The sequence below is a fragment of the Gadus chalcogrammus genome, chromosome 19 (assembly GCF_026213295.1).
Source record: "Gadus chalcogrammus isolate NIFS_2021 chromosome 19, NIFS_Gcha_1.0, whole genome shotgun sequence".
Classification (NCBI taxonomy): Eukaryota; Metazoa; Chordata; class Actinopteri; order Gadiformes; family Gadidae; genus Gadus; species Gadus chalcogrammus.
This window is the reverse complement of record NC_079430.1, coordinates 4,659,536-4,909,390: the sequence shown is the minus strand read 5'-3', so window position 1 is coordinate 4,909,390 and position 249,855 is coordinate 4,659,536. Positions and strand designations below refer to the sequence as shown.

At 44.5% G+C, this 249,855-nt stretch overlaps 7 protein-coding genes across 42 annotated transcripts; 3 read left to right on the top strand and 4 right to left on the bottom strand.

Moving 5' to 3' along the window:
- Nucleotides 1-6,334: 6,334 nt before the first annotated feature.
- pigo (phosphatidylinositol glycan anchor biosynthesis, class O) lies at nucleotides 6,335-21,226 on the bottom strand. Its single transcript, XM_056578794.1, has 13 exons — nucleotides 20,935-21,226; nucleotides 19,678-20,156; nucleotides 19,085-19,228; nucleotides 18,415-18,538; nucleotides 16,923-17,082; nucleotides 16,270-16,449; nucleotides 15,690-15,851; nucleotides 14,874-15,194; nucleotides 12,620-13,739; nucleotides 11,953-12,156; nucleotides 11,267-11,472; nucleotides 10,360-10,430; nucleotides 6,335-8,060 (listed from the first exon to the last, which is right to left on the bottom strand). Exons 2-13 carry the CDS (start codon nucleotides 20,153-20,155, stop codon nucleotides 7,928-7,930), a joined length of 3,303 nt encoding a protein of 1,100 aa, XP_056434769.1. The 5' UTR covers nucleotide 20,156; nucleotides 20,935-21,226; the 3' UTR covers nucleotides 6,335-7,927.
- Nucleotides 21,227-21,604: 378 nt separating this feature from the next.
- stoml2 (stomatin (EPB72)-like 2) lies at nucleotides 21,605-28,429 on the bottom strand. Its single transcript, XM_056578814.1, has 10 exons — nucleotides 28,254-28,429; nucleotides 26,864-27,016; nucleotides 26,164-26,263; nucleotides 26,011-26,069; nucleotides 25,756-25,857; nucleotides 24,907-25,041; nucleotides 23,872-24,016; nucleotides 23,390-23,469; nucleotides 22,905-23,033; nucleotides 21,605-22,367 (listed from the first exon to the last, which is right to left on the bottom strand). Exons 1-10 carry the CDS (start codon nucleotides 28,293-28,295, stop codon nucleotides 22,251-22,253), a joined length of 1,062 nt encoding a protein of 353 aa, XP_056434789.1. The 5' UTR covers nucleotides 28,296-28,429; the 3' UTR covers nucleotides 21,605-22,250.
- A 1,075-nt stretch (nucleotides 28,430-29,504) lies between these two features.
- Nucleotides 29,505-113,080, top strand: LOC130372118 (protein unc-13 homolog B-like). Of its 4 annotated transcripts, XM_056577902.1 has the most exons (41): nucleotides 29,505-29,755; nucleotides 37,398-37,427; nucleotides 46,801-46,900; nucleotides 52,798-52,915; nucleotides 55,111-55,234; nucleotides 58,030-58,103; nucleotides 58,460-58,517; nucleotides 61,510-61,807; nucleotides 73,984-74,292; nucleotides 74,737-74,827; nucleotides 83,189-83,235; nucleotides 83,315-83,393; nucleotides 84,308-84,382; nucleotides 84,888-85,107; nucleotides 85,725-85,952; nucleotides 86,678-86,819; nucleotides 87,582-87,751; nucleotides 91,123-91,238; nucleotides 92,069-92,232; nucleotides 92,890-93,040; nucleotides 93,492-93,560; nucleotides 93,821-93,910; nucleotides 94,243-94,380; nucleotides 95,046-95,057; nucleotides 95,240-95,358; nucleotides 96,104-96,189; nucleotides 96,589-96,718; nucleotides 97,088-97,184; nucleotides 97,732-97,875; nucleotides 98,430-98,507; nucleotides 98,911-98,988; nucleotides 102,691-102,779; nucleotides 103,533-103,673; nucleotides 103,779-103,902; nucleotides 105,546-105,599; nucleotides 106,798-106,875; nucleotides 107,372-107,519; nucleotides 107,934-107,990; nucleotides 108,501-108,593; nucleotides 108,876-109,035; nucleotides 109,870-113,080. In XM_056577902.1, the coding sequence occupies exons 1-41, from the start codon at nucleotides 29,734-29,736 to the stop codon at nucleotides 110,153-110,155; spliced, it is 4,887 nt and encodes a 1,628-aa protein (XP_056433877.1). In that variant the 5' UTR covers nucleotides 29,505-29,733; the 3' UTR covers nucleotides 110,156-113,080. The 4 variants fall into 4 exon arrangements, with proteins under 4 accessions (XP_056433877.1, XP_056433878.1, XP_056433876.1 ...); XM_056577903.1 differs by lacking the exon at nucleotides 95,046-95,057 and having other exon boundaries at nucleotides 73,984-74,285; nucleotides 74,736-74,827; nucleotides 95,228-95,358; XM_056577901.1 differs by lacking the exon at nucleotides 95,046-95,057 and having other exon boundaries at nucleotides 95,228-95,358.
- LOC130372117 (mucin-2-like) lies at nucleotides 66,000-74,052 on the top strand. Its single transcript, XM_056577900.1, has one exon. It carries the CDS (start codon nucleotides 66,369-66,371, stop codon nucleotides 73,224-73,226), a length of 6,858 nt encoding a protein of 2,285 aa, XP_056433875.1. The 5' UTR covers nucleotides 66,000-66,368; the 3' UTR covers nucleotides 73,227-74,052.
- Nucleotides 113,081-113,913: 833 nt separating the features above from the next.
- On the top strand, nucleotides 113,914-135,795 carry atp8b5b (ATPase phospholipid transporting 8B5b). Its single transcript, XM_056578196.1, has 28 exons — nucleotides 113,914-114,300; nucleotides 116,512-116,624; nucleotides 116,878-116,936; nucleotides 117,401-117,514; nucleotides 117,702-117,800; nucleotides 118,124-118,185; nucleotides 118,469-118,541; nucleotides 118,881-118,951; nucleotides 119,778-119,860; nucleotides 120,030-120,188; nucleotides 120,819-120,907; nucleotides 121,364-121,557; nucleotides 124,409-124,617; nucleotides 125,132-125,175; nucleotides 125,320-125,485; nucleotides 126,161-126,349; nucleotides 127,065-127,180; nucleotides 127,887-128,051; nucleotides 128,397-128,508; nucleotides 128,711-128,816; nucleotides 128,920-129,070; nucleotides 129,617-129,800; nucleotides 130,317-130,540; nucleotides 130,960-131,043; nucleotides 131,165-131,410; nucleotides 132,183-132,321; nucleotides 133,078-133,208; nucleotides 134,412-135,795. Exons 2-28 carry the CDS (start codon nucleotides 116,570-116,572, stop codon nucleotides 134,697-134,699), a joined length of 3,612 nt encoding a protein of 1,203 aa, XP_056434171.1. The 5' UTR covers nucleotides 113,914-114,300; nucleotides 116,512-116,569; the 3' UTR covers nucleotides 134,700-135,795.
- Nucleotides 135,796-137,592: 1,797 nt separating this feature from the next.
- LOC130372263 (titin homolog) lies at nucleotides 137,593-145,406 on the bottom strand. The gene is made up of 3 exons (XM_056578160.1): nucleotides 145,011-145,406; nucleotides 144,720-144,820; nucleotides 137,593-143,868 (listed from the first exon to the last, which is right to left on the bottom strand). The coding sequence occupies exons 1-3, from the start codon at nucleotides 145,243-145,245 to the stop codon at nucleotides 139,267-139,269; spliced, it is 4,938 nt and encodes a 1,645-aa protein (XP_056434135.1). The 5' UTR covers nucleotides 145,246-145,406; the 3' UTR covers nucleotides 137,593-139,266.
- A 156-nt stretch (nucleotides 145,407-145,562) lies between these two features.
- Nucleotides 145,563-234,139, bottom strand: LOC130372264 (NACHT, LRR and PYD domains-containing protein 3-like). Of its 33 annotated transcripts, XM_056578181.1 has the most exons (23): nucleotides 232,904-234,128; nucleotides 230,944-231,043; nucleotides 225,818-225,934; nucleotides 223,717-223,833; nucleotides 223,598-223,642; nucleotides 222,954-223,070; nucleotides 222,835-222,879; nucleotides 222,187-222,303; nucleotides 222,068-222,112; nucleotides 216,518-216,619; nucleotides 178,680-178,796; nucleotides 178,561-178,605; nucleotides 177,631-177,747; nucleotides 177,512-177,556; nucleotides 176,429-176,501; nucleotides 170,208-171,997; nucleotides 169,417-169,590; nucleotides 168,845-169,018; nucleotides 167,580-167,753; nucleotides 167,320-167,493; nucleotides 167,090-167,136; nucleotides 166,448-166,572; nucleotides 145,563-145,857 (listed from the first exon to the last, which is right to left on the bottom strand). In XM_056578181.1, the coding sequence occupies exons 2-23, from the start codon at nucleotides 231,027-231,029 to the stop codon at nucleotides 145,852-145,854; spliced, it is 3,852 nt and encodes a 1,283-aa protein (XP_056434156.1). In that variant the 5' UTR covers nucleotides 231,030-231,043; nucleotides 232,904-234,128; the 3' UTR covers nucleotides 145,563-145,851. The 33 variants fall into 33 exon arrangements, with proteins under 33 accessions (XP_056434156.1, XP_056434142.1, XP_056434145.1 ...); XM_056578167.1 differs by lacking the exon at nucleotides 145,563-145,857 and having other exon boundaries at nucleotides 163,165-166,572; nucleotides 178,680-178,793; nucleotides 232,904-234,132; XM_056578170.1 differs by lacking the exon at nucleotides 145,563-145,857 and having other exon boundaries at nucleotides 163,165-166,572; nucleotides 223,717-223,830; nucleotides 232,904-234,132.
- Nucleotides 234,140-249,855: the final 15,716 nt, after the last annotated feature.

Here is a 249,855-nt window from a genome sequence, read left to right as displayed (position 1 = left end):
CGAGAGGGGAGAGACAGTCACACACTCACACACACACACACACACACACACACACACACACACACACACACACACACACACACACACACACACACACACACACACACACACACACACACACACACACACACACACACACACACACAGTATCAAGCAATTCCGTGCTCATGCTCACGAAAATGTATGGAGCTGTCCTTCTTTCTTGCGTCCTTTGGAGCCCATTCTGTCTGGTTGCAGCGAGGACAAAGTTATGAATGGTCACAGAGGAGCCTGGAAAGAATTTACACACTTGAATTTGGGCTGACAAAAACAGAAAGTGGCGACTAGCAGGGGCGGGAAACGGGCCCTCTGATTAACACCGTGGGGGAACAGGATCAGTCATCAGCACAGCTGACAGGAATCTAACCAGCGAGCGACAAGCCAAACAGGAGTACTGAAGTTAGGGCACGCAGCATATAAACAACTGTTTAAAGGGGTGATGTCATCCTCTTTGGACTTTTCCCTTTGCGGTCGACTGTTATCCGACGAATGTATACATGTTCTACGCCTTCTAAATTTGAAAAATCCGCCCCTCAATAAGTGCCTGAAACAGCTTGTTTGCGCTCAAACTTTACTACTCAGACTGTGCAGTGGGTGATTATTAAGTGCAGCATTCGCGCCTGGATTTGCCGTTGCGTGCATGCGTAAAGCGTTTGACTAATCCCAGCAGACCGGGCTGCTCAAGAGGGGGGCCTTAATGTGACTTGATCAGACCCTTTTTTTTTTAAAGATGCTGAAATTGTTTTTTCTGAAAAGAACAGTGTGAGAATAACAAGCGGTATTTCTAACACACAGGCATATAACCCTATTCTAGTAGTACCCCCGAACGCAATTATTAACCCTTATAAAGCATGATATGGGATCAGTTCTAAACAGACAGTCTTTGATATCATAAATTCGACAGTTTAAATCAGTTCGATCTCACAGCTCGTCGTCGATAACATGCACCCCGTACATCATGTCTTATATCCTGTTTTAATATCGCCTGTTCCCCAGAGAACGTTGTGAATCCAGAAGATGTCAGGGGATCAAGGATATTGATTATCATGACTCAGAACCACTGCCATATCACACACGTACACACGTACGCTTGAAAGGTTATATCGAGGAAATCAAACCCGGTACCTTTTGGCTGGGAGTGGAATACCTCTAAACACCAATCATATTTAGTTTCATCATATTTGACTTGCCCTTGGTTTTAATTATGCTTATAAAGAAAACAGTATAGAATGTAAGCTAATTGAGAAAAAGAAAAAAGAAAAAGAAACCCTGTCAAAATAAAAGCGTAGATGTGCATGCAAGCCACTCCAGCTCACATGCAACACAGAGAGAAAATCCACAAACTGGTTCTGGGGCAGCTGTAATTCAAGTTCCACTGGGCCGACACTCAAACCGTATATTATCCATTAGCCAGCAGATTTAGAGGTGAATAAAACAAAGTAGCAATCAACAGAAGTAGCAATTCGTCACCAATGGTCTTCCATTGATTCACATGAGTCAGTGGTTCTGTTCAGACCGGAGACGTAGAGGGTCAGGTTCTGCTTGGGGAGTGTTTGAGTTATGTTAACAGCTTCAGGGAGTCCTGCACTATTTTGATTGTAAATATTACTTATCTTATTTTATTAATTTTACCAAATTTTATTTGATACTTTATACTTAATGCTCCGCGGGTCAGAGACAAACAATTTTTTTTCTATTTGTCTTGTACATTTGTAGTAATTGTCAATAAAGCTGACTTTGACTTTGACTTGACTTTTACTGAGGGAAACCAATCTGTTGTTCTATGGATTCCTAAGGTGTGCTGGATTCCTTGATTATGTTCAGGTTGGGTTTGGGTCCTTGATAGTTCCCATGTGTCCAGCGGAGTACAAGCTGTTGGTTCTCTTAACACAAAAGGTCTACTCTACGCCATTCCTTGGTTCCGTTCCTGGTCTCACGCAGTAGGCTGATGCTTTGAACAGTTTTATAAACGACAGTTAAAAAAACATTAGCCTCATAGTAGTATCAGAACAATATTCTAACACAAACACACACACGCACTTAACGGCATGTTGTGCAGTAAGTGTTAGAATATTAGTGTTAGGCTGTTCATCTCAAATTATTGTTTCCACCTCACTGCCCTATTTGCGCACGTTGAGTGGTCGCGTTGAAAGCAGCTATACCCAGGATATACATATCTAAGTGCTCTTTTCCTTATTGGCCATTACCTCCGATCAATATCTCCCTTTCAGGACCGCACGGCCACGGCTGTGTCTTCTCCGCCATCTTTTAAACCTAGGAATCATGTCAATGTCTATTGAGTAACCCATAAACCGGCCTCATTAAAGCCTGTGATCTGTCGCTAAATACTGCAAGAGACGGGCGGCCATTCCCCCGAATCTCCTCTCCTCTCTCTCCCTCTGTGTCTCTCTCTCCCTCGGTGTCTCTCTCTCCCTCTAGTCTCTCTCCCTCTGTGTCTCTCTCTCCCTCTGTGTCTCTCTCTCCCTTGGTGTCTCTCTCTCCCTCTAGTCTCTCTCCCTCTGTGTCTCTCTCTCTCCACAGTTGGATTTCACCCGGAGGAGATGTGATTATATTTTTAAGGGTGTAATGTAAAACCTTGGACATTCGATCCATAAAAATAAATGAAATGACATGCCCCCCTCCCCCTGCATCACCCCTTCCTAGGAAAATAAGATTGTAATGCCTCATTGCTGTCGCACTACGGGAGAAACCCCTGTCGACAGATTATGGTCTGTATCGTTATCACCAGGCTAATTCAATCACGGTGGAAGGGTCATTAACCAACCCGGTGTGCGACGAGGCCAACTGACAAAATAACACATCAAGCACGGTGGTGCCCGAGTGGCCTGATTGGTGGAAACGCGTCACGTGGACTGGAAACGACGTGGATAATGGCTGACCTTCTGGTTTCACGTCCATTTGTGTATAGATTGTTATATAACCAAGTTTGATGTGAAGCACTTGTGATGGTAATGAGAGGCTATTTGAATGAATAAATTAAGAATTATTGAAAAAATACCCAACGTCATTGGGTTGTGTTTGAGTTTGGACACACTGCTCATTTGGAGCAGCGTGTTTACGAACACCAACATAACCAGAAGGAATCAGAATCAGAGTTGATTTTATTACATCTTATTGTACCAGTACACAGGAGTAAAATTCTTAGGCTTAGTTCCTCAACAGCCACAACGCAGCAGAAATACAAGACATCTACTAATTGAGTAAATCTCGAATCTATCAGGGACTGCTGATTATTCAATTAACGCGCATACGACAATAAACTTGAAAAGTATTTATATAGCTAGCGTAGCGTAAGTATACCATAGATATATTGCCCTTTTAAAATTATTTTCTATTATGGATGAGCTCTGCTTGAGAGCGTCTGTTTGATGTGATCCATTCCTCTGTTAAGCACAGCACAGACCTGAGAGTTCTCTCTGTTATGCCGGAGACGTACACGAATCAACTGGACCATAGATCTACAGCAACACCCAACAGCGAGATTGTGTTTGTGTTTGGTCGGCGTGTGTGTTCTCCAGAGGGGTTGAAAAATCCAGTACTAAACGTGGTCCACACTCGGGTGCAAGCTTTCTGAGGTCCCTAAAGTGCGGCACCTCTCTGTGGGATAACACAGGAACAACAATGAGGGTGATGAGTTTTGCCCGTAGGCCTTTCTGACATCAACCCGAGGTAGGCCCCAGTACCTTCCATGTAGTTTTATTCCGTGTAAACGCAAAAGGCTCTCCAAAACAAAAATCGATTTCCCTCAATTGTCTGCTTTGTAGTGCTGCTAGAGTGAGTGAGCTGGAGGGATAGAGACATTAGAGTGAGGAGTGGTAGGTAGTTGGAGAGATGAGGAGTATCTCTTTAAGCCTCATCACAGCAGCACAACAGAGGGCTGCTTCAAAAAGCTCATCTGGTGGAGATGTGAGGCTGTGAGCATGGCTTGGTTCTGGATAATGTCACTGAAATGTGGAAAACAGAAATACAAACAAAAATACTGAAGAAATAGAAACATGAAACGGTTCAGTCTTGGGTTAGGTGGTTATGGGTAAGAGTTACCTTACCCCTATTACCTAACCAAGGGGTTAGATTAAGGGTTTGATAAGGGTTAATGGGTAGGATAAGAGATAAAGGGTTGGGTAAAGGGGTTATGGGTAGGGTTATTGGTAGGGTTAAGGGGATGGCTAAAGGGGTAAGACTACGGTTAAAGAGTTGGATAATGGTAAAGGCTCAAGTTAGGGTTAAGGGTTAACTTGGGGTTAAGAGGTACGGTTAGGGTCGAGTTGAGGGTCTAAGGAAACATCTGAACTGCATTGACTGATTGGTGTACTTATTTTTTGCGCCAATTGTTGTGTTTAGCATATATAGCCCTGTTGTGATGCATCCACTCCAACTGTGCCCTTCTTACCACAAATAGATCTAAATGAAATCCAATACCTGGTGTTCTTACTGCTGAGCTACTCTGAACTGTCCTGTTGTTCTTTTAGGAAGTCAGTGGTGCAGCACTTTAACAAGTTTTGCAGTTGCTGTATATGCAGCATTGATTATTTTGCAACAGTCTCCACTGAAAGTTATATATTTGATTTAAATTTGAAGAAAGAAGAGGGAGAGCTCACGGATAATGGGTATAATAGGTCGTTTTTTAGCGAGTGATTGAGTGAAACATAAAGAGACACTTTGTTTGGCGCCAGGGTTCGCCACCACCCTGTATGGCGCCACCTGGTGGACCGATCAACACTATTGATTACCTTTGACCATCACTTTGCCAAAGTTCTGTTACAAAAGTTCCAAAAAAACCAGATACAGTTTGGAAACAGTTACACAAATAGATAGGAGAAATGCTTTTTACACAACTTTTGGTATGACATGTTTATATCATGATAGGTATATATCAGGATGTGTCTAGATATGGAACAGAAAAGGCTTGTATTTCAACAATATTCAATAACAGCGTCTGGCACTCTCCCTTTAAAAGAGTGAGCAGCAGCAGGTAGAATTATTCATAGCATAAATCTATGAAAGATTAATAAGAGACAGCAGTTACGCCTGAGAGCAGCAGGCTGTGGAACTGCACTGCAAACGTCTTGCTGAGTCATGTTGCCCATTAGGACCCCCAGAGGAACCACCTGATTACCACCGGGATCCATCTCAATCACTATCAGTGGTCCCATAGATAAAGCATTCGGAACAGGTCACTTTTAACATTACATTTGTTCAACTTTCGAAAGATTTTAGAGACAGTCCCTCTATAAAGTTTGCCTGTCTCTGCAGAGGAGGACGTTAGCACCCAGACTGAATATTAATGTGTGTGTGTGTGTGTGAGCAGAGGGAGAAGGATGAATGAGAGGAGGGACGTGTCAAAACATATTTCGGATCTTTCAGGTAAAACCATTCAACTGTTTTTGACACTGTTATTTTCAGTGCAATGGAATAACAATGATAAACATTTTTGACAGCAGTCTAAATGTATCCCAATCTCACCTGCTTTGATGAGTTATTTCTGAAGAATCCACGAGTACTTGAAAGTTTCTTTACATCAATCTGTTTTAACACAGGTGTGATTGCAAAATTAACCCGTTTATGACATCACAAGTAGGGCTTAGTTGATTTGCCACTCATCACTCTGACACAAATTTAAAAAAACATAGTCACAACCAATCATGTACAAAATCTTTATTACATGTCTCAACGAATTTATCAGCTATATATTAATTGTTTGATTTTTTTTTAACCTAATGTTGACGTTAACATAGTTGGCAACTGTAGTGTGCATGCTTTTAAAGAGACCTTACGCATTGAACACTCACCCCTTACCTACCATATAAAAGGTTACCCATTACCTAATGGTCATGGTACAAATATATATAAAAAAATAACAGAATGGTGTTGTTGGCATTTTAATGATTAAAATGAGTGGTTTTGAAACCCCTTTATTAAATAAGTAAACATAAGTTATTACATTTTTATCACATTTCATAAAAAACTAAAAACTATAACCTTGCCCTAGCTCTGGCCCTTTGTGCTGATATTTTTTTATCCGTTATTGTGATAACGCAATGCCCTTCTTTTCCACAGATGGCTGCGTCACAGATGACAATGATCAGCCTCGCACGTTCTCATTCAACCTCTAGGTGGCAGCATTTCACAGAATCATCCTAGAGTACAGCTGCTCTTTAACAATCAATACAGCAAAACCGGAGCTCGTCATTCACATAACATCATGCATGAATCGAAACATAAAACGGCTCAGTTTCTGACTCCCACTACAGTACACCCCCCCTCCCACCCAGACAATACACTTAAGTTACAATGACCGAATGTGCACCTGCCAACCGAAATGAACTAAGTAACTAACTAACAGAGTTTGGAGATTGTGAAGTTAACCCGGTCAAAGTAAAGGACATCGTAGAAATAAAGGCATAGGATAAAGCTAGGCAACTACTCCATGGAAGAGGTGGATAAGGCCTAATTAAGACAACTCTTCATCCGCGGTAACGTCGGTGATTAAGAACAAAACGTAGACGATTTAGGAATTAATAGAAGCCAATTCGTCAAATCAACCAATCAGGAGAAGTTGAGAGAAGGTAAAAAAAAACAAAAAAAAATGTAATTTCGTGATTAAGTTGGCAGTAATCAGAATAATCAATTATTAGAGCAACACTGTAAAAAATACAAAAAACATAAAAAAAACACCCCAGCAGACAGACAGACAGACAGACAGACATGTGTTAATGCACTTGGATGATGTAGTGAGCCTCTGCAGGTGAATCCAGGTGAGTGGATCGAGCACATGCCCCCGTTTGGCAGACACGGTGGGGCCGCACAGAAGCTCAGAGGTATCGGTGATCATAAAGTCCAAGGCTGCCTCCTCCAAGCCTGCCAACGTCCCAGACGGTGACATCTCCAAGCCGATTGGGCGAGTGTGGCGTCTTGCGACGTCACGTCAACGCTGTCCCCGGCTAGGTCGTCCGCTACGTACATATCATACCGAGGACGGAAATCTAGGCTACCGTCTTTTTTCCGCTTGAAGGTACAAAAACTTCCAAAAGAATTCCAAAGGATACTAGAAAATAAAAATTGAAAAAAAAAGGCTGACAATAAAAAGAGCATTTAATTTGAAGAGGTCATGGTTCATGTTCTCCGCTAAAAGCCTAAGCAGAGCAGCCATGATGTTTTTCTATGACCTCGGTTAACGGATGACCCAGCTGGCTTTATGTGCCGCTGCTCCAGGGCGGATCATAAATGGATGATTCTGGAACCCCAGCGTCAGCGACAGAAAACAGGCCTCGGGCCGTACTTCCAGAGATGAACAGAAAGTGAAAAGACGGGGCCGCCTTCGCACCGGCAACCTCGGCCTGGCCCCGCACCGGCGATGTTCGTCTTGTGCTGTGCTCCGGTAGACGTTGGACTCGTCCGGCTTGAACCGTTTGTAATGATTAATGAGTTCTGGGAGGAAATAAAGTAGAACCCAAAAACTGGGCCATTCAGGGGAACATTCACCTTGTGGTTCTTCCGTGCACGGCTCTGAATGACACAGTCAACCTCGACAGCATCAGCCGTGAGTAACACGAGTCCAAAACGCCAATCACTATGACGCACCTTCTTAACACTACACCAGCGGAGTCGAGGGGTGGGTGGAAATGTGTCGTACCAGAAAGACTGGAACCTAGGGGCTCCCCTCAAAATAGCATCACAGCCCTTAATGTATCGCCACCGAAACACATCCGAGACCCCTCTCATAGACCCCGTTTGGGATTGGCAACACCGATGGCAGACTCCTACCCCCTCTTCTTCGTGGAAAGCGTCCCGATGGTCACAGTGTTCCGTGCGCCGGGGCGCACACTACCACCCTGCCGGCGGCGACGGGGTAGTGCAGGGCTGAACGCTACCTGGAGGGGTCGGCGTGGAGGAGTCTCCGGAACCAGCGGCCCACGGCCAGGTCCGTCCTGAGGACCAGGCCCACTCCCACCAGCAAGAACACGCTGCTCACCAGGAAGCCACACGTCTCGAACATCAGCCTAGCGGTGGGGGGGGAAGCAGAGAAAGGGGGGGTGTAAGGCGGCCATTCACAACCTCTTTTTGGAACGTGACCTCCGTTCCAAACCGCAAGACCCTGCGGCGCACAGTGACGGCTGCTGGTCGGATCATCTGTGTCCTACTCCCCTCCCTCCTGGAAATCGACGGAACCCGTCTCAACCCCGCAAAGCAACCAGCATTGTGGGTGACCCCAGCCAGCCCTCACACAGCCTCTTCAGCCTCCTGCCATCTGGTGGGAAAAAACTGTTTCCCAGTCTGGTGGAGCCGGCACGGAGCTCCGTGCCGGCTCCACCAGACTGGGAAACAGTTTTTTCCCACCAGGCTGTCAGGAAGCTCAACTCGCTCCCCTCTCGCCCCACTCTTTAACCCACATCCAATCTGCCCCAAAGATCCCTGGACCTTTTTTACTTTATTCATATATACCGGTTTGTTTTGCCTACCTTGCACTATTCCAGAGTATTTACCACTATTTAGAATTTATTTATTGTCAATTTTACTTAATTGTACTTATTTCATTTCATGTGGAAGCCGGCGTTCAGTGCCACTGGTAATACACTAAACACACATACACCCCTTTTGAACCCCATTCACATCAATGTCCAACATTTGAATGTACGCACTAAAAGCATCCACCAAGTGGCCTATATGCACAAAGGGAAAAATTGAAAATAGAAGTTGGGGATAAAGAATCTGCAGCCAGTGCAGACATTAATTCAGGACTTTATCTGGGATGCACACATTGAGCCCATCATCATTAAATCCAATGTGCGTACGCGTTAGTCAGCAGATCTCAGCTGTGCATGTGGACGGCATAATCCCTCAGGTGGGGGCACTGTGTTCCAAAGTGATTTATTATCACAGAGATTAAGGTGTGGATATTTATCAGTAGAGGAGGGGGAAAAACACATCAAAGTGCCTGGATATGATGGAGGTTCGGACATAATCAGTATAGCTGGTGAGAAGGCGATAATGTGAGTGCATACATTCATGGCACGGGGATGGCCCCAGTGGGAATCGAACCCCAATACATGGTGGGGGATATAATGGATGTTTACTGAAAATACGTCCGGCTGTACACAACAGCTAGAGCCTCTGATGCACACCACACAGTAGCCGCCTCCTCGTAGAATGACAGGGAATTGCGTCGTTGACGATAAATCCCTCCCTGATGAAAAGCTAATCTCTGACAGGGAGATTGTGCTGGCGACAGACTTTGTGTAGTTCAGTTTTAAGAGATCAATAGTTTATTTAGTTTCCGTCTCTGGGACTGCTGAACTTTCAGATGACACCATTTTATTTTGTTACTAAATAAGGACATTTCAGAGCAGCGATAAGGCGAGAAAAACAACCCTAGCCTATTTAGTCTGTCTTTTACAGTTTGAAGAGCACAGAGGCATCATGAGGAACAGGAAGGTATTCTGATAAATACACACATTCGAGCAGTGTTGCTCAACCTGCGGTACGCGTACCATTGGCGTCAGGGTCTTGCAAGTGGTTTAAGGGATTTTTTTTTTTAGATAGACACATCGACACAATGTAAAAAAATACAGCTCATTGAAAAATAAATATAGAAGAAATATTCTTGAGTAAATGTAGTATTATCGATAGTTAGTTATCATTAAAAAAATGTTGCATTCTTTCATCCGTTTCCTATTTCAATGTCATTGATGGTTCACGAGGATTTCTGTTCAGTAGCGTGGCAGAAGTCCCACCGGCCATAGCCTTCATACAGTAATAATTGTGTACAAATGAGCCGCTGGCACTCTTTGCTCAGCCACTGCATGTGTATTCATCTATTTTATAACAGATTCATGAGGTGGTCTGGGCAAGAACCACTGCATTAGTGGACAGAAGACATGTCAAGTAGGCAATTGGAGTGTGAACCTACTTGTGCACAGCTCGGTCAGCCAAACCACTTTGTACTCGTACATTATTTAACTGCACTCAATCATTTCGTGTACGTCTGTAGTTTCTATGGTTGTGGATATTTAACGTAAAAAGCTAGAAAATAACAAAACAGGTGGTACAAAAAAAACAAACACATGCTTTTTTTGTACCAACAACAATCGACCACCGAAGACGGGTTTGGTGTTAGAGAATCCCTGCACTCATAAAATCGCTCACAAAAACAAGGCTGTGAGCACTCGGCTAATGCACATTAAATGTACATTAGGTGTGGTGTGGCGTTTCGCTTCCAAACGGCACTCATACCCATGTCGCCACCCCGGGCTTAATGCCGGGAGCGGGGTGGGGAGCGGGGAATCCAATAGAGCCACTTACTTGGGTGTAAAGACCTTCCACACCATGAGGTGTCTTCTGAGGACCGCAGCCGCACACACAGAGGCCAGCACCTGAGAATACACACACACACACACACACACACACACACACACACACACACACACACACACACACACACACACACACACACACACACACACACACACACACACACACACACACACACACAGTGAGTATGGAAAGGGTTGCACACAGACTTAACAGAGAGCTACTGACAGCCAGACGGACTCCTAAGTGTAATGCTGTCCCAGACTGGGTACCCCCCGCCCCGTTCTGCCGGCGATTTGAGTTCGCCCTGCAGCACGGTCTGGAGAGGAGCAATACATTTCATTCTGCTACCGATACTCTGTTGCGGGAGCCACCAAGCTGGTTTCTCCCCCTGGCGCGCTATTGGCTGGTTTAACACAATGACGACAGGGAAGCAACGGCAAGCAACCAATTGCGTACAGACATTTGAACTACGCTGGTTGATCACGCCTCTTGTGCTGAAGAAAATGACAGCAGCTTCCCCAGACCAATGTCCAGTCTACGATTGAGCTCGGTATGGCAATAACCAGGCTAATTCTTTCCAGTAAAATTCAAAATGGTCGCTTGGAAGAGGGCATTCAGTGCCACTAGATGCAGGTAGACACTGCATGTCTAACCAAAGAGAGTTGTGGGAAAATGCTAGTAGTATTTCCTCCGTAAATTCCGCCAACATCTCTTTGGGTAAATGAATACAGACCAAAGCTAGGGAAAAGGCTACAAATACGCAGCTCACAAGCTATTCAAAATGATACGACTTGCTAGCCAAATTTGAACATATCACGTGTCAGGGTTTACAGAAGCATACTTGTTTAGTCTTGGTAGCGTGTTTAGCGTGCGTCAGCCCTTGGCGCTGTAATACCTGAACTCCCAGGACGGTGAGGTAGCGGGTGGCCAGCTGCAGGAGAGCAGAGCTGAACTGCTGAGGGTTTTCCCTCAGCCTCATCTCCATCACTGCATCCTCCCCTTCCTCTTGGCCTGCTGCTCCTCCTCCTCCTCCTCCTCCTCCCCCAGCCCCTCCTCTTACCTCACACACCAGAGGCCAGAACAGGAGCAGAGGGCAAGCCACTGGGGGACAAGATACACACAGAGAAAAACATAAGCCTCGAGGTGGGTGGAGGGCATCAGATACTAGGTCATTTAAAGTACGGCATAAAGTAGCAGCCTCTGGTGTTGGGTATATGCATCTCAGCAGCAACCGATACCAGAGCTACAGACATTACATCTAGGGCATTTAGCAGACCCTTTTATCCAAAGCGCCTTACAGTAAGCACCTTTGTCAGAAGAAGGAGAAACAGCAATATATCACTGTCGGTGCGGTGAGGATATTCATAGAACCAGGTGCCAAGCACTAACAATCACTAGGTAAACACATTCCCCGTACAGAACAAAGATAGCTAGGATAAGATGCTACACAACCAAGTACTTTTTATTATTGTTTTTACAAAGTACAATAAGTGCGTACATTAAGTGCCAGGACGTACGACAAACAATAAGTGCATTCATGAGTACATAGAGAGCTACAGAGACGGACTCAGAGACAGATACCTGCGAACAGGATGTGGGAGGAGAAGGTGTTGAGGGCCACCAGGGTGGCGGGCAGCAGGGTGCCGCTGTGGCCCCCGGGGAAGCCCACGAAGGCGGCGCCCCACTGGATGGAGGAGAAGGTGGGCAGGTGACCCGTGGCGTGGAAGAACTGGCTGGAGGCCAGGGCCCACAGCACCAACGGGGTCCAGGGCACGCTGAAGTCTCCTGGAGGGAGAGAGAGGACCGCTCTCACTGGGTGCTCTGATTCAAGTGTTATACATTTAGATTCGTACATCAAATCATTAAGGAATTCAATCTGAAGCTAGCTCAGACTATGACATGAAACCTATGAAACCGAAGCCCAGAGTTTTAGCTAGAGTATTGAGCATTTCCTTAGAAACTAAATAAGAAATGAGTGTTATTAATCGATTAGAATAAAACTCGTCCGTGTAAACACCAGTGTTCCAATTATATAAAAAAGGATAAAATATGTATTCGCGTTTGCAGCCCACAGAAAAAAAATAAACATTGTTATTTTTTCCTTGTTCGATTTTTAACCTTCAGCCTTGGCTCTATACTGTATATTGACTTTCTTCTTCGATCATTACACCCTGTAGTCTCGCTCCACCGTAATCCTTTCAAAGACTTCATTCTAAACCCCGTTCTTTCCCTCTGAACGCCGCCTTACCCGAGTGCACCCCCTGCAGGCCGGCCAGGCTGATGGCGGAGGCGTGGATGTGCAGCAGGGCGGCCATCTCCAGCAGCAGCAGCAGGAAGGACACCGCCATGCCCTCGGGGTGCAGCAGCAGCAGCCCCAGGCCCAGCAGGCCGCACAGCAGCAGCAGGGGAGCGGAGTACACCGTGCCCAGGCCGTAGGCCTCCACGGCGGGCCGCGTGTCCACCTCGCGGCCCGCCGCCAGCTGCTGCTCCGAGTCCTCCAGGGAGCGCCGCATGCGCTGGTAGATCTGCGGGATGAGGTGCTGGAGCTCGGCGTGCGGGCTGATGCCCGTGCTGGCCCGGTAGCGGGGCAGCGGCGGGGGGGCGGCGGTGGCCAAGGCGCGGGACCCCCGGCCGGGCGCGGGGCCCCTGGTCTTCAGGAAGACGGTGAGCGGGTCCGCCCAGAGCAGGGCCGCGGCCAGGCCCAGCAGGGCGTAGAGGGCGCGCGGCAGCGCCACCTGCGCCGCGCCGATCAGCTCCGCCAGGTTGCGGAAGCTGCCCTCGGGCGTGCCGCTCACCGCCCAGTTCAGCCCCAGGCCCACCGCCGCCAGGGGCAGCGCCCAGCGCGCCGCCAGCACCGCGCCGCCCGACGCGTTGAGGTTGCCGTAGTGACGCAGCCAGCGCCGCAGCAGGTGGGTCCAGAGGGCGAGCGCGCCCAGGGACAGCCCGTAGTGCAGGTTCTTCAGGCGGCTGTCCTGCATGCGGGCCAGCGGCGAGAGGAAGGGCGAGGGCGTGCAGGCGCCCTGCTCCTCGCGGCAGGCGTGGAAGGAGAGCGAGAGGTAAGCCCCGCCCACCAGGAGCCCCAGGCAGCCCAGGAGGACGTAGCTCTCGCGGCGCACCAGGGCGGGCGGCGGCGGCGGCGGCAGCAGGCCGGCGGGGGGCTTCTGGGGGTCGTGGGGCGGCGGCAGCAGGTGGCCGTCCCAGTGGAGGCGGAGGGGGACGTAGAGGCCCAGGGAGAGGAGGAGGAAGGTGACCACGCGGCCCTCGGCGATCACGTAGCTGTCGGAGAGCAGCGAGGCGCAGCGCAGGCCGGCCACCAGCAGGGGGGGCAGCAGGAGGTGGGCCGAGCCGCTCCAGTGCTTGGCTTCCACCTGGGAGACGGGAAAGAACGAGGTGGGGTTAACACAGGCACGCAGAAACACACACACACACACACACACACACACACACACACACACACACACACACACACACACACACACACACACACACACACACACACACACACACACACACACACACACACACACACACACACAAAATGGAGAACTCTCTTCAACGCAGACCCTTTTATTCCCCATCATTTGGGGTCTTTAGGGACTAATGTGGACCACTGTTCTGAGTTATCCAGTATTGAGCGAGACTGCTTCAGCCATAATCCGCCAAAAAGAGTGTAATCCTTTGGAGCGATAGCGCGCCGTAGTAAATCCCACCGTGTATTTGCTGCCGACAGGCTCTGAATATATTTTATCATAACGGAATGGATCTCAGGGGCAAATGCAAGCACCTTCAGTGGAGGTAGGGGCGTAGTTAGTACATATCAGCCCTAGCCAAGGATAACGTCTGCAGCCTTCTCGCTGAGCACTGCACTCAGTTCAATCATTTCATTCATTGTCTACATTTGTCCCTCAGAACCAAAATGATCGGAAAATAGGGTCAAAGCTGAAGAACCCAGACGTTTGCCTTTAAAATATATATTCAAACGCACAGTATAACACAGGGTCTGTGTGGACATTTAAATGCTCGCGACAAGGCACGGTTCGAAAACGTAACAAAAATAAACCAGAGAATATCAAGCCATTGAAATATACACTACAAGTCAAAAGTTTGGGGACACTTGGAAATGTCCTTATTTTTTAAAGAAAGCACCGTTTTTTTTCAATGAAGATAACTAATAATTAATCTGAAATACACTCTTCTTGACATAGTTAATCTGGTAAATGACTACTTTAGCTGGAAACGGCTGATTTTTTATGGAATATCTACATAGGTGAACAGAGGCCCATTTCCATCAACCATCACGCCTGTGTTGGAATGGAACATTGTTTAGCTAACCGTGTTAAAAGGCTCATCAACTGGTTTAGCACAGCTGCAAACTGTTGAATAGAAGTGGGAGTTTTCATGGAAAACATGAAATGGTCTGGTTGACCCGAACTTTTGATCAGCAATGTATATAAAAGAAGGGATCAACAGAAATGGCCCGACATCCCATAACCTGGCGTTACCTTGGCTCCCACCCAGCGGCGGACGCCCCTCAGCATCACCAGCTCCGACACCAAGACGGCGGGCGCCACGCACCACGTCAGCTCCACGCTGCCCCGGGTGAACGCCTGGCCGGCCGCCGCCGCCGCCGCCACCACCGCCGCCGTCGCCACGGGGACCGTCAGCAGGCCCCGCCCCCCGGCGCCCAGCGCCCCGGAGGCCTGAGACACCATGAAGCAGAGCAGGCACGCCAGCGCCAGGATCACCAGGCCGGCCGCCATCTTGTGGGGGTTGAAGCGGGCCCAGGTGGCGCGGCAGGTCTCGCGGACGGCGGTGAGGTAAGCCTGCGTGGGAGGGGGGGGGGGGGGGGGTTTGCAATGTGGTTGTTTCTGCCTTCTGATGAAAGAAGCTCTTTTTGGATTTGGAGCTGAATGTTACCAACATGCTTTTTCAAATTCACATTTTTTGAGCTCTTGAAAGCGACGGAGCACCGCCAATTTGTCCTTTCAAAGCTTAAAACCATTCCGTAATACCAGGTTAACAGATGTTTCCTCTAAGAGTATACGAGTTTGGAAATTCTAGAGAAACGTTTAAATAACGCTTTACACTTTAACCGTTCGATTTTCGTCTACCAAAATAATCGTAATTATATTTAGTCAACTAAAACTAGAATGCAACCAAAACAATACAGATTACTAGAATCTAATTGCATTTTTGTCAGAAGATTATGAATAAAACTAAATCAAAACTTGCTGTCAAAGTTAACACTGGCCAGAGGTCAACAAAAAAACGAGTTTGGTGCCGGTGTGAAGCCCCAGAATTCGGTACAACGTTCCTACCTGCATGGACTCCACCAGCTCCTGTCTGGAGGCGGGGCTGGAGGCGGGGCTAGAGGCCAGGTAGGCGCTGGAGAGGCGGGAGAAGTGGGCCTGGAGCGCGGCAAGGCTCTCAGGGGGGATGTCCCGCGCCATGCTGGAGTACGTCTCCAGGAAACGGTTCACCTGGGACACACAAACAATGCATCAACAACAAACAAATTAACAACTCGTAAACAACACATATGAAAGGTTTCCCAACATGAACGCTTAAGTACATCTCACCTTAACTAATTCATGATAAAGATGCTTGATTATTCCGGATTTATCTGACAGCTTCATCAGAAGTGACTCAGTGAATTCAGACACACGCGATTAAGGCTCTGGATCTCGGTTGCCTAAAGGTAGTCTTTGACTGAATTAGGGATCAAAACCCAAAACCTCTACTGCTGGGAATCTAACACCTCTTGCCTCGAGTATCCATATTCATCCTAATGATATTTATTCTGATCTTCTTCAGAATATTTGGCACGGACTGTGTGCAAGTGTTCAGAAGGTAATTAAAAGGCGGACCTTTCCAACCCATTCCCCCGTCCTGCCCTACCTGCTTCACGTTGACCCACAGCGCCTCCAGCTGGCTGAGGCCAGCCACTGCACCCTGCACCTGGGCCTCAGGGAACAGAGGCAGCAGAACCTGACCCACGTTGCTATAAGGGATGGGCGCCCCTAGCAACAGGGCCAGGGTGGGCACCAGGTCTGTCTGAGGAACCACCTCTGGTTCACTCTGTAGGGAGAGAGAGACAGTGGAAGTTAGCAACACCTCAACTCAAAAATGAAATACATATATTTCGTTCTGTGAAGGCAACCGCATATGTAATATTAAATTGAAATGATAAAATAAAATAAGATTGTGTCTTTGGATAATTTCCATGATTAAAGTTATGAGTACTTCATCACAGTTCCAATCTAAGAGGGCTTTACAAGCCCCACATTAAACAACACCCCCTTACCTGAAGTCCTCCAAAAAGACTTAAAGCTGAAGCTCCCTAAACCCAGAGGTTCTTTGGCTTGCTCTTTTGGGGGCTGGGGTTAGGGGTATGTCCCCTGCATGTATAAGGCTGGCCTATGAAGCCCTTTGAGACTAACTGTGATGAAGGGCTATACCGACAAAGTGACCGTGACTTGTAACACGGTGGACGAACGCGTCCCCCAAAATGAGACAGATTAGCTTAGCGTCGGCGCCGGGCCGGTCCTGACCTGGGAGGGCGGGCCGGGGAAGAGGGGCGTGGGGCTGTAGAGGAAGAGCGCCGCGTCCGTCTCCTTCTGGCTATCCCCCCCGTGGTCTCCGGTGTCCGTCATGCCGTGGTCGCCCATCACCACCAGCAGGGTGTCGTTCTGCAGCCGCTCCATCACCGCCCTGCCACGGGACGCACAGCGGGACAGGGGTGAGGGCGGAGGGGGACGTCTCCACCAGGGGTGGGTACCTACACCCATCATCTCACCTCCGTCGCGGGGGCAGCAGCTCTAGCAGGCGGCCCCCAGACTTCCCCTTTCCCGGGCCACATTGACCAGCTCTGACGGGGGGATCCCGAAGTGTTCCCAGGCCAGTGTGGAGATATAATCTCTCCCCCTAGTCCTGAGTCTCCCCGAGGTCCTCTCCCCGCTGGGCGTGCCTGGATCACCTCCCTAGGGAGGCGCCCAGGGGGCATCCTGACCAGATGAACCACCTCAACTGACTCCTTTCTAAGCAGAGGAGCAGCGGCTCTAATAAGAGTTCCACAAGGAGGGCTGAGCCTCTGGGCCTAACTCAAAGGGAGACGCCAGCCACCCTCCTGAGAAAACCCATTTTCTCAGGAGGCTCTTGATCCTGCACCTGCACTGACGCTTCAATATTAGAAATCTGGTTGCATCGTGGACTTCAATGTTTCGATGCAAACCAAATATAGGAGATATATTTATATTTGGTTAGATATTAAATGACAGTGTACATCAGGAGAACAATAAAAGTATACAACTCAAATTGGAATAACTACGTATGATTCAAAGTTCTGAAAAGTACAACTATACAATGTGCAGGGCAGCCAGTCAGACTGCCTGTTTGTGGAGCCCTAGCAGAAGCGACTAACATGTAGTTCTACTAACGGCCTTTGGGCAGAGTGCTGCAGAAAGACATATAATAACTCAATGAGAGAATTCTGAGGCTGGTCCATCTCTACAGTATGTATTTTGAGAGCTCCAGGGTGACAGTTTTATTCAATTTAAAGGGGACATATTATGAAAGCAACACTTCTCCTGGGATTTGGGGTATTTTTTTGGGACTCAGGTGCTCCTACACGCATACAAACTTTGAAAAGTCTGTACATGATCTTGAGATATGTGAGATATGCATTTCTGAAAGTACCCCGCCTACAGTTACCGAACGAGCGAGTCCGTTTCGGCGCCCCCTCCTACGTAGGAAGGGGGCACAGTTGATTATTACCTCCCACTTCCCCACTCCCCTCCAATCAGAGCATAGCTAAGATTTTGTGGACCAGCGGACGAGCAGCTCCGGCGGGGGGGGGGGACCTCGGCGGCAGCCCTGCACAGCTGAGCTCCGGGAGTACAATCCCTTTCTCTGCCGGACTGCCGCAAGATTTTGTAACCCCTAACTTCTCCCTAATGACAAACATCACAACAAATCGCTTCGGTTCACTGTGACTTTCTAAAGGACATGGCGTGAGGACGTGACACACGGCTGGGGTTCTCTCACCTTATCACCCCGTCCATCTGAGTGAGCTTTTGGCCCATGGCTGGGTGGTCCGGACCGAAGCGGTGCCCACAGTGGTCCACGCCCAGGAAATGCGCCACCAGGACGTCCCAGTCGTCCCCCACCACTGGAGGAAGAAGAGGAGGAGGAGGGGGGGAGGAGAGAGGAAGACGAGGGGGAGGTGGAGCAAGGAAGAGGAGGTGGAGAGGGGAAGATGAGGGGGCGGGGGGGTGGACCGAGGAAGAGGAAGGGGAGAATGAAGAGGGAGGAGGATTTGGTAAGAGGATAAAGAGGAAAGGATGGGTGAGAGGGGGGGGGGGGTCAAGGAGTAAGGAAGATAAGGTTTGTTTTCTTACCCACTCACTCAACATATTCACTTTAATTCCAGATCAAATTAATAATAGTAAACAACATAAAACCTATATGTACCAATTTTAAACGTTTGTGGTAGGTCCCTTTGGGCTGAGAATCTGCTCTACACGGTTTTGGATAAAAAAACATTAGCGTTTATTTTTTTTATAATTGAATGTTCTTTACATTTTAACTTCTACGTGGCTTCATTTCCCCTGGGCTGCTAGGACACATTGCCTGAAGCTGGTTTGGTATTTCCCTGGGGTCTAACTATACCATGGTAACCCATCACTGGTGACCAGTCACTCGAGGCTCCACCTACTGGTGGAGTAGAGGTGTTGCAGGATGCCGTTGTCCACGGTGTGGAGGTCCTTCACGTTGAAGGAGGGGAAGGGCAGGGAGCGCTGGAACTTCTTGGGGAAGAGGCTCTCCCAGGTGTCGTCGCCCATAAACACCAGACGTTTCCCTATGAGGACGGAGACCACAGGAGATGTAGTTACATATCTATTATTTATATGTCAACCACATTGAAAACTTTATTGTAACTTTGATCTCATCCGTGAAATTCTTATTTTATGTCCTAGCAATAAAGTGGCCATCTAATCTATTGATACGGTACAATCAAAATAGATGAAGTTTGAACATACAAGGCAGTATGTAGTAATATGTATTAATGCTCAAGGTAATAAAAAAAGTCTGACAGAATAAATAACCTAAATCCTATAATTTATAACACAACTCACACAACAAAGGGTTTTCCATTTTGGTGATTTCCACCTTTTCATTCAATTTGTATTTTATTACTATTATATATAATTTATTGAGAATGCAATAAATTACATATCATATTAAACCTATACCTTTCAATAAGAACAGTAAGGATTTCTCTTTTATTTAAACACTCAGAAAACTCACCTATCTGCCCAAACTGGTGGATAATGTTGTCCTCCAGGATGGCACTGGAGGCAAAGTTGTTCCCCACGTCGATGAAGGTGGGCAGGGAGCCCGTGGTGAAGCCCTTGATCCGCTGCATGGTGGTGGTGGGGGGGTCCGCGCGGAAGGGGTACAGCCGGCTGTGGGTGGGCCTCAGCGAGGTCGTCTCCTCCAGCACCGGCAGCTTGTTCTCGTAGGGCCGTGGCGTCTTGTTGGCGGGGTCGTAGCGGGCGAAGTCGATCTTCAGGGCATCGACGATGAGCAGCAGGGTCCTCTTGAAGCGCGGCTTGGCCCCGCAGAAGTCCCTCTGCTGCCCGCCGGGCTGGAGCACGTCGTCGCAGGCGCTGGTCCGGTTCACCTCCAGTCTCACCAGGAGGAAGCCACTCACAAACAGGTAGATGCCCACGTAGAACAGGGCGCACAGCCACAGGAGCAGGCAGAGAATGGGGAGCCTCTTCATCCTGAACCGAGGGGGACAGATACTCGTCTTAGGCTGATGTCAAAGAGGTCATCATATGGCATCAAGACAAGATCGCATACCACTTATCAATCCTGTCAGGGGAATTCAGGGGTAGAAAATGACAGAAAGAGATAACAGTACAAGTTGACGCATAATAAGCAACAATAAGATAACATGGTGTACATCATATAATTAATTGAGCACATTGTAGAGCTGGCTCCACTCTCTCTGTGACTATTACAATAATGATTGCCTTTTGACACTGATCCTCTCACCTCCTATGTGTCCTTTGTGACCGATATAGATTTTAATACGTTTAAGAATTTACTGTATATATTGTTATCTGGGTTCTTCATATATATATATATATGGAGACTCAGAATTTAATCTCATCCTTGTATTGAACAACATATGGACTAGAGCTGAATGGGAAAGGTCACTGGGGATCCAATACAGCCTTCTAGATACAAGTACCTTTTTGATTATTATTCATTTATTGTAACATAATATAAACGTATAACCGCAAGAATAGAATGAATGAATGAATGAATGAATGAATGAATGAATGAAGGCAAATAACGTGACAGGTTAATAATGGCATGTTGTAACCAGTGTCGGGTCAGTATTCGGGTTAATTCATTAAAAAGATCAAACGGTGACATTATACGACTTAAAATGCTTATATGACAATATAAATTGAGTTAGGCTGCTGAAAAGACACAGACTTTGAGCAGAGTAGCGCCGTTAGCACCTAGCTTACTACCTGGTGGGTGACTGACCTTGTAGCGCTCCTTCAAGTCCTCTCTCGGCCGGGTCAGGGTGTGAGTGTGTGTGTTCACAACACCAGGTGAGCGTACAGGTGCCTCAGGTAAACAGAGGGCGTTATCGCACCCCCGCCTGCCTTCATTGGGACTCCCGGTACAATGAGATTGGGTAGCTTGGAAGTAGCTAGGAACCGGAACACATGGATTGTGGAACTCGGGAGGAACTTTCTACACGGACACTTTTTGCGGTAACACCGGCGTGCTTCCTGACGCATGCGCAAAAGCATGTTTCTAATTAAAAAGTCCATGATTGTTAAATCTATAGGGTAGGTCACTTTGGCCTGATAATCTACTCAAGTTTTTGGATAAAATAAATGATAGGGTATTTATTTATAATTTTTACTACATTCTACTGGTCTTTATTTCCACTGGGTTGCTAGTAAATGTTGCCAGATTGAGCCGATTGGTCGGAAAATCTGGCCCAATCTGGCAACACTGTTGCTAGGACACACAGGGGTCATTGCAAGGCTCTTTGAATGGCCTGATCACATACAGGCAAAGCCGGTTTTCACATTCCAAATGTGTCACTCACATAAACCCTGCCCATTACACATTTGATGAGGGTTACAAAAACCTAATCCTTCAAGTAATTTAAGCCTCTATGAAAATGTAGATCTTAATAATGTTCTGAAGACAAAATTGTATTAGATTTTGTATACGTTTTTATAAGGATTCATTTTGGTTTTTTAATACATGAATACAGAGGTAAAAACAACAAACTGACAACAAAACCCCCCCATTAATGTGAGCGGTATCAAAAAATTCTGTAAAATAATAGGTTTGAAAAATATGACAGAGCAGAACAGCGACTGGGGACTCTTGGATCTTGTCAGATTAGATCCCTTGTTTTTCATTAACTAATATTTCCATGTTGATGAACAACCAGAGGGGGTCAACGCCTTACAAGGCTTTCAACGTTATTCTTCATGATTGTCCACCTTCCCCCTATAGTGCAGCATGTGCGCTATTTAAATGCGCAAAATAACTGTGAAGCAAGGTGTTCATTCCCAGGCCAGCAGGAAGGCAGAACTCTCCAACCTCCGACAACAACAGGTAATTAACAAACTAACACAACTGAAAACCAGACGGAGCTCCTCACACAGACGGGTGCGTGCTTCACATTAGGTGCCTTTTCAGAAAATGTTCTGGAAACTTTAGCCACCGGCTCATGGAGCAGCCTTTTGCCTTCTTTGGGCCCCGGCCTGGAGCTGTGGCTCCCTTCCCCCCCTCTGGGTCGGGGATGCTGTGGTGGGTCCCAGGGGGAGGGGGCACTACTGGGAGGACATGGAGGGGGATGGGGGTGCTTCGCTCTGTTTCTCTGAGGTCCCTGAGGACAGGGCCTCCAGACGGCCGCTGGGCTTGGCCAGGGTGCTGTAGATGGACATCGCCTGGACGCAGAGCGGAAAGAGGAAGGAAAACAAACGTCAGCAAAATTCAAAGTCTTTTTTTCACACTTTTCCCACCAAAAGCTCAGACATTCCCGTCAGGTCAGTTGTGACCCAGGAGCGTCCGATTCACCAGAGCGTGGTCGGTGTCATTATGGATCTGCGGTGGGCGTCCATCACAATGTTGGACAGATGAGACGCTGCATTATGACACACATTTCCAGCAGTGGGGAACTTTTTTTGTGTCAGCTTCCCAAATTAGCCAACCACCCTCTGGATGCGGTAATAATCTGTATTTAAGTACACATTTTCAACGACACACACTTGTGTTGTGTGGAAGCCGGAATTCAGTGCCACTGGTAAGACACTAGCTGCAGGTTTAGACTGCATGCCTAACCAAAGGAGAGTGGTGGAAAAATAGTAGTATTTCCTCTGTATATTCACAGCGAACCTTTCCTTGAGTGGCAGCAGCAGCACACACACACACACACACACACACACACACACACACACACACACACACACACACACACACAGTACCTGCGTGACCATGCCGGTGATGTCGCTGGTGTTGGCGGGCAGCAGCAAGGTGTTGGACTCCTTGGCGAGGTTGGAGAACGCCGCAACGTACTGCTCCGCCACGCTCAGAGAGGCGGCCGCGCCCCCGTTCTGACCGCAACAAGAACACCACGGTCAACACGTCTCAATGCAGGGACGCTTCTAGCCAAAGCGACTTACAATTGAGTACATTTGTCAGAAGAAGGAACACAATATATCGCTGTCAGTACTGTAAGGACGTTCAAAGAAAGCAGTAACAATTGTAGGTTAACCCATTACCTGTTTACAACAAGATAGCTAGGATAAGATGCTACACAACCAAGTACTTTATTCATTTCTTTAATTTTGTAGAAATATAGATGCAAAGATAAACAGGATTGACTTTTAAGGTCATCCTTATTGATGGTATTTAGGTGAAGATGAGGGCTGTTGGTTAGGGAGTCGGTGTGTGGGTGCAGGGGGATTACCTGCTCAGCCAGGGCTTCTGAGAGCAGTTTGATGGCTCTGGATTTAGCCTCAGCCTTTGCCAAGATGGCCTGAGCCTCACCTGAAAGGCCATCACAGCAAAACACATTACAGTATATCACAGCATATTATACAACACTTACACCACATATTTAATTCAATTTCCCATCAAGCTTAAGATTTTCATTAAGATTTTATTTGTAGGCTGAATAAAATCAGGAATACGTTACGGTCAGAAGTTAGTTACTGCATACTTGGGTACCAGATTTGCACTCTAGTCATTTAAAAATAATAATTAAGATGATACTTTTACGAAAAGCAACATGCATTGAATTTTGAAGCTGTTAGGGGTCAATACTGCTTGCTCTACGGGTAGAACATTTGAGCTCAAACCCAGTGCCTCTCAGATGGGAGTCATACACACTACCATCCATGTACGTGCATATGCTGAAGCTCTGTGTGCCTCTGTCAACCATGTTCCTACCGGCGGCCTGGTTGATCTGCTCCGCCTTCTCTCCCTCGGAGGCCAGGATCTGGGACTGCTTGCAGCCCTCGGCCACGTTGATGGCTGCCTCCCGCTGGCCCTCAGACTCCAGCACCGTGGCCCTCTTCCTGCGCTCCGCCTCCACCTGCACCCAGCAGACCACACTGAGCAACCATCCCAGGTGACACGCAGCGTCCTGAGAACGTCTTCTCCCAGTGAGGAAGGGGTTTCACTTTTAGCACCCGTTAACGAGCCGGTGGACACGCGGGCATTGGGGATGTTTTTTTATGTTTTTATTCTGATCTATTGTAGGGAGGGGAAAAGCTCACGGATTGTATGAATAAACATATAAAAGGAGGAACAAACTATGGCAAATGGGTCACAAACAAGAGCTGGAAACCCATTGGCTGCGGAGATCATTCAAAGGACTGCCCGCGGGGTTCAGCCAAGTGTCGAACTCTACAGTCTCCATGAACCAAATATTATGAAATCCCGGACCTCAGCCGAGGGTGCGTACAGCCAAGGTTTGAGCATCGCTGGAAACTATAGCACAGCTATATGGCGATACATCAAATTGAATGATTTGCACAGTTTACCCAATTCGCAAAATTTCAATGAAATTGAAATTGCACTAGCACTATTTATGAGGCTTCATGAAAAACACACAAACACACACTGTTTTGGATGACATATCCTCAACTCTATCATTTGATGTTCCATCAACTGTAGCTCTACTTTCCCCAAACTTTTAGATTCACACCTGTCCAATTTGATATATATTTACAGAACAGTAAAGAACATTTAGGTTGCTTAAAGGTGACACATTAACCCATTGGTGATGACAGAAGAGGCCAATTTTCAAAACAGCTTGTAGCGGCTGATAATACTCACACCTGGTGGTACAATATGTCACCTTTAAAATATGAAACCATCTGTAGCTACAGTGACGGATACATCTCGACAGCTATATCCATCTCCCTCTTTATCTCGAGCAGAGTATAAGCCACATAAAGAGCAGTGTGAGGAGGTTCTTGCCTGCATCTGCATGGACTCTTTGACGCGTGGGGGGACGTGGATGTCCTTGATCTCGTAGCGGAGGCATTTGATGCCCCAGTCTTCTGCTGCCTGGTTGATGGAGTTCACGATGTTGTGGTTCAGACTCTCCCTCTCCTGGAAATAATACAATCGTTGGGAGTGTAAATGGACTGCATTTATATAGCGCTTTTCTAACCAGTGAACACTCAAAGCACGTTAGATTACTGCAAAACATTCACCCATTCGTGCACACACTCGCACAACGATGGCGGTGTCAACCATGCAAGGCGACAGCCAGCTCGTCGGGAGAAGTTAGGGTGAGGCGTCTTGCTCAGGGCCATGCAGGCTGAACCGCTTTAGTAATTAATTTGTGCCTACCTCAATAAGGATCCTAATTGCCCCTGGGGCCAAAGAAATTGTGCAATAGTACTTCTGATCATGAGCCATGGTGTGATACAGCGTTTGTTTGCGTGTGAATTGCACTGTTTCTTGTATGTTGTATGATATATGTGGCCTGTGTCCTATATGTATGCATTGTCTGCATTTGTATGGTTATTTATAGTATGTAAAGCCGCTATATGTGACAGCATTGGAGTCCAAGACAAATTTCCCTCCAAGGATAATAAAGTGTATCTTATCTTATACCGCGACACACACTTTGAGCTGGGGATCAAACTATCACCCTTCTGGTTACTAGCCAACCGCTCTACCTCCAGAGCAACTGCCCCCCCTAGGGTGACTCCATATGTTCACGTGCATGCTAATGATCTTAGTCGGGACTCGGGGTATGGCGGTCCTTTCAGTTAGCTTCTATTGAGACACTGTGTAGCAGGGTGGGTCATGTCCTACCCTGAATACTTTGTCCAGGGTGAGCTTGCCCAGTTCAGAGCGCATGGTGGTCTGTGCCAGTTGGGTCACGGCATATTCCGGGTCTTCTACACCGTAACTAGCCTGGAAAAGGAGAACACTTTAAAAGCCGCGTTTCATTTCCCAAGAAATACCTACAGTACAATAAAGCATGAAATGGTAATAATGAATAAATGCTAGTTATGACTATATTTATTTGATTCTGTAAACATTTTCGAAATGAAAAACTGAGCGTACCTTTAATGGGTCCAGGATCCTCAGATACAGCACTCCATCAATCTGCAGAGTGACGTTATCTGGACGGAGGAAAGAAGGGTTTTTGGTCCATTCAGGTCTAAACTCAAGGAAAAATTAACGCGCGAAGAGCAGGACGAAGTGAAGTGCGCTGACCTAGGGACACAGCAGACTGCTCTGGGACATCGATGACGATTTCCTTGAGACTCTGTACGTAGCGGATCCGGTCCAGGATGGGAATGAGGAAGTTTAAACCCTGTAGGAAGTAAAGGACCGGCGAAAATGTGTTACATAACTTTCTTCGAATATGTTCATAAGGATTTTATGGAGAGTGAGAGAGTGACTAAAGAGAGACAATAAATGGACTGCATTTATACAGTGCTTTTCTAACCAACTCAAAGTGCTATACAATATTGTCTAACATTCACACACACATTCACGAATTCAATGCCATATTAAGTTACCATATTAAGCGCTATATAAATTTCATTTATTATTATTATTATTATTATTATTATTATTATTATTATTATAATGCACACATTCACACACCGACTATGGTGACAAGGCACAGCCAGCTCATCAGGAGCAATCAGGGTGAGGTTTAGGGACACCTCGACACTAAGCGAGGAGGAGCCGGAGATCGAAATAGCAACCTTCCGGTTACCAGTCAACCCGCTCTACCTCCTGAGCCAAATGCCGCCCCCTTACTAAATTTGACTGAAGAAGAGGGGCAATGACCGACGGGTGCCATAGAACGGCGGTTACCTGTTTGCTACGAGGAGTATCAACTGTGGTGAGGGCACTAGCACGTTGAGCCATTGAGCTGATCAAACAGTAAAGGATGACATCCTACCGGTTCTAGTATTCGGTGGAAGCGGCCCATCCTCTCGACCACCCAGGCCTCCTGTTGGGGGACGAACAGCACCACCGTGTTCATGGGCAGGCTGGAAGCCCATCGCTGCTGGGCCGGAGCCAGCCGCAGCCTCTGGTTGGTCAGCTGGGTGTTCTGGTGGGTGGGACATCACATTATTTACAATACACGTGTTTAAGAGCGCTTTTTGTGCAATTCGTCAATGAAAAAGTGCTTGCTAAGGGAAACAACACATCACGGGAAAAAAAATTAACAAAATGACAAAACTCTGTAATAAAAAAAATAAAACACGCAATCCGCTACTGTCCAATCTCAGATCCATCAGTCCTATGTTGTAGTAGAACTTCTGGTGCGAGACAGCAGAGAGCCTGGGATGGAAACCATCAACGGAACGGGGCGAGATAGAACCTGTCACCTGTTCCTCATCAGCATGAGGAGATGAAGCTTTCAGGAGGGGATTTCATTGGCCAGTCTTCACTGTGTTGATTGGCTACCTTTACCAGACATTTAATGTGTGTTTATCAGAGCTGGTCGAGTTTTGTACAGCCAAATGTGCACCGACAGGTCAAACCAGATTTGAGCCTGTCTGCTATCAGACTTTGGATCATTTTAGATGGTTTGTGAAATTAACTACTGTCGTATGAAATTAGGCTTGGACAATTCACACTAAAGATGGTTTTGCACTCAAACTTTAAACATAACAGAACAGTTTTATATAATGTGACCTTCTGAAGGTTTGGGATGGTTGGTTCACACTCATTTCACCAATACATCATATCAAACTCACATTAGACTTGTCATTCCACGCACCGATCTTAGGAAAGATTGCTTTTAACTGTTATGCTCTTGAGATAGAATAGACTTCAGGACTCACTAAAACTGGAGCGATTGGTCCTAATTGAGACGTTGAATGGGATGATTGTACTCGCTTTTAATAAGGATTGCTCGTGTTGCAAATCGCTTTCTTAATTGTCCCATTGTATTATTGATATGTATTGAAACGATATTCTGGTTGTTTGACCGACTGTTTATACATATATTTTATATTCGTTTTTTAGTTTTTATTTGTATGTTGCAATCAGGGCGTCATTGAAAAAGAGAACCTGCTATCATTGGCCTTCCCTGAATAAATAAAGGTTAAATAAACATGCTACCACAATCAGAAGCAAGGAGATCATAAATAGAGACATCAATGACTTTAGAAACTATTGTGTCCACTGTACGGACATATTATACAAGTGTGTTCAGTCATGGTATATACACCGTCCACCACTTTTAAAAGGTAAAGGTATCGTGAATGCTACTCTAAAATGACATTTGACCAGCTACGTTTACTACTTTATCACATAAAGTAAAGCAGAGTCAACGTTACCTTCAGGAGGGCGCCGCCGCTCCGCAGCACTGTTCGTAGCATGGTTCACTAATTGGTTTTAGTATACGTTATCCAAAGAAGTGAAACTAAACACAAGTCCAGTGGTTGAATTCTACAGTGAAGTGCAGGTGATGGGGACCGGAAGTGAATATTACATCAGCGGTGCACCGCTTACGCGAAACCCGGGTAGGAACTATAGACAGGCGCCTGGAGATCCGGGAGCGTCAATTCGCTCCTCGTTTTTTTTTCTTTTTTTACTTTCAGTGAACTTTAGAGCAGGCAGTGGATAATTCGTATTTTATACATTTCCTTAATCATACTATATTATATATAATACTTTTTTATATTATATATTATATAAAATAGTATTATTATTATAAGTCCAGGAACAGTTGATTAGGGGTTAGAAATAATATAACAATCTATCAAGTCCAGTGTGACTTGAACCGCATACATTGACCTTTAACCTCATGTGGATGCTATTGATTTATTCATCTTAATTTATTCTTTCTCATTTGGATGTGGGTGGGCCAGGCCAAGTGGCCAAGTCCAATATCCCAAAATAATTTGACCAGCTGAAGAGGTAACCAAGTTTAGGGGTTCGCCCCCAGAAGAAACCCACACATTTAAATAAGCCAATATTTAACAGATATTTGTTTGAATGTACAAATAAAAATATCTATAAGCTTAGGTGTTCTGTGCAGTGACAACTTATAAACACAAGGAGTTGCTAGTTTTCCAAGTTGCATTTCGTGTGTGCGTGTGTGTGTGTGTGTGTGTGTGTGTGTGTGTGTGTGTGTGTGTGTGTGTGTGTGTGTGTGTGTGTGTGTGTGTGTGTGTGTGTGTGTGTGCGTGTGCGTGTGTGTGTGTGTGTGTGCGTGTGTGTGTGTGTGTGTGTGTGTGTGTGTGTGTGTGTGTGTGTGTGTGTGTGGGGGGGGGGGGGGGGGGTTGTCTATGATTTATTTTATGTAACCCAATTCAGAACAAAATAAAACACTTTAACTTATCAACCACTTCGTTCGTCCAATTTTCTCTTATTCAGACTTCCAATTTCAGACTATTTTCTCCAACACTGCGTGACGTCACCACATGTTCCATCAACCTGTAGGTCGGGGAACGACCGCTGATTGGTCCGAGGCGTCTGAGAGGGGCCCGCCCTATACTCAGCCAAAACACGCACGCTCATTGGCCTAGTCAGACGTTCATTACCATCAGACCGTAAGCGCCGCCTCCTCGCCGGCGTCTCCTCAGGTGCGTTTAGTTTGATCATGGCGGGGCCGCGGCAGGGGGCACCTGCTCTCTGCCCAGACACTACTTGAGAAGCGGCTGTAAATGAAAACAAGTCGACGCCAAGAAGAGGACAAAAGTGGACCACCGCAGAGACAGTTTACGAACTAGGATGTCAGCGCACAGTTTATGTTTTCTCGGTCCTCTCCGTGATTTGTGAAACTACTGGATTTGTCGCTCCTGATCTCCTGTCATGTCGTTACTGTGCGTCAGAGGTAAGCAACCACTTTTTGCATTCGGACGCAAAGTGCATCATTCATCTGTTTAAGATTGTAGGTTTTAATGAGTTCACTATAAACTACCTGTAGGGTGTATTGGTGACAGAATGAGCGTCTACAGACAGTTTGTCCCTCAGGGAGTTGGAGCAGGGAGCCTCTGATTTGACCTGCTGTCAAGAGCGGACAGTGTCTGTTTGTGTTTGCGCTGGTTGTGATTATTTGTGTTTGAACTGTAGTGTTTATTCCGTGCCGCCAGCTGTTAACCATAGATAACATTTGGTCACAATTTCTTTAACATTTTCTTTGTTTATCTGACGATTTTAGAGCATCTAGTCACTTCAGAAATGGGTGGTGAATGTCAATCCAATTAAGAATTCTGACAGCATTAAATGAAAACACATCAAAACAAGTACGAAGGGTCAGTAAAAATGTATCCATCCGCAATTTTTTATTTTAAACTGTTTTGCAAAAGGTGCTTAATATTGTCCCCTGTGGGTTGCCTCAAATAACCACTTACCACATCAAAAACTTAACTTTTGATGATATAATACACAAATATGTGAAAAATAGGAAATCGTGATGCATCATACTATTTTATAATTCAAGTAATGAGACTATATCAATCATCAACACTTGTAGTTATACATATACACATCTGTTGAATAAGAACCTTTTCTTTATTTTGTACACTCTCAAGTCCTACAGTTTGTGTTTGTCATCAATACCACAACATTGCATTGATATTAATAATGCACTTTATTTTAGGCCTTATTTTGTTGAAATGGAAGGTATGTTTTTGTTGTCTAACTAGGCGCAGACTAGAAATGTAATCACTCAACAAATAAACCGATTTCCACAAACTAGTGTGAACCCAGAACTTTGTAAGTTTTCATGGTGTGACAGACAGACAGACTGTTGGTCAATAGAAACAGTCGCTATATAAGAAATGTGTAGGTGAGTCTATACTCAGCCTGCCCATGTTGTTTATTTCTTGCTGGTTGGAAAAAAGGGCTCTTCCCCATGGCAACTTGTGTGTTTGCTGTTGATCGATGCAGGGTTGAATGCTTCTCGTGTGTAGACCCTGTGATCCCTACATGACACCACCTCACCATATTCACCCCCCCTACCATCTCCCTCTCCCCATCACGCTTCCACCAACCCAACTTCTCTCTCCCCAACACCACCGCCATTTCCCTCACTGCCCGCTCAGCCACCACCACCACCACCACCACCACCACCACCATCTCCCCCAACACCCCTACCTACTACCATCTCCCCCACCACCACCACCACCACCATCTCCCCCAACACCCCTACCTACTACCATCTCCCCCACCACCACCACCATCTCCCCAACCACCACCACCATCTCCCCCACCACCATCTCCCCCACCACCACCACCACCACCACCATCTCACCCCCACCTACCACCACCATATCACCCACCACTCAACCACCACTACCATCTCCCCGTCCACCACCTACCACCCTCTCTCCCACCACAACCACCACCATCACCACCACCATCTCCCCCACCACAACCACCACCACCACCACCATCTCCCCCACCACAACCACCACCACCACCACCATCTCACCCACCACAACCACCACTACCATCTCCCAGTTCACCACCTACCACCCTCTCCCCCACCACAACCTTGCCTCCTCTTTTTCCAAACACCACAATCTACCACCACCCCAACTTCCCTCCTCCCAGCACCGCCAACACCTCCTCTCCTCCGACCCACTGCCACTCCACCATCACCCCACCCTTCCTCTCCATGTCTCTGAAGACACTAGGGCTGTTTGGACGGCTATTAGCATGATGTGCTGTCTGAAATGAGCACCCATCACCACCAGCAGATGGTGGATAAAAGATCTGACCATTTGACATTTAAACAAATAAAGAGTTGCATATTAAAACAATCGCTTGGGAATTATGACGTAGTGTCTGGATGTAATCCAGAAGTCCGGGGTATTGATGTCCGCTCTAAAGAAGGCCTGAACTGAAAGGGCCACATGGCCTCAAAAAATACTGTTAGGATTTGGCAGCGCACTCCTTTCTGTGGCTCTCTTCCGTCTGTACAGTCGGGTAGTTTGTTGATACAGGACAACTGACAGCCAATTCTTTGAGAGAGAGAGAGAGAGAGAGAGAGAGAGAGAGAGAGAGAGAGAGAGAGAGAGAGAGAGAGAGAGAGAGAGAGAGAGAGAGAGAGAGAGAGAGAGAGAGAGAGAGAGAGAGAGAGAGAGAGAGAGAGAGAGAGAGAGAGAGAGAGAGAGAGAGAGAGAGAGAGAGAGAGAGAGAGAGAGAGAGAGAGAGAGAGAGAGAGAGCTTTTGTTCAACATTCACAAAATCTGACATTAGTCATCTTAATTTTAAAATAACAATTCCAACGTTTCAGGGAGAAGAAAGGAATTTAACAGATTATTATTATCCATTTGTATCTAGAATGATAAGGGAATGAAAGCAGAGCCCTTGATCTTGTCAGAAGGTACCCTTTTTATTGAACACTGCGTTTGTTATGAGTTGAACTCATTTCTGACACCCCTCAGGGATTCATTGAAAAGCACAATGCTGGACTCTGTGAATAGCACAATGCTTTCCCCAGTCGTGATGTTTAAATAGCAACATGTACGACAACGCATTCGTGACAAGGCGGAAGTCTACAGAAAGAAACTTTGAGGAGACGTTTCAAACGAAATTCTGGTAAATAATGGTGTCTCTGGCGCTAGTCACATCTTGGTCAAAAAATATATATTTTTAATCATGCCATCTTTGTGTTGCATAGATCCATTCGGAAGGGTTGCTCAAAAACAAAATATGTTAACTTGCATCTGGCGTATTACCATGTTTTATCACTTTTCATCAACACATTTGCAGTAGGTGTGGATGGTTGGTAGTTGGTGTGTATGTGTGTGAGTTGGTGTGGGTGTGGATGTGTGTGATGCATTATTTAATCAAGTCCATTAGCTTTGAACCTGCTCATTGTAGCAGAGAGAGCAAAATGTACATATAGATTGAGAATAATCATTGGAAGCATAAAAATATATCAGGCGGAGAGAGACACACAGGAATGGAGGGAGAGAGAGAGGGCTTAGAGATTGTGGGTGTAATCCCCTGGCCATCTGTTACTTTCTCTCACTCTGTCGCTCTTTCTCTCTCGTCATTCAGACTCCTCCCCCCCAGGTCAGCCAGTACTAAATGCAAATAAATCCAGCTGTTCGCTAGGGCTAGCATCACATCCGGATGTCTTATCTCACTTCCGTTATGATTACATAATTATTTCTATAAAGAAATGGGCCATATTTGGTACATTTCCACTAGAAGCTTTTAGATATCAGTTGTGATGTGACTGGGTGTGTATTTAACATTGCCAGGTGTAATGTGAACTGTACTTTGATTCAACACCACCATGTTTGACAGCCGTTTAGTGATTGAGAGTCTGTTTGCTTTAATCGTTAGAGGAGAATACACACAGTTCACACAGCGTGACTACGTATTAACCATGTGGAACTGATCCAGAATTTGATTTTAATTCAGTATCGTATTTTCTGTTTAGAATGCTGATTTTAATATGCATATTGTGCATTGTATATCACCGGTTTATGCTGGCAATATCTAAGCGGATGGTCGAAGCCTTCCTCTTTGTTGTGGAAAATGGATCGGGATGGCAGAAGGATGTAGACTAGAGGCTACTATGTTCTGGTTTCAATCCCCAATCTCTCCCCGTTATCTTTCTGTCACTGTTAAGCAGGGTACCGTAAAACCTGCTTATAATGATCTGTATCTAGATCGTAATCTGCTCAGAAAAACAATGAAATAGTCCTTATTATAGCGACGACTCTGAAATGAGTCACTTTTATTCTCCAAGAATAGAGGTCAACACAAAGTAGATGGTTAACCAACCCCATTTCCTGATGTGAAAGTGTCCCTCCTGACTGAAGGGGGGGTGGTTCTGAGAGTACATCTCTTCCCACCATCGGGCCCACAGTTGGTCACCCTCTGGAGCACTCATCTGCAGCGGGGCCGAGCGTGACGCTCGCTGTGGACACTATGACGTCATGGAAACTCTCACGGCCCCGCATTAAGATGACCAGGACACACCGGTTCATTAAACCCTGCATTCGGAAAGACTGACGACAAACCTTTAAGCCCAAATGATACTTCTGCGTAGAACGGTTGCCGTAGAAACGCTGTTTTTTGTGGTGGTGCCTCTTGTGATTCTCAAAATGTTACGGAACGGTAACATCTGGGGAACTTTAGAACGCGTGTTATGTGTCGTACAGATGAGCAAATATGTGTACCTCCTCTCAGGAGTCTATCATACCGAAACCGGAGCAGGAAAGACAAAGTGTAGTTCAACATTCTTGGAGCGCTGCGTGTATCCTACGGCAACGTCCTAAGGGCCTCGGGTCACCGAACCTTCATAGTCACGCCTCCACACTTTTTACCCGGACCACTTTCCTTTGCACGGAGGAATGTCCAAAGCAGGAAGTTCTCTGGTGGAATAGGAAACTGGTTTTATTTAGTCAGCTGATGGCAGGTTCCGTTACGTCTGCCCTCGCTGTCTTCCAGGGGGCCAGCCGTGGTGCTTTCCGTCTGTGTTTTGGGCTGCTTATGAGGATAGGAGTAGTGCTGCTCGTGTCATCTCTGAATGTGTTTGTCACACTGTTGTGCGTTGACACCGCATAGCAACTGCTTGAGATGAAAACACATGAAAGGGAGCACAAACAGCGACCAGTGGTTTCTGCCATTGGGTTATTTTGAGTTTATTCACTTTTATGTAGTTGTACTACATTGTGTTTATTTAACTTATTGATATTATGAATTGTAAAATCAAATAATACAATCAATCAAATATGAGATTTAATTGAATTCCGTTATTATTCCATTTTCCATTTTGTTATCTCTATGTATAGCACTTCCCTGCATCCTATGTGGGCCATCATGTCATGCAGGCAGGGCCTCGGAGTCCTCTCTGAGACGAGCCTTCTGCACTCCCCAGCCGCCCGGCTCGCTGGCCGGGCAGCGGTTTAGCCTCACACCCTCCCATGCTACTTAGCTGCTGTGGCTACAAGCTCCAATAATCCCCCTGCAAAGCGCCTCCCAATCCCATCGCCATCATTGTCCAGAGGGAGAAAGTAAAGCAAAGATGATCTAAAATTAAACCAAAGCAGAGCACTCTCCACGCCCAAACCGCTGCTTGGGGCGGGGCGCGTCTCCCTTAGTGGGCGACGCTTGCGGGAAAACCACGCGCACATGACCTGGTTGTTTCAGTCGGTTTTTACGAGGGGTGGGACAAAATATCAAAATGGCGATATATATTCATGCGATATGAGAATCGATACACTGCTGCCAAATATTGATATTAATCTAGTTTTTTGGGCATTGTTATGCTTTATTCCTGAAGAGTAAGACGGAAATATCGACCCAAATATTGATCTTTTAATTAATAAAAGAAGGCGCTCTAAACAGATTCCCTGCTGCCAGCGATCCTACTTCATTGCTGCTCGAGGAGGTGCTCAACACATGAATGAGGGGGACTTGAACGGACGTTAAGTAAAGAAAGACGAGTCAGTGAAAAGCTCAGTTTGGACCATGAATAAAGATCGAAATCCAGTTACATCCACGTTACCTTTCCATGGTCATTTTATATTCATCAATAGACAAATATCCTCATGTATAGTTATAGGATTGGCTAGAAACGTATTAATGATCGAAGAATCGCCGTATCACGATATTATCGGGGTGGGACATGTATTGCATATCGTATCGTGAGGTACCCTTTGATTCCCACCCCTAGTGTTTACATCTGTAGCGGTCTGTCTCGGCTGTTCTGCCTACCCTGTGGTTCTCGTTGTTGTTGGGCTGAAACTTCCGTTGATCTTGACACTGGATGTTTTATTAACCTCTTGGTGGTCTGCGGTATATTAAGACAAGGACTAAAGCCAGACTTTGAGAAACTGATTGAAATCAAAATAAAAGAAAATAAGATCAGATATTATGTCAGGATATGTAATCAGTACTGTTTAACAGGAAGGGAAAAAAACAACAAGGCATGACATCATTCAGGTGTTGCACAACCACCAGGGAAGCAGATCAACAGCGTTGGTGCCATTTATTCATATGCAAACCATCCATCCAGAATCAGATGCACCAGATACATTACAGACAGCCATGGGAAACGCAAAGTCGGAATAACACACCGAAAAACGCACTGTTTTGTGTCACTTGTTGTTCTGTGACAGCGTGTACTCTTTGCTGAACCAAGGCAGATTTGGGGTGCTCTGGGGGGCTCGGGAGGGTCATGGTGCTATGGGTGCTTTTTGGGCTCAGGGTGCTCGCTCGGGGTGCTGGGGGGGGGCTCGGGGTGCCATGGGGACTCGGATAATCAGGGTGCTCAGCCCAACTAGTCACACACCGCTACCTACCAATGTTAAACAAAACAAAAAAATATTTGCGTCGCCTAGCACAGCGACTTGCGTTATATAAACAAACTCCATTTAGTATCAATTCAGTATTTAAATGGACCCAAGAAGGGCCCAGAATAAGAGCATAATAAGAGTGTGGCACAACGTATACTTCACATAATGAAAAACGATACATCAATTCAGATGATTCAATCAGGCGGCACTCAGTCAGGAGACCTGCTCGTCCCCCAGGCCCCGGCGCTGACCCGGCCCTGGACACGAGGATTACCAGGACGCTGGCCCGAGGGAGTGGTTTTGAAGGGACGGCCCTCCATGGTTCACGGAGTGACATATGGATTAATCCTCCAGCGAGTTGGAGCGCTGACAGAGCCGTACTCAGACGTAGAAACCTTAACGTTAAGCATTCAGATACGATGCGCTTAGCCTTTCATGGGCGGCACGTGGCTCATGGGTTAGAGCGGGTTGGCTGGTAACCAGAAGGTTGCTAGTTCGATCCCCGTCTCCTCCTAGCTGAGTGTCGAGGTGCTCCCGACGGGCTGGCTGTCATCCTATATGGCTGACAACGCCGTCCGTATGTGAATATGTATATGAATGGGGGATTGTTAGGCAATATTGTACAGCGCATTGAGTGGCCACTGGTTAGAAAAGCACTATATAAAATGCAGTCCATTTACCATTTATGATTCCGTGTAAGCCTGTGAAGGGGAGAAGCGACACGAAACAATGCTTTTTTTTATGTGTTATTCAGACTTTGTTTTGACCATGGCTGTCTGTATCTGGTGTATCTGGTTCTGAATGGACGGTCTGAATATGAATGAATGGCACCAACACGGTTGGTCTGCTTCCCTGAAGGATGTCATGCCTTGTTGTTTTTCCCATCCTGTTAAACAGTTCTGATTTAACATATCTTGAAATAATATCTGATCTTATTTCTACACGACACAACAATAACCCCTACCGTACCGTAGATAGATTAATACTCTATCTTCAGAAAATACCCTCCCATTTCACTTAAAATTATTTAAAAATCCATAAAGTAACCCTGTCTTTGGACTTCTCTCCAGCTGTACTGTTTGCAGGTTGTTTGTTAAACTAGGTCTTGCAGCACGTGTGTTTTTTTGCTGTTACTCCAGTGTTAATTGTATGCTTACCTGGTTCTCAGTGTTGACTGTTTTAACACATTTTTCTCTTTTTTCGTTGCAGTTAAAAAAGCCAAGCTCCAGGGACCTCCGGGTGAGTTTTAATCACTCTCTCACGACCACATTTCATGCATTAACACCCATTTTGTTCAGCCACTTTCCATTCACTCAAGTCATCCTTGACTTCAATCCTTTCATTCAAATCCACTTACGATGAATTCAGATGCATGTCATTGAGGAGCAGGGGCCAGTGAGGGGTTTCTCAGTGATGCCTACAGGTAGACTACAGACATAAGGGTTCAGACCCTGAATGTTCCGGCTCAGAGTCAAACTCTTTTCAACTACTAGACTATGCTCCGACCAATATCTAGACTTGTAGAATAGATTTAAATATTTTACCAACAACTTTCAAGGAACATCTTGTTTTTTACGCTCGGCTACATAACGGCTTTGCTAGCTGCTAATGACCTAGGGCCTCTAGATCCTGTGACAACCTTATTTCCTGTTGATGAGCAGACATGTCCTGTGCATTGAACTGAATCCGTTGGTTGCAGATGTATAACGTGGACCTGTGGCCGGGTCCGAGTGCGCTGATGGGAGGGGTAGTAGTAGTTTCCGCCATAACTGAATTGACCTTTGGGATTTGGTTGATTCTTTATTTATTTGACAGAGCCATGGGAACTCGTTCCTCAAAGTTCCTCCTGGAACGCATGATTTTGTCAATTTAAAAGAAATCGGAAACATTACCCAACCAAAAGTGGAATTTTGTAAAGAAAATTGTTTCATTGAAATGGTATTGGCTATCTCAGTTCTCGACATTCAGTTATAATGTTTTCGGGACCTTCATTTGGAGGTCAACCCGTCGGAGATTGTTAAATCCCTGAAGATTGGATTGTGTTATTTGACTTTATTTAGCATTGTGTAACCCCTTCATCTCCTCGGGCGAGAAGCCACGCAGGTGACCTGAGATCACCGCTGGTAAGACCCACTGCCCTCTGGCTCCCATCTGGGTAAATCCTTCTCATGTTCAGCTCTGCTCCTTTAAGCTGCTCTCTGTTTCCACAACGATATCAGTCTGGGACATTGAGTCTAATGGCGTTGCCGTTTCACTTTCACTCTCTCTCTCTCTCTCTGGCCTCGGCCGACCTGGGCGTGAGAGGGATCACAGAGCTAATGATTGGACACCACTGCCACCTCCTCATCCCCGATAGGTCGATATAATATGGGTTGCGGCGAGGGTTCTTACTAGGTGATGATGTACTTCCTGAGTGATCTAGAGAGATAGTATCGGGGTGTATTGTTCCAAGGATGTCATCCATTTTCTCTGTTTGTTTGTTTGTTTGTTCTGTTTCTGGTTTTCTGCTCTCTTCCCCTCCCTCCCTCCCTCCCCTCCACCCTAACCCAGGCCTCCCCCCACCTCCCTCCCTCCCACCCCTCCACCCTAACCCAGGCCTCCCCCCACCTCCCTCCCTCCCTCCCTCCCCTCCACCCTAACCCAGGCCTCCCCCCACCTCCCTCCCTCCCTCCCCTCCACCCTAACCCAGGCCTCCCCCCACCTCCCTCCCTCCCTCCCCTCCAGCCCAACCCAGGCCTTCCCCAGCCTCCCCTACACCCTGCCCAAGAGACACCCGCCCCCCACTACACCACACCAGCCCCCAACCCTAACCATAGGAGACACCTGCCTGAGAGCAAACACTGTTGAAAGTCTGTAGATTGGCATGGTGTCAACTGTAAACCTGAGAGCCCTTCTCCCCCACAGAGGCCCACCAGGGACCCACAAACTGAGAATCAGTCACATGCTTAACAGCTTGTCATTTATTCGCCCCCACTGGTCTGAGAAGGAAGCAGGGAGGATCTGCCTCTCTCTCGCTCTGGCATTGCTTTGGCTCTCTGTCTGTCTTCCTTCTCCCTCGATCTGTTGCAGTCTTGCCATCTCCCTTTTTTTGGGTCCCTTCCTTTCCTTCTCTCTCACCTTTTATTTCTGTTCCTGTCTCTCACTCTCTGTCTCACCCTCTCTTTCTCGGGTTCTTTCCATCTTACGCTGTCTCTCTCTCTCTCTCTATCTCCTGTCTCTCTCCACCTCTCCCCCTCTCGCCTAGCTTGGTCTGCACCGTGTCGCAAGGCTAATAGGGTAACTAGTTAATGTCTTGTTTACAGAATGATTAACCCGACTCGTTTCCTTTCCTCCCTCTCGACACGCTGGGCCAGTGCGTTAACAGCCTTGTATCCCCGCCGATAGCTCGGTTCAAAAACAATCCAAGGGTATTATCCCCACCAACCCCTGAAAGGTATCAACCAAGGATGCATTGGTTCTGAAATCTGCGACGCAAACTTCCACAGCCCCTCCCGAGTCACGGATCCATCCTTCCGTGATATCCAGGAGTGAAAACAGAAGTTACATTCAATGTTTTTGTCATTCTCTGTCAAACGGTTTTGTGCAAGTTTGAGCTCAGAGTCTGACCGCAGGTAGTGACACGCGTGGATGTCACGACGAAGAGCCACCGGTGGCGAGGTGTATGTGGGTAGAGTACAGTTCTGGACCGCGGCCTACAAGAGATGATTCAGCCTCTCTGACTCTTCTGGACAGCCGTTGATATTGATGATGGCGTCCGTGAGAGGGTTAGGCTTCCCGGACACCTTTAGTACAGCACTATGCCGTTTGTGTGGATTTGTAGAGCTTGTTCTGAGCAGCGTTTTAGTTTGATCTTGGCTTTACGAGTGAGGTTTAAGCTTTGCAGACCGTTAAAGTATAACGGCATAACTCCTACACAACAGCGGTTCTAAAAAACTATCACAAATTCTCTGTGGGTCGTAACCATGGGGATAAAACAACCCAACCCCCCTCCCTAGAACTCTCTACATAAAATGCATTGTTTTGATTCTCATACTGTTTGAATTCCTGTTGAAACTAACGGGTTCACTTGGAAGTGTTTTTTATTCATTTTGCTATAATTTACATTTACATTTACAGCATTTATAAGACGCTTCTATCCAAAGCAACTTCTTTAAGTGCATTAATCAAAAGAAAGAGAAACAATATGTCGCAATAAGTATCGTACAGTAAGGATGTGCCAAGCACTGGTTCTAGTGCTTGCTACACAACAAAGATAGCTAGGGTAAGATGCTACACAATGCTCAGGAAAAAATGTAAGTGACAGGGCGTATAACTTACAATAAGAGTAAGTGATTGGAGAGGAGAAGGGGTGGTGGAGGATAAGGGGGAGTCTATGCAGAGTCCAGGTGAACTCAACAAGCCAGTCGTGGGTCTCCTGCGGAAGCTGGTGAGCGACTCTGCGGTCCTGACATCGACAGGGAGCTCGTTCCACCACCGCGGTGCCACAAGAGGAGATTTGTGTTGTGCGACCTTTGCTTGCTCTTTCCTTAGTGCATTGAAGTTAATTCATGAAGTTCCTTAATAATGATCTTTAGTGGTCTTTATATTAAATTGTAGCTGATTCAATAAAAACCCAGAAAACAAATTCATTGTGTTTTAATAATTTAATCTCCACCAAAATTAACAACCGGGCCGTGGATTTGGATAATCATTACACTTGTATCATTTTGACAAAACAATCCTAACCCTAATGCTAATTACACTCTCCAATGTATAAAAAGCTTTTTTCTTTCAAGAAGTAGTTTTAATTCTACTTAAGTGAATTTGGTATGCTTGTTATAGGCATACAAAGGATGATAGTATACTGATTCTGCTGTTGCTTAGTATCCTAGATTTCAATGTAGACATCCCTTCTAAATAAAATCCGGTCTCACTCCAAAACAGTACATTCAACAGTTCACTCTCAGAACAGAGACAAGATGCCTAAATATATACCACTGTGTCTGTGAGTCAAGACAGACAGACAGGCACAGTATACACATACAACACAAATACAGTGCACGCATACACATACAGTCACACACATGCAGTACACACACACACTGAGCTGCCAGTGCAGTATATTCTGTACTGTACTGTGTGTCTTTGCATTGTCTCGATTTGTATTGGGCTGCCAGCACACCGTGCATTTCCCTGTTCCTTCTTGTAACCCGCACACGCACACTCACACAAAGCATGTATCTGAGGTTTATGGTACATATTATGATTTCACCCATTGGCCAATGGCCACATTCATTCAAATCACTTTATTTAAATCAAACACGGCCACAACTAGAGGACAATAGCTGTGTGTTTGTGTTATCGTGAGCACCTGGGGTCTGTATGCGTGTGGCTTATCTGATAATCACCGTACATTTCACCTTCTGGAAACGGTTTTAATGTCAACAGAGCTAGTGGTGCCATCTTCAGTTCTATAATATTATTCCGCCGGCCCTTTCTATTCTTCCCTCCCACTTTTCTCCCTTTTTTCCTTTCATTCCCTGAAACATTGATGAGCAGAGTGTTGGTTTAAAATGTCACCTCTCCCAAGCCCATGTGTTACTGCCTATTCACCGGAGGAGCTCGTCATCCATTAATAACAAACAAAGACACTCGTCAGAGAGAGTGGGAGAAAGGTCCAGCCCCATCACTGTGTGTGTGTGTGTGTGTGTGTGTGTGTGTGTGTGTGTGTGTGTGTGTGTGTGTGTGTGTGTGTGTGTGTGTGTGTGTGTGTGTGTGTGTGTGTGTGTGTGTGTGTGTGTATCATGCACAATAGGGACCAATAGGATGGATGGGGGACAAATATCCCTCAAGCGTGCGTGCGATTCTGTGTGTGTGTGTGTGTGTGTGGATGGGTGCACACAAACGAACACCGCAGATCCCGATGGCCAGCAATACTACACTACTCGGTGCCACTGGAGGCCGGCCCTAGTTGGGTCTGTTTCCTCTCCTTAATGGAGCTGTAGATGCGATCTGTGTGTTGTTATGACAGGTGGGGCGCGTTCTTTACAAGAACCGTAAACCTCCTGAGTGGTCCTGATCTAATCCCTACATCCTGCTGCTCCGGGTCCCCTCAGTCGGGGGGAGGGTGTATCTGATTAGCCCCAGGACTGTAGCCCCCCCCCCCTCCACCTCCTTTTGTCATAATTGGCCCTGCGGCGCTGCCTTTGTCTTCTCTTTAAGACGTTAAGTAATTAGTTGCCTGTGTCTTATCAGCGCTCTGACAGGTGGGGGAGCAGGCTGTGTCTAGGAGCCGGGAGGAGAAACCACGGCTTTGAGTCGTTCAAGCTTTAAGTGTCGCTCCTTAGGGGCTCGTTGTATCCACTCTCAATCAAGACAAATCCAACTTTATTTTTAATTTTGCTTTTGCGAAAAACTGTGATTAAACGTAAAACAAACAAGAAAAATGTAAAACTAATAATAACAATAATTCCGGTATCACAGAGACTCGTTGGAGAGGTAGGTTTTAACAAACTACAGGGCCAAATTGTCTAGTGGTAGAGCGCGTTGTCTGGCAACCGGAAGGGTGATGGTTTGATCCCTAGATCCTCTGATCCTAGAGTGTCGAGGTGCCATTGAGCAAACACAAAACCATGACTGCTCCTGACCAGCCGACTGTTGCTGTGTGTGTGTGTGTGTGTGTGTGTGTGTGTGTGTGTGCGTGTGTGTGCGCGTGCGCGTGCGCGTGCGCGTGCACGTGCAGGGTTGAATGTCTGGCAATTATTCGAAAGAAGCTTCAAATGACCACTGGTCTGAAAAAACTCCCCCATATATCTCTCTGGATCACTAGATCAGTCCGTCTACCATTTTAGCGATTTCTAATAAATAACAATAGAGTAACGTATTGTTATGAGGAAGAAATTGCGGGACTCGGTCACTCGGTCGTCTCTCAGACCAGCTGTGTTTGCCTCCTTTGCTCCATCACCACTGTAGTGTTCCTGTTGGAGTGAATGTTTCCGCCCGTTACCATGGGAACCAGTAAGGTCAGGTGACTCTCTGAACCAATAGATAATTCTGTCAGTCCTGACCTTCCCTTTGTGCAAAGCTTCCTCTTATATCATTTATATCTTTAGATTGAGCCTATATATATACCATTTGTTATTTAATTTAGCAGAAACTTTATCCAATGTGACGTACAGGGAATTCCAATATATATGAGCTTCACGTTATACATTTCTCTACAGGTCTGCTAATATCTGTGGGGTCTTATAGCATTTTTGTTCTATAAATGTTGTAATTAAGGTGACGATATCATTACCTTTTCGATCAAACGCATGCAAATATGGGAGATGCCATCACCGTCTCAATTTCCCGTCTGGGATCAATAAAGTAAAATCTCATTACTTTACAAACAATGCCTCAATTCCACACACCATGCAAGGCAGCCACCATCCTGCTGAGACCATGTAGGGGCTAGGGGTGTCTGGGCACCTCGAGCCGTCACGACGCAATTGGTCAGAATCACACAGGTGTTATGGGAGGGGGGGGGGGGGGGGTCGATCTCTCTCCTAGCCTGGACCAGGGGAACGAGCAGCCAGAGAGGATCATGGGATGTACGCACACTCCTCACGGGGAATGAAATGTAGTGATTATGTCATGGTGGTACTAATCCCCGGAGCCACCCCCCTCCCCACCACACCCACCGGCAGCTGGCCTATAACCCCCTGGTCCTCCCATGTGTGCGTGGACTCAGTACAGACATTGTGTTCGCCCTCCCCTTGTGGCTCCTTAGTTGTAAATGGTGACTCAGTTTGCTTTTCCACCAAAGTCAGAGCTCTTTGACTTTTTATTTTCTCTGGTCAATGGTCTCACACACACAGAGAACACAGAGAACACAGAGAACGCACACACACACACAGAGTGCGCACACACAGAGAATGCACGCACACACAGAGAATGCACGCACACACAGAGAACGCACGCACACACAGAGAACGCACACACACACAGAGAACGCACGCACGCACACACAGAGAACGCACGCACACACAGAGAACGCACGCACACACAGAGAACGCACACACACACACAACACACACACATAGAACGCACACACACACACAACACACACACACGGAACTCACACACGGAACACACACACTCTCACACGGAACACACGGAACACACACACTCACACACGGAACGCACACACAGCACACATACGTAGACACAGAACACACACAAAACAAACACACACACGGACACGCACACACACGGACACACGCACACACACGGACACCAACACACACGGACACCAACACACACGGACACCAACACACACGGACACCAACACACACGGACACCGACACACACGGACACACGCACACACACGGACCACACACGCACACACGGACACACGGACACATGCACACACGCACACACGCACACATGCACACACGCACACACGCACACATGCACACATGCACACACGGACACACGCACACACGGACACACGCACACGGACACACACACATACACACGGACACACACACATACACACACACCGACACACACACCGACACACACACATACACACACACCGACACACACACACGGACATACCCATATATACACACAGAGACCGGACACAGAAGCACATACACACACACACAAGAACCTACACACATAAGGAACCAAAGGTTTATTTGTTACGTGCACCATCATACAAGTCCTTGCTTCACGTGATAATCGTTTCAATCTTGAAACTTGGCAGAATAACCAGCTGGCGGGGTTGGCATAGCTGAGAGCGCAAATGAGGTCTATCAACACCTCTTATCTCCACTTCCTCCTCGTCCTCCAGCTCACCTCCTGCAGCCTCCTCCTTGTTGTCGTGTTGAACCCCCTACAGTCACATTTACATTCCTCTAGGATGCCTGCACGTTAGGCTGTGGACCCTCGGGTTTCAAACCCATAACCTTTCGGTTATAGGAGCTCAGCACCCTAGACTCGAAACTATCCCACCCTCGTTTTGTTTTAAATAATAATCTGTTGGTTTTCATTCAGACTGTAATGGTCGACTTCCCAGAACCTGTAATCGTAGCTTATTGTACTGGGAGATAAAGTCACCGCTTCAGAGCCGTCCTAGTCCTCTGCGTCTCGCTCAGCCCTCCCTTCACCTCTCCTTCCTCCCCTGATGGTATCAGTCTTGACAGAAACCTTTTACAGGTTGTTCTGCCCCTCTGCTCCCAGCGCTGACCTGATCCCTAGCGCCTAGCCGCAGGGAGGGGGGGGGGGGGGGGGGGGGGGGGGGTGGAGGGGTTCAGGGAGAGGGAGGACATGCTACGGAGAAGGCAGAGGGCTGAGGGCGACGCACCGCGTCAGTGTCTTTCATCACAATGTGCACACACACACTTTTTGTTCAACCTTTGTCTAATCAAGACCGGTCCTCATCTAAAGTTTCAGATTTTGTTACGTTATTTTTGACTTTCTTGTTCCTCATGTGTCATGTCCTTTAAATTGTTGTTTTGCAACAATTTAGGAGCTATTAATAAACAGGGTTATTTTTATTTTATACATACATATATATATATATATATATATATATATATATATATATAATCTATGAAAGAACGAGAGAACTAGGCAAAGGGATAATGGAAAGATTATTATCTTGTAATCTCTGAAAGGTTTTCTTTTTTGTTGGAAATGAGGTTCTCCTGGTATATAATGCATCTGTTTTCTGCGTCAGATGTGATGTCATTCACTTACAGCCGGCCTATATACCGTACAAGCCCAGCAGCCTTTAATAAATTACTTTCAAATTGGGTTACTTGTATTTCAACCAAGTCTATACATCCGTCTAAAAACAATTTCACTCTAAAAACTCGTAATTTAATAAAATAATTAAATTACCCGGTATGGGATTGGACTTTTTGACGTGACTTTTTTCAGCAACCTCTGTCTTTCCTCACTCATAGTCTATTTCTCGCCCAGTGTAGTAAAGGTTAAATCCAACAAATGAAACACTTCCCAGACAGAAAATGGTCACCTAGAGCGCGTCACAATGCTGCCTAACATTCACCCATTCATGCACACATTCACACACCGACGGCGGTGTCAAACGTGCAAGGCGTCAGCTAGCTCGTCGGGAGCAGTGAGGGTGAGGTGTCTTGCTCAGGGACACCTCAACAAAGAAGAGCTGGGGATCGAACTAGCAACCTTCCGGTTAGAGTGAACCTACCTCCTGAGCCACATGCTGCCCACCCTCGAATGTGTTGTCACTCTGGGTGCTAGGATATCATTCTGGATGGGAATGTGTTGTCACTCTGGGTGCTAGGATATCATTCTGGATGGGAATGTGTTGTCACTCTGGGTGCTAGGATATCATTCTGGATGGGAATGTGTTGTCACTCTGGGTGCTAGGATATCATTCTGGATGGGAATGTGTTGTCACTCTGGGTGCTAGGATATCATTCTGGATGGGAATGTGTTGTCACTCTGGGTGCTAGGATATCATTCTGGATGGGAATGTGTTGTCACTCTGGGTGCTATCATTCTGGATTTGAATGTGTTCGTGATAACTCTGGGTTTTCTCAGCAGTGAGTAGTAGAATATGTACTGCGTTGTAACGCCCTCTTTTCTCTCGCTCCTCCAGAAAAGTTCAACAGCTACGTGACGCTGAAGGTTCAGAATGTCAAGAGCACGACCATCACGGTGCGAGGGGACCAGCCCGGCTGGGAGCAGGACTTCATGTTGTAAGTCCACAGTCACACACACGCATACGCACACACACGCACGCACGCACAAGCACAAACCAATTCAAACCAATCTGTAGCTTTAGCTATTTACTTTGTCAATTTAATTGTCTATGTTTTCCATTTAGTTTTGTAATGGGAACAATGATCAGATATTATATTAATTGTGGAGCGCACAATTATTTTTGTCAACCGACCTTTTCATCAGTCGTAGTATTTAGTTTTTGCTTCTGAATATGTATTGAAAGTAACTATCACATTTGCCATCTCCAAACGTTAAAAAAGGGTTCTAGTTTGTTTGGTGATGCTGGTGTCTTGGTTCTATGAGGTCCTGTGTAGCTCAGGAAATACCAAACAACACACTCAAACATATTTAATGCGCAACAAGAGACCACAATACTATCCCCCAATCACATATCAAAACACTGTATCTTCGGGGCATCTTGAAATGTGAAACGTCTCCGGTTCAATTGCGTTTTAGTCAGGCTATTGTCTAGGAAAGGCTACTTTTGTAATTCAACCTATTGTGTCGAAATATTGACCAGAACATTGGCTAAATAGAGAGGAGTGCAGTTGCCCGACCGGCAGGTACATACCACTAGACACACAGCACTCACCGGTGATTGCTTCTTTAGTGATCACCGGTCACCGATTAGAATTGTGCCATAAATTACACACATGACGTTTGTGAATGTAAAATTTCATTTTCAAGTCAATATGGTTAGTTTATTGTAAAACGTATTATTTTTGGTGCCAAAACCGCGCTGTGCACTTGTAATGACTAGTCTCGGACTATGTCATTACAAATCAAAACGTTTCAAAACATGAAATGTATCTATAAGATGTCTGAAAATGGATTTGTTCCTTTGTGTAAACGTCTGGTTATTTGCTGGACGAATCTCTGATTCCACGGGTACACGTCTGCTCTGCTACTAGTCCAGGTTTATGTTTGATTCCCGGTTAGCAGTGCGATTGTACCAAATAGCCAGACGTATAACAGCAGCATAAAACAATGCAAGAAGGTTGAGTATTACGTTATTAGCAAAATGTTGAATAGTGCAGAGTTTATAAATCATTCATGACGGATTTGCTATGCAGTAGAAAAAGGGAAGCAGCCTCCTATATTATCTACGCTTATCTATTATTTATTTATTTATTATTATATTTACTTCCTAGAGCAGGTGATCAAGAAGCACTGGACTACTGGTCCCCTGATGGGCTGGTGGAGCAGGTATGGTCTCCAATAACGGGAAGTAGAGTGCTATGAATACTATGCTGCAGATCGGTACAAGACAACATTGGAGAAATAGTTTAGACGGGCGGGACTCGTAGAGTTCCCGATCACGCCTGAGGAAGTGTTTTCATTTTAGTGTGAGGCTGAGCACGTCACGTTGAAATGTGTCGAAACACATTTAGGTTTCAGACCCACTGGTCATGTTTTTTTTCTCTTTCCTTTTATATAAGTCATTGTTTAAAGGAATAACCACTGAATTGGAAAATATGTTTTACTTGTTAACGTGGGCCAAAACCGTAGTGAAAGTTTATCTATTTTCTTACTTCCCCTATTTACTTCACATACTGTAATACTAGAAGGATAATATTATTTAGGTATACGCAAAATGCTTCACTCCAAAGCAGAAGCGAAATGAGATACATTATTATTATTCTACTTATTAATTTTTTATCCTTTATTTATTCATGGAAAGCCAAAAATAATACTAATCTTGAAAATAGTCCCAGAAGTTGTCCAGCGGTCGTATTGTGCCACACAAAAGTGTTTCTTCAGGCTCTCTTTTTCAATGACGCCCTGATTACAACACATACAAATAAAAACTGAAATACAAATGTACAATAGGCATAAACAGTAGGTCAAACCAAAAGAACAACATTTCAATACATATAAATAATACAATAGGACCATTAAGAAAGCAATTTAAAACACATACTTATTTAATGCGACTTCAATGATCCCCTTCAACTTCTCATTTGAGACCAATAGCTCCATTCTTAGTGTGTCCTGAATTATATTTCATGAATTAGATTAAAAGTAATCGTTCCTGAGTTGCTATTGGTGCAAGTCTAATGTGTGACTGAGAGCGAGGGTAGACATCTTGGTTTGGGATGTATACAATTTGCTTCATATTGGTCTTGAATTCCGATTCAGGGTGAAGTGACCACATGTTGAAGGAATCCTGTTCCATAATCGTCCTTTTCCCTCCTCACACATCGCAGATTGATTTCCTCCCAATACTTTTCCATCAGTCTCTATGACAACAGGTTCAAGTCAGCAGGTGGGCTGTTCCGTGTCCGTGTTGACGTATTGTGGCTGTGTTTGTTTTTCCAGTCATGAATGATTACGCCGGCAATATTTAATTTATCCCCGGGCATCACTCGCTGTATGCTAGTTATTACCAGACGATAGCAAGCCACATATTAGTCCAAGGTTTCGCTCAAACAAATTCAATGAGGAACTGAATTAGTTCAGCCAAAGTATTTTCCGGCAAATATCTATTTGAGTTTTGTCCAGCACTGGAGATATTGCTTCATGATGTATTTTTTTTATCCAACTCTGTAAATACATTTAAAACTAAATTGAATCCAGCCGTCATAAGAGTTGCCTCTTATGCCCTTAAAGGGGTAGTTCAGAATTTTGGACATAGGGCCTGACTCCTAAATTAGCCTTGGTGTTCTTTATCATTGGAGACAGTTTTCAACACATTTCATTTAGTCCTTCTAGTTGCAGAGTTTGCTGAATCAGAACCAAAATCAGAATCACTATTATTACATCTTATTGTACAGTACACTAGAGTAAAATTCTTAGGCTTGGTTCCTCAACATTCACATAGCAGCAACAGTACAAGATAAAATAAATAAATAAAGATAAGAAACCATATGAAAAGAAACAAAGTAAAAAATAAAAAATAAAAAATATAATATAAGTATAAAAATAAACAAGTAAGTAGCAGCATCAATAATAATAAAAAGTAATGAGGTGCAATAAAGTGTGAAGTGTAGGGTGTTCAAGTGGTAGTGAAAGCAGCCACAGGTAGGGTTATTGAGCAATAGATTAATGCTGTGCAAATACAATAGATGGTTAAACACCAGTCTGTTGTTGTGGTGTGCGTGTGGATGGTTGGGGGGTAGTGTGTTTCTCCAGGAGTCTGACTGCTTGGAGGAAAAAACGGTTTGTCATCCTCTGGATTTTGGCCCTTAGACTTTGGTACCGCCTCCCTGACAGCAGTAGCTCAAACAGTTTCTGGTTGGGGTGGCTGGGGTCCCCAATGATTCGGAGGGCCTTCCTGACACACCGGGCCTTATAGATTTCCTGGATGGAGGGAAGCTCACATCCGCTGATCCTCTCAGCTGTCCGCACTACCCTTTGCAGCATTTTGCGGCTTTGGGCAGTGCAGTTCCCGTTCCAGGCAGTGATGCATCCAGTCAATATGCTCTCCGTTGTGCCTCTGAAGAAGGCCCCCAGGATCTTGGGCCCCACTCCAAACTTTTTCAGTCGCCTAAGGTGAAATAGGCGCCGCTGTGCTTTTTTCACCACCTGGTTGGTGTGCTCCTCCCAGGTGAGGTCTCTGGTGATGTGGACCCCCAGGAACTTAATGCTGTGTACCCTCTCCACAGCAGACCCGTTGATGGTGATGGGGTGTTGAATCTGCCTCTTCCTTAGAAGTCCACTACGAGCTCCTTGGTTTTTGTTGTTGTTGAGAATGAGGTTGTTGTCCTGGCTGTACTGAGCAAGACAGTCAACCTCGCTACTATAGGCCGTCTCATCACCATCAGTGATCAGGCCCATCACTGTCAATTACACGGTCGATGTAAATGTCTGTGTTGATAGAATAATGTTAGAAATAAAACCAACCTTGCATTGCATTTTGAGGGATTTGCTGTGTCTCAGCAACAGTGTTATATTCCTGGTAGTAGGCTACGGCAGCAGCGGACTGATACCTAGGTTAAATTCCGCTGCTGCTGAGGAAGTAGTCAAAATGCGATGATTCATGCGATGCATGAATAGATTCTGATTCTGATTCTGATGCAAGGTTAATTTTATTTCTAACATTATTATATCAACACAGACATTTACATCTATAGTCTGGCGTTATAATGGATTTACCTTGGGTGTACTGTGGAGTGGGTAAGACTGTTTTATTATTATGGCCCGTTGCTGTGCGCTAGCCTAGCACGAGCGAACTCTGCAACTATGACTGAATGAAATGTGTTGAAAACTGTCTCCAATGATAAAGAACACCAAAGCTAACTTGGGAATCAGGCCCTATGTCCAAAATTCCGAACTACCCCTTTAAGCAATTGAGTTTCCATCAGCTGAGTCATTCTGTTGGGGGGGGGGGGGGGGGGGGGGGGGGGTGGGGGTGTGTGTGTGTGTGTGTGTGTGTGTGTGTGTGTGTGCGCGCGTGTCCGCGTCCGTCCCAGATCCTGTCTTTACACCTGCACTGTCAGGTTGCCGTGGTGACGATCCAGAATCCTTCTCCTCTGTCAATTAGCCTTCCTTTTTCATTCTGTCTTTCCTGACTCATTTTGTCACTTTCGTTCATTCTTTCTTGATTTCACATTTACTCTGAGAACTCTTTTTGTCCCTCCCTTTTTCAGTGCATCCCTCCTCCTCTCATCTGTCTGCTCATTCTATCTGTCCTCCTTTCATTCGGTCTCTCCATCTGCTTTCATCCTCCCTCTCCTCTCTCATTCCGTCTCCCCTCCTCTCCCCCTATCTCTCTCCTCTCGCCTTTTATTATCAGCGACATCATTCAAATGCTGTGGTCAAGTGGTTCCCTATTTCATTTTTTCTGTCGTTGGCCTTTTTGAATAACGTGTCTGAGAACAAATACTTGTGTTTGTATAGCAGAGACCAACCAGGTAGGCCTTTGTTGCCTGTTACTATAGCAGTAGTAGTGGCAGCAGCAGCAGCTGTAGTAATAGTACAACAGGAGTTTTCTTGGCTCAAAATTTAACCGGGGGCCACAATATCTATAAAGTTCTAATTATTACACAAATCGCGATCACCCAATTATCGCGATGGCTTTTGTTGCACTGGCGGTAGGGCTGCGCGATTAATCGTATTAAAAACTGTGATCTCGATTCATAACTTTGTGGAATTACATTTCTAAATGAAATCGATTCTGCTGTATTTTCAGCAGGGACATCAGGTGCATCAATACAAGCGCTCCTTCTTTTTCCCTCCAACCAATGACGAATTGATCCAAAAGATAACCCCTCTGATGATGGTGCTGAGAAAGATCACCAATACCGAAAAAAGGTTCACATTCTGTGGTGTGAAAGTGTATTGGACTCAGACAAGACGATGAGAGTCAAACTCATGTACATTACAAGCTGTGTTTTTTTTGCCTTTTAAGTTAGCCCCCCTAATCCTAAGGTACATTACAGTTTTGGGAAAGAGTGTGACAGTAATTTCCATCGCACCAATGTCGAATTTTAACCCCTCCTTACCTGCAAATAAATCAGTTAGGGAATAACCAATCACATTCTGGTATTTTTGTCATACTCACCAAGGCAACTGTTAATGTTATAGGATATGGCAGAGGCAACAGCCTATTTTTGTTTATCACACCAGTCCTCTTATTGCATCCATGGTGGAATTTTTCTGTTGGCGCACTTTTAGTTATTCAACAGGGAAACCGCCTGAAGAAAATACTCCCATGCATAAGAAGCATACCTACCTCTCTCATCATCTTGTTTTTTTTGGGGGGGGTTTCCTTCTCGCTTTGATATATTTGACGGTTCTCACCGTGCTTATTTGAGTTGAAAGTCCAAATAGAAAATTTAATTAATAAATACAATACTTGTTCTCCAAAGCACCTCAAGAGGTGTTTAGACTTGTCCGGCAACATATAACCAGTTGTTTGTGTGTCCTCCAGTGAGATCAACCGTCTGGACCTGGGTCTCATCGTGGAGGTGTGGAACAAGGGTCTGATCTGGGACACCATGGTGGGCACCACCTGGATCCCCCTGGACACCATCTGCCACTCAGACGAGGTACCTCGCCAGCTATCAAGCTAGCATGCTATACAACTGTTACGAAAGGGGGGTGGCCTTTAGCTAAATGCTAAAATAATAAATATACTGTTTCAAATGTGAACGGCCGCAACATCTCTAGCCTAACGGCTGAAATGATAATGATCGTGTTATTATGGCAAACTGCCAAAAAATGCAATAATAGCTCTATAATTGCTGTCTGCATTTAAAGTCCACGCAAAAATGCCTGATGGGACTTTGAAGGCCATCTTGAAATCCTATCATAAGGAATATTTGCCCGCGATTTAAATGCATTCTGCAATTATAGCAGTATCACCCCATAGCTTTTTATTTAAGTTACCTATTTTATAAACTAGAGTTTTAGCGCGCGCATTGCACACGCTCAACCTCTAATTGTAATTAAACCCATAGCAATAATGTGGAAACCCCGGTCGATAATGTATCAAATTTCTGAGCGCATAATATATTAACATTTTGCCTATATTTTAACAATGATTAACATTCTTTCAACACAAATGACTCTTAAAAGCAGTGGCAACATTAACCATTCAGCGAACAAAAGGCAACAGGCTGATTATCATTTAGGGGGCCACTCAATGACATGCAACACGCCCACTGAAGTGGTGTGAGAAATAACGACTTTCTACTCCTCATTCACCTATAAAGTAATTGACATTTCCTATGGAGAAAATACTACCTCAGGGGTAGTATTATTCAGGAGAATTTCAGGGTACAAATATGTTATTCACACATACGGCATATCAGGAGAATATCAGGACTTGCATGTGTGTCTGAAAGCAGCTAGTGTGTGAGCATTTGATTACATTATAAAATTAGTCAATTTATTGTAGCAGGGGTAATTGTTGGAAAGTGTAGTATACTATGCATGTAAATCACTTATTAAATAGCTTTTACTGTTATTCAGGGCTGAAAAGTGCATTGACATTTTAAAATGCAAGGCCACTACTATAAAAAATGAAATGAAATGACAATAATAATCATCATTGAGATGAAACATCTCTTCCAGTGTCCTGGCCAAGACAGGCAGCAGTAGCCTACAGTCACACAGAGCATACACACAAAACATAAGAAAAATAAAACACCTAAAACAGTCCGCAGGGGGGAGGAGGGGGGATATCAATATCTAAAGACATTTGGGGAGGCTCAATGTGGAGCGTAATATTACATTTGAGCAACAAAGTGTAGTCTTGTGGTTGACTTCATAGACAATTCACCATACTGTGTTATTGACATGTTTTCGTTCTGTGCTATAGGGACACTGTCTCTTTAAGATCACGTGACTTATGTGTTGATATGCCGGTCGGTGCGATGTTTGTATTTAACGATTTTTATATGGCAAAATTAACGACCTGCAGAAATTGTCTCTTCCCTTCTTTTATCGCAATTTATACAGTGTATAGACAGAACTTGTTACCTGGGAGAGTTTGTCTACGGCAGAGCCGTTATGTTTAAAAACATAACGTCTTACCTGGGCGAGTGTCGCTGCGGTGTGTGCGCGTGCGTGTGTATTCTAACCTGCGCGTGTGTCGATGGCGGAGCCGTTATGTTTAAGGGCGAGTGTCGCTGCGGTGTGTGTGCGTGCGTGTGTGTTCTTACCTGTGCGTAGATCGATGGGGGAGCCGTTATGTTCAAATACATAACGTCTTACCTGGGCGAGTGTCGCTGCGGTGTGTGCGCGTGTGTTCTTACCGCTGCGCGTGTGTCGATGGCGGAGCCGTTATGTTTAAAACATAACGTCTTAGCTCAGCGAGTGTGTCTCTGCCTTTGTCTTTACGTGCGATGTGTGCGTGTGCGCGCGTGGGTGTGTGTGTGTCAATTCCATGTATGTTTGTGCGCATGTGCGTGTGTGTGCAGTGTGTATATGCGGTGTGTATGTGCGTGCTTGCGGTGTATGTATGCGTTTGCGCGTGTTGTGTGTGTGTGTGTGACCTGCAGGCTGCTTGACACATGCGCACATGAGTAACTTGAGTAACTGGTGCGACAGGCCTACTATTATAGTAGTAAAACTTGGTAATATTGTGTCACATTTTCGTTCGTGCTTCTTGGCCATCCAAAGGCTGTGGAACTGTGCTAAATGTCTATTGACCACTACATTACTGCTAAATGCATTATGCTGGTCTGGACCAGGGTATGTAGCTCTGTATCTCTGATCGCGGCACTGTGTCCCGTGTCAGGAGGGGTCGGGGGAGTGGATGCCCCTGGACGCGGAGGTGCTGATGAAGGCGGACGAGATCTACGGCACCAAGACCGCCACGCCCCACCAGCTGCTGCTGGACACCCGCTTCGAGCTGCCCTTCGGTAAAACACCTCTCAATAGTGAGGGCGCCTGAGTACCAGCCCAAAAGGCCTGGGCCTCCATCCCCAGTAGATGCTACGGCCCGAGGTTGGGGGAGCCCAAACGCACGACAACAGACGACGGTTGTAAAGTTCAAAGGTTTTGTTTGATGGGAGTGAGCAGAGGCTGGTTGATGCAGGAGGTCAGCCGGGTCGTGTAGGAACCAGGAAGGCGGTGGGGAGGAACAGCGCCGCGGTAGTAAGAGGATCTTTCCAAACTTCCCAATCAGAGACCAGGGGTTGATCAGGTGGCCATGTACTGTAGGTGCAGAGTACAGAGCCAGGACACCGGGGTTAGCACCCCTGCTCTAGCTGTGAGCCAAGGCCACTTAAGTGACCAAAGGGAGTCGGGAACAAGGGTTTATTGCCTCATCCGATTGAAAATACAGGAACGTACAGTGCAGAGTTTTAATGCGTTCTTTGGAATAATATATCAAAAAAATATTTTAAACCTTCAGGCATTTAAGGCATTTCCACAAATGCCAGCAGTTTGTTTCACCTCTGTCCTTGCAAATGCCACCGCTATCTCACTCAGCAGGAAGGAAGCCCGTAACCTGCATCCGTTGGTCATGGCATTCAGGCTACGATTGGTGGAGTCTTGGCCAGCAATACCTAACATGGCCACACTTTTAATGTGGCAACAAATTTTTGTTATTTAGCTTCCACGCATACAAAGCAGTTTTTTTAATGTCACTACTATTGGACACAGTTCAAACTTTGATTCATGAAAATACAATGAACTATATTCAATACCTTCATATACATATTTAATAATAGCAGCTGCGCAGCTTAGCCTCTGTTTGTTCCACTGAGGATACACTTTCAATGCGCAGTCTGCCAGAATAACCCTTTTGATGCAGCTCTAACAGCTTTGATGCTAGGCTAACCCCTTTATCGCCAGGGCAACCCTTTTCTCGGCAAGCAAACCCCTTTGATGCTAGTTATACCCCTTTGATGCTAAGCTAACCCTTTTTACACTAAGTTAATACGTTTGATACTATGTTAGCCCCTTGGGGCCACGCTTACCCCTTTGACACATTTTAACGCTACACAAAACCTCTTTGACCCTAGGCTAACCCCTTCTGGGCAAGGCTAATGGTGCGTTTTATTATCCATCCGTCTCGGAGGTCCGAGGACGTTGCCTAGCGACACGCATGAACACGCCCCTTTTCCTCGGACGGCAAACTTGCTTGCTCGGATGAACTCAGAGGCCGAGCATGGATTCCGAGACAGAATTCAAGATGGCTGCGCCCAGTGTGACTTGAAGTATGAACTGTTTTCATTGTGTTTGGACCGCTTTAGTGGTTTGAATGTAAATTTCATTCATTGCATTACTGCAATACCTCACTGCGTCCGTATCTCTGCCTATGGCCTATACTATAGCCTACTTATTTTGGAGCGCCTGGTACTCTGCCAATGCTACCGCGACAACAGCTTTCCGGATGGAGTCCATGTTTTTCTCCAACGACGGAGCGAAACATAATAAAAGGCTTGAAGTGTGGCCATCACGTGTGGCCATAACGTCACGTCCGAGTCGGTTCGCAGAGAATACTAAAATGCACCATAATCACTTTAATGCTAAACTAACACCTTTTCTGCTAGGCTAAGCCCTTTGGCGCTAGGCTAGCCCTTTTGATGCTAGGCTAACCTCACTGGCGATAGGGTTAACCCCATTGATCCATCAAAGTGGTGAATCTGTCTGGTTTCCGCCAAGATAGCATAGCATCTGGCTGGAGAGTGAGGCCTTTCCAGGTGGCGCCGGAGCTCTCTATCATCGCGGCTCAAATGCTTAACCCACTCCCCTCCCCTCCAACCTACCCCCCCCCCCCCCCCCCCCCCCTCCCCTCCCCGGGCCACGCAGACTTTGAAGCCCCCTGGTCTTTGTTCTGTGTGGGCCGTTTGATGTGTGTTTCTACGGTAACTACCTCGTGACCGGCGACCGTCGTGGGAGTAGAACAGCAGTGTTTAGAGGCTGGTTGATGGGAGGATGGAGGGGAGTTAGGTAACAGATATCTGACAGATGGAGATATATGTGGGTGTGGGTGTATGTACAGTATGTATATATGTATATATTTATTTATATGTGTGTGTGTATCTATAAAATGTTTATCAATGTCCGCTATTTGGGACACAAATAGTTTCATCCAACTCATCAACCTCCTAATTTCTGCCACTGCAAGTGGTTTTTTTTCATGATTCCGTTTTCCAACAGAGTTTAGTTTACCTATTTAAATGATTCCCGGTAGGAAGAGCTCTGGGCACTGAGGCCAGAGCGATGCCCTGACTGTGTTGTGATGCTGGCTCCAATGTAATGTGCAGTGTGAACATCCGACGCAGCAGCCTCGTTCCTCTCCACCTTTCTCCTGGGGTTCATCATAAATCAGATTAGAACTGTCGTCTCAAATTGAAACTGTGAAACATTTATGACATATAAACAGTCCCAGTGTGTGTTTTATGCGCCTACCTTAATGCCTTAGGAAATAGTTGCTCACATTCAAAGCAAGCTGTTCTGGACTTTAAACTGCACGGGATCACTCACTCTTAACTGTGTTTACCTTCCAGTTCCTATAGGGCCCATATAATTAAACAGGCCTCATGAATATGCGATGAGGTAGGATTTAGGATGTAGTTCCCGCATTTTACTGTGTGTGTGTGTGTGTGTGTGTGTGTGTGTGTGTGTGTGTGTGTGTGTGTGTGTGTGTGTGTGTGTGTGTGTGTGTGTGTGTGTGTGTGTGTGTGTGTGTGTGTGTGTGTGTCAGACATCCCAGATGAGGAGGCAGAGTACTGGACTGGGAGGCTGAAGGACATCAACACCATGCCTATCCATGAGGAGGTACACAGACACACACACACCACACACCACACAGGATCTCGCAGTCTAAATCACTGATAACATAAATGTTACATTCATCAATCCCCACAGTACCTTGCTGGGATTGCCAAACAATTATGATGACAAAATGTGACTGTTTTTCAAATAAGAAAAAATTTCGGCTTGGTCACAAAGACGAAATAAATAAAATATGAATATTGATGAAATACAGACAGTGTGTTTTTTTCTTCATATACAAATGCTGTCTGTATTTGTTTTTATTGTATGAATATTGACTTACTGTTTTGCTCTAATATATGATTGTTGACTGTGTCAGCTTGTCACTGATGTTTCCCTTTCTTTTGTTTTCTCTCCAGTACCCTCTCCAGGAGGACGTGGCTGGTCGACCGCTGCATCTCGCCGCCTCCCAGTGCTGTGAGTTAGGCACTGCATTACCCCCCTTGGCCCCTAGAGGGCGCCATTTATCCACTATACAACTGCTCAGATCCCTAACCAAAAATTAACTAACAAAACTGTATGGTTTAAAATCCCCACCTATCGAAGCATACATAAGCTCGATTTTTCACATTCCAAAAATGTTGGAGTTGGAGCACTAGACTTTTCCCTATCTTTATTTGTATTTTGTTTGGTTTGTTTTTCATATGATCGTACACAATTTATTGTAGTTTGTTCTTCTTTCATTAACATTTTGGTTGAGCCAAGATTGCATCATTTATATATCTAACTGTAACTCCCCTTTGTCAGTGACAGATACCAACAAACAAATAACTACAAAAGTTAATGTGATTAGTTTCAAACAAAACAAAGAAATATAGATTTTTGTTGTCCACTCTGCTCATTAACTTTCCTCCTCAAGGTCAAGCTACTCTCACTTCCTCTCTCTGTTCTGTCTGGGTCACTCTTCTCTCACTCCTGCTGTGCTATGTCGGTATCACTTTTCTCTCACTCCCTCTATGTTATGTGGTCTAACAAACGTCTCACTCCTCACGCCTCATGCCTACCACAACACCAGGCAGCTATTTCGGATGGGCTGACACTCAGAGTATGTAAAACAGACCACCATCGTGTTCTCCCAAAGACCTTCCCTGCTGCCACCTTGCGCATGTCCTTGAGCCCCCCTTCCAACACACCCCTCCCAGTAATAAATATACAGTATACCCCAAGATGTCCCACAGATGTCCCACCAATGGCTGTTGTTTTGGTTTGGTTATGTTTAATCGGTAAATCCCTGCTTCACCGTTAGCCATTTGGCCCTCTGCTCACCCTCTTCTCCTCCATCTTTGTTATTTTTGTTTTCTGTCTTTTGATGTGTCTGATTTGTTCATCACTGTTTCTGCACATCCTTTGTTTGAGTTTGCTCAGAAGATCGATATCGCTGATGACATCTCTCTAATTCATCATTTAGAATTAATTCAATTAATCAAGAATAAAATCACTTAATATAATAAAACGGTTCAAAGTCTAGTGTGAGCTTAAACTCGTATGGGAATCCTTGAACTATCTCTTTATTATATAACAGCCAAGTGCTATTTCCTACAATTATGTTACTTTCTAAAAATGTACCATTGAAATGCATAGCCTTCATTCACTTTTGAGAGAATCTAGACATATTTAATAATAAAACATACTCAACATATTACAGATACTAATCTAACGTTCAAATCAAATATTCACCAATCCAATATATCTAGGAGATGTTTGTGAAGGGGTAGAATGTGGCTGTGTGTCTGTCTGCCAAGGGACCAGCAACATTAAAATCCAACACCACTCCTCCGCCAAGCCGGTCTCTGCCCCGCCCTTCCTAGCTCGGTGTCACCTTGGAAATATCCTCCTTTTTATTTTTCCTTTTACTCTCAGCCGTACATAACAAGGACCGTACATCTTGTTATGTCTGAGGTAGTTTCTCCCAGGCCTTGTGCGTTGCTGCAGAAGACCCGCCCCCTCCTCGTATGATGTCACTGGCAGCATTAAGATGATTGCTTTACTTAAAGGCTTTTATTGGTTTGTCCTCATGGCGGACAACATGGTTTCACCCCTCGCTTTAATTCGTCCTGCAAAACAAACAGCGACTGCTTTCCTGCCCAATCCAGATCTGTGTATTCCTCCTCCCCTCAGGCCGTGTTGAGACTGCAAAACGTCTAAAAATGTGGTCACGTAAATATAAAATATTTGTGTCTTGACTATATAAGACCGTAAAACAATTATTTTACCAAAGATTAGTAACAAGAGTTTATAATGAATTTGCCCTTTTTTATGCTTTCTATTCATATACCCTCTTTCTTATTAGGCTATGACAGTTTAATTGTGGTCATGTTTTCATTGAGCTCTCCTTTGCTAACAGACGGTCAACATAGAGTTATTGAGTTTGTACAAGGTGTGTGCAACAATGTTGTTATAATACAAACAAAAGTATCTGATCAAACAAACAATACAAAAAAAAAAGATAACAATCGATAGCATATATAACAGTATATGACGCAGAACGATGACAACGTGATGCCTCTCTGTCTGGCAGGGGGTGTTGAATTTGTTTGTAAGGCCTGTTGAGATCCTAATAGGCATATCCTTTGACCGTATAACCGTACTCTCTCACCTGGCAAACCCCACTTCCTGGTGGTGTTAAGCCTCTGTCTTAACCAAAGTCTTTCAGGAGCGTAGAAGTGCAAATGTAAATAAAATACAAATATTAACCATAGTGCATCTCAAAGCCATGGAGAAAACCCCTTTTATTAATGTCAACAAATCAGACTTGTTAAATGCCTACTCATATAAACAAGGAGAGGACAGTATCATGACAAGGGGGTTTGATTCCCAGTCAAAAGGTTCTGGGGCGGATCCCCCATTGTCCTCAGTCTACCTGTCAGCATCCTAGAGTGACCAGCCCCAATCCCTACCTGCTCAAATATGACCTATCACAAATTCACTGTAAATCCCTTTGGCTACACTCTGGTGTCCTTTTAACTTAGCTAGTAATCACTTAATTCCACCTCTATACGGAAGTATCAAAGAGCACACATATATATATACACACACACAAACACACACTGTAGCTTAGGGATTCCCCACAGTGCTGAGAACAATAGGTCCTTTGACACGCTGGGAAAGCAAAGCAAACACAGGCGTAGATACTGAGGGTCAGGTGTCGGTGCTGTTGACATTTGTCAGAGACGGTAGGGTAGCAGCCTCCGTAGTCTCCTTCCCGATCGCCGTAGCGGTCGCTCATGAGGGGACCCACGGAGGAGCTATGCTGTACCCCAACACAAGGGTCCGAGGGGCCGAGAGCGTACCAACCCCCAGTCACCGCCATCATCGCCGCCGTCGTCAATAGCGACCAGGCGATGGACGATGGCCCTGTTGGTGGCCTGCCTCATGAAGCTGACCCGCTGGGTGTTTACCCCCACTGCAGCGCTGGACGAGCACGACAGCGCGCAGGACGACCATGACAGCGACTACCGCAGCGAGACCAGCAGCAGCGCGCCGCCGCCCCGCTTCCACACCACGGCCCAGCCCAACTCGTCACTGCACCAGTACCCCGTGAGGCCGACCGTGAGGGCGGCCCCGAACCACCAGCACCAGCACCACCTCAACCAGCAGCAGCAGCCCCCCCAGCAGCAGCAGCTCCATCCCGGGGTGAACCCGCGGGAGCCCTGTGCCGAATCGGTGCACAGCTTCGACATGGAGGACCGGGAGCCAACGGGGAGCAGGTCAGACACACCCCGGCCTTCTTATGAGTCATGATCAGGCCATCGCATTTTGTGCTTGTGTCTATTTTTTTTATTTTTATAATTAAAAAAAATAATTAAGAAACTCAGTCTATGCGAACATAGTCAGAGCTGTAACGACCCCCACACACACACACACGCACACGCACACACACATGCACACACACACACTATAAATGAAAATATACATGAGCAACAACATTTAACTTAAAAGATAAATCTTAATTATATTTGGTTTAAGAAATGTATCAAAGCATACAAATTAATTACAAAAGCCATAGCCAGCTGGGGATCACAGAGTACAGTTTATATATACAACACTTCCAAGTACTTTCTGATTTCCATGACAAAGGACAGTTCAAAAGACCGTTTGCAGCTAATATAAAGTTACCAGGCTAGATATTCCCTGAAGAGGTGGGTCTTCAGCTGTTTCCTGAAGATATTTAGTATGGGTTCTCCTTGTATCTACTGAGACTGTATCACTCTGCTGACGACTCTCTAGTGGCAGGAGTAGACCTAATGGTTGCTACCATAAATTTGAATCCTAGATATCTGCGACTGTGATGACTCTAGTCTAGTTATGTTCAATGTTATATCGGTTAGACTATTTTATTCATGGTTGTGGATTTGATATTCAAGACAAGTTTGGCTGGATGGAGCCCCAAACTTTTGAACCAGCTTTGTTATTCTAGTCATGTGTGTTAGTTTACACACGTTAAAGTTGTCGCTTTGTTTTTCCTCACTCGCTTGTCGGGCGTAAGCCAAGACGGCGTTTACCGTCTGGGTGTTGGTTTGTGGCTCTCAGCTCGGACCCAGCGCATTAACTGCGCCTGTGTGGACAGATGATGATTGATTCGGATAATGTCACGAGATTGAAGGAGATCAGAAACAGAGCCAACCAAGTCTGGTTGGCTTGGTTGGCTCTGTGCCCTCCAACGTCATGGAGGGAACCCTGAAAACGTAATCTTATTTTCCGTGACAAAGCATCTCTATGGTAGGATGTTGTCCTCAGGGTGGTGACTTCAGTTGGTTTTCCCTGAACCTGCTGCTGCAAAACGTGTCTAAATGCATGATTGTTGCTCTAGGGATTAGAAAAATATCCAAAATGCCAAGTGTACATGAATAAAAACATGCACTTATGTTGTCTACACGTAAACACAATACTCTGACAGGCTGACTCAAAAAAGGTTCACACATTGATTGGTACACATGTATTCTGAAAATGTATTTGTTGAATTTGATGTGAATTTGATGTAAACGAGTGTTTATTTAGTAAACATTGTGCTAACATAGTTAGCTAAGCAACAATACCCAAAGTTCATGTGTTGTGGTTTAATGTTTCTATATATTCTTTTAAATATTTATTTCAATTCAAATTGGATATCTTTGATTCAATGTTGTAATTTGCCTTTACTTCTGCATTTGTCTTTACTTCTGCATGCACTTACTCTGCTTACTTTGCTTGATTTTGCTTCTTTCTTTCTCATCATTTCCTTTTCCATATTTTCTCTTTTCTTGTCTGCATCCGCCCTTTCCCTTGCTTTCCTTTGCCTTCATCCTTATTATTACCCTTGCCCCAACTGAGACTAGATTGTTAAACCAGAGAGGCAGGGTTAGGATAATCCCGGTAGACTCGGGCACGGGGGTGGACAAATTGCAGAACAAATACAGACGGCAGACAAAGCCTCAGCTGAGGGACTTCCTAGACGACGAGGAAGAGGACACGGTGATCCTGCGCATGGCTCGAGCCTGCGCCGAGTCCCAATGCAGCGCCGTCGATCAAACCGACCCCAAACATAGCGGCATCCCTCCTCGCCCGGTCGAGGCCCCCTACCCGGAAGGCTACCACACTATCGACCGTCGTCGGCGGAGGAAAAAGTCCCGGGACCCCGAAGGGTTGTTGGCCGTAGACCCAGAGAAGCTCAGAGAAACCAGCCCAGACCGGGATGTCCTGCGGCAGAAGAGGGGCGAGCTGGTTATGATGAAAGTGGCAGAGATCCAGGAGGAGGAGGAGCAGATGACCCCGTGTCTCCGGCCGTACGGGAACAGGCTTCTGTACAAGACCCGGATGTGGGCAAAGAACGAGCTGGAGCACACGTTGGAGAACTACATGGCTTATAAAGAGCAAGAAGCTGCCAGACTCAGGGCAGGGTTCAGCTATGAGGACTTTGAAGGCCCGAACAGAAACTACCCAATTGAAACGGATATGGAAGCCATTGACTTTTTGGCAGATGACCTCCAGTTGTCAAACGACAGAGGTCATGGCCTGGACAGGTATTCTTTATCGTTTGGACATCCCGCGGATGCTCCGCATTGCCATCTGGATAAGAGGGCAGGTAAAGGCAAGCTGGGAGGATGGACTCCGGAGGCTCTGCTGTCTCCGTTGGAGGAGCCTGGCGACGAATTTGTGGACCCAATGGATGAGCTGCAATGTCTAGTCGAAACCGTTTCAGAGTACCTCGCGGAAAAAGAGGAAGAAATTAGCAAGTACGGTTCCCTCCCAAGAACAAGCAAATCCAGACTTTCTTCAGTCGGAAGCAACCGGACCGACTCCCTTGGAGATGAACCAAACGGCTCGCCGAAAGATCTCAAAGCTGAGACTCAAACGCAGACAAACTCTGAGCCAGGAATTTCAGGTGTTAAAAACGTTGTGAGCTCTTTGTTTAGTTCCATCACAGATAAAGTTAGTACCGGTCCAAAACTGCAGGTATCTGGTTCTGTAGCACCGCAAACTGCTCAGCCCCCACAACCATCTAGTATCTCCAGATTCTTCTCCTTTATTCCAAAATCAACCAGTGCAGCTCCAGTAGCTATGGTATCGCCAGTAGAAAATTCTCCAGACAAATCTGTGAGTTCTCTTCCTTCTCAAAGTGACATAAAACCTCACATTAATAATAAGGACAGAAACAATGCTAAAGTCAATTCTCAGAGTGAAATTAGATTAGTTGAGACAGTTCAAGAATTTGCTGATAAACCTCAACCTGACACGGGGGGGACTGTTTTGGGGAAATTGAACCCGTTGAAGCTGTTTTCTGGACCTGATGCACCAATGCCAGATAGAAAACAGCCGCCACTGAAGAATGGATTTCAAAACAATGCACATGGGGATGAAAAACATATGAACGGAGGCGAACAGACCAGAGGGGAAGAAAAACACAAAGAGACGATGAAACAAATTGATAGAGAAAGATGGAGGAATGAGAGGCATAACCAAATGGCTTTCAAGCAACAACATTCACAAGGATCGGTGCCCGGAAAGTCAACTGTGCATTCCGAACCGGTCAACTCAACCTTCTTTGGCCTGAAGGCTCTAAGCACATTGTTAACACCTGCAGCACCTATTCCTCCTCAGGGTCCACCACCAGTGGCAGTCTACCCCGTGTTTAGATCAGCAGAAGATGTCCGGACTGTGGAACAGCCATCCACCTCCAGTAGTAGACCTTTCGGTTCTTCTGGAAATGTATCCCATCCCCAACCCCCCAACGCAGAGGGAGGAATCCTGTCAGGTTTCCTTAAGTTTGCATCCAGTGAAGATGTTAGTGCCCGAAACCCAAATCCCCCGACTCCTTTACCATCAGGGATGTCAGATCCTTCAACTCATACTTCTTCTATTACCGCCCCAACATCGCAACCACAGGGAAATACAGAGACTGGTTGGTTCTCAACCATCTTTAACACAAACTCTGCTCTCTCGACCCAGAACATTCCCAGTGGTCAACAGCAGACCCAAATACACCAAATTCCAGCAGGCTCGCATTCGATACCCTCTGCGAACCATAAACCATCAGCCACATCTCACCACATGCGACAGCAAGCTCCACCACCACCACCTGAATCCCAAGGTTTTTTAACTGGTCTTTTTAAAGGAAGCTCCACGGATGACCTGTCTCGTACGGGAACCAATCAGGCCCAGCAAGGGGGACTTCTATCTGGGATTCTTAAGTTTGGATCAACAAATGACATATCTAACAATTCAAACTATCAAGACCCCCTCAGAAATCGACCGCCTAACAATCTCCAGCACGTCAACCAACAAACTCTCCCTCAACAAAACCCCCCAGCCTCGGGAGGCTTTCTCTCAGGTCTACTGAAGTTTTCATCAAATGAAAATGTATCACAAAACCCCATACCTCCTCAGGGTCCACCACCACGGTCTCCTGTTGGTGACCAACAGGCCACTCATCCCTCTCCCCCACAACAAGTACCATTACAACAAGGTGGGCTCTTCTCAGGCTTGTTAAAATTTGGATCATCTGAGAAGGTGACCCCGAGTCCACCAGCTCAGTCTCAACACCAACGGACTGGTGATGCACATTACCAACAGAACGACCATCAACAAGAAATTCAAGGTTCAAATCTTCATACTCCTTTGAGGCAAAGTCAAACCTTTCTGCAACAAACTAACAAACTGGACTTCACTCGACAACAAACATTTCCAGTACGCACACCCCCATCCAACCAGACTGTTCCGTTATCTGGGCTCTTCAAGTTTGCCTCTGCTGATAATGTTTATGAACAGTCCACTTCCACTCAACAAAGGTCCATGGCACAAAGTCGTTCCAGCCAGGGCGAACAGATGGCAACAAATAAACCAAAAGATGACATGGCAGCAAGACAACGTCAACCTAGTAGAACCTTTTCTGCACAGCGACAGGCAGAACAGCAGATTAACCCCCTCCAAGATAGTGAGAATGTTCAGACACAACAAGGGAGCACAAGTCAGCCTGGAATACTCTCGGGTATGTTTAACAAGTTGAATAAACCAACTGAAAATGTTGGCGTCATCGGGCAGGGATCAGCGGGGCAAGTGCCGCAGCCAAGATCGAGAATGAACCTTTTGTCAAGACAGTCCCCGATTCAAACTCAGGGACCTTCCCTTGATACCGATCAGTCTCTTCAACAAGAGAAGGTGGAGCAAGACAATTATCCTGCACAGCCTGCTAAACAGCAAGGATTTCTATCAGCGATTTTCAACAAAATTGAATCCAGGGAATCTTCACAACTTAATCAAGCAGAAATAGCAGCTCATGGTTCAGAGAAAAACATTGAAAGATACTCTTCTGGAGTGCTTCCAGAAATAAATAAACTTGCTTCTAATTCTGAAAAAGATGACAGACAGAGCAATGCATTTTATTCCAACCAAAGCAGACATGCTTTGGTAAGAGCCCCTGTTTCAATTGACAGAGAGAGTCTGGACCTAAGGACCTCAGCCACTTTTTCTAGATCTCCCCAGGGTCGAGAAACGTACTCCTCAGTCAGCACTGGGAATTTAGCACAGCTTTCATACTATCCAGGATCCCTTCATTATGTTCAGGCAATGGCGTACAGCACCAGTAATATCCCCTGCCTTTCACAGGGCTACTCAAATCCCGCTCTCGTACCAATGGAGCAATGCATCAGGGGAAGCAGTTCTTCTTTGTATGAAGGTCAGCTGTCACCGTATGCAATAAGCCCCACTTATGATGATGAAAATCATTGGATCCAGCAGTCTGCTCTTTGGCAGCAGTTTCAGAGTGAGTCCCAGAATTATCAACATGTCCCAGACCAAGTTAATGGACAGTGGAGCCAAAGGGAATCATTACAGAACCTCTCTCTCCAGTGTAACCCCTCCAATATGAACCAGCTTAATGCAGCTCAACTGCAACCAAGCCAAGGAGTTAATTTCCAACCAGAGCAGCATGAGCTTCATCAATTCCAAGGAAGCCAAGGTTTCAATAATGACCCATATGGCAAAAATAAACCGTGGAACAGCTATGACGACTTACAATATGCAAACAGGGAGGAGAGTGCATTAAACTTAACTACAAGAGAGGGTAATGCCAAACTTGGGAAATGGCACTCATTTAATAATGATAGCTCTTACAGTCTAAGTGGAGTTTCATACTATGAAGGTTTTTACGAGGAGACCCCACCAAGCCTATCTTACTCTGCAAATTGGCAACATGGAACCAATGGTTTCCACAATGTCCCGGCTAACGGAGTGATTCATCAGAGCAAATATAATTCAAATAAAACAGAATCAAGTTTCCCTCCACGTTCCTCCAGTGAGTTTGAGGACCCCGCGTATCTTGAAGATATCGAGTGGTACCAGCAATGGCTTGCATTGTTGGAGCAAGGCATGTGGTGGCCAGCAGAGGAAGGTGATTGTGGCTACTTCGTTTACACCGACCATGAATACATCTACACCTTGCTCACCGATGCAGCCGGGGAGTTTGTCTACGCCTGCGCCCCTGAAGGAAAGCCTTTGGAAGGTGTGCAGCCAGTGGAGGGCTTTCCTAGTGCTTGGTTGGACAACGAACAGGTGTCGGTGTGTGGCTTTAAAGTTCCCCTGTACAATGAAGACGAGCTTCTCTGGTTACCCGGACAAGACCAGAATCATTCACAGCTTCTGAATGCACCAGTAGATTTATCAGCTGCATATAGAAAGGGAAATCAGATCATGAATTTGAACCTTGAACGTTTCTCGGAAATGTTTGAAAATTCATTTGCGCCGCAGGGAGAGCTCATTGGAGACCTGGCATCGTACAGCTTGAACAAAGTCAGGATGGATCCCAGACAGGCGAGATACATTAATGAGGACCCCTACACAAATGTCATGGACCTCTCCTGTCAAAATAAACAGTACTCAGGCCCTTGTTGGAACAATCAAGAAACAAAGAGTCTTCTTGCCCAAAAGGTTGCTGTTTCACTTAGCTCTACCCCTACAGCATGTCCAAATCAGCAGTTCCCTAACAACTGTTATCAACCTGGCCAACGGCGACGGTCATCTGGTGCTGTGACTGTGAAGCACATAAAAGATACATCAGAGGAGGAATGGAGGAAGAGAGTTACCCCCGGTCAACAACAGCCTAACCGTGGACACATATCCTCTCTCGTATCATCCTTTGTGACAAAGTCATCTCAGCCAGACTCTAGCATTGTCTCCCAAGAGCAGCAAGGAACAGCAAAATCGAAATCCACTGAACAGCCTAAAAGCATTATATCTTTGGGTCTGCAGAGCCTTAGGTCAAAGATAGTTAAAGATGATTCTACTACCCCTGTGGCACAACCACAAAGTGCCGAACAAAAATCTGAGATCACATCTACCCGTCGCTCAAGAATGTTGCCCACATCTCCAACAGCTAGTCAAATTAGTCCAACTCAAGAACCTTCCCAGACTACTGCACAGAAACCTAGACTTGCACGACAGTCCACAATGTCACAGCAAGCATCCCCAGTGGTTCAACAACCGGTCTCTGGACCATTTGGCTCAAGGGATTCCCTAAACAAATCTGGACAACTGACACAGACGCAACCGAAGCCAGCTGAAGTAATCAAAGTAGAGAAACCAAAGGAACAACCACAAGCAGGATTTATGAGCATGTTCAAGACTGCAGTAGGAATAGAAGAACCCAAACCAGAGCCCCCTGATCAGCAGAATAAAATTGGTTACACTGGTACCTTGCCTGTCACAGCTAACACAGAGGCGACAGGAGTATCAAATCTGTTTGGATCCTTAGGCAGCCTTTTTGGTTCTGACACCTCATCAACATCGCAACCCCAACCAAAACCCACTGTACCGGAGAGTTCTTTGACAACGGCATCTAGACCGAAGGGTTTACAGCGACAACAGACAATGGATCAGAGTTCATCCTCTCGGTCATCTCCGATTCAGCAACCAATCAAAAGTGTGTCACAAGTATTTACTTCTAATTCTGCCCAAGGTCCTGGGCCAGGCAGATCCCAAACAATGCCACCAACAGGACAGACCAAACAAGAACCAGTACCCAAATCAACTGGTGGACTGTTTGGATTTTCCATTGGCGAAATGCTGTCAGGAACATCTCCAGCTGCTCAAGCTGGTCCGTCATCTTCAGCGGTTGCAGCTCCAGAGGCTCCACAAGAAGAATCAATTGGTAAAAGCTTCTTATCCTTATTTACTGGCCCGAGTCCTGCACAACCTGCTTCTAAAACTGGGCCTGCATCACAAGCACCTTCACCAAATGAAGCTTCACGGGCTGCTTCACGTCCTGCTCCCCAAGCTGCTTCTCAAGCTACTCCCCAATCTACGCCCCAAGCTGCTCCTCAAGCTACTCTCAAATCTACTCCCCAAGCTACTCCCCAAGCAAATCAAGAAGAATCACTCGGCAAAAGTATATTATCAATGTTCAGTGGTCCGAGTTCCGCCCAGGCTGCGCCATCAGCTACAACACCTGCTGCAGGCACTAGTCCCCAAGTACCTCCGCAAGAATCTTTTGGTAAAAGTTTAATGTCAATGTTTGGAAACCAAAGTCCCATCCCGGCCCAAGCTCAAACCAAGCCTAGTGCTGAACTGCCATCCCAAGGGACTGCTCTGCCCAAGGAGCCGGCCAGTACAGGATTTCAATCCATGTTCAGTGGTCCCCAAACACAGACTGGTTCTATACTTGGAGGGATTCTGCCAGGTGCCTCTGGTTCAAGTCAATCACCAGCAAAGGGATTGCTATCAATGTTTAGTGAGCCACCTCAAACATTGCATACCCCACCTCGGCAACAATGCACGTCTCAATCACAAAGTGAAACACAAGGTGTACAACAACCACAACCACAAGGCCAACCACAGGGGCAGCAAGCCAATTCTGTCCTCGGGGGACTTTTTGGTGGCTTGTCGACTTCCAATGAAAGTCCAGCGAAAAGTTTATTCTCAATGTTTGGTGGTCCCAGTCCCGCCAAACCTCCAGCACCTGGAAGCACCGGTACTTCAACTCCGGGAGCAGGCCTAATGTCCATGTTCACGTCTACTTTACAACAAACTCCCTCACAAGTATCAGAGGTGCCAACCACCAGTGATACACTGGGTAAAATCTCAACTTCAAATGAGCATGGTCTTGCATCAGTGGAACCACAAGTAACACCGTTAATTGACTCTACTGGGAAGCAAATTACATCTGCCAATGCGACCACAATTAAAAAGGAATCAACCCCAGAGCCCACACCTCAGGAAGGGGTTCCTCATAAACCACCAACTTCCTCAGAATTGAATTCCATGCTCGGCAGCTCAAGTCTACAGGCCACACATGTGCAAGCTGGATCTGGCATTGATGTTCCAAAAGCAGGACCATCGCCTGCAAACGAGACACCTAGACCACCAGCCTCAAACGAACCTGCTAAAGGTCTGTTGTCCATGTTTGGAGGGCCTGCTCCTCAAGCAACCACTCCCCAAACTGGGGGGTCTTTATTCGGGGGTATGTTTGGAGGCTCCGGTCCACAGGCAGCCACTCCACAAACCGCTGGGTCTTTGCTTGGAGGTTTGTTTGGGGGAAGTGCTCCAGCTGCTTCCAGTGCTCAAACTGGAGGATCTGTACTTGGTGGGATGTTTGGAGGCACCGCGGCCTCCACTGCCACACCACAACCACAGACTGGTGGATCCATATTGGGTGGAATGTTTGGCGGAGCTACCTCCCAAACAACAGTTCCCCAAACGGCCGGTTCATTACTTGGGAGTATGTTTGGGGGTTTGACTTCCCAGCCGGCTCCTCCTGGAGCTCCCTCTGCACCAGGGGAAACCCCTGTTAAAGGCTTGCTGTCAATGTTTGGAGGACCAAGTCCATCTCCCACAGTGACTGAACATCTAAAACCCACTGAGAGCCAAATACCAGATACATCTTCTGTGGGCCAAGAGAAAGACAGTGCACTCAAACAACCTGACACTGAAACTGCATTACAGGCAGCAAACTCAACTAAACCTGAGAGTAACATTTCTATTGTTCAGGATACCGACAAGCCACCTGAATTAACCGTTGATGGTCAATTTAAAGATGTACATATTGGTACAGCAACTGAACAACCAGTCAAGCCAGATGAGCCAACTAAACCAGAACCAATGGTAGACCTAAGAAGCGAGAATCAATCGCCATCAAAATCCAACGAGGCAACGCCTTTGTCTGAGTCAACCATTCCAGTTGTAGCACAACAAGAGAAGCCCCCAGAGCCAGATAAATCGATGCTTGATTCTTCAGCTGATGCAGTTTCAGGGTTTATGTCCTCACTTTTCAAACCGGCAACTGCACCAGTTACTCCGCAGCAGCAACAACAGCCAAAACCTTCTAGTGTAGGAGGAGCATCCCAACCTTCTCAGACGGGGGGATCTTTATTGGGTGGTATTTTTGGAGGAGCCACCAACCAGAACACAAACTCTGGGTCGTTACTTGGAGGTTTATTTGGTGGGACGGCTCCACAGGCTAAGCCTCAAACTACTGGACCTCCGACTGGTGGTTCTATACTAGGGGGGATGTTTGGAGGACCAACTGCCAAACCTGCAGCTCCCCAGGCCGCAGGATCAATGCTGGGTGGGCTCTTCGGGGGCTCCTCTGCACAAACACCAACAGCTGCAGCTGGTGGGTCTCTACTGGGCGGAATGTTCGGAGGGGCGACCGCCCAGACCACAGCGTCCCAGATTGGAGCAGGCCTTGGAGGAATTGGTGGATCCTTATTTGGGGGCGTTGCCAAAGACCCACAAGGACCAAAACCAGCAGAGACCAAGATAACACCGGCTGCTGCACCGCCGACAGAAAATAAAAGTGAAAGTGTGCCACTCAAAATAGATCAAGTTAGTACTGAGGCTCAGGAAAATATACCGAAAGAAGTAAGTGATGTGGTTCCTCCAAGTGTTAATAGTAATCTGGCTGATGCCACTGTGAAAGAAAAGAGTGATATCGAAGGGGAGGAGGTAATACATGAGAAGCCTATTCTGATTATTGGTGAGGCTGAAAATAAAGACTTGGACATGTCAGCAACACCTGATGTCCAAAAGGTAGATACTGGGAAAGCTACCGTTGATCCGGTCCCCCAAAATCCAGACTCATCTCAAGCCAAGTCCCTATTTGGCTTCATGTCAACACCAGGTGAGGCAGGGAAATCTTTGGGATCGCTTTTCTCCTCCACACCAGCACAGACTGCAGCTTCCCCCTCAACGCCCCAGTCAGATGCAGTCAGTGGTCTGTTCTCAGGATTTAAAACCTTATCGGCAGGGATATTTCAAGAGGAAAGTCCGGCTGCAGAGAAGCAAGAGCAACCGGCTGCCACCTCCACCTCCTTGTTTGGAGCCAAGATCTCTTTCCCCTGGCAGACGGAGTCCTCAAAACCCCCTGCTCCCTCCGTCAGTACACCCCAGCCAAGACCTAGTGTCACCACAACAAACACTCAGTCTGTTCCTACTACTCCTGCTGCCCAGAGGAAGGAACCGGTAGGTAGCCAGGGTGTTATAGCCCACCCCCAGATTTGCCTCTCCACTCCTGAAGTAGATCCTTCAGCTTCCCCCTCCCAAAAGGAGCAGGAAGGTCTTGTAGAAACCCCTTCTTCCGCGGGCCCCACTTCTGGAGTGCAGCTGGACACCCTGTCCAAGACGGAGCTATTGAGTGCAAAAAGGCTAGTAAAAGCATAATAAATGGCAATACCCATTTCCTTACCATTTATGATGCCTTGGTGATATTTTAAAGGCATTCCTTGTCCAGTTCTGCAGTCCATCTGTTTGTTTGAGTTTTGTGTGTAGTTCTGTCGCATTGTATGTGTTCATGTTTCATCTATAGATCACCCTTTAACATCTCAAAACTAAATGTACACGTGTATACGTCATTTTATCTTGGACAAATAAGTAAAACACTTTCTAGAGTCACTTGACTAATGCCAGTTATTGGTAAATAACATAAAATAGCATCTTTGAGTTTCAAAGATGCTATCGGTTTTAGTAAAGTACTCTTTCGCTAATTCTGAAACAGACTTATTGGTCATTGAAACATTTCTACTTGTGTTCTATAGAGAAAGTTGTTAAGACTGTCCGAGATTCTATGAATACAGTGTACGTTTTTTAACGTAACTCATCTCCTCATTTTACAATTCCTTCTCCATTCTACTTAATATTTTAAATTGAGTGTATGGATGTTAGAAATCATTGCGAAAGAACCTGAACCTCACATAATAAGCTTTAGACGAGCAATGTCCAATTGACCAAGCAGTTGTTTTTATTGTGAAACAATTTGCCAGTAAAAATTTGAATTCTTGTGAGGTTAAGGATCTAGCTTCTTTACATTTCTTTTCTCTGTTACTTTACAAGTTCCACTTTGTAATGTGCAATCCACCTGAATATTTGTCTGTGTAACATTCTAACTATGCCATCTCCCTCACCCGCCGACACCTTCCAGTCCGGTGGAAAGTAGTCGCTTTGGCTCCTCTGGGAACCTGAGCCAGGTGAGCTCCCAGCTCAGTGAGATGGGCCAAGAGAGCACGGGAGGATCAGAGCAGGAGGAGTCCTTCCACTCCTATCACAGCAACGACCCTCGGCCCACTTCCTCCTCCACCGGAGGACCGCCACCGGTCAATGAACTTCCCCACCCCACGAACGGCACCTCCCTGAGGGGGGAGGAGGCCTCCGTGAGGATCGCCGCCAAGGGAGTGGTTCAGGTCCAGAAGAACGACACTCCCGCTGAGAGACGCTTGGCTAGACTTCAACGGTATGGAAGCTCCTTCGCTCAGCATTCAAACATTGTTTAAATATTTTGTAATGTGAACTTAAAATGGATGCAAGTTCATTCATTCATTCATTCAGTCTCAGAAATTGTTTTAATTTCCAAATAAGCTTTTATGTACAAGGAATCTTTTTGGTTTGTTGGTGCAGAAATACAAGAAATTAAAATACAAAAAACATACAGGATATCTTACTATGTGTCCAACCGGTCATCCAATGTGCTTCTCACTTGATGAGGACCCAAGGAAGTGCAGTGTTGATTGTGAAGTTGTTTTAGCGAGCCGTTCTTGAAATAGCTATAAACAGCAATATGAGCAAAAGGCCTATTTTGAACAGGCACTGCAGTGTTAACGTGTACATATTCAAAAGATATATGCAACATACTGTTAATATGAGTTCACAGGTTGATGAAGTGTTTCTTGGTCCTCAGTTTCCATGACGACGGGCCGCCATTACCCTTCACTCCCTCCAGGGTGCGCTGGTTGAAGGCCATCAATAAAGTGAGAGTACAACTCCGAGAGGTAGGCTATGATTATTGCTATTAGTCGTTCACATTTCCACAGCTGATCTGAATGGATTTGCCCGACACTTTAAATGTTTTATTGCTGCATTCCTTCGGTACAAAACACATCGCATATCAGTTTGAGAACCAAACTTTAGTGGATGCTGTTGTTGTATTCTTGGTTTACAGCTGTAAATCTGTGTTCCCAACAAGCCATTTTACACATCGTCATTTTATACGGTAATTTGAGATATATTTAATTCAGAGATGCTTTAATTCATTTAGAGATGGTGCTTTAAAGCTCTGGAGTATATGGGTAACTTTTCAGGCAAGCATACCAAACAAACCGATTTAATGATTCAATTGAAACATGTAAACACTGATTAGTGATCCCACTAACACTAACTGATGTATTGGTTGAGTTTCACCTCTGGGTCTTTTATTTTATTCTCTTCCTCTTTCTCTGTGTCTCTGGTCTCTCTCTGATTTAGAATTGTTCTCGTATGCATATTTTACCTCCTTCTCCAGGGGGGGATGTGTGGCCATATTGAACCTGATAGCGTTATGTTGAGTATCAAGTGCCTCTGACTACATGTCAATGTACTCTCTGTAATGGGGAAGCTAGAATGTGAAACATTTCCAATTAAACACAAGTCACTTTGTGATTGGATTGGCCAATTGATCCTGTAATGGGAATTTGTTAAGTACTCAGGTTGAACCAATTGAAGCAATATATCTTATAAGGAGATGAATGGTCCTCATAAAAGGGACCTATTGTACACTATGTTCCATTTTCAAACATCCCTCGTTCTGTTCTTTGTTCAATGAGTTTGGACATGGGCCCGGGCCGGGGAGGGGCTGGGGCAGTGCAGTGTATTGGTTAGGCTGCTTGACTCCCAGCCCAAACGTACCAGGTTCAATCCCAAATGTCCGCTGCCTGGCTGTAGACACCCTTGGGCGGGCTTCCTGAGCACGACCTGCTCATTAAGGACCGTGTCAATGCAGGTCACGCCGCCATATTGCCTTTTCTACTCTACACTTTATTGAGTCATTCAGCAGGTGATTTCATCCAAAGTGAAGCGCGGTAATGTAACACTCAGGCAGGCAGGCAGGGGTTGAGGACGCCTACTGCCCAGGCTGTGTCCTGGCACTTAATGTATGCCATTATTGTGTGTTATACTTGGTTATAGTACTTCGTTGTGTAGTGTCTTATCCTAGATATCTTTGTTTCATGCGAGGAATGGGTTAACCGAGCGATTGGCACTTGGTTCTATGAATATCCGTTACTGTACGACAGCGATATATTGTTTCACAATCCCCTGACAAATGTACTTATTGTAAGTCGCTTTGGATAAAAGCGTCTGCTAATTGCCAAAAATGTAAATGCAAACATCTCGCCAGTATAACCTGGCAACCTCCCACTGCTGCCTGAGAGGTGGTAGGTCTGAACATGTGTGAACCGTAGTGGCTCCTCAGCCGCCACCAGGACACAGAGGTCTGGTGAGGCGTCCCGTACCCTGGCTGTTTATAAATCTTCTCTCTGGTTGGCCCCGTGGCGCTCCCCAGACAACAGTTTATTCCTCAGAGTCTGTTCCCATTACCCTGATTGGTTTGCAAGGACTGGTTGATACGGCGACACAAGGGGCGTCTGAGCGCAGGCAGCGGAGGAGGGAGGCGGGAGGCGGGCAAGGTGAAAGCAGTCCGGATATTATTTATTGGAACATAGGGTAGCACTTAAGGAGCAGAGCTGGCTGTTGAGACCACTGTAATGAATTAGGACTCGCCCTTAATCTGCCACGCCGGTGTCATAGCGGCGGGATCAGAAATATGAGCAGTTTTAGCAGTTTGGAACGTGTGTGTGTGTGTCTCTGAGCAGTTTAGAAGTTTGATGTGTAGACTGTTTTCCCAGAATGCCTCTCTCTGCAGCCTTGTGAGGTACGTAAATCCATCCTGCTGTGTAATGTATGTTGTATCACAGCAGGAGAGAGAGAGATGGGGAGAGAGGGAGAGAGAGAGATAGGGAGAGAGAGGGAGAGAGAGAGATAGGGAGATAGGGAGAGAGGGAGAGGGAGGGAGAGGGGGAGGGAGAGAGCGAGAGAGGGAGAGAGAGGGAGAGGGGGAGGGGGAGGGGGAGAGAGAGAGTGTGAGTCTGTCTACCGAGGGGCACGCCGTCCTCTAGCCCCAGCCTCCTCTCCCCCCAGCTCACGTACTGAAATGCCCAGTTTCAGATGCCCCCTTAGAGATTGCGCTTCACCCACGGACTGCGTTGAACTCAACTGTGGACATTTCTTTGCAATCATTTTTTTCCACCACCTGACGGATTAAACAAACCTTCGTGCAGTTAATTATTTTGTTCTTAGTTTAATTTGTTTTGTTTAGTTATCAATGCCAAGGTAAGGTATGCTGTTGTTTACGCTCCATAACCTTTTACTCTAGACCTTTTCATTTTAAAAATGAATTGGACCAGTCTAAAATAATAAGCAAATTAATTGTAAATGGACACATTAAGTAGTAGTGTAGCTGTTGAGATGGGTCAGGTTGCTTAACATTTGTCCACTCACTAGCTGCTCCTATTCTTGTCTGAGTTACTTGGGAAGTCTTTCCCCTCAAATAACCACAGCCTACATTGCCCTTCAGCTCTTAACCAAATATTCCATTTGTCTTTATGGAGCTGCTCGAATATCCTACACTTTGTATGCTGCGGAGTGTGTTCATGCAACTAGTGCGTTGTTAACTATGTAAAAATACCAGCCTTTGTAGCCGTGGTTGTCAAACTGTGTCTACGCTCTGTGTGGAGCTGTTGTTTAGCCGTTGTTTAGCTGTGTTGCTTGAGAAGCATAAGAAACTGGTCCTGCAATAGGTGGAGCGATGACAACCTCTGATGTCACCCTTTTCCCATCAGCCCGTCTGTAAAGCCGGCCGTAGCCTGAGCTGGGTTGTCAACCCCTCCTGATAAGTTCAACCCAAAAAAACAAGCAGTCAAGCTCCTGTCCTCTTCCCCTTGTGGACCTTGAGATTAGTAACACGATAGGCATTGCGTGATCCTGCAATTGACAGGTGTTTCAGTGGGACTTTAATGAGAACCTAAATTATGAAGGATTTCTTCTCACCCTGCTCTTCATGAATGATGTGTTTTCCTAAATAGTTGATCTTAAACATGTGAGAGATTGGGATCACTGGTTGTTATTTAGACTTTGTTAGACTTTATCTTAACAACAAGGAGGACACCATGAAGGTCTTCTGAACAAGGAATTTTATGAGTTTACACAATTTGAAAATTATTAAATACAATCTCTTTACGTCTCTAGGAAGATGTCTCTTGAGTTACAAAGTTATATTAATGCCACATTGTGTGCTGAGATGAGGTATTTGAGATAAATGATCACCCAAAGCATTGCAAAGCAGGGTAAAACTGAAAAAACTGAAACTTTATTAATAGAAAATACATAATGAATTAAATAAGTCTCGATATAGAACACTATGGAAAGAGCTTTGAGCGGCTAGATAAATGCAGTACATTATTATTGAGCTTGCAGTTAAGATGACACTTTATTGTTCACCGTTGAAAAACTGAAGATTATTATTAATTGATATACCAGCTCATGTCCGAGAGGGTTGAGCCATGGAACATCATGCATAACATCAAATTAAATGGTGTTCTTCTGAGAGAAGCTCGACGCGCGCACACACACACACACTCTAACACACACTCACCCGCACCCACTCACAATCTAACACATACTCACAATCTAACACACACTCACAATTTAACACACAGACACACTAACACACAGTCAAAGTCACACACACTACACACAGGTTAGGCCAGCAGGAAGGATCCGCTCAGCTGGTGTGGGAGTAGAACTGTGACACGGCCTAGGAGGAGAGGAATGATCTGCCATCTAATTACCAAGCTGTCTTCCCCTTCTCCCCTAATTACAGAGCTACAGCCAGCTGCAGCGTGTCCTACGCGTGCACGCGGCTGCCTGCTGCTGCTGCTGTGCAACAGTTGGGCTCATATTTCTTTGCCCATTGTACTGTAAGCCAGTTCAGTGTGAATTCAATTAAAAATAATTTGTGAAATCAAGCAAGGGAGGGGAGAAGAGGATCACATTTGACATTCGTATTGTTCAATGTTGTACTCTAGTCTACCTTTAACTGAGCAGCTATTGTACTTATTTGCTTTTCATTCAATGTTTTTATGACTATGATGGCATCTGCTTACAGTGTGTGTGTCTAAGGCTTGTCCGTGCGCCAAGAGAGACGGATCTCAGGCCTGTTGGATCCCTTTTGGAATGCGGCATGTGCCAGGACATTTCACGCCGTTTCCTTAGCGGTCGGTCCATGGTTAGAGACAGGTTGACCCAGACCTCCTGACCTCTAAGGGATGTTCTCCAGAGCGCCTCTCGGTGGACAGGATGGGCATTTCACCGGCACCTCCCCCCGTCACCAGTCCCCCAAGAGGAAGGAGCTGCCCAAGCAGAGATCCCATAGCCCTAAGGTGGACCGGGACACTTGGGGGAAGCTGCAGTCCCTGGCGGAACCGGGGAGCCACGAGCCTCCTCGCCACCAGACTTCGCTCGAGATCAAACCAACCAATCAGACGTCGTTCACCTGTGGACCTCTAAAGAGAGACCCATCGGCAGGGCTGCAGGGGTTCCCCAGCTGCCACGGTCACACAGGGGGTCTTGGCCCACCCGTATTAGGGTTTCTTGAGCTGAGTCGAGGCGGTCCACTGAAGGCCCCTTGTACCGTTCACGTGGACCCCTCCACCCCCGATCCCCCGGACCTCACCCCGTCGGGGGAAACCAGCAGCTCTGACTGCCAAGATGGCATCGGAGTGGTGGAGGACAACATACCCTTGAATGAAGAAGAAGACGAGGAGGAGGGAGATGATGAAGGAGAAGGTGAAGGCTCCGACAACATAGTACACCACATCCTGAAGGAACTGAGAGGCATCAACAAAATCCAGGAGGAAATCTCGGACCTGAGGGACTATCTGACATCGGTGCGGGGGTCGGTGGACGAGGTGTCCTGCTGTGTAGACGCCGTGCTCAGCGAGATAGGGGAGCTGTACTCGGGCGGCGCAGCTGAACCGGAGCCCAAACCCCTTCTCTCCAAGACGGCGAGAGTCAGAAGAGGCAGCCTCGGCAGACAGAACGCCATCGAAACCCCCCAATGCACCGCCATCAGTCCTCTCTTGAACCGCTGTGAGTGGGGCAAAGAAGCCGGACTCGTACCCACCCACAGATCTCCTAAACAGTTGAGAGAAAGCCTGAGCCCTCGTAGGGCAAAGCAACCGGAGCCCAATGACTCAGGTCACAGCCCAAGGAATCAACCTTCTGTTCCCGGGGCGGCCGACCTGTGTTGCCTGGAGCATCATTGTGCCCACCACTACCTGAGCACCAGCTCCCTGTCCTCGTGCCACAGCTCCGTCTGTCAACAAAGGAGCGACCGATTCCAGCCAGCCGCCGATCGACTCTACGACGGCTGGGACTCTGTTGTCAGGAAACCAAGTGTGCGGCGTGGCGAAGGGGCGTGGAACGAGGAGGACATGTTTTCGTGCACTAACAGCGGGGACTGCTCGGAGATGTGGGACAGATGGACGACAGAGACCCAGAGCAGCAATGCTGGTCAATCGTCCCACAGCAGCTCAGAGCATCCTTCGCTGTTGTTCGGCCAACATTACAACTCCCCCGCCGGCTCCTCTGTTTACCTGGGCTGGAGGCCCCAGGGCGAAGACACCAACCTGGAGTGCGACTGTGCAGCCAACTGCCTGTTCTCGCGGAGCTCCGGGTACCACACCATGGGCGCGTTCGCGGATGACCGGAGCCTCGGCGCCTTCAGGAGCCTGAGCTGTTCGACCCTGCTGCTCACGGACTGCGACGAGAGCTACCTGGAGAGGGACTCGCCCCGGGGCACCTGCCACTCCTCGGCCCGCACCCTGGCTCGTTCTGCCGAGAGCCTGGACAGGGAGTGGACCTATGACTGCTTCGTGCCCAGGGACAGTGGTGTCCCCGTTGAGCTGAAGTCGGGCGGCCAGCGCTCTTTAGACGGTCTGGAGAACGCGACGGAGACCCTCGCCACTGCTAGCTTCGACATCATGACTTTGAGCAAGGCAGTGCTCACGTTCAAGTCGGCTTTCAAAGGAGCTTTCAAAAAGATGGACGGAACCGACTCAGAATTTGACATCGATGTCACTGGGTTTGTGCCTGAGGCAGCTCCCTCTCCAGGGAGTGCATCCCCTGAACTCCATGGGGTTGATGTGTTCCCATCCCAGAATGCAAAGGGAAAGAGTAATCCACCCCAGAACCCTACTGAGCAAGACGCTCCAGCAAGAGAATTTGGCGAGCTGTCAGATTATTTGCACTGTGGTCAAACAATTGAGAATTCAAGCAGTTCTCCTCAAAAATCCCCCAATGAAGCGACTCTCCCCGCCGGTCCCCTAATCCAGCGTCACTCCATCGAGCTCTCGCAGAGTACAGCAGAGGTCCCGACCTGTGACGGGGACGGAGAGGCGTCTGTCAAGGATCCCACCCTGGACACAAGCTCAAACGACAAGGATGGCAGCCTTGTGGTGGGACCAGCAGTATCTCAGGGGCTGGGTCGGAGTGGGTCAGGTTTGATCCCCATAGAGGAAGACTGTGCCATGGACGAGAAGGAGCACAAAAGGCCCGAGGATGTTGGCCATAGAGAACGCATCGCCAACTTCCAGCGTATTCTAAGGGAAAAGAGGCAGACCCAAAGACTGTCCCGGTGTTATACTGGGTCGCATGGCTCACATGGCTCACAGGGGTCCCAAGGGTCCTATTCTCTGGAGGATTTTAACCAAGGTACTAACCTACAGAGATTTCCCTTACGTCACAGTAGTTACGTTCATTCAACTTAGTCGCAATGTGTAAAGTCGCAATTTCACCTAGCTTGTTAAATAATAAATATCTGTAGTCAATGCTGATAATCACATCCTAAAATTATATATTCTACAAATAGAAAAAACTGATTGTGCCTCTTTGTTTACAAGAATCTTACTATAGACATCCCTAACCCCCTCTCATTCACGCCCCTAAGCCAGCCAAGCCAGGCTAGTTCATATCACAGCGTTGCACAGCCAGTCAGATTGGACAGAACACTGTTATAGGCCTTTCAAACATGCAACACACAACCGGAGATAAGACGTATCAGACGTGTTCACACATATCAGAGATATTTTGTAAACTTGATGTTGGGTGGCCCCTGGGTGGATTGTGTAGGAAGCGGGAGTGCCGCAAAAGTATGCAGTGGAGGACGCAGTATTCAGTTGACAGCATATCGAAGCTGTTGGTTGAGGCTACCAACTCCCTGGTACTGCCTCTTTTGCGGTGTTATCAATACTGCATATATTTAGGGGTATCCACAATGTCAACGTAAGAGTAGAAAGGAGAAAGGCGTTTGAATGTTAAATACAGGACAGAAGAGAAAAGTATGAAGCAGCCACACTCCTTACTCACGGTTTCGAACCCGTCGTATGATAGTAACGCCATCAACACGTCAGCATCACGTACACTCGCTTGTCATGAATTGAGACTAGGGGGCCGGAAAGAGGCCGTCTGTGTGAAAGGCATTTTATTGAGGGGGGGATTTATGCCAGAAGTCTCCCGCCTACTCACTGGGAGGGGCTTTATCTTACAAATTGCAACTTTAAAATATATTTGATAGTGACACAAATTGATTTTAGTTTTTTAACATTAATTCCTTTTGTGTTTCCATTTTCTGCAATGATAAAATCCATGATTTATATTTGTATTTTCCTTCACAGAGTTTAGCAGAGAAGATGACCAGGTTAATGACTAATAAATATACTCACTTTTTATGCGTCTTCATGTATTCTTCATCCCATTGCGGCTCATCCTATGGTTCCCATATGGTCCAGCTCGGCATCAAGCATGATTATGTATTTATTTTTCCTTTTCATTTGTACGTACCAATCACTTCCTCATCTGTAACATTGATCATTTATATCCTGCTTGTAATGCCATAGACGGATATATGTACTACGTCTTCTTTCATTTTTTAATGGTCTGTTATCATCAGTTGCTAAAGCTTTGTTTGAGTTTACTTGAAATAAAGTTGTATTTGTGTTGTCAATAATCATGATGTACAGGTAATTTTGTTTTATAGCCTACAATTACACTTGCATGCACCCTGACACCCAAGGTGTGGAACTCAACCAAAGTCGACAAACAAATCCTATTCTCTTTCAATACCACGCACATGAGGTTTTTTTTCTGCGATTCAAAAAAACATACATTAAGTCATCCTAAATGCTAACATTCTAAATGCTAACATTCTATATTCTAGCATTCTAAATTCTCATATAAATTCTAACATTTTGATCTTGTAGGTCAGCCATGAAGAGTCCACTGCCAGACAGGCTTGGGCCAAACCAGGGTAAGTCTATTATTATTAATTAATAATAAGTATTGAAGTTGAACCAGAATGTCTAAACTTTTGGAGTGTGTATCCCCAGTGGAGGAACGGGTCTCTACGGTATTGACAGCATGCCAGACCTTCGCAAGAAGAAGCCCATTCCCTTGGTCAGCGACGTGGTGCGTAACACCCGTGTGTGTGTGTCTGTGTGTATGTGTGTTGTGTGTTTGTTGTGAGCTTGAACCTTCTTAGAGGGTACATCTAGGATGAGAATGTTAAAAAAAAAAAACGACAACAAAAATGGCACTAAATATGAAAATCCAAGTGCTAACGTTTCTCTTCCTCCTCTCCTAAACCCAATACTATTCCCCCCACAACTCTCTTGAATGCGTTCATACTCCTTGGTCAGGCCATGGTAAGTGAATAGAACACACCCCCCCCCGTTCCCAAATCCCCTTTCTGCTCCAGAAACAATATCAAGTAGGACGAATCGGGGTCAAACGCATCAGCTCCTCTTTGTACACCCCTGCAAACCGCAAAGTGCTCCTCCGCCCTTGGGACGCCGTAACATAAACACAGAGTGCTTCCATTATTTCAGGAAATCTCTCGGGTTAATTAAGTTCCTGCTTGATATTCCCCTTAATGAGGATGATACCGTAGCTCCCTCCCTCCCTCCCTCCCCCCCCCCCCCCTTGGGCTGCTCTCTGGTCACCTGGTGAGCTGTTTGTAGGGGTTGTTTTGCCAAACTAACCCGGGTGAGTACTAACCCTCAGACTGTAGCTAGCACTTCCCTCACTCCGTTCTTTCTCACTAACGGGTCTCGGCATAACCTCCCCTTCCGTTATGTTGAGTTTTTATTCTTCCTAATGATAGTTAGTAGGTGCTTCCTCTTCTGTTAACAAACACCCTGCTACCCCAAATCCCACCACTAATACCCTTAAGATACCCTGCCCGTTAAGTTTTCTTTTAAATTCTTAATTCTCTGTGGATGACTCTGGGGATACGTTGGGGTCTTGTTTTCGGGTTGTGCGTGTGTGATGTCGGTGATTGACTTGTGGTACTGCGGCTGCCCCCGGCTCTCTCCGTGGTTCAGTCCCTGGTCCAGGCTCGGAAGGCGGGGATCGCGTCCTCCATGTCGGCCCGGTCCTCCATCAAGGACGAGGAGTTGGTACGTACAAGCTGCTCAGAGCAAGGGCTTTGTCCCGCATGGCTCACCTTTAGGATTCATTCATTCAGGAGATTTATCATGAAATGACGCCAGCATGTGTTCACATCCCATCTGCCTTCTTCAGTTTGTTCTAAATTCTACAAGAAATTACGAAAGTTTGGTTGATGTGATGCGTACTAAGATTTCTATCTGAAGATGGCGAGAGATTCTGCAGATGAAATGGAGCTATGTTGTTCGTCCCCCATTTAAAGAGTCTGGATTAAATAATTGTATCTGTGAATTAAACTCTTGGGGTTAAAGCAAAAGTTGTATTAAAACTAGTAGGAAATTTAATATGGCAACATGTTGGACAAATAAAGCTTTTGAACTTTGAACTTTGAAAGCAAAACAAGTATTCACAAAGACCTCAATCAACTAATTATTGAAAACTGATTGAAAATTGTGAGGTTTTAAACAAAAAGTGACCCTTTGCGCGCACCTCCACGTCCCCCCCCCCCCCCTGCAGAAGACCCACGTGTACAAGAAGAGCCTGCAGGCCCTCATCTACCCTATCTCCTGCACCACGCCGCACAACTTCGAGGTGTGGACGGCCACCACGCCCACCTACTGCTACGACTGCGAGGGCCTGCTGTGGGGCATCGCGCGCCAGGGCATGCGCTGCTCCGAGTGCGGGGTCAAGTGCCACGAGAAGTGCCAGGAGTTGCTCAACGCCGACTGCCTCCAGCGTGAGTCACGCCGCCACGATGGCTGAATCCGATCCCTCTGGTGTTCCTCTGAGCAGGGCGGTCTAATGGTGACGCTGTTTGTCGGTTTCTTGGTTTGAACCCCAAGAACTGCAGTGTCTAGCGGAATCTTTTGTGCGTAGATTGTGTGTAGGACGGTAGTAGCTCAGGAGGTAGAGCGGGTTGACCCTGTAACTGGAAGGTTGCTAGTTCGATCCCCAGCTCCTCCTACCTCCTAGAGTGTCGAGGTGTCCCTGAACAAGACGCCTCACCCTGACTGCTCCCGACGAGCTAGATGTCGCCCTGCATGGTTGACTCCACCTTTAGTGTGTGAATGTGTGTATAAATGGTTTTAAGTCGCTTTGGACTAAAGTGTCTGCTAAATGCCTTAAATGTAATTGTCAATGTGTGTTAAAGTGTATTTTGTATATTATGTCTCTGAGCCTTTACTAGTCGTGTGTGTGTGTGTGTGTGTGTGTGTGTGTGTGTGTGTGTGTGTGTGTGTGTGTGTGTGTGTGTGTGTGTGTGTGTGTGTGTGTGTGTGTGTGTGTGTGTGTGTGTGTGTGTGTGTGTGTGTATATTTTATGTGTGCTTACGACGTGTGTGTGAATGTGTTCCAGGCGCGGCTGAGAAGAGCTCGAAGCACGGCGCAGGCGACCGCACCCAGAACATCATCATGGCCATGAAGGACCGCATGAAGATCAGGGAGAGGAACAAGCCCGAGGTGTTCGACGTCATCAGGGATGTGTTCGGCGTCAACAAGTCCCTCCACGGCCAGCAGATGAAGACCATCAAACAGAGCGTCCTGGACGGCACCTCCAAGTGGTCCGCCAAGATCACCATCACTGGTAAACACGGCACCAACTCCCCTTAAGAAGTACTGGTTACACCCTAAGAACTAGTCAGACAGCCAAGATCACAATCACTGGTAACCAGTTAGCCTGAGAGTGAACTAAGAGTTACCCTCTTAAGTGCTACAAGTTAAATACCCTTTAATTACTCTCAAATGATTTTCAATGTGTTCTGAATAGTCGCATATTCAAGATGAGTGCCAGCAACAAAACAACATAATTCTAGTTTGCTCTACTTTTGTCACTGCGGATAATATAGTTGCGCCAGCAGTGCTGAAAACGTATTGTGTATCCCTTTAGGACCTAGTCAGACAGCCAACATGAAAATCTTTGGAAACAACTACATTAACACCCCCTTGAGAACCACCAGTTAGCCTCTTGAGAACAACAGGTTAGCCTCTGATGAACTAGAGTCAGACAGCCAAGATCACCATCACTGCTAAGAACTACACAACACACCCTTAAGAACTACGGATTGATGCCCCTAAAGACTACTTTAGAGCCTTAATTACTGTACTCAAACACTCAGGATCACCCTCAGAGGCATCCCTCAAAAAGACCTGTGAGTCAGCCTCACAGGTCCCCTGCATGCCTATAATCAGTTAGTAAGTCAGTCAGTCAGTCAGTCACTCAAGAGCAGTTTCTTCTCGACACTATATATTCTGTGTTAAGTTGAGCCCTCCCCTTTGTGTATATTTGACCCTCTAATGTTGTGTTTGTAGTTGTTTGTGCCCAGGGTCTCCAGGCCAAGGATAAGACGGGCTCCAGCGACCCCTACGTCACGGTCCAGGTGGGCAAGACCAAGAAGAGGACCAAGACAATCTACGGGAACCTCAACCCGGTCTGGGAGGAGAAGAACCACTTGTGAGTCCAGCCGCTCCAACACACACTCATGAATCCTCCAAACCTTACCTCACTTATAAACATCCTCTCTTACAAACAACCAGAATCAGAGTTACTTTTATTACATCTTATTTTACACAAGTGTAAGATTATTAGGCTTGGTTCCTCAACAGCCACATTGAAGCAAAAATACTAAGTAAATAAACTAAAAATATACTGTATATATGTAAAAATAAGTTAAAAAAAAATAAGTAGCAGCATCAATAGTTAGAGTAAAAAGTATATAATATCGTCTTGATTAAGCTACTTTTTACCATTTAGTAAGTTAGCTGATGTTTTTAGCAAATGCAATATCCGGTGAATCTAGCTAATTCATGAACATTTTCATGAGTGCAGGATAGGAAGAATAATAAGATGATTGTGGTCATTAAGGAGCATGTAGGGGTTGGAGGGAATGCTGCACTGGGATCTCTACAGGTCGACGGAGAGCATTGGGGGATTGAACCCCGAACCTTTAAGCTGGATTTCAAACCCCCTAACCTTGTCTTGACTACCCTGCAGGCTTGTGCCTTTCTTACATTTTCTCTTCCAACCTCATGTGATGTATCATTCATTTCACTCATTCTTTGGGGACCGATAGGTCCCACAGCACTTGGGCTTTGTTAAGTTGCTCCTCTGAGTTTGATTGTGTGTTGATGGTGCTCAGACTCCACTCTGGAAAAGAGCGTCTGAAACAAAAGACAGAATGGTAAATATAGATGTACTTCTGCCGTGTCCATCCAGCGAGTGCCACAACTCCTCAGACCGGATCAAAGTGCGTGTGTGGGACGAGGACGATGACATCAAGTCCCGCGTGAAGCAGCGTCTGAAGAGGGAGTCTGATGACTTCCTGGGCCAGAGTATCATTGAGGTCCGGACCCTCAGCGGAGAGATGGACGTCTGGTACAACCTGGGTCAGTGTCACTCTGCTTCAATACGTCCATTACTGTTCACATCTGGCTGTCAATAGATAAATACAGGGAGCCCCGGTGGTTCATTGGGCAGAGCGCGTACCATTCGACCCGGGTTCGATTCCATCCCGTGGTCCTTTGCTGCATGTCCTCCCCCCTATCTCCCATACCTTCCTGTCTATCTCACTATCATAAAGCATCAAAAATGATTAAATAAATCAATGAATGAATGTGACCTTATGCAACTGAAGTCCCTGAAATAAATTAAAGTAGACATTTTTCTAATTCATCCTTTTTAAAATATTAACATATTTATTTTATTTTTTTGGCAAACTTTTGACTAATTTATTTATATTTGTATTTATTTATACATCTATGGCCTCATTTTATTTTTCATAGCCATATTTATATCTATTTATTTATCAGTGTAATGTGTAGCGGTGTGCTGCTAGCAGACCGGGCCCTCGGAGCTCCACTCAGCGTCTCCTCCACCACGCCGGCGGGCTGGTTTAGGAGACGCTGTCTAGCTCTCCGACCCGCCCGGCTGCAGACCTGGCCTGGGAGCGCCACATCAGGAAACACGGTCACACGTACCCTGCCGCTGCCCGTGGGCACATCACTTGGAGCTCCAACTCGGAGTTCCCATTTTAAAATCGGGGAAACCTACAGCATGCTGAATAAATAACACGGCCACTAACTGATATGCAGACACAGGCACACCTACAAATACACACACGTACAAATATGCACACACAGGCGCAAATACAAATATACACGTGTAAAATAGGAACACATACAAATGCAAAAATATGCACCTGCACACATACAAATCAAACAAATATAAAAAATAAATAAACACGCACACGCATAGAAACCCACATACACACATGCACACCACATACACACATGCATATATTTCAATAATGGGTACATAATTCCCATTATGTACATAATTCCCATTATGTCCCGCTAGACTTTAAGGACATTTGCGCTTGTTTTCCATGATCACAACCATTTTAGATCATTCCTTTTACAGTTTGTTCCTATGCCATTTTTACTCTCACCAATGCGGCATTTCCAAAGGTTATGACGTACCGTCACAGAGACACGTTTCATGTCCGCGTCAAACCCTATCCTTCTGTTGCACTGACCTCCCGTCTCTCTTTGTCTCTTTGCTGCGTCCTCCCCTGTTCCATGCCTTCATTCTTTGTCTTCCTCCCTAATGGGTGGGCTATGCTGTTGTAGGCTGAAATAAAAATAGCTCCCCGGCCCTAACTAGCTGTTATTGGGATACAAATATAATAAATGTAATATAAATGCAAATGTAAGAGGTTAAGTGAAATACAGCTGGAGCTCAAATTGTGCTGCGGGATATCATTGTCCGTTTGAGCAGGGGTACATGTAATGGGTGCTAAAGTGACACAAACAAAGATTTCTTCAAAAGAAGTTGGAAAGCTTTTTTTATCAACAGCCCTATTTGTGAATTGGAAAACTTTTGGTTGACATGACGGACGTAAAAGCAGCGACGGTCAATCAGCGAGTTTGGAGGGAGTTGTTATTTTACTCTTTAGTTCTCTCTTTTGTCTTTTGGTTTTAAAGTGTGTCAATCCTAATATTTTAACATTTATTTTACGGGCCAACCCGTGTTTGCGGCAGTTGTACCTTAACGTCCTAGAATACAATTTGCATTATTATTTATTATATAATTGGATTATTCTAATATTTTCGTGATATAGGAGTGTGTGTCGAGGAGTGTGTGACTGTGAGTGGACGCGGTTACTGTGCCGCTTTGGTGTGATTGAGTGTGTGTTGTCGAGTGGCCAATCATCGTGGCTTGCCTTTTAATTACGCCGCTGAGATTGTCCACCATGGCAACGCAGTCTCTTAACAGAACCTCACTGTGCGGAATATTAATGTTTTCAAATCCAATTAAGATTTTATTTTTTTAATCACATAAATATGAAGGATGGTGTTTAACCTTTCTCTTTGAATTAAAAATGAAAATATTATCGCAGGTTTCAGATTATTGAAGTGTTATTCTACTGGGAAGTTCTTTGAAATTACAACACAGAATAAATTAGTGATGTTTGTCTTGTTTGTCGACGGGTGCTTTTGTTTGAAGGAAAGACACAAGTGGTGGTAGTTATGGATTAGACGGTATAAACCATGGCTATGGTGGACGTTGCCATTTCTTTCCCCCTGTGCTGTATGTGTTTATATCCGGGCTTTCTTTGTCCAATTTTACTGTTTGTGACAAGCGTTTTTGAAATCACAAATTTTTTCGGAAAGGATCAAATTGGTTTCGAACAAAAAGTCTGTCGGACTATAAAATAACAACTTAAACTACGCTCCACTCTGCTGACGATTCTCTTCCAAGAGTCCTTTGGCTAGCAACCCTCCGCGGTCCAAACCAAGATGGCTGCTCAACCCAAACTCCCACCACCCCCCTGTCCCCCAACCGCTGTGATTAGCTAGAGGCAGCTCTCCGGCGGTAAACGGATTGCTACAGCAACATGTACAAATTACCGCTAATAACCAGGCTGTCAGGGGAAATGGTAGGGGAGGGTGCAACACACTCACATACACGCGTATAACCAGCTCCAATGGCTGTTCCCAGCCCCACACACAAACACACACACACACACACACACACACACACACACACACACACACACACACACACACACACACACACACACACACACACACACACACACACACACACACACACACACACCTCTGCACCAATCTTCATGGGGGTAAGTGGGTGGTGCTGGTGAAGGGGGTGGTAAAGCTGTGGTTCTATTTGCGGATCCTCTAACAACGTTCACACTGGGGGGGGGGGGGGGAACTGCTGTCTAAATGCTCTGGAATTAGAACTCCACGTCGACACTCTGATGTACCTGAAACTTCTTGAATGGCCTTTACGCAAGCAGGAGGAGTCGGGCTCTGTGGATATAAACTACGAGCGTTTATTGTTTAACCATGCAAGTGCTGGGATGGAATCATAAATACATTTCCAAGTGTGTATATGGACGTCTGTGTGTGTGCATGTACGTGCACGTACTTGCATGCTGTTAAACTCCAATAATTGTTCTTATACAACCTGTTTAGTCCATTTACTTACAGTTCTTCAGAGCATAACAGCGGCAAAAACACGGCACATACCAAGTACCTTGACCATAACTGTGTGCTTCCTAGTAACAGGTAAATGGCTGCCGTCAATAATAGAATAGAGGCGCAAAAGAAATGTAACTTAACACATTCGATATTGTGTGTCTCTGTCCGTGCGATAGTGTGTGTGCATGCGTGCGTTATTGTGTGTGTGTGCTTGTGTGCGCCCTAACCCTGTGTCTCCGTGTGTCCTCTCCCAGAGAAGAGAACGGACAAGTCGGCGGTGTCGGGCGCCATCCGCCTGCAGATCAGCGTGGAGATCAAAGGGGAGGAGAAGGTGGCTCCGTACCACGTCCAGTACACCTGTCTGCACGAGGTACTTAAATAAATATATACGGTCGTAAGATAAGGGGCTAAGATGGTACCGCTAGGATAGGGACTTAGCGCAAGAGCTCTTGCAGTCCTTGCCTTAATCATGAACGTGTTTCATTGGGCGTCGTGGCTGTGACACCTTTTCCTTTGTACGTACCATGCATGAGGTTCCAGACACATTTCCTATGCACCAGTTGCCAATGGCAATGAAGGAACCTTGACCTAGCATGTCTAACTATAGCGACGCAGTGATCGCTTGTCCAAGGCTTCATGACAATGTGCGGGAGGCGAAGGTGAGACGCGTATCGTCTTCTGATGACGGGCACGGCCCACGCCTCTGAGTACGAGGGTCTCGTACGGCAGTAGCTCAGGAGGTGGAGCGGGTTGACTGGTAACCGGAAGGTTGCTAGTTCGATCCCCGGCTCCTCCTAGCTGAGTGTCGAGGTGTCCCTTAGCAAGACGGCCTCCCCCTGACTGTTCCTGACGAGCTGGCTGTCGCCGTACTTGGCTGACACCACCGTCGGTGTGTGAATGTGTGCTTGAATTGGTGGATGTTAGGCAATATTGTAAAGCACTTTGAGTGGCCACTGGTTAGAAAAGCGCTGTTTAAATGCAGTCCATTTACCATTTAACATTTAAGCCTTCTGCCTTGTTCTCGCGTTAACCGCCTTAAGTTATTGTGTGAGGGGTGTGGGGGGTTCAATTTTATTTGAAAGGGACCATGTGAAATTGAAACATATACGTAACGACTTGATGCATCGCACCAATTAGCCTAAGGCTAATTTACATCTGCAGTCCCTGATGTAAAGTTACCCTGGCTCGCCTCCCCCCCAGAACCTGTTCCACCACTACACGGACGTGCTGGGCCAGGGGGTGGTCCGCATCCCCGAGGCCCGTGGGGACGACTCCTGGAGGGTGTACTTTGAGGAGGTGGCCCAGGAGATCGTGGATGAGTTTGCCATGCGCTACGGGATCGAGTCCATCTACCAGGCCATGACGTACGTAGCGAGGGGGGGGGGTCCCTGGTTCTGTGGGGGTCTGTCGTTCTGCGAGGTTCTCTCTCTGCCAAGTCCCTGTGTATCTCGGACTCTCTCGTTCTCCCTCGCTCTCTTTCTCTCTCTATCTCTTGTTCTTTCTTTCTTTCTTTCTCTCTCATTCTCTTTCTCTTTCTATCTGCTGTTCCTCGTTCTCTTTCTCTCTCGTTCTCTTTCTAGTGTTCTTTCTTTCTCTTTCTCTCTCATTCACTTTCCCTTTCTATCTCTTGTTCTTTCTTTCTCTTTCTCTCTCATTCTCTTGCTCTTTCTATCTCTTGTTCTTTCTTTCTCTTTCTCTCTCGTTCTCTTTCTCGTGTTCTTTCTTTCTCTTTCTCTCTCTCCTGTCTCTGTCTCTGTCTCGCACACTGCGTGCGTCTCTGTCCCCCTCCTCTCCCCCTCCGACGTAGTAGTAACAAATAATTTCATTAACTTCTCTAACCCAATTTATGGTTCTGTGATGTCCGTCCTTTACTCTGGCGCCATCTGTTAGTCTAAACAAGGAAAGCAACGCTGGCTCAGTCCCTTGTTCCCATGTCCTGTGAGGCCACACTGTGAGACAAACGTTGTGGCTGCTGGAGGCTTCAGACTCTAAGTGTAGCGCCCTCTGCTGCTCCATTTCAGGCACTTTGCATGTCTGTCATCCAAGTACATGTGTCCGGGCGTCCCCGCGGTGATGAGCACCCTGCTGGCCAACATCAACGCCTTCTACGCCCACACCACCGCCTCCACCAGCGTCACCGCCTCCGACCGCTTTGCCGCCTCCAACTTCGGGGTCGGTGCTCACACACACACACACACACACACACACACACACACACACACACACACACACACACACACACACACACACACACACACACACACACACACACACACACACACACACACACACACACACACACACACACCATATACACACACACACACACCATATACACACACACACACACCATATACACACACACACACACCATACACACACACACCATACACAAACACACCATACACACACACACCATACACAGACTCATTCACTCTAACTTTGGGGTCGGTACGCACGCATGCACTCACATGCTTACTCACTCACTGGATCACTCTCTCACTCTCTCACTCATTCACTCACTCACTCACTCACTCACTCACTCTCTCACTCTCTCTCACTCTCTCACTCTCTCACTCTCTCACTCACTCACTCACTCTTATCCTTCTCTTCTGCCTCACAGAAAGAACGGTTTGTCAAACTCCTGGACCAGCTCCACAACTCTCTGAGAATAGACCTCTCCACGTACCGGGTAAGAACTAGTTCTAACTAGAACTAATTAGGCACAACAATCAAAGATAGGGATAACTGCAACATTGGGTCATCTTAACCGCTGTGTGTTTATTATCATGACTGAACGGCAACCACTTTTCCAAAAGGTACTTTACATTAATATAATATAAACATTTTCAATATCTTTACTTATTAAGATGTTATCCAAGAGTTAAGAGTTAATCAATCAATAAAAGAGCTCAGCCAAACCAGTGATGATTATGTTGTTGTTTTGTGCAGAACCACTTCCCAGCCAGCAGTAAGGACCGCCTCCAGGACCTCAAGTCCACCGTGGACCTCCTCACCAGCATCACCTTCTTCAGGATGAAGGTATGCTCCTCCTCCTCCTTCTCCTCCTCCTCCCCCCTTATGGATGGACAGTTTGCATATGGATACGTTTGTTACCTTTTTATGTATAATGGGGTAAAATATTCTTAAAATAATGTGCTATTGTATTTCAAATAACTGCCTTATGCAGTTCATACAATCACAATATTATTATTCTAATAGTGTTCTACAGTCTTAAATTCATCATTCATTTTATCAAATAGATCCACCAGCTTTAGCATTGTTTTTGTTGATATATACCGTACATTGATGGCGGAGCACCCTCCTGATTCCTAAGTAACGACCGCGTCGCTTTGTCGCCCCCTGCTGGCCAGGTCCAGGAGCTGCAGTCCCCGCCGCGGGCCAGCCAGGTGGTGCGGGACTGTGTGAAGGCCTGCCTGAACTCCACCTATGACTACATCTTCAACAACTGCCAGGAGCTATACAGCCGACAGTACCAGCCGCTGGACACGGTCGGTCCACCACTCACACACTAGGGATCTGTCATGGACATGACATATGGTCATACATGTACATTAAATAGCCTTACTAGTTGAACTTTGGACTAGATGACAACTTTATTGATCAATTCCTTTGTTACAACAGCCCAGCAGCAGTGGAAACACAGGATAAGATACAATACAAAAAATACAAAGTGCTAAAGAAAACAAAAATAGATGCTAAAGTCAAGACAAACAGAACAAACAGGGAGAACAAAACAACAAATGGTTTAAACAGCAACAAATTATAGATTGGAAGCTTTGTAGACGGAGTAAAACAAGTGGCACTTTATGAAAAAAAATAGACTCCAAACTAGAAAAAAAAACTAGACTAGTCCAAACGAACAGTGCATTGAGCTATTTTCCTTCCTTCTTTCCTTCTTTATAAATTTGTGGCAGTTACGCTGCTATCATTTTTGTAATTGCCCAAGATGTACAAACATAATGTGTTAAACGCTGGGTTAATCTTCATATTATACTGACTATCATTAGCCTGTAGTTAGTTCACCTTCAGTCTGTATTGAGTGTGTGTGTGGGGGTTCCCAGACTAGGGAGGAGGTTCCTCCAGAGGAGCCTGTCATTAGCCTGTAGTTAGCTTACCTTCAGTCTGTATTGAGTGTGTGTGTGGGGGTCTCCAGACCAGGGAGGATGTTCCTCCAGAGGAGCCTGTCATTAGCCTGTAGTTAGCTTACCTTCAGTCTGTATCGAGTGTGTGTGTGGGGGTTCCCAGACCAGGGGGAGTTCCTCCAGAGGAGCCTGTCATTAGCCTGTAGTTAGCTTACCTTCAGTCTGTATTGAGTGTGTGTGTGGGGGTCTCCAGACCAGGGAGGAGGTTCCTCCAGAGGAGCCGGGCCCCAGCATCAAGAACCTGGACTTCTGGCCCAAACTCATCACCCTCATCGTGTCGATCATCGAGGAGGACCGCAACTCCTACACGCCCGTGCTCAACCAGTATGTAGCTCTCTATCCCACTATAAGCCAACCAGTATGAGGCTCTCTATCCCAGTAAAACCAACCAGTATGAGGCTCTCTATCCCAGGAAAACCAACCAGTATGTAGCTCTCTATCCCAGTATAACCAACCAGTATGAGGCTCTCTATCCCAGTAAAACCAACCAGTATGAGGCTCTCTATCCCAGGAAAACCAACCAGTATGTAGCTCTCTATCCCAGTATAAACCAACCAGTATGAGGCTCTCTATCCTCATAAAAACAAACCAGTATGTAGCTCTCTATCCCAATAACAAAAACCAGTATGTAGCTCTTTATACATTAAAGACCAACCAGTCTGTAGGTCTTTAATCCCAGTAAACCAACCAGTATGTAGCTGTTGGTAACAATGCTTTGTTACCTTAGAAACCTTATGAACTGATTTTGTAATGTTTATTGTATTCACTGATTGACTGACCCTAAGAAATGTCATCTCGTTCTCCACACTGAAAACAAGATGTGTAGAACATTACAGAAGTGTGGTTGAGTGTATGTGTGTTTTAAAGCATAGACTACTAAAAATGGAGAGGTTTACAATTCCTCCTTGGACTATTTTGAATCCAAGAATCCAACCAACCCTTATTCTAACTCTGAGTCTCAGTTTCCCCAGGATCTGAGCATGGTTATGATTAGATGTTAGGGGTAAGGGTTAAACAGGGGTTAGGAATTGGGTGTTGGGTGTTGACTCTGATCACTGGGGGCTTCTAGGTTCCCCCAGGAGCTCAACGTGGGGAAGGTCTCCGCTGAGGTCATGTGGACGCTGTTCGCACAGGACATGAAGTACGGCATGGAAGGTAGGGCCACTCTAAGTTTGTATTCTTTATTGAGTGTGTGGGCGTGTGTTAACGTGCACGTGAACCGCCCCCTCCAACCCCTTAAATAAAGTAATTAATTGTTTAGCATCTTATCCTAGCTATCTTTTTTGTTCACGGGGATGGGTTAACCTAGCACTTATTGGCACTTGCCACTTGTTTCTATTTCTATGAACATCCTTACCGTACCGACAGCGATGTATTGTTTCTTCTTCTTCTGTACTTATTGTAAGTCGCTTTGGATAAAAGCGTCTGCTAAAGGCCCTAAATGTATTACGAAACATCATTTTCTAGAAAAGATTTACGTAGTAAACTTGTTTGTGCTACACCTCGTGTCCACACACCGTACCCGCCCCCCACTCGTTATGTGTTCCTCCCCAGACCATGAGAAGCACCGGCTGTGTAAGAGCGCAGACTACATGAACCTGCACTTCAAGGTCAAGTGGCTGTACAACGAGTACGTGAAGGAGCTGCCCAGCGCCGTGCCGGCGGACGTGCCCGAGTACCCATCGTAAGCCCCCCCCCCCCCCCGGCCACTGAAACCACCGCGCTTCCCTTATGAGTCACCCATTGTCAAAACGTTTCAGAATTTCCAAATGACACCAAAACCACACTTGGCTCACACCACCAGCTCTGGTGAAACACTGCTCTCTGATTGGTTCCTGTATCAGTTTGGTCGGTTGATGTTCTGACCCAGTCTTCTGATAGTTCTACATAAGTCGTTCTACTTCCGATAAGACTATAACTAGAAATAAGAAATAACACAATAATCATGCAACTTCTCTTTTTCTTCTGCCTTACCTAGTTAGTGTCAAGCTTCATTTTTTTTGAGAAACTGTCCAAGAAAGGTCCTGAGCTGTGCGTGTCCTCCCCTGTGCAGGTGGTTCCTGCAGTTTGTGTTGCAGTGGCTGGAGGAGAATGAAGACGTGTCCATGGAGTTCATGCACGGAGCGCTGGAGAGAGACAAGAAGGACGGAGTGAGTTCCCCTCCCTGTTCCTCTCCTTCTGTTTCCTCTCCTCCTCCTGTTCCTCTCCTTCTGTTTCCTCTCCTCCTCCTGTTCCTCTCCTTCTGTTTCCTCTCCTTCTGTTTCCTCTCCTCCTCTTCTTCTGTTTCCTCATCTTCTTCCGTCTCCTCTCCTCCTTCTATTCCCTCTCCTTCTGTTTCCTCTTCTCCTTCTGTCTCCTCTCCTCCTTCTGTTTCCTCTTCTCCTCTTCTTCTGTTTCCTCACCTTCTGTCTCCTCTCCTCCTTCTGTTTCCTGTCCTTCAGTTTCCTCTTCTCCTTCTGTTTCCTCTCCTCCTTCTGTTTCCTCTCCTTCTGTTTCCTCTCCTTCAGTTTCTTCACCTCCTTCTGTTTCCTTACCTCCTTGTTTGTTGTTTGGTATTTAATTTGCGAACGGGCCCTGAGCTGCAAACAATACGTCATTGACGGGACGGCGATGGCGACGTGATGGGGCCTTCTCCCTGGACCCCTAGTGCTCCATTGGAGCTGCTCCTAACCTCCTCCTCCTCCTTCTCCTCCTCAGTTCCAGCAGACTTCGGAGCACGCGCTCTTCTCCTGCTCCGTGGTGGACATCTTTACGCAGCTCAACCAGAGCTTCGAGATCATCAAGAAGCTGGAGTGTCCCGACCCCGGCGTCATGGCCCAGTACAGCCTGCGCTTCTCCAAGGTAGCGCATCCCCGCCGCAAACTGCCACTCGCTTCCGCGTATCTTAAGGCAGCCATTCACAACCCCTGGTCCCAGGACCAGAACCGGTCCGTGGAGCCCTTAGTACCGTGCCTTGAAATGTTTCCAGAAAAAGCATATTTTTTAACTAAGGCTATACGAGTCGTGTTATGTCCTCCAACACATAGACATAAAATCGATCAATATGTAACTAAACCACTCTAAGTGCACTGTGCACTACTTCTGTCTTTATTGAAGTCTCGGGTGACTTTTCTTGTGTTTCTCTTATAAATTGTAATTTTTATAGTATTGCATTGTTGACGGGAGCCTGAGGCTCAATCATTTCATTGCTGTTGATTTAATTTTTGTGAATATGAAAAATAATCAATAAATAAGCGGTCCCCAGAACCTTTCATCTAGGAGCCCCTACATTATCCCGCCCGATATTTTAGGGATTTCAACCCGTGGCACGGAAAACATTTCATGCTTTTTCATAATGCTATGTATTCTGCTTGAATTTGTAACACGGTTGTTGCTGTTTTTTCCAACGTACACAGACGATTGCCAAAGTTCTCCTGCAGTACAGTGCCATTCTGACCAAGAGCTTCCCCTCATACATAGACCAAGAGAAGATAGTAAGTTGTTCGTATGTCATATGTTATTTATACATCCATTTATTTACACTCTAGTTTACACATAATCTGAATGTCTTCCTTTCTCCTACCTCAGTAGTATTTAAATGGTAAATGGACTCTATTTAGAGAGCACTTTTCTAACCAGTGGCCAGACAAAGAGCTTTACAACATTGCCAATAAGGCCAGATCGACTGGAGCAGTGAGGGTCAGGTGTCTTGCTCAGGGACACCTCGACACTCAGCTAGGAGGAGCCGGGGATCGAACTAGCAACCTTCTGGTTACCAGCCAACCCGCTCTACCTCCTGAGCCACATGCCGCTCTGAGCCATATGTAACTCCGCTGCATTCAGGACGATGTGAGCCTTGCTTTTGAGGGTCTAATGAGGATGTTGTTGTGTGTGCAGCCCTGCGTCCTCCTGAACAACGTTCAGCAGCTGAGGATCCTGCTGGAGAGGATGTTTGAGTCCATGGGCGCCAAACAGGTGTGTAGAAGCTACTGGTACTACCAGGCACATCTACCAGTTCTACCAGTACAGGCTACCAGGGGAACCCGACTCAGGATCTTTACCTGGTGATCGGATACATGATGTAATTGAATGGATACTTTTATCAACTTGAACACAGGCATGAACTGTTTCAACATCGAGGTAGTGCACGTGACAATATTGCTGAAAGTGTGTTTCATCTGGTCTCAAACGTGAGACGTTGACTCTGAGGATGTTATGTTCTTGTTGTGTTGATGATGATGTTGTGTTCCCTGTGTCAGAATGCTAACGCGGAAGCCCTGGTACGTAGCTGCTCTGGTTGTTCAAATGATACCTGTGTTAGAATAGGCCTATTCTATTCCCATCCATCCACCACATGGTGATGTCATGCTTAAACATTAGCATGTGGCTAACCTCCTGGGCCTCATTGATTAGCAATAGTTACCTCATTGCTATCAATGTCTGTTGTATAGTAACATGAGTCGAGTCATAATCAAAACACACAAGCACAATTGACATACGCATTATGCATTTAGAGTTTTCTTTGCTTGTCCCTTCAACATCACTTTGGTTAAATATAGAAATGGATCATCTAGATCAGTTTTAGAGTTGTAGAGATGAGTGTTGCTCCAGGCGTAACCGATGTGTTTACTTTATGGTCAAAAGTGCAATGCCCACATGGAGGAGGAGGAGGAGGTGGAAGAGGAGGTGGGTTCTCCACGGTCATACCCTTATACCCTTATACCCTTATACCCTTTGACTAGACTAGAACCCTGGTAGCCTCACACAAACAACGTGTTTGGTGAACAGGTTGGGACGTGTTTGACTGTATTGATCGCTTCGGGAGCTGGATCTGGAAGGAGATCTCCCTCCAGATCCAGCTCCCAGATCCGGAGCGATCTCCCAGATCCGGACGGAGCTCGCTCCATATCCGGAAGGAGCTCGCTCTGGATCAGGATCTCGCTACCCGGTCCTGGTTTGCAGCGGCTGGAGTCACGTTGTGTGGCTTGGGTGTCATGTCTTTTGGTCTGATAACAAAGTGTGTTGTGTTGTTGGAGTGTACAGATGGTTTCTAGCTGGTTTCTAGAAGTAACCAGGTATAGATGTTCATGTCAGCAATGGAGAGACATTTGTATCATCACTTTTATCTTTCCTTAAGTTATTCAAAAAAGTGTTTGTATTTCATTATTTTTTAGGAACATAATAGTACCTTCACAAAGAAACACAGTATCACTATCATATTTGATCAAAATGGCAGCTAAATATAAAAAAGAATGAAAGTGTGGAAAGGTACTGGGTACTGGGTACTACTCAAAGTTATTTTAGCACTCGCATTTATTTATAGATGATGAATAACGTTTTCCTGTTATATCATGTTTTGATCACTTCCGGCCGTGGGAAGTAGGGAATCATGCATGAGCTGGAATTCCCGTCTTATATTTAAGCTTGTGTGTGTGTGTGTGTGTGTGTGTGTGTGTGTGTGTGTGTGTGTGTGTGTGTGTGTGTGTGTGTGTGTGTGTGTGTGTGTGTGTGTGTGTGTGTGTGTGTTTTTTCCCACTCACTCCTTAGCTTGAGGAATTGAAGGAAGAGGAGGATGAAAATGTAGGAGAGGAAGTAGAGGTTGAGGTTTGTCATCTCAGAGTTCTTTATTACCCTCGGCCCCCCAAGAACTTTCCCTGGTCCACTTCCCTCTGGGTCGCCCCCCCGTATACCACAGTGTAGAACCCTGCGTCTGGTGGATGTTGTTCTTTGGTTCCCCTCCCAGCCATGTTCCTTGTGGAGGTTCTGGCCCGGTCTATCCCGTGTGGTTATTTATGGATTAAACGGTTGATCCCTGTCTCAGTCCTACTGGTTTGCCCTGCCTGTCCTCAAAACCATACCTATCTCTCATATAACGCGCCAACAATCCTTTTATTTCCTCCATTTCTATTACTTTGTGCCTTTTTCCCTTTTCTAAAGTTGTTGTTTGCCTCTAACATATTTTTTTTTCATTTTGCTGGTTTAGCTTTTTCTGCATACGGTATATTTTGGAATTTGTTTTTTCTATCCGGAATTAAATAAACATTTATTTATTGTAGTTTAGATTCCTAACCTACGGAAGAGGATTAGGGCCACTCATAAAAACAAATTAAGCAGTAGGAGGAAGAAAAAGAAGCAATTTTGTTAATGGAAGACCAAAGGTTGAGTGAAACTGGAACATGTGGTGTTTTGGTGCCAGTTTCGCTACCTTTTGGTCTTCCATTAACGAATTGGCTTCTTCTACTTCCTCCTACTGCATGAAGCAAAGTATCTCTCCCACGGAGGTTGGTCCTTACAGGTACTCGTAGTTCTGACTTTAAAGTCAGAATTCTGACTTTTTGTGTGCCCCTAATCCTCTTCCGTACTAGCCTTATTGTCTTTCTGATAAATGTAGTTTATAATAAAGGTATTGCGAAAGGTAGTTCAATTTGCAATGAAGTTAGTCTATTCTTTTTTCCCCCTTAAAGAAGTTCAGTTTTGTTCATGATAAAGGTTGTTCCATCTTATTTCCAATGCAGGTAGCTCTCTTGTTTATTCTGGAAGTATTTCAGTTACGTTGTTCTGTTCGCTCATGATAAAGGCCTGTCCATCTTGTTGATGTAAAGGTTGTTCAGTCTTGATTAACAAGTGTACAATCTCATATTTCCTCCTTTAAAAACCAAAACCTAAAGATGGACACACCAGTGCCAGTAGAAACGGTAGGTGATGTAGTCAGTTACACTTGACCAAAGAGTACCATATTAATGACACATCTGTTGTATAAGAACACAACATGAATGGAGGACAGCTTGTTATGCTGCCATTCTAACTTCTTGTGTGACCTTGTCTCCTAAACTCAGCCTGAGGTTGATTGTGAGGTTAAAAAGGTGAGTGAGGGGGTTAGACATAAACCAACACACACACACACACACACACACTGACACACCGGCATGCACGCACACACACACACACACACACACACACACACACACACACACAGAGATAGATGTACAGACAGATACACATGAACAGAAACGCAGAAAAAAAATACAGACTAAGCAATATTTTGAGGAAGTCCAAGTTCTGTCCGTCTGTGTCCCAGTCTGTGCCTAGAAGCTTTCCATTCCCAGTCATTCCTAAATCTTCCTGGGCTTTATCCATACCTCTGTGATGTTAGCATCCCAGTGGATTCCACACCTAATGACCGTAAACCATCCCAACCTTCCCTGGCAGTGAAACCTTCTCTCTCCCTCTGGTCCTGTCCCTCGCCCCCGCCTGGCCCTGTAAGACTCACTAAACACTGAGAAACCAAGCCTGTGTCCGTATTTAACACCTGTTGTTTCTGTTCACCATCCACCCACTCACAAGGTGGAGGTCTCTGAGAGGAAGGTGGGTGGGTCTGACAAACTGTGTGTTGTTGCGTTGTCAACAACTCAGCAGTTTATTTTGTCAGTATTCATACTTGTTTTGCCACTTTGCCCTGAAAAGTAGTGTTGATTATTTCTCCTTGGACTATTTTCTTATGATGAAACAGCAACACTGTTGACCGTTCTCTTACACTATATATCCTCTGTTGATAATGAAACGATGAGGGATTAGTAGATTCTAAACGGTGTATGTTGAAGCTCATGAGAAGCGTGCGTGTGTGTGTTTAAGCTCATGAGATGTGTGTGTGTGTGTGTGGCTGTGTTTGTCCTGCAGATGGACTCAGAGGCCAGCGCCCTCCTAAACGAACTGCAGGTGAAGCTCAACAATGTCCTGGATGAACTCAGCACTACATTTGGAAACAGGTACACACACACACACACACACACACACACACACACACACACACACACACACACACACACACACACACACACACACACACACACTCTCTCTCTCTTATGAGGAAAAATAAGAAGATGGAAGAACAAAAACACAGAAAAACAGTAGGGTGCTTGCAGTTCAGGGAAAGTATGGAATTATGAATGACGTATGGACATTTGGGTTAAAGTCTTCAAAAGGTCTTGAAAATCTGCTGATAGTAATATCCATCCATAACAAAACATAAAATCTGAAAGGAATTCTTGTTTGTTGGGATAACTGCTTGGATGTCTGCTTCCAATCTGGGCTACAGTTCTCAGTCAAATAAAGAGCTCCACATTATAAATATTTAATTTAGTGAATTCATGCAGTAGTTTGATTCAGGGATGTAGACCGTTAATCGATGATCGAGTCATTCATGGTTGTGAAGAATTTGATCGATCCATCTGACGTTGGAATCAGATAAAAAGATGTCACAACTGTAGGGACGTCTTGAATTGTATCAATTAGAGCCAATATGAACTGTGATATAAAACAGAGCATTGTGTTTAACACACATACCTACATATGATGATATGAGCCCACAAATATTGTAAGGCACCTGACACACGCACGCATGCACACACACGCACAGAAAAATACTCATCGAGAGTGGTACTGAATTGAACTTGTTACAATATGTTTATGAGATATAAGTCTATATAAACAAAAAGATAACCCCAACCTATCCCACACAGTTTCCAGGTGCGCATCAACGACTGCATGCGTCAGATGGCGACCCTGCTGTACCAGATCAAGGGCCCGGTCAGCAGTAAGAACCAGGCGGAGGCCGACCTGGACAACATGCTCAGACCCCTCATGGACTTCCTGGACGGAAAGTGAGTGGACTCACCGCGGGGGGGGCAGCCTGGGGACTTGTGGGCACTTCTGTGGATACGTATATGTACTTACTAGTTTGTGTTTGTGTGTGTGTGTGTCTCCAGGCTGACCCTGTTTGCCACGGTGTGTGAGAAGACGGTGCTGAAGCGTGTGCTAAAGGAGCTCTGGAGGATCGTGATGAGCAGCCTGGAGAAGACCATCGTCCTTCCCAAGGGCCACGACACCTTCGTAAGAACCAGGAACACACTGGAGAACACACTATAGAATCAGGAGGAGAACACACTGTAGAACCATGAGAACACACTGTAGAACCAGGAGACCACACTGTAGAACCATGAGAACACTATAGAACCAGAGGAGAACACACTGTAGAACACACTGTAGCACCAGGAGAACACACTGTAGAACACACTGTAGAACCAGGAGAACACACTGTAGAACCAGGAACACACTGGAGAACACACTATAGAATCAGGAGGAGAACACACTGTAGAACCATGAGAACACACTGTAGAACCGGGAGACCACACTGTAGAACCATGAGAACACTATAGAACCAGAGGAGAACACACTGTAGAACACACTGTAGAACCAGGAGAACACACTGTAGAACCATGAGAACACACTGTAGAACCAGGAGACCACACTGTAGAACCATGAGAACACAATGTAGAACCAGGAGAACACACTGTAGAACCAGGAGACCACACTGTAGAACCAGGAGAACACTATAGAACCAGAGGAGAACACACTGTAGAACACACTGTAGCACCAGGAGAACACACTGTAGAACACACTGTAGAACCAGGAGAACACACTGTAGAACCAGGAACACACTGGAGAACTCACTGTAGCACCAGGAGAACACACTGTAGAACACACTGTAGAACCAGGAGAACACACTGTAGAACCAGGAACACACTGGAGAACACACTATAGAATCAGGAGGAGAACACACTGTAGAACCATGAGAACACACTGTAGAACCAGGAGACCACACTGTAGAACCATGAGAACACTATAGAACCAGAGGAGAACACACTGTAGAACACACTGTAGAACCAGGAGAACACACTGTAGAACCAGGAACACACTGGAGAACACACTATAGAATCAGGAGGAGAACACACTGTAGAACCATGAGAACACACTGTAGAACCAGGAGACCACACTGTAGAACCATGAGAACACAATGTAGAACCAGGAGAACACACTGTAGAACCAGGAGACCACACTGTAGAACCAGGAGAACACTATAGAACCAGAGGAGAACACACTGTAGAACACACTGTAGCACCAGGAGAACACACTGTAGAACACACTGTAGAACCAGGAGAACACACTGTAGAACCAGGAACACACTGGAGAACTCACTGTTGAACCAGGAGAACACACTGTAGAACCAGGAGAACACACTGTAGAACCAGGAGAACACACTGTAGAACCAGAGGAGAACACACTGTAGAACCAGAGGAGAACACACTGTAGAACCAGAGAAGAACACACTGTAGAACCAGGAGAACACACTGTGGAACCAGGAGACCACACTGTAGAACCAGGAGAACACACTGTGGAACCAGGAGAACACACTGTAGAACCAGAGGAGAACACACTGTAGAACCAGGAGAACACACTGTAGAACCAGGAGAACACACTGTAGAACCAGGAGAACACACTGTAGAACCAGGAGAACACACTGTAGAACCAGAGGAGAACACACTGTGGAACCAGGAGAACACACGGTAGAACCAAGAGAACACACTCTGGAACCAGCAGTTCTCAGTTTGAATCTATATTCATATCCACCATTCAATTATCTCTTTATGCGTCCACGATTTGATGAAATGTCGTTCATCTTTAAATATCCGCAGGGAGCACAGATCCTGTCTGCGGCCAAGGAGCTGGGTACCCTGTCCAAACTGAAGGTACAGTGATGTCAGGAGTAGACCACACCTTGGTGTACTGTCATGTCTGGAACAGACTTAGGCCCAATCCCATTTCTACCCCTTACCCCTTCCCCTTACCCCTTCAAAACAAGGGGAAGGGGTAAGGGGAAGGGGTAAGGGGTAGAAATGGGATTGGGCCTTAACCTTAACTCACAGTAATGTCTGGAACAGACTTAACCGTAACTTACTGTATAGGCCAGAAAATACTTAAAGTCAACTATAATAATAACGTACGACATTGAAATAACTTTGGATTACTTCCTGGAACTTATTGTGTGTTGTAAGTCCTGTCACTTAGCATTCAGCAAACAGTACTTTGTGTATTGTGTAGCGTCTTATCTTAGCTATCTTTGTTGTGTAAGTGTAAGACATTGAAATAACTTTGTACAGGCCAGAAAATACTTAAAGTCAACTATAATAATAACGTACGACATTGAAATAACTTTGTATTACTTCCTGGAACTTATTGTGTGTTGTAAGTCCTGTCACTTAGCATTCAGCAAACAGTACTTTGTGTATTGTGTAGCGTCTTATCTTAGCTATCTTTGTTGTGTAAGTGCTTGGCACTTGGTTCTATGAATACATTTACTTTACCGACAGCGATATATTGTTGTTTCTCTTTCTTCTGACAAATGTATTTATTGTAAGTCTCTTTGGATAAAAGCGCCTGCTAAATGCCCTAAATCTATTACCTCAACATAATTTCTAGAAAATATTGTTCCTTAACGTACTGAGATATCCTGACTTCACCTTAACTGCCCCTTCATTCGGTCATCGGTTAGACTTTTGTCGCTTTAGTCTGACCAATACATCACTCATCCATCTTGTACCAGAACTCATTAGGACTCACGGGTCAGTGAATGCTCGGCGAGTACTAGAGTCGTGGGTTGCTTGAGTCTCTACTCCTGAGCTATTGTCTCCCGGTCGGTCGACCGACCGGGAGACAATAGCTCAGGAGTAGAGCGGGTCGACTGGTTCAAACCCCGGCTTCTCCTAGCTGAGTGTCGAGGTGTCCCTGAGCAAGGCACCTAACCCTGACCGCTCCTGACGAGCTGGCTGTCGCCCTGCGTGGTTTACTCCGCCGTCGGTGTGGGAATGTGTGAAAAAATGGTTGTAAGTCGCTTTGGTTAAAAGTGTCAGCAAAATTCCCTGAATGTAAATGTGAATGCCTCTGCAGGACCACATGGCCGGAGAGGCCAAGAGCCTGTCTCCCAAGCAGTGCGCCGTCATGGACATGGCCCTGGACACCATAAAGGTCAGTTGGTGTGGGGCTGCGGTGTCATGTGGACCTGTCTGGGGGGGAGGTTCAAGTTCAGTTTCATTCACTATTCATCGAGGTGTTGCAGACAAGACCGATTGGAGCAGCAGCAGTGGAAGACTGTTGTTCTTTAGAACCAAACCAAAATGTAATATGTAATAATCCATACGCTTCAAAATGGCGTTTACAAGTTTGTAATGTGACGGAAATACTTCCACTTGCCTAAACCATAATGTAATGTGTAGGAAACACTTCACCTTTTGCTGCAAATACTATTGCTAGACATTGGTATCAATATGTTGCCGTCCATCTCACGATTAGGAAGTAGGGGCCAGGAATTTTAAGAAGTTTTCCTAATTAAGAGTTCACAGGCCAAATAAAGGTCAACCACCACTCTTACCGTTAACAAGTTGAAGACTGAACTTTAAAGTGTCAAATGAGAAGTTGGGGCCGACAGAAATGGTCAGATGACGTTAGCCTTGCTTCTCCTCAGCAATACTTCCATGCGGGCGGTAACGGGCTGAAGAAGGCCTTCCTGGAGAAGAGTGCTGAGCTCTCGTCGCTACGCCACGCCCTTTCGCTCTACACTCAGTCCACCGACACGCTCATCCAGACCTTTGTCACAAGCCAACGCGTTCAAGGTAGGCTAGGTCAGCTATTTTAGCAGTCAGATAGCAAATATGCCGACGACAGGTTAGCTTAGCATTGGGATAGCCAACATGCCCAAGGAATACTCGGCTTGTGGTTGAAATAGCTAACATGGTATGCTAGCTTAGCATACCTATGATGGGTAGGGATGTGGTAAAAGGTTAAAGAGGAACCTCAACACTGACCTCAAACCTAAGAATTACCTCACACATGGTTACTGCAATAGGCTGAAATTGTGTGATGTCACTTCAAAACATGTCTTTCTTCTCTTGACCAATAGAAGTCCCTTTGGGAGCTTTTTAATGCATTGAGGAAATCTGATAATAATCATATGTTGTGTGTTTCAATGTCAGAATGTGTTGATTTGACTCTGTGTGTTCTGTGTTGTCTCTTGTGCCGGCCGCCAGTACACAATGGAAAGGGTATTAGGTTAACTCCCAACGAAAAAATACAGCCGAGCAGGGGTACGTTACCACCGAGGGCGGCGCCCGGACGGACGTTTTCTGGCACTCGTTACCCATGATGCATGAATAGACTAAGTGAGCCCTGAGGTTATACAGGTCCAACGTTAAAGGTTGGGCTTCATGTATTCGGCTAGGTTTAGGTTAAGATCAGTGTACGGTTCGTGGGGGAAAGAAATGCATCATGGGATATGCTTGCCAGAAAATACTGTTGCGTTTGCGCCCGAAACTGAAGTGATCTGCTAGCTACCCTACCTTGTCTCCCCCCTCTTTGCCCTCCCCCACCTCCCCCACAACCCATTCTCAACACTGTATATGCTAAATATTCAGAGGTGGACATACCATGGTACACGTCACAATATATACTTAGAAGTAATATATTGCAAAGCATAAAACATATTACTAATCCTATCCCTTGTTTCTTTTTCGTGGTGAATCAAACAAACCTATTCTAGTCCCTGGACCTTTATCCTTCCTGACGAAGTATTTTTGGTTTGTGTGTGCGTGGTTTAGGGTCCGGCGTGGACAAGCCCATCGGGGAGGTCTCGGCCCAGATCGAGCTCCACACCCACCCGGGCAACGGGGAGCGCAAGATCACCGTCAAAGGTCAGTAGGGGTCCAAACATACAGTATTCAAGCATCTGGGTACTGTGGCTTGACAGAGAGAGATGTTGCAGAAAATATGCAACTGTGAACCCTGGTCTCAACTTTATGATGGGTAACAGCACGGTGTAACACCGTGTTCACAGGACCGGTCCATGGCGTAAGAAAGGTTGGGGACCGAGACAATCCTGCCTCCTTGTTCTTTAGTGCATGACTTATTAGATAACGTGTGTGGGTGTGGGTGTGCGTGTGCGTGTGTGTGTGTGTGTGTGTGTGATCCTTTAGTCTTGGGAGCCAATGATCTCAAGTGGCAGACTCCTGGGATGTTCCGGCCCTTTGTGGAGGTGTCTCTCATAGGTCCTCATCTCAGCGACAAGAAACGCAAGTTCCAGACCAAGTCCAAGAACAACTGCTGGTCGCCCAAGTTCAACGAGACCTTTAACTTGTAAGTAAAACAACGCGGTCTTATTCAATATACACTGTCGTTATGTTATTCAAATTCTGTTCTTTTCGATGTAACTATTTTAAATATATGTTAATATATAGTCTGTAGATGAGGAATAGCTTTCCATACTTTATTTCTGACTGACTTTACTGAAGTTCTTAGTTCTTCTTTCTTTAGTTTACCTTATACTTTCCTTACATTCTTATTGTATGTTTTACTTCCTGGCACTTAAAAATAATATGCAACATTGGGTTTATTGTATTATAAGTTTCTGCATAAAAGCGTCTGCTAAATGCGCCTGCTAAATGCCCTAAATGTAAATGTCCTTAGACACAGTGAGGGCCTGTTCCCGCTGTATCATCCATGGCTGAGCAACTCTAGCCCACTTCATTAGTGGTGTCTTACAGTGAACTCAGTGACGGGGCGGCATGTGGCACGGGTTGGCTGGTAACCGGCAGGTTGCTAGATCGATCCCCAGCTCCTCCTAGCTGAGCGTCGAGGTCTTCCTGAGCGAGACACCTCACCATGACAGTCAGGGTGAGGTGTGTTGCTCAGGAAGCCGGTAGGGCCTAACGGCTCCCGACAAGCAGATGTCGCTGTGTGAATGTGTGCATGAATGGGTGATTGTTAGGCGATATTGTAAAGCGCTTTGAGTGGTGAGTCCATTTACCATTTAGCTCAGATCCAGACCCTCAACAAGTGGGAAGGGAAACAGGGAGCCTGGCACATAGCGCACTAGGCTCCCTCAAAGGTCGGAGACCACAGACATCGGGGGGTCCAGTCCCACCTAACCACCACTGTCCCGTCCCCCCCCCCCCCCCCCTCTCCCCCTAGCGTGCTGGGCGGCAAGGAGGGCTGGGAGAGCTACGAGCTGCAGTTGTGCGTGAAGGACTACTGCTTCGGCCGGGCGGACCGCGTGGTGGGCCTGGCGGTGATGCAGCTCCGGGACCTCGGCGAGAAGACGGGCGGCGCCTGCTGGCTGCCGCTGGGCCAGGGCGTGCACATGGACGACACGGGGCAGACCGCCATGCGCATCCTGTCCCAGCGCGCCGGCGACGAGGTCGCCAAGGAGTTTGTGCGCCTCAAGTCGGAGACTCGCTCGGCCGAGGAGGGCCGGTGAGGAGGAAGGGGAAGGGAGAGGATGGAAGGGAATGACGAAGGAAAGGAAGTGACCGCCAGAGAGGTAGACTCGACGGAGGAGGACAGAGGGGAAAGCGAATGCTCCCAAGACGCTTTGGTTTGAATCATGGCTAACACACTCGTAACCTTGGTTTCCTCGACGTCGGTTGGTCCACACCTCCACACGCTCCATCCCTCTCCTCACTTCTCACAGACACAACACACCTGAGCCCTCATCCTAGAGCGACCTCAGCCTTTCCAGTCGTTCACAGACTCTTCCTCACCCTTCTTTGGCTTTGGATTCGGTTGTGGGCGCCTCCTGTCCTGTTTTTGTTTAAGCGGCAGAAACCGTGACCTGATCAGAGTGTGTGGGTGTTTGCCACGCCCTAATCACAAGTTCTGCAATACCCCCCACCCTCCCCCCACCATCCACTCCCCATACCAACCTCACACCCCCCACTGTTTACCTGACCTCAGACCTCGTCACCCTCCATCACCTCTAACCCAATCCCTTGATCGTCTGGTCACCTCCACGCACGCCACCATCACCTTAATCTTCCCCTGATAAATGCCACCGTGACTCTCCCCCCAAGCATCATAGCCTCCTTCCCCACTCCCACTCCAAACTCTTGTGTTTGATGCCTTACATGCTAGAAACTGTGAAAGAGAATTAGACACGCTCTTGTGTTTGAAACTCTATCCACTCTATTTAGCTCCACCGGTTTAGAGGGAGGTTGATTTTTGATTTATTTTTTCCAAGATTAACTACTTGTGAATACTGCTTCATAAACAGGGGAATGCTGAATGGGGACCGGCCGCTTTTCTCAGTATGATTGTATGGAGAGCATGTGGCCCTAGTTTCTGTAGCGTTGAGTTCTACAATCGGTCAATCAAACTGTCTCTAGGCAACCGAAGGGGTGCCACTGAAGAAGACATAGATAGTTATACACCAGCTATTTGGGTTGGTACGAAAGCAAACTGTTGAATCAAAGTAATAATCAAAGAGTGATAATGTGTGCCTTGATGTGTGAGGTTTCTATTTCCACTCAGAGAACCGTCATTCCAGTTTCCCGTTGCCCTGATGTTAACTAGCAAGGACAATCACAGGGCTGATGTCGTAGTTTCCATGGTGACCACAAACCTTAGCCTCTTATCCATGTCGGTAAAACCAAATCCTATAGAGACCAAGAATCTAGACATTGTTTATATGGATTTATTAATAGACGTACTCTTAACTTCACTCATTGATTCTTATTTATTTATTTTATATGTGTATATTTATTTTGTCTGCAGTCGTCTAAATATGTTTAATGCCGGATTTGCCATGTTTACTTTTCCGATTGGTGTATTTATATGTTGGCCAAGTTGAACCTGCAGGATTCTAGAATTCTGCAACCAGAGTTCTAGAGCTGAGCTGAGTTCTTTGAACAAGCTGAGTTCCGGGTTCCACTGAAGTGTTCTCTCCTCAGACAAGCTTCCCTCCATTTAGAAAATCGAAATCAAAAGTACTAAAACATTCAGGGAAATGTTCAGTCACACTTCACACAAATTCACATCAAGTACCGTAATGTCCCTGAATGACGAAAGTGCTAACATATTAATAAAATATCGGCCTCTTTATATATTTTTTGTAAGATAAGTAACATTTTAATGTAACATTTCTGTTTTTGTTTCACCCACATGTAAAAGTGGTGTGTGGGAGATGTTGTGGTTTACACAGCATTCTACTGCTGTCCTCTCCCTCTCAGTGGCCTTATTTTGGTAATAGAGAAAATGTTGGCATCTTGTTAACCCTTTTTAATCTAGTATTAATTTTCCGGCCCCGAAACTTTGAAAACATCCGCACATGATTATGAATCAATCATTCCCCCAAGTGATGCTCTTTGCCGTTATTTCATACTTGTTTTTTATTTTTATCATTGACTCGATTCTCTTTTTGAAGTCGGTTGATTCTTGTCGGGTCTTTTTCTTTCGGTTTCATTTTCTGAATGTTTTGATCCCTCGACCCTAGTGAGGACCTCACGACGTCCTCCACTGTGTTTGGAAGTGTGCGAGTGGTTGGTGTTGTGGACAGCTGATGATATACTGTGATACAAATGCTGGTGAACTCTTATCAATCAAAAAAATTGACAACCACTGAAACTTGACACTGCTGTAACAAAAAACAACTGTTTCCGCACATTTGAGAATTTGTTTTTGCACCAAATGACAACTGCCAAAACACTACACATGACTTTTGTTTGTTACGTTACACTTATGGTTTATGAATGTTTGGAGCGGTTGTGTTTCTGGTATAAAGCCACTCTTTGTATTACATGTCCCTTGTGCCAAGTTGTACCAAGTTGTCGATTTACAACCGATTTGTTGTTCTTACCTCTTTAGCCCCTCACACTTCCAGTACGTTACTTCAGTAGTTTATCTGTCAAAGTATCTTCTTATTGTTAGCTTTCTTCTTGTTATTATTGTGACTTTGTTTTTCATCACTGTTATGAGGATGGTGGTGTTCATTAAAAAGTTAACATTCCAATTATTGAATTTTGTATAAAGTGTCGGAGAAGCATTTTTATTGTTTTGTCGTTTTTTTTAATCCAGTTTTTTTTTTTAAGGTTTTGATGTATTTTGTTGGATTGTTGGAATACTATTCAGCCCCAGGATCTCCTCAACACTAAGAAAAATACATAATATCTGGCTGTGAAGCGAATTTGGTTCTTAGAGTTTTTGTAACTCAGATTTTAAAGGTCATCATAATTATTTTGCTAAGGGATAATCAATTAGGACACTTTATTTGCAAGATTGTGGCAGAATTAAAGCTAGGGAAGGCAATTTGGAGACACTAGCCAGAGTAAGCTAGATTTTGAAAGAATCTAGCTGAAAAAAATTCCACCCCTCCTTTCAGACCTGCCTCCAAAGCCACTCCCCAAAAACATGTGCCAACCAATAATTTCATTGGGGGCCGAATTAAAACATTTGAATTAATTATAGGCATGCCGCCTATAATTAAAATATTTTTTTTCTCTTTATTCTCAAAGCATTTGATTTATTGAATGCTTTCGGGCGTATAGAGATTTTCCACGAATATGATAAATATACATTTATGATGCATGCTTATAAATAAATTGCTAATTGCTTTGAAGGAGGTAACACACACACACACCTACACACACACACACGGGTTTATGCGGACAATAAGTCATTCACCTGCTGGGTCAGCTGGAGGCCTGCCTCCTGAATCACACTGGGGCTCTTTGTGCTCGGGACAGCGTATTAAATTCCATTTCTGAAAGGTTGGGGATGTACATAAGCATCCACCCCGTCGACACCCATGAAGAGCTGGGAAATGATTGATGAATTATTGATTTGTGAAACAGGTGACCAAAGGAGTAGAGTAAGTGTAGGATCGAACCTGCGGTCGAGAGGACCTGGTGACCTGGCTCCAGGTATTTCCTGGTGCTGGACACATGCATGCAATGCCAAGGGCGTGGTATATATACCTGGCTGAGACCCCCCCCCCCCCCCACACACACACACACACACACATGGCCAGGCTCTCTGGTTGGCTGGAGTCCTTCACCTTCCTCCTACCCCTATCGTATTGTTGTTAAACTGCCCCCCCCTCCCTCCCTCCAGTTGGAGAGTCCAAAGATCGCTTGTTCTGTTTGCTCAGGCGCTGATTGGATGCATGAGGAGAAATAGCCCGCGCTACACCGGTGGTACGGTGGTGGACACACACACACACACACACACACACACACCTCTCTGTCTCTGTCTTTCTCTCATTCAGTCTCTCACTCTCTATATATACTCCCCCCTCCCCTTTCGTTCTCTCTCTCTCTCTGTAACCCACCTGTGGATCCCCTACCTGGGCGAGGGGGCGGGGTCAGTGTGTGAGCACCTGTTGTTGTAAAGAGAGAGAGAGAAAGACGTGCCTTCGCGCTCCTCGATCGCCCCTTATCCAAGAGGGAGGGAGGGAGCGGTTGTGCTTTACTTCCGTCGGTTCCTGCTTTTATGACGTTTGTGTGTGTGTGTGTTGGTGAGTGCGTCCGACCGTGTGTGTTTGTAATTCCCCTTCCCTTGTGTCCTAAGCCTCCGTCCCAACGCTCCTCCACGGCTCCTGAAGGACTCCGGGAAACCAGAATTCCTCCCCAGGTACGTGTCTCGTCATTTACCCGACCGCACACCTCCACCTCCACCTCCACCGGGGCACCTGACCGGAGGGACCGGGCACAGGGGTGGGATCACAGCACCAGGGTCTGGTCACTAGGTCGACTCCTACTGGACACATGAACTTGGAGCTGATCTGATGAGATAAGGAAGAGAGGGAAACCTGTGACTTGACTTGAGGAAATATGGCCATGGCTGTGGTTATGGTGGACCTCTGCAGTGATGTGATGTGGCTTGAGGATATGAATGGGTTTGTGGTTGAAACTGAATCGTTATTAAACTATAAATAACCTTTTCATATCACTGGGCCAGGCATAATTTATGTGTGTGTGTGTGTGTGTGTGTGTGTGTGTATATATATATATATATATATATATATATATATAGAGAATAAAATACAGCATTTAAGTGCAGATGTTTGGATACATTATAAGTTTCTCTCTGTTGTATTAGGAGCATAAATTTTCACAGATAGTTCACTGCAACTTCAGCCTCAATCATTTAAGCTAAATTGTTTTCATATATAAAGTTCTGGAGGCTTTCAATCTTGTGGTTGTTTAAATAAGTTGTGACCGACATGGGGGTGTCTTTCATGTATTTGGACATTCAGTGTGAACGATGAAGTGATTCCATCGAATGATTCTACCGATCCAGATTAAACTGACGTGAATGGCAGCATTTATCAAATGTTTACGTATATTATAAAATATATAAATTTTTTTGTTCAACCCAGCGAGAAAGAGTATGCAGACTGAAGTTTAGATCCGGTCAGATGATAGCTGTGACTCTGAGTTAGTAAAGAGTATGTAGACTGAAGTATAGATCAGATCAGATCAGATGATAGCCGTGACTTTGAGTGTATGAAGCCATAGGAGCAGCTCTATGATTCTGGACGGATTCTGCCTCACCTTGGACGGCTGGCTTATCTACAGGCAGGTGCTCTGAAGGTACTAAAGGTTGAAGAAGAGAGGGAGTGGCCGCCATCTCATGATATCCAAGCCATATAAGCTCTATATATTTATAAATGTACAAGGAAGTCATGGGTTCATTACGATTCAAACGTCGTTTAGATTCAACTTTTCTGGGATAGGTAGTACGAAGTTCTTCACAAAATATCTCTCTACTGATTCACATACTTCTATATTGAACCACCTACCTATCGATCTACCTACCTCACTATGTCTATATCTATGTATCATTCTATCTACCTACCTAGCTACCTCTATATCTATCTAACGATCTATCTACCTACCTAGCTACATCTATATCTATCGATCTATCTACCTACCTTGCTGTATGTCTCTCTGCAGCTCTTTATCTATCTGTGTGTCAATCTATCTCGCTATTCATGCCTACCTACCCGCCATTTTGGTCCACCCATCTGTTGAAGTGAGGTGACATCTTGACGTCCCTGCTCTCTTGCCGCTTTCAAAACAGCTCGGAGGTTCGGAAGCTCTTGCGTGTCTTTACGTACACCTTCACTTCCGAAACAAAGTGTTCAGGAAACGCCTCTCAGAAGTTCTTAGGCTATTACATAAAACCGGTTTGTGAGTGAGACTAGACTTCATAGCAACAAGTATGGATGCCCGCAGGAACCTCTTTGCGCTTCTTTGCCGAATCAGATGAACAGTTATTAGAACTGCTTGCGATGGTTGACCATGAGCGAAAAATTTATCAGTTGATGTTTATAATTGTAAGCTATATCGTAATGCAAACGTTAGAATGGATGTTAAGTTCGCCTCTTAGTGCTTGCTGCAAGTTCACTTTAGTCTATCAATGAAATGGGCAGCAATTGTTGTGACGTGATCTCGGAGGATTTGGGTTGCTTTATTTCCACACAAAACTTTGAACTCAGACCCAACAGAGTGTTCAAAGCACTTTCCTCCGAGCTTATGCTCCGAACCTCCGACCTCCCGGAAACTCCCGGACATCACTGTTCTCTGTGTATGTGTAGTATGACATCACTGTTCTCTGTGTATGTGTAGTATGACATCACTGTTCTCTGTGTATGTGTAGTATGACATCACTGTTCTCTGTGTATGTGTAGTATGACATCACTGTTCTCTGTGTATGTGTAGTTTGACATCACTTCTCTCTGTCTAGGTGTAGTATGACATCACTTCTCTCTGTCTAGGTGTAGTATGACATCACTGCTCTCTGTCTAAGTGTGGTATGACATCACTGCTCTCTGTCTAGGTGTAGTAGGACATCACTGCTCTCTGTCTTGGTGTAGTATGACATCACTGATCTGACCATGGGTTCGTTGTTGACATACTTTGAGTCCCTGTGTGGGAAAAAAAGGGAAAAAGGTAAGAAGCTCCCTCCGTGTGTGTGTGTGTTTGTGTGTATATTATTAGCATAGTAGAATTATAGCATGTGATTATACTATTGCTGTTAATATATTTATTGTATTATTGGCATAAGTATTAGTAGTAAAGTGTTCCTATTATTAACTGTATTATTATTATAATTAGAAGTATTGTAGTCATTGATTTGTAGCTGTAGTCATTGATTTGTATCCTCACATTGTTTCCTTATTCATGATGTCACTTCCTGTTCAAGAGGAAGAGCGGTACATCCATGCCAACAACCGACCTCTGAACCTCCCCTATCAGTACGCTGTGAGTGGACAATCTATAACCAACCATAACCAATATAAACCTTTCTTTCTGAGATGAACCAACTGTCGCCTCCTCCCCCATCTCGCCTCCCCTCACTGGCCACTATCTCTACTTCCTGGTCCGTATTGCAATGTTTCTTTATTAGTTGGCGCGATCAGCAAACCCTCATGGCACCACCGTGTGTCTTCAGTTATTGAACATTGTGTTGTGTATGCTCAGCTCATTCAGCTTAGGGTCTACATATACGGTTCTTTTAGCCATCTTTCTCTCCGTCTGTTTATCTTGCCCATGTATATAGTTTGCTTAATACCAAGCAGAAACATGAATCACTGCGCTGAATTGAATGGCCCGTGTTCCATGTAGCACACATGTACGTGCACTACAGCGCGTGTACATGTATGTTTGTGCGTGCACTACAGCGTGTACATGTCTCTTTAAACATGCACTCTGTTCTTCTTTCCCAGGACAATGCCATCAGGACCTCTAAGTACAATGTCTTCAGCTTCCTACCGCTCAACCTCTTCGAACAGTTCCAGAGGCTGGCCAACGCCTACTTCCTGGTCTTGTTGATACTGCAGGTATGTTTCCACACCACCTAGCTACCTACCTAGATACCTGTCCATCAACCTGCCTGCCTGCCTACCTACCTACCTGTGTGTGTGTGTGTGTGTGTGTGTGTGTGTGTGTGTGTGTGTGTGTGTGTGTGTGTGTGTGTGTGTGTGTGTGTGTGTGTGTGTGTGTGTGTGTGTGTGTGTTGGTCCCCAGTTAATCCCTGAGATCTCGTCCCTATCCTGGTTCACCACGGTGGTTCCTCTCCTTCTGGTACTCACCATGACTGCCGTCAAAGACGCCAGCGATGACATCGTAAGAGACGGCAGATACTATTTATTATCGCCATCATGATGATCACGATGATAATAAACACTTGTTATGTTACTTGATGTATTCATAAGTTGATGTATAAAATGTATCTTTTACTATTATTATTATTATGGTGATCCTTGTCAATTAAGGTACAGATAAGGTAGATAACAGAAAGTACTGCTTGTATTGGTACTTGTAATTTCATTGACACCATCGCTTAGAGGCAAACTTCCGCTTAATTGATCAAAGCGAATAGTCTTTGGTTTATGGTTGGGTGAACGATGAATTCATGACTGCACCTGGTAATTTTCCCGACAAATCAGAACCGGCACAGAAGCGACAAGCAGGTGAACAACCGTCGCGTGGACGTCCTCATCGATGGAGAGTGAGTCCCCATTTTCAAAGTCTCCAAATCCCTGGAAGTCTAAAGTTCACTGGAGTGAAAATATTCAAAACATACTGCTTGCGCATGCGTCTCTATGCGGTTGTTTGTGTGTGTGTGTGCGTGTGTGTGTTTGTATGTTTGTGTCTATCTGTATGTGTGTGTGTGTGTGTGTGTGTGTGTGTGTGTGTGTGTGTGTGTGTGTGTGTGTGTGTGTGTGTGTGTGTGTGTGTGTTATGTCTTTCTTCCTTTTTAAACATGCTTCTTGCATGTCTTCTCCTCCCAGACTACGGAGTGAGAAGTGGATGAATGTTCAGGTTGGAGACGTCATCAAACTGGAGAACAACCAGTTTGTTACGGTGAGTACGGATCTCTCTGTCTGTCTGTATGTCCGTGTGCTCATGTATTTGTCACTCTAAGTCTGTCTGTTCATCTGTCTGTCACTGTGCATCTGTCTGGCCGTCTGTGAGTCTATCTGGCCGTCTGTCTGTCTGTGTTTGTGCGTCTGTCGGTCATTGGATGCATGTCTGTCTGTCTGTCTCTGTCTGTCTGTCGCTTTATGGCTGTCTGTCTGTCTTTCCATCTGTCTGGCTGTCTTTCGGGGTCCGTCCGTCTGGCTGTCGTTCTGGGTCTGTCTGTCTGTGGCTGTCTGTCTGTGGTTCTGTCTGACCACCAGTCTCTCTGAATGTCTATCCCAGGCTGATCTGCTGCTGTTGACCTCCAGCGAGCCTCTGAACCTGGTCTACATAGAAACGGCTGAGCTGGACGGGTATGGCATCACTTTTTATTCTACTTGTTTATTCTAGTGGTTTTTGGGATGCTGGAGGACTTAAATGTGCAGTGGAAGGTCTACTTGTTTTGATATGGATGTATGACCCCCAGACATGTCGTCCCTGGTACTAAAATAAGACCATCCTTCAAAGCAGGGATACCCACACTTTTTGGGCTTGCAAGCTACTTTCAAAATGATCTACCTGCATAAAGAAATGCTCAACATCTATTTATTTATATAAACTGAGTGCATGCTCAGATGACTTGCACAGAATGGAGTCAGCCAGGGTTGCATCGTCCGGACAGTAGCTGCTGGTAGTTGTTCTCAAGAAGGCTTTCAAATTACCATCAGTCATAGTTGAATGGTATTTGCACTTAGTCAAGTCAAGTTTATTTGTGCTGCACATTTCATATGGCATACACTGACTCACAGACTTAATAATCTTCATGTGGGAAAAGGCTGACTGGCATAAATAAGTGGAGCCAATAATGCAGTCAAGGAGGTAGCATTCGTCCTCATGGTTGGACACTTTTCCTTTGTGGGTAAGTTCCAAAATTATCCATGAGCCCTGCACTTAAGCTCAACATCAGCTTGCAAAAGCAAGTTTTTGTCAATCTAGTGGTAAATGCCTAACGGATGATACTTCATTTATATATACAAATGAAATTAAAAGAAGTATCACAATGCTTTTTTTAAATCTCATAGTGTTCGAATTGGAGCTAAAACAGTGGGTTCAGTTACACTTTTATAGCAGGTAATATAATGCCGGGATCTGAACTTTCTGTCTTGTGTCTTGTGTGTGTGTGTGTGTGTGTGTGTCTAGGGAGACCAACCTGAAGGTGAAACAGGCCCTTACGGTGACAGGAGATATCGGCGACAGCATCCCCGGGCTTGGAAGCTTCAAAGGTGACACACGCACACACACACCAACTGTAAATGGTCATTAAATAAAGTTGTTGCTACTAAGTGGTGTGTAATAAAGCGTGTACCATTTCCCTGCTTTAATATGAATAGATTTGTCAGTCAAATTTACTTTTTTGGAGGACTTTTAATTTGAAATGTGTGTTCCCCACAGGGGAGGTACGCTGTGAGCCCCCCAACAACCGCCTGGACAAGTTCAAGGGCACGCTGACTGTGAACGGGCAGACATACGCGCTGGACAACGACAAGGTGCTGCTGAGAGGCTGCACACTCAGGAACACCGAATGGTGCTTTGGCCTCGTAGTCTTCGGAGGTAAAACACTGACCCCTGCAGGGCGCTGGTGGTACTGCGTATAAAATAACTGCTACTGATAACGGTAGGATAAGTAACATCTAAAAAGGATTATGTTATGTATTTTGTTGAGTTGTGTACTTATAGTATTCCAAATGTTTCGAACAATGTTCAAACCCAGAGAAATCAGTAAATCTGTAGATTGAAGTTAGCGGTCTGTTATGTTTGAAGAGGTTGCATGTCAAAGGCTTGCTCACTCACTAAACACGATCTCTACTGGTAAACATGCCAGTAGAGATCAAACTTATCGATATGATAATTACATATCAGTCTATTTTACGTCAGTTTAACCTGACAGATCGCTAGCGGGAGAAATTACATCTCATACATTTAACAAACTGTCACAGTTCTTATAAAATGTTATTATAACATCTTAGGTACTTTTTTTACTTTTTCAAATGAGAGAGTAGCTTCTGATCGTACGTGGGTTGTGAAAATACCCAGCATGCAACATCCCATCGGTTACTGCAAAACAGTTTGACCGATCATTAACGACGTCAATGGTCCAACTTTTCCGGGATTTTGAACCCATAAATAATCCATTAAAATATTGAGATGACTTCATTTTCTGTCCATGTTTCCTGTCCTCAGGTCCGGATACCAAGCTGATGCAGAACTCTGGGAAGACGGTGTTCAAACGGACCAGCATCGACGGCCTCATGAACGTGCTGGTTCTGTGTGTAGGTCACACACACACACACACACACACACACACACACACACACACACACACACACACACACACACACACACACACACACACACACACACACACACACACACACACACACACACGTCCGCTGTAGTTACAGGCCGGCATGTGGCTCAGGAGGTAGAGCCGGTTGGCTGGTAACTGGAAGGGTTGCTAGTTCGATCCCCGGCTCCTCCTAGCTAGGAGGAGCCGGGAGCCGAGACACCTCACCCCGACTGCTCCTGATGAGCTGGCTGTTGCATGGTGGACTCCACCGTCTGTGCATGAATGGGTGAATGTTAGGCAATGATTGTAAGGCGCTTTGATTGGCCACTGGTTAGCAAAGCGCTGTATAAATGCAGTCCATTGACAATTATCTTTTATTAAATAATGCACTGAGGGCTTTTGATGCATCAATAAAGTTGGAGTGCCCTTCTCCCTCCAGATCTTTGGCTTTCTGGCCGTGATGTGCAGCATCCTGGCGGTGGGTAACGCTATCTGGGAGGTGAGAGAGGGCTCTGTGTTCATCGCCTTCCTCCCGCGCCCGAAGGGCGTCAACGCCGGATTCTCCGCCTTCCTGACCTTCTGGTCCTACGTCATCATCCTGAACACTGTGGTGCCCATCTCGCTCTACGTCAGGTTGGTTCAGAAGCCCCCTGGTGGTGGACAATATGATTACTTTATACTAATTAGTGTTGTCAGTCTTGTCATTTGTGTGGTTCTTAGAATAGTAACTGGTCGTGAAATTTTCCATTAAACCGTTGATCGAAGGTTGAAAATATTTCACTCTGTGCTCATTGACTGAGGTTGGGGTTGGACGCTCTCTACTTCATTTCTATCTTTCTTTAATTTTGTATTTTTCTTTTCTCTATTTCTACTACCGCTTAACAAAGTATTGGTTTGCAACAACCAGCATTGTTTTAGCTGAGGTTTCAGTTATTTTTTAGGGCAAAAACGATCACTGAGGTAGCGTGCGACACGGACAACGATGGCAAATGTCATGCCTCCTCACAAAGTTGCCTCTATTAGATGCTGGATCTGTTATCAACTTTTACAAAAGATAACTTCTTGAAACCAGGTTTCTTCTATGGAGTTTAAAAGAGATGCTTTGGATGACACGACACTCTGGACTACACAGGAGTCCATTTATGCTAGTTAAATATTTGGTTCAAAGCGTATATTGTTGGACCTAAGTGTAGCACTAGACCCTGCCAGCCACACCCAATAAGTGGCTCTGCTGGGCTCCTCTGACACGCAGAACAAAGGTAGACGTTGTAACACCAGTTGATTGCAAGTTGGCAAAAGGTAACCCGCAGAGCAGGGGGAACATGCTACATGCTGACATGACACAGATGTTCAGAGGAGAACTCTCCTCTCATGTGTGTGTGCGTCTGTGTCTTGATTATCCAATGCACCACAGGTGTGCAGCCTCACTCAGCCCCAGAGTCTAATCAGCCTGACTCAGGCCAGGTGAGGCGGCTTCAACCCGTCAACGAACACACATCTGTGTCCCAAACGATTAAAATGCTGCCTGAATAGGCAGCATTAGGGAGAGGTTGACTCATGGCTCACTCTAATGTTTACAACATAAGCTGCCTTCCGAGGTTCCTCCAACGAGGCAGGTTTTGAGGCAGAGTGAACATATCCTTGGTTTGTCAAGATGTCCCACAATCCCCTGCACCTGCTCAAACTAAGAAGAAAAAAAAAAAAACAGTATTCTTGTAAAAATCTAAGTTATATCAAATAAGAAGCTTGCTTCTGCTTTTGCTGCTACATTTTGCTACAACTGATTTTGACAGGACTTTCTGTGTTTTTGCGACACCATGATGTAGTGACTCATTATGTTGCCTTTGAAGGCTGTCTCGATCCAGACTATTTTACTGCTAACTTCATACAAAAATACAGCCTCCACAGGAGGCTGCCTCGATAGACGGCATGGCAGCAGACAGACCAATGCTTCATTGAGACTGGGGAGGCCGCAGGCTGTTTCAATGGCTTGGGGAGGTGTCTTGAGAGTGGAAGTAGATCTTGCCACACGCCATCTAATTGGCTTTGCTGGGCTCTTCCGACACAAAGCACAACAGGGAGATGATGTAACGCCATTATTGGCTAGTTGGCAAAAGGTAACCAGCAGAGCAGGTGGTCCGTGTGTGTGGGTGTGCAGCCTCACCCAGATTCTAATCAGCCTGACTTAGGTCAGATGAGAAGGCCTCAACCAGCCAAACACCACAATCCTCACATGGCTTTGAAGTGATTTAGAATTTTCTGACATTAAAAATCACTGCATTGGTAATTGGTCACAGATAAAAATGTAACTTCACTTACTGCTCTTTGTGACGCCAGACTAAACCCTGACACTAATAAGGTCTGGTTCTCTGGGAGTTAAGTGCAGCATAAGACAGATTTATCACAAGTTCCTCATCGTCTTCCACATTGAGTTGGTCTCTCTGACTGCGTCCTAAGGAATCATAATGTAATATATGTCCTTTAAATATATTATAGGGAGAACTTTCTCAGTCAGTCTGGAGAGCCTCATATATGTTTTGGTGTTGCACAAGGAAGTTGTCTTAGTCCTTTACTATTCTCAGTGAATAAGCTATAACATAATAATAACTATAATAACTTCTTGGTTACATTATCACCACTGTAAACTAAAATAGCTATTGGGGTGATAATCCAAACATACATCTCTGTTGAACCAAATTATACTAATGCTACTGTCAATAAATGGATTAGCAATAACTTCATAAAGCTTAATGAGGATAACATTGAAATCATTGAGATAATTGAATCATTGAAAACATTGAGTTGGGCTTCAAAACAATAGGGACTCCCTTGATTTCTTGGACTCAGATTTGATTTGGGCCCCACATTAGCAAGGTGACCAAAACAACCTTGTTTGATTTCGGTAAGATCGCCAAGGTACAGCCAGTTTTAACTCAGTTGTATGCTCATGCTGAAGAACTGATCAAGCCTCCATAACTGACTCACTGACAAACTGTACACCCTAAAGAGAACTTAGGTGTCGGACAACAATATTGGCGCTGCTGCCTTTATCAATTATTCCCCTAAACTGTCGAGTAGCTTACCTCAAGAAATCAGGGGAGCTCAGTAAACATCTGTAGCCCCAAGTTAAAACTCTTTGATTAAGCTGTTAATTTTCATTTTATAAGAACAATGAATAGCTTTCAATTACTATTACTCTTTGCTGAATTTATGTATTGATCAATTATGGTTTAGATTTTGATCTTCCTTTTTCTTTATTTTGCACTGCAGTGTGTCGTACTTTGCTAATGCTTTAGACGTCTAGAGTCTACGGGTTTTGCGCTGAATTGTACAGCACTTTTATGCTGATGAATGCAGCGGCATTCTCTGTCTGAAAGATGCTATATAAAAAATCTGATCTAAAGATATCATCGTCATTATTTTCCTTATTAATAATCATTAATTTTAACGATTGATTTGTGTGTGTGTGGGTGTCCCACCTCAGTGTGGAGATCATCCGTCTGGGCAACAGCTTCTACATCGACTGGGACAGGAAGATGTACTACCCCAAGAGCGACACCCCGGCACAGGCCCGGACCACCACACTGAACGAGGAGCTGGGCCAGATCAAGTACATCTTCAGTGACAAGACCGGGACCCTCACCCAGAACATCATGACCTTCAACAAGTGCTCTATCAACGGGAAGTCCTACGGTAGGAGCATCGGGGGAAGTCTCCCGCCTCATGCGGGAATAGGTCGGCATTAGCTCAGGAGGTAGAGCGGGTTCACTTCTAACCGGAAGGTTGCAAGTTCGATCCCCAGCTCCTACTAACTAAGTGTCGGGGGGACGCCTCACCCTGACTGCTCCCGACGAGCTGGCTGTCGCCCTGCATGGTTGAGTCTACCGTCAATGTGTGAATGAATCGTTGTAAGATGCTTTGGATAAAAGCATCAGCAATATCCCCAAAATGTAGATGTAAATCGAATATTGGGTTTTAGGGTATCCATTCAATCATATCAATATTTATAAATTTTTTGGGAGAATATACCAAAAATATTGTCCAATTTAGTTGAAAACACACATTTGGAGGTATAGGTAGAAACTTCATTCATTTTGTTGAAGTTACAGCATATTTTGCACTTTTTTTTGAATTAGAAAGAAATATATACTTTTGGGTTGAATCTTAATGAATTGATGTTTAAATAGTTTTTTTTCTATTTCCCCAGGGGAGGTGGTTGACTTTACGGGACAACGAGTTGAAATTACGGACGTAAGCTGTACAATTCTTCGCCATTCATTCCAACATCGTGAACTGCAGTTGCAGTGTTTGTGTTAAAGTATAGTAGCGTTAAAACTTGCGGGAAAAATAAACTACTGAACTGAACTGAACCGAGTGGTCTTCTGGTGACTGCAGAAAACCCAGACGGTGGACTTCACCTGGAACGAGCTGGCCGACCCCAAGTTTGTGTTCCACGACCCCAGCCTGGTGGAGCTGGTGAGGGAGGGGGACCTCGCCGCCCAGCACTTCTTCCGCCTGCTGGCGCTCTGCCACACCGTCATGCCCGAGGAGAAGACCGAGGGTGAGGACCCTCTCTGGTGCCCCCCCCCGGGATTGCTCCAGAGAGGGCTGCCGTTAGCATTAGCATTGTATATACAGTCTGCTGCTGTTTGGTCTGCTGTGTTGATAATTAGCGGGTTTCAAGAATGAACAGGAGAAACTTTATTGATTTGATGGGTCCTGAGACCAAAGTAAATCAGATGCCCTCATCAACATATGTGCACGAGGTGACCGTGCCAGGGCTTTCTCCTAAAGGTGCAAAGTGCCATGTCAATTAATTAATAATTACATTTGACATGATGGACATGATATCCTATACAATTAAAATTAAAAATACAGGTGCATCTCAATGAATTAGAATACTGTGGAAAAGCTTCATTTCAATATTTCAATTTAAAAAAAGTAATACTGATATATTATATAGATTTATTACACCAAAAGTGAAATATTTCAAGCCTTAATCGTTATTAAACTTGATGATTAATCAGCTCATGAAAACGGTTTTCATGAATGAATATACAGTATGAGTTTCACTTTTTAAGTTGAGTTATTGAAATTAATTAACTTTTCTACAATATTCTAATTCATTGAGATGCACCTATACATACCAGGATGCCCCCGTCTCTCCCCGACCACCAACAGCAGGAGGAGGAGGTTGTTGTCCCCCCTCCTCACCCACGGTGCGTGTGTGTTCCAGGGGAGCTGTACTACCAGGCCCAGTCCCCAGATGAGGGCGCCCTGGTCACGGCCGCCAGGAACTTCGGCTTCGTGTTCCGATCCCGAACCCCCGAGTCCATCCGCATCATGGAGATGGGCCAGGAGGTGACCTACGACCTCCTGGCCGTGCTGGACTTCAACAACGTCCGCAAGAGGATGTCCGTGATAGGTGAGACAGGACCACATGTTAGACAGGAGGAGGAGGGAGACAGGTGAGACAGAACCACATGTAAGACAGGAGGAGGAGGGAGATAGGCGAGACAGGACCACATGTAAGACAGGAGGAAGAGGGAGATAGGTGAGACAGGACCACATGTAAGACAGGAGATAAGTGAGACAGAACCACATGTAAGACAGGAGGAGGAGGGAGATAGGTGAGACAGGACCACATGTGAGACAAGGACGAGGAGGGTCTATAGACCCTAGACTCTAGGGACCCTAGACTCTAGGGTCTATAGACCCCAGCCATTATACCACAGACACTGGGTCAGGGGATGACAGGGTCTATAGCATATAACCGAGTTTTCTTATTACAGTTTAATGTAACAGTAAGCTGACAAAATCGCTAATTAACACCGCAACTGCAAATGAATCACACAGAGATAACCATGGCAACCGGTCAAACAAATTTTCCTTTTGCCATCATTCTGCTTGCGCATCCGCCGTGTTGATAAACAAATAATCCCCCTATACAGCTGATAGCATTAATATGAATGCTGCTCTAACCTCTGTGTGTGTGTGTGTGTGTGTGTGTGTGTGTGTGTGGTTGTGTGTGTGTGTGTGTGTGTGTGTGTGTGTGTGTGTGTGTGTGTGTGTGTGTGTGTGTGTGTGTGTGTGTGTGTGTGTGTGTGTGGTGTGTGTGTGTGTGTGTGTGTGGTCACCAGTGCGTAGCCCCAAGGGGAAGCTCATCCTGTTCTGTAAGGGGGCTGACACCATCGTGTACGAGAGGCTCCACCCTTCGTGTTTGAAGCTGAAGGACATCACCACCAGCCATCTCAATGTGAGTATGAGTACCACAGGATCGGTGAATTGGGCATCGTTATGTACTTAGAGAATCCAAAGAAGGACTGAATGTCTGAGGACTTTTTCTCTACTTTTTCTCTATTTATCAGTCCTTGCTTTATCATTCAAATATTTTAAGTAAAGTACAGTATGTTGCAGAAGTTCACGCTAAATTAAGCATTCTTATGTATATACTCAATCTATAGAGAGCTATATATCGATATATATACAATCTCTACATATATATTATAGATAATATTCTATTCCCTTCTGTGAATTAAAAAAATAATTATACATGCTTTAACATTATCAGAATCAATATTTACTGTGAATATTTACAGGTGCATCTCAATAAATTAGAATATTGTGGAAAGTTAATTAATTTCATAATTCAATTTAAAAAGTAAAACTCATATGTAAAACAGATTCTCAACACCCAAAAGTTAATATTTCAAGCCTTTATTTGTATTAATCTTGATGATCGTGGCTTACAGCTCATGAAAACACAAAATTCTGTAAAATGTAAACATTTCACTTGGGAGTTTTACTTTTTAAATGTATTTATTGAAATGATAAACTTTTCCACAATATCCTAATCCATTGAGATGCACCTGTATACTGAATAACCAGCCTATTTACTGTGGAGGTACAAAATCTTCCCTGGGTTCAATGTTTCCTGAACACTGTCTTGTTTGTGTGTCCAGGAGTATGCGGGGGACGGCCTCCGCACACTGGCCCTGGCCTACAAGGACCTGGACGACGACTACATGGAGGACTGGAGGCGGCGCCACCATGAGGCCAACATCGCCATGGATGGCAAGGAGGAGCGGCTGGACGAGCTGTACGAGGAGATAGAGAAAGACCTCATGGTCCGCTCACTCACTTTGTTTTACTTCTGTTTGATTACATCGTTATTAAGCAGGATAGTTTCGCCGTCGGTTAATGTATTTTGAAGCTGAAATGTTCTGGGTTCGAGACACCCTGGGTTTGAAACATCATTTTTAAACTGAATCTGGCAGAGAATAAGAAAGACAGCTACATTGTCCGGCAACCGTTTTGATCACAGCTTTAAGTTTAAAATGTACTCATATAAATATCTTTTTCTTTTGGTTTTTGGGAAGCAATTGTACTGTGAAGTGGCTACACAGGCTTTAACAGTGTACACTTAAAGGTAGAGCCGTTGTTTCTGACTCCAGTGTGTGTTGTGGTTCCAGCTACTTGGAGCGACCGCGGTGGAGGACAAGCTCCAAGATGGCGTCCCACAGACCATCGAGCAGCTGGCTAAAGCCGACATCAAGATATGGGTGCTGACAGGGGACAAACAAGGTGGGGAAAAGAGAATGGCGATAATTCATTACGTACATTATTGGAATGTTTTAATCGCCAAACATGCCAACAGTCGCAGTTCCCAAGCAAACCCCGGCAAACTCCCTCAAACAGAAGGAGGCACCGGGCCATCTGGTATGATTGAGGTTCTGGGAGGTTCCGGAAGGCTCTGGTCTCAGCATGTGTGTGTGTGTTGCTACAGAGACGGCGGAAAACATCGGCTACGCCTGCAACATGCTGCGGGAGGACATGACGGAGGTGTTCATCGTCGCGGCCAACACGGCGGAGGGTGTACGAGAAGAGCTGGAGTAAGTAGGACCGAGGAGAGGAACCAGGATGACAACCCAACAGGACTCCCTATGCTACTCGGCATGACTGACTGACTGACTCCCCTGTCCTCCTGTGTTGCAGGAAGGCCCGGAGGACGATGTGCCCAGACGCTCCTGATAAGCCCGTGGTGGTTGAGGCCCGGGCCGGCCTGTTCTGGCGCCAGAAGACCAGGAAGGTGGAGGATGAGGCTGTGAACGGAGAGTACGCGCTGGTCATCAACGGACACAGCCTGGTACGTGGGCAGCTTGTAAAATCAAGCTACCGGGATGTCGCTCACTGCTAGGAAGCTAAATTAACTATTCATGTGTTGTGTTCTACAATCTTTTGGCTAATCCTCTTTTGATCTTGGCATCTTTCTCTCATTCTTTTACACTCATCTTTAAACATCTGCCTATGCATCTAATCAAAGGCAAGGCCATTTATTTTCTTAGGTCCATTTCACCCCATAGTGCACTAAAGCGGAAAGAAATCCCTAAAGCAAAGCTATAAACTTTAAAATAAAACACAATTGCGAACATAATGCTCTCAGTGGTCAGCCAACATGTCTAAATCAACCATTAAACTCTGGGAGTGGCAGTCCCTCAAACAGTTCCTGTAGTTGGTTCGTTCCCGGGTGTGTTGAGGTGAGGTGTCCCCTAACTTCAACTGCTCCTGGCATTTGGTTGTTGCCTCACACGGCTGACACCACTGTCGGTGTGAATGGGAGGCACTAGTTGAGACGTGACTACATTCCATTTCCGGTTTTGTAAACGTCAGTACCCACAATTCCCCTCCCAAGGCATACGCCCTGGAGAAGGACCTGGAGCTGGAGCTGCTGCGGACGGCGTGCATGTGCCAGACGGTGATCTGCTGCCGGGTCACGCCGCTGCAGAAGGCCCAGGTGGTGGAGCTGGTGAAGCACTACAAGCAGGCCGTCACGCTGGCCATCGGCGACGGAGCCAACGACGTCAGCATGATCAAGGGTGAGACTGGGGGGAAGCCCGCCACCTTATGTGATCGCATGAGGGAGGGTTTGGATACATTCACCCAACGGAGGAGCCTTTTTATTTACATGTCGACCAAATTTTGATAATTTCTTGTGCGACTTTTTTTAAAGTAAGAAAATCCCATATCTAAGTGCACGTTAAACATATTAAATTCTAAACAAACCTCACTCTCCCTGACTCCGCCCCCAGCCCTCTTGTTTCCCCATCCTCTCTCTCTCCTCGCCCCACCCTCCTCTCTGTGCCATGTCCTCTCTCTTTAAATGCCCCGCCCCTACCTACACAACTGCCGGAGGAGCTGAGGACATCACAATCTGTGACACCTTTAAAGGAAACCCTCAAACATACCTATTTAATACAGTTTTCTCTGAATCCCTTTTATTTAATTTTGTTTATTTGCATTCTATTGTAAAGCACCTTGGATTGCAATTTTGTATGAAAGGCGCTATATAAATAGTTTGATTTGATTTGATACATATGCTCCGCCCCCTCTAGCGGCCCACATCGGGGTGGGGATCTCCGGCCAGGAGGGCATGCAGGCTGTGCTGTCCAGCGACTTCTCCTTCGCCCAGTTCCGCTACCTGCAGCGCCTCCTGCTGGTGCACGGCCGCTGGTCCTACCTGCGCATGTGCAAGTTCCTCCGCTACTTCTTCTACAAGAACTTCACCTTCACCTTCGTCCACTTCTGGTACGCCTTCTTCTGCGGCTTCTCAGCGCAGGTGAGTGTGAAGCGTGACGGAGTAGATTCAAAGGGGTTATCTGGTTGTGGTCCGACGTTTTTATTACCTGCTGTCATTCACACTTTGTCCAGTAGGTGGCAGCAGGGAGCAGTCGGTTTTCCTGTGTAGCTAGCTTTAGCAGTAACTTGTGGAGGAGGAGGAGCCTACTTTGTGGCCTGTATCTCTAATGATGAAGGATGACTTATTGAAACGAAGGACACGTTAAACAGTTAAATTCCCAATGAAGGCCCTTGTGAACCTGAACAAACATTCAGCCAATGAAATTAAGCCGTGTGTGTGTGTGTGTGTGTGTGTGTGTGTGTGTGTGTGTGTGTGTGTGTGTGTGTGTGTGTGTGTGTGTGTGTGTGTGTGTGTGTGTGTGTGTGTGTGTGTGTGTGGTTGTGTGTCCTCCCCTGCAGACTGTGTACGACGAGTGGTTCATCACTCTGTACAACCTGGTCTACACGGCTCTGCCAGTCCTCGGAATGAGCCTCTTCGACCAGGTACGTACGTGTTGTTGCTGCTATGTGTCTGTTGGGGAACCAAGCCAAATAATTGTAATCTTGTGTACAATAATGTAATAAAAGTAATTCTGATTGTGATTGTGGTTCACGGTGCGTGCAGGACGTGAACGACCGCTGGAGCTCCCAGCACCCCCAGCTCTACTCCCCGGGGCAGCTGAACCTCTACTTCAGCAAGAAGGCCTTCGTACGCTGCATGATGCACAGCTGCTACAGCTCCCTCATCCTCTTCTTCATCCCCTGGGCCGCCATGTACGACACGGTGCGCGACGACGGCAAGGACATCGTGGACTACCAGTCCTTCGCCCTGCTGGCGCAGACATGCCTGCTCATCGCCGTCACTATACAGGTGAGGGTTGGTTCATTTCAATAGTTGTTCCTATACAACTTGTTGGATCTGTTTATTTCAAGCCCTCCACATCATAACATTGCAGCATCGCCACCACCGCGGGGAAACTCCCGCCACACACAAAGAACTTTCTAAAACAGATAAATGGCTACCGTAAATAATATAATAGAGGCACCACAAATTTAACTTAACAATGGTGAGAATGCAAGGTCGTACCAAGGTCATGTCATATTTGGGGGAGGTAATGAACAGTGAGGTCATATACATGGGAGGTAATGAACAGTGAGGTGATATACAGGGGAGGTAATGAACAGGTTAGGTCAAATGCAGGGGAGGTTATGAACAGGTTAGGTCAAATACAGGGGAGGTAATGGGCAGGTGAGGTCATATACAGGGGAGGTAATCGGCAGGTGAGGTCATATACAGGGGAGGTGATGGGCAGGTGTGGTCATATACAGGGGAGGTGATGTACAGGTGAGGTCATATACAGGGGAGGTAATGAGCAGGTGTGGTCATGTACAGGGGAGGTGATGTACAGGTGAGGTCATATACAGGGGAGGTAATGAACAGTGGGGTCTTATACAGGGTAGGTAAGGAACAGTGAGTTAATTTGCAGGTTGATTTAATGAGCAGGTAGGGTATGTAAAGGGCAGATAATGTACAGGTGAGGTCTCATACAGGTTAGATCATATATGTGATGTGCTGGAAGAGAAAGAGAATTGCGTGAAAGGTGTGAGCTGAGGGTGACCCGTTATCTGTGTGTTTGTCCAAGCTGTGTCTGGACACCCACTATTGGACAGCGGTGAATCAGTTCTTTGTGTGGGGCAGTCTGTCTGCCTACTTTGCCATCACCTTCACCATGTACAGCAACGGCATGTTTCACATCTTCACCTCCACCTTTCCCTTCATTGGTGAGTGATGTGCCCTCTGCTGGTAACGGCCCTGAACAGCATCTCACAACCGCAAATACAATCATGTACCATATGAGCGGAGGAAAGGGGTGGTAATGTCAGCTAGTGTATGGTGGAGATGATGTCAGAGCATGTGGGAGGAGTTGAGATGATGTCAGAGCATATGGGTGGAGTTGAGATGATGTCAGAGCATATGGGTGGAGTTTAAATGATTTCAGAGCATGTGGGAGGAGTTGAGATGATGTCAGAGCAAGTGGGAGGGGTGGAGATGATGTCAGAGCATGTGGGAGGAGTTGAAATGATGTCAGAGCATGTGGGAGGAGTTGAGATGATGTCAGAGCACATGGGTGGAGTTGAGATGATGTCAGAGCATGTGGGAGGAGTTGAGATTATGTCAGAGCATATGGGTGGAGTTGAGATGATGTCAGAGCATATGGGTGGAGTTGAGATGATGTCAGAGCATATGGGAGGAGTTTAAATGATGTCAGAGCATGTGGGAGGAGTTGAGATTATGTCAGAGCATGTGGGAGGGGTGTAGATGATGTCAGAGCATGTGGGAGGGGTGGAGTTGATGTCAGAGCATGTGGGAGGAGTTGAAATGATGTCAGAGCATGTGGGAGGAGTTGAGATGATGTCAGAGCATGTGGGAGGGGTGTAGATGATGTCAGAGCATGTGGGAGGGGTGGAGATGATGAGTTGAGAGTTGAGATGATGTCAGCATGTGAGACGTGTTGGGATGACGCGGTTCCTCGACAGGCACGGCGAGGAACTCCCTGAACCAGCCCAACGTGTGGCTGACCATCCTGCTCACCTCCATCCTCTGTGCTCTGCCCGTGGTCGCATACCGCTTCACACTCATCCAGCTGTGGCCCACCATCAACGACAAGGTACAGGCTACAGGACCATACGATATGCACTATGTGAACTATACTCTAGATATGTACTATACTCTAGATATGTACTATGTAATATACACTGGATATATACTAAACATACTATACTCTAGATATGTACTGTATGTACTATACACTAGTGATGTACCATGCTCTCGATTTATACTAAATGTACTACTCTAGATATGTATGTACTATATACTAGATACTGTATGTACTATACTCTAGATATGTACTATGCAATATACACAAGATAAATACTATTTTCTATACTGTAAATATGTTCTACGTTTATTATACTTTAGATATGTGCTGTATGTCTATACACTAGCTATGTATGCAGCAAATGTCCATGCCACCCTCCATTGAGGTGACTTAGTTTGGGCTCCTTCAGACAAAGGGCGCCGGGTGGGGGTGTTAAAAATGGGTGGAGTGCAAAGGTGTGATAATGAACATGGAAAGGGTGATCCGCAGCCATCCGAGTGTGTGTGTGTGTGGTGTCTGGTTTAACCTGTGCACACTGATACTCAATGTGCAACAGGTGTGCAGCCTCACCGAACCCCAGAGTCCAATCAGACTCCGCCAGGTGAGGCTGCATAAACCAGCCATCATCCCCACAAAAACTCGCACAATGTACTTTATATAAGATACGAATGCATGTACAATACAGGAGACCATACACTAGATAAGATGCTGGTAGGTGGACAAGTGGCTGGGTTTATGTTTTAGCTGACTATAACAAAAGTGTGTAAAGACCCAACTTCTTTTATTATTTTCCTTCTCATCTTCTCCCACCTCCCTCTCTTTCCCTCCTCCCTCTCCCTCCTCCCCCTCTCTCATCTCCTCCCTCTCCCTCCTCCTCCTCTCTCGTCCCCTCCCTCTCCTTCCTCCTCTCTCCTCCCCTCCCTCTCCCTCCTCCTCCTCTCTCCTCCCCTCCCTCTCCCTCCTCCTCTCTCCTCCCCTCCCTCTCCCTCCTCCTCCTCTCTCCTCCCCTCCCTCTCCCTCCTCCTCCTCTCTCCTCCCCTCCCTCTCCCTCCTCCTCTCTCCTCCCCTCCGTCTCCCTCCTCCTCCTCTCTCCTCTCCTCCCTCTCCCTCCTCCTCCTCTCTCCTCCCCTCCGTCTCCCTCCTCCTCCTCTCTCCTCTCCTCCCTCTCCCTCCTCCTCCTATCTCCTCCCCTCCCTCTCCCTCCTCCTCCAGGTGAGACACAAGGTGCGTAAGGAGGCGCTGCCGGCTCCTGCTCCTCGCCGGCCCCCGGCCAGACGTATCAGCACCCGGCGCTCCGGCTACGCCTTCTCCCACGCCCAGGGCTACGGCGAGCTGGTCACCTCCGGCCGCTTCCTCCTGAGACGCCCGCAGAAGATCCGCACGGCCCTCCTCTTCCCCCAGTCCGACTCCCCCCTCTCCCAGGGCCAGCCCCAGCTGTACCGCCCCATCACTGCCCTCAACAGGGTCCCGGAGGAGGGGCAGCCCGCCCAGCAATCCTAGGGGACAGAGGAGGAGGTGGCACAGTGCTCCTAGGGGACAGAGGAGGAGGTGGCACAGTGCTCCTAGAGGACAGAGGAGGAGGTGGCACAGTGCTCCTAGAGGACAGAGGAGGAGGTGGCACAGTGCTCCTAGAGGACAGAGGAGGAGGTGGCACAGTGCTCCTAGGGGACAGAGGAGGAGGTGGCACATTGCTCCTAGAGGACAGAGGAGGAGGTGGCACATTGCTCCTAGGGGACAGAGGAGGAGGTGGCACATTGCTCCTAGGGGACAGAGGAGGAGGTGGCACAGTGCTCCTAGGGGACAGAGGAGGAGGTGGCACATTGCTCCTAGAGGACAGAGGAGGAGGTGGCACAGTGCTCCTAGAGGCCTAGAGGACAGAGGAGGAGGTGGCACAGTGCTCCTAGGGGACAGAGGAGGAGGTGGCACATTGCTCCTAGAGGACAGAGGAGGAGGTGGCACAGTGCTCCTAGGGGACAGAGGAGGAAGTGGCACATTGCTCCTAGGGGACAGAGGAGGAGGTGGCACAGTGCTCTTAGAGGACAGAGGAGGAGGTGGCACAGTGCTCCTAGAGGCCTAGAGGACAGAGGAGGAAGTGGCACAGTGCTCCTAGGGGAAAGAGGAGGAGGTGGCACAGTGCTCCTAGAGGACAGAGGAGGAGGTGGCACAGTGGTCCTAGGGGAAAGAGGAGGAGGTGGCACAGTGCTCCTAGAGGACAGAGGAGGAGGTGGCACAGTGCTCCTAGAGGACAGAGGAGGAGGTGGCACAGTGGTCCTAGGGGAAAGAGGAGGAGGTGGCACAGTGCTCCTAGAGGACAGAGGAGGAGGTGGCACAGTGCTCCTAGGGGAAAGAGGAGGAGGAGAAGTAAGGAGGAAGCAGTATGCTCCTAAAGTATGGATGAGAAGTAGGTGAATCTGGAGGTGGAGGTGGATGAGGAAATGGACTATAAATCTTCCCTTATGGGGTCAGGGTTGTCTTTGCGGTTAATGTGTTTGTAAACTACGTCATTTCAATGGAAAAGAGGTGTAGTAGACACATTCACAAAGGGTATGATAGTGTATTAGTTAGGACGTTTGACTCCCAGCTGAAAAGGTTCTGGGTTCAAACCCCAATGTCTGCTGACTAAGTAGTCATCGTAGAGCTACCTGCTCCTTATTGGCGTCTTGAAAGAATTGGTTGGTGGGTTTCGCTGAAAGCAACTTTCTGCTTTTATGACCAAATAGATTTGAATGACGAAGGCAGAAACATGTCTCCAGCGTGTCTCTTTGTTGTCACCCTCCCTGTCCACAAATCCTTGTTTTAATTTCCTTGGCAGTATTGACTGATTGACGGCAGAGGAAAGATTTGACAGAGAATTTAGCTCAGAAAATGTGTGAGTTTAGGGGGGACCGTTGACCAAATGATTACATTTCTTGTGCCTTTGTAACGTTAAACAGAAAGTATTTCAAAATTACTCTAAGCACCAGTAAGGTATCACATTCAAAGTAACCTCACAGGATATTCTAATGTGTCATGGTACTGGATTGATTTAATTCCAGCTAAACGGTATTGGGTTCCAACCCCGACCATACCCGTACCCCTTACCCCTAACCACTGACCCATCATCGTAGTGACAAGAATTTAACCATGTCACACTCAATTGACACCAATCCAGCCCAGAAAAAGTCCGGCCCAGCATTAGGGTTTCTGATTCCGTGTCAACTTCTATCTGTTATTCGTGTGTCGTATGGAACTACCGTCTTTTTGGACTAATTTCATATGTTTTTTAATGAGTGTTTGTGGTAAGTTTACAGTGAGTGCAAGGGGAGTGTAGGTTAGGCGGTAAGCTGCCTCGCTCAATGCAGTCACACAATCCAGCCTGACATTCCCAGATCAGTTAGCAAATGCCTAGTCCAGAACCCCTGAGACTTTTTTTTTCCATTGGTGTTATCAAGGCAGACGCAAAACCCTCTGGACACAATTTGATAGACAATCAGAGTAACCACACACCAGAAGCAGCCATCTTGGTTTTTATAAAAAATGCTCACATAGGGAACTCCTCTGTATTGTTATCGTATAAAGGCTGCACCATAATCTACCGAGCCCGGACGTTGACTGGTGGAAATATGTCTGAGTGGGGAGGGAGGCAGACGCATATGCCAGGGCAAATGAAACATGAGCTTGCAGTTTGCTCTGGTTCCCAGGCTACTACAGATGGCCTGCGGAGGTCAGAGCTTGGCGTAACTCAAGCAATTGCTGGTCGCTCTTTTCCATCTATTTCAATCAATCCTTTTTATCCCTGGTTTGGGAACCCCACACGCTAGCTAGATGGTTACCGAGCCAGTTAGCTAGCCGGTTAGCTCCTCTGTCTCCCAATCGGTTAATATGGTTGGTGGGACTGGGAAGCTAAGCTAGTCCCACTCTCCCAAACTACAGAGAAGAGAATCTATAGCCAGGACCTCCATGGTACACTAGGGGGCAAGAGCCGTAGTTGGACTGACTCTGGATCCCTGAAGAACATCATCATCGCTGACTCTAAGGGCTGCAGCGCTCGGGATTAGGAACTGACCTCTGCCCCAAGGGTTCGTGGGTAAAATGAGCAACCATGAGTGGAAGAAGATGTTGAGAGCCCAAACAATATTCCTTGTTCACCGTGTCTTCTACCTTCTATTTTCTTGTTCATATCCAATGTTTGTGGCAAATGTTTCTCAGAATTACCACAAAGTAATATTTGGCTGATTTTCTTGGTATTGTTTGAGATATTGTAAATTGAGGATGTTTAATTGCATTTTGCTAATTTGAATTTTTACGTTTTGCCTTGTTTCTATCTTTCAACAACTATTTTGTAATTCTTACTTGAAAGGCCATTCTGCTGTGTCATGATGTCAAAGAATAAAAATACAAACATAGTTAAGGAAATCATTAACTTCAACTGTTCTTTGGTTTCTCATAGCTATAATTGCACACACATCAAATTCATTCTTATAAATAATACATATACATTGTTCTTTATTACAAATTCAGTTGACAAACAAAACAATGTTGCCCAAATACAAAAATAAACGACGATTACAGATTCTGGAGAATCTGAGTTGAACTGAGTCATCCAATATAAATAATACTAATCAGTATCTAAAATACATAAATAACACTGTCAGCTCCTGTAGGTCTCTATTTTAAACTGTGCATGCTTCTCATCTTACAGGCATGTGCACTGACAGTGAAGGTCACACCATGAAGAATGGGGAGAGGCAGGCTTTATAAATAGTCTGGCTGCTTACAGGCCGGTCTGGCTGCCGTACCTCGGATCACATACATTAACATAAACGTCACATACACTCTACCTGCTGAGACCCATGGCAACATGTCAACATGTTAGACACATTTCTAAAACACTGGGACATCCATGAATGATCGCTTCTGGGGTTGTGTGTGTGTGTGTGTGTGTGTCTTCTCTTCTCCCAGTGGTTTGTTATATCCATCTAACTTTTGAGATTAGCAGATGGATGATACATCACAATATACAAGCAAGGCAAGTGAGCAAAAATGAAAACAAATGAAAACATCCTAAACAATTATTGATGAGACTTAAGTTTGCCCTGCTAGAAGCTGATTGGGTCATTTAGAGTGACAATCCTATATATTGTCCAATTAGATCACTTTGTGGTGGCTTTCCCTGTTGGAAGGCTACGCCAGAGGTCAAATCACTGCTTGGCGCTCATGTCTTCACAGCGATCCAACGTGAGCCCCTGTTGGGATTATCAGTCAGCGTGTCTAAGAGTTCCATGCCTGAACAGGAAGCATGTGGGCGTGTGGGCGTGTGGGCGTGTGTGTGTGTGTGTGTGTGTGTGTGTGTGTGTGTGTGTGTGTGTGTGACTGTGACTGTGACTGACAGTGGTGTCATCTGTAAGCCCTGGATCTATATTAGGGCTTACCTCTAACCTTCCAAAGTGAGCTCACTTCACATCACGTTAGCATGTTAGCATTAGCACCCTGCACTCAAAGCAAAGCTCTGAGATGTAACCGGAGCTTTGTACTTAAAAGTGCTTTTAACTCATCTACTGACTTAGAACCTGGAGAGAAGTTGTACTGAAAAAATAGTTTAGTAATATATTAACTGATGTTTGAGAGCAGAGAGAGGAACAGAATGCCCTCTACTGCGCATAAATGCACCCTTTTGTAGAATGGTGTGCCCAAATTGAAAGGTGTTAACCCCAGCCAGGGTTATGGGTTCAAGTCCCCAACCTCGTGCCTCACCCGTGACAGTGGTGTTTCCGATGTGTGCTAGCGGGGCAGGAATTGGATTCCTCCCGCCCCTCACACACACACTGTCGGGAGACAAGAACACTTGAGTGTTCCATCTTCCATTATTCACTTCTAGAAGGAGTTTGAGAGGTCTCCCAGACATTGGGACATGTGTTTCCTTATAGCACTTGGTTGATTTAGGCCAAAAAACAATGATGCTTACAAAAAAGGTTTGGATTGGTTTCTGCTTTGTTGCAAATTTGTTCAAAGCGATTCTAGGTGGCATGGTCGGCATGTAGGTGAAGGCAATTTGATAGAATTGTGACCTTATATTGGGATTCATTGCTTAATCAATCTTCTTCCCACACTCTCCCATCTCCTCAGCTTGGGTCTCAACGTTGTCCAAACCGCGTTCCTCCAAATTTCCCTCAGACAATCCAGTTGTACGTTTCACAGTTGATTCCTCATCTGGTTCCTCATCAAACATAGTATTATCTGTAAGGTGAACCTCCTCATTTATCTTGGGTTGTTGGTGGATTGTATCTGTATCCATGGCAGAAGCTACAGTAAAATACAAATCAGAGGTATCAGTTTTGCACATGACAACATCAGCAGACTCTACAGTGTTCTGTTCCCTGCAGACATCATCTTGGGGAATCTCTGGTACCTCCTCAGAAGGACTAGTTACATCCAAATCAATGTTGAAACTGTCTTGATCATGTTCTTTAGATGGGTGCTGCTTAGGGGGAACTTGATTCTTGGACCCTGACAGAACAGAAAGGTCTGTCAATGGAAGACTTTGGTTATGCTCAATGTTTTCCACAGTCACCCCCCTATCTATCTCCCTCTTTTTACAACCTTCCCCCATCTCCTCAGCCTGGGTCTCAATGTTGTCCAAACACACATCTTCCATGTTCCCCGCAGACAATCCAGTTTTAAGTTCCACAATTGGATTCTCATGTTGTTCCTCATCAACGTTAATATTGTCGGTGATTTGAACCTCCTCTCTGGTTGGGATTTGCTGGTTAGCTGGTGCAGAATCACTTGTGTCAATCACAGTTCCATATCTGCTAGCTTCAGAATTTTCACCGAGCTCGCTCTTCTGAGTTTCTGTTGTGTTGAAAAGTTGGTTGACCGAATCAGAACCAGGAATCACGTTGGATTCTCCAGGACCAGAATCCTCCTGAGATGGACCAGGGGGCACAGGGCATCCAGGCAGGCTTTGAGTAGCAGACCCATCACTGGTGGTGCTTATTGATGAATCCCTGCTGTCTTCAAAACCCCGGCCTGGCCTGCTGTTGTCAGATGTAGACACAACTTGGTCGACAGTCTGTGGTAGATGACCACTGAACAAGGGAGGTGAATCTGTATCCATGGCAACTACTAGAGTACTACCGACATCAGACAAATCGGTTTTATACTCAACGACATCAGCAGATTCTACAGTGTTGTGGACATTGATGGAATCATCTTCATTATGTGTTTTATTTGTTACCTCAGCAGTATGAGTGTTGGTGTCTGGATGTTCTTCATCTTTAGTGATGAAACATTCGTCATAAGGTTCTGTAGGGGCCAGTGTCTCCGGAGGACTTTGGCTCTCGATACATACCGGCCCAGAAAGATTTTCAATAGTTTCTGCCGTATCCAGCTCCATCTTCATCCCCCACTTTCGCATCTCCTCAGCTTGGCTCTCAACGTTGTCCAAACACAGTTTTTCCACATGCCCCTCAGACAATCCAGTTCTACGTTTCACGGTTGGCTCCTCATCAAACATGGTCGTTTCTGTAATGGGAATCTCCTCATTTATCTTGGGTTGTTGCTGGTGTGTGTCCGTATCAACTGCAGAACCTACAGTACTATTACCATCAGAGGAATCAGTTCTGCATACGACAACATCAGCAGACTCTACAGTATTCTGGTCCATAATGGCATCGTTTTCAAGAACCTCTGGTACATCCTCAGAAGGACTGGCTATGTCTGAATCAATAAAACTGTCTCGATAATGTTCTTTAGATAGGTGCTGCTCAGGGGGACCTTGGTTATGCTCAATATTTTCCATAGTCAGCCCCCTATCTATCTCCCTCTTCTTAAAACCTTCCGCCATCTCCCCAGCCTGGGTCTCAACGTCGTCCAAACACACGTCTTCCACATTCCCCACAGCCAATCCAGTTTGAAGTTCCACAGTTGGATCCTCATGTGGTTCTGAATCAACGTTAATATTGTTAGTGATGTGAATCTCATCTCTGATTGAGGGTTGCTGTTTAACTTGTGCAGTATCACTTGCGTAAATCCCAGTTCCATATCCGATAGCCTTAGAAATGTCACCGAGCTGGTTCTGAGTTTCGGTTGTCTTTAAAAGTTGGTGGACCGAATCAGAACCAGGAATCACTTTGGATTCTGCAGGACCAGAATCCTCCTGAAATAGACCAGGGGGCACAGGGCATCCAGGCAGGCTTTGAGTAGCAGACCCCTCTCCAATGCTGCTTATGGATGGTTCCCTGCTGTCTTCTAAACCCAGTCCTGGCCCGCTGTTGTCAGATGCAGACACAACTTCTTCTCTTTGGCCGACATTCTGTGGTAGATCCCCACTGAACAAGGGAGGTGAATCTGTATCCATGGCAACTGCTAGAGTACTACCGACATCAGACAAATCGGTTTTATACTCAACGACATCAGCAGATTCTACAGTGTTGTGGAAATTGATGGAATCATCTTCATTATGTGTTTTATTTGTTACCTCAGCAGTATGAGTGTTGGTGTCTGGATGTTCTTCATCTTTAGTGTTGAAACATTCGTCATAAGGTTCTGTAGGGGCCAGTGTCTCAGGAGGACTTTGGCTCTCGATACATACCGGCCCAGAAAGATTTTCAATGGTCTCTGCCGTATCCAGCTCCATCTTCATCCCACACTTTCGCATCTCCTCAGCTTGGGTCTCAACGTTGTCCAAACACAGTTTTTCCACATGCCCCTCAGACAATCCAGTTCTACGTTTCACGGTTGGCTCCTCATCAAACATGGACGTTTCTGTAATTGGAATCTCCTCATTTATCTTGGGTTGTTGCTGGAGTGTGTCCGTATCAACTGCAGAAGCTACAGTACTATTACCATCAGAGGAATCAGTTCTGCATACGACAACATCAGCAGACTCTACAGTATTCTGGTCCATAATAGCATTGTTTTCAAGAACCTCTGGTACATCCTCAGAAGGACTGGCTATGTCTGAATCAATGGAACTGTCTTGATAATGTTCTTTAGATAGGTGCTGCTCAGGGGGACCTTGGTTATGCTCAATGTTTTCCATAGTCAACCCCCTATCTATCTCCCTCTTCTTAAAACCTTCCCCCATCTCCTCAGCCTTGGTCTCAACGTCGTCCAAACACACGTCTTCCACATTCCCCACAGCCAATCCAGTTTGAAGCTCCACAGTTGGATCCTCATGTGGTTCTGAATCAACGTTAATATTGTTAGTGATGTGAATCTCATCTCTGATTGAGGGTTGCTGTTTAACTGGTGCAATATCACTTGTGTAAATCCCAGTTCCATATCTGATAGCTTCAGAAATGTCACCGAGCTGGTTCTGAGTTTCTGTTGTGTTTAAAAGTTGGTGGACCGAATCAGAACCAGGAATCACGTTGGATTCTGCAGGACCAGAATCCTCCTGAGATAGACCAGGGGGCACAGGGCTTCCAGGCAGGCTTTGAGTAGCAGTCCCCTCTCCTATGCTGCTTATGGATGGGTCCCAGCTGTCTACTAAACCCAGGCCTGGCCCGCTGTTGTCAGATGCAGACACAACTACTTCTCTTTGGCCGACAGTCTGTGGTAGATCACCACTGAACAAGGGAGGTGAATCTGTATCCATGGCAACTGCCAGAGTACTACTGACATCAGAGGAATCTGTTTTATTCCCAACGACATCAGCAGACTCTACAGTGTTGTGGACATTGATGGAATCATCTTCATTCGTTTTTATAACTGTTACCTCAGCAGTATGGTGTTGGTGGGGTAGGGTGTTGGTGTCTGGATTTGCAGCCTCTTTAGTGATGAAACATTTGTTATCAGGTTCTGTATGGGCCAGCGTCACAGGGGGACTTTGGCTCTCGACACACACTGGCCCAGAAAGGTTTTCCATGGTCGCCGTATCCAGCTCCATCTTCTTCTCACCGTCTCCCATTTCTTCAGCTTGGATCTCAACATTGCCAAAACGTTGTTTTCCCACATCCCCCTCAGGCAATCGAGTTGTACGTTCCACCGTTGATTCCTCATCTGGTTCCTCATCAAACTTAGCATTGTCTGTGATGTGAATCTCATCATTTATCTTGGGTGGTTGATGGAATGTATCTGTATCCATGGCAGAAGCTACAGTACTATAAACATCAGAGGAATCCGTTTTGCATACGACAACATCTGCAGATACAATGTTCTGGTTTCTGTAGAGATAATCTTCAGGACCCTCTGGTACCTCCCGAGATAGACTGGTTATATCTGATGTGATTAAACAGTCTTGATCATGTTCTTGAGATGGGTTCTGCTCAGGGGGACTTTGATTCTGAAAACATGACAGAACAGAAAGGTCTGTCCATGGAGGACATTTGTTATGCTCAAAGTTGTCCATAGCCAACCCCCTATATATCTCCCTCTTTTCACAACCTTCCCCCATCTCCTCATCTTGGGCCTCACCATTGTCCAAACACACTTCTTCCACGTTCCCCACAAACAGTCCTGTTGTAAGTTCCACAGTTGGTCCCTCATTTGGATCCCTGTCCAAGCTACTATTGTCTGTGATGTGAATCTCATTGACCTGTGGTTGTTGATGGAGTGTATATATTTCCCTGGCAGATGCGACAGCACTATGAACGTCAGAGGAATCAGTCTGGCACTCGACCAAACCAAGTGAGGCCACAGTGCTGTGGTCCCTAGCATCTTCATTGTGTGTTTTTTGGCTGAAGACCTGTGGGTTCAAATATACATATGAGATTATTGGGTTAACTCAGTAGTAAAAACATTAATAAAAGGTTGTATATGTTTTTGTTATGTGCCAGCCAACACCCTAGAAATGGGCAGAATTAACCAATAGCATATTCCGGTAACATTTTATGTATACAACATGTCTGGCATCAGAAAATAAATAAATAATAAAATATTTAATAGAAAATATGCTGTGGTAGTTAGGAAGTACATGGTTTCAATAAAACTGCCAACAAAATAAGTGTACAACATAACACACCCATGGCAAGGGATGTGCAGGGAGTTATGGAATATATTCCTATTTTCTTTATTCAATGTAATTGTTTGTTTTGTGCTCATACTGTATAATAAGCACATGATGGGGGATAAATGTGGAGACAATATATCTCTCAATGATGAAGCCTACTTGAGGTTGTTAATATGTTGTTAATGTATTGTTACTGTGGCAGAAATCCTGAATTGATGACTAGGCCTACTTGGTGTTGTTAATGTATTGTTACTGAGGCAGAAATCCTGCATTGATGAATAGGCCTACTTTGGGTGGTTAATGTATTGTTAATGTATTGTTACTGAGGCAGAAATCCTGCATTGATGAATAGGCCTACTTTGGGTTGTTAATGTATTGTTAATGTACTGTCACTGGTGCAGAAACGTTACATTACTGAATGGGCCCACTTGGGGCTGTTTAAAGGTCAGAATCATTCTGAAAAGACATTACTGCACCTTTCTTTATCTTGTGTGCCTCAAAGTCTGGGGTTCATATTATGTTTGACATTTTGACCCTCTTTTTATTTTGAGAACATAGTTCTCAAGACATTGCTGTTTACTACTCACTTCAATGCTGCTGTTAGGAATATAACCAGCCCTCTTCTCCGGCCCAGTGTCCCAAACAGGGTAAAACACCCGTGGGACCTGCGTGGCACTCTTGGGTAATTCTAAAGAACATGACATTTCATTAGTAACTTAATCCTTTTTTGTTTCTTGACCAACATCTTTATTATAACAGGCTTGTCCTCTTGTGCTTCTGTACCACACAGGGACTCGTCTTAATAAGGATGTTAGAAAAACGTGCATGAAAGGGACATTAAGGATGAATTAATGAACGTTACAGCGTTTACTCTGTACCTGTTTTCTCCACGACTGCATCCTTTTTCACCTGTTTACGATGCGCTTTTCTCCTTAAGTATCTGATGAGGGCCAGCACCTTCTGGGAAACGCTGAATAATCCCATCATGAACAGAAGCAGGGCTATGAGAAGGGCCACGGCGGGCCCATGTCTCCCAAACATGCAGAATAAAAACGGCAGGTCATATCGGCCATCGTGCGCAACAATCTCCCCATTTTGCAGCAATGTCATCATGGTAGCCTTTATACTTCAACACACAGTCTATACTTTCACCAAGCAGGAGTCTGAAGAGACAAGGAACTCTCTCTCTTTCTCTGTTGGTTCCTCTCTCTCTCTCTCTCTCTCTCTCTCTCTCTCTCTCTCTCTCTCTCTCTCTCTCTCTCTCGCGTGTGCGTGTACGTGCTTGTATATGTGCATTTGTGACTTTGGCGGTGGCCAGAGACAGGTGCAGGATTAGCCCCCCCCTCCCCCCACACTAAAGTTACAACCATCGACCAATAGGAAGTTATTGCATCTTCAGCTTGCTATGCCATGTGCACATTTCCATAACATCTGGACCCCAATGAAGAAGAATCTAATAAACTGTATAATAATTGCATTGGCACATGAAAAAAATGTCGTACAAAATGTAGTTGATCTAAGATATTTTTATATTGTAAGTTTCTACTAATCAATTCAAAAAGGTTCAAACTTATCTCTAAGCATTCCTAGTGGTGATGTGCTCTTTGAAGACACGCTCGATGGCGTCCAGTTGCTGCTCCACAGTGACACCTGCTGGAGAGACGACTGCGGCGCGCTTCAGCTCGCCCAATCTGGCACCACTGTCCACCAGAGGAGGGGTTAGAGCTAGAAAAGAAAAAGAAAACCCTAATCGCATTCTTTACTTGTTTGGCTCATCGAGTTAAAACTTTATTTCTTATAGCAACTGACCAAGTGACATAACAAGTGACCTTAACAGTGCGTGCTGAAGATCTGACGACATCTGAGCCTTCTGAAGTCTTTCTCCCACAGTAAATTTGTTGTAGTAGTTACGCCCTAGGATTATCCAACCCGGTATCACGCGATTGCGTGCTCCTGCGCACGAACGTTAATCTATTGAGGTGTGTTCCAGAGCACGATAGTCCGACTTTTTGCGTGTTACACAGAACGAAATGTAAACCGATGCATTCTGAATGGTAGTGTTCCAAGACAATTAACTAAACGGTACGAGAGAGAGAGAAAGAGAGAGAGGGAGGGACAGAGAGAGAGAGAGAGAGAGAGAGAGCAAGAGAGAGGCTTCAGAAAGGGTGTGCGCAGATAGTACAGTGCACCCTAGTTATGTTTATGCCAAAACCATAAATGCAATATGTATATATATATATATAGATATATATATTGCCTAATTATATATATTGCCTATATATATGTATAGGCTATATATAATTAGGCTATAATTATATTATTTAGCGTGTAATGAGACAATCTATAGCCAAATTGTCGAAGATGCCCGAGAATCTCCGGGGATATCAGCATGGGAAATCGGCAAATCAGACCCATGAACCTATAAAGAAAGACGTCATCTCAAGCGGGAGAGAACGTTTGCGGTGCTGGTTTGTGTCACGTAAGTACAGGGCTCTCATGTCTCATGCATTCGGCGTGAGACACACGCAATTCAACCCATGCACACGCTCGAACCTGTGCCGTGTTCCAATACCCGTACTGTCCGTACTTACTAGCCAAAATTTGAGTACGCAGTACGTTCCAATTCAGATCCGGCGAAAAGGAGTATACTTCAAGGACCCGGATGCCGTACTCAAAACGGGCTAATCCTGAAGTGTGGATCGAAGGGCACTCCCCGTACTCAACGGCAGCCATCTTAGCTACGTAGCGGAAGAGGCGGAGCCAGGCTGAGCCAAAGTCGGCGCATTTTCCACATAGCCTGCATTAATAGAGTCATTTTGTAGTTTTTATAGTTTTTGGAACAGCACTCACATCTGAAAAAATAACGTAGTAGATGCGGATAGTATACTTCCTTTAAGTATACTCATGGAAGTACGGGTATGCTCTCACGGAAATACGTGACAATGTCACGTTATTTAATCTATTGAAACGTGATCAGGGAAACGTAGGCCTATTTTCTAAATTTTGTATTTCAATTGGAAGTAGGCTATTTGTCGTGTCACTAAGCATGACTTCCAAACTAAGGTTCTGTCCGGGAGCGTTCTACCTAATGTCCCTTATGGAGCTCCGTACAGATATAATTGTCTTAGAACACTCCCATTCAGAATGCATTGGTTTACATTTCGTTCTGTTTAACACGCAAAAAGTCTGACTATTGTGCTCTGGAACACGCTTCAATAGATTAACGTTCGTGCGCAGGAGCACGCAATCGCACACACACACACATACACACACACACACACACACACAACCTCTTGCAGGCAGACTCAGAATCTTGAGCCCATTTATTAGGGCACAGGTGTTATCGGGATTCCATCACTGCATTTCCAGAATCCTGCATTGTGAAAGTCTTCCCTTTTTTTTTTTTTTTTTAATGTACAATGGCATTTTATTCTACATACAAAACAAGCATAGTATTTGTCAGGAGTCCACGACCACCCTGCCCGTTTTGACACACAAAAGTAATTTGACACTTCTGGGATGAGCAAATGATTCATCTGTTTGGAAGGTTTTGTTGGAGACATACAAAGAATCTTCAGGCAACAGATGTGACAGCTGTGACTGCTCTCTCTCTCCTTCGTCTGCTGGGTCCTCTGTGTTTGCCTACCTGCTACAGGTAGCCATTGTGCGGGGCTGAGAGGCTTGTCAGCTGATGAGGTGCACCTGTGCAGGTCTGCCACGCAGGCTTTAGCCAGTCTCTCTTTCTTTCCACAGAGGCAGGTGGGCTTGGGTTCTGTTTAGGGTGGTTCCTTAAGGTTTTGGACCTTTGGATTGGTTCCATGTTTTGTTTTATGTTAACACTATTCAACATCCCCACAGCACACTTTCCACTGCCCATATACATAGGCTAGTCGAAAGAATTGTGTGTTTGGTCAGTAGTTCAGTTGGTTGGTCACATATGTTGGTTTGCTGTTCAGGTTTGGTTTGTTGCATTTTGTTTGGGTATTTCCAACATGGTAAAGATGGTTTGTTGTTCCCAGTATTTGTTTTGTCTGTCTGGGTAAGTTTCCTCCGTTCTGGCTCGGTCGGTCCTTGTGATTTTGGTCCTGGTTTTCTGTCCAAACCATATAATCGCACATTTTCTAATCTTCCATACACTAGACTAATCCCTTTACAGATTTCATGATACTTACTTTATTCTAATAAATAACTTTATCCCTTATCATGTGTGGATCCCGATCTTTGCTCTGACCCGAGCCTCGTCTTGATGCAGCCAAGGAGATGGAAGAGCGTTATGAATAATTATTAGATGATTGTGTTGTACAATGAAAGACAGTAAAGATTCAATATGAATGGCAAAATAAGGATGGGATTTTATTTGAACAATAAAATATGTGTTGGGCAAATTATAGAGAGGCTGAGATTATACATTTCATATTCAAAAGGCGAAGGGGTGAAAAAATTTAAGAAATATATTTAAGAAATATAGGCCTACTCAAAGCCCAAATCATTGATATCATACCCTATCCAATAATAAAGAAATTTGAATTTGAATGGTAACAATTCCGTCTGGTGTTAAATCCTCGTTCTCGTTTTGAACGTCTCACTCATGGCCGATCACAGTGTGTTCTTTCTGATTAGCTCTAATTGAGATCACCTGTCACGCACCCATTAAAGGTGAACACAATAGGTTTGGTTTACTTTGCATCGGCCTGTGTCAATCGTGGTTGAGTTTAGGGAGTGTTGGAAGTTTTCGATCTAGATTGTAGATCACTATTGTCACTTTATACAAACTGGAAGCATGCGTTGTTGCATGTTTGTTTTTGTGGGCATTTGACTGAGCAGCCCATACCAATATTGCTACCAGCATGGCACTTCGAAACAGACCACCGCAGTGAGTAAAAGTTATTTTCCTTTATTAAATGTTGACGTTTTTGGGCTGTCTCCTCGGACACAAGCCATCAGTAACCCTGCTCTTTGCACCTTGACATGCATGTTGCCGCTGTTTGTTAACCTAGCTTTGCTGATTTTTATCTTGTGATGTGTGTGTGTGTTTTTCTTAACAGGTGTCAGATGACTGACTGACAAGATCTATGGGGGGGCCCCCTTTGGGCCCCCCCTTACCCACTTAGTCTTCAAAGGAAACTAGTGCCATGGCATGGGACTCCAGTGTCTTCAAAACATCCTTGGAATACATGTGTATGAATGGTCCACCGAAGGGTTGATCTGGAAGCCACCACGGTCCACGCAGTAATATGCTGCGTGGGCCGTAGTGGCTTCCAGAGCCATCTTTTGGTCTTGGTCAGGATTTGTTACAGTTGCCCTTCAATGTAGAAGGCTACGGGTTTCTGAAGCAGCCTGCTGTACGTTGCATTGGAGTACAAATATTGTGCAAAATGCTCATGTAATTGCACTAGCACTAGTAACCTGTAGATTAGCTTAGTTTAACGTCATTCCGTGCTGTCTCTGTCAAATGTGTGGCTTACTTTAAGTTCACAAGGCCCTCTGGTAAACCACGTTGGAACACCCCTGGACAAGGTGATTAGTCACTGGGTGTGTGCTAAAGTTTTGTTCCATTTTTCACTAGTTGGTTAAGGTTTGGTAGAATTGTTTAGATGCTAGCGACGTGATGGCGTATGTTCAAGAGCCTACCCTGGCCAGGCAACAGTTACACGACGGTCACGGCCAGATGGCCTAGTGTGAGTGCAACCTTGATTGCATTTGTATACTGTTTACCATTGGATGTTTATGCAATTTGGCTTAATTCATCCGCTGTAAAGCTGCATTTGACTATTCCAGGGTCGTTTTGTACAGGCTTTCAATTGACTAGTTTGTGGGAAGTTTTTATTTTTTTTACCCTTGCTTACAATCCAACGGTTGTGACCACTTATGCAACTGGGCTGTGAACCTTGCAATTCTAGTTGCATATTTGTACACGTAAGCTTGTCCATTTCTATTGCCATCACTAACACTAGCTTCAGCATTTCCTTGTAGGCCATTAGCTGACTTGTGTATTGGAGCGATGATTTGGGTATTTTAAGATGCTTGAAAACCTAAAATAAAGCAAAATGCGTGTCTGGTGTGCAAGAGCCAATTTGTTGGCTTGCAGTAGTCGAGGAGTTGCCGTAGGTCGTAAGCCATCTGGAGGTTGTGGCAATGGAGGCTTGTGGTAGATCTGCCATCCAAGAAAGCTTAATTCTTCTGAAGCATGATTAATAGTTTAGTAAATTGAATCTATTCATATAGAACTATAAAATCCAAAACTGCAGCCACCAACTTGGATCGCAATATAGTCTTCATTTGTAACAACAGAATAATTAACATGACTAACTGGGTTTCTTCCATTTTCTGACTAGGGGGACTTGACTGGTGAGTCTACTGGATTAATCAGTGAAAAAAGTGCTTAGCCCAACAGATTTGATGGCATGACTACAGGGTGACAAAGACAATTATTCCCTGCCTATCAAAAGAGACTTCTAAAACATATCTGCTAGAACAGTTCCTATACTTTTTGTATAATTTGGTCATGCTGCAAATTTACTTTTTGTAGTTGCTCCATATTTAGTTCTTTGACAGCCTCACCTGCTAGAAAAGTCTATTCAAATCGGCTAAATATAATGAACTAAATTAATAGCCATGAAATGTTGTCACTCATACTAATGGCAAATACCCTCTTTCAGTTGGTGGTTCAACACTGAAGTCTCTCTAGGCTTGAGGGAGAGCTCACAAGTAAATCACACGAATGTCCTGGAGCAATTGGGAATACACTTTTATTTAGTCTACCTGACCAGGGACATCTTTGAACTATAGGTCACCTAACCCAAACTTTTCAATCTTGTTAGGTTGTCCTTTTCTCTTGTTTTAAACCGAAAGGGCTGAAATATCAACATTTCAGGTATTCTGTTTGGATAATGTGCAAAAACGTGTGGCTTCACTAATAAAAAAAATTAACAAATGTATTCTTGTGGTTAAACTATTTAAAGATTTGTATGCAAAATATTTCTGCTCAATTTGTGGTCAATGAAACTCTGACATTTTTTAATTTGATAAAACACAACTATGGGTTAAAGGTATTTGCATTGGGCATCTTTTGATATTTTTAGAATCTAGCTCCATTGCCGTTAGAAACGGTGTCTCCCAGTCCTGCATTGTGCTTCCACAAGTTTAAAAAAGAATGGGCAGAAAAGGAACTGCCAACTAAATCTATTTAACATGGGTAGAAAGTTAACATGGAAGCTCTTGGCTGCTGGTTCCCAACACAGCTCCACTGTTAGCCTGTGACCTTGCGTTTAACTTTTTTCGACTTTTGGTGACTTTCACAAAAGGGAAACGAACTGGTTAATACAATAAACAAGACATTTCATGGTACCATTTTGAACTGTTTGTGGATATTGCATTAAATCCATATGCTTAACTTTTCAATAATACATATCAACGAAACTAGGGTGAAATAAATAGTTCAAGCAATTTGTGGGACTTGGCTGCATTTACATTATTACTCATTTTGGGGGTTATTTCAGTCTCTCCAACCTGCAGGTCGTGCGAAGAATCATGTGAATGGGAATATTCTATAAATGTCTTTATCATCTTTCGTCTCAACACTTTTGCTGCAGCCGCTGTTGAAGCGTATGAGTCCTTTGAGACCCCTTTTATCAAAGGGGTTCTCAAATGTTGACCCTCCGTCACCTATTGCATCACTTCCTTTAGGGCTTCGGCCTCCTAATTGATCATTATAGTATAATTGAATGCCCTCTTTCATATATATTATATACCTCCACCACTGGGACGTGGCAACAATTCTCCAAATCCATATGGGGGGATGCTTGTGGACAGTAGGGGTGTATACTCGACATAAATAGGAAGCAAACTCATCTCACAAATGAGTAATGACATCTCACAAATACCTATTTAATAAGTTGTTTCAATTTATAATAATCCAAAATCCAATGGCAAAACCCGTTGGCTTTTTGTCGAGGGAATCCAGGGCGACGCTCACTTCCGGGTTGGCCAACATACGTCATCCCTCCACCACTCTACTGTAAAAACACATGTTCAAGTTGAATGAGAATAATAATAATAATTCTGCCATAGTATTTATTTAAGGGGGGGGGGGGGATACAAGTCTTTTGGCCATTTGTAGTGTTGATCAGCAGAGAAATAATTTGTCCGCAAAGACGGTGACGTCGCTTAGCAACGGTAGACGCTGGGGTAGACAAGTCACCGGACTACTACCCAATACCCATGCAAGTGAACGGAGCGTCACACGGCATTGAGAAGACCCGTGTAATAAAGGCCTATAATATTTCTGTTTATGGCATAGATTTCTCCTCAGATTAGGCCAATAAACCAATGGTAAAATAAAAATAAAAACGCTCGATCAAAGGCCCGGACCGAGTATAGTGGTGGGAAATATCGGCCCGACCCGGCCCGCGTCGGGCTCGGGCAGAGAATCTAAACACTGACTGGAACTATTTAGCAGGTGTCTGTAGGGCTATATCAGGAGTTAATTCACGCACTGCAGCCAATCAGAATCAGAGTATTCCCCCAGACCGTGGTCTAAACAATATTATTCACGAGTTATAAACAACCCCTACACATCAATATTAATGATAACCCTGTGGAAATTGCCATAAGTGAGAGACACAATTTCGCACGTTGAGCAAACAGTTGTGTGACTCGTTTATTTGGTAAGAGAGAAACAGGAAATCAAAACGTGCTGAAGGTAAACAAATCCCGCATGGGCTCTGACGTCATGAGACGCTCGTAATCCTTAAAAGGGACATCGATCACTGAACCACCAAGACAGTAAACGACATACCTAACACAATTGAAAGAACAACACATAACAAAATACTGTAGGTGAATTATGTTACACTCACTCCATTAAATACGGTATGATTTCTAGATGTCATGGCAACGTCCGCTCGCGACACTGGACTTGCGATCGAGGCATCGACTCGGACGTTCATTCACATAGCCAAAAACAAGAGAATAGATGGCTAGATAAAATAAACATCAAGACATACAATTCTAAAAAGAACAGATGAAGCAGCTACCCTTTTTCCTTCGCGGTTTGCTTACAGAGCAGCGCACCTGCATTTAATATAGGCCTATCCGTGTATTGTCACAATTTCTCAGTATCAAAGGTGAAAGTAGAAACGGGTGGCCAAAATCTGTCATATTGTTAGTTATCACAGACAATTTTAAGTAGAAACGGGTGGCCAAAAGCTGTCATTTGTTAGTTATCAGACAATTTTCAACAATGAATGATCTGTACGGAGCTCCATAAGGGACATTAGGGAGAACGCTCCCGGACAGAACCTTAGTTTAAGTCATGCTTAGTGACACGACAAATAGCCTACTTCCAATTGAAATACAAAATTTAGAAAATAGGCCTACGTGTCCCTGATCACGTTTCAATAGATTAAATAACGTGACAGTGTCACGTATTTTCGTGAGACCATACCCGTACTTCCATGAGTATACTTTAAAGAAGTATACTATCCGCACTATCTACTACGTTATTTTTTCAGATGTGAGTGCTGTTCCAAATCGAGTACTCCGTGGTGCACTAACCGGAAATTACGATCACGACTGCCGCCATGGCTACTCCCCCGCAATAAACATCCCGCTTTGAACGGTGAACTCTTTACGCCTAGCAGCTATAAAAACTACAAAATGACTCTATTAATGCAGGCTATGTGGAAAATGCGCCGACTTTGTATCAGCCTGGCTCCGCCTCTTCCGCTACGTAGCTAAGATGGCTGCCGTTGAGTACGGGGAGTGTCCTTCGATCCACGCTTCAGGATTAGCCCGTTTTGAGTACGGCATCCGGGTCCTTGAAGTATACTTCTTTTCGCCGGATCTTACTCAAATTTTGGCTAGTAAGTACGGACAGTACGGGTATTGGAACACGGCACAGGTTCGAGCGTGTGCATGGGTTGAATTGCGTGTGTCTCACGCCGAATGCATGAGACATGAGAGCCCTGTATTTACGTGACACAAACCAGCACCGCAAACGTTCTCTCCCGCTTGAGATGACGTCTTTCTTTATAGGTTCATGGGTCTGATTCGCAGATTTCCCATGCTTATATCCCCGAAGATTCTCGGGCATCTTCGACAATTTGGCTATAGATTGTCTCATTACACGCTAAATAATATAATTATAGCCTAATTATATATATAGCCTATACATATATATAGGCAATATATATAATTAGGCAATATATATATATATATAGGGTGACCAAACGTCCTCTTTTCCCCGGACATGTCCACTTTTTACGTCCCGTCCGGGGCGTCTGGGGGGGTTTTATTAATTGATGATAATGTCCGGTTTTTGGACATTATCTCGTTGCATATAAGTTCACGGACGAACTAAAGAAAAAATACCCATGTTTTCGCCCCCCCCCCCCCCCCCCCCCCCCGCGACGAAGTGTCCTCTTTTTCCACACGTGACCAGATTTAACAAATCTGGTCACCCTATATATATATATATATATATATATATATACATATATACATTGGTCCGACCGGGCCAAGTTTCGGTGCGGAGGTCCCAGTTAGGCCCTAGAATAAGGTATTAAAATTTCAGGGAGGTAGGACCTTCCTATCTCAAAAACTGTTTTTCCACCGCATTCTGAACCATTAGGTCTTGCAGGCTACACTTCTGAGGGGCTTTGTCCAAATGACACTCCATTTGGGAAAACTTTTTTTCTCTAAGGGCTAGAACTCCAAATCTCGGATATGTCGTACACGGGGCCCCGGGAAATGTGTGTAAACATTTTAGCATCCCTAGCTATCTCGAAAAGGTCGGCAAAGGGGCGTGACCTCCAACAGTAAAGTAAATGTACATAAGACAGAGGTTAGTTTCTAGTCCCCATTTTTTGTGGGATGGAGGTGTACATTTGTGGCTAAAGGTGTGTAGACACAGCTGGCCTGTGGCCACGTTTTTGAAGTCGGGGGTCAAAAGGTCAAAAGGAGCCGGCACCACGCCGCTTATGAGATAACAAAAAGTTAATGTGTGTTTCTCTCATAACTTTTTGTCATTATTAAAGAGAGGCCTGATTCTCAGATATGCATGTTGGATGGCTAGGGTGTTGGTCTGGGAAGAACTTCAGGCCAAAATCTTGCAAGCGAGCCGCTGGGTGCAGGTGCAACGAGATGGAGCACTTGCTGAGCCTGGACTTTCATAATCTTCGCTCTGTCAATGTAAAGGATGTTTGGTCGGATGTTACGACGAAGAATCATAATGTGAATGGGAATATTCTATAAATCTCTTGATATCATCTTTCGTCTCAACACTTCTGCTGCAGCCACTTAAAGTCTCACTCCGAGAACCTTAAAATATGAATCAATCCATTAGAAGTATGAAAATATCTTCCCGGTGGTGCAACAGAGCAAACAAGGTGTCCTTTGACATCTACGTTTCGAGACGATTGCAACAGTGCCACACATGATCATATTTGAATATGTTTCGGGGTAGTAATTAGCTGTCGATTTTGGAGGCCTTTATCAATAATGACCAGCTATTGATTTGCTTCCCGATGGAGATTTTTGACAAATTACATGTTAATTAGCATCTACACGTTAAGCTGAGTCCAATGAGATCAAGCTCGGCCTCTTGCTACACCGAGATCATGTCCTAGACCTAGGTGTACCATGTAAAATACATGTTACCATTAGCTAGAGTGTCGTTCTTGGTGTCATTGGACTCAGCTCAACGTGTAGATGCTAAATAACATGTCATTTGTGACAAATCTTGATCGGGAAGCAAATCAATAGCTGCTCAGTATTGATTAAGGCCTCCAATTTCGACAGCTAATTACTACCATTAAACATGTTCGAATATGCTCATGTGTGGCACCGTTGCAATCGCCTGGAAGCGTAGATGTTGAAGGACACCTTGTTCGTCCTCTAACGCCACCGGAAAGATATTTACATGCTTCTGATTGACTAATGAATTGATTCAGCTATTCCCCCAGAAGTCTGGGGTCAAAAGGTCAAAAGAAGACGGCACCACGCCGGGGTGGATCCAGATCTCGGGCAACAGCGCAGGGTTGCCAGGTCCTGCAAAAAACGTGTCCCCCACATACCGTTCAAAATCCACCCAAAATGTCCTAGAAGCATCCCAAAAAAAAAAGATATTATTGGCCATTTTGGCCAACGTTTTGAAAGTAATAATATTTGAGGGAATATTTTTTTGTTGCGAAATGCACTGTGTGCGTGTGTGTGTGTGTGTGTGTGTGTGTGTGTGTGTGTCTGTGTGTCTGTGTGTCTGTGCGTGCGTGTGTGTGTCTGTGCATGTGCGTGCGTGTGTGTGTGTGTGTATAACACGCTATTTTATGTTGAAATGCGACGTAATCCAGTGTTCACGAAACGTACACTGTCAACGTAGGTATGATTTTGGCGACTGGGTTGGCTCTCAGATATACGTGTTTCTAACAAGATGATATCATTAAAAGTTACATAAAGTAACAGTTTAATAACACAAACGCAGGAAGCACGTGAGCTGCTAGTTTAGCGAAAGCAACCTGACGTCGTTGAAACATGCGAGCGAGCCGATCAACTCCTAATAACTATAAAACTAAAGATCAGACACAATCACTGACTGAAGATTATGCAATTAAAAAGTATATTTCTCGCTAGAAATGTTATTAGAAACACGTTTAACGGTGAATCGGTCCTAAAATATTGCATTTCCCATTCAGATAATAAAGATTAATAAAGATCATACACATTCACTGACTGAAGATTATGTAAGGAAAATGTAAATTTCTCGCTAGAAATGTCATTAGAAACGCGTTTAATGGTGTATCTGTCCTAAAATATTGCATTTCCCATTCAGATAATAAAGATTAATATAAGCTACGCAGTGTTCCGTAGCCGCGGGGGATTCTGGGAATTGGGGTTCTCAGTTGACAAATGGGGCTTTTGTTAACTTGTTTTGTTGTTAGGATTAAGTGGGGTTAATGGGTTCGGGATGTTATGTGGTTGTGTGTTGTTCTATTAACATTGTTCGTGTGTTCATTATTGTCGACACCGTCACCGAGAGTGACGTGACCATCGTTTCGCGCAGCTGTTCCGTGTTGAAGTCTCGTTCAATAAAAACCAACTCTCGTTGTCGAGCGTACAATAAAAACCAACTCTCGTTGTTGAGCGTGCCCCCCCCCTACAAACGTGTCTCCCCCCCCTCAACAAACGTGTCCCCCCCCCCCCCCCCCTTCAACTAACGTGTCCCCCCCCCTCCCCCCCCCCCCTACAATCGTGTGTCGTCGTCCCCCCTCAACAAACGTGTCTCCCCCCCCCCCCCTCCCCGGTCAACAACAGTCCCCCCCCCCCCCCCCTAAACAATCGTGTCCACAATTTGCCGCGAAAGCCGTGAAACCCAAACCCCGAAACCCGCCTCCACAGCGGCACACGTGGATACCGTAGGTATAACACGCTATTTTTTACGTTGAAATGCTACGTATCCAGTGTTCATGGAAACGTACAACACTGACGTTTTTTCTTGGCGACTGGGTTGCGTCACAACGGGGTAGATTAGCAGAGATGTGCAAATTTGGTGTGCTGTACGGCAGTTAAGAGTCGTTTATCTCTGGAGAATAGATAGCTAGTAGGCTTGAGTGTAAATAGTGTTCAGCAACCCTGGTTACCCATGGCGGATGAAAGGGAGGCATAACTTTGCTAAAAACAACCTGTGGCATTCGTCTAACGTAAGTGTGATTGTTCACTGATGCTTTGGAAATAGCCTACGCCCGTGCTATATATATAGTAAAATGCTCTGTAAATGGTGGTGTAGAAGCATTACTTGTGTCGTGTGTCATGTTCTTGAGGTAAAGAGCCATGGATGAAAGTGATGTAGTAATGGAGAAAAGTGGCTGCTTGGGGTCTGAGTGCGAGTTAATACAGCTGCCCACTGCTGCTCAGTTTTACGAGGCCCAAGCTAGGTTGACTGGGGCGGGTGGCATTGAGGTGCCCTCCCTATGATGATGGTCAAAGAGCTGTTCTGTTTATGGGATCAGTTTAGGTTGGAGAAGGAAGAGAGAGAGTGTTGGGAGCGACACGAAAGAGAGAAATTAGAGCTTGAGAAGGAGGAGAGAGCAGAACTTCAAGTTGGAGAAGCTGAGATTGGAGGTAAGAGATGTTAGCTAGGGAGAAAAGTCTGCAGTCTGAACCCCCCTTTAATCTGAACTCTGCCAAGCATTGTCGGTTCTATCAAGAGGATGTTGACGTGGTCTTTGAACGGTTTGAACGGGTGGCAATAGAATTATCCTGGCTATGTCCCTGTTTGGCACTGATGATGCAGCCTGACCTCGTAATTAGGGCATTTTGCCGACGCTTTTATCCAAAGCGACTTACATCGGTTAATAGACACGTTGACACACCGACGCGACGGCAGAGTCAACCATGCAAGGCAACAGCCAGCTCGTCAGGTGCAGTTAGGGTTAAGTATCTTGCTCAGGGACACATCAACGCTAGCTAGGAGGAGCTGGGGATCGAACTAGCAACCTTTCGGTTACAAGACAATCTACCTCCTGAGCTAAGCCGACTGGTAGGTAAAGCTCAGCATGCATTTGCTTTGCTAGGCATCTCCCTTGCTCTGGGCTTTGATTCTGTAAAGGAGGCAGTGTTAGCAGCATATGGGGGGAGTTCCTGACGAATATCGTAGGAAGTTTAGGTCGTATAGGCGAAAGGTGGGAGCATCTCACCTCGACCTGTACCGTAGGCAACAGATTCTCATGACATGTTGGTTACAACAACTTCGGTGAGGTAGCCCTCTATTCTTTAATCGTCCGAATTCCTTGTCTGCAGTATACATTCTACGAGATCGACAACTTCTAGACCTTCTTCTGTAAACTCGTTAATCATCATGGAGGCTGCATCTAATACAATGGCCATTATTTTCTCCATTTGTTTGTTTAATTTGATTACAAGAAACTTTTAGAACGTTGTCTAAAAATCGGTAAAATTGTATTGCTTAAGTCAACGCGCTCGCTGCGAATGTTTGCAGATTCTGAACAAACCTCTGATGTCCTCCCAAATTGAGGATGCTGTGGGTCTAGTTTTAGGACTGTTTAATGTCCTACCCAGGGCTGTTAAAGACGACCCTGGGTTGAAACAGTTCCCAGTACATGTGTTAGAGTTAGCGGGTGACAGGCAGGCAGGTAGGACCCAATAGCAGACAGTTCAGGTAAAAGAAAATGTATTAGCTCCAAAAAGGCAAAAAGGCAAGAAACACTGAGAACACTCAGGACACAACTCACCACAATGATACGACAAGGAACAAAGGAAAAACAAGGGTTTAAATACAAAACACAGGGCACTCAACGAGGAACAGCTGAAACACATTAGGGGAGCAGAAATCCCACAGGAGGGAAACTTGACAGGACATGGGGAGAAACAAGACAGAGATACCAAAGTAAAACAGGAAACACAGGGAAACACACCAAAACAAGACAAGGAAACAGACATACCATGACAACACGACGTTGACACTGGAACAGCTGCACCAAATGAAACAACAATCTTACAGTTTGTCTCCTCAGTATCGTGTCGTCGTACAGCAATAATTGGACCATTTGCTGGAGATCGGAGCTATTGAGCCCACTGTAAATGAGTGGAGCTCCCCAGTTGTCTTTTTGGAGAAAGGAAGCGGGTACTTGCTGTTTTGACTACAGATATGTCAATGCTATGACAGGCACCGATGCATGCCGTGGGTCTTATCACTCCCCTCACCCCCTTCTTCCTAGAACGCTAAGCCCATAACACTTAAAATAAAAAAATCTCATAGATGTCTTTTGGATATTTTTCAGAAATTCTATTTAATATAGTATTTATATTTAGGAAATATCAATATATTATCTGGATATTGTACCTTTTTTGTTTACTGGCTACAATACTGGAGATTTCTGAAACAGTGTTAGAAAGGTAACCTAGTACACTTTACTTTTTAGATTTTGAAGTCAGTTATTTTGTTTATCTCTCTGTCTAATATTATATCATGTTATTTCAACCGCAGGTAGAATACTATGCACCAATCCTTGTATCGTGAACTCAAGTCGTTATTCCTATTATTTTAGTTTGATCATGACACATGGATGTATTTTAATGGACAGGAAGTTCAGCCGGTCAACGCCCTGTTTGGCCTTTTTTTCTCTGGATACATCCAGTGATATGGAAACTTTCCTACTATGCAGGGTGTCCATGGTATGTTGGTTGTGTCAACATTAGTTGCAGTTCAAGTGTCCTAAACGTTTATGAGGATATTGTCAGGCTGCTCTTTGAACGTGTCAGAAGCATCAGTTCAGCCGCAGGAGTTTCATCACCTTTCAGGGTTTCACCTCCAATAAACCCATTTAATTAATCCCACTTCCAGTGCCGTCTGCGCTTGGCTCCAGCTTTCTGATGTCTGCAGATTCTTATGTCTCAACACAGGAGTGACAGCCAAACTTTTTCCATCCTTTATTCAAAGTATTTACCAACTTTTATTTCTATCTTTCCATCTATCTTTCTATATCTACATGTATATATATATATATAAATAAATAAATATATATATATATATATATATATATATATATATATATATATATATATATATATATATATATATATATGTAATTCGATTAAATCAAATACAGTTATTAGAAGGTTTTCTTAGGACAGCATTGGTATTAAAGTTCATGGATACAATATGAATGATACAACTTGAATGATCTAACAGTTCAACATTTCATCATACAACGGAAAGAAAAGGTGAAAAAAAAAATGGTGGAGGAACAAAGGCAGAGTACACAGGCGGGAAAAAACAGCTCCTAAACAATGATAAACTAGTAAGATAATCAGTCCTGATATTAGACCCAATATTAGACTGAAACAAATACATTTCATTAAAAAAGTATAATCAAAAAGGGTGTTCAGTGTGGATGATGGAAGCAGCCTCACCTGGCACAACAAACTTCTACAATAAATTGTCTTTCCACATTTTTCCATACATTTAGCGCATTTAGAAGATGCTTTCATCCAATGTGGCCTTCAGTGGTTCAATCACACATTCATCATCACGCACTGACGTGGGGGTCAACAATGCAAGGCGACCACTAGCTCGTCGGGAGGTGTTAGGGTTGGGGCTCATGAGACCTGCACACTGCACTGTCTTCAGGAGCATTCTTTCTTACTGTCAACGTATATTGGTATTTAAAAAGAGGATAGGCCTATATATTGGTTAAGAGAAACAGCAATGGGGACACTGGTAATATAGTGAAAATCGTTATCTTGTAAGCAACTCAGTCGTCAGACATTCTGAATACCTTTATTACGTAGTTATTACACTACTGTGTAATAGGATGATTATACTGATTATACTGAAAAGGGAATTATTTCCCAATCTACCTCACATTGTCTTCAACCACCCTGCCAGCGTTCCCTAACCTAAATATAATAATCTAGGACTAGGAACCCAGTGAAAATACTCACTCTGGGATGATGTGTAGTCGCTGTCCCAGGCAGCAGGGCTCAAGACTAACATTTATACTAACTTTTTAATTTGTTGGCACCAAATGTCACGTACCTTCCATCTGTGTGATACATTTTAAAAGAATCACTCACTTCATACAAAATGTCAAATGTTTTTATCGCATAGGTGGTCTTTTTTTTTCTACCGCCAACGCTAAGACATCTTTCCTCACAGAAGACCTATTAAGGCTCCTCCTCCTATATCAAAAAGTTCTACCTATAATAACAGGCTGCTAAGGTAAAGCATGCATGAAAACAATCTGTGACACTCATTAGATACATTATATTTGAACACAAGCATTTGATAGAACTTAAAAACAACATAAACATAAAATATTAATACAATAATCAACAAGCAACCATGTTTATTGAACATGTTGTCCTGCACATTTAAACTGGATTATTTGGTCATTATATCCTCATTTATATCGATGTGAAGGGACAGGTAGGGAAGGCTTTCATAGCTTTATATAGTGTCTAGAACTTAAAGCATTAGACATTAGACAGCATTTAAACTAAATACAGTGTTCTGCAGTGTAACTAGTAATGCAGTGCACTGAAAACATTGATCATGAGGTCTAAATGATCATGGAGGTGATTAGCAGATTACCAGTCACGGCTTTTTGGGAATCAGGTATTCAAGTTATAATTTCATGTTACCTGTTTTTCGTGAGTTTAATATGGTTTTCTCTTCACCCCAGGATCTCCAACCACTTACCTACCTGCCTACCTTCTTCTGGTTCATCTGCCCGTCTACCTGCCTGTAACGCTGCCGGCGTTCCCGTCTACCTGCCTGTAACACTGTCGGCGTTCCCGCCTACCTGCCTGTAACGCTGCCGGCGTTCCTGTCAGTTTTTCCGCTAGAAGAAATTTGTGCCGGTCATGTGACCGGGAAGGTTTCATTTTACCGGTCAAATTGGAAAAAAATCGGCCAGATATTGTCCGTGTTTAATGCACTTCAAAAAAATTAATAGGCAGGCTATATAAAGAAGAAGAAGAAGAAGTGTGTGATCATATTTTGATTCGCCATGGTTGTTAAATACCGGTACTCCGCAAAGCTTGCTGCCGGCTTTCGCTAGCTTGCCGCCGTTTAGTTCATAAACCTACGGTAGTCTATAGCGATCAATTTGAGCGAGTGCACGAAATGTAACAACTTATTTATTTTATCACAGGCTACGCTACAATCAAAACCCTCATTGTTTTACATGAATTGGCTAAACAAATGACCACTGTAGCATATTTAAACACAATTCAAATGAACACATTCATGCTGCTCAATTTAAAAGGTTGAATCTCCTCGTGACTGAATGTTTGTATACAGCGCGCATGCTGTATGCGCGCAGGGTTGATCCGCTCCACTTTTTTCTGTGGAGAACCAGCGCCTTGAATATTCCGCATAAAACGAAACCGGATCGTTTTCGCCCGTTTCGGCTCCGTGTGGACGGGGCCTTATTTCCAATCGGTCATTCTGACCGGAGACATTTAGAATTTTCGGTCCTCATTTTTTTTCGGTAAAAGACCGATAATTAACGGACAACGGGAACTCTGGTTCCTGTCTACCTGCCTGTAATTCTGCCAGCGTTCCTGTCTACCTGCCTGTAAAGCTGCCGGCCTTCCTGTCTACCTGCCTGTAACCAGTGTTGTGCCTAAACGCGTTAGATAGAACGATAGTTCATGAACTCGTTCATATTTTCGGCGAACGTGAACTGAACGTACTGTATTACTGCCTGATGAACGTTTCTGTGAACTCCTTCATTCTGGTGTCTGTGAACGGCACGCTCACTCGGTTTAACTTCGTTCAATAGGGGGGTTATTTGTTTATCAACACGGCGGATCTGCGCGCAGATGAGAACGTTTGTTTGACCGGTTGACATGGTTATCTCCGTGTGGTTATTTTGCAGTTGCAGTGTTGTCAGCTTACTGTTACATTAAACTGTAATCAGAAAATGTGGTTGTATGCTATAGACCCTATAGCAGGGGTGGGCAATTGATTTTCCCAAAGGGCCACATGAGAAACACAGACTGTTGTGGTGGGCCGGACCAATAGGCTAAATTAAATTCAGCTCAATATTAATTTGATCTCTTTATAAAAAGATTTAAAATGTAGGGTATTTGATAAGCTGTGACTGGTAAGAGTAAATGTTATGATAAGAATATGAAAATAATAAAGCAGACATGGTACAAATTAGTTAGTATTTAACTAACATCCACAAAAGCAATTGTGAAAAAATGTGCATGTTTTTACCATTTTTCAAAGAATAGCATTGAATGAACTTTATAAAGTGCTATCACTATTTCATTTGCTTTGTGCTTGGCTTGAACAAGTGCACTGAAATCTGGTTAAATGTTTGAGGGGGATATGCGCAGGACAGCTGACGGGTGATCATCAGTGAAAGAACATCCTGATTTTTTTGTTCACATTTCACCAGAGAAAGGTAGGTCGATCCTTTTTGGATCGACCTACCTTTCTCTGGGCATATTAGCGCAGCAGAATCCACCAAACACTCTTTCCCCTTCAGAAAATGACTTACTTGCTACCTTTGTGGGATTTTGTGGGACATCACAAAGTGGGTCTTGGCTGCTGCATCCCTGGATATACAACACTTGGTAAAATGGCCTTGTTGCTTTTGCAGCTTAGCTAGCAAAGCTTCAGATGTCCGTGCCCGATCTGCATCTGTCAAGTTGCCGTATTTCTCAGCGTGTTTAGTATTGTAGTGGCGATTCAAATTACAATCCTTTAACACAGCGACCTGTTCTCCATAATCTAACCACACGGCTTTACCTTTGACTTCAGTGAAACACTACTTAGAAGTCCATGTTTGTTTAAAAACTCGGCACTCTGTATCAACCTTTCTTTTTTTCGCATGAGCTGACATTTTTTAGGAATAACAACAATTCACGTCAGCGCTGAAGTCTCCTGTGAGTTCAGTTCGTGGCCAGCTCGTGGACGGGGTTCCCTCGTTCTACTTATTTTTAGTTGCGACTTGCAACCAGAGAATAAGAAGCTGCATACGTGCGCACAAAAAATGCAACAAAAGTCGCCTTCATAATAAAAGCAGTGCAGTTGAATTTCTTTTTATTTATTTTTTTATACAATTATTTACATTTGATTGTGAACTCAACACAGACCTCACGCGGGCTTGTTAGAAACGGCCAAGGGGCCGGATGTGTCTGCCCTATAGTATCTGTGGTATAAAGGCTGGGACGAATTTCAAATTATAAATATGTACACTTTATGTTGAAAGTACGGACCGTCCCGATTCCCATTGAAAAAAATGGCGCGGTGATTATTCTTCAAAACGAGAGCTGTTAATTGTGAAAAATGAATTAAACTGTAATCAGACAACGCGGTTATATGCTATATACCCTAGAGTATCTGTGGTATAAAGGCTGAGACGAATTTGGAATTATAATTATGTACAATCCATTACGTTAGCTCTCTGGCTCATAGCTCAGTGGACTAGAATGCCTCCTAGAATCATTGCTTGTTGGCCAGAAACGGAAAGGGGGGCTGTTTACGTTTGGTTGTAGTCTTTTCGCTCGGTTCTCCGACTCAACAGTAGGGCTAGAACCGAGCGAAAAGACTACAACCAAATGTGAACACCCCCCCTTTCCGTTTCCGGCCAACAAACAATGAGTCTCCCAACAGAAATCAATGGGGTTTACAAAATGCGCTAAATGTGCAATAAAACACGATAGAAACTGTATTTCGCTACGATTCAACCACTCACATCCTAGACAAACCACAAAGTGTGCTCAATGATCAAAATACCCGAAAAAAATTATATCTCACAGCAACATATTGAAAGAAAGAATTATGAACTACTTCATTTTTTGGAACTGTGAACTTAGTTCAAAATGTTGAATTATGAACTTTCAACTGAACTAGTTCATATTAAAATTTGTGAACTGAACTTTGAACTAGTTCACGTAGAAAGTGAACTTTCCCAACACTGCCTGTAATGCTGCCGGCGTTCCTGTCTACCTGCCTGTAATGCCACCTGCCTTCCTGCCTCTCCATCTCCCTCAACTCAGCTCAGCTGTGTCATCCGTCCTTGATTGTCCATCTCAGGTCTTCCCACCTCCGGTCTTTCCTACTGTCCTCATTCCCCATTTCCCCTACAATAAACCCCTGGCTAATCCTCTTCCCCCCATGGTCTGCTTCTGTGTTTGGGTCCCCCCGCGTTTGGGAAAGAACAGCTGAACCGCACATCTAACCCTCTGTTAGCTGTGGCTTGTCGATAGCCAATATAATCTAAGAAAGAAAGACAAAGTCCTACAGAATAGCTGTAACGCTGCCTGTCTACCTCCCTGTAACGGTAATAGCTTTTATACAAAGTTAGCAGTTAGGGTTAAGTGCTCAGGGACACTTTAACACAGCTAGGAGAATATGTGTGTGTTACTACAGCTTACATAGGGTCACTGAGGAACCAATGCACAATAAATCAAACCCAGCGTAGAGGTCCTGGGTGAATGTGGACTCGAAGGTGTGGATGTGTGTCAGTGTGTCTTTAGACCCATCAACACCTGGGGACACTCTGTAGAAGGACAGAGTGCCAGCAGGCCGGTTCAGATACACTCCTACTTTCTTAGAGCCAGCGGGCAGGAGACGTTTGTCGTTTTTTCTACCATTGTAATAGGCACAGTAACGATCACCATGACATTCAAGACTCCAGGACTTGTTGTTGGATCCAAGCCTGTTATCATAGCCCTCTCGGCTCCTGGTGATTCTTCCTCTGTGGTTCACAACTATCGAAACACCTCCTTTGCAAACTACCTCCCAGTAACTGCGGCCAGTCAGAACCTCTCTACACCACACCTGTCTCAAGGTATCAGATCTCTTTGGGCTATCAGGATACTCTTCAACAAGCGTCGCCTCTCTGTGCCCAGACAGAGAAAGTCGGCTGTTGGCCGTGTTTGGGTCCAGTGTGAGATCACAGGCATCTGACAAGAGAACAAGACACTATTAGGGGGCTGAAATTTGACTGTCAGCCATTTCATGGAGTCTGATTTTTTAAGAAAATAATTATTCAGTTATTCAAATAATGGGAATAACATTATTATTAATATGACCTAAACCACTAATAATAATTATAATAGTATTATTATTAATAATAATAATAATAATACAAATAATACAAATAACCAAATGGTAATAATTGTGCACTACTACAACTACCAATAATAATTATAATATACTCAAAATAATTAATTATATCACTTAAAAATGGATTGATGATTAATGTTTATTTTTATTAAATTTACTTGAGTAGTATTAATATTATTGTTAATATTATTCATAACATTCAAATTAGATTCAGCAACAGGTTTGATTCACTGTTTGGTTGATTGATTGTGGAAACATCCACAGATACTTTTATCAAGTTTTTTATCAACAGTTCAATGAAGATCCATGATTTCAACCATCGATCTTGAATAATCAAACTAATGTGACTCTTACACTTCTGTAGGGCTGGTTTCAGTACTCCCTCTTCACATTTCATCTTTCTGGGGGGTAAACAGATGGAGAGCAGCAAACTGAAACATTGACACTATGACCTGATGTATTCATTGGTTTGCAAGCAAAATGTACACAATATTATAATTATTATTAACAGCATAATAGGGAGAACATGGGTGTCCATTCTAATCCTAGGAGGAGACATTGGCACTGAGCTGTCCTCTCCATACCTGAGAGTGTCAAGTTTCCAGGATGGATCCTCCCGGCCAGCAGAGAGCAGCTTGAATCCTGATTCTCCTGGAAAATTGTAGCTCAGGTCTAGCGCTTTCAGGTGGGAGGGGTTAGATCTCAGAGCCATGGCCAGAGAATCACAGCCTCCCTGTGTGACCAAGCAGCCAGACAACCTACACACACACAAACACACAGTCATGAATCTGTTTCATGAATAATGATTTACTATTTCATAATCACCTGTTCGAGTAAAACTGACCTGAGAGTTTCCAGTGTACACTGTGGACTCCTCAGTCCAGCAGAGAGCAGCTTCACTCCTGAATCCTTCAGATCATTGGTACTCAGGTCCAGCTCTCTCAGACTGGAGGAGTTGGATCTGAGAACTGAGGCTAGAGCTCCGCAGCATTTCTCTGACAGATTACAGCCAGTCAGCCTAAAATCAACATGAAGGTATTATCAACCCTTAAGGGCTATTTTGGCCATTTAGCTATAATTCATATTCCACGTAAAAAAAAGATTAACCATATCAACGCAATGCATTCTTTTATTCAGCACAACCTCATCTATATTGCCGGACTAATTCATCCGTCCCTTTGAGATACCGATTCAATGCACAGGGCATATTTTTAAGCAAACATTGAAGAAAAGATAAATAGATTTCACTTCAAAATTAAAATTATATCATTCGGAACAAACGGTTTGGAATCAATTAAATCTATGTCTAAAGCAAAAACATTATGATATAAAAGTTTGTTTGAGAATGGAATGGATTTGGGACTGTAGTCTTATGGAAGGACGGGTTGGACTTGCCGATCGATTGTGTTTGGATTGGTTGTCCAAAATCCTGTGCTATACAACAACACAATCTATCGCCACTAGCAAATGTGTGTAGAACCCGAAGCATCTAAACGTCTGCGACACCGCCATATTGGAGAGCCCAAGACTAGCCTGTAAAGAAATACAAGTGAACGGGGGAGCTGTGCTTGTTTATTTTCTCACTCCCAAACACATAAACCTAGAATAAAACGACTCATTGAATTGGGTTGACAGATGTAAACGTTATAGTGCTTTATATCCAGAATGACCGGAGACACCTTTACTGTTTACGGGCCAGTCTCTGCCTCTCCAATATGGCGGCAACGTTGATGTACGGTAAGGCCAATGCGGAGTCTATCTACTGTATATATGTCTATATCCATAACATTACTTTTTTACAATTATTTTTAGTTATAGACATGACAAAGTTATACAGACGGAGGGAAAGACAGGGATGGGTTAACCACCTACACCGACCCGCAAGGCCCAAATGTTGCAACGCTCTCTTCAACCTGAGCCACTGCTGTTACACCACAATAGAAAATTCACAATCATGGCCCCATTCTGCTTTTTTTAAAGAAAAGGTTACATCAAGGATGTTTCTCATCTAAATAAGCATCTTATAGTATTAGTTATTATATTGAACATATTAAATGCTACTGATTTCATCAAACTAGCATGTTTAACTGCACATTAAATATAACTGACCTGAGAGTTTCCAGTCTGCAGTGTGGACTCCCCAGTCCAGCAGAGAGCAGCTTCACTCCTGAATCCTGCAGATCATTGTTATTCAGGTCCAGCTCTATCAGACTGGATGAGCTGGAGCTGAGAACTGAGGCCAGAGCTTCACAGCATCTCCCGGACAGGTGACAGCCTTTCAGTCTTGTGAATATAAATACATATTTCATATTTAAAAGAATGACACTCTGAAAAATCCAGCGACTATTAACTTTTTTTTAGGACACAACTCAGATCCCTCCGTCATAAACACTGCAAAAACGTTCTCCATCCTGACCTCTCCTCTCTGCCAATCACATGTCTCCCTGTTCATCAAACAACAGAGAATTTAAATAAAAGTCTTGAAGCCTATAACGAATACATTTTAGGTGTTGAGTTGTTGCTATGCAAACTATGTAGCAACAACTGAGCTTTGTAGAATTATTGCAGGATTATTTAGGCTTGTAATTTTTTATGTATTTTTTTACTTTGACTATTTTAGATTGCTACTTTTTTATACCTATGTCAAATCTTAGATATAAAACAAGTACAATAAAACTAACATGAGAGTTTCCAGTCTACAGTGTGGACTCCCCAGTCCAGCAGAGAGCAGCTTCACTCCTGAATCCTGCAGATCATTGGAACTCAGGTCCAGTTCTCTCAGACTGGAGGAGCTGGAGCTGAGAGCTGAAGCCAGAGCTTCACAGCATCTTTCGGACAGATGACAGCCATTCAGCCTTTAATGAACAATAGATACGAACATGTTAGATCCTTCAATCTTTTACATGAAATAAATGCTTGTTCTATAACTTGAATACTGATTTGAATTTCCAGCAGACTGTGCTACAACGGTAAGGAATAATCCAAGACAAGGTGTTCTGTCATCAAAAAAGAATGAACAACAGGGTTAACAATTAGTGGATTATCTCGCTAATATCACGGGCACTTTCAAATCTCGAAAATAAAGTGCTTGATTAATATCACCTTGCGATTCTGTCACACAAACTTTTATCTCACACTATTTGTTGTGTTCCTGGTACCACAAATGATTCGACCAGAAATGGATGGGTCAGACTAATTCCTGAGAGGATCAGTTAACATGAGATTTGTATGGAATGCAGGAGTTATTGCTCCAGTAAGTAGCGATGATCTTAGTCCCATCTGAGTCCCTTCAGATGGACTACTTCGTAGACTACAATATATTTCCTGTACTGAATAAGTACTGCACATATAATATACACAAAAATGCTTCCTACTGGTATGATGTAATTGGTATTGACCACTCAAGCCTCTTTAAGACTTTGAAATGTCAAACCGATGATAGTTAATATATGTATGTGGTCAGTGCACCTACAGAGATGTTTTGGAGGCTTTGATCACTGGCAGCAGCCTGAGAAGACCCTCCTCTGAAGCAGAGTAGTTCTTCAGGTCAAACACGTCCACTTCTGATGACAGTAGGATGAAGACCAGAGCTGACCACTGAAAAGGGGAGAGAGATTTTCTGGAGACACTTCTTGATGTCAGGTACTGCTGGATCTCCTCCACTAGAGAACGGTCCCCCAGCTCATTTAGACAGTAGAACAGATTAATGCTTCTCTCTGGAGAAAGATCTCCACTTATCTTCTCCTTGATGTAACTGACAATTCCCTGATTGGTCTCTGGGATGCTTCCTGTCGGTCCAAGCAGGCCTTGTACGAGAATCTGATTGGTCTCCAGAGAGAGGCCCAGGAGGAAGCGGAGGAACAAGTCCAAGTGTCCATTCTCACTCAGTAAGGCCTGGTCCACAGCACTCTGGCAGAGGAGTAGGAGATCATTTGCCTCAGAGGCTGGTGGTTTTTCTGAGAGCAGATTGACACCAGTTTTGATAAAGGACAGAAAGACATGAAGGGCAGCCAGAAACTCCTGGATGCTCAGATGGACAAAGGAGAACACCTTGACATGGTTCAGCTCATAATCATCTTTAAAGATCTGGGTGAACACTCCTGAGTACACTGAGGCTGCTTTGACAGCAATGTTACACTCTGCCAGGTCTGCCTCAAAGAAGATCAGGTTGCCTTTCTTCAGCTGGGAAAAAGCCAGTTTTCCCAGAATAACAATGATCGCTCTAGTACTCTCTAAATGCAGATCTTCTCTCCAATGATACTTCCTGTCCCCTTTTATGGATTGCACCCTCAGGAGGTGGATGTACATCTGAGTCAGGGTATTGGGTATCCTTTCTCCTCTCCTGGATGATCTGAAGAAGTCCTCCACAACTGTAGAAGTGATCCAACAGAAGAGTGGGATGTGACCCATGATGTGGAGGCTTCGTGATTTCTTGACGTGGGAGATGATAGTGCTGGCCAGCTTCTCCTCTCTGAATCTCTTCCTGAAGTACTCCTCCTTCTGTGGGTCGGTGAACCCTCTCACCTCTGTCACCATGTCAACACAGTTAGCAGGGATCTGATTGGCTGCCGCCGGGCGTGTGGTTATCCAGATACGAGCGGAGGGAAGCAGGTCGCCCCTGATGAGGTTTGTCAGCAGCACGTCCACCGAGGTGGACTTTGTGACATCAGTCAAGATCTCGTTGTTCTTGAAGTCCAGAGGAAGTCGACACTCATCCAGAGCATCAAAAATGAAGACAACTTGGTGCTGGTCGTTTTGGCAGATTCCTGCTTGTTTGGTGTCACTAAAGAAGTAATGAAGTAGTTCCACCAAGCTGAACTTTCTATTTTTTAATAAATTCAGCTCTCTGAATGGTAAGGGAAATGTGAAGTGTATGTCGTGGTTGGATTTGCCTTCAGCCCAGTCCAGAGTGAACTTTTGTGTCAAGATGGTTTTACCAATGCCTGCAACTCCAATTGTCAATATTGTTCTGATCTTCTGTTTTTTTTGTCCATGTGTGAGTTTAAAGAGGTCTTCACATTTGATTGTTTTTTCCTCTTTGGCTGGTTTCCTGTACGTTTTTTCAATCAGTCTGACCTCATGCTCCTTGTTGACCTCTCCACTGCCTCCCTCTATGATAAAGAGCTCTGTGTAGATCTCGTTCAGAGGTGTTGGCTTTCCTGGTTGAACTAATCCCTCAAGCACAGGCTGGGTCTTTATCTTCAAAGTATTCTTGAATCTAGCCAGAGCAGGATGTTCTGCAGGTTCTGCAGGAAGAACACTCTGGAAAAGAACAAACATTGATGAGAACATCACTCTGAACTAACTGAGGACATCAGATCCCTAATGTCCTATGGCTAGAACAGACATCCTGCCTGATTACGACCTTACTACAGTGTCACTTGTTTTCTATAGCAGTGTTTCCCCTATATGCATTGAGCAGCGGCACACCGCCGCTACTAGATTGTAAGCGGCACTGCAAAATAAATAATTGCCTAAATAATTTAAAAAAAGGGTTGCCAAGGGCTCCTGACTGCGACCAAATGGTCACATTTTGCGACCAAAATGTGAGAGTATGCAACAGAATTATTAATTTTTACACTTTAAACGGGGAAGGGGCGCGTCAACGAATCCGGAATCTGTAGCAGACCACTGAGTGTGAGAAGGATAGGGAATGGCCACTGTTTGTGGCTAATGTGTGGAGGGGGAGGGTCCTAGAGATTAAATATCTAGCATATCTTTGTGAGAAGGAGAAAGAGTTCACAACCTGCTACGTGTGTTTGAACAATTTGCAAAATATTGACTTGTTCTTCCGACCTGCAGCTAGTTTACCAGTGCCAGAGTCCTGCACGGTTCTTATTTTGCAAACCCGCCCGTACCCCTAATGCTTAAATTCGCATTTGACCTGTGTTCCGACAGTAGCGCGAATTACATTCCGCACCCGACCCGACCCGCTATAAATTGATATCGACGCCCGGCCTGCACTCGAAGGAAAATTTGACAAATTAGATGGAACGCCGGGGAATTACACCATCTGGTGTTTGGCCTGGTGCCATAGATTGCTGTGCAAAAAGTGAAAAAAGTTAGTCTGGAGCCCTGAAGTTCAAGGCACATTTGCACGATGATCTGGGGACTCATTTATAACCGTTGCGTATGCACAAAACGGGGCTAAAAGTGGCATACGTGACTTTCCACACCACAGGTTTGTGATCTATAAAAAAACTAACTTGACGGGAGAATGTGTGCAGCCCAAAGCAAACTCTGACCCATGCGTACGCATGGTTTGGAGCAAAAGGAAAATTGGCGACACAGGCGGAGTGGTGGTGAACTGAAGTCAGACAGAAGAAATGTAGAGTGAGAAGAACGATTATGTTTAATCATCGCCCTTCATAAGTTTAATTTCAACCCGTATCATGCGTTAAAACTATGTATTCAGAATAATTGGAGTCAACTGCGTTATTTCTCAGTTATAACTCCAGAAACATCTCCTTTGAATAGAAATGAAAATTCAAAATCTAAATTCTCTATATTTAATCCCGTCACTCCATACTGTCCACTGACGGTGCGACTGCATGGAATAAAGCATCTGTCCAACATGTGTCAATAACATAATATTTTTATTCGACACTGTAAACACATAATCAAATGTCAATTAAATCCCAAGCGTGGAAATCCAAGCCACATACTCCTCATCACAAGCGTTATATTATTGTCAATTCCTCTTGATGCTTTTCATGACAAATCAGGCATCAAAAAGGGGTTATGTTCAAGAACATTTTACGTGGGTGATTACAAACTGTTTATCCAAGGTGTTCTCGTCGGTCTTATTACCGTAACCCTATAACTACAGCGGTGAACCCCGTGCGTAATGCTGCACCATGGCACTGCTGGCACTTTTGGAGGACCATGCAAATGGCAGGATTCGGAGGGAGATGGTCTTCAGGGACCATAACGATTTATTGGTACATAAAAATATGTACCTTTATGTCAGACCACTTCTTTTTTAATTCTGGGACTGTGCGCTCCGTGCCACTGACAGAGTTCACTGCTGCAGCAACATGTTGCCACTCTGCTTTTTGTTGTTAGTGATCCCAATCCCGTGACCGCCGAACAAAACTACTTTTCGGGCCTCCACCTCACCCACAAGTGTCTTCAACCTCCGTGAAATTTCGCTTTTTTGCTTTTCTCAGTCCTTCTGCCATTGTTTCCGACAAGACATTGAATCTGAGTCTGTTTTGTATGCAGATCGCATTCATGAGGTCGTTTGCATTGACCATTTATGGTTAACAAGGCGGAACGTGAAGCTGATTCAGCTGCGCACTAGGGCTTTGACTTCGAACTTCATGATTCGAATATAATTCGAATATCAAAAAAATAAATCAAAATTCAAACGAATATTAGGCAGCCCTTAATATTCGAACCTTTTATGGGCAGGCCAAGAGAGAGAGACGTCGGAGAACCGGATGCAGTCTATTCATAATATTGTAATGACCACGGAAAAGGCAGTGAATGAAGTATTGATTAGACAGCGATTTATTAGAAACATAATAAACCGTTGGAACACGCAAGACCGGTAACCATAGCAACGCCGGGAAACAAACCTCGCAAAGGCCAATCCAGGGCTGAATCCGAATACTCATAGTGTGCATTTTGTAATCCGCCACAAATATAGCGCGTCCGAATGCTCAGTGTGCATTGTGTAGTACGGAAAACGTTTCCGAATACGTACTACCGCCACAGTATACAACGGTAGGTCACTACGTTACCAGACTACGAGTCTGGTAACGAACGAAGAAGAGATGGCTGACCCGACGCTACCAACAGCGGCTTAGAAAGACGTCATAGAAAGTGGCGAAAAAGGAGACATTAAAAAGAGCAAAAAAAGTAAAGTAAGTAAACATTTTTAATTGAATAGCAACAATGACACGACGGAAAACAGGTAACTTATCAAGGTAATTTTGCCGGCATCTGAGGGGAGACACGTCATCTCCAAACATCCGGTGGAGTTTCGGCGGTGTTCCGAAGCGTTCAGCTGTAGACCGTCAAGTAGTAGACACTGAACATAAATAGTATGTACTTAGTATTCGGATTCAGCCCATGCATTACTGAAGGCATTTAATGGTCAAAATATTATTAATAAATATTTGAATATATTCGAATATTAATATTAATAAACAAACAAACTTCGAATATGATTTTTGGGCAAAATTCAAAGCCCTACTGCGCACACTTGTCAGTTCCTCCAGAAAAATGTGTTGTTTTTTTGTGATTGTTGCGGCAAAAAATCCGTAATTATGCGTTTTCTTAAAAAATGCGATGAAATATGCGGCACATTTATGCAATTTTATGCGATGAAATTGCGGGAACTTGCAAAAATTTCAGGAACTTGCGAAAAATGCAGCTTTTCGATGACGTTCACGTCGCGTAATTCCGTCACTTCATAACGTACCCATGGCAACAGGGGGAAATGGCTGCTGTTGTGTGAAGTAAACGCACATTTTTTTTACTTTCTGCTAAAATATATCAGACTTTTTTGCAACGAAAATGCGGGGATTATGAAATCATGCAAGCCTCGCATATTTTGCGCGGAAATCGGCAATTTATGTGGTGAAAGTGCGGCATATTTGAAAAAATACAGCCCCCGCATGAATATTCGGGCTTCGGCTGTTTTTTTTTGGCTCGTATTTCTGGAGGGACTGACTTGTAGGCACTATGTGATTTATAAAGCAAAGATTGCTTAGAGGTGTGCGTGCGCAGGGTTTTTTAAGTCAGAATATTTTTTGGCGCACGCAAAACTTGGCTTTTGGGCGTACGTACACATTTAGTAACGATCCCACGCACAGCTTTATAAATGAGACCCCTGGTCTTAGCAGATACCTTGACTCTGTTAGTTGTTATGTCATATGGACGCTCAATCTGTACATTTTTCCCCAGAAATCTCACCAGAAGTAACCATTTAAAGGGTTATTTTTCACATTTTTCTTCGGGGGGAGCATGCCCCCGGACCCCCCTAGTGTTACTAGGTTACCAACTCACAGCACCACTGCTACCAAAAAATCGAGGGGAAACACTGTATAGATTCAGCTTTCCAACCAGTATCAAGAATAAAACTTCTGAAACAGGTTACCAAACTATCTATGGATAAACCACACAGGTTACCAAACTTTATATATATATATATATATATATATATATATATATATATATATATGTAGCCTATATATAATGGATTTCAGTTGCATTAGTTGCATTAGATTAACATGTGAATAGCTGTTCATTCTCCCCGTATCTATTCTATATTTTTAGCTGTAAACAAAGTGTAGATGTTAACTGTAGTTCTGCATTTATTTCAAAATGTTTTGATTACCATTGCATTGGAAAGACACCTGAGTGACTTTCCTTACATGACTCAACGTGATGTTGAGTTGACATATCCAATTAATATTTCCCCATAGCAATTTAATATTTTAAGGCTGTTAAAGTTGCTTTCTGTAACAATTAATTTTGCATTTTTATCAGAAATTGATTATCATATCATCCTCTTTGCACAGAAGTACCCAAGTTACATAGTCGTGCATCAAGAGTAGTGAGTGGGGTTTTGGGCACAATTCCAGGACTAATTCTGAATTGCGCCGACTTCATTTCATGGGCCCACAAATTAAGTGGTTTGTTAATTTACAGCTCATTAAAAGGTCTTGTTGTTCATTTACACACCTTGGAGGTCTGCTCTGTTTGATCATGCTGTTCAGAATGACCACTGGTAACCTTTGACCTCTTCTGGTGTTGTCTGTTGACAAAAAAACACACAGTGAAACACACACACACACACACACACACATAAACCCAATACCCTTTTCCAACTGTTTGTTAACTTGTTTCCATTTATTAATATGATAGTTCAATATCAGTCTAGCTTAATATTATGTGTTACTTTGACAAATGGCTCATGCCCGTCAAAAAGATAACGCAGTGTTTTCCACACAGACGATTCCCATACATTGAGTATTTCTTAAGGATCGATTCATGACTCAGTATTTGGGATGTGAAAAAAAAAACGAAAGAAATACCAAATACTCAGAGACATCTCTGGTTTAATTGCGTTTCAGTTAGGCTGTTTAGGGAAGGGTCTTGACCAAGGAATAGCTCTATAGAGAGGAGTGCTGCTGCCCGAGCATCTCCCGAGCAGGTAAACACAGCTAGACACACGGGACAGATACTGCTGATCGCGTGGTTATTACCCCGCTTAACATCGCTGTGATTCAGATTGTGAATCTCTGTTGAACCTCCAATATTGTAGCATTGTAGAACGTTCAATCCCCCACCGTCAGCTTCCACCACAAGTAGAATCTAATTCTTTGGGAAATACTAATGTACAGTAGAGCATGACAACGTCATGAGGCTACAAAAACGATCAAAATGTTCGAACGATTATTTGTAGTATGAGTTAGCATAACATTATCCACAGCTGTTTAGGTAGTCCACTCACGTAAGTTGGCCATTTAAGGAACTTCCTTCACATGAAATTACATAGTGTGACTAAACGTGACTAAAGGTAATGTAGATACAACCCTGAATGCATTAACTCCATCGTGACCATGACTGCCAGACACACAGAATCACAAAAACACACAGCCTCGCCCGCATGTGCACACAAACACTTTTTCAAGACTATTGAACATCAGTATCAGTAGGATCTGATCATAGTCAACTGGTATCTTTTCATTATCTGTTTGAAACTCAGATTCAGATTCAGAAAACATTATTGATCCCAAGAAGGGCAATTCATTTGCAGCTTACCCAGTCCTGGGTCCAGGGCTGTCTGCTCTCTCCTGCTGGACACTTCTGGAAAAACAAGAACCAGGATAAATGGATGTTTGATAGAAGCTGTATCTTTATAATATCTGGTTAAGTCTTACCTCTTCTCAATAGACTGATTTCCATCTTTAAAGTCAAGAGGTTTAGCCATAGACGAGTCACTCTTCATGGAGACACAGCTTGGTCCAGGGGAGTCTGCTCTCTCCTGCTGGACTCTTCTAGAAAAACAAGAACCAGGATTTATGGACGTTTGTAATTCTCTTTATTAAAGTTATTTGAAGCATGATTGTTTTGACCATGGATACGAGCGCTGGGCTAACCCACATAACATTATTTATAGCTGTTTGGGTAATCGGCTCATCTAATTGGCAAGTTAAGCAATTTAATTTATATACCTTTTAGTTACGTGACTAAACGTGACTTACGGTAACATAGATACAACTTAAAGGCATTAACTCCATCGTGAACAGTACTGGTCCGTGGAGAAATCACACACATACTGAACACACACAAACGCACACACACACACACACACACACACACACACACACACACACACACACGCACACACACACACACGCACGCACGCGCGCGCACACACACACACACCACACATACACACACACACACACACACCCACCCACACACACACACACACACACACACACACACACACACACACGTGCACACACACAGACTATTGAACATCAGTATCAGTGGGATCATATAATAACCAACTGGTATCTTTTCATTGTCTGTTTGAAACCAAGATTCAGATTCTGTCTACTTTATTGATCCCAAGAAGGGTAATTCATATGCAGCTTACCCAGTCCTAACACACAACTTAAAATACTTGTAAGACTCACAGACAAGTCAAGATAGTTATATGTCAGAGGCTACAGATCAACATACATAGGTCAGTACAAGGAGACAAAGAGACTACCTGTTATGGTTCATATAAATATTCATCTTCAGATTCAGATTCAGAAAACTTTATTGATCCAAAGAAGGGCAATTAATTTGCAGCTTACCCAGTCCTGGGTTCAGGGCTGTCTGCTCTCTCCTGCTGGACACTTCTGGAAGAACAAGAACCAGGATTTATGGATGTTTGATAGAAGCTGTATCTTTATAATATCTGGTAAAGCCTTACCTCTTCTCAATAGACCGATTTCCATCTTTAAAGTGAAGAGGTTGATCCATAGACCAGTCACACTTCATGGAGACACAGCTTGGTCCAGGGGAGTCTGCTCTCTCCTGCTGGACTCTTCTAGAAAAACAAGAAGCAGGATTTATGGATGTTTGTTTTTCTCTTTGTTAAAGTTATTTGAAGAATGATTGTTTTGACCATGGATACAAGCGTTGGGCTAACCCACATAACATTATCTATAGCTGTTTGGGTAATCGGCTCATATAATGGCAAGTTAGCAAGTTAAGCCATTTAATTTATATACCTTGACGATTATATACCTCCACGGACAACACTACTGGTGTTGTCTGTGGAGAAATCACACTCATACTGTACACACACACACACGCACACGCACACGCACACACACACACCCACACACTCACCCGCATGTGCACACACAAAGACTATTGAAAATCAGTATCAGTGGGATCTGATAATAACCAACTGTTATCTTTTCATTGTCTGTTTGAAACCAAGATTCAGATTCTGTCGACTTTATTGATCCCAAGAAGGGCAATTCATATGCAGCTTACCCAGTCCTAACACACAACTTAAAATACTTGTAAGACTCACAGACAAGTCAAGATATATGTCAGAGGCTGCAGATCAACATACATAGGTCAGTACAAGGAGACAAAGAGACTAAGTTATGGTTCATATAAATAACCAAGTTTAAAGAGTTGTAAGAGTTGTTTTAAATTACTTCTGTCTGTGTTTACAGTTTTGCTCAATCGTTTAAACACGTTTTCTGAAACTATAGCTCAATTTCTCAAAGCTCTAAACACTCACCTGAGAAGAGTTAATCATTTTGTCAAAGCTACACAAATTCTTCTCAAAACTGTTTTTTTCCACCAAACAGAAAACACTACTATCAAATGAATATATATTAGAGAGCATCAATTAAACAATGGTGTGATCAATTCAAAACACTTCCATCAAAATGCTATTTACATATGTTTTTGCCTTTATGAGGCCATGTTACATATTCCAATGTATAAAATTGTTTAGAAATAGCTTTCTTTTTTAAAGTTGCAATCAGGTGGTACATATTGTATAAAAACTGTTGCCATATTGTAATACAATACTGTGAATATATCATATAAATATTGCATTGACACAATCGTATCAGAATAGGATACAACGCATATTTGTCCATCCAATAAGTTCAAATGGGCTAAACTCACAATCCCAGCTTCCCAGAGTCATACTGTACACCTATAGTTGATGCTGCAACATTGTTCTGACAATACACCCATGTTACCTATTTTGGTAAATTACAGTACAGTACTGTAATTGAACTGATAAGTAAAAGGAAAATCACTAGTTAGAAAATGTTTTGACTGTCTTTCGGGGATGTAATGATGAAATCAGTGCAAGTAAAAAAAGGTAGCAAAGCAAATATATATTTTTTACCGTAATACAGTCAAATGTTCAGCTGTACTGACTGCATAAAAAGCTTTTCGTAGGCTACCAAAAAATAAAAATAAGAATATAAATGAGGTGAAGCAGATCTACATGTAAATATGTCTGATCCCACCTCCAATCCTGATCAGGCCAAAGGACCATATCTACAACACAGTAGAGCTCTCCGAGACCTCTGCTCTGACACATGATTGAAGTGTTTAGCCAGTTGAGTTTGAACAGGTGAGAAGTGAGTTAGACTTATTGGCAATAAGTTGTTGCGTTTTGAAGGCCAGTGTGATCCAGGTGAACCAAGTGTGCTAAATGATGAGGTTTGTTCTTAGAGTTTAGCAAAAATGTGAAAAGAGTGGAATTGTGCTTAGAGTTTAGCAGTCTGGAGTCTTGTAGTTGATACATGACCTTCAAGTTTTTCAGAATTGTGTGCATGGTTCCATTTTTTGTGTGTATACAAACGAGGAAAACTGTAATAGCCTGATAGTGGAAGCAGTGAAGGACTTAGTGTAGCGGTTTGCCCTGCTTAGGGGCACCTTGTAACGCCAGCATGAGGGCATTACAGTGAATTCACTGGAAAGAACATGGTCCGATTGGCTCATCATTCCTACCTCTTCTTTCTGGAGGGGCGTCCATCTGTCTTATCAGGAGAGTTATCCATACAGCCTTCACTCTTCAGGGAGACACAGCTGGGTCCAGGGGAGTCTGTTCTCTTCTGCAGGACTCTTCTAGAAAACAGGAAGCAAGATTTATGGATGTTATATTCTTCTGCACACAAATGTAAACACAAGGTGTTAAAAAAGGATTGCCTAGGTCTAGTTGCAATATAAAAAAATTGACATAAGGCAAACGGTATAAATTAGGAGTGATATTTAAAGGAACAAACCTATAGACTAGGACCAACAAATTACCAAAAATAAACAGCTACATGACCAAAAGCATAACATACATGGCATTAAAAGAACCATACACAAATTTTCCAAATCATAAAAAGACCATCATATGTCATCAGAGGTTAGGAAAACCTGCCAGGTGAAAATATTGGCTTCTCTGACAACAACGTTACAGCCAGTATGTTCTCCTTTTAAATATCCATTCCCAGTGCAAGAAACTTTTTTATTCTGCACCGTTCATCGAATTTTCTAAACTTAATTGGTAACAGTGGCAGTTCCTTAGAGGAGGCAACGGAGGCAACGTTATTACTGAATAATTACATGAAAATGTTGAAAAAAAACTGCGAAGTGCCTTTGCAAAGCCGGAGGCTGGCCCGACGTTACTCTCAGCATGTTGTGTCCATGGCTAGCCACTGAAGGGAGCGGAGGCAAAGAGGCCAAAACTCACTTTTTCCGCCTTTGAGAATAAAAAATAACCAATCACAATTCAGTTTCACTGTTGCGAGGTAATACAAGATTTGACTATTTTGACTCTAGCAAACACATTTTATTTTTGCAAATAGTTCATATTTTTCATGAATAAAACTTAGAATGCATGTTGGTTGTTGTGATTTCTTTACTAACACAAATGCTGTTATACTAAAGTAGGCCTACTGTATAAGATAAACACTTGTTTCAACTGGGGAGAAATGGTTGACTACAAATACTTGATATGCTGAGCTACTGTAATTAGCAAATGTTTTTATGCTGTACAGTAATATACAAACAAAGTCTAAAACGTATCACGGGGATATGTTTACACAAAGTTTGCTCCTGCTACCACTCGCGCTAATAGGGCCTATAAACAGGCGGGCAGGGCGAGCGCAATGCACTGTGGTAGTTGGAGGATTTCTGAGCCAGAGGGACCATAAAAACACCCTTTCTACCTTTCCTCAGGCTAGGATGAACCAATTTCGAAATGTTTGTAAATGTATAATACATTGAATTTTTTAATTCATAATTCCAGCGGTGAAGTAGCTTTTTAAGGAGTTAGATATCTGTAAAAATCAATGAGAACTTTAGTTTAACAATTGCTAATTTTCTTACATTTGAAAAGTTAATGCATTTGAAAATTATCACCTTTTTTTAATTAAAACGTGTGCCCCTCCACAAGCCCTCTTATAGTTGGGCTTGAATGTTAAAAATGCTAATTGACACAAAAACTCGAGGAGAGCATTAGGTTTTACAGATCTCCGTCTCACCTCATAGCCGTTCTCTGGTGGTCATGATCCTCAGACTGAGTGGTTTCGGAGGTAGGAGGTCCCCCCTCTTCTCTCTCCTCGTTCATAGTAGACTGGCGACCTGAACACAAGCCCAACAGCCATGAGAGTAGCGCAACTTTCTCTCTGTCCAAGCAGTTTCATTATCTACAGCCAGGAAAGACCGGCCATTAAAAAATGAAAGGAAAAGTAGTTCTATACTCATTACGATACTGATCGTAATGACTTGCAGGATAACACAGCATTACCTGTTTTGATGTGGATGTAAACTCTTTCTGAGTAGCCTCTACAACTCTTAATGTGCTATATATTGCTGAACATATTGGAGCAATCAGCAGGAGAATGGAACCTTTCTATACAAGAGAATATGTAGCATATCCATTCTGTGTGGAAACGTTTTGTGAAATCTGACTGTGATGCTACTTAAAGGGAAATAAGTGCAATGAGTTAAAAAGGAGAAAAAAGAAAATATTGTTGTGTTCGCAAGCAAGTCCAAACTGAGACAGTTTATGGTATTCTCCTCTTTAAAGGTGGTTGGTTACATTCTCATTTACTTCTTTATAGATGGAAAAGTCACATTTGTAGGCGTACACACACCTCAACTTACCAGTAACTATTTTGGTCAAACAACATACAGCTACATTTTGATAATTAAAAAAAGCCCAGCTAGATTTACATTGACAACTTTTTCATTTGTGTCCACTTTTAAGATGGACAAGAATTCTAAATAAATACAGTTCATGTCTGTTTCTGTTTTAAGCCTGCAGATACACAAAGCTTATTTTAATAGCATATTAAATAGATGAGAAACATATGAAAGTCAGAATGAAATAGGGTAGCGGGGGTATTCAACTCGAATAGAAAGTTTTATTTTCCTTTGTTTGTTCAAACCTTTATGTTTTGACACATAATTTCGTATCACATTAGCACTTTTTATTATCCTCTTCTCTGTGTCACTCGTCTGTACCTCTATCTCTCGCTATCTTTCTTTTTCCTTCTGCCTTCTTTTACTGCGTCACTTGCCTCTTCTCGCTGAGAAGTATCACGTGGGATGGCGGAAAATAACCCGGAAAAGAATAGTTAAATAGTTAAAAGCAGGCCAAATATTATTGTTTAACGCGATCCACAAGGGACACGTAAGCTTAAGTCACTCGATCCTATTCCCTCGTTCTTTTAGTGGTTTAAGAAAGATAGGGCCTATATCACATCGATATTTTAGTACTTTGGATAATTCTGAGCCTCTAAGTGCCAAGATAGCGATACTGTATGGAGAATAATAAACAGCCAAGTGTATACATTTAGATTCTCGAATATAGCACACCTACCTTAATTTTGTGCTTGAAGAAAATAATGCGCACGCCTCGATTTGAAAGTGAAAGTAAAATGAGCGAGAAAGAGAGTTTTTGTAGATATGTTGTTGTTGTTGTTGTTTTTGGTGGCAGAATGTTTTAACTGATAAGAGTACTGGAGGCGGAGACCATCCATATACTAATATTTACAGATTGAAGCTAAACATTTATTTCAAGACAGTATTATGCTTATGCCATAATGGTATAAATTATGCCATGTTATGCCATCATTTATGACGTAGTCCTTCATCGCTATATATCCTGACTAATTGTTTGCTTTTGCCCACCAGATATGATTATAATCAATAAATGGAAATATATTTGTATAGAAAAAAAGTAATGTTCCAAAGTCATCCAATCAGAATCCACCATGTGAGGCTGGTGGATTCTCCACACACACTCCCACACTAATGTTCACATAAATACTTTGAACTATTTTTCTATAAATGTTTGACGACAGCAGTTGGGAAGATTCTGCTTCGACTCAATACTACAACTAACAACTACTAACATTAAAATTTGTCAATAATCTCGAAAGTATACCACAGTTATTACAAATTTAATTAATCAAAATTTGTAAAGGATTATTTTTTAGACAGGTATTTTGAATGTCAATTGTAATGGTGCCAGTGCGTAAAGAAACCATATTGAGCATTTATATCATGACTAAATCCATGAGAATTGCCCTGGACCCCCCTGCAGAGCGACTCCCCTGATATCCACGATGATAAGATGATCTTCAATAACCAACTATAGAGACATATTAATTTTAAATACTATGTGAGGATACATAATATATACAGACAAAACACATTTAAGTTTCACTTTCTAGCCATCATGACTGATCTCCTTTGCATCCAGCGAAGCGCTTCCACTTGGCGAAGCTGGGTAATTTCGATGGCAGTTTTGCAAAGTAAAGATCACATCAGAGGTCCTACAACTCATCCAATATAGATCACATTCTAAAAGTATTACAACTCATCCAATACAGATCACACTCTAAAAGTGCTACAACTCATCCAATACAGATCACACTGTTAAAGTACAGCCCTGTGCATGCACTCATGGACCTCGAATATCTGTTCTGCCGCCCACACTGGCTTCCGAGAGACTTTTCTGCCATCGTATTCATAGCTGTTCATATTCATCCACAAGCCGACACAAACGTCACAATCAGGGAACTATCAGACAAACAGAGAACAGACAGAGGCAGACTGTTGACCAGCCAGCCGACACTTCGAGAACAACAGTCAAGTCAGCCGACCCAGTGTTTTGCTGTAAATGTATGTAGGCCTACTAGCATATCCATTACGGTAATAGTGTCTTTTGAAACAAGTTCTGGTTTCAAAATAAAAGCATTTGACGCGTCCATACCAAAAGAAAGTCAATAAAAGCAAATGTCAAAGGAAATGTAAAGACTTTGTGATGTGTACTTTCAAAGTAAAAGTAAGCTTAAATAAAATAAATGTAAGCTAAAGACAATCATTTTTTTATTGGAATTTTGAACAATGGCTTGTTTTCCAATCAATCATTTCTCTTCAGGGTAATACTGTATACAAGGCCTCATATTGCCACCCAGGAAGTTTCAAGTCATTCTGGTGTGTAGTTTCAAATTAGAAGCCCACCAAAAATTCACATGAGACATTAAATATGATTTGGGATTCAATTTAAAATGAAACACCCTGTTATCATACACTAATTCCAAATCCGAGTTACAGTACACAACCCGATAGTGTGACCCACGACATAGGTGTTTTCACGACGTGATGCCGACCAACAATTTACATATGAGACATTAAATATGATTTGGGATTACATTTCAAAGGAAACGTCATGTTATCATATAATTTAACTTCAGAGTAATATCCCACCTGTGAAGTTTTGGTGGGCTTTTAATTTGAAACTATACATCAGAATGTCTTTAAATTTACTGGGTCACACTATGGGGTCGTTTAATATTACCCTGAAGTGGAATTAGTCTAGTCTATGATAACAGGCCGTTTCATTTAAATGTAATCCGAAGTCATGTTTAATAAGTCTCATAGTTGTATTTTCGATGGGCTTTTAATTTGTAACTACACACAAGAATGACTTGAAACTTCCCTGGGTGGCAATATGAGGCGGCCTACGTGTGCCATTACCCTGAAGCGAAATTAGCGCGTGGAAAACATATTGTTCAGAATCCCGCTTTACCAGACGAGGCGAACAGTTTCTACATCGGCTTTGAGCTGAGCCCCACCAACCTACTAGAGAGAACCTTCTCAACAGATGACACTGCCAGCGGTCATTGCAGGGAAGGATGTGCGTGTGGTATTCAAAGACTGTCTCCTGCCAATGTATGCTCCCTCGTCAGAATCTATCGAATCGTGCTATCAAAAAAAATAAAAATAATTATACCATATGTGTTTGGTAGCATATTTCAACTTGAATTATTCAAGTTACAATATATGAGTCTAAGACTTAATTGTCAGTATTATATTGTTTATGTTGTAAATGCAAGTTGTACCATATATTCTGTTTGTGCATTTCTGAAAGTACCCCACCTACAGTTACCAAACGAGGCAGTTTCGGCACCCCCTCCTACGTAGGAAGGGGGAAGTTGAATATTAACTCACACTTCCCCACTCCCCTCCAATCAGAGCATGGCTACGATTTTATGGACCAGCGGATGAGCATCTCCGGCGGGGGGAACTCGGCGGCAGCAGCCCTGCAGCTAAGCTCCGGGAGTACAATTCCTTTCCCCGCCGGACTGCCGCCGAAGATTTGGCGGCAGTCCGGAGGAGGAGACATGGAGGAGAAAGGGATTGTACTCCCGGAGCTGTGCTGCCGAACTGCCGCCGAGCTACCCCTGCCGGACTGGCCGCAGTCGAAGCCATCCGTCCGCAGGCGGCAGTCCGGCAGCTCCGGCGGTGTACTCCGGGAGCTGAACGGCAGCCGAAGCTGCAGGTCCGGTGGGGGTAGGTCTCGGTGGCAGCAGTGTTGGGAACATTACTTTAAAAAAGTAATTAGTTATAGTTACTCAATACTTGTTCCAAAAAGTAACTGACTTAGTAACTGAATTACTCTATTATAAAAGTAAGAAGTTACCAGTGAAAGTAACTATTTGCGTTACTGTAAAAAAAAGAAATTTGCTATATGTCAAAGAATTTGGATTTTTCTAGGCAGTTTTTACTTGGCCTTAATGTGTTAAATGGTTGAACTGCCCATTCAAGGCCCTGATATGCTTCCAACTGAGGCCCCATCCACACTAACCCGGGTAAATCTACAAACGCATAAATATAAATGTGAAAACGCTGGGTTCGTGTTGTAGCGTGGACAGGGTAGACGGAGGCCTTCAGAAACGATGACTTTCGGTTGCCATGACACTGCCATGACCATGGCAGGTGAAATGCAAATGATGATCTCTCTGCACAATGTACTAATTAATCTCCAGAAACACCTCGACATATTGCCTCAAACATATTCGTTGCTCCAATGCCGGAGGCGAGCGCTATACTTGTTGTTCTTCAGTGATGGTAAAAATCCCAAAAGACGACAGTTCAAACCGTACTTGGAGTGGCGTTTCTGGACAAGACCGGGTCGAAAATGATAAACCAGCTGATCAACTGTAAATATCAGCTGATCGTGCACCTGTAATCTAAACATAGAGGCGTGGCAGAGTTACGTAACCATGACAACAACTGTTTATCAAAATAATTTCAGTGCGGAACGTGGATGCAAAACATTCCGAAAACGATATGAAAACGATAGTCTGGACGGAGATCATTTTCATTGCAGCTGTGCATTTTTACATTTACCCGGGTTAGTGTGGATGGGGCCTGAGTTTCAATTTGCTTGGTTGCAAAGGCTGTGGAACATCTGCCGAATACTACAGAAAATGCTAATTTTTCATCGGATTGCTCCGGACTCGTCATTTCTGCTGCTTCGTCAAATCTGTATTTGGAGCCAGGTTTATTCAATTAATTCATAGTAACGCACTGCATTTTTCGTACAGTAACGGTAATGGCGTTTTAACGACGGAAATAGTGATTACGGTAGTTAAGGTACCTGAAAAGATAACGGCGTTACCTAACGCCGTTCATTTAAACTGCGTTATTACCAACACTGGGCGCAGTCCGGCAGCTCCAGCGCAGGGAGCAAGGCGGCAAGTCCGGCAGCTCAGCTCCCGGAGTACAATCCCTTTCTCCTCCATGTCGCGGTTCATGGACTTCAGAGAGACAAGGCCAAAGTTCCTTTACCCCATTCCTCTCAACCAGTGGCGGCTGGTGGTTTTTAAAGTGAGGGAGGAAGGACTGCGCGCTTGGTTGCCATTGGCCTGCTTGCACTGTTGGTGTATGGTGGCATAAGAATGTGAGACTCAAGTTGTTTCAGGGTGTTTTGGTGAACTACAAAATAGCAGGGAGGGAGTTATGTGAACTAAATGGATACAAAGCCACCAGTGGCATCACTGTAATTTGAGAAGGAAAGGATGCAAAGCATATTAGTCAAATCAGGCCTACTATTGATTTGTAAAAGTAAATAAAAAAATCTGGGCCTATTATTGGGCCTATTTTTGCCCTCACTGACTGAAGTTATTTAGCTATGTTTATTTTCAGTTACAATTGCTTGTAATGCTACCAGTAAGTCATGCGTACCTAGCAAACCATGTAGCACTCACAACACTGACGTTGCCATTACTTCTGATGACCTTGATTTTGGGAAGTGGTCTACCTCTTTCTGAATGAATGGAATGGTTTTTGTAATAAGACGTTAACATCCAATGTTTCCATTGTGCATTTAGGATCTCGCTATCGCAGATTTCACTTGCTCTGCGTCTCTCAGACTGAGCACCGCGGCAATGCAGACCGGGTTTGTTATCGACAGCGTTGCCAGATTGGGCAGATTTCCCGCCCAGTGATAATTTTTCCAGCCTAACATGGTTAAAAGTAGCCCAATTGGGTGGGAAATCGGACCATCTGGCAACACTGCTCAACATCCAGGGATCCTGCTTATTGGTTCATAGCGCAGACGGATAGATTTTTGCGCGAATCAGACCCCTTAAGGTCCCACCCACTCAGAGGAGGATTTTCCTCCTCTCTCCCATTGAAACCCATGTTATCCACCGGCCGCCAGTACTTTCGAGAAAATGAATGGGAGTGGACGGCGGCGAAGGGAGGACGTTCCTCCCTGAAGTAATTGTCAATAGGCGATAGGGGGTGCTAATGTTCCTTTACCTAGGGAAACGAACATTATATATTCAAAGGCAATAAAGTAGTCATATTTAAGGGCATTAATTCATTACAATAGTCGGGGCAATCTACATTTTTTATTCTCAACAATTTTAGGGAGGATCTTCCTCCCTCTCCTCAATGGAGAAGCCTCCACTGCTCTCAACCATGGTAGAGATTTCCCCCACTATGAGTCTTAACTTGTTGTGGAAGTGCAAGAGACACTTTTTACACAGTCTTTATGATTCATAATATCATCCGAGGCGCAAGTAGCTTTTGGCCGTGATATTAGATATAATGTTATATAAATACCCATAAATATTATTATTATATGTTATAGATATAGAGATCCAGGACTCCGCAAACGGCAACAATCCCTTCTCCTCCATGCAGTGGTTTTGTGTGACAGCTCATTGGTCAATGGGCAGCAGCTCAATTGCATTAAAGCTACAGACACCTGAAACAGTGCATTCTGAAGAGACTGAAACAGAGGGTAATAGCGGTAGGCGTGATTTTTTTCCCTAAAAGCTATTTCCAGCAAACAGCTTCAAAAACTATCCGACCCAAATATATGCACACTTAATTCGACTAATGATCGAATAATCTAGGTGTCTTAATTCGATTATGAGTAACTCGATTCGATTCGATTATAGTTTGACTAAGGTGTATACATGCATCTTAATAATCCAATCATAGTTGGACTAACCCAATAATTACATTTTTTTGAGGGTCATGTAACTCACTGACTGTTGCGCTCTATATTTTAAGCTCCACCAATAGGAGGAGCTTTTGTTACTGTTACCTGCAGACAGAAGCGTGCAGGGTGATGGTTTCAAGTTGTGTTTAAACCAGAAGTCACCACTAGAGGTCAGTGGTTCCAGTTTCCTCTTGTCTTTCCATTCTATGATCAAATGTTAAACTGTTAGATCATTCATATCATATCCATCAACTTTAATACAAATGCTGTCCTAAGATAACCTTCTATTAATTTTTTTGATTCAATCTAATTACATATAGATAAAGAGATAGATGGGTGGATTGATGGATGGATAGACATATATATATATATATATATATATATATAGTAGATTAATAGATAGATAGACAGCTCCGGAAGAGCTGGCTGTTGCCTTGCATGGTCGACCCCGCCGTCGGTTTGTGATGAACGTGAGAATGAACCGTTTTAAGCCAGTTTGGATAGAAGCATAAACACGCTAAATAAAGTAAATGTAAACGCACAATGTTGGAAGACAATTTATAATAGAAGTGGATGGAGAATATTACATGAGATGTTGACCCATGTTGCCATGCAGGAGAGTCCAGTCAGTCAGACTCAGTCAGACGAGGCTGCTGCAATCCACCACACTCTGTTTAATTATTATTTTTATGAAATGTATTAGTTTCAGTCTAATATTGGGCCTAATACCAGGACTGATTATCTTACTAGTTTATCAATCTTTAGGAGCTGTTTTTTCCCCCTGTGTACTCTGCCTTTGTTCTCTTCCTCATGTAATGTTTCATCACAAACCTTCCTCGAACCTAACAGGGAATAAATGCCCCGGTTTAACCAGACCAGGTTGCTTAATTGGATGGTTTGAACATGTAAATACATTTTTATATCTGTCTCACATTGTGTATCAATGTTTAACAAAATTAAAGGTTGGAATGGTACAATTTGTATGGTGTGTTTAAACCAGAAGTCACCACTATAGGTGGTTCTATGACGTAATGTTAAACTGTTAGATCAATCATGTTGTATCGTTCATATTGTATCCATCAAATTTAATACACATGCTGTCCTAAGACAACCTTGTAGTATTTTTTAGGCAAGGCAAGGGTTGGGTCAAGTCTTGAATCCTCAGGGAGTTTATTCCAGTTATATTTGTTGCTAAATCCTGCTTTCCCATGTTTTGTTTTTACTCTGGGGATAATTAACAGATTGGTCTTAGAAGATCTAAGTGGTCTAGAAGGCTTATGTAATGGAAGCATATCAGTTATATACTTTGGCCCTAAACCATGTAGGGATTTATAGGTGAGCAGCATGATTTTAAAATTCTCTGACATTCAGATAAAAGGATAGATAGAGATAAAGGTAGGTAAATACTTTTAATAAATGATGGAAAAAGTTGGGTGACAATCCTTTATTTGAGACTAAAGAAACCGGAATCTGCAGATATCAGAAAGCTGGAGACAAGCTCAGACAACGACAGTGGGAGTGGAATGAATAAAAGGGGTTAATTGGAGGTCAAAGCCTGGCAGGTGATGAAACTCCTGTGGCTGAACTGATGCTTCTTGCACATTCAAATGGTAACCTGACAATATTAGCATAAACGTTTAGTACACTTCAATTGCAACTGATGTGGACACCACCAGGCTATCATGGACACTCTTATAGGCGAGTTTCCATATCGCTGAATGTATCCAGAGAAAACATGTCAAACATGGCGTTGAAACGGGCTGACCTTCCTGTCCACGTTAAAGTATATCCATGTGTCACGATTAAACTCGCGAAAATAGGAAGAAAATACGACTTGAGTTCACAATTCAAGGAGTGGTGCTTAGCAGTGGCGAAGCTAGACCTTTTTTGGGTGGGCTCAAGCCCACCTAAAACTTGCCTTAGCCCACCCTAACGTTTCGTCCTCAAATCTAATATTCTACCGTTTTTTTTTACACAAGCAATGAGAGGATGGATGCTGTACACAAATGAACAGGCTCAAATGGACTCAGAAATCGAGCGCAACCTTCCTGCAGGAATCTCTAACCTCTGATTGGTGGGTGGGCGTCTCCTGTTTGACAAAACCAAAAATGCAGCACGAGCACAAGAGGCAAGAGGCTTGCTAGTCTTTACCAGAAAATCCACCATTTCCAGCTGTGTTATAACATGACCTGGTGATAATAATACTAATAATTTTAAAACCTTGACATAATCTGTCAGATGTCTGTTAAATGACAGTTGACCACAAGACAATTCTATCTATGCCTCTTCTTGAATGGCTTCATGTTTTAGTCGGCAGAGCCTTGTAATGCTGCGCAGCATGATAAGCATGATAAGGTGCAAGGAGCAGAAAAAATTGACATGGGTGCTAATTTTCAGTTAAAAAAAAACGCTGGCATTAGTTTATCAGCTGAGGGCGTATTCATTGCCATAACAACGTGAGCTAATCAACAAGTACAACATGTTCTAATACTATGAGACTCAGGCAAACGCCCTCAGTTGTTTCTCTGTTTTGAGATTCACACAGACTTATCAGTCTTGTTTAAATGTTACAAATTGAGTTAATAAACTGAAGTTGGATATAGTTTAAGTTGTTGCAGATGTGATCTCCGGTAATTTTATTAATCTAAATAAAAAAATATTAGCAGGTTCTCAATAGCAGGCTATTTCAATTCAGGGAGGGAGTTATAGAGGGGGGAAGAAAGAAAAATAATTGAGAACCACTGGTCTAGAACATGTTGTACTTGTTGATTAGCTCACGTTGTTATGGCAATGAAAACGCCCTCAGCTGATAAAATAATGCCAGCTACTTATTTTTAAACTGGAAATTAGCACCCTTTTTTTGCATCAGAACAACAAGATTTTTTGGCATCAGAAGATTTATAAAAATGTATGGGTCCCTGAAGGTGAGACAACATAGTTTAGTGCTCCCGAAATCGTGGTCTGTTTCTAATAGTATTCGACTAGTACATGTTGTACTTGTTGATTTTTTTGCATCAGAAGTTTTATAAAAATGTATGTTGATACAATTCAGAAAATTGTATGGGTCCATGAAAGTGAGGCAACATCATTTAGTGCTCCCGAAATAGTGGCATGTTTCTCATATTATTAATCTAGTACATGTTGTACCAATATCTTTCAGTAACATATTCAGGAAAATATGGTTATTTTTGAGCGTAACTAACACAAAGGATATACCTCAAATTTGTTATTCGAGTTCACAACCATTGATTATTCCTTCATCCAAACAGTCTTTTTCATTGCATCACTTTAGTCGTTCAGAACTGCCTTATTTAGCTGACACTGCCAGCTATCGGCCTAGACATACAACAGCATAGTAACTAAGAAAATAAAGGTCGTGAAAAAAAAGAATCTTGGACAGGACTTTATATACTGCATATACCCATGTGGCTTCCTGGGGTTGAGCCCCCCCAAAAGTCAGAACCTACACTCGCCCCTGGTGCATAGTATTCTACCTGCGGTTGAAACAACTAAATTGAATATTTGACATAGAAATAAACAAAATCAGTATACGATTGCAAAATATAAAAAGTAAAGCGTTCTCCGTTACCTTTCTACCCCTGTTTCAGATAACTCCAGCATGAGCATTTGAACATTCTAGGAATAAGGGTGGGGGGGGGGGTTAAGACCCACAGCCACCTTGTGCACCTTACTGCAAAAGGTTAGTCAGTGAAGAAGAATTTGGCACAAAATTCAGACAAAACCAACACATCCCCGGAATTCTCATGAACTGCCGGCGATTCCCCGGGTAATGGAAATCCACTCTGGCTTTAACCTTCACTGAGCGTGGGAGCACCCCTCCACATTGCAAAAATCTGAAAAATCTGAAGCTTGTTTTGACATATCTGTATACTTCGCGATTCTCTCCCGATTGAAATGCGTTGGTTTAAGTGTCATTCTGTTTACCACAAAAAATTCTGGAAAACGCTCCTATTCAAAATGCATGGGTTTACACATCGTTCATTGTAGCACAAAAAGTCTGGGACATGATTCAATAAATTCACCTTCGTGAGCACGAAATCGCCTGATACCGGTTTGCCAGCATGTTGGGGCTAGAGTAGTATTTTGATCTAGTCATAGGCATTTGTGTCCAGAAGATTTGCTGTTACTCCTCAGTCAACGAGAAAATCTATGGGTCAGTCAGCATGAAGAACCTCTTTCACTGATGGTTTCAAGTCATCAGGCGTTTGTGTGACCTAGACATAATAATGATCTGAGCTGGAGCCAGCCATCGCCGCTTGACACACTGCAGCAGCCTGATATTCCTCCAGTTCAATATTTCTCACTCCCTGCTTTTCATTTTCTCTCTTGTATTCTGGTCTTAACTATGTGTTGGATATATTGAGTTTTGTTTCATTGTTTTGACAGGCAGGAACGTGCAAAGCGATAGAGATTATCACAGTTTTTACGCGTCTGAAACTCGTCTGGAAATGTTGCCGACTACCTTGATGGGGAAATGTACCCCCAGAGTTTGTGCATGAGGATTTTGTCTGTTGAGTTTGTTTTGTCTGGAAACGTTTTTGTGTATCCAGTTCTTGTGCATGAAGCTCGGTATAGCAACTTACTATATTTCCTGTTTATTTAAAATGCTTGAGGCCTGTACTTGTATCTCAAGACTCCAGCCAGTGTCAAAAAGATCTTTGAGAGCCAAGCCTGAGACTCTCAGTGCTTTTCCTCCGAAGTGTTGATGTGCAGTGTTTATTTATTTTTCCACAGCAAATTCACAGTTCTGGGCTTGCCTTCTCAGCCTCGTGTGATATTCATCAACAGTCTCTCCTGGGTTTTGCTTTGCCTGACGGAACATGAGGAATGTCTCACTCTACATTTTTCTGGCGTTAAAATAGTCTGTGAGCAGTTTTATTGCTGTATCGTAGTCATCTAATAGTTGTCCCTTTTTTTCGAATGTCTCAAATATATCTTGCAAAGACCAACAGTGTCTCATTAACTTAAGCGTGTGTGTGTGTGGTTTTGGGGGGGGGGGGCCTGCAGTCTTCGGTGAGGGTTTCAGTTCGCAATTCTATATACAAACACCTGATTCCGCTGTTTCAATCAAAACTATTGTTGTTAACAGTATTACCGATGCAGTATTTATCTTTATTTTTTGTGCCTGATGGAAGTATGTTTTCTTTCCCTATGAGAGTTTTAACTTTGTTAATGCATAATAATTAAAAAATCTGTATTTAAAAAAATGTATATATACATTGGTAGTTAAGGCGGGACAATATTGTCGTTAAGGCTGCCGCCTTAACCATACAGTTCTGGGGGAAACACTGAGTAGTGTTGGATGCTAAAAGTTGTGTTTGTTCAATAGAACGGTTAGGGTTAGGAGAATCCTCCAGCATGTAGGCCTACTACTGGCATGGCAAAAAAACACTGGTCTAGGCAAAAGAGGTTTCTGGAAATCTTTGTGTCCACCACTCAGAGCCGGCCCTGGGCATAGGCAGTATAGGCAAATGCTAGGGGCGCCGTCATCCGCGGGTGGCGCCGAAAACGGGGGGAGAAAAAAAGATATATATATATAAATATCTATGTATATATATCTATATATCTATATATATATATACTATTTTTTTTTTACCACTTACTACTATTATTTCGAAATATTATTTAAGCCCACAGCAACATACAGTCATAGCAAAGACCATTAAATAATGGAGAAGCCTGTTTTCTGGGTGCCTGCCTGGCTCGTTGCTCTGTACCTGCCCTCTTTGAGGTGGGCGGGGTCAAGAGGCCAGCTGCCTGAATCAGACCGGACCGTGACCCCGAGACGCAGAAAACGATTAATGACACTGTATCGGAATTATGTCCAAAAGACTGAAGCAATCTGGCTCCCAAGGAAGGAAAAGAAGGAAAGAAGAGGAGGAAAAACGTGAAAAAGATAGAGGCACAGTAATGTCAATGTGATAAAGTGCATGAAATTAATAGTTTAATGCATCGTAGTTACCGTTGTTGGAGCAGAGTGTTAACTTGCTAGCTTACTTCGGACGATAGCAACAATTGTTTAATAATCAATGAATAGCTGAGTCGACTTGTGTTAATGTTACTCCACCTTAAATTCATCAGGGACGTTTGGAAACTTAACGTTAGGCCCGTTCAGGTGTTATTTTACAGGTGTCTTTCCTGCTTGTATGTCAGTTAAAATCGTTTTAGTTGTCCATCCCCTTTGTAATAGGGTGGTTGTAAGCATTTGGTTTTATGTGTCACAGTTTATGTTTGTTAAAGTTGACATCAGTGTTAAAGTGCAGTTAAAGTGTATGAATGTTAATATTTCATACCTTAGCTTTCACATATCATTCATAGGCTATATATACATATATATTCAATTCAGTGCACTTTACTGGTTTTTGCACTGTGGTTAGATTGAATTGCATTGCATTGACAATAAAGTTGAATGAATCTCATCCCATTTTCATCATTAGTCTATATTAGTCTCATGTATAGCACACCAAGCATCTGTTTTTTTATTAAAATGTAACATGCAGTCGTCACATATACTTCTCTTCTCTCTTCAGATGCACTTTTAAAACATTTCAGCAACACCCCCAGTGACACAGCATCAGGTGCTGCTGTCCCGTCTACCTCTGCACAGCCCTGATACATTATTGTATTTTTTTTATACTTCAGTTGAGTGCTTGTTTAATCTCTGGTTAGAACCAAACTAGATAAACCATACTACATTTAATTGTATTTACAATAATTTGAATATGAACTCTATCGACTATTTTGCTTATGAATGCCTTTAGTAAACATCATGCATTTCTTTGCAGTATTTTATGCATACCTTATTGTATTTATGATTCATTGCTTGTTACTTGGTTTGTAATACGTTTCGTGTGTTTAATTTTCTATCTAAAATCAAAGAGTCTCAAAGACAAAGCTTTGTAGCTTCTCTGAGTTTGTGAACATTGGTAGTCGAATTTACTGTGCGATCCAAAGGGGTAGGGGGCGCCAGTAAAAGTCTTGCCTAGGGCCCCAAATTGGTCAGGGCCGGACACTTCCTGTAAGGTTACCAACGCTCCAGACTCCGCCCCTTCGCTCCGTCACATTATGTTGCTTTTAGGGGGGGGTTTGTTTGGGGAATTTAGAGTTGTTTTGATAGTTTACGTAGTAGGGTTAGGGCTAACAGTCTGATGGCCCATTCCACACACATCATTGAATGCTTCTACTATGCTACTACACGTGCCTCTGTGATGAGCTAGCTAGATGAGTAGCACTACACTTCAAGCTCATGTTTCATCATTTCTGAGCAGACCACTGAGACGGTTGGGCAGTACCTGTCTAGGCAGTGCTTTATTCCCAGGATTCTTCTCAGGGTGATACGATTGCTTGGTAGCTGAAGCTCGGCGATGGCGCTGACAGTGTCCTCATCTGAATAAATGCAGAGCTTGTCGAGGCATTGTTCGAGGTCAGGATTAATGCAGGGGACATTTAGGCAGAGCCAAACAGGGTGGTGGCTTGACATATTGGTTAACGGTGTGTAAGGTTGATCGCTGAAGGACCTGATGGAGCTCTTTGATGGAGCATTGACAAGCGTGTGAAGACTGTCAAAGGAGGCGGCAGAGCTGGCCGATACCTGGGAGGTATTCCATTATGGTGGCATTGGACGTGGGGTACCATGATGAAGGACATGTCGGGCAGGCTTTCGGTGGCGCCAGACCTGAGAAGAAGCCGGGAATGCCTGTGGGTATTTTAGGTGGTAGGGGGCCCTACCTTCCTGATTGCCGGTTGAAGACACAGTTGTGTCAAGGCTGGTTATTCTCCTCGTGAACCTGTGGGTGGTCGAACGTGACAGCGCAGTAAGTGGGCACAACTTCGGTGAGGTAGCCCTCTATTCTTGAATCGTCCGAATTCCTTGTCTGCAGTATACATTCTACGAGATCGACAACTTCTAGACCTTCTTCTCTAAACTCGTTAATTATCATGGAGGCTGCAGCTAATACAATGGCCATTATTTTCTCCATTTGTTTGTTTAATTTGATGACAGTTTAAAACAAACGTTGAGAACGTTGTCTAAAAATCGTTAAAATTGTATTGCTTAAAGTCAACGCGCTCGCTGCGAATGTTCGCAGATTCTGAACAAACCTCTGATGTCCTCCCAAATTGAGGATGTCGTGGGTCTAGTTTTAGGACTGTTTAATGTCTTACCCAGGGCTGTTAAAGACACCCCCTGGGTTGACACAGTTCCCAGTACATGTGTTAGAGTTAGCGGGTGACAGGCAGGCAGGTAGGACCCAATAGCAGACAGTTCAGGTAAAGGACAATTTATTAGCTCCAAAAAGGCAAGGAACACCGAGAACACATAGGACACAACTCACCACAATGATACGACGAGGAACAAAGGAAAGACAAGGGTTTAAATACAAAACACAGGGCCCGCAACGAGAAACAGCTGAAACACATTAGGGGAGGGAGAAGAAATCCCACAGGAGGGAAACTTGACAGGACATGGGGAGAAACAAGACAGAGATAAAGTAAAACAGGAAACACAGGGAAACACACCAAAACAAAACAAGGAAACAGACATACCATGACAACACGACGTTGACACTGGAACAACTGCGCCAAATAAAACAACAATCTTACAGTTTGACTCCTCAGTATCGTGTCGTGGAGATCGGTGCTATTGAGCCCACTGTAAATGAGTGGAGCTCCCCAGTTGTCTTTGTGGAGAAAGGAAGCGGGTACTTGCTGTTTTGACTACAGAAATGTCAATGCTATGACAGGCACCGATGCATGCCGTGGGTCTTTTCACTCCCCTCACTCCCTTCTTCCTAGAACGCTAAGCCCAAAACACTTAAAATGAAAAAAGTGTTTTTGATATTTTTCAGAAATACTTTTGGATATTTTTCAGAAATTCTATTTAATATAGTATTTATATTTAGGAAATAACAATATATTATCTGCTGTGGCATCCCGCCCCTGAAGCCTCGGCCTGAACGGGCCCGCGGAACCGTGAAGGACGGGGTGTACCACCCCCACCCACCAGCCGGCGACGGAGAGCACCGGGTCCTTCCCCCCAATCAGCGGGATGGGGGACACCTGGCGGCGGGGAGGAGAAAGGCCCGGAGCCACTACAAGAGAGGCAGAGACAAGCATGGACGGGAGAGGCAGAGAGACGCATGGACTGCAGAGGCTTGAGGCTCACGGAGACCCAAGCGCACCCTTATCCTCTTTGCTATTGAAATAAACGCCGAAAGTCGGCTTAAACCATCCGTTGCCACGTGTTTCACTTACTCCCGGCGCATTCCTCATTCCCGGATACCACATATGGTGGAGAATGCAGGCATCTTGAGCGTTCCCACTACTACTACCCCACCATGCAGAACCCGGACGGAGCCGCGGCGCTGGCTGCCCAGCAACACCAGCGGGAGACCACCGAGAGCCTCGCCCTGCTCCGCGAAGCCGTTCTGCGGCTGACTCAGCACGCCGTCCGTGCTGCGCCGACCGCCGCCCCGACCAGCCGCCTCACGAAGCTGGGACCGGAAGACGACGTGGAGGCTTACCTCGAGGTCTTCGAGCGGACCGCACAGAGGGAAGGCTGGCCAGAGGAGCAGTGGGCGCACATTGTGGCGCCGTTCCTCACCGGACCCGCCCAGCAGGCGAGCCAGGACCTGCCGGCGGACGTCGCCCGCCAGTACCCGGCGCTCAAACAGGCCATACTGGCCTACTACGGCCACAACCTCGCGGCGCGCGCGCAACGCGCGCAGGATTGGCGGTTTGACGCGCAGGGAGCTGTGCGCACCCAGATCGCCCAGCACAGCCGGCTGGTGAAGCGGTGGCTGACAGCGGGAGAGGGCCCCGGCCCGATCGACCGGGTGATCATTGACCACACCCTGCGGCGACTCCCGCCGGACGCCCGCCGCGTGCTGGCCCACCATCACCCTGCCACCGTGGACGACCTGGTCCTCCAGCTGGAGAACTGGCAGGTGGCCCAGCTCCTGAACGCCGGGTCCGCCCCAGCCCCACGGCGCCGTGACCGGCCAAGCCCCGAGGGGACCCCCCAGCGGCAACCCGGCTCCCGGCGTCACCCCCCTGAGCGGAGTACCGGAGAACCGGGAGGTGCGGCGCTGCTTCGGGTGCGGCCAGTACGGCCACATCGCTCGCTACTGCCCGAGGGGACGTGATGTGTCGATGCCGTCGGCGTACGCGGACCCGGGGGCGGACCCCACGTGCATGTTGGCGACCTGCTGGACGCGGGGAACCTCTGGGAGTCCGACCATCCCGGCGCGGGTAATGAACCAGGACACGCAGGCCCTCTTGGACACCGGCAGTGCGGTTACCCTCCTTCGCCCCGACCTGGCGGGCGGGAAGGCCGGGGATCCGATGGAGGTGGCCTGCGTCCACGGGGACACCCGGACATACCCCACATGCCACGTGGTAGTCCGCACCACCCATGGGGTATTCACGATCCGGGCGGGGATTGTCCCCCACCTTCCGGTCTCCGTGTTAATCGGAAGGGACTGCCCGATTTTCCACCGGCTGTGGGACCCGACGCGGGAGCTACGGAGCTGGAGAGGCCCTCCCCGCAGAGGGGCGCGGGGGGTTCGGCAGGCCTACGGGGCCACCCGGCGCCCATCGTCCCCGGGGGAGCTGACGGCGGAGGACGAGGGATCGGAGGGGAACGGACCTTCCCCACCGGGGACCCCGGCGCGCACGGCGAGAGGACCCGTCCGGAGCGAGACACCGGAACCTACCCCCGACACCCCGGAGACCCTCACAGCCTCCGAGCAACCAGACCCACCGGAAGACCCGGAGAGCTCCCCCCTTACTGAGTTCTCGGACTTCTTACCAGAGGGGGGGGGAGGCTCGTCCCGACCCGGCCAGTTCGCCACCGCACAGCTCCAGGATGAGGCCCTCAAGCACGCCTGGAGCCACGTCCTGGTTCATGACGGGCAGGCCCGAGACTCGGTGAGTCACACACCACACCCGCACTTCAGCACCAGGGGGGGTCTGTTATATCGGGTAGCCTCCGGGGAGGGGGGAGTGAGGGAACAGTTGGTGGTGCCCCGTTCCTACGTCAGTAAAGTGCTTTTTATGGCCCACACCCACCTCCTGGGGGCCCACCTGGGCATGGACAAGACCCGGGAGCGGGTCCTAGCCAGGTTCTATTGGCCGGGGGTTAAGCGGGATGTTGAGCGCCACTGCCAGGGATGCCCCGAGTGCCAGCGGGTAGCCCCCCGGGCCATCGCTAGACACCCCCTCATTCCCATGCCCATCATCGAGACCCCCTTCGAGCGTTTGGCCTTAGACATCGTGGGCCCCCTTCCCAAGACCAGCCGGGGCCACCGCTATATCCTGGTGCTAGTGGACTACGCCACCCGGTACCCCGAGGCCCTTCCCCTGCGCGCCGCCACCACCAAGGCGGTCGCCCGTGAACTTATGCTCCTCTTCAGCCGGGTGGGGATAGCAAAGGAGGTGCTCACCGATCAGGGGTCGTGCTTCATGTCACGGGTGATGAAGGAGGTCCTCAGGCTCCTGCAGGTGAAGCAGCTCCGGACCTCGGTGTACCACCCCCAGACGGACGGCCTGGTCGAGCGGTTCAACAAGACCCTTAAGCAGATGCTTAAGAAGACCATGCAGGCCGACGGGAAGAATTGGGACCAACTACTACCCCACGTACTGTTCGCGGTACGGGAGGTCCCCCAGGCGTCCACCGGATTCTCCCCCTTCGAGCTGCTGTACGGGCGGAGGCCCCGCGGGATCCTGGACATCGCCAAGGAGGCCTGGGAGAGCCAGCCGTCCCCCCACCGCACCACCGTGGACCACGTGGAGCAGGTGCGTGACCGCATGGCCCGGGTGTGGCCCATTGTCCGGAGGCACCTCCAGCAAGCGCAGCAGGCCCAGGCGAGGGTCTATAATCGAGGAGCCCAGCTGAGGACCTTTCAGCCAGGGGAACGGGTCCTGGTCCTGGTCCCCACGGCGGAGTGCCGGTTCCTGGCAAAGTGGCAGGGACCCTACGAGGTGGTGGAACGCGTGGGCGAGGTGAACTACCGGGTCCGCCAGCCAGGGAGGCGGAAGCCGACGAATCTATATCACATCAATCTCCTGAAGCAGTGGAGGGGGGGGGAGCCGACACCCGCCGACCCCGCTCCCTTGTCCCTGGCGGCCCGGCAGGAGATCCCGGAGGTGCCGGTGGGGGAGGACCTCAGCCCGGCCCAGAGACACGACCTGGACGAGATCGTCCTCCAGCACCGGGACGTGTTCTCCGACCTGCCGGGGAGGACTGCCGCCACCCACCACGACATCCGGACGGCACCAGGCATAAGGGTAAGGGTTCCGCCCTACAGGATCCCAGAGGCCCGGAGGGAGGCCATACGGGCCGAGGTGCGCCGAATGCTGCAGCTCGGCGTGATAGAGGAGTCACGCAGCGCCTGGTGCAGCCCGGTGGTCCTGGTGCCCAAGCCGGATGGAACCTTCAGGTTCTGTAATGACTTCAGGCGGCTGAACGAGGCATCGGAGTTCGACACCTACCCCATGCCCCGGGTCGACGAACTTATCGAGCGCCTGGGCCCGGCACGGTACCTGTCGACCCTGGACCTGACCAAGGGGTACTGGCAGGTGCCGTTGACCCGGGCGGCCCGGGAAAAGACGGCGTTCTCCACCCCGGGGGGACTGTACCAGTACACCGTCCTCCCCTTCGGGGTACACGGTGCCCCAGCCACATTCCAGCGGATGATGGACCAGCTCCTGAGGCCCCACCAGGATTACGCGGCGGCATACATCGATGACATCATCATCTACAGCCCCAGCTGGGATATCCACGTCCGCCAGCTAAGGGCCGTGCTGGGAGAGCTGCGGAGGGCGGGCCTCACCGCTAACCCGGCCAAATGTCGCCTCGGGAGAGAGGAGACGACGTACCTGGGGTACCGGGTCGGGAGAGGGACAGTGCGGCCGCAGGAAGGCAAGGTAGCCGCCATACGGGCCTGGCCGCAACCCAGGACCAAGAAGCAGGTGAAGGCGTTCTTGGGGCTGGTGGGCTACTACCAGCGCTTCATTACCGGGTACGCCACGCTGGCCAGCCCCATGAACGACCTAACCCGTAAGGCCTTACCAGACCGGGTTACCTGGTCAGAGGCGGCGGACCGGGCGTTCAAGACGCTCCGGGAGGCTCTGTGCTCAGAACCGGTACTAATCACACCTGACTTTAACCTCCCTGTGATTGTTCACACAGACGCCTCGGAGGTGGGACTTGGGGGGGTCTTGTCCCAGGTCCGGGCCGGAGAGGAGCACCCGATAACCTACGTCAGCCGGAAGCTCCTCCCCAACGAGCGCAATTACTCCACCGTGGAGAAGGAGGCCCTGGCCATTAAATGGTGCCTGGAAAAGTTGCGATACTACCTCCTGGGGAGGGAGTTCACCTTGGTCACCGACCACGCCCCCCTGAAGTGGATGGCGGGGGCCAAGAACACCAACGCCCGGGTGACACGGTGGTTCCTGGCTCTCCAGGATTTCCGGTTCCGGGTGGACCACCGACCGGGCCGGGAGCATGCCAACGCCGACGCCCTGTCACGTCGGGATGCCTGTCTGGGCGGGTTCCCCGGAGACCAGGGGCTTGAGCAAACGGGGGGGGAGTGTGGCATCCCGCCCCTGAAGCCTCGGCCTGAACGGGCCCGCGGAACCGTGAAGGACGGGGTGTACCACCCCCACCCACCAGCCGGCGACGGAGAGCACCGGGTCCTTCCCCCCAATCAGCGGGATGGGGGACACCTGGCGGCGGGGAGGAGAAAGGCCCGGAGCCACTACAAGAGAGGCAGAGACAAGCATGGACGGGAGAGGCAGAGAGACGCATGGACTGCAGAGGCTTGAGGCTCACGGAGACCCAAGCGCACCCTTATCCTCTTTGCTATTGAAATAAACGCCAAAAGTCGGCTTAAACCATCCGTTGCCACGTGTTTCACTTACTCCCGGCGCATTCCTCATTCCCGGATACCACACTGCATATTGTACCTTTTTTGTTTACTGGCCACAATACTGGAGATTTCTGAAACAGTGGCAGAAAGGTAACCTAGTACACTTTACTTTTTAGATTTTGAAGTCAGTTATTTTGTTTATCTCTCTGTCTAATATTCAATTGAGTTGTTTCAACCGCAGGTAGAATACTATGCACCAATCCTTGTATCGTGAACTCAAGTCGTTATTCCTATTATTTTAGTTTGATCATGACACATGGATGTATTTTAATGGACAGGAAGTTCAGCCGGTCAACGCCCTGTTTGGCCTTTTTTTCTCTGGATACATCCAGTGATATGGAAACGTTCCTATTATGCAGGGTGTCCATGGTATGCTGGTTGTGTCAACATTAGTTGCAGTTCAAGTGTCCTAAACGTTTATGAGGATATTGTCAGGCTGCTCTTTGAACGTGTCAGAAGCATCAGTTCAGCCGCAGGAGTTTCATCACCTTTCAGGGTTTCACCTCCAATAAACCCATTTAATTAATCCCACTTCCACTGTCGTCTGCGCTTGGCTCCAGCTTTCTGATGTCTGCAGATTCTTATGTCTCAACACAGGAGTGACAGCCAAACTTTTTATTTAGTATTTACCAACTTTTATTTCTATCTTTCCATCTATCTTTCTATATCTACATGTATGTATGTATATATATTTATATATTTACATATATATTTATCTATATATATATAATTTGATTAAATCAAATAAAGTTATTAGAAGGTTGTCTTAGGAAAGCATTGGTATTAAAGTTCATGGATACAATATGAATGATACAACTTGAATGATCTAACAGTTCAACATTTCATCATACAACGGAAAGAAAAGAGGAAACTGGAAACACTGACTTCAAGTTGTGACTTCTTGTTTAAACACTACACACACATTTTCCCATGCCAACCTTTTATTAGATTAAACATTGATACACAATATGAGACAGATATATAAATGTTTTCGATATATAAATGTCTTGTTAAACCAGGGCCTTTATTCCCTGAAAGGGTCGAGGAAGGTGCATGATGCATCATTACATGGTGGAGGAACAAAGGCAGAGTACACAGGCGGGAAAAAACAGCTAAACAATGATAAACTAGTAAGATAATCAGTCCTGATATTAGACCCAATATTAGACTGAAACAAATACATTTCATTAAAAAAGTATAATCAAAAAGGGTGTTCAGTGTGGATGACTGAAGCAGCCTCACCTGGCACAACGAACTTCTACAATAAATTGTCTTTCCACATTTTTCCATACATTTACCGCATTTAGAAGATGCTTTCATCCAATGTGGCCTTCAGTGGTTCAATCACACATTCATCATCACGCACTGACGAGGGGGTCAACAACGCAAGGCGACCACTAGCTCGTCGGGAGGTGTTAGGGTTGGGGCTCATGAGACCTGCACAATGCACTTGTCACAATGTCTTCAGGAAAATTCTTTCTTACTGTCAACGTATATTGGTATTTAAAAAGAGGATAGGCCTATATATTGGTTAAGAGAAACAGCAATGGGGACACTGGTTATATAGTGAGAATCGTTACCATGTAAGCAACTCAGTCGTCAGACATTCTGAATACCTTTATTACGTAGTTATTACACTACTGTGTAATAGGATGATTCTACTGATTATACTGAAAAGGGAATTATTTCCCAATCCACCTCACATTGTCTTCAACCACCCTGCCAGAGTTCCCTAACCTAAATATAATAATCTAGGACTAGGAACCCAGTGGAAATAATCACTCTGGGATGATGTGTACTCGCTGTCCCAGGCAGCAGGGCTCAAGACTAACATTTATACTAACTTTTTAATTTGTTGGCACCAAATGTCACGTACCATCCATCTGTGTGATATATTTTAAAAGAATTACTCACTTCAAATAAAATGTCAAATGTTTTTATCGCATAGGTGGTCTTTTTTTCTACCGCCAGCGCTAAGGCTCCTCCTCCTATATCAAAAAGTTCTACCTATAATAACAGGCTGCTAAGGTAAAGCATGCATGAAAACAATCTGTGACACTCATTAGATACATTATATTTGAACACAAGCTTTTGATAGAACTTAAAAACACCATAAACATAAAATATTAATACAATAATCAACAAGCAACCATGTTTATTGAAAATGTTGTCCTGCACATTTAATCTGGATTATTTGGTCATTATATCCTCATTTATATCGATGTGAAGGGACAGGTAGGGAAGGCTTTTATAGCTTTATATAGTGTCTAGAACTTTACAGACAGCATTTAAACTAAATACAGTGTTCTGCAGTGTAACTAGTAATGCAGTGCACTGAAAACGTTGATCATGAGATCTAAATGATCATGGAGGGGATTAGCAGATTACCAGTCACGGCTTTTTGGGAATCAGGTATTCAAGTTATAATTTCATGTTACCTGTTTTTCGTGAGTTTAATATGGTTTTCTCTCACCCCAGGATCTCCAACCACTTACCTACCTGCCTACCTTCTTCTGGTTCATCTGCCCGTCTACCTGCCTGTAACGCTGCCGGCGTTCCCGTCTACCTGCCTGTAACACTGCCGGCGTTCCCGCCTACCTGCCTGTAACGCTGCCGGCGTTCCTGTCTACCTGCCTGTAACGCTGCCGGCGTTCCCGCCTACCTGCCTGTAATTCTGCCAGTGTTCTCGTCTACCTGCCTGTAACACTGCCGGCCTTCCTGTCTACCTGCCTGTAACCAGTGTTGTGCCTGAACGCGTTCATATTTTCGGCGAACGTGAACTGAACGTACTGTATTACTGCCTGGTGAACGTTGCTGTGAACTCGTTCATTCTGGTGTCTGTGAACGGAACGCTCACTCGGTTTAACTTCGTTCAATAGGGGGGTTATTTGTTAATCAACAAACAGATGCGCGCGCAGAATGAGAACATTTGTTTGACCGGTTGCCATGGTTATCTCTGTGTGGTTAATTTGCAGTTGCGGTGTTGTCAGCTTACTGTTACATTAAACTGTAATCAGAAAATGGGGTTATATGCTATAGACCAATAGTACCTGTGGTATAAAGGCTGGGACGAATTTCAAATTATAAATATGTACACTTTATGTTGAAAGTATAGACCGTCCCTATTCCCATTGAAACGAATGACGCAGTGATTATTCTTTGAATACGAGAGCTGTTGAATTGTGACAAAGGAATTAAACTGTAATCAGACAACGCGGTTATATGCTATAGAGTAGACCCTATTATCTGTGGTATAAAGGCTGAGACGAATTTCGAATTATAATTATGTACAATCCATAACGTTAGCTCTCTGGCTCATAGCTCAGCGGACTAGAATACCTCCTAGAATCATTGCTGTTTACGTTTGGTTGTAGTCATTTCGCTCGGTTCTCCGACTCAACAGTAGGGCTCGAACCGAGCGAAAAGAAAACAACCAAATATTAACACCCCCCTTTTCCGTTTCCGGCCAACGAACAATGAATCTCCCAACAGAAATCAATGGGGTTTACAAAATGCGCTAAATGTGCAATAAAACACGATAGAAACTGTATTTCGCTACGATGCTTGATTCAACCACTCTATTTCATCCTAGACAAACCACAAAGTGGGCTCAATGTTCAAAATACCGGAAAAAAATAATATCTCACAGCAACATATTGGAAGAAAGAACTATTAACTAGTTAATTCTTTGGAACTGTGAACTTAGAAATGTTGAATTATGAACGTTCAACTGAACTAGTTCATTTTAAAATTTGTGAACTGAACTTTGAACTTTGAACTAGTTCACGTAGAAAGTGAACTTTCCCTACACTGCCTGTAATGCTGCCGGCGTTTCTGCCTTTCCATCTCCCTCAGCTCAGCTTTCCTACCGTCCTCATTCCCCATTTCCCCTACAATAAACCCCTGGCTAATCCTCTTCCTCCCATGGTCTGCTTCTGTGTTTCTGGTCCCCCCGCGTTTTGGAAAGAACAGCTGAACCGCACATCTAACCCTCTGTTAGCTGTGGCTTGTCGATAGCCAATATAATCTAAAAAAGAAAGACAAAGTCCTACAGAATAGCTGTAACGCTGCCTGCCTTCCTGTCTACCTCCCTGTAACGGTAATAGCTTTTATCCAAAGTTAGCAGTTAGGGTTAAGTGCTCAGGGAGACTTTAACACAGCTAGGAGAATCTGTGTGTGTTACTACAGCTTACATAGGGTCGCTGAGGAACCAGTGCACAATAAATCAAACCCAGCGTAGAGGTCCTGGTTGAATGTGGACTCGAAGGTGTGGATGTGTGTCAGTGTGTCTTTAGACCCAACAACACCTGGGGACACTCTGTAGAAGGACAGAGTGCCAGCAAGCCGGTTCAGATACACTCCTACTTTCTTAGAGCCAGCGGGCAGGAGACGTTTGTCTGTTTTTCTACCGTTGTAACAGGCACAGTAACGATCACCATGACATTCAAGACTCCAGGACTTGTTGTTGGATCCAAGCCTGTTGTCATAGCCCTCTCGGCTCCTGGTGATTCTTCCTCTGTGGGTCACAACTATCGAAACACCTCCTTTGCAAACTACCTCCCAGTAACTGCGGCCAGTCAGAACCTCTCTACACAACACCTGTCTCAAGGTATCAGATCTCTTTGGGTGATCAGGATACTCTTCAACAAGCGTCGCCTCTCTGTCCCCAGAAAGAGAAAGTCGGCTGTTGGCCGTGTTTGGGTCCAGTGTGAGATCAAAGGCATCTGACAAGAGAACAAGACACTATTAGGGGGCTGAAATTTCAGCCATTTCATGGAGTCAGATTTTTTAAGAAAATAATTATTCAGTTATTCAAATAATGGGAATAACATTATTATTAATATGACCTAAACCACTAATAATAATTATAATAGTATTATTAATAATAATAATAATAATACAAATAATACAAATAACCAAATGCTAATAATTGTGCACTACTACAACTACCAATAATAATTATAATATACTCAAAATAATTAATTAGATCACTTAAAAATGGATTGATGATTAATGTTTATTTTTATTAAATTTACTTGAGTAGTAGGCTATTAATATTATTGTTAATATTATTAATAACATTCAAATTAGATTCAGCAACAGGTTTGATTCACTGTTTGGTTGATTGATTGTGGAAACATCAACAGATACAACAGATACAACAGTTCTTTATCAACAGTTCAATGAAGATCCATGATTTCAATCATGGATCTTGAATAATCAAACTAATGTGACTCTTACACTTCTGTAGGGCTGGTTTCAGTACTCCCTCTTCACAGTTCATCTTTCTGGGGGGTAAACAGATGGAGAGCAGCAAACTGAAACATTGACACTATGACCTGTGCCCTATACCACGAAGCTCGCTGAACATACCCAGGCTTTCTTGGGAAAACCTGGCTCGACAGAGCCGCAGCTCGCAATCAGAGTTAAATGGTACCACGAAGCTCACTTTAGATTCATTTAGTTGAACCAGGTTTTCCGCCTTAGGTTCAGTGCGCGTTCACGTGAAAGGGGCGTTTTTTGCGTCATTTTTCTCGCCTTTACGATAGATCAAGCAGTCTATATGCGTATACGTGAAAAGATTCAGCATATTGTCTGTAAAATAACTATGCCAAATGCAGAATTGTTCGCCATTAATCCAAATAGAATGATGATGATTTAAAAATGCATAAGCAACGTCCATCCTACCTTATTCTATCATTTAGGGAATTCACTTTAAATACACCCTATTTAAGAAATATATCGCATGTTTTCGACCACTGAGAGGAAGCGTTTGTAGCGTAGTGGATTAGTATAAGACCCGAACGCCAGTGACCGGGGTTCAAATTCGCCGGTCTATCATCGTGCATTTTACCCCCATAGATGTGGTGCCAGCACGGCCTTGAAAATATGGGTTCAAGTTCGAAATCAGCACAAAAATATAATTCCATATGCTTTAGCGAATAAGAATTTCATATGCATGAGAATTAGGACTTTTTAAGCCTCACATAAATTCGCGTCACTTGGGAGTCGAACCCCCCGCGCAGAAATTCAAGACTGACGCGCTACCTCCACTCTAGCACTCTTGACCCCTCCACTGCCTCCCCCTGTGATATCTTCATGGTACAACTAACCCAGGCTTGGAGCTCAACATACCTCGCTAACCCTCTAACCTCTGATGAGAATCTGTATTTCTCATGAAGAACCCCAATTTCGTTGTTTGTACAATGACAATAAAGTCTGAAATCTGAATATCGTCAGACAATGCCAAGGGATCGGTTCTGTCCCGTAAAACCCTCTGTCTCCGGAGAGACGCCTGTACAAGAAGTACGCCGGGTCCACCCACAAATGGTGACGCCATTATCAGAGTAGGGGCTAGGAAGCTGCGCACGCCGATTTAAGTAGCCGATCTCCGGCTAGTCTAAGCCGAATAACTGCTCCCGACCAGGTTTGGTTGCGAGCATAAGTCACCATGGTGATACAGCGACGCTAAAAGAGATCGACTTTCGTGGTACAACTAACCCAGGCTTGGAGCTCAACATACCTCGCTAACCCTCTAAGCGAGCTTCGTGGTACAGGGCCCAGATGTATTCATTGGTTTGCAAGCAAAATGTACACAATATTATAATAATTATTATTAACAGCATAATAGGGAGAACATGGGTGTCCATTCTAATCCTAGGAGGAGAAATTGGCACTGAGCTGTCCTCTCCATACCTGAGAATGTGAAGTTTCCAGGATTGATCCTCCCGGCCAGCAGAGAGCAGCTTGAATCCTGATTCTCCTGGAAAATTGTAGCTCAGGTCTAGCGCTTTCAGGTGGGAGGGGTTAGAGCTCAGAGCCCTGGCCAGAGAATCACAGCCTCCCTGTGTGACCAAGCAGCCAGACAACCTACACACACACAAACAGACAGTCATGAATCTGTTTCATGAATAATGATTTACTATTTCATAATCACCTGTTCGAGTAAAACTGACCCGAGAGTTTCCAGTGTACACTGTGTGCTCCTCAGTCCAGCAGAGAGCAGCTTCACTCCTGAATCCTTCAGATCATTGGTACTCAGGTCCAGCTCTCTCAGACTGGAGGAGTTGGATCTGAGAACTGAGGCTAGAGCTCTGCAGCATTTCTCTGACAGATTACAGCCAGTCAGCCTAAAATCAACATGAAGGTATTATCAACCCTTAATGGCTATTTTGGCCATTTGGCCATAATTCATGTTCCACGTAAAAAAAGATTAACCATATCAACGCAATGTATTATTTTATTCAGCACAACCTCATCTATATTGCCGGACCAATTCATCCGTCCCTTTGAGATACCGATTCAATGCACAGGGCATTTTTTTAAGCAAATATTGAAAAAAAGATAAATAGATTTGACTTCAAAATTAAAATTATATCATTCGGAACAAACGGTTTGGAATCAATTAAATCTATGTCTAAGGAAAAAACATTATGACATAAAAGTTTGTTTAAGAATGGAATGGATTTGGGACTGTAGTCTTATGGAAGGACGGGTTGGACTTGCCGATCGATTGTGTTTGGATTGGTTGTCCAAAATCCTGTGCTATGTAACAACACAATCTATCGCCACTAGCAAATGTTTGTAGAACCCGAAGCATCTAAACGTCTGCGACACCGCCATATTGGAGAGCCCTGTAGCCTGTAAAGAAATACAAGTAAACGGGGGAGCTGTGCTTGTTTATTTTCTTACTCCCAAACACATGAACCTTGAATAAAACGACTCATTGAATTGGGTTGACAGATGTAAACGTTATAGTGCTTTATATCCAGAATGACCGGCGACACCTTTATTGTTTACGGGCCAGTCTCTGCCTCTCCAATATAGCGGCAACGTTGATGTACGGCAAGGCCAATGCAGAGTCTATGTATATATGTCTACGTATATCCATAACGTTACTTTTTTACAATTATTTTTAGTCATAGACATGACAAAGTTATACCGACGGATGGAAAGACAGGGATGGGTTAACCACCTACACCAACACGCCAGGCCCAAATGATGCAACCCTCTCTTCCACCTGAGCCACTGCTGTTATACGATAGAAAATTCACAATCATGGCCCCATTCTGCTCTTTTTAAAGAAAAGGTTACATCAAGGATGCTTCTCATCTAAATAAGCATCTTATAGTATTAGTTATTATATTGAACATATTAAATGCTACTGATTTCATCAAACTAGCATGTTTAACCGCACATTAAATATAACTGACCTTAGACTTTCCAGTCTACAGTGTGGACTCCCCAGTCCATCAGAGAGCAGCTTCACTCCTGAATCCTGCAGATCATTGTTACTCAGGTCCAGCTCTATCAGACTGGAGGAGCTGGAGCTGAGAACTGAGGCCAGAGCTTCACAGCATCTCTCGGACAGATGACAGCCTTTCAGTCTTGTGAATATAAATACATATTTCATATTTAAAAGGATGACAGACTCTGAAAAATCCAGCGACTATTAACTTTTTTTTAGGACACAACTCAGATCCTTCCGTCATAAACACTGCAAAAACTTTCTCCGTCCTGACCTCTCCTCTCTGCCAATCACATGTTTCCCTGTTCATCAAACAACAGAGAATCAAAATAAAATTCTCAAAGAAGCCTATAACGAATACATTTTATGTGTTGAGTTGTTGCTATACAAACTATGTAGCAACAACTAAACGTTGTAGTATTATTGCAGGATTATTTAGGCTTGTAAATATTGATATATTTTTTTACTTTGACTATATTTTAGATTGCTACTGTTTTATACCTATGTCAAATCTTCAGATATAATATGTTGTACACAACAAGTACAATAAAACTGACCTGAGAGTTTCCAGTCTACAGTGTGGACTCCCCAGTCCAGCAGAGAGCAGCTTCACTCCTGAATCCTGCAGATCATTGGAACTCAGGTCCAGTTCTCTCAGACTGCAAGAGCTGGAGCTGAGAGCTGTAGCCAGAGCTTCACAGCATCTTTCGGACATATGACAGCCATTCAGCCTGAACAATAGATAAGAACATGTTAGATCCCTCAATCTTTTATATGAAATAAATGCTTGTTCTGTAACCTGAATATTGATTTGAATGTCCAGTAAACAGTGCTACATTGGTAAGGGATAATCCAAGACAAGGTGTGCTGTCATCAAAAAAGAATGAACTACAGGGTTATAAATTAGTGGATTATCTTGCTAATATCACAGGCATTTTCAAATCTCTAAAATAAATGATAGTTAATATGATAGATGATAGTTAATATATGTATGTGGTCAGTGCACCTACAGAGATGTTTTGGAGGCTTTGACCACTGGCAGCAGCCTGAGAAGACCTTCCTCTGAAGCAGAGTAGTTATTCAGGTCAAACACGTCCACTTCTGATGACAGTAGGATGAAGGCCAGAGCTGACCACTGAGAAGGGGAGAGAGATTTTCTGGAGAGACTTCCTGATGTCAGGTACTGCTGGATCTCCTCCACTAGAGAACGGTCCCCCAGCTCATTTAGACAGTAGAACAGATTAATGCATCTCTCTGGAGAAAGATCTCCACTTATCTTCTCCTTGATGTAACTGACAATTCCCTGATTGGTCTCTGGGATGCTTCCTGTCGGTCCAAGCAGGCCTTGTACGAGAATCTGATTGGTCTCCAGAGAGAGGCCCAGGAGGAAGCGGAGGAACAAGTCCAAGTGTCCGTTCTCACTCAGTAAGGCCTGGTCCACAGCACTCTGGCAGAGGAGCAGGAGATCATTTGCCTCAGAGGCTGGTGGTTTTTCTGAGAGCAGATTGACACCACTTTGGAAGGACAGAAAGACATGAAGGGCAGCCAGAAACTCCTGGATGCTCAGATGGACAAAGGAGAACACCTTGTCATGGTTCAGCTCATAATCCTCTTTAAAGATCTGGGTGAACACTCCTGAGTACACTGAGGCTGCTTTGACAGCAATGTCACACTCGGCCAGGTCTGCCTCGTAGAAGATCAGGTTGCCTTTCTTCAGCTGGGAAAAAGCCAGTTTTCCCAGAATAACAATGATCTCTCTAGTACTCTCTAAATGCAGATCTTTTCTCCAATGATACTTCCTGTCCCCTTTTATGGATTGCACCCTCAGGAGATGGATATACATCTGAGTCAGGGTATTGGGTATCCTTTCTCCTCTCCTGGATGATCTGAAGAAGTCCTCCACAACTGTAGCAGTGACCCAACAGAAGAGTGGGATGTGACACATGATGTGGAGGCTTCGTGATTTCTTGACGTGGGAGATGATTGTGCTGGCCAGCTTCTTCTCTCTGAATCTCTTCCTGAAGTACTCCTCCTTCTGTGGGTCGGTGAACCCTCTCACCTCTGTCACCATGTCAACACACTCAGCAGGGATCTGATTGGCTGCAGCAGGGCGTGTGGTTATCCAGATACGAGCAGAGGGAAGCAGGTCTCCCCTGATGAGGTTGGTCAGCAGCCTGTCCACCGAGGTGGACTCTGTGACATCAGTCAAGATCTTGTTGTTCTTGAAGTCCAGAGGAAGTCGACACTCATCCAGAGCATGAAAGATGAAGACAACTTGGTGCTGGTCGTATCTGCAGATTCCTGCTTCTTTGGTCTTAAAGAAGTGATGAAGAAGTTCCACCAAGCTTAACTTTTTATTTTTCAATAAATTCAGCTTTCTGAATGGTAAGGGAAATGTGAAGTGTATGTCTTGGTTGGATATGCCTTCAGCCCAGTCCAGAGTGAACTTTTGTGCCAAGATGGTTTTACCAATGCCTGCAACTCCAATTGTCAATATTGTTCTGATTGTTTTTTTTTGTCCAGGTAGGAGTTTAAAGAGGTCTTCACATTTGATTGTTATTTCCGCCTTTGCTTGTTTCCTGTACATTTCTTCAATCAGTCTGATCTCATGCTCCTGATTGACCCCTCCACTGCCTCCCCCTGTGATATAGATCTCTGTGTAGATATCATTCAGAGGTGTATGCTTTCCTGCTTGAACTAATCCCTCAAACACACGCTGGGTCTTTTCCCTTAAACTAGTCTTGAAACTAGCCACAGCAGGACTTTCAGGTTCTTCAGGAAGAACGCTCTGGAAAAGAACAAACATTGATGAGAACATCACTCTGAACTAACCGAGGACATCAGATCCATCTGTCCTACGGCCAGAACAGACATCTTGCCTGATTACGACCTCACTACAGTGTCACAGGATTTCTATAGATTCGGCACACGTGTTCCAACCAGAATCAACAATGTAACTGCTGATAAGGTTACCAAACTGTTTGGTATGTTTATGTATATTATGGATTTCAGTTGAATTAGTTGCATCAGATTAACGTGTGAATAAGTATTCATGCCGATAGCCAGCTCCCTGTAACTATTCTATATTTTTTAGCTGTAAACCAAGTGTAGAGGTTAACCGTAGTTCTGCATTTATTTCTAAATGTTTCGATTACCATTTAATTGGATTGACATCTGAGTGACTTTCCTTACATGACTAAACGTGGTGTTCAGTTGAAATATCCATTTAATCCCCATAGCAATTTAATATTTTTAGGCTGTTAAAGTCAGAAATTGATTATCACATTATCCCCATTACACTGAAATACACAAGTTACATAGTCATGCATCAAGGGTCGTGGTTGGTCTATTGGTCAGCGCAATTCCAGGACTAATTGTGAATTGCGCCCACTTCATTTCATGGGCCCAGAAATGAAGTGGTTTGTTTATTTACAGCTCAGTAAAAGGTATTGTTGTACATTTAAACACCTTGGAGGTCTGCTCTGTTTGATGATGCTGCTCAGACTGACCACTGGTAACCTTTGACCTCTTCTGGTGTTGTCTGTTAAGAAAAAAACACACAGAGAATCACACATACATGTCCGTATGTGCACATACATACTTCAGATGAGATGAAGAGGCAAAAAAAACAACTAGACCCACTGTACGTTATATTATATCTTGAGTACTTTCCTTACATTATCCCAATTGTTTGCAACAATGTCCAAGCCAGAGAAATCCCTACTTTTATCGTGGTAACGGCCCGCTACATTTGGCAGTATGCCCATGCCTTCATATGCCGTTTACCCCCTTACTTCCGGGGAAACACGCAAAAACAGTAACATACTAGAGACTTCATTTATTAATATGATATTTCAATATCAGTCTAGCTTATAATTATGTGTTACTTTGACAAATGGCTCATGCCCGTCTCAAAGATAATGCAGTGTTTTCCACACATACATTTCCCATGCATTAACTATTTCTTAAGGATATTTTCATGACTCAGTATTCGGGATGTGGAAAAAAACTAAAGAAATACCAAATACTCAGAGACATCTCTGGTTCAATTGCGCTTCAGTTAGGCTGTTGTTTAGGGAAGGGTCTTGACCAAGGAATGGCTCTATAGAGAGGAGTGCTGCTGCCCGAGCGTCTCCCGAGCAGGTAAACACAGCTAGACACACGGGACAGATACCATTGATCGCGTGGTTATTACCCCGCCTAACATCGCTGTGATTCAGATTGTGAATCTCTATTGAAAGTCCAATATTGTAGTATTGTAAAACGTTCAACCCCCCACCGTCAGCTTCCACCACAAGTAGAATCAAATTCTTTGGGAAAAACTAATGTACAGTAGAGTACGATAACGTCATGAGGCTACAAAAACTATCAAAATGTTCGAACGATTATTTGTAGTATGAGTTAGCATAACATTATCTACAGCTGTTTGGGTAGTCCACTCACGTAAGTTGGCCATTTAAGGAACTTCCTTCACATGAAATTACATAGTGTGACTAAACGTGACTAAAGGTAATGTAGATACAACCTGAATGCATTAACTCCATCGTGACCATGACTGCCAGACACACAGAATCACAAAAACACACAGCCTCGCCCGCATGTGCACACAAACACTTTTTCAAGACTATTGAACATCAGTATCAGTAGGATCTGATCATAGTCAACTGGTATCTTTTCATTATCTGTTTGAAACTCTCCTGCTGGACACTTCTGGATGAACAAGAACCGGGATAAATGGATGTTTGATAGAAGCTGTATCTTTATAATATCTGGTAAAGCCTTACCTCTTCTCAATAGACTGATTTCCATCTTTAAAGTTAAGAGGTTTAGCCATAGACGAGTCACTCTTCATGGAGACACAGCTTGGTCCAGGGGAGTCTGCTCCCCTGGAGCAGAGAGAGAGGTCAGAGAGAGAGAGGTCATGTTTCCCGAAGCTCCGCTAGGCATTGGAAAAAACTACTTAATTCATCGTTCAGATCTACTTTATCTACTTTATCTTATTTTATTTACCTAACAGTATATAGTTTGTTTCCGTCGTCCTCAATCGCTCGATTCAACAATACATTTTGGCACTTTTTACTCCCGGATCAGACCGAAGAAAAAGCCTTTGACTTTCCTATCACCAACATGCCTCTGTATTCGGATATCTCAGGCACGGAGACTGGGAAATGCACAGACTGCGCCGAACTGAAACAGTCATTGGCTTTAATTGAAACTAGACTAGCAGCAGTAGAAAAATGCAAAGGACTATCACAGGATACAGTGCCGATGGGTGAGTTTGCTGAGCTCACTCAGATACAGCAAGATGATCAAAGCTACACTGTATCCTTCCCGAAGCTGGACAAGAGAGAGACAGTTCCAGCTGCGTCTCACTGGCTCAGAGTCGGCGCTAAGCCAAAGCAACATACCAAAGTGAATCAACAAGTCCACTCAACACCAAATGCTAAGCTACCCAAAGCTAAAGTTACATGTATCAGCCGGATTAGCCCGTCACTCAAATCAACCCTGCCACTGAAGAACCGGTTCCTGCCACTTCAAGAGTCCACGAACGCGCCTGCCACCGATGCACCCCTGAGCCCCGAGATGCGTCCGGACGGACAGTGCGGACAGAGACGGAACAACCAGTCGCCACGGAGGCGGGCTGCGCATGTGTCTGCCACCGTCCAACAAGGGCCCATCTCAGAGAAAGCAGATGAACCAGACACTTCTGATTATAGGAGACTCAACTATCAAGGATATAACCGGTAAGAAGATCAAAACATGCATCTTCCCATATGGAATGGTTAGTCATATCAACCATAAACTAGACAAAGTCATATTGGAGAACCCCAAAATCTCACAGATTATTGTGCATGCAGGATTTAATGATGTTCAAAGAGAACAGTCAGAACTTCTGAAGAGGGATTACACTGATCTATTGGATACACTGGACAAAATTACACATCAAGTCTTCCATCAGTGGACCCATACCAACAGTTGACAGGGGAATAAACAGATTCAGTCGTCTACTTGCACTGAATACATGGCTTTCCAGAGTCTGCAATGAAAGAGGAAGGGACTTTATTGACAATTTCAACTTATTCTGGGGGCGCAAATATCTTTTCAGAGCAGATGGCCTACACCCAAACAGGTTAGGCTCAAAACTGTTGAGGGACAATCTTCTCTTCTCGCTTTACGCACAGGCCACAATCTTGCCATGGTCTGACGCACAGGCCACAATCAGAGCACAGGTTGAGAAGAAGCGAGACTACAGCCTCCCCCACACAACTACTCTGCCACTATCTGACACACAGATAGCAGACAGCCCACAGACCTTGAAGAGAGACAACAGCCCGCCCGACGCCATCAACACTGTGCCCTCCCCCATCGCTGATGCTGGCTTGGCGAGGAACGGCCACCCCCCTCCTCTGCATTCCCCCATCGATGATGACCTCCAGCCTCATCTCTCCCATAGCCACAACAACAACTCCAGCTGGGATAGAGTCTCCGATGTCTCCCTTTGCGATTTTCCAGCCGAATTTAAGAAACTGGAATATGCTGGCATCAAACTTGCATCTGTGTCAATGATAGCATCGCCACGTCATGGCCGCAGGACGCTAACACCCAGGAGGATGGCGCCCCACCCCCACCACCGTACTGATAGTAGTCCTGAGTATTACTGAGACAAAAAAGGGTTCAGCCGTAGACACAGTATAAAGGAAGTTTCTCATAATCTGCTGAACCCAAGGTTGCCTACGTCAAAGCAGGGCAACTTTCGCATTCATGCTGTAACCACTAAGAGAGTAAACAAAGGGAAACTTAGACACACTGCTAACCTCACAAATCTCATATCTATTGCCTCCAAACCAAAAACAACCTTAAAGCCTATCAACAGCACCATCAGGATGGCTCTACTTAATGTGAGGTCTCTTAATAACAAATCATTTTTAGTTAATGATCTTATTAACACTTCTAAACTGGATTTTATGTTTTTAACTGAAACATGGCTGGAACAAAATAACAGTGCAACCGTTCTGATAGAGACAGCTCCTCCCGACTATAACTTTTTTGATGCATGTAGATCTGGAAAAAGAGGTGGAGGGGTTGCTGCTATATTTAAAAATGTATTTCAGGGGAAACAGATGTTATTTGGTGATTTTCCATCATTCGAATACCTTAGTGCTGTATTGAAATGCTCCCCCAGAGTTCTCCTATTAATTATTTACAGGCCACCCACATATTCTGCAAATTTTTTCGATGACTTCACAGAATTATTGTCTAGCATCTCCACAGAATTTGACTGTCTAGTTATAACTGGTGACTTCAATTTTCATACTGATGATTTGAATGACAAGTGTGCCAAAAAACTTTTTACCATTTTGGACACATTTGAACTGTCTCAACATGTGAAAGAGGCTACTCATTGTAAGGGGCACACTCTAGACCTGGTTATCACAAAGGGCCTCAATGTTTCTGATCTCTCTGTGACTGATCCTTCCTTGTCTGACCACTTTTGTGTTTTCTTTAACATATCTTTTATTCCCGACATACAGACAAAATCAAACACTGTCAAAAAACGGTATATCAATGAAGATTCTAATGTACTTTTTAAAAAGGCCATCTCCTTGCTACCACCTCTAAACCCATGTTCTGCTGATGATCTTGTAGAAAACTTTAATTTGAAAATTTTGAAAGTCATAGATATCATTGCACCTTATAAGGTTAAAACGATTTCTGGAAAGCAAAAGGCACCCTGGAGAAAAGCTGCTTCTGTAACAGCACAGAAAAAAGAATGCAGGAAGGTTGAACGCATCTGGCGTAAAACAAAACTTCATATTCACCATGATATCTATAAAGAGAGCCTCCGTGCCTACAATTTAGACTTAAAAAATGCTAGAGAAACATTTTTCTCCAATATCGTTAAAACCAACACTAATAATGCAAAAACCCTATTTGCAACTGTTGACAGACTGACCAACCCCCCAACAGAAATTCCACCTGATCTCCATTCCACGCAGAAATGCAATGAGTTTGCAGCTTTTTATATTGATAAAATTGAAGGTATCAGACGCGCCATCAATATCTCCACGTCAAACAAAAATGTTGGACTACCACCCTGTTCAGGCAAAAATTACGTGGCAAGGATGGCATGCTTTGATGTTATAGACTCTCAAAATCTTGTGGAAACTGTGACACAACTAAAGCCATCCACCTGTTGCCTTGATACTATACCTACCAACCTCTTTAAGAATGTTTTCGACTGCCTAGCAGTAGACATATTGCAGATAGTTAACAACTCTCTCCAGTCAGGCAAGTTCCCAAAAGCTTTGAAAACTGCAGTTATTAAACCCCTTTTAAAAAAGCGGAGCCTAGATGCCTCTATTATTAACAACTACAGACCAATATCAAATCTACCCTTCATAAGTAAAATCATTGAGAAAGTTGTCCTCCAGCAACTAAATCACTTCCTGGCATCAACTGGTTGCTATGACACCTTCCAATCAGGATTTCGACCCCTGCACAGCACTGAGACCGCCCTTATTAAAGTTGTAAACGACATCCGTCTTAACACAGACTCTGGCAAAACCTCAATACTAATGCTACTTGACCTCAGTGCTGCATTCGACACTGTAGACCATACATTACTTCTGGAAAGGTTAGAAAACTGGGTGGGGCTTTCAGGCACTGTCTTAAATTGGTTCAGGTCCTACCTACAAAATAGGAACTACTTTGTTTCCATTGGCGACTTTGTATCAGAATCAACCAACGTGACATGTGGAGTACCACAAGGTTCGATCTTAGGACCCTCTTTATTCAACATCTACATGCTCCCACTAGGGCAAATCATGCAAAATAACAATATTGACCATCATTGCTATGCTGATGACACGCAAATCTATGTATCGCTATCACCAAATGACTATCGGCCCATAGATCTGCTGTGCCAGTGCATTGAGCAAGTGAAGGAATGGATGTGCCGAAATTTCCTTCAACTAAATGAGGACAAAACAGAGATAATTGTATTTGGTTCTAAAACGGAAAGGCTTAAAGTAACCCAACACCTTCACTCTCTGTCCCTGAAAACCTCAATCAAAGCCAGAAATCTAGGGGTTATCATGGATTCAGATTTACATTTTGACAGTCACATCAAATCAGTTACAAAATCGGCATATTATCACCTTAAAAATGTAGCAAGACTTAGAGGGCTCATGTCCACCGAAGACTTACAAAAACTTGTACATGCCTTTATCACTAGTAAGCTTGATTACTGCAATGGTCTCCTCACAGGTCTCCCAAAACAAACTCTGAGGAAGCTTCAGCTTGTTCAGAATGCTGCTGCTAGAGTTCTAACAAAGACCAAAAAATTTGATCATATTACACCAATTCTGAAATCGTTACATTGGCTTCCTGTAGGTCAGAGAATTGATTTTAAAATCATGTTGCTAACCTATAAATCCCTACATGGTTTAGGCCCAAAATATTTAACTGATATGCTTCCACTACATCAGCCTTCTAGACCACTAAGATCCTCTGAGACCAATCTGTTAATTATCCCCAGAGTAAACACAAAACATGGGAAAGCAGGATTTAGTTACTATGCAACAAATAGCTGGAATAAACTCCCAGAGGATTTAAGACTTGCCCCAACTCTGAGCACCTTTAAAACAAGACTGAAGACTTTTATGTTTGCTATAGCCTTCTGCTAAAATCTTAAATACATTGCACTTTCTAAAAAGCTTTTTAACTTTGCCTCTATTTTTTATTTTAATACTAAAATGCCTTTTTAATTTACCCATTTCTTTGCATATGTTTTTCTTTTACTTATCTATTATTATTTTATTTTATTGTATGACTGTTTATATGTGAAGCACTTTGAGTCTGCCTTGTGTATGAAAAGTGCTATATAAATAAAGTTGCCTTGCCTTGCCTTGCCTAATTGGCAAGTTAAGCAATTTAATTTATATACGGTACCTTTTAGTTACGTGACTAAACGTGACTAAAGGTAACATAGATAAAACTTAAAGGCATTAACTCCATCGTGAACACTACTGGTGTTGTCCGTGGAGAAATCACACACATACTGAACACACACAAACACACACACACACACACACACGCACACACACACACACACACACACACACACACACACACACACACACACACACACACACACACACACACACACACACACACACACACACACACACGTGCACACACACAGACTATTGAACATCAGTATCAGTGGGATCATATAATAACCAACTGGTATCTTTTCATTATCTGTTTGAAACTCAGATTCAGATCCAGAAAACTTTATTGATCCCAAGAAGGGCGATTCATTTGCAGCTTACCCAGTCCTGGGTTCAGGGCTGTCTGCTCTCTCCTGCTGGACACTTCTTGAAGAACAAGAACCAGGATTTATGGATGTTTGATAGAAACTGTATATTTATAATATCTGGTAAAGCCTTACCTCTTCTCAATACACCGATTTCCATCTTTAAAGTGAAGAGGTGGATCCATAGACCAGTCACTCTTCATGGAGACACAGCTTGGTCCAGGGGAGTCTGCTCTCTCCTGCTGGACTCTTCTAGAAAAACAAGAAGCAGGATTTATGGATGTTTGTTTTTCTCTTTGTTAAAGTTATTTGAAGAATGATTGTTTTGACCATGGATACAAGCGTTGGGCTAACCCACATAACATTATCTATAGCTGTTTGGGTAATCGGCTCATCTAATGGCAAGTTAGCAAGTTAAGCCATTTAATTTATATACCTTGACGGTTATATACCTCCACGGACAACACTACTGGTGTTGTCCGTGGAGAAATCACACACATACTGTACACACACACACACGCACGCACACACACACACACACACACACACACACACACACACACACACACACACACACACACACACACACACACACACACACACACACACACACACACACACACACACACACACACACACGTGCACACACACAGACTAATGAACATCAGTATCAGTGGGATCATATAATAACCAACTGGTATCTTTTCATTATCTGTTTGAAACTCAGATTCAGATTCAGAAAACTTTATTGATCCCAAGAAGGGCAATTCATTTGCAGCTTACCCAGTCCTGGGTTCAGGGCTGTCTGCTCTCTCCTGCTGGACACTTCTTGAAGAACAAGAACCAGGATTTATGGATGTTTGATAGAAACTGTATATTTATAATATCTGGTAAAGCCTTACCTCTTCTCAATACACCGATTTCCATCTTTAAAGTGAAGAGGTGGATCCATAGACCAGTCACTCTTCATGGAGACACAGCTTGGTCCAGGGGAGTCTGCTCTCTCCTGCTGGACTCTTCTAGAAAAACAAGAAGCAGGATTTATGGATGTTTGTTTTTCTCTTTGTTAAAGTTATTTGAAGAATGATTGTTTTGACCATGGATACAAGCGTTGGGCTAACCCACATAACATTATCTATAGCTGTTTGGGTAATCGGCTCATCTAATGGCAAGTTAGCAAGTTAAGCCATTTAATTTATATACCTTGACGGTTATATACCTCCACGGACAACACTACTGGTGTTGTCCGTGGAGAAATCACACACATACTGTACACACACACACACGCACGCACACACACACACACACACACACACACACACACACACACACACACACACACACACACACACACACACACACACACACACACACACACACACACACACACACACACACACACGTGCACACACACAGACTAATGAACATCAGTATCAGTGGGATCATATAATAACCAACTGGTATCTTTTCATTATCTGTTTGAAACTCAGATTCAGATTCAGAAAACATTATTGATCCCAAGAAGGGCAATTCATTTGCAGCTTACCCAGTCCTGGGTTCAGGGCTGTCTGCTCTCTCCTGCTGGACACTTCTTGAAGAACAAGAACCAGGATTTATGGATGTTTGATAGAAACTGTATATTTATAATATCTGGTAAAGCCTTACCTCTTCTCAATACACCGATTTCCATCTTTAAAGTGAAGAGGTGGATCCATAGACCAGTCACTCTTCATGGAGACACAGCTTGGTCCAGGGGAGTCTGCTCTCTCCTGCTGGACTCTTCTAGAAAAACAAGAAGCAGGATTTATGGATGTTTGTTTTTCTCTTTGTTAAAGTTATTTGAAGAATGATTGTTTTGACCATGGATACGAGCGCTGGGCTAACCCACATAACATTATCTATAGCTGTTTGGGTAATCGGCTCATCTAATGGCAAGTTAGCAAGTTAAGCAATTTAATTTATATACCTTGACGGTTATATACCTCCACGGACAACACTACTGGTGTTGTCCGTGGAGAAATCACACACATACTGTACACACACACACACACACGCACACACACACACACACACACACACACACACACACACACACACACACACACACACACACACACACACACACACACACACACACACACACACACACACACACACACTCACCTGTATGTGCACACACACACACAGACTATTGAACATCAGTATCAGTGGGATCTGATAATAACCAACTATGTATCTTTTCATTGTCTGTTTGAAACCAAGATTCCGATTCAGTCTACTTTATTGATCCCAAGAAGGGTAATTCATATGCAGCTTACCCAGTCCTAACACACAACTTAAAATACTTGTAAAACTCACAGACAAGTCAAGATAGTTGTCAGAGGCTACACATCAACATACATAGGTCAGTACAAGGAGACAAAGAGACTAACACCTGTTATGGTTCATATAAATAACCAAGTTTAAAGGGTTGTAAGAGTTGTTTTAAATTACTTCTGTCTGTGTTTACAGTTTTTCTCAATCGTTTAAACAAGTTTTCTGAAACTACAGCTCAATTTCTCAAAGCTCTAACACTCACCTGAGAAGAGTTAATCATTTTGTCAAAACTACACAAATTCATCTCAAAACTGTTTTTTTTCCACCAAACAGTAAACACAGCTATCAAATGAATATCTCTTAGAGAGCATCAATTAAACAATGGTGTGATCAATTCAAAACACTGCCATCAAAATGCTATGTTTTTGCCTTTATGAGGCAATGTTACATATTCCAATGTATACAATTGTTTAGAAATAGCTTTCTTTTTTAAAGTTGCAATCAGCTGGTACATATAGTATAAAAACTGTTGCCATATTGTAATACAATACTGTGAATATATCTAGAAATATTGCATTGACACAATCGTATCAGAATAGGATACAATGCATATTTGTCTATCCAATAAGCTCCAATGGGCTAAACTCACAATCCCAGCTTCCCAGAGTCATATTGTACACCTATAGTTGATGCTGCAACATTGTTGTGACAATACACCCATGTTACCTATTTTGGTAAATTACAGTACAGTACTGTATTTGCACTGATAAGTAAAATGAAAAACACTAGTTAGAAAATGTTTAGACTGTCTTTCGGGGCAAATAAATATATTTTTACTGTAATGCAGTCAAATGTTCAGCTTTACTGACTGCATAAAAAGCTTTTCGTCGGCTACCAAAAAATAAAAATAAGAATATAAATGAGGTGAAGCAGATCTACATGTAAATCTGTATGTATCCCACCTCCAATCCTGATCAGGCCAAAAGACCATAACTACAACACAGTAGAGCTCACGAGTCCTCTTTAATGCTCTGACACATGATTGATGTGTTTAGCCAGTTGAGTTTGAACAGGTGAGAAGTGAGTTAGACTTATTGGCAATAAGTTGTTGCCTTTTGAAGGCCAGTGTGATCCAGGTGAACCAAGTGTGCTAAATGATGAGGTTTGTTCTTAGAGTTTAGCAAAAATGTGAAAAGAGTGGAATTGTGCTTAGAGTTTAGCAGTCTGGAGTCTTGTAGTTGATACATGACCTTCAAGTTTTCAGAATTGTGTGCATGGTTCCATTTTTTGTGTGTATACAATCGAGAAAAACTAATAGCCTGATAGTGGAAGCAGTGAAGGACTTAGTGTAGCGGTTTGCCCTGCTTAGGGGCACCTTGTAACGCCAGCATGAGGGCATTACAGTGAATTCACTGGAAAGAACATGGTCCGATTGGCTCATCATTCCTACCTCTTCCTTCTAGAGGGGCTTCCATCTGTATTATCAGGAGGATTATCCATACAGCCTTCACTCTTCAGGGAGACACAGCTGGGTCCAGGGGAGTCTTTTCTCTTCCGCAGGACTCTTCTAGAAAAACAAGAAGCAGGATTTATGGATGTTATGCGCTTCTGCACACAAATGTAAACAAGTGTTAAAAAAAGATTGCCTAGGTCTAGTTGCTATATAAAAAAATGTACATAAGGCAAACGTTATAAATTAGGAGTGATATTTAAAGGAACAAACCTATAGACTAGGACCAACAAATTACCAAAAATAAACAGCTACATGACCAAAAGCATAACATACATGGCATTAAAAGAACCATACACAAATTTTCCAAATCATAAAAAGACCATCATATGTCATCAGAGGTTAGGAAAACCTGCCAGGTGAAAATACTGGCTTCTCTGACAACAACGTTACTGCCAGTATGTTCTCCTTTTAAATATCCATTCCCAGTGCAAGAAACTTTTTTATTCTGCACCGTTGTCTAAACTTAATTGGTAACAGTGGCGCTTCCTTAGAGGAGGCAACGGAGGCAACGCCTCCATGTGATTTCCCCCCAAATCTTTTTTTTATTTTTTTATGTTGTGCCAGGGCTAGCCACTGAAGGGAGGCAAAGAGGCCAAAACTCACTTTTTAGTTATTATCCTCTCTAACGGCGCCTCCAAACGACACGTCACGCGAGTATGTTGGGTTGTTGCATTGTCCTGCATACTACGGTGACGGTTTCGGGGCGCCCTGGCAATTGCTCCCAAGCCCCCTCCCTTCTCCGTTTGTTTCGTATATTCTAATTGACTAATTAAGGGCGCCACCAGAGGGCGCCCCAATGCATTTGCCCGCCTATGCCGAGCGCCGGCCCTGGGTATATGGCTGCCCTCGGCTTGCCAAGCTCAGGCTGGAGACCGGCCGTGAGAGCTCTGGGTCTGGGGAGGGGGGGGCAAGCAGAGATAACTCTCTCAGTGGTTGGAGTTGGACTGCAGTGCCCATTCTAAACTATCTTTGTCAATTGTAAACACAATGCTGTTAACATTTCCCATAATGTTTTCATGTGAAGATATAACATGTATTCAGTAGGGCTAGTAGGGCTCTAAAAATAATGAATCACAATTAATCGCGTGATTTATAGTTAATCGCGTGATAGTTAATCGCAAATTAATAACGTATATATCTGTTAATAACAGATACTTATCTGTTTATCTGTTATCTGTAATTAAACGATGATAAAGAGACATTTGATGAGTTAAAGATCCTCGGCTGCAGTCTCTCTTTTTTCCATACTGTCTGCAGTGCCTCCTAGTGGAGTTATAACAAACTCCACCATCATAGTTCAAAACGTCTGTGAAACCTGCATGTTTTTCAACCTGGGGGCATGAGCAATTTTTTTTTGGAAAATATATAAAACTGTATAAAAAATCTGCAATTGAGAAAAACAAAACTGAAACTGCAACAACAACAAAAAAGTTGGGCAGTGTTTCATTGGGACAAATAAATGGACCTAAAACGACAATTACAGTATTAAACAACACCGTCTTCTTTTCGATGGCTTTTTATTACAGCCAATGAGTTTGATCGTTAAAGAGAGCAATGTTTTATATGACATTCACCACGCACTGTGTCTTTATACAATAAGGGTAGTCTGCCGCTGCCCAGACAGAGGTTTACACGGGCACAGGACTCCACACACACCCTGCCACTGGTGTGTCTTGAAAACAACGCCACTTGCAATTGGAGAAGAGTGGAACGTTCGGCGGAGGCTGGCAAAAATGTCTGATTTCACTCCATTTTAGGTACAGTGAGAAAATGGGAAAGTTTACTACTAAGTGTTCTATTTCAGTCCTACTGACTGCCAGAGGCGGTGCTTCAGCACTGGATGTTCCATCTCGCGCATGCGCAGGTCGAGTAATTATAACAACAAAGTCACCTGTGAAACCTGGGTGACCCGAGAATGTCTATATATTCCACAAGATGGTCAGGGTTTCTGGGCAGTGCCTTCGGGTCCTCAGACCCTGGAGAGAGAGGGCATACCTGATTGTGGGGTCGCCCTTAGGGAGGATAACTTCCCGGCGGGAGGTTCTAGAGACAGGCGCCTCCCTTTTCGAATTGGATGCAGTATGGCAGTGCAGGACTGTCAGAGGCCAGTGGGATGCCCAGCAGAGACTGCAGCATATAAATGTGCTGGAACTCCTTGCGGTGTTCTTAGCTAGTTCTTAGCAGTTCTGGGGAACCAACATGATCTTGTCCGGACAGACAACACCTCCACAGTTTTCCATGTCCACCACCTGCAAAGGCTCCTTACGTGGGCGTTCCCCCATTTTCTAAGCCTGAGGGCTGTCCTTGTTCCCGGTGTCCGGAACACAGCGGCAGACCATCTCTCTCGCCAAGGGCCAACCCCCCGGAGAGTGGAGACTCCATCCAGAGGTGGTGGGCATGATTTGGGACAGGTATGGCAGGTTAGTGGCAGATCTCTTTGCTTCCGAAGAGACGACCCACTGTCCCCTTTGGTTCTCCCTGACGGAGAGGACCAGTTCCCTAGGACAGGACGCTCTGGCTCATGCTTGGCCAGACAGCCTGCTTTATGCATTTCCTCCAATTCCCCTTTCACTGACAACGATGGACAGGGTCCAGTGTGGCAGTCACAGCCTACTTCTGGTGGCTCCACATTGGCCAGGAAGGCCATGGTTCCCAGCGTTACTAAAACTCCTCAACGGAGAGCCTTGGTGCCTCCCAGAGAGACAGGACCTTCTGCCTCAGGTAGGCGGACGCATATGGCACACAAATCCAGGGTGCCTGCGGCTGTGCGTGTGGCCCCTGAGAGTCAGGACCCACTGCTGACGTCTTGCGACCAGTCAGTGGTCCGTACCATTTTTAGTTCAAGGGCACTCTCCACTACGTTGCTCTATGCAAACAAGTGGAAGTTTTTTTTACAGTGGTGCGTGGCACGGGGTGAAGTCCCAGAGACTTGCTCAGTGGTAGTGATACTACACTTTCTGCAGTATCTGTTGGACAACAGGAGAGCTGCTTCTGCCCTGCGCATTTCTATGGCTGTGATCTCGGCCACACATGCAAGGGTGGATAACCAGACAGTAGGATCCCACTACCTAGTCAGGCAGTTTCTGAAGGGAGCCCAGAGGCTTCAACCACCACGATCCCTGAGGGCACCATCATGGGACTTGCAAGTAGCTCTGAGGTCCTTATGTCTACCCCCATTTGAGCCTCTAAGTCAGGCAGACCTGACCCGGCTGTCCATGAAGACGACATTCCTCCTTTCCATTGCGACTGCAAAACGGGTTGGTGAACTCCATGCCTTGTCAGTGAGCCAGGCGTGTTTGCGCTGGCACGCAGATGGGTCAGGAGCGGTGCCGAATCCATCCTTCCTACCAAAACGATTGTCTCCCAATCATGTAAACCAATCAATCGAGTTGGCTGCTTGAGGTCTTGAATGCATATAGAGCACAGGGGCTCCCTGTGCCCTTGGCCGTTAAGTGCCGCTCTACCAGGAGTATGGCTACATCATGGGCTGCCTTGAAGTGGGTTCGACTTCAGGACATTTGCTCCGCGGCTACATGGTCCTCATCATGTACGTTTGCCCGATTCGACAGGGTTAATTAATGTTGCTGCTCCTCATCCTGTGGCGACGGCTGTCTTGTCGACGGCTTCGAGCCCATAATTAGTGAGCACTTTTCGTGACCTTTTTGGTATTAGTCATCATCCAGTGCTAAAGCGCCGTCAGTAGGAATGAAATAGAACGATAGTTACATATGTAACTACGGTTCTATGAATTCCGGATGACCGCAAGAATTCTCTGTCACTCAGACTTCTCAGATTCCGCGAGAAGATCCAGTTTGAACAGATCCTCGGGTGATTTACGGAATATATATATATTCTTGGGTCACCCAGGTGTCACAGGTGACTTTGTTGGTATAATTACTCGACCTGCACATGCGCGCGATGGAACATCCAGTGCTAAAGCACCGCCTCTGGCTCTGGCGGTCATCTGGAATTCATCGAACCGTAGTGACATACGTAACTATCATTTTTTCTTTTACTAACACATTGGCTACAAAAGAGTCCCAGTAGCCGATCTTATTGGCAGAGCATAGTCTACGTTATGTTAGCTTGAAGTCTGTGTATTGCTGTATAGGCTACTAAAGGCATAATTTATCTTGCTTTGCTAATGTTGTTCTCTTTCTTCCTTAGACAGCATCGACATTTCATGGAGTGGATACTGCAAGGCGAGAGACTTGGGAGTGGCAATCGCCTTGTTTTGCCAGCTTGTGTTGTCTAGGCCATCAGAGCTAATTACCCAGCACAAGATGGTCAGTACCGTGGCTACCAGGGGACAGTAGATGCTCAAGATGAGATTTGACTATTTTGACTCTAGCAGACACATTTTATTTTTGTAAATAGTTCATATTTTTTCATGAATAAAACTTAAAATGCATGTTGGTTGTTGTGATTTCTTTACTAACCCAAGTGCTGTTATACTAAAGTAGGCCTACTGTATAAGATAAACACTTATTTCAACTGGGGAGAAAAGGTTGAGTACAAATACTTGATATGCTGAGCTACTGTAATTAGCAAATGTTTTTATGCTGTACAGTAATATACAAACAAAGTCTAAACTAGTCAACGTATCACGGGGATATGTTTACCCAAAGTTTGCTCCTGCTACCACTCGCGCTAATAGGGCCTGTAAACAGGCGGGCAGGGCGAGCGCAATGCATTGTGGTAGTTGGAGGATTTCTGAGCCAGAGGGACCCTAAAAACACTCTTTCTACCTTTTCTCAGGCTAGGATGAACCAATTTAGAAATGTTTGTAAATGCATAATACATAGAATTTTTTAATGCATAATTCCAGCGGTAAAGTAGCTCTTTAAGGAGTTAGATATCTGTAAAAATCTACGAGAACTTCAGTTTCACAATTGCTTATTTTCTTACATTGGAAAAGTTAATGCATTTGAAAATTGTCACCTTTTTTTAATTCAAACGTGTGCCCCTCCACAAGCCCTCTTGTCGTTGGGCTTGAATGTTAAAAATGCAAATTGACACATGAACTCGAGGAGAGCATTAGGTTTTACAGATCTCCGTCTCACCTCTTAGCCGTTCTCCGGTGGTCATTATCCTCAGACTGAGTGGTTTCGGAGGTAGGAGGTCCCCCCTCTCCTTTCTCCTCGTTCATAGTAGACTGGCGATCTGAACACAAGCCCAACAGCAATGAGAGTAGCGCAACATTTCTCTGTGTCCAAGCAGTTTCATTATCTACATCCAGGAAAGCCATTAAAAAATGAAAGGGAAAGTGGTTCTATACTCATTACGATACTGATCGTAATGATTTGCAGGATAACACAGCATTACCTGTTTTGATGTGGATGTAAACTCTTTCTGAGTAGCCTCTACAACTCTTAATGTACTATATATTGCTGAACATATTGGTGTAATCAGCTGGAAAATGGAACCTTTCTATACAACAGAATATGTAGCAAACCCATTCTGTGTGGAAATGTTTTGTGAGATCTGGATGTGATGCTACTTAAAGGGAAATAAGTGCAAAAAGTTAAAAAGTTAAAAAGGAGAACAAAGAAAATATTGTTGTGTTCGCAAGCAAGTTAATTATGAAAAGGTGTCCAAACTGAGAGAGTTTATGTTATTCTCCTCTTTAAAGGTGGTTGGTTACATTCTCATTTACATTTACTTCTTTATAGATGGAAAAGTACCCTGCCAGCCCCATAGGGCAAACTCAATAATGTCCTTTTTGACAGTTGGACAATGAAGCCAAATATCTTTTGGACGCATTAAGTACTCTTTGCTTCTCCTTTTTCACATTTGTAGGCGTGCACACACCTCAACTTACCAGTACCTATTTTGGTCAAACAACATACAGCTACATTTTGATAATTAAAAAAAGCCCAGCTAGATTTACATTGACAACTTTTTCATTTGTGTCCACTTTTAAGATGGACAAGAATTCTAAATAAATACAGGTTCTTGCCTGTTTCTGTTTTAAGCCTGCAGACACACAAAGCTTATTTTAATAGCATATTAAATAGATGAGAATCATATGAAAGTCAGAATGAAATAAGATAGCGGGGGTATTCAACTCGAATAGAAAGTTTTATTTTCCTTTGTTTGTTCAAACCTTTATGTTTTGACACATAATTTCGTTTCACATTAGCAGCTTTTTATTATCCTCGTCTCTGTGTCACTCGTCTGTACCTCTATCTCTCGCTATCTTTCTTTTTCCATCTGCCTTATTTTCCTGCGTCACTTGCCTCTAACTCGCTGAGAAGTATCACGTGGGATGGCGGAAAAGAACCCCGAACCTCAACAGACTCAGGTCAACGAGCTCGCCAGACTGTCCAACGACCAATAATCTGGTTGGTGTGGGCCTCATTGAACTCTGGTTGAAGTCGGCGTTATTTATAACTAACTAACTGCGCCACTCCTCCGGAGCGCGCAAACACGCGCGCTACCAGGCGCGCTTTCACGCGCGCTAACACGCGCCCACGCACCAAACACACACACACACACACACACACACACACACAAACACGCACACACGCACACACACACGCACACACACACACACACACACACACACACACACACACACATACACACACACACACACACACACACACACACACACACACAAACCACACACACACACGCACACACACACACACACACACACACACACACACACACACACACACACATAAACACGATAGAAATTACTTTGGGCCATTACGCAACCATATTAACGGAACAAGTGTCCACGTTTTATCAAATACTTCTTTTGAAATCCTCAAAATAGTTAAAAGCAGGCCAAATATTATAGTTTTACGCGATCCACAAGGGACACGTAAGCGAGGAAGTCCTTCGATCCTATTCCCTCGTTCTTTTAGTGGTTTAAGAAAGATAGGGCCTGTATCACATCGATATTTTAGTACTTTGGATAATTCTGAGCCTCTAAGTGCCAAGATAGCGATACTGTATGAAGAATAATAAACAGCAAAGTGTATACATTTAGATTCTCGAATATAGCACACCTACCTTAATTTCGTGCTAGAAGAAAATGCGCGCCTCGATTTGAAAGTGAAAGTAAAATGCGAGGGAAAGAGATTTTGCAGATATGTTGTTGTTTTTGGTGGCAGAATGTTTTAACTGATAAGAGTACTGGAGGCGGAGCCCATACTAATATTTACAGATTGAAGCTAAGCATTTATTTCAAGACAATTATGCTTATGCCATAATGGTATAAATGATGCCATGTTATGCCATCATTTATAACGTAGTCCTTCATCGCTATATATCCTGACTAATTGTTTTCTTTTGCCCACCAGATATGATTATAATCAATAAATGGAAATATTTTTGTATAGAAAAAAGTCATTTTCCAAAGTCATCCAATCAGAATCCACCATGTGAAGCTGGTGGATTCTCCACACACACTCCCACAGTAATGTTTACATAAATACTTTGAACTATTTTTCTATAAATGTTTGACGATAGAAGTTGGGAAGATTCTGCTTCAACTCAATACTACAACTAACAACTACTAATATTAAAATTCGTCAATAATCTCGAAAGTATACCACAGTTATTACAAATTTAATTAATCAAAATTTGTAAAGGATTAAGACTGTCCTTGACTAAATCCATGAGAATTGCCCTGGACCCCCCTGCAGAGCGACTCCCCTGATATCCACGATGATAAGATGATCTTCAATAACCAATTTTAGAGACATATTAATTTTAAATACTATATTGTGAGGATACATAATATATACAGACAAAACACACATTTAAGTTTCACTTTGTAGCCATCATGACTGATCTCCTTCGCATCCAGCGAAACGCTTCCACTTGGCGAAGCTGGGTTTCGATGGCAGTTTTGCAAAGTAAAGATCACATCAGAGGTCCTACAACTCATCCAAAATAGATCACATTCTAAAAGTATTACAACTCATCCGATACAGATCACACTCTAAAAGTGCTACAACTCATCCAATACAGATCACACAGCCCTGTGCATGCACTCATGGACCTCGAATATCTGTTCTGCCGCCCACACTGGCTTCCGAGAGACTTTTCTGCCATCGTATTCATAGCTGTTCATATTCATCCACAAGCCGACACAAACGTCACAATCAGGGAACTATCAGACAAACAGAGAACAGACAGAGGCAGACTGTTGACCAGCCAGCCGACACTTCGAGAACAACAGTCAAGCCAGCCGACCCAGTGTTTTGCTGTAAATGTATGTAGGCCTACTAGTATATCCATTACGGTAATAGCGTCTTTTGAAACCAGTTCTGGTTTCAAAATAAAAGCATTCGACGTGGCCATACCAGAGAATGTCTAATATGAGGAGAATGGGCACTCGCTGGTTAGTTCCGGTTTTCTGGAATGGTTGCAGGAATAATCTCTGTCCACGCGGGGCGCTCGTAGGCGAGTCCAGAATGAATGGGAGCCTATGGGGTTTTATCCTCAGAATCCACTTTTCTCACGATGTAACATTATACCAACATTTTTGCAATGTTGGTATAATGTTTGTATAATTACTGTTATACAACTGTTACTGTTTCAATGTGACCCAGACCATATTTCTCATTTAACAAACATGCTTATAATGTGTTATAATGTGTATAATGTGTGGTTTTCGCTCTGTGAAAGGTCATTAGCCCATTGGTCCTACAAAAAAGGAACTACAGTAATAGCAGATGTTGAAGTTGTTAAATCGTTAACAAACAATTTGTATGGAACAATCGGTTGAGGTAAGTTAGGTGCTTGAGTCTCGACACTCGATGCTCGCGATTTTACCCGGGCTCCAGCGCAACTTTCCCTAGGTGCAGCCTCAGGTAGCCTAGGACCATTCATACAGGAGCAAGCAAGAACGTTACCCTTTTCTGTCCTTGGGAAACGAAAAGACGGACAATCCGTTTCCACTGTTAGAGCAGTTTATCATTGCACATTTAAGAGGCATTTCTTTTTTAAACTATCTTTATTTTCGAAAAATAGACAATGACAGATGAAATGATATTGAGCGGGACATTGACTGTATTATTTAAGGTGTTCATACCGTGCCTACCATGCATATAACACATTGAACATTGAACACAAGAAATGGAGGAAAATCCATTATGCCCATGTACTTTCACCATACATAACTATATAAAAAATAAAAGGGCCTGCAGGAAAATATAAATACAGTACGCAAAAAATTAACTTCGGAATGTTTCTGATCGTGCTTCAGCATCAGATGCCGTCAAGAGGGGTCTCTGGTCGTAATCAGTCGCAAGTCCGTCCCTGACCAATCAGCATTCGTTAGCAGAATGCTAGCATGTACGACCAACAACGGCCCAAACTGTAAAGGTGCGGACACACCAAAAGCGTATCCCGCGTACGATGTACGCGCGTAACGCAGCTAAAATGTTGCTTGACCATTTTGTGTCAAAAATGGTCCTACATACGCAGCTACGCGCCTGTGGCTGGGCTGGATTTAGGAGTCCGAGGAAGGAAACCCAAACGCCGCCGTGTCTGGGTGCATGATAGAGCTTGAATCGGGTTAGATTAAATAATCTCGGATATAAATAACAATAATCGGGTTAAATAACTTCACATGCAAGTGAACGGAGCGTTCACTCTTCGTCATAACTATCAAACCAAACATCCTTCACATTCACAGAGTGAACATTATGAAAGTAAAATGCACATTTCTCGCTAAAAATGTTTCCATAAACGCATTTAATGGCATAACTATGTTACTATTTCCACCCAGAATAAAGAAAGATGTTGGCCGTATGCTTCTGTGCAAGGGTCACTACTCTCTGCCAGTGACGTCGGGTCAAGCTCCACGCTGATTGGCTATTGCGGCTAAGTATCACGCGTATGAGCGTAAAAAGTTAAATTTTTTGAACTCCTCGCGTACGCGCGTATATGTACGCGCGTATATATACGCGCGTATATATACGCGCCTCATACGCCCCTAACGCGAGTAAAATGTTGCTTGGTACGCATGATACGCGTGTACGCACCTCATACGCGCGTAAACCAATGCTTCCCTATGGAAAAATTGCCGATTTTATACGCGTGGTACGCGGGTAACGCGTTTGGTGTGGCCGTACCTTAAGAAATCGAAAGGACATAAGTACTCATTCATTCGACTTTTGAACTATAATCTATATTGAACTTGTGGAATCTACAATAAAATTTGCGATATTTCAACGACAAGCAGGTGAAAGAGACATATTTAGCCGTCTAGCCCCATAGACTCCCATTCATTCTGGACTCGCCCGCGATCACACCCAGTGGATGTCTGATGGAACTACAACCAAGATCGGTACAATGGGGCGTATAGGAAGTGCCCGGGCTCTGTCCATACCAAAAGACAGTCAATAAAAGCAAATACTGTCAAAGGAAATGTAAAGACTTTGTGATGTGTACTTTCAAAGTAAAAGTAAGCTCAAATAAAATAAATGTAGGCTAAAGACAATAATTTTTTTATTGGAATTTTTAACAATGGCTTGTTTTCCAAACACTAATTTCACTTCAGGGTAATACACATACACCGCCTCATATTGCCACCCAGGAAGTTTCAATTCATTCTGGTGTGTAGTTTCAAATTAGAAGCCCACCAAAAATTCACATATGAGACATTAAATATGATTTGGGATTCAATTTAAAATGAAACACCCTGTTATCATACACTAATTCCAAATCCGAGGTACACAACCCGATAGTGTGACCCACGACATTCTGTAGTTTCAAATTAAAAGCTGACCAAAAATGTACATATGAGACATTAAATATGATTTGGGATTACATTTCAAAGGAAACGTCATGTTATCATATAATTTAACTTCAGAGTAATATCCCACCTGTGAAGTTTTGGTGGGCTTTTAATTTGAAACTATACATGATCAGAATGTCTTTAAATTTACTGGGTCACACTATGGAGTCGTTTAATATTACCCTGAAGTGGAATTAGTCTAGTCTATGATAACAGGCCGTTTCATTTAAATATAATCCGAAATCATGTTTAATAAGTCTCATACTTAATTTTCGGTGGGCTTTTAATTTGTAACTACACACAAGAATGACTTGAAACTTCCCTGGGTGGCAATATGAGGCGGTGTAGGCCTACGTGTGCCATTACCCTGAAGCGAAATTAGTGCGTGGAAAACATATTGTTCAGAATCCCGCTTTACCAGACGAGGCCACGGGTTACTACACCGGCTTTGAGCTGAGCCCCACCAACCTAAGAGAGGACCCTTTTTAACAGATGACACTGCCAGCGGTCATTGCAGAGAAGGATGTGCGTGTGGTATTCAAAGACTGTGTCCTGCCAATGTATGCTCCCTTGTCAGAATCTATCGAATCGTGCTATCAAAAAATTATACCTTATGTGTTTGGTAGCATATTTCAACTTGAAATCTATTCAAGTTACAATATATGAGTCTAGGACTTAATTCAATTTAACTAAGCCTAATCTATTTGGTAGTACCTAGAAAAAGATGTTACCTCCAGCGGTATCCCCTACTGTTCTGATGGGGATTAGTATAGCTCACAGTGATTTTTTTTTTTGACCTTTATTTAACCAGGAAAGTCCCATTGAGATTAAAAACCTCTTTTTCGAGGGAGTCCTGGCCAAGAGGCAGCAACAAATAACATATGTACACTCACAATATTACACTCACAACATATAGACAGAAATTCACGAGCTTCTCACGCTTGTAAAACTGCAGGAAATGGAAAAACGATGTAAATTCCCGGCAGTTCCTGGTAGTTTTCTGTGCTACTCATGAACAGTTGTGGGCCTGATGATCCACGGGAAATAGAGCTCAATAGGGGCCGGCCCCTTTTTTGACCAGCTCTGGCTCCAGAAGTTCCGAAATTCATTCATTCTCTCCATTGACTTTTCATAAAATAGTTATATCAATAGAGTTTTAAGCCTTGAACCAAGCTAATCGTTCGTCAAGGTTGATCCGGGGCTAAAGAAAAAATGCAAAACTTAAGGAAAGGCTAAGGCACAAGACTGTGTACATATTTTTTTTTTGAATAGTGAAGGAATGACTCATCATCCAATAAACCATTGGAAAGTTCTTCACAAAGGATACAACCAAATAGTTTAGGGCGTTTCTTGTCGATGTTTAAAGGTCGTTGCCATCACCATAATATCGGCTTAGCTCAGGAGGTAGAGCAGTTGTCTCAACCGATAGGTTGCTAGTTCGATCCCCAGCTGAGCGTCGATGTGTCCCTGAGCAAGACGCCCAACCCTTACTGCTCCTGACGAGCTGGCTGTTGCCTTGTATGGTTGACTCTGCCGCCGGTGTGTCAATGTTTGCATTAATTAAGTAAGTCGCTTTGGATAAAAGCGTCTGCTAAATGCCCTAATAGTAATTATTTCTTGCATTTTATAACCATTGTCAGTATGACTAATTGGATGGTTATCTATTTCTGTTGCTCGATTAATAAAAACCATAATGTATCTCAAATAAATACCAAAAAATTCTTAATAATATACTTTATTTAACAACAGTTTTGCACAGCAAAAAACCTTCTGCTTTACACAAAATAAAATAAATAAAATAGTTTCACTGTTATACAAAATGAAAGGCCAGCCGTGCTCAAATCTGCCAGTGTGAGTGTGGCCAGTCTGGCCAGGCCAGGCCAATTTGGCCACTTGGGAGAGGTGTTCTGCTACGGTACGGGCCGCTACGGTACAGCGACGCTCAAGCCCACCCAAAACTTGCCTTAGCCAACCCTATCGTTTCGTCCTCAAATCTAATATTCTACAGTTTTTTTTTTACACAAGCAATGAGAGGATGGATGCTGTACACAAATGAACAGGCTCAAATGGGCTAGCCCAACCTTCCTGCAGGAATCTCTAACCTCTGATTGGTGGGTGGGCGTCTCCTGTTTGACAAAACCAAAAATGCAGCACGAGCACACATAGTTTCTGCTGTTTTGTCTGTCAAAGAGGCTTGCTAGTCTTTATCAGAAAATCCACCATTTCCAGCTGTGTTATAACATGACCTGGTAATAATAATACTAATAATTTTAAAACCTTGACATAATCTGTCAGATGTCTGTTAAATGACAGTTGACCACAAGACAATTCTATCTATGCCTCTTCTTGAATTGATTCATGTTTAAGTCGGCAGAGCCTTGTAATGCTGCGCAGCATGATAAGCATGATAAGGTGCAAGGAGCAGAAAAAGTTGACATGGGTGCTAATTTTCAGTTGAAAAAAAACGCTGGCATTAGTTTATCAGCTGAGGGCGTATTCATTGCCATAACAACGTGAGCTAATGAACAAGTACAACATGTTCTAATACTATGAGACTCAGGCAAACGCCCTCAGTTGATTAAAGGTGTCATGGGGCGCGTGAGCGGCAGAGGGGACTTTAGTGTCTTATGTATTTATTTATTTATTTTAATAAGTTACTTATTTTATTTTATTTTATTTTAAATAAACATAATACCAAGGGTCAGAAGTTTTACAAGAATTTTGATCTTACAAAGTCATGACAGAGGGACTTGGTATCTTTATTCATGCTTGAAAGATGAACATATATTACTTTTTTTTGAAAGGGAATAAGCTGATGAAGCTGACAAATGACCAATGTTTACTGTTTCAAAATATTTTAATTAAATGCAAACCCCAGTGAATCATTTTCTCTTGTTTCTCTGTTTTGAGATTCACACAGACTTAGCAGTCTTGTTTAAATGTTACAAACTGAAGTTGGATATAGTTTAAGTTGTTGCAGATGTGATCTCCGCTAATTTTATTAATCTAAATAAATAAATATTAGCAGGTTCTCAATAGCACGCTATTTCAATTCAGGGAGGGCGTGATAAAATGTCTGTCTCCTAGGAGGGGAAAGAAAGAAAAATAATTGAGAACCACTGGTCTAGAACATGTTGTACTTGTTGATTAGCTCACGTTGTTATGACAATGAAAACGCCCTCAGCTGATAAAATAATGCCAGCGGTTATTTTTACACTGAAAATTAGCACCCTTTTTTTTGCATCAGAACAACAAGATTTTTTGGCATCAGAAGATTTATAAAAATGAAGGTCACAACATAGTTAAGTGCTCCCGAAATAGTGGTCTGTTTCTAATAGTATTCGACTAGTACATGTTGTACTAGTTGATTTTTTTGCATCAGAAGTTTTATAAAAATGTATGTTGATACAATTCATAAAATTGTATGGGTCCATGAAAGTGAGGCGACATCATTTAGTGCTCCGGAAATAGTGGTAAGTTTCTCATATTATTAATCTAGTACATGTTGTACCAATATGTTTCAGTAACATATTCAGGAAAATATGGTCATTTTTGAGTGTAACTATAACACAAAGGATATACCTCAAATTTGTTATTCGAGTTCACAACCATTGATTATTCCTTCATCCAAACAGTCTTTTTCATTTCATCACTTTAGTGGTTCAGAACTGCATTATTTAGCTGACACTGCCAGCTATCGGCCTAGACATACAACAGCATAGTAACTAAAAAAATAAAGGTATCTTGGACAGGACTTTATATACTTCATATACCCCTGTGATTTCCTGGGGCTGAGCCCCCCCAAAAGTCAGAACCTACACTCGCCCCTGGTGCATAGTATTCTATCTGTGGTTGAAACAACTAAATTGAATATTTGACATAGAAATAAACAAAATCAGTATATGATTGCAAAATATAAAAAGTAAAGCGTTCTCCGTTACCTTTCTACCCCTGTTTCAGATAACTCCAGCATGAGCATTTGAGCATTCTAGGAATAAGGGTGGGGGGGGTTAAGACACACAGCCACCTTGTGCACCCAGGGGAGCCCTCCTGATTTGACCCCTTACTGCAAAAGGTTAGTCAGTGAAGAAGAATTCGGCACAAAATTCAGACAAAACCGACACATCCCCGGAATTCTCATAAACTGCCGGCGATTCCCAGGGTAATGGAAATCCACTATGGCTTTAACCTTCACTGAGCGCGGGAGCACCCCTCCAGATTGCAAAAATCTGAAAAATCTGATGCTTGTTTTGACATATCTGTATACTTCGCGATTCTCTCCCGATTGAAATGCGTTGGTTTAAGTGTCATTCTGTTCACCACAAAAAGTGTGGAAAAACGCTCCTATTCAAAATTCATGGGTTTACACATCGTTCGTTGTAGCACAAAAAAGTCGGACAATCAGGGACATGATTCAATAAATTCCCCTTCGTGAGCACGAGCACGAAATCGCTTGATACCGGGTTGCCAGCATGTTGGGGCTAGAGTAGTATTTTGATCTAGTCATAGGCATTTGCGTCCAGAAGATTTGCTGTTACTCCTCAGTCAACGAGAACATCTATGGGTCAGTCAGCATGAAGAACCTCTTTCACTGATGGTTTCAAGTCATCAGGCGTTTGTGTGACATAGACATAATAATAATCTGAGCTGGAGCCAGCCATCGCCGCTTGACACACTGCAGCAGCCTGATATTCCTCCAGTTCAATATTTCTCACTCCTTGCTTTTCATTTTCTCTCTTGTATTGTGGTCTTACCTATGTGTTGGATATATTGAGATGTGTTTCATTGTTTTGACAGGCAGCAACGTGCAAAGCGAAAGAGATTATCACAGTTTTTACGGGTCTGAAACTCGTCTCGAAATGTTGCTGACTACCTTGATGGGGAAATGTACCCCCACAGTTTGTGCATGAGGATTTTGTCTGTTGCATTTGTTTTGTCTGTTGTAAACGTTTGTGTGTCCAGTTCTTGTTCTTGAAGCTCGGTATAGCAACTTACTATATTTCCTGTTTATTTAAAATGCCTGAGGCCTGTACTTGTATCTCAAGACTCCAGCCAGTGTCCAGAAGATCTTTGAGAGCCAAGCCTGAGACTCTCAGTGCTATTCCTCCGAAGTGTTGATGTGCAGTGTTTATTTATTTTTCCACAGCAAATTCACAGTTCTGGGCTTGCCTTCTCAGCCTCGTGTGATATTCCTCATCAGTCTCTCCTGGGTTTTGCTTTGGCTGATGGAACATGAGGATGTCTTACTCTATATTTGTCAGGCGTTAAAATAGTCTGTGAGCAGTTTTATTGCTGTATCGTAGTCATCTAATAACTGACCCTTGTTTTTGAATCTCTCAAATATATCTTGCAAAGAACAACGGTGTCTCATTAACTAAAGTGTGTGTGTGTGTGTGTGTGCGGGGGGGGGGGGGGGTTCTCGTGGCCCTGCAGTCTTCGGTGAGGGTTTCAGTTCGCAATGGCAGTATGACCAGTATGTTTTATTTCCCTATGAGAGTTTTGTACTTTGTTAATGCATAATAATTAAAAAATCGGTATTTAAAAATAGGTATATATATACATTGTTAGTTAAGGCGGGACACTATTGTCGTTAAGGCTGCCGCCTTAACCATACAGTGCTGGGGGAAATACTGAGTAGTGTTAGATGCTAAAAGTTGTGTTTGTTCAATAAAAGGGTTAGGGTTAGGAGAATCCTCCAGCATGTACTACTGGCATCATGGCAAAAAAACACTGGTCTAGGCAAAAGAGGTATCTGGAAATCTTTGTGTCCACCACTTGCTGTAAGGGTACCAACGCTCCAGACTCCGCCCCTTCGCTCCGTCACATTATGTTACTTTTAGGGGGGGGGGGGGGGGGGTTTGTTTGGGGAATTTAGAGTTGTTTTGATAGTTTACGTAGAAGAGTTAGGGCTAACAGTCTGATGGCCCATTCCACTCACATCATTGAATGCTTCTACTATGCTACTACACGTGACTCTGTGATGAGCTAGCTAGATGAGTAGCACTACACTTCAAGCTCATGTTTCATCATTTCTGAGTAGACCACTGAGACGGTTGGGTAGTACCTGCCTAGGTAGTGCTTTATTCCCAGGATTCTTCTCAGGTTGATACGATTGCTTGGTGGCTGAGGCTCAGCGATGGCGCTGACAGTGGCCTCATCTGAATAAATGCAGAGCTTGTCGAGGCATTGTTCGAGGTCAGGATTAATGCAGGGGACATTTAGGCAGAGCCAAACAGGGCGGTGGCTTGAAGTAAGACTACAGATTCAGGGAAAACCTGCACATGAGTTAAAGACAAAATTGAATAAATGCCAGGTATGATACAGAGTTCAGGAATGGAGGGGGTCGAGATTCGATGTGCCCCCTAAAAAGAGAGGTTTAATAAAGGGCCTACAAACAACCGTGTAACTGCTGCTGGGGGATTTACAACTTAGAGCAGCTCGTATCACTAGGGGTTCACATAGAGCATCAACTTTTGAACTAGTCTAACTAGAAAAGTTGTCTATTGTATAAGGTAGGCAATAAAAAAACTTGCTGACTATTGTTAAAATTGGGCAATAAAACTGAAAAGCCATCTTCTACATCTCCCCTATAAAAGATGGGGGAACAGAAAAAATTGTAGCAGAGTAAAAAATGAAAGGGTGTTAAAAAAGGGTGAATGCAGGGAGGGGAATCAAGGTAGACCCAGAACACGGACGAAGAACAATGAACCCAAGGGGCCTGCTCCCTTCAGCAGAGGATGACAATCTGATTTGTTTTTGTTTTTTCCTCTTCATGTAAGACTCTCAAAACCTCTGTAAGATATTCTCTTTTTGATTTGATATGTTATTGAAATTTATCTCCAGACTTCAAAGAACCACCCTCGGTAAAGTAGCCGTCCCCCAAAAACAAGCTCTAAACAAGAAATAAGAACTCACCTTAACCAAAGGGATGAAACTCAATACTGGATGTGCACAGAATAGTAATGCTACAAAGGAGTACCAGGGAGGGTAGGGCTGGTACCCCGACAGTTAGAGAAGAATGGTACCTAGTGAGGTGGAATGAGATCGCTAAATGAGATATTGGACAGAGCTCGCTTTGGTCTAGCTTCTTACTCGGGAGATTGTTAACCAGTGACTGGAATCCATCATACGAGGGAACAAGAGTTACAGTCCCATCATAGACAACTCTTGCATCACACAACACTAACCAAGAATGAATAAAGTACTCTAACCAAGGGGGGTTGAGGGGTAAACAATTCAATTCCAACAGCAATTCCCATTTTAAATAAGTTTATAAAAGGTTCTTGCAATTTCCTTTAGAGCAACAGTTAACACCTCATGTGCAGTGCGCACTCACACACAATAATATATCTGTATTCCCAAGGCAAACAGTCAACGTGACGATTATTATTATTATTTTACCTTTATTTAACCAGGCAGATCATTAAGAACAAGTTCTTATTTACAGTGATGGCCTGACAAAAATCACAAGCTTCATTAAAGTACAACATAGGAATAAATAGTATAGTCACTTTAGCACATAGGTGTGTATCTGAATCACAGGGGACAGAGGGCCCTAACATGTGGTTTGTGTTGCTGCCAGACAGAACAATGGAACTGGGCGGGATATATAGAGTAATCAATCAATCAGGAGGAAGTGAGGTCAGGTGAGAGTGGGCGGGCCTAAACAAAAGGAAGTAGGAGGAGGTTTGCTGAACAGTTACTCGCTGTAGCTTTCAGTGGTGGCTCATTCTTGAGCTTGTTTATTTGTATTTTATGATAGGACACTAGCATCTGCTCCCATGTCAATCTTGAAGTCTATGCAGTAGGGGCAATTTCACAGTGGATGCATTGTTTGAACCATGCATCTGCACCAAACCACCAGGTTCAAGGACAGCTTCTTCCCCCAAACCAAAGTCATGTTGAACAGGACTGTGAATCAACCCCCCCCCCCCCCCCCCCCCCCCCCCCCCCCCCCCCCACACACACACACACACACACACACACACACACACACACACACACACACACACACACCACACACACACACACACACACACACACACAAAATAACTTGGAATAACTTGTACTGTACATTTATGTATAGCTATTAACAATGTTATATTATCATTCTCTTGTTATTATTTTTACATACTTTGTATTGTATTTATTTATTGTATTTATTACTTTAGTACCTGCACTGTTGAGGAGAACCTTGAACACTTGAATTTCCTTTCCAGAAATGACACAGATGATGTTTGTTGTTCATTTGACTTAATAAAGAACTTAAACTTGACGTCTGTGATTTCTCATTGGACATGTAGGCCTACTCGGTTAACGTCTCATTCCTCATAGGGTGCAGTAACCTCGTTGACCGCACGGGGACGACATAGCACAGCAAAACATCCCAGTTTCCTACAATTGCGACATTCAACATTACGTGCAGCACATCTGTCCTCCTTGTCATGCACTTGACAACATCTGGAGCATTTACATCCCTTCTTTACATAATGCCCTTGTTTGGCCTTGGCCAATTTCTTTTGTCAATGTCCGTTTATATGTCTCTGTTTGCATGGACCACGTTTGTATGCTACTTCACTCACTTGGGCACAGTTAGGATTATCCCCTTGCTTGGTAATATGCATCTCTAGCTGCTCTGACTGCCTCAATAGCTTTGCTGCTTTGTTGAGAGTCAACTGTAGCTTCTGTGATAGCTCTTTATCATACATATATACATATGACCAAACAGTCACTGCTGCTTTCAGGGTAAGTATCAGTAGATGTACAGGTGTCAGGTAGCTCATGCAGGCTTCCGATTTACTGCAATGCCATTTCTGTTGGGTTTTTCAGTGCTCTAATGGAAACAGACTGTCTCGTGAATCGTATTCACCTTTGGCACCAATTTATTATCCAGTTTCCCCACACAATAATTTGGATCTTCTTCATCCCATCGTGCCACAATAAATGTGATTCTTACTCAGGGTTCTCCCTGATTGAGCAGAGTATTTCATATCTATATCTCTTCCTCTTCCTTTTTAAGTTTCATTGCTAGCCTGTAATGGTGAAACCTCTGGCGCCACCTTGACCATTGTTTTGGGCAAGAGAAACCAAAGTTTTCGGCAGGTAGGATCCTTTGAAATCTTTTGACACTATGTAGTGTTAGGTAGAAACATTATCAGGAGACTGCGATTTTATTTCAACTTTGTATCCCACTCGTTTCATTATACTAGTACAGACCGATAGAATGTAGGCGCAGGTTAAAGGTTTCAGGTGAAACCTCCTTATAGCACCTTAAAGCCACTTCAAAGCTCAAACCACTTCATACCAGGTTGAACCATTTCGTAGCAGATTAAACCACATAGCAGGTTAAACCAATTGATAGGTTAAATCAATGCATAGTAGGTTAAAGTTGCAATGTGTAAAATTGAGAGACTCTCAGTTATTAGGTAGGAGAATAAACTGCCTAATAAAAAAAAGTACTTGCTGTGCAAGAGGGGACGCAATGTAGCGTGACTTGGCTTGCTGGTTGGCATGATGGGACATTTAAGGAGTGTCACTAGCAAGATGAATACGGTGGCCTGCACTGGCCTTTATTGCATAAATTGGCAGTGGGTATTCACGTTTTGGGAAAACGACATTGATCATACCAAGATTGATTTTTGACGGCTCTAGCCTGCATATAAATCAATTTAACTAATAACAGTCTGGTATCTATATCATAGTCAGCATGGTCGCTGTACATGTTGTAGGACATGACAGAGGTAATTACCTATTTACATTTCGCAACACAGTCCTCTTATTGCATCCATAGTGGTAAACGAGACCTATAATTATTACAATCTGTTCTGCATTGATTAATCATCTCGATAGCAGTTGATGCTAAGAATTATTGTTAACTTGCAGTATGTAAATATGTTGCTTTTGATAACATTAAGTGTGCAGTTGTATCACGTTTCGCTTTTAAGAGTTTCGCTTTGGATATCAACTCTCTCTGCCAGAATGATAGCCTTTTTTTGTCATCAAACAGGGACACAAACTCAAAAACAAACGTCTCTAAAACTTGGATGCAATAAAGAATCCACAATCACTTATCATAATCCCCCTCATCCACAATCTGCCATATACTGCACAATTTTACACTTGGATTTAATTGTGGATGACCATTATAATTGAGTCAACTGAACACACAGGCTATTTCCCTGAAAAGTCTTCACTGGCTTTTTTGAGGCACGTCTGAAAGAGAATGTATTGCGCATTTATACACAACAATCAATATAAAGCCCATAGGCCTACACAATGACAGTACGGAAACTGTATCACAATTGGTTCAACATTTTATTTTCTCTTGAGAGACGTTTATTTGTCAAATTGCATCTGTAGAAACGGCAGTGCAACATGGCGGCCTGCGTTGAAGAGGACCCCCACAAAGGAAGCTTTTAGTCTATATAGCTTGTTACCACTCAATGACGCATACTGCACCAATGTTAAACAAAAATTGAAACAATAAACCACTTCACAGGTTGAACCGCTTTTATGGTTAAACCACTTGACAGGAGGCTAATCCCCTTCATACCAGGTTTAACCACTTCCTATCAGGTTAAAGCAGTTGAACTTCTTCACACCCAGATGTCTTCTATTTGGGATAATGTCGTCAGGGGAAGAGATTTTACTGGCCTTGTTGACGCCAGATTAAATCACCCTTAAAACATCCGTTTTTTTCTGCACCCTGGAAGGTCTTTCTTTGTGTTACATAAAATACACTTAAAATAAAGATATATGTTGATGCATCACATATGTTGCGATTCTCCCCATAAGAACAGAGGAAACCTCATGATGTTTGTGTTGGTAGAGGATGTTTAGAACATTGTGTGAGAACGCTGATACTAGCAGATATATATATATATATATATATATATATATATATATATAATGTAATGTCATTTCACTTCTCTCTTCTACGCTGTTGATTGCTCTCATTTTCCTCTTGTCTCACCCTCTTCTACCTCTCACTTCTCCTTCCTCCTACCTCTCCTCCTCTCCCCTCGTCCTCCCCTCCCCCTACTTCTCCCACAACCCCTCTTCCTCCCTCCTCATATCCTTCTCCTCCCTTTCCCCCTCTCCTCTTCCTCTTTTCACCTCTCCTCCCATCCCTCCTCCTCCCCTCTTGTTTCCATCTGTCCTCTCCTCCCTCTCCTCCTCGCTCCTGTCCCTTTTCCTACCCTCCTTCTCCTCTTTCTCCCTCCCTTCCTCTCAGGGTGTCACCCTATCCTCCTCTTCTCCATCTCCTCCTGCTCCCCCACTCTCCCTCTCCTCTCCTCCCTCTCCTCAACCTCTCCTCCCTCTCCCGCTCCTCCTCTCCCTCTTCTCCTCTCCCCCTCCCCTCCCTCTCCCTCTCTTTCTCTCCCCTCTGCTCCTCCCCTCTGCTCCCCCCCAAATCTCCTCTTCCTCCCCTCCCTCCTCTCCCTCCCTCCTCTCCTCCTCTCCCACTCTTTCTCTCCTCCTGCTTCTCCTCCCCTCCCTCTCCCTCCCTCTCCTCCTCTCCTCCCTTCCCATTCCTTCTCTTCCCCTCTGCTCCTCCTCTCCCTCTCCTCCCCTCCCTCTCCTCCACTCCCTCTCCTCCACTCTCTCCTCCCTCTCCTCCCTCCCTCTCCCTCTCCTCCCCCCTCTGCTCCTCCCCTCCCTCCTCCTCCTCCTCCCCCCTCTCTCTGCTCCTCCCTCCTCTTCCCTCCCTCCCCTCTCCTCTCCTCCTCTACCTCTCCCCCTCTGCTCCTCCCCTCCCTCTCTCCCTCTCTTCCTCTCCCTCTCCTCCCCTCCCTCTCTCCCTCTCCTCCTCTCTCTCTCCTCCTCTCTGACTACAGAGGAGCGTGTTAGTATTCCAGCTCTGTAACATTCCCTCCATGTCGACCCAAGGAGATGAAAGTGTCTCAGCGCCTTATTGTGCTCAAGGGTTTTTCTATAAGTCCTTCGACAAAGGTAACAGTTCTTCTCCTCTTTGATTGGTTGGGTAAAATATAATCAGTTGTACCCACACAATAAACACTTCAAAGAAATTAAGGACTGCATTTCTACCAACCATAATTCAAGATATTTTTATAATGTGCTGATTCCATGTTTAAGATAGAGTGGAGGCAATTTATTGCAGAAGCATTTTCTGTTACCTTTGTTGAAATTTTCTTTACTTATGAATACTCAAGCATCTTGTTTCTTTGGTTCCTCTAAAGTCACCTACCCCATCTTTAAGTTATAGGGTTGATGCTATGACTCCCTGTTAGGTAATGGGTTGATGCTGTGACTCCCTGTTAGGAAATGGGTTGATGACTGCATACTAAGTAATGGTGTTGTTGACACATTGAGCTGATGTATTACTTATTACTTACTTATCGGGATATTTGACTCTCTGGTCCAACTAAACTGGCCGAATAAATAAGTCTTATTGACCTCGACCTGGAGTCCTAGTGTGGACGTGGAAGGAGTCCTCCAGGGAGGACCTACGACGGTCCAAGTTGTTGTTGGACGGTGGATCTGTTGCACTCCTAGCCCAATTATTTCAGCCAATCAGGTTGCTATATCTTTCAGCCAATCAGGTTGCTGTATGTTTCAGCCAATCAGGTTGCTGTATGTTTCCTCAAACCACCGCCTGCTCCACAGTCGTCTTAAGGAGGTGGTTGTTGATTATGTTGTTTAAGTTGGGAGGAATTCCCAACAACACACAGGAAAAAGGAATTTTATGACCTCTTCCAACCCTGGTCCCAGGCTTCAGCCATTAAGTCCTCACAGCTTCTCTCTCCGGGAGACTGGGAGATGAATGCGTGGAAAACATTTTCCCACTTTAGGAAAGTTTCGCCCAATAAGATTTTATTGTCTTGTAGTTTCCACATATGGCAAAGAAAAAACCCACAAACCAGCTCGTACTAGATCCCACTCTGTTCCACACCCTGCCCGTCGTGTGTGTGTGTGTCTATATGTCTGTCTGTCTTTACGTGTCTCTGTGTGTGTCAGTGTATCGAAATGCAATTCTTTCTTTCTCACTTGTCCTCTCTTGTGTATTATCCAGGCTACAGTAGAAAGATCTGACCGGAGGAGACTTTAAATAATAAATATTGTAATCCATATATAATAGTAAATATAATAACAGAGAAGGTCAGGTGGGTTCTGGAAGAGGGAGACAAGATCTACCTGCCATGAATATGGAACGAGGTTCAGGAACGTGTGTGAACTCTCTCATTCCACAGTT

Excerpts from the sequence above, each read along its gene's own strand:
- pigo (XM_056578794.1), bottom strand. The coding sequence starts at position 20,155 with ATGAAGAGGCTCCCCATTCTCTGCCTGCTCCTGTGGCTGTGCGCCCTG. Across the intron at positions 15,852-16,269 it reads TGTGGGTCAACGTGAAGCAG|GTGAACCGTTTCCTGGAGAC; the intron begins GTAGGGCAGGAC and ends TGTGTGTCCCAG. Across the intron at positions 13,740-14,873 it reads GCCGCTGGGTGGGAGCCAAG|GTGGAAGCCAAGCACTGGAG; the intron begins GTAACGCCAGGT and ends CCCGTCTCCCAG.
- stoml2 (XM_056578814.1), bottom strand. The coding sequence starts at position 28,295 with ATGCTACGAACAGTGCTGCGGAGCGGCGGCGCCCTCCTGAAG. Across the intron at positions 27,017-28,253 it reads GCGGCGGCGCCCTCCTGAAG|AACACCCAGCTGACCAACCA; the intron begins GTAACGTTGACT and ends CCCACCCACCAG. Across the intron at positions 26,070-26,163 it reads GCAGTCTGCTGTGTCCCTAG|ATAACGTCACTCTGCAGATT; the intron begins GTCAGCGCACTT and ends TCCTCCGTCCAG.
- LOC130372118 (XM_056577901.1), top strand. The coding sequence starts at position 29,734 with ATGTCGTTACTGTGCGTCAGAG. Across the intron at positions 46,901-52,797 it reads TGGGAGCAGGACTTCATGTT|TGAGATCAACCGTCTGGACC; the intron begins GTAAGTCCACAG and ends TGTGTCCTCCAG. Across the intron at positions 107,991-108,500 it reads AAAAATACAGCCGAGCAGGG|GGTCCGGCGTGGACAAGCCC; the intron begins GTACGTTACCAC and ends TGCGTGGTTTAG.
- LOC130372117 (XM_056577900.1), top strand. The coding sequence starts at position 66,369 with ATGGCACAAAGTCGTTCCAGCCAGGGCGAACAGATGGCAACAAATAAA.
- atp8b5b (XM_056578196.1), top strand. The coding sequence starts at position 116,570 with ATGGGTTCGTTGTTGACATACTTTGAGTCCCTGTGTGGGAAAAAAAGG. Across the intron at positions 128,052-128,396 it reads AGATAGAGAAAGACCTCATG|CTACTTGGAGCGACCGCGGT; the intron begins GTCCGCTCACTC and ends TTGTGGTTCCAG. Across the intron at positions 131,044-131,164 it reads GAATGAGCCTCTTCGACCAG|GACGTGAACGACCGCTGGAG; the intron begins GTACGTACGTGT and ends CGGTGCGTGCAG.
- LOC130372263 (XM_056578160.1), bottom strand. The coding sequence starts at position 145,245 with ATGATGACATTGCTGCAAAATGGGGAGATTGTTGCGCACGATGGCCGA. Across the intron at positions 144,821-145,010 it reads TGCAGTCGTGGAGAAAACAG|AATTACCCAAGAGTGCCACG; the intron begins GTACAGAGTAAA and ends CATGTTCTTTAG. Across the intron at positions 143,869-144,719 it reads TTCCTAACAGCAGCATTGAA|GTCTTCAGCCAAAAAACACA; the intron begins GTGAGTAGTAAA and ends TTGAACCCACAG.
- LOC130372264 (XM_056578161.1), bottom strand. The coding sequence starts at position 231,029 with ATGAACGAGGAGAAAGGAGAGGGGGGACCTCCTACCTCCGAAACCACT. Across the intron at positions 223,643-223,716 it reads AATCGGTGTATTGAGAAGAG|AAGTGTCCAGCAGGAGAGAG; the intron begins GTAAGGCTTTAC and ends TTGTTCTTCAAG. Across the intron at positions 166,573-167,089 it reads GAAACCAGCCCTACAGAAGT|ATGCCTGTGATCTCACACTG; the intron begins GTAAGAGTCACA and ends TTCTCTTGTCAG.